The sequence below is a fragment of the Lissotriton vulgaris genome, chromosome 12 (assembly GCF_964263255.1).
Source record: "Lissotriton vulgaris chromosome 12, aLisVul1.2, whole genome shotgun sequence".
Classification (NCBI taxonomy): Eukaryota; Metazoa; Chordata; class Amphibia; order Caudata; family Salamandridae; genus Lissotriton; species Lissotriton vulgaris.
Window position 1 is genome coordinate 25886091 of NC_141700.1, and position 288358 is coordinate 26174448.

Here is a 288358-nt window from a genome sequence, read left to right on the forward strand (position 1 = left end):
AAACCTGTTCCTTTTTGAGATGATGGAACCTTCTCGATCGCATTCTTGTGGAGCATCGTTAAGGCTTCTTTGAATAATAAGTGAAGGGGAAGGGACCCCTGGGCGGAGTAGTAGGTGGCTGTTTGATCAATTCCAGGGTATGGCCGTTGGTTTCTAGGTCCAGGACCCATGGGTCTGAAGTAATTTCCTGCCACTTGTGAACAAAAGCTGAAATCTTTGCGCCCACAGGTATGGAGGGTAGTTTGGTTGATGCTCACAGGTTCCTGTAAGTGTCTTGACTTTGATTCAAGGGTCGCTTTCGACCACCCTGACGGGAGAAACTAACCGTAGAGGATTTGCGGTATGATGACCGATTGTAAGGCTGTCTATACTGAGATTGATACTGCCTGTTTTGTTGGTTTTGGTATCCTCCATTTTATGTAAAACCACATCCTCTTGTGCCTCTGAAAGATCTGCGCCTGTATTGAAGGGCGCCTAACGATCTAGCAGTGTCCGTGTCAGTTTTGATAGCTAGGAGGGCCTAATCAATGTGTTTACCAAACAATGACTCTCCGTCATAGGGCAAGTCTAAAATATTTGTTTGTACCTCAGATCTGAAAGTAGTGGCTTTAAGCCATCCCTGGCGTTGAAGCACTGCAGCCCCAGCGAGGTGACGGAAGTTGGGGTTAACAATGTCCAGAGCACAATCTATAGTTTCTGATGCAGCACATTCTCCTTCCAACAGATTTTTCATGGTTTCCTGTCTATACGGTCTTCAGGAATGAGGTCAATGAGACCCGCCACATCTGACCACATTTGACGGTCATAACGGCCGATTATCGCTAGAGTTAGCAGCTCTAATAGAGACCGCTGCCATGGTAGAAAATGTTTTGCCTATGAGGTCCAGATGACTTCCTTCCTTCTCAGGCGGTGTGGCGATAGGCGTTGCAGGATTTTTAGATCACTGTTGGGCGGCTTGCGAAATTACCGAATCTGGTCGTGGATGACCAATCAGACAAGATGGGCTGTTAACAGGGGCACAGTATTATGTCTCTATGCGAGGAAGCACTGTCTGAATAGATGCAGGCGTCTTGATGATCTTAACTCCTTCATTCCAGATATAGTCTCCGATTGGTACAGCTCGCGTGATTTTCCTGAACTCCTCCTTGAAATCATGTTTAAAAAATAAAAATAAAAAAAACACACACTCTGTTCAACCGTAACAAACAGTTGAAATCTAGCTGCCGCCCGTTGCATTGAATTATGAAAGCCCCCGATTTCCTCAGGGGGAGAATCAGAAGGTAGAGGAAGAGGTGAGAAAGGCATCAGTATTATATATTCATTCCAGGAATCCGTATTTTTGAGTATTTTAAGGTAATTCGCACTCTTCAACCTCATTTTCAGAGGAGGTAGTGTCATGCTGCACCTGTTCAAAAGGACCTGAAAGATGAGCCCATATTACAGGAACCTCCGAGACGGAGGTAACGGATTAGGAACAACCGCTGGTTGGGGTAGATTTTCTGGGACAGCCTGTTGTGGGGGAAAACTTTGACGGTAACCCGCCTGCATGGCCTGGAGATCCTGTATGAGCGTTGGAAGGAGGGAACTAATTTCCCTCTGGTGCGACTCCCTTCGATGAAATCTATGGTAATGAACTATAAGTTCTTCATGGTAATATTGTTCCTGGTAATCGTCGTCATCATCTTGACACTTGATGTTAACCTCAGAAGGATGGTGAGCTGTGCCAAATGGTTCCTCATGGTCATTTTCAACGCAAGTTTCTAAGAGACGTGAAGGCAGAAGCCGAGAAATCTTACTTTAATCCTGATGCTTTTGAAAAGTCTCAAGTTGGTAAAGTCCAGACGATATGGGCATGGACTGCGAAAGTAAAACTATCACCGCCGATACATTAGATTGAATTGGTAAATCCGTCGTCGACAGGCTCTTCACTGATGGTGCAGTCGTCAACGGAACGGTCGTCAACAGAACAATCGCCGGCATCGAAGACAGGGCAGTCGTCGACAACATAGACTTTGCGTCGACAGTGGAGGCTTCGTCGACTGTATCGTGGTTGATGGACTCGTCATTGAGCGGTCGTCGACAGGGACTTAGTCAATGATTTCCTCGTCGATGATTCTTCAAAAACTGGCTTTTTTGGTCGCGATTGAGATTCTGGTAGACAGAATAGGTGAAACAATGGCAGTCGTCAAGACAGTAGCTGTCGATAGGGCAGAAGAAGTCACAGAAATCGTTGACGATTGAGTCAAAGTGACAGATTTGACATGGCTTTTACTCACGGCTTTTGAAGTAGATGTCTTCTTAGAATCCTTAACCGATGTAGAGGGTGGAGGCAGCGTTGACCCAGAGGAAAGCCTAGGTGACCTCTGTGAAGGGTCAGAAACATCATGGGAAGATTTAAGGTGTTTTCTTCTCTCACTTGAAGAGCTGTCATGGGACCTATCTCTTTTGCTAGAAGTAAAAGCTCGGTCATCCTCTTCAGCCAAAGAGGATTTAAGCCACAACAGCAGTCTTGCCTCTCTATCCCTAAGAGTCTTGGTAGGGAAAGTACGGCAGATCTTGCAATCCTTTGCCTCATGCTTAGGATAAAGGGAATAAATGCAGTCCTTATGTTGGTCATCAATATGGACCCTCTTCTTATCACAGGTCCTGCAGGTTTTGAACAGAGCTTTTCTGCAAGATAGTCTGAAGAGTTGTAGAGAAGAACTGAGTGGCACTCAGGGAGACGCCCTTCCACACGACAATCGGTGAAAATCTGAGAACTGCCTCTGTTGAGAGTGGTCTGGAGGGTGCTGGTAGCTGATTGGTTGGAGCTGACTTTTAGTTCTTTTTACTATAAGGATGTAGCTAGGCTACTAAGATTTAGGCCTTTGGCTTTTTTCTTTAAGCCTACTACTATTACTTACTTATGGCACTACTTTTGTAATTTACTGTGGGACTCCCGCCTCAGCGACTAGTAATGATTCAGGCACGTGAACCTATGAAAGATACCTCAATACTGGATGAGAACAATAGTTACTTACCTGTAATCTGTGGTTCTCCAGTATTGGTAACTTTCATAGATTCACAGGCCTGAATCATTCCCAGTCGTCGGAGTGGGAGTCCCAAGGTACATAAAAGAAAATCAATAATTATGCACACAATAACCATAACATAGGTAACATAGAACCAGGAAGTAAAGTAGGCAGAAACCACAAGTAAAAAACTTCCACATTTAGGACTTGTCCAAGTCATTGTATACAGTCCAAACTGCAGCAAATCAGGCGACAGCACCCTCCAGAATGTTGTCCTCAGAGGCTCAGGCTCTCAGATTTTCTCGCGTAAGAGTGAACCAAAGTGAAAAGAGCATAAGAGAGCCTCTATGGGGAGGTGGGTGGGTTGCATGTGAATCTATGAAAGATACCAATACTGGAGAACCACAGATTACAGGTAGGTAACAATTGTTCTTCTCCAGTAATCCATAGATTCACATGCCTGAATCCGAATAGAAAGCAGTACATCCAAAAAATGCTCGTAAGATTCTACTTGTAACATAATCATATGTACAAGAGACATTATGCAGTAACATACATAGAAGTTCCATAATATGTATATGTGTATATATATATATATATATATACACACACAGGCCAGAGACGCATTTGGAATTCCCCGCTTTGAAAAGTTGGCCCGGGCACTTCTGGCTCAGCTTCGGCTTTTTTGGCACCAAGGTATTGGTACTGCCTGGGCCCGCCAACAAGTTCAGGATCAGGAGTAGCGGTGACGTGGATATGTATCCCAGTCCTGGGCGGCGTGCACTGACACAGCTGCCCCCGTGCATATTTGGACCTGGGCTTCGGGGCTAAAGCGGTCTGGGGACGTAAGGAGGCATCGTTCATTTTGAAAACTGTGTCTGGGGCCTCTTCTGCGCAATCCTGCATCCCGCACGACCACTGGACTTGGATATTCCATCCCACCACTCACCTGGAAGCAAACTGTTGCATTCTGGGGTTTGCAGTTCAGGACTACGCCAAGAACTGCATCAGGTGGATCCTTGAAATCGGGGGCGGGGCCTGAGTCACATGGCTTCATTAGGCAGCAGGACACTCAGTGTGAGCGTAGATGGGAGCCTCGTGGACACTTATGGCGCTGAAGAAGACAATGACTGCCGAAATGCATTCGCCGGTTTCATCTGAATAAAGTGCTTCCTTACTGTCCTCAATGGTGGCCTCTGCTCTTTTCAAGTGAAGGAGGTGTTTGGATGGATAGATAGATATATATATATATATATATATATATATATATATATATATATATATATATATATATATATACACACACATATATACATAATATATACATAAATATAGGGCAATGTTTATATAACTAATAAGCATAGCTGATATGTGTCTGAGAAACAGTAAAGAGGAGGAGGGAAGAACAGAGGCTCACCTTATTTAAAGAGATTACGGAGAACCGCTTGTCCTACAGACGTATCTGCATTACTGGCAGCTTCCAAACAGTAGTGCTTGGTAAAAGTGTGCCTGCTGCTCATGGAGTTGTTTGTAATGGTCTTCCTGCTTGCTGATGACAGAAACAAATTGCAGCAGAATTCAACGAGATATGGTCTGTTTGGATATTGGGTGTCCCTAGCGTATCCTTCCATAGGCCACAAATAGCGGGTCAGATTTACGGATTGAAGAAGACCGTTGTAAATAGAATTTGAGACATCTTTTGATGTCAAGGGTATGCAAAGTCCTTTAAGCAGGTGATTGAGGATTAGGAAAGAGTCTTTAAAAGTATTGGTTCGTTTAGATGGTAGTCCGAAGGTACTTTAGGCATAAAACTGGGGTTAGCGAGTAGCACTACCGAGTTTGAAGTGAATTGAAGGAAAGGCGGATTAATAGTGAAGGCTTGAATGTCACTCACCCTCCTAGCTGATGTTAAAGCTAACAGTAGAGACACTTTCCACGACAGAAACTTCAAATCCACTCTATGAATAGGTTCTAGAGGGTGTCGCATAAGTTGTGCAAGCACCACATTAAGATGCCAGGATGCAGGTTGACGGCGAATAGGAGGAAACATCCGAACCAATCCTTTGAAGAACTGTAGAATGATCCTAGCTGAGTAAAGAGAGTTGGAATCATCTTGTCGATATCTTGAAGCCACTTAAAATATCTTCTGAGTAGAATGAGAAAGGCCTGATCTTGCCAATTGCAAAAAGAATGGTAGAATATGCTCCGGTTTTGCATGGATTGGAGCAATATTGGCAGTTGAACACCACATGCAAAATCTCTTCCATTTAAGCCTGTACATCTTAATAGTGGAAGGCGCTCGAGCATCAAGACTTCCTTACAATCTGCAGGACTGTTTAAATGAGCGAATTCAAGGTGCTCAGGCGCCAGGCCGCTAATCTCAGAGATGCAGGGTCCGGATGGCAGATCTTTCCGTTCTGGATGGACAGAAATTTCGGTATTGGTTGAAACTGAATGGGATCGCATTCTGAGAGGAGGAGTTCTATGAACCAGAACTGGGGAGGCCACCTGGGAGCAATGTGAATTAGGGGACAAGGTTCTCTCTTAATTTTCCGGAGAACCCTGGGAACCAAAAGGTATTGGAGAAAAGGCGTAAGTATAGATCTGCGACCAATTAATCAAAAACGCATTCCCGCGAGACCCCTTGTGGGGAAGCCAACTTGCGAAGAATGGGCATTTGTGGTTCTGACTGGCCGCAAACAGGTCTAGATCGGGACGACCCCACTCCTGAAAAATTCGATCCAACGTTGATTGATGTAGCTCCCACTCGTGATTGGATACTGTTGATCTACTGAGGGAATCCGCCAGGACATTGGAAACTCCCAGAACATGTATCGCCAACAAGTGTCGTATTGCCCAGTCCCAAATTTGTTGGGCTTGTTGAGAGAGCAGGGCAGACCTTGTTCCTCCTTGTTTGTTCAAGTAGTGCATACTTGTTGTGTTGTCCGTCCGGATTAATACTGATACACCCAGAATGATGGTGCGAAAAGATTTTAGGGCCAGGAAGATGGCCAGCAATTCTAGAAGGTTGATAGGCCACGTCCGCTGCTGGACGTTCCACTTGCCGCTGACCGTCAGCCCTTGAAGGTGTGCTCTCCATCCCTCGAGGGATGCATCTGTGGTGATGGTGAAACTTGGAGCTTCCACTAGGAAAGCGCACCCTTTTTCCACGGTCCTTATGAGAGTCCACCAGAGTAAGGCCTCTCGCATCCGGGGAGTGATGCGAATGAGATTGTCGAAGGACCCTGAAACCTGCAACCATTGGTCGTTGTGCTCTTCTTGTAGGGGTCTCATTCTGAAACAGCAGTTAGGGACTAAAGGAATGCAGGAAGAAATCATCCCCAGAAATGACTAACTGCCGGACTGAAATGCACCTTTTTGATCGCAACAGGTGGGCAAGTCTGCACATTTTTTGTTGCCTTTCGTTTGAGACAAATGCTTGTGTCAGTTGAGTGTCTAACGTGGCTCCCAAGAACGACTTTCTTGGCGATGGGACGAGATGAGACTTGTCGAGAGTGATGGAAAGGCCCAGAGATTGGAAGAGGGACAAAGATCTCTGAATGTGGGCGCTTGCGACTGTGAAAGAATTTGCCTTGATAAGGCAGTCATCTAGATATGGAAAGATTTGGATCCCCTCCAGATGATGGTGTGGGGCCACCGGTGCTAGAACCTTGGTAAACACACGGGGTGCGGAACGTAGTCCGAAAGGAAGAACTTTGAACTGGTTGTCTCTGTCAGCCACTCTGAAACGCAAGAATTATCTGTGTCTGGGTAGAATCTGTACATGGAAATATGCGTCCTGGAACTCGAGGGTGATCATGTGATCCCCGCAGAAAGGAGTTGAAGTATTTCTTGAAGTGTTAACATCCAGAAGGATTACTTTTTAAAATATTTGTTGAGGGATCGGGGATCCAGAATGGGGTGCCATTCTCCCGAAGTTTTCTTTATCAGGAAAAATCTTGAATAAAACCCGGTTCCTCCTTGCGATTGCGGAACCATTTTGATCACTCCCTTTCGTATTATCGAACAAGTTACTTACCTTCGGTAACGATATATCTGTAAAAAACATTAGTTAGTGTTAGATTCCTTACCTTAGAATATCCCCAGGCGTCAGTCTGGATCCGGAAACTTTTGCGTAGCAGTACCCCTGCGCGTCGGTAGGCGTCGTCTGCAGGCGACCCCTGCGGCTCCGCGTCCGTCGTCGGCGTCGTGCGCCATGATGACGTCGCTGGAGTATATAGACGCCGCCTCTGCGCGCTGACGTCAGTTCTTTGTACACAGCTTTTCCGCGCCAGAAAACGCAGAGCCATGAGAGAACCAACACTGGTGCCATGTGAAACTAGGGCCCTGAAAGGGATGTCCTTAACCCTAGGTATCAGTTCACAGAACGGGGAGGATGGGTGGGTTCGGTAAGGAATCTAACACGAACTAATGTTTCTTACAGATATATCGTTACCGAAGGTAAGTAACTTGTTCATCTGAAAGAAACACGTTAGTGTTAGATTCCTTACCTTAGAATAGATACCCCAGCAATACCAACCCCGGTGGTGGGTCTGCGAACCAATACATTCCTACACCAGAAAGTCCTGGAGGACAGAACGGCCAAAGAAGCCATCCCTCCGGACTTGACTGTCCAGGCAGTAGTGCCTCGCAAAGGTGTGCAGCGAGGCCCACGTAGCCACCTGGCAAATATCCTGCAAAGGGACTCCCCGGCCCAGGGCAGTAGTAGCAGCCGTGGCCCGAGTGGAATGGGCCTTCAGCCCAACAGGAGGCTCCTTCCGAGCCAAAGAGTAGCACGCTTTGATGCACAGAACGACCCACCGAGAGATGGTTCGTTTACACACCGCCCGTCCCTTCTTCGCACCCACGTAGCCAACAAACAGTTGGTCATCCACCCGGAACTGGCGTGTGCGATCCATATAAAATGAAAGCGCACGTTTTGGGTCCAGACGATGGAGCCGCTCTTCATCCTTTGAAGGATGCGGAGGCGGGAAGAAGGAAGGGAGGGTGATGGACTGCCCGATGTGAAAAGCAGAAACTACTTTGGGCAGGAAAGAAGGTCTAGTCCTAAGAACCACCTTGTCAGGATGAATGGACAGGAAAGGGGGTTGGACAGAAAGAGCCTGGAGCTCACTCACTCTCCTGGCAGAGGTGATGGCAACCAGGAAAGCCGTCTTTAAAGTCAGGAGACGGAGAGGACAAGAATGAAGGGGCTCAAAGGGAGCACACATCAAAAAGGTCAGAACCAGGTTCAAGTCCCACTGAGGCATCACAAACGGAACAGGAGGATACATGTGTGTGATGCCCTTCACGAACCTCGTTACAATAGGGGACTTGAACAAAGAAGGCTGATCAGGAAGCCTTAGAAAGGCGGAAAGGGCCGAAAGGTAGTCCTTGATAGTGCCCAGAGCAGAGCCCTGCTGGGCAAGAGAAAGAAGAAACAGAAGAACCTCTGAAAGAGGGGCAGAAAGAGGATCCACAGCCTTTGCTGTGCACCATGCCACAAATCTGTTCCACCGACAGGCGTATACCGACTTAGTGGAGGGACGCCTGGCTGCCAGAATTACATCACAGACTTCAGGAGGCAAGTCAAATGGCCTCAACTGCCGCCGCTCAATCTCCAAGCATGGAGGTGGAGACTGGACAGGTTCGGGTGGAGGACCGTCCCCTGCTGCTGCGACAGAAGGTCCTCCTGAAGGGGCAGGCGGATCGGGGGACCGACTGACATGCTGAGTAGCTCGGGATACCAGTACCTTCGAGCCCAGTCCAGAGCCACAAGGATAACTTGGGCCCGGTCGCGCCTGATCTTCTTCAGCACTCTGGGCAGAAGTGGTATAGGCGGAAAGGCGTATAACAGACCGCAACTCCACTCGCGCCGAAAGGCGTCGCCGTGCGAGTGCCGTCTTGGAAACTCCAACGCGCAGAACTGATGACATTGCGCGTTCTCTTCTGTGGCGAATAGATCTAACCAAGGCTCTCCCCATCGCAGAAAGAGGCCTTGCGCCACGTCCGAGTTAAGACGCCATTCGTGATCCATCGAGCACCGACGGCTGACTTCGTCCGCCCTGGCGTTCAGAGAACCAGCCAGGTGTTGAACCGTCAAAGTCACGCCCTGACGTTCCAGCCACTGCCAGAGGCGCAGAGCCTCCTGACAAAGGATCCACGACCCCACTCCGCCCTGTTTGTTGCAGTACCACATGGCGGTGGTGTTGTCGGTGAACACCTGCACTACACTCCCGTTGACAAAGGGGAGGAATGCCTTCAGTGCTAGACGAATCGCCCGTAGCTCCAACAGGTTGATATGGAGCCGGGACTCCGCCGGAGACCAGATGCCTCTGATCTCTGCCTCTCCCAAGTGGCCACCCCAGCCCTGGAGGGACGCGTCCGTCACGACAACGTGCTCCGGTTGGGGAAGGGAGAGGGATCTGCCTCTGACCCAATCGCGGTCCGTAAGCCACCACTGCAGTCGTCTCGCAGTGCCCTCCGAGATCAAGACGTGGTCGGACAAGTTGCCCTGATGCTGGGCCCACTGAAACTTCAGGTCCCACTGCAGAGCCCGCATCCGCCACCGGGCGTGATGCACCAGAAGGATGCAGGAAGCCATCAGCCCCAGCAGCCGCAGCGTCAACCTGACCGAAACCCGGGATAGCGGCTGAAAGATGGGAATCAAAGCCTGTATATCCCGGACCCGCCGTTCCGGAGGATAAACCCGAAACTGCGCCGAGTCGAGAACCGCTCTGATGAAAAGGAGCTTTTGAGAGGGACACAGGTGTGATTTCGGCACATTGATGGAGAACCCCAGGTCGTGCAAGAGGTCTGCCGTCATCTGAAGGTGGTGGACGACTGTCTGGGGCGAGCCCGCCTTCAACAACCAGTCGTCTAGGTAGGGGAAGACTGAAACCCCTAACCTGCGCAGATGGGCTGCGACCACCGCCATCACCTTTGTGAACACCCGTGGGGCGCTGGTAAGGCCGAAGGGGAGCACGATAAACTGAAAGTGCTCCTGGCCTACCGTGAACCGCAGGTAACGCCGGTGGGCCGGCAGGACGGGGATGTGAAAATACGCATCCTGCAAGTCCAACGCTACCATCCAGTCTTGCGGGTCTAGAGCAGCCAAGACCTGAGCCAAAGTCAACATCTTGAACTTCTCCTTCCGGAGGAAGCCGTTGACGTTCCGTAGATCCAAGATAGGACGTAGGCCCGGCCCCCCTTGTCCTTCTTGGGTACCAGAAAGCAGTGGGAATAGCAACCACGCCCTACTTCTGGCCCAGGAACGCGCTCGATGGCCCCCTTGGCCAAGAGGGCCGTAACTTCCTCCTGCAGAAGTGTCAAGTGGTCCCCCGACACACGGTGGTTCTGCGGTGGCATGGCTGGAGTAGTCTCGAAGGGGAGGGAGTAGCCCCTTCGGACGAGCTGCAGCACCCACCTGTCCGACGTAATTGTGCGCCAGTGAGCGTGGTGATGGCGAACCCTGCCACCCAGTGGCGTCACATGGGGCCGAAAGCACGGACTAGGAGGATTTGGAGGCAGATGCTGCGGGGGGAGGTGTGGCCTGACCCCGCCGTTGACCCCGACCGCCGCCACGGCGGTTTCCACGGCCGCCACCGCGTTGAAAGGATTGTTGCGGCGCGTGGCTGGCAGCACGTGTGGGGACGCCCCTTCCTTGGCCACGAAAGGAGCGAAACGAACCCGTTTGCTGGCGCTGGGTCGAAAGACCTAAGGACTTGGCCGTGACCCTGGAGTCCTTGAAGCGTTCCAGCGCGTGGTCCGCCTTGTCACCAGAGAGGCGACAGCCATCGAACGGCATGTCCATCAAGGCATTTTGGACGTCTGCCGAAAAGTTGGCGGATCTCAGCCAGGCGTGGCGACGAATCGCCACCGTCGTTGACATAGCTCTGCCCAGCGAGTCGGTCGTATCAAGACCACACCGTATGGAATATTTAGCTGCGTCTCCGCCCTCAGCCACAGCCTTGCCGAGCTTCGCCCGCACCTCCATGGGGCATTCAGGCAGCAGTTCCGCGACCGTGTCCCACACAGAGTGGGTGTAGCGGCCCAAGAGGCATGCGGTGTTGCAAGACCGCAGTCCCAGACTCAGGGACGAGAAGACCTTCTTACCATACTGGTCATACCTTTTGGATTCCCGATCGGGCGGGGCCGACGGGAATGCGGTCTGGGAGGTAGAGGCCTGGATCACCAGACTCTCGGGGGTGGGATGGGTGGACAGGAATTTGGGGTCGTCCGGACAAGGACGGTGGCGTCTGGCCACGTTCCGATCAACAGGCGAACCTGAAGCGGGCCTGGACCACGTGCCCAACAGAACGTCTGACAAGGCTTCGTTAAACTGCAGCAGTGGCTCCTGTGGGCATGACTGCGGTTTGAAGACCTCAGTGAGGATGTTAGGCCTCACGGCCGCGACGGGGAGCTCAAGGTGTAAGGCCTTGGCAGCCCTCATCAGCACCACTGAATATGCAGCTCCCTCCTCCGACGCCACGGAAGGAGGAGAGACAAAACCAGGGTTAGGAGAGTCGTCCAGACCACTGGCATCCCCCAAATCACCTGTCCAGTCCGGGTCATACTGGCACTCTCGTGACAGAGGGTCCTCGGACCCCTCCCAACCTTCTCCGTACTCTTCATCATCTCCATACTCGGAGTCAACGATGTAGACCGGCTCCTCGGGGTTCACAGGCCCCATCGGCGTCGAGCGACGTCGGTCCGACTCCGCGTCCGGATTCGGGGAAGGTATGGGGACGACGACGCCCGGAGCCGGCGCCGGCCGAAGCCGGCACAGGAGAACCGGCGCCGTGCGGGGACGGCGTCGGGGGTAACCCCGATGGAATCGGTGCCGGCCCGGCCGGATGGCCAGCCGGCGTCGACCCCGAAGGCCCCTGCGGCGCCGGGGTCAGAGCCGTCGGCGGCACCGGGGCCGGAGCACCCGATGGCGTCGAGCCCGGGACACTCGACCCGCTAGGGCCCCCAGACGGTAGCACTGGGCCCGAAGGCGCGTAGGCCCCGTCGGAGAACTGAGCGCCCTCATGGCCATGAGGAACGCCTCAATCTCCTCAGGCGTCCCACCGTGCCCAGGGACCGGAGGGTATGGGGCAGGCCGCGCCGGCAACTCTCGCGGAGCCGCGGGGTTGGGGTCACCCGAACCCCCGGCCGCGTCACGCGAGCGTCGGGGGGAGTCGGGGGTACGATGACGACGCCCCGACTTCTTGTGTTTCTTACCTGATGAGCCCGACGAATGGTGACGACTTCCGGAGCGCTCGGCGCGGCTCTGCGACCGCTCCCTCGAACGCTCCCTGGACCTCCGGCCGGACCGAGACCGCTCCCGACGCGGGGCCGACACCCGGAGCTCAAGCAGCTTGCGGGACCGCTCCCGTCTAGCCTTCTTAGTGAGAGCCCGGCAGTCGACGCAGGCGTCCACGTCGTGGTCGGGGCCCAGGCACCGGAGACAGAGTCGGTGATGGTCCGTGACCGACATCGTGCGGTCACACCCGTCACAATTCTTGAAACCGGGCATCCTACCAGGCACCAAAAAGAGATAGAAGTTTAACAAAGTTGGTCAAAAGACCGGAGTACTGCTCTTCGGATCTGCGCTTACTGGCGCGGAAAAAAGAAGAACTGACGTCAGCGCGCGGAGGCGGCGTCTATATACTCCAGCGACGTCATCACGGCGCACGACGCCGACGACGGACGCGGAGCCGCAGGGGACGCCTGCAGACGACGCCTACCGACGCGCAGGGGTACTGCTACGCAAAGGTTTCCGGATCCAGACTGACGCCTGGGGATATTCTAAGGTACGGAATCTAACACTAACGTGTTTCTTTCAGATACATTTATTTGGGAAGAAAGCTCCTGGAGATGAGATGGAGGTGGGCCTTTGGGAGGAGAGTTTGGAGGAATCTTTATGAACTCTAGAACATGGCCTCTGGCCACAATGTCCAGGACCAACTTGTCTGATGTTATAGCGGACCAGTTCAAGTAAAATTGAGAGATTCTCCCTCCCACTTTAAGGGGGTAGGCGGTAGAATAGGTGGCAGGTGGAGGTTGTCACAGTTTTTTAGATGCGTCTCGTCTGCGATAGGAGGGCTTTCTCTTATTCTGTGAATAGGAGGTATTTCGTTGTCCGTAAGACTTTGGCGTTGGGACTGGTATCGTTGGTTACTTTGAAAGGACTGGTATGACCTTTGTTGGTTATGTCATCCTCAACTAGAAAAGGATCCACAGCCTTTAGCGTCACGAAAGGGCTGCTTCCGAAACTGGAGATTACAGAGAGATCTTGCTGTCTCTGTATCTTTCTTAATGGCCTGAAGGGCCTCATCCACATGTTGGCCAAACAGTGATTCACCATCAAACGGTATATCAATTATCTTTGCCTGAACCTCCTGGCGAAAAGATGTCGATTTTAGCCAGCCTTGCTGGCGTAGTACTGCAGCACCTGATAGTTGTCTAAATCCGATAGATGCGACATCCACAGCCGAATCTATGATTTCAGCAGAGATACGCTCTCCTTCTTGAAGGATTTTTAGAACTTCTGATTTAGATTGTTCCGGCAACATGTTGATGTAGAGAGAGATGTCCAACCACATCTGTCTATCGTACCGGCCTAAAATGGCCAGTGAATTAGCAGCACGGACGGTCGTCGCTGCAATGGTGGAAACCTTTCTTCTAATAGCGTCCAATCGTCTGTCATCCCGATCCGGAGGAGCTGTGACCGGAGAGGAGGGCTTTCTAGCTTCTTGTGGTGCCGCTTGAGCAATAACAGTCAGCTTTTGGTTGACCTATGAGGCATGCAGGCGAGTTATCTGGTGCCTTATATTTTTTGTCGAGGTGAGGCAGGACCGCAGGAACAGAAGTAGGAGCTTTCATGACCTTCAATCCCTCTTTCCAAATGCAGTCAATGATTGGGATAGTCTGTACCTGCTTCCAAGGCTGATCTTTACAGTCGTATAGGAAACACTCATCCTTTTTTGTTTCCATATGCAGGAGGACCCTTTGTGTTGCCCTTTCCATAAGAAGATGAAAATCTCCGATGTCAACTGGAGGAGAATCGATGGGAGCTGGAGTTGAAGGAGACGGAGATTGTATCTGGTAATCGTCCCACTCCGTAGGAAGCAATAGGTCATCCAATTCTCCTTCCTCCCTATCGTCGTCCGAGGTGTGAGCATCATGGGAATGATGCAAAGGCACTGGAGAAGGTGGTATGGGTGACTTCAACGCAGAAAAGGAAGTTTGAGGTACAGGTGTCAGTGGCATGGACGAAGCAGATTCAGATGGAGGGAAACAGCAATAATATTAAACATGAATTGTAGATTGTTTAATAGAGCCAAAGGCATTTGTGCCGTCAGGATCGCATCTGGAGCTGGACCCACAGTCTCTGGGGAAGGATTATCATCCTGATCCTCCTTGTGATATTTAATGAATAATTCTGAAAGGCTCCTGGCAGTGTGAAATCTGTCTTCCTCTTCGGACTCCTCATCATCCTCCTCATAATCCAGTAATTGTTCAGGTAACTCTAGACTAGAGGTACCATAGTGGGGGAAATATGCAGTGGAGAGAGGGCCTCCAATGAAGAACCACGTCTGTGCAGCAAGTAAGATGCTGTTGTCAATGGTGGTAATTGCAGATGTCGTAGACGGTGCAGAGGGTGCTGTGGCCGTAGACGCCGACTAAACCAGCAATTCTGTGCAAGAAGATAACTGTAGCGTCGACGAGTGAGCAGTCGACGGAATCGTTATCGATGGAGCTGGCGTTAATGAGGTAACCATCGACGAGGCGGTCGTCGACGATGAAGAGGCAGCCGTCGGCGAGATCTTTCTAATCTTTGTCGTAGAAGGGACGTCGACGGTAGATCTAATTACCTTTGTCGATGAGATTGGCCTCACGGAAACCAGCGTCGACAGCAATGATGCCAACGACATGATCATCTGTGGTCTCGGCGTCAATAAGGTGGCCGTCGACGTCATTATAGCGTCAACGGTGAGTTTCGTCGACGAAGAAGTCATCGTCTATGTCGTCGACTGCGGGACTTTTTTCTGAGGTAAATTCTTCTCCGAACGTCCTTTTGAAGCCAGAGACTTCGCAGTTTTTCTCAGGGGCGTAGTAGGCAGAGGTTTACTTTTAGAAGGTGAAGGAGCCTTTTTTGAGGTGGAAGGTAATTCAGCACCTTTAGAGGTTTTCTGGACACCTTAGCCCCGGAAGAAGACATATCCTCCTCAGCAATCATCTTCCTAGAGGACATAACTGAGCCCGAGGCAACACTCCCCACATCAGATAAGGGGTTGTCTTGATCCTTAATATCTGTAGCCACAGAAGTAGACGTCCTTCTCTGTCTGAGTTTCTTGGGGGAAGGTCCTACAGATCTTGCAGTCTCTCACCTGGTGATCAGGATACAGGCAATAAATGCACTTCTTGTGGGGGTCCTCAGAAAACAGCCGGAGCTTCACACAAGACTCACAAGGTCGAAAGAGAGATTTCTTAGATGAAGACATCCTGAAATGAAGAAAATTCCTGAAGAAATAGAAGAGTACTGAGTAGAGCTCAGGGAGACTCCCTTCAAACGACGTGCGGTAAAAAATATGAGAGCCTGAGCCTCTGAGAACATTCTGAAGGGTGCGGTCGCCGGATTGGCTGCAGTTTGGACTGTATATAATGACTTGGACAAGTCATAAATGTGGACGTTTTTTTCCTTGTAGTTTCTGGCTACTTTACTTCCTGGTTCTATGTTACCTATGGTATGGTTATTGTGTGCATAAATATTGCTTTTTTTAATGTACCGTGGGACTTCCACTCCGACGACCGGGAATGATTCAGGCATGTGAATCTATGAAAAATACCCCAATCCTGGAGAACTACTCTTCCACTTCCTGCTCCAATTCCTCCCCAAGTCATTTTGTCTTGTTTTTACAGACATTTAGTAGGAACTTAGTATTTTATCAATCATCTTTTTCGTATGAAAACAACCAACTCCGCTTCAGTCTTTATTTTCTGGCTTCAATGGCATTTTCATCAACTTTTTTTTTTCTTTCTTACCTCCCTCCGAACTTAATCTCCCTTTGAAAGTTAAGTCAGAGATTAAAGCCTTGTCCACACTAGTGTCTTTTTCTTTCAACCTATAGGCCTCCTTATTAAACATTGGCTATAGATAACTTTAGGTGTCTGATTCAGCCCTATTGTTTCTAATACACAAAACATGTCTAACAGCAGCTGGGTTTTGAATCCATCCATTGCTCATGATCAGATAGCTTTGTTGTCCAGTTCAGATAGCGACTCTTAAATTAATGGCTTTGCTCTCCTTTCTAGTGGTATTGCTGCCCAGAAACATTTTGGTGTCAGTATTCTGACTGGATGAAGCGTAGACTATCACAGTAGTCTCAAGGGAACTATTTTTCTTTGCCTTTCAGCAATCCACATGGTGATATGCCTTACTGATCTCTCCCTGTCTTGGTCCTGCTTTAATCTCAGCACTCCTATCTTCTGTGTTCTCTCTTTATTAACTTACCATAATCCCCGATGCTCCACATTTTCAATCTAGTTTATTTACGATGGCTCAGCAGCTGCAAAGAGGTATCATTCAACCAGTTTCCTTTTTATGTGGGTTGGCAGCCATTTTAGAATTATCTTTCTTTAATAGAAAAACTATTTCAAGATGGTCAGTCATGTGTTTACATGTATTGTGATGCACACCCTACATATAAATCAGTCTCTTGATCCTGCTTGGACATCTTTTATGCTCTCAGGGTGTTGGGGGATCCCCTTTACACACAACTCGACGATTCAAAGACTAGTTTTTTTTTAGTTATATACACTTACATACTAAAATTTGCAGTGTGTGCATAATTTTTTTCAACATATGTATGACCATTGAATCTATTATATCTATATAAATAAATATCTGTGGTCATGTATATCAAGTATAAAAAAATACTTACTTGTAACTACAATTCTCCAGTATCTTTAATAGACTCATAAGCTTGAATATTCCCAGTCAGGATGGAAATCCTCAGTGGTCAATGTTAACATAGTAGTGTGTATACTATCACTCAAAAAACATTAAGAAGAACCATCAACTATCTTTAGCACCTTCACCTCATTATGTGGTCTGAACGCTGGGCAACGTGTAGGGAGTCAGAGCTCCAACTACCCACAGGGACTGAACAGCTCAGGCTTTCTACTGCAGTCAAGTTGACAGCACGGAAATCTTTGAGCTCTGCTAATCACATTAGATGTATACTTTTTACTTGGAACTCAGCGGTGTCCTATGGGTCCCTTTCTCCGCCATCTGAAAAACTAAGCCGTATTTTCTCCTCCTTTTTGTATTTGGCTGGCTAGCTGGCCACTGGAACTCAGTTGAGATGACTGACCCCTGTCTACTGACAGAACATTTGAATTTTAACAATCCTCTGATGTCAGGGAAATCTACCTCGACAATCCCCACATTACATGTTTCTCAAGTCTTCATTGGATTTTGAGGTTTTATGGAACGTCATAAACTCTCTTTACCCTCGATGTAAAACCTCAGGTCTTTACCAGGTCTCTGAACTTTTCAGTAGATTTTAAAATTATTTTACACACTGGAAGGTACAGATTGGTCTTTTCCTTCCACAGCAGAGTTTCAGTTAAACAAGTGGACACTTCGCCTGCTCAGTCACTTAACTGCTGTCAATCGTTCATCCAAAGCATCTGCATCTGGACTCCAACTTGTATTCTTCCAGACATCCGTTTGTTCCTCACCGTCTTACCATAACCCCCCTGATTTAGTCTTCCTAGTCTGCCTCCTTGTGAATCTGTATTTTGAGGATTGGAGGTGGCTTTTCAGTGGTGGAAATAACTGTTCTCTACTTCTTTGCGTTTACAAAATTGCCTCCTCATAAGTAAACTTTGGTTTCGCTGAATCGGCCTTCAAAATTAAAAGTTAGGTTTTGATGGTGGATGTTGTACCACACGGTGATCAGTTTCTGTTCATCTCTGTATCCTCCATTTTCTCATTCATCAACTATTTATAGTTTTTAGACTAAATTATTTTTGGGGTTGATCTGAAAATTCATCCTTAGGAGCTCCCTCTTTCAAGAAGGTTCATTGAGATCTTTAAGAATGTTTACCTCTAGGAACGCTGCTTCAGAAGATTAGCTCTGAGCCTCCTTATCCAAATCAATCATAATCAATGGTTCTGTCCCCCTAATCCATACTGACAACATCTTTCAGTGTTTTGATATTTTTCCTCATACACCCCTTGAGGGCTCTGCTTGATAGTGTGCCCAACAGAAATGTTTTTTACATTTTATTTTCTTGCACAAAGATGCATGAATACACACAAACATCATCCTCTATGTAATCACTTGGCAAACAAAGCTTGTGATCATCCCAAGGGAAACTTGTGTAGCATGGGATTTTCAATATTTCCCCAATCTTCTTTGAGACATTGTCCTGCAACAAAGTTAACATCTAGCATCCAAACGTCCTCAGAGAATCCTCCATAGAATTTTTTTTTAAATATCATTTTTTCCCGTCCAACTCAACATGCTGGTTAATGCACACAAAAAATAATCTGCGATGGAGCCTATGTCCCTGGACATGCTGGGTTTTAGACCACACCAGCATTCCCAAACACAAGGGAGTCACTAGCCGGTGTAAAAACAAGGTTTTATTACTATGCTTAATCTTTGGCTGTACCCCGTCAAACTGTTTTTGGCATTAGCACAGTGGTTAATTGTAAGACATTCAATCAGGTATGTAAAACAAAAACAAAAAAAAGACACCACTTTCTTCAATTTCTATTATCTTTGCAGCTTTCAATGCTGCAGGAACTCACTCTGTCTTCTGCAATGCAGTGGTAACCATGTAAACTATTTTCTAGATCAGAAATGTCTTCAGTTCATTTGAGGAGGATGGGTGCATTAATCGGAGCAAGAGTCACTAAATAAAATACTTCAATAAGCGTCTACAATTTCACGTTCTACCTTTACATCCTGTATCACCTCACTGTTGTTTAGCAAAGTCAATAACCCTGAGAAGCAATGACATTGTCTAATATGGAAAATGAAAAGGACAGATTTAAAGACCTAGGCAGGAGACATTTGTAACGCATAATCTACAGGCAAGAACATTGCAATTTGGACATTTTAATCACCGATTTCTTTGCAAGTTAATATCCAGTTCGAGGTCAATAGTCTGGATCCAAAGTAACCTTTCAGAAATGAAATCTATCGATATAAAATGGATATTAACAGGGTCACATTTGGATCCGAAGCTGTTCAAGCAAAGAACAGTGGTAGAGAAGAAACTGGTGCTGTTTGTCAAAAATGGATGAATCATGCGGATTATGGCATTGCCATAAAACATCAATGCTGCTGTTAACTAGTCATGTCTATGGGCTGAAATGTACTTTGTTAATGTAACCGTGACGCATGCAGGTAATGCATGCAAACCAACTTTATTTTTTTAAGAACCTTGAACTTGATTTAAATGCTTCAAATTAGCCAGGGACAACGAAATATAAATGATGCAAGTGAAGGCAGACATTTTTGTGCTTGTGAATCAAGTTAAAGTGGTCAGCTTACTTAGTGAATTTAAAGCTCAGCGTCAGTAAATTCCGCCTCATTCTATTCTCTCACCAATCTTTTCTACCTTAGGAGACGTATCATACTAGAATTCAGGGAGTAGTTCTTGATCTACTATCATCAAAAGAACAGATTTAACATCTTCAATCCATAGTGCTGGTGGTCAGATACGGTATAGAAATCATACCTAATGACTAGGAACTTTACCTATAAAGTCCCTTTACGTTACTTGTCACGTAAGCGAGTCTGACCACCTTAAAGGCATACTCTTTCTACCTGGATAAATGAACATGTAAATTGAGGTATTTTCTGACTAAAGCAGATGTAAGCCAGCCCATTTTGCTCCACTCAAAACATTGAAATGACAAGCAACAACTCTATCACGACAGACCTGGCTCATATTTGCACAGCTGCCCTCTAGAAATTAACATAGCAGCTTCCACCATGAGACAAGTATTTTAGTCCAGTAACAAACAACCTCCTTCCACACAAAAAAAAAACACAACGTGCCTGAATTCTATTAATTTCTCCACTCTGTCAGATACAGTAAAGTTTTATACACATGAAGTGCGGTTTTGTGCAGTATCAGACCTACTATAAAATTCTGCACTCAGATTTCCAATGTACAGCCTCCAGCAGAACTGACTTATCTACACTGCATTGCATTTAGGCTATATACTTTTTCATTTATAAATTCTGGTCTTTACGCTGTACACAAAACAAATTGGAAGGAAGTCAATAGTAATATAGAAATTCTGAAAATCCATTTCTATAAGATAAACATGTACACTCAAACATAGGTCACGAGAGAACAAGAAGGAAGAAGTGCTGCCTGGCCACTGCCTTGCTCAGCAGACTAAACTACATTTATCTGACATACTGCTGCTAGGGGCCTTTCTGCGACGTGCTATCTTGGGCGGGGGTGAAATATAATATCTCAGTGCTGTGCGTCTGGTGAGGTTTGAAAAGGATGCATTATTTTCACCCATGCATAAGAAAGTCTGCTACGGTCATTTATAATGGGCTGCCAATATAGGACCCATAACAGGTGCTCAAGAAAGCTGACAAAAGCGAATGAGATTTTTGTGATGGACACAATTTCCTCACACAACAAAAGGCTTCTGGGATGAAAACTTGCTTTTTATGGCAAGGGTTACATTTATGCGTAACCATGATAGGGCTCCCCAATGGGCCAGTTGTAACTTGCTGAGTAGGTAAGTATGTCAAACCTGCGGCTTCCATACAGTAGCACCTCTAATTAATGAGACCCACCCATATCAAACAACTTTTTCCTCAGGAAGGAAAGCCTAAGTCTTTTTCCTTTTATAAAGTACCTGGAGACTCTTTTCCAAACATAGTAAATCTCAGCAGATGCTTCAGAGCACAATGTTTAAATGATTCCCACATGAGTAGCTGTTTTTCGAACTCCTTTCTATGGCGGTCTCTTTCACCTTTTAGCAGTGCGACGATTAAAAAAACCCCACATACTCTTAACCTCAGCAGTAAGTGCCTGTGAAGTTTAAAGTCAGCTTCAGATAACAGGACGAGTTAACCTGGGCATAGTAAGCACAGGCTAGATCATTCAGGAAAAGTGCCCCTAATAAGGGGAAGGTGGGTCCAATATAAACTCTTACTTTGCTCCCTTACCACCAAGGCTGTAACTTCCTTGCAGTGTCATGAAATAGTGCTTTTTACACATTAAGGTTTCAGGGGCCATCTCGCCAGGACTTAAAATGTACCGCTATCTAGACTAGTCTGACAGTCAATTCTAACAAGTGTCCAGACAAATGCAAGTATGCAGCCTTAACAGAATGCCAGAATAACTAGCCATGCACCTTTGGATCGCCCTCCAGCTTTAGTACCACCAAGATCAAGAAGGTGTTTTAAAGTATAGCTTAATCCTCCTCAGGCACTACACCCGCTGTCTTTCTGAACAAGAAATCTGCAAGAGAAGAGTTTAGAACAAGTGGTACACAGATTTCATCCGGTTTACTATGGTTTCTCGAAGTCCAACCTAATTCTGCAGGATTGCAGGTCATCAGATTCCAAGCCTTCTAATTGCTTCAGGATCCTTTGTACATTGACAGTTTTATCGTTTTCTTCATCTATGACCAGCCTAGGCTGTCTAACAGGAAAAACCCGACAGAGGTGCACAATGCGTTTTGTAGTTGGAGGATCGAACAGATGGGTGTAAATCAGCCCTTCCAAGAACAGTTTGGCAAATACCACATCAAACGAGTTCCATAATGAAACATGGCCTCCAACCTAAGAAGGTTCCGACATTGGTACTCAGACCGTAAAGGATGAAAAGATCTACAAGTATGGGAGAAGGAATTCATTAAGTCCAATGTAAATTGCAGTGACTCCCTCTTCGAAGAAAGGTTCGCTTCACAGCAGCTCCTGGGATCCTATAACAAGTTTGGCATTGTACATTTTTTTTTACATTCTCCTAGACAGAAAGTCACTTACAGGCCATCAGCAAAGAAATTCCAGATATGGCAAACGTTTCACATGTATCCCCCAAGGTACTACTACTGGCTTGCTGCATATGGCCAGTTAAAAGAGCTGCCAGACAGCAACATATCCCTGATCAGTGTTTCAATCGGTGTCTTGCCAACAAGTCTCATGAAGAAAAGTTGGGAGATTAAAGCAGCTGGTACAGCTCGCAGTGCGGGGAGTCGCAGCAATAGGCGTCCAAAGCGCTGGGGCTGAGAAGGATACTGGGCACGAACATACTCCGTGAGCGCAACTTGAGCTTTCTCCTGCAAACTCTCCACATGTACAGGATCTGTAAGACCGCAAGCATCTGTAAAACAAAAGGTGGATGAACGTGATTTGAAAGAAAATAAATTACACATTTGCTATAAAATTCTATTAATAAAGACATCCATGGCAAAAACAGAGCTAGCAGCCATTCCTAGCGATCTAGGAGTTACCAACTATTAGTAGGCAGTCCCGGAGTTAATGGTGCGAGTCTAAGAGTCTATTGCTTATTAAAGAGATGCCATGCCATAACAGATGTCCCATGCTGCCAAATCAGCGGATTCCTTGGATACATTGATGATCTGGCCCAGTATGATCATAGTCTCTTAAAGGAAATCTTTGGATCCTTCTCAGGAACCTGGTTAAGAACACTTCTAAGCACCATAAAGCTTAGACGGGTGGTGGAACTTGCAACCCTCAGGTGTAGCTAAAGTTGTACATACTCTCTTTCCAACAGAGTTTATTGTTCTACTTTCTTTGTTGAGTGGAGAATGATGATCCAGGGGCATTAAAGCAATTCTGTCGGGCAGACAATATTAATGAATTAGCAGATGATATTGCTCGAGAGGATACAATTCTGGAGGCCTTTTATTTTTCCATAAGACAGCGGTCAACAAGCTTGGTAGAACTAAGTGCCAGAAAGTTATGCATAGTGGGTTCTAGTATATCCGCCACAAGAGCACCCATAGGGGGTCTTTCGAGTCTAGAAAATAACTGACATCTCAATTCAGTTTGAGCTACCCGGTCTATAAACTCATGAAAAGACAAATCACCAGGTAAACTCTGATAGGTAGAGAGCCGGGCGACCTGACAGAGTCCTCTTTTCTTCGATCATGAAGAGGAGGCGATTCTTCTCAGAGAGGTGGGAATCTGGAGCTGCATAACCTGTTAGAAGGCTCGCCATTCTAGACACTGTGGAGAGAAGCTTTTTTTTCTTTGCTGGCTCATCCTGATATACACTGCAACTGTCATTTCTCTGCTCCTTTTGCACAGCTGTAGAAGGTGGCATCAGAGTTTTATCAAATGTCCCGGCAACTCACTCAAGCGAGAAAAGCCAAGAAATTTCAATGATGAAAATAGTGTTCAGAGTTAGGAGACACTATGAATAACTGTGCATTGAGTCGAAGGGTGTACAAATGAATGTCAAAACCAAGCTAAGGTCTCATTCGGGCATCACAAACTGTTTGGCAGGGAACAGGTGTCAAACCTTTAATAAATCACATTGCAACTGGTGATTCAAACAAGGATGGCTGGTCCGGCTAAAGCACAAAGGCCAAAAGGCCAGCAAATGACCTTTTACAGTGTCCATTGCAAGACCTTACTGAGCTATAGAAAGAACAAATAAAAATCTTAAAGCTTAGCCTGGAAGGGGTCAATGTTGTGAGGATCACTTAAGGTAACAAACTTGTCCAAGTATTGATGGAGTTCATGGGCCAGTGTCTGGCAGCAAGGATGACATCTACAACCTCTGATGGTAACTCAAATGCACTAAGTTGCAGTCGCTAAATCTCCATACATGAAGGTGCAAGCTACGGGGGTTTGGATGAAGGACCTTGCCCTGTTGCTGAGATAGGACATTCTCTCGAAATGGTAGCCCGATTGGACAGATGCTCATGCTCACAAGTTTTGGTACCACACTCTCCTAGCCCAGCCTGGGACAATTAGGATGAACTGGGCCAAACTGTTCTTGATCTTCTTCAGAACTCGGGCAGAAGAGTTAGTTGCAGGAAGTCATACACAAGTCCTCATTACATTTACACTCATTCTCAAATACGTTTTCTCATGGAAGCTCCAATTTGCTAAACCACTGACAATGTGCGTCAGACAGTAAGAAATAGGTCAGTCAGTTTCCTCCACCAATTAAACATGCCACACACAACCTTTGAATGTAGTTGCCACTAATGATCTGCTAGGTGACATCTGCTCAATTTGTCCACTCTGGCATTTAGTGCCAGAGCCAGGTGGTTGGCCACAAAAAAGTTGTTCTGCTGCTCCAGCCAGACATAGAGATGTAAAGCTTTTTACTACAGAGCTTAGAAGCCCATTATGCCCTGCTTGTTGCCGTTCCACATGGTGGTGCAGCTATCTGTGAAAACCTGCACCAGTTTTCCCTTGATGGATTTATCGAAAGCCTCCATGGCCAAACAAATTGCCCGAAGCTCCATTAAATCGGTGCAGAGCTGGCTCTCTGCTGGAGACTAGAAAAATCGGATAGCCACCTCCCCCAAATGACACCCACAATAAACTCAGTAGTGATACACCCATCACCGCTGTCACTTTTGAGTGGGATAATGACAGCAGTGTACAGTAGGATATATTGCGAGAGGTCAGCCACCCTGTACATCTTGGGCAGTTTCTTTCTAGACCTCAATAGAGGCAGCCTTGATGCTGAACCTACTGGTATTTCAGGTTTTATTGGAGAACCCACAAGTGCACATGGCCTAGAGACCAATAACCCCAGAGCAATCCTCAACGAGATCGAGGAGTGACTGAAAACATTGTATCATAGCCTTACTATTCAGGACTCGCTGAGGTGGGGGGTAAAGGCACCTCGCCGCATCCAGGATTGCTGCACTTGGATGCCTCTGTCAGGAAACCAGACAGGACTTTGGCATATTTATGGTGACACTCAACAATGTTACGGGATCCACCATCACCCAGAGGTCTATTCCTCCCAGTGCGCACACCGTTAGTAGTCAGTCAATTAAGTATTGAAATATAGGAACTTCCAACCGCCAAAGATTGGCAACAACCTCTGCCATCACTCTTGTGAACACTCAACAGGTGAAGGAAAGGCCCGAGGACAACAAAGTTTTTCTGGCTCACAGTATAGAGAAAGCTTCTAAGGAGACTTTATTTGAAACCTTGAGAGGCTACGATGTGCCTTGCACTGCTTATGAAACGTACTGCACAACTTTCAGCTCAACAATGTGGATAAAGATTTACGCGGATGATGTGCTCCTGTACATCACCAACCTGGAGGCCACTGTCCCGGAGCTGTTCATGGAATTGGAACGCTAGGTGATTACTCCGGATACAAAATTAACTGGCATAAATCGATACTATACGACCCCGGGGGCAGCGACCGCTTGACTACTTTGCCCAAGCAACTGATTAAAACAACGGAGGGCTTCCAATATCTCGGGATTTACATCACCCTAGATAAGAAACTCTCGCTACAGAAAAATATAGAGAGGATCATGCTGAATTCTAATGCTGATATGGAGCGCTGGAGACAGCTACCACTTACACTCCTAGGCCGAGCGGCCATGTACAAAATGATTATTCTCCCAAAATATTTATACGCCCTGCAGAACGAATACTATGCACTCCCGGAGACGCTGCTGCACAAGATCCACTCAGATCTCAGGGCCTTTCTCTGGCTAGGTAAACAACCTAGAATTGCACGGACCACTCTCCAAAGGCACCAATATAGTGGAGGTATCTCACTCCTGAACATAGAAGCCTACTACTGGGCGGAACACATGACTCCAATTAATGAATGGCTACATACCAAAGCAGACCATCCCACATATGCCCTAGAACAACAAACTGTCCCGCATAATCTACTGTATTATTTATACGGAGGCTCCCTACGGAAGACACTGCTTCCAGCGACTCTTATAACACTACGTGCATGGAACAAGGCCACGAAACGTACAGGCTGGGAGAAGACACCCACCCGGCAGACGCCACTATGGCATTGCTCGTGGCTAACCGAACTTAATAAACTCAAAGGATTTAAACGGTGGGACGACATTGGGATCTCTACTATTGGAGATGTGATCACTAAGGGGGAATTAAAGTCCTTTCAGGCCCTGAAGTCAGAGTTTGGGCTCCAAAACTCACAGCTCTTCAAGTACACCCAGTTGCGCCATGTCTGGAGAGCACAGAACATACACTTGTCGGGAATCCCAGAATATGCACCACTGGAGGGCAGGCTCTTGCAGGAACAGACGCGGGGAAAGGCAGTCTCACTCACCTACAAAACTCTAACCAACAATATGCTAGGGGATTTAGCGAAACTCAGAAACACCTGGGAGGGTGAAGTGGGAGCACTTGATGACCTAGATTGGGACATAGTGTTGATGCACCCCCGAGAAGTGGCGATTAAGTCCAGGCTCCGCCTCATCCAATACAACGTGCTCCACAGAACTTATTATGACAGGGTGAGGCTCCATAAAATGGGGAAAACAGAGGACACCAGATGCCTCCGATGCCATAGGGAAGGCAGAGATTTTTACCATATACTATGGACATGTGAGGTGATTCAAACATACTGGAACCACATCTTCACGGAACTGTGGGAGATATTGGAGGTTCCGCTAGCACAGGAGCCTAAGTTGGCTTTACTGGGAATGACTAATGACGTGGACCTTCCACGACCTCTCCTAATCTTCCTGGTATTGGCTTTAGTAGTAGCCAAAAGAGACATAGTGAAACATTGGGGGTCACCGACTCCCCCGGAGTTGGAGTGGAGAAGAGGGCTTGACCTCTACATGGCTGCAGAGAGAGTGACCTATAAATCTAGGGGGTGTCCTAGAAAGTTTCATAGGGTTTGGTCCAGGTGGAGACACTATCATGGGCTGTATGGGGGACTGGGAGAGAGAGGAGCTCACTACCAAGCTACAAGGCCACACTGGCACCGGAGGGAGGGGGTACCGAGAGATACCTGTTTATCGGATGATTGGACATTGCACGTGTACTATATGAAATGTAACAGAAAAATAAGATTGTGGAGGGGCGGGAGAGGGAGTAGGGGGATAAATATTGCCAATTACATGACTGCACTGTTGAGTAATAAACAAAATGCAAATACAAATATTTTTAAAAAAACAACAATGTGGATAAAGCAAGAAGGGGACTATGTTAGATGCATTGCTGGAGAAAGTTAATCGTGATATTGTTTGTCGGTATTTGCTGCCAGTTACATGTCTTTCAAAGACCTTTAGTGCTAAGAACACAGTTTGGAGTTCTGCTTCTTCCTGTATCATACACCCTCTGATTAATGGAAATTCTCCAAATGTGCACGCCCTCCCTAGAGTGATACACCTGTTGCAATGGTCGGTGTGGAGACTGGGTGTTTGAAATTTCTGCTCTTCTTCATGTGGAGTACTGTTCACCATTCCAGATCTCTCTACCATGTTTGTTACGACCATTAGGAATATCACAGTCTCACAACACTTCTGATCCTTTATTTAGGAGTGATTCCTTTACGGATCTTGTATAATCTGTCATGAAAGTGTAATATTAATAATTTTTCAGTTAATACTGTACTAGTATTTGCTCCTTTAAAAAGAACCGTGGCTAACCGGCATCTGCCAGACGAACAAAAAGAGAACCGGTTTGTTTCCTTGAAGCAATAGAGCGCATTTTCAGCTATGCTTTACATTCGGACCATCAAACTACTCGTCTTTCTCTGTCCAGCCTTGCACAGTTGACCATTGGATTATTCATTGCTCTGGTGTGAGTGGCTTGTGCTGTTTTAGGAGTACAATCGTAAATTGGGGGGAAACAAAGGCTAGCATGCATAGGTTATACAGGTTGCCATTGTATATGGGAATGCCAGAATTCATATTTGTATAAAAAATACTTCACATACTAATGTGTGGCCTGGAAGTGTTCCATATATACTATGTCCGTTGCTATCAATGAATATCCTAGGATTCAGAACGTTACCAGTGGACAGACTATGGTGCAAGATATTACAGAATTTTGTACAAATTATGATAAGAGTAGAAATGGTTTGCTTAACCGCTGGGGAAAAACTGCAACGTAGGAAGAAAAATATTTTAAACGGTTAAGAAAAAAAAACCACAGGTAGTAGCAACCGCGACCCATCCGAAAAATCAAGACAGGCTAAAGCCGTTCGACTTGCAAAGCTCTGCTCTCCAGGGCACCAAAAACAATGCTCATCGTGTTCCACAGGGGAACAAGTTGGCTCGTGAGTTTAGAGTGGAACCGGAAGTGTCACTCACTCACATTGAAGGCAATGTTCCAAATCGCTGCGATCTGGGAAGAGTGAAGAAATAATTATGCGCCGTTCAATTTTTCAGGGCTGCGGGTTAGTACTATCAAGAAGCCACCAGGGTGCGCTGCAGGATTTCGATTACGTTTTCAAGCGTTAAAGCAAAAGGTGAGCACGAGTAGAGAAGCATGCGTGCTTCTCGGGGCCCCTAGCATTGCGCGATTCTTGCAACCATTATTCCGTGGCACCGGGTTTATATTCAATGATCTGCAGGTGTAAACCAGAAGAAGATTTAGAGGACGAACGGATCTAAATTGACTGAAGTAAAAAGCTCTGCGCGTGGCTCAATGGACTTTACCATACTTACCGTGTCACTTATGGACAGATAAGCTCACATGATAAACAGATCAGAAGTAAACCTTTGGTTTAGACAGTATTCATGCCACGCCTGATTGACTGAGGAAGTGCTTTCGTTGCAGCATAAAGACAATCCTAACAAATGTAAAAGTCATTTCAGCAGGGTAGGACGAATGCTTCTTTGGCATAAGAGGTTTCGGTGACGACAGACTCGTTAACGTAGCAGACGTTTCGAAATAGCAACCCGAATCCAACAAAGCTCACATTCGCCTTCTCTAGAAACATTGCAGAGTATCCCACTGAGAGGCTTCCAAAGTAGCCTGATCATGCTGCCATTTGGACTTGGTGCTCGACTGCCACACAATTCCAGTGTTCACTTCACGACCATTGCAGCTGCAAGCACTGACCCGCCTCCCAGCCACAAGCCAGAGGTGAACCATGAAATCTCAAATGAGTTCAATTGATCAATCTCCGTGCAGAGGCTTCAATGTCATTGCCCGATAATGTCATAAATGTACAAAATGATGCTTCAGCGAGTTTACCAATGCCGCTTCAATGCTTATCCCCCAATCATACAATACATTTACTACCTACAATGACTTTACCCAATGATGCTTTAGTGACTGCATGGAAATAATTCATAGGTTGTAGATATTTTTTTTAGGGCATCACTCTTAATTCTAATTCAAAATTCCACTAACCTGGCGTAAAAAGTGCAATGGCTTTTAGGCAGCTGTATTCAGCAGAATCCACCTGCAATCTGTTGAGTTTCTCCACCTGATCCTGAAAGATTCGAATCTGGTCCATAAAAGACACGACACGGTCTGCAGACATGGGAGAGGCATGGAACCCTGCGGCCGCCAGCAAGGGCGCCATGTGGAGTGGCAGCGCCGACTGCGCCGCATTCAAGACGAACAGCTCGCTCCAGCTCAAGCGCAGCAGGGCCACCTGGTCTGAGACCGACAAGTCAGGAAAGAAGGGAATGTTCCTTGCCCACTCCACAGTACTGAAGAGTAGCCGGGCTGCCAGCTCACAAATATTGTCGATGCCCATCACGCTGCCTTGCTGTGTATACTGGGTGCCGTAGCGTGCTGCTGGGTAGGGCTCGGCACGCAGGAGCTGGGAAATGAGTTCTGAAACTTGCTGCCCATTGAAGTAATCCGAGCCCGGTATTGGGTTTGGGCTCATGCTGGCATGTGAAGGTGGAATTCGGCCTCTCTGTACAGCTTTGGGAGGGAAACGAGAATTGAAAAAAATTAATATATTAAAAGACAAACCTACATTTTCTTACAACTTAGCGCAACTGACCATGGTTAACAAATACTAAAAATCCTGTTTTGCACAGAGCTTGTCCCACTTGCTAATAATATCCATCTTATTTACCTATAACTGTAGTTCTCCAGTATTGGAATCCTTCATAGATTCACATGCTTGAATCATTCCCTGTCGTCGAGAGGGATTCTCATGGTATATTATAATAGCAATGCAAAGTAAAACAGACTAGCAACCCCCCTTCATTTTCCAACATACCATTGTTTTAAAAAGATGCCAAACAGATTTGAACCACACAGATCGCCTTACCCTCTAGAACACACTGGTGAGAAGCTCCAGTACCTCAGATTTCCAAAGCATTGAGTGTAGGAGATACACCCATAAAACAGAGAGAAATAAGGTGAGCTTCCAAGGGAAGGAGGGTGGATTGCATGTGAATCTATGAAATTCCTATAGTTACAGGTTTAACTTATTTTCTTATTACAGTAATGAAACTTTCATAGATTCAAATGCTTGAGTCAGATTAGATAGCCGTTATCTAGCACATTATTATTTTTTCCAAGTGTCGAGTATGTGCAACATACATAAACATCTTAACTCAGTAAGTACTATATATATATATATATATATATATATATATATATATATATATATATATATATATATATATACATACATACACACACACACACAAACACACACACAACTAACTAGAATACAGTACAAAGAACAAAGTGCAAAGCTAGAAAAGGATGGTAGAAAGAAAAGGAAATCTCAGTTACTGGAAAAGATGTCACAGTACCGCCTGACAAACTTCTGTGTCGCTGCTACCGGCAGAGTCCAAGTAGTAATGCCAGGCAAAGGTGTGCATATTCTTCCAGGTAGCTGCAGAGCAGAACTCCTGCAGTGACACCAACAAACAGGGCAGTTGAGGCAGAAACAGTTCTGGTAGACAGGGCGTGCACCAACGCCTGTAGAGGTTTACCCGCTGCTTGATGACGATAGAGAATAGTACTGGAGATTCAATGGAAAGTACCTTACTTAAAAAAAAATTCATAGGACGAGAGGCTCATTCACATGAAAGTCTGAAGGGACTTTAGGAATGAACTTAGGGTTCGTACAAAGAACCACTCAATCATCTGGGAATTGTAGGAAAGATTCCTGAATGTTGAGGGTTTGAATTGCGCTCACTCGTGTGAGTCTGGCAGATTTAAAGGAAAGCAACTTTCCTGGAAATTAACTTCAGATCAGCTCTATAACAGGGTTCAAACTGCTGTATTATAGGCTGTGAGAAAACAGTATTGAGCTGCCAAAGTGGTGGAGTAGGTCTTACTGGTGGAAAAGATCCTGAAGAGACCTTTGAGGAATTGCTTAACAATTCTATCGGACCATAAAGAAGACAAAATAGATCTCCTAAAGCAGGAGGTAGATGCCAAGTGGGCCTTGATGGATGAGGGCGCCAATCCTGATCTTGCCAAGTGCAGGAGATAAGGGAGAATCTCTTGAGGCAAGGAAATGAGCAGATGTACGTTAGCTCATGGCACCAAAGGCAAAAACGCTTCCACTTAAGACGATGGTTCTCATTAGTACTCTCCACTCAGGCTCTGAATAGTATTTTCCTGCAGTCTGAAGATAAGTTCAGATGGGTTCTGAAGATAAATTCAGATGGGTGAACTCAATGTGCTCAGGAGCCAGGCCGATAAATTAAGGGATTTTGGATTCGGATGCAATACTTGGCCCTGACATCATTAACCCCTTCGCTGCTCATGACGAGCTCAGCTCATCATGAGGCACGGTTGAACTGTGCTTTTGACGAGCTGAGCTCGTCATGAACAATGGGGAAACTCAAAGCTCAGCATAGGAGGGGAAAACTCAAAGCAGCCAAGGTGTTAAGAGATAGAAGCAGTTCCAACTGAATGTGTGGTTTCTCCGAAAGAAGGGGTGTGGCCAGGACAGGGCTATGAGACTCATCCTGCATGGTTCAGCCTTTATCTTCATGAGGACTCTTGGGAAGAGAGGAATGGGAGTTAAGGTGTAAGCAAATATGCTGGACCACAACATCGAAAATGCATTCCCCCAAGATCCAAGATGGTGACGCCAACTTGCAAAGATCTGCAATTTTGGGGGGGTGGGGGGGGTGGGGGGGGGGGGTTTGGTAGTAGCTAAAAGGTCGACACATGGCTTGCCCCACTTGAGAAAAATGTTGTTGAGCATTTCCTGATCGAGTTCCCATTCATGACAGGATGACCTTCGTCTACTTAATGTGTCAGTTATCGGGTTTTGGATTCCAGGTACATGATCTGCTTGTAAGGACACTCGGTTGCAAATAGCCCACTCCCAGATGCACTGCCGCTTGAGAGAAGAGTCATGATCTAATACAGCCTTGCCTGTTGATGTAGTGCATTATGGTTGTTCTGTCCATTCAGGTGGGTACCACTGAGTTCCTGATTCTTGGAAGGAAAGCCTGTAAGGCAAAATGGACTGCCTTGAGCATCAACAAGTTGATATTCAGAAGATGAGGCTTCTGCCAACAGTTATTGACTTGCAAGTCCTGAAGGTATACTCTCCAACCTTCGAGGGAGGCAGTGGTAGTTATGACCAATGGAGAATGTATGCTCTGGTTGAAGAGACAGACTAACACATTTTTTCAAAGCATCCACCATGACAGGGCATTAACCATGGCTGGAGTGACAGTGAGTAGATCATCAAAGGGTCCTGTTGCCTTGTCGAGTTGCGCCTGGGGAGGAAGAATCCTTAAGTAAACAAAGCAACGGTGGCAATGCGGTAAACAAAAGAACAACCAGCACCTCTGCCTGATGTTAGCAATAATGTATATTCGGATACATTTTCTTTATAGCGTGCTCTATGTCTGATACTGTGCCACCCACCGTATCACCCAATACAATCAGATCCCTCCGAGTATCTCAACAATTAAGAAACAGACAGAGCACAGCGGACAACCAAGTAAATAGCTGATTGAGCCCAACCAACAAACTTATTTAATGCAGAAACTTCATAAAGTGTATTCTGTCCAGCAATCAATCTTCGTTACAGATGTTCTTGGGTTACAACATTGGTACAGGTACCAGGTACAGCCAACACGTGTTTCGTCGCCATATATTTTTCGCGACTTTTTCACGGCTTTCGCTAAACTTTCATATAATTTCTGGAATCTCAGTCCAAACCAGAAGGATCCATATACTTCGTAACCGGATAAAACAGTCCAGATAAACGAATAAGTGACTTGAATCTGTGAGTCACTTTGCAAACAGCGAAAATCTTCTCGAATTCAAAAGTAGGTCAAAGTGGTATCCGTCTCTTGTTGCGAACAAGAATAAAAATATGGTAGTTTAAAGTCGACAGGCGCTCTCTGGGGTAAAGTCATGTGTTAAACTAGCTTCTTTTCCATCATCCAGACGAGAGCTCTGTTAGCACACCGGAGGCCCCTAGCTTCATTCAAACGAACATGTCTGTCCGGTTGTTACTCCACTTCCAGTTTACTCCAACGCATTCCTCCGGCAGCAACAATCAACTACCATATTTTTAGTTTTGTTCGCAAAGTTTATCTGGACTATTTTAAGTATATGGATGCTTCTGGTTTGGACTGAGATTCCAGAAATTATATGAAAGTTTAGCGGAAGCATCCTTAGACTGGGGAATGGAACTAGGGGGAAGCAGGATGACATCTCCAATAGGGATTTGTTAAGGCAAACTGAAAGATAAATTTTTCTATCAGCTTTGCTCAGGACGTTAGTTTTAATTGTCTCTCGAGAGATGGATATGCTTTTGAGGGTTGTGTCGAGTGTTGCCCCTAGGAAAGTGATAGTTTCTGAAGGATGCAAGACTGACTTTTCTGGATTCAGGGTAAGGCCTAATTCATTGAACAGTGTTGTGCAGGGCACAGTAGATGCTTGTGCTGCACAAATGGACAGCGTTTTGACTAACCAATCGTCCAAGTACTGTAATAATTTAGGTCTTTATTTTCTTTGAAAAACTGATACCAGAGGCTAGAACTTTATAAATAATTCAAGCACAGTACTAAAAGAAACAGGTTGCATCGGGTCACTGTTTGTAATTTCTCCTTTATTCCATTCCTTTTACAGTCAAAGCGGTTTGCCTAAACATAGGCTTCACCAGGGTGAAGTCCTACGATTGATGGTATATTGTTTACGTCCACCACTTTGGTATGGTCACTAATCGGCCCAGCAATTATTATGTCACTAAGGCCAATATCAAATTCCGTAATACTACTATCCATATTTTCAATCAAAATGTTCAGTACATTTTGCAAATTTGGAAAGTGTCAACCAAATGGCGTGTACAGAAAAAAACGTCTCCCGGACCAAAGTGAGAAACCCTATGTTTAGGCAAAATGAGTTGGCTGTGTTTGCTGAAATGAAATGGAATAAAAAAAGAAATTACAAACGGTGAACAGATTCAACAATTTTAAGTACTGGTTTGAATTGTTGTGGTGGAGGATTGTTGTTGCCTCTTAATTCAGGTTTTAAAAGTCAGTTATGTATGACCGATTGGTAGCTGGCCTTTTTTGAGGTGGCAAACTGCGATTTGATAAATTGATTAACACTTCAGGTGGTACAGCAAGAAATCCCCTGGCTTCCATTCTCTGTTCCACATTGTAAATATCTAGGGAGCTGGTAATGGCTCCGTGCGATTGTAAACCATAGGAATTTCCTGTGGGATAGGTGGATGAGGACACTTGCATCATGAAGGTCAAGGCTCGACTTAAGAGCAAGAGAATGTCCTTCAAAGTCACCATGTGGAAGGACTGGTTCTTGAGGCAGGTGTTGAGGAACTGGTTCTAATGCTACTTTTTGGAGGATTGTCATGAATGAGTACTGTGGACAAAATGGTTGTGAGGCAGAAGTGTAAGCAGGGTATGAATATTGCTGGTAAGGATAAGCTACTAACCTGTAATCCTAGTTCTCTTCCAGGGGTATCCTCATCAAAGTCATAAGCATTAGAATATTCCCGCCCATGCGCGGGACCCCGGAAACACTATATTATATGTGCCCCACATATATATATATATATATATATATATATATATATATATATATATATATATATAATAAGCAATTGCAGCCTAATAAACACTAGAGCGGAATCATGCTGTAACGAATTTCCACCATACATGAATAACATGCATTAGAAACATGAGAAACAACAATAAAGTTTGTTTTGGAACTGTTTTAATGCTCAGAAAACAGTAGAAAATCTTATAAAACACTGAAATCATAGAAAGCTCCCAGGCTGCATTGCAAACACACAGTCTAAAAAGACTGAAAAGCTAACCTGTAGCTGCATGCAATAAACTGACACAGTGCCTTTAAGGCACTCCTGACCCCCAGCTTCCCATCATGGCTCAGGGTTGACAGTTAGGTCAGTTCTTTGCGGAGACTGAAAAACCATGAAACTAAGAGGTTAACAATATCTCCAACTTAAAATAGTCCTTTGCCGGGGAGGCGGGAGGGTTGCTTATGACTTTGATGAGGATACCCCTGGAAGAGAACTAGGATTACAGGTAAGTAACTAATCCTTCTCTTTCAGGGGATCCTCATCAATAGTCATAAGCATTAGAATAGAATAGCGAGCCTCACCTCATCTCCCTGCGGGCAAAGGAGAACACAGAAAAGTGCTCAGTAAGCTTAGGAAAACCCCAAGCTAGGATAGAGAAAAAAACCACTATCCGAAAAGATTTTTCAATGAGGCTTGGCCTACTTGAGCATCAGCCTGGAATCAGATTCTAGGCAGTAGTGCCTCGTAAAAGTATGAACTGATCTCCAGGTTGCGGCCTTGCAAATTTCTGGCATAGGGACGTTATGCAAGAAAGCCACAGTGGCCACTTTCCCCCTGGTGGAATGTGCCTTGGGAGGTAAAGGTAAGGGCCTTTTCGCCAGCTGGTAAGCTAAGGCTAATGCAAGAAACAATCCATCTCGAAATGGATCTCTTAGCGGCTGGGAAGCCCGTTCTCATGGCGCCATAATTAACAAACAATTGATCTGTCTTCTTTATTTCCTTGGTAAGTAGACCTTAAGCACCCTCTTGAGGTCTAAGGAATAAAGTGACCGCTCAGCTGGGGTCACTGGATCAGGGAAGAAAGATGGCAGGGAAATGGACTGATTGATGTGAAAATCAGATACCACCTTAGGGAGAAAAGAAGGATGTGCCCTTAAGACTACTCTGTTATGGTGGAAAACAGTGTATGGCTCATTGGTACACAATGCTTGGATCTCGCTTCTCTGCGTGCTGATGTAATTGCTACCAGAAAAGCGGCCTTCCAAGACAAATGCTGCAAGGAAGCTCTGTGGATTGGCTCAAAAGGAGGGCCCATCAATTTTGATAATATCAGGTTCAACTCCCACGGAGGAGAAGGGTTTCGAACAGGGGAATACACTTTCTTCAACCCCTGCAAGAAGTCCTTGACCACCTGCATCTGGAAAAAGGAGGACTGGCTAGGCAACTTCCTGTACGCCGTAATGGCAGATAAATGCACCCTGATAGAAGCATACTTAAGACCAGATCTTGCTAGATACAGAAGGGAAGGGAGAATAACATCCTCCTGCACCTTCGTAGGAACAAAGTGATGAACCCTACACCAAAGAAAAAACCTCTTCCACTTAAACGCATATGACGTTCTTGAGGAGGGTCTTTTTGCATCTTTTAAATCAGGAGGCAGTTTTAAATGTCCGTATTGCAGGACCTCAGGAGCCATGCTGTCAAGTTCAGTGAGGGAAGGTTGGGGTGAAGAATCCTCCCTCCCATCTTGGTCAGCAGGTCCGGCCTAAAAGATAGTCTCCTGTGTGGAAGTACCAACAGATGTAGAAGGTCCGGGTACCACCACTGCTGTGGCCAGTCTGGAGCTATCAGAATCATGGTCATGCTGGATCTGAGTAGCTTGGACACCACCTTCGGGATCGGGGGCAGAGGAGGAAAGGCGTAGGCAAATGTCTCTGACCAGTCCATCAAAAGAGCATTCCCTTTTGTCCCTGGACGGTGGAATCTGGACGCGAAGGCGTGGCATTTTGTGTTTTTGTCGACCGTGAATAGATCTATTTCCGGACGACCCCAACGATGGAAAAGGTCCGCCACCACCTCGTCGTGTAGCACCCAGTCTGACTGATCTTCCAAGTGTCTTCTGAGTGCGTCTGCCTTGATATTTAGCTCTCCTGGAAGATGCACCGCCACCACCGAGAGGTGCCGGGCGAGCAGCCAGTGCCAGATCGCTTGTGACTCCAGGGAGAGAGGACGCAACCAAGTTCCACCCTGCTTGTTCAGGTAGAACATGGTCGTCGTGTTGTCGGTCTGGACCAGGACTGAATCGGACTCGATTGCAGGCAGGAAAGCTTTCAGAGCCAGATGGACTGCTCGTAGCTCCAGCATGTTGATGTGGTAGGTCTGTTCTTTTGCGGACCACCGTCCCTGAATCTGAAGGCACCCCATGTGTGCCACCCAGCCTTGCAGACACGTCTGTCACCACCTATTGCACTGGTAATGGCTGGTGAAAAGTGACTCCCACCATTAGATTCCTCTGCTGAGTCCACCATGAGAGGGAGGATCTCGCCGCCTGGGAGAGAGAGATCTGATCCTCCCAGCGACCTGTCGACTGATCCCACTGGCCCTCCAGAGTCTGCTGCAAAGGACGCATACTCAGCCTGGCGTTAGGAATAAGAAAGATGCAGGATGCCATAGATCCTAGCAGGGATGCCACCTGCCGGACTGTCAGATTCTGCACCTGGAGCAGAAGCCTGCACCTCTGTCACATGGAAGACAGTCTCTCCTCCGAAGGATATGCTCTTCCCACGCTTGTGTCCAGAACGGAGCCGAGGTAGTGGATGGACTGGGTGGGCTACTGCACTGAGTTTTCCATGATGACATGCAGCCCGAGGTCGTGTAGCTTTTGCAGACAAAACTGGAAGTTGTGCCTCACTTGCAGTGGGGATGGACCTTTCAGCAGCCAGTCGTCCAAGTATGGATAGACGAAGAGACCTTTTCTGTGAAGAAAAGCTGCCACCACTGCCATGCATTTGGGGAAGACTCACGGAGCGGACTTCAGCCCAAAGGGCAGGACCTTGTACTGATAATGTTTGTGGCCAACCACAAACTGCAGGTACTTCCGATGACGTTTTGCGATGGAAATGTGGAAGTACGCATCTTGGAGGTCCACCGAACACATCCAATCCCCTACTTGCAGATGTGGACATATTTGCTGAAAGGCCAACATGGGAAACTTCTCCTTGATTATGGCTTTGTTCAGAAATCGAAGGTTGAGGATTGGTCGAAACTTGCCCTCCTGATCTTTTTTGGGGACAAGAAAATATCTGGAGTAAAGTCCTCTTCCTCTTTGAGAGGGCGGAACCTCTTCTATAGCCTGCTTTTGGAGAAGAGCTCTCACTTCTTTTCGAAGCAGCTTTAACTGATGGGGACGAGACTTCTTTTGTGGAATGTCCTTTGGAAGCGCACGGAAACGTAGCGCATATCCATTGCATAGTATATTCAGCATCCACTGATCTCCTGTGATGTTGGCCCACTCTGCTAGATGTTGAGAAGCACTTCCTCCCACTGGAGTGGGCAACGGAGGAAGCCACTATTCATGACTTTCCTCCTCTCGTCGTGGTAGAGAACTGCTGCTGGTGAACACCTCTACTTCGGTTAGACTTTCCTCCTTGAAACTGGGACCTGCCCCGATTCTAGTTTTGGGACCACTGAGGGGATTGAACCCTCTGTTGAGCCCCCTTGCGCTGGTTGGTCTTGTATCTGCGCTTGACTTCCTTTTTCTTCTCCAAGCCGACCGCTTTGAGAGTGTCCAGCTCAGTTTTCATTCTTCTCATCTCATCATCAGTGTGGGAGCAGAAGAGAGAAGAACCGGAGAATGGAAGGTTCAAGGTGCGTTGTTGTGCATCAGGTTTGAGACCGGTCAAGCGCAACCAAGACGACCTTCTGGCGCAGATTCCATGCGCATACGAATGCGCCGAAAACACTGCGCCGTTCGCCGCCGTGCTAATCATCTGGTTAGCCTTCTGTTCAAAGTTTTTCTGATCTTCTTTCGGCAGCTTGGCTTTGAAGCGCTCCATGGAATCCCATAAGGCTCTAACATACTTGCTCAAAAGAGCAGCTGCACTGGAGACCTTCAGAGTAGAAGCAGCAGAGTTGCAGACCATGAGACCCCATGAGTCCTAGGATCTGATGTCCTTATCTGGAGGAACTGAAGAGGTAGCAGTGACTGCATGCGTCTTACGTGCTGCTGCTACGATCACCGAGTCTGCAGGAAAATCAGTCTTAAAGACCGGGTCAGAGGTAGCTGGCTTGTATTTCTTTTGAATGCGAGCCAACACCGCCTTAATGGTCGCTGGAGACAAGAATATGTCCATGACAGGTTCTACAATTCCTGGAACCAATGGAAGCAAGGGGCGAGACCCAGACTTCTGGTGGAGCGTCTCAAAAATCACCGTCGTAGTGACCTGTGGGACAGACATCGCAATGTTGAGCTTCTGAGCTCCCCTCTGCAGGACATCATGGTACGTGTTAATGTCATCAATCGGTGAGACCCCAGAGATAGGGCTATCCGAAAGCGTGGGGGAGCAATCCCTCTTTGAAGAGTGGGTAGAGGAGGAAGAAGAAGTAGACAGTGTTCTTCTACTCCTGCGAGGAGCACTGCGTCTCCTATCCCTTGATCTGCCCGAGCGGTACTCCCTTCTGGGGGAACGAGATCTTGTAGGCATCCTCACAGGTGATCTCTCAGCCTGGACCCTGTGCCTTGGAGGGCTGAGTCTGTCCGCTTCTTCAACCAGTCTTTGAAGAGGAGATCTGTGCATAGGACTGGCATACTCCTGCATCCGCCTCGTAGCCCCTGAATCTCGCCAGTGATGTAATGGCAGATTCCAGCTCGGGGACAACCGCACCTCAGTAGGCAAAGGCGACTTGCGTGCAGGGTTTCTGGCCTCTGGAGAGGCGGACCTTGAGGAAGCTCCCCTGGACGAATGCGAGGAGGAGTGGCGGGACACCGACTCCGTCACCAGAATCACTGATCCTTCTCTGGATCTCTCTGAAGCAGGTCTCGACGTCGGTCGGGTGTCTCTCGGCGCCGATCCTGCATGCTTCAGTGATTCTGGTCGCCTCTACGTTGAGTGGTACTTCGACGTCGAATGCCTCGACGGCGAGCGATGCCAGCGAGAGGCTGGTGAAGACTGGGGATGTCTCGACGTCGAACGGCAATGTGCAGCCGACGAGTGAACATGACTCGACGCCGAACGTCGTTGGGACGACGGCGGAGCAGCCAATCTCGACGTCGAGGGTCTACTCGACGACAGCGGAGGGGTATTTGGCACCCTCGACGCCGAACGCCGACGAGACGATGACAGATCTCATCCTCGACGCCGATCGACGCCTGGTTGTCGACGGCGGGGGACTCTGGGCTCTCTGCATCGATCGCTGTATCTGCGACGCCGTAGGTGAGCCTGTTCTCGACGCCAAACGTTGTGTCGACGATGGCGGAGGTCTGCTCCTCGACGCAGATTGTCGCCGGGTTGACGACGGCGGAGGTGTCACACTTCTCAATGCCGATCGTCGCCGGGTTGACGACGGCGATGTGATGCTCCTCGATGCCGATTGTCACCAGGTTGACGTCGCCGGAGGGATTTTGTTCCTCGATGCCGAATGTCGCCGAGTTGACGACGGCGGAGTGTCTTGAATTCTCGACGTCGGCGACGTACCTGAATCGCTTCTCGACGTAGAGCCCGCCGTCGAAGGTCGTTTTTTCGATAAATGCCCCACCGGTAGATCTTTTCTCAGCACAGAGCCCGACGCTGAAGCTGAAGGGCGTGAAGTCTTGTCCTTAGAAGGTGTTCTAGACCTCTTGAAGCCCTTCTTTACCGGAGACCTTCCTCTGGATGACCTATGAGCCTTGTTCTCCCATTGACTTAGCTATGTACCCCTTGTTGTTGCTTCGATTGTAACCTTCATGCTTGATGTGCATATTTGATTTGTTTGGGTTTTTATCCCTTTGATGACTGTACTGCAACTTTCACTTTCCTCGCCCTTAAATTGTAAAGCACTCCGATATCCTTCGGGATCATGTTCGCGCTATATAAAACTTTATAAATAAATGTATCTGTTTTGATATCTTGCAAACCCTTATCCACGTGTGTCAAAAAGGGCTTCCTCATCAAAAGGAAGGTCTAGTATCTAGTTTTGGACCTCAGGCCTGAACACAGTAGCCTTCAGCCAACCCTGGCAGTGTAACATAGCAGCACCTGCAAGTTCTAAATGCTGCAGTGGCAATGTCCATAGCACAGTCAATCACCTCAGATGAGGTGTGTTCTCCTTCCTGAACCAAGAACAGCGTGTGTATTTGTTGCCCTCACTGTAAGCGCCGACATAGATGAAAATCTTTTCCCTGTGTTGACAAGGCACCTACCTTCTTTATCCAGAGGCGCTGCGATAGGTGCAGATGGTTTTTCTGATCTGTACTGGGCCGTCTGTGAGATAAGAGAATCAGGCTGTGGGTGATCAGTCAAGCAAGCAGAAGTCCCACCTCTCTGCTACAAACAAGTTGTGGAAACCTCCAATGACTTCTGTGTGAAATCCACTGGAGTTGGAGAAGGAGACAATGGTGTGGGTATGAGATAATCATCCTATACTTGGTAGGGGTCTAGGAGTTCACCCTCTTCCCTGTCTTCAACAGAAGTCACAGGGTCCAGAAGAAGAACAGGCTGTGGTGAATGGCAGATGGAAATAAGCAACAATAGTGGTGTTTGTTGTGAAATAGATGGAGGTATAGTTAAAGATTTTGCTGGTGGAGAGACTGGCATTGTGACAGCAGGATTTGGAGGAAAACGCTTCCTATAATGAGAAATCATAAATTGTAAATCGGTAACAAGCAAGGATAGCAGGCATACCGTTTCCTCCTGATATTACTCCTGAGGGGCATAATAACCTTGGCCCTCATTCTTCCTTATCATAATCTTCCTCTTGGCACTGGACGTGTAATTCTGAAGGGCTGTGAGCATACCCAAAAGGACCATCATCCTCAGAATCTTCCATCTTTAACAGCTGGGCTGGAATCAGTGGTGACACCTTCCTGGGATGAGGTGATAAAGGGTCAAATGCCTTTTTTTTCTCTTGTTTCTTTAGTATTTGCAGTTTTTCCATCGTAGTCGCGGATGTGACCAATGACAGAAACCCTGGCGTCCGTCGACAGACGAGACTTCGTTACTGTCGTGGTGGAAATAAACAATATCAGCGGAACGGCTATAGTCGACAGAAGGTAACTTTGGGCATCGACGGGTTAGGCAGAGGTGTCGTCGACAAGGATGTAATCTAGGAAGCAGCCAAAGGCAGAGACAACTTGGATACAGGGTCATCAGCAGTTGCCATCGACTGTATGGATTTCTTCATCCGTGAGCCTCTCATTGGTTGGTAGGTTTTTTCAAGTGGAACTGAAGGTATCTTGAAGCAATGGCGCACCCAAGGGTGTGATCTAGGCGCTAAGACTTCGATTTTTCTGGTCTTTTAGAGGAAGTATGCCTTTCCTTCTTGTCCTTTAATTCTTTTGAGGAGATTTAGAAGGGCTGCGCCAGTAAGACCCATGGGTGTTTTTTTAAGGCTTATTTTAGGTCACTCAAAAGAAGAGTGAGGATTATGAGACCTCTCCCTCTTATGTAACACCTGGTGGATGATACTGGCTCCTTCCTTGCCTTAAGTTTCTGAAGCCATATGACTAGCCGCCTTTCATAGTCTTTTTAAGGTCTTATAAGAAAAGGAATGACAGACCTTACTTTCTTTAGCCTCATGATCCAGATAAAGACAATATATGTATTCTTTATGATGGTCATCTGTATGAATAGGCTCCTCTTCTTATCAGACATAGCAAAGTCCAAATATAGGATAAAAAAAATACAGACCCAATATGAAGCAAAAAGTAATGTGTAGGTATCTTGAAGTAATAAAAGGGGTTTGAAGCCTTGAAACACTTCAGGAGCAAGATAACTGAGCAGAGCTCAGTGAAGACTCGTAGCACGACGTGTGGTAGAAAACTGGAGGTACTGGAGCTTCTCACCGGTGTATTCTAGAGGGTTTGGCAATCTGATTGGTTTAAGCAAATGTTTTATCCTTTTTTTAACAAAGACTATGTATGGTATGTTGCAAAGTCAAGCTAGCCTATGTTTAACTTTGCATTGCTATAATAAATAAAATGAATTTGTCTTTCTTTCAATGAACAGAGAACCATGGAAAATGTCCCTAAATAGATGGATGGTGGGAAGACGGGTGGCTCAATTGTGAGATTTCATGATTCTTTTACCTTCTCCGTAAGAGCTATGAGCTCAGGAGTCCACCAAGGATCAATTTTATCCCAACTTCTCTCCAACCTTCATATGATTCATTTGACTATCCAGATTCAATTTTGTGACTATGATCTTTCCTCTGTCAACTACCATCACATCTTTCAAAAAAGAAAGCAGAGAGGATGTGAATATCGTTAAGGCTCATTTATTCAATCGTTTGTCACATGCTGAGACCTGGATGAGCTTTCACTATCAGAAATAAATTAAGACCGGGAGAAAATGGAAATTCTTTACCACGTCTTGAAACATCTAAACAACATTTCAAAACCAATAGTGGATGTACTTTCTCTGCTGTAGATATCAAGGTGAACACTGCGACGTTCTACTTTCAACAGGAGGCTTTTGATTCTCTTAGGCTCAAAATTAAATCTGGATCTCCGGCAGATCCACTGAAACCGGCCCAGCTTAAGAATCTATTGCCGTCATGTCGCACTCCGGTGCTTTCTTTGATTAACCTATCACTTTCCTCTGGGGTAGTCCCCGCCAGGTGGAAGCAGGCCGTAGTCACACCTATTCTGAAGAAGTCAACTCTGGACCCTCTCAAACCTGAGAACTACCGTCCTATCTCGTTACTTCCTTGGACTACGAAAGTCGCGGAGGCCCACGTGAACACCATTTTGGTAGACCACCTAGATAGGGCTAACATTCTTGACCCTACCCAGAATGGGTTCCGTGCGGGCCACAGTACGGAGACGGCCCTACTCTCCATGGTCGAACATCTGCGTTCTGTGCTTGATGCGGCTCGAACGGCGGCACTATTGCTACTAGATCTTAGTGCCGCGTTCGACACAGTCTCGCACAGGATTCTGCTTCAACGACTTGAGGAGGTGAGGGTTACAGGCTCCGCCCTGTGCTGGTTTCGATCTTTTCTTGCTGACAGGTCTTTCCAGGTCGCAATCCCGCCCGGTAAGTCTAAAATCCATCCGCTAGATCTGGGGGTCCCACAAGGGTCATCGCTGAGTCCCACTCTATTTAATCTTTATGTGAGGCCGCTGGCTGCGGTCGTCAAGCATTGGGGCCTGACGATGGTCTCTTATGCAGATGACACGCAGCTGGCGGTCACGCTGAGTGGGGACTCAGATACAGAGGCCCTCAGGTTCTGTGATGGCTTACGGGCAGTGGCTAACTGGATGAAATCCAACTGTCTCCAGTTAAATACCAAGAAGACGGGGATTATGGTGGTTGGTAAGCAGGCGGCACTGTGGGATGACAAGTGGTGGCCTTCTGAATTGGGTGTGACTCCAACTCCAGCAACGGAGATAAAGAATCTGGGGGTATGGCTTGATCCGTCCCTCGGTTTCAATACCAGGAAGGTGGCGGCTTCTTGCTATGGCATTATTAGAGGACTAAAGCCAATCCTTAAATTCTTTAATACTTCCAATAGGCAGCTGGTGGTTCAAGCATCAGTGTTGTCTCAGCTGGACTATGCCAATTCACTTCTGGTGGGGATCAATCAATCTGAACTTTCTCGACTGCAGCGAGTTCAAAATGCGGCAGCCAGAGTAGTGATAGGTCTGCCAAGGCGTTGCTCGGTCGCTAAAACTCTACATTCTCTTCACTGGCTTCCCTTACACCAGAGGATTAAATTCAAGGTTTTATGCCTTGCGTTTAAAATTCTCAAGGGTACGTCTCCCCAAATCTTGGAGAATTTGCTGACACCATATGTCCCTTCGCGAGCCCTCAGATCCTTGGGTCAAAATCTGGCTGTGGTTCCGCGTTTCAGACTAAGTAGAGCTGGTGGCCGCTCCTTTCGAGTTTTAGCGGCAATTTGGTGGAATGCTCTCCCTCTGCATATCCGAGTTATTGACAATCTTCTTCAGTTCAGACGGGCCGTCAAGACTATTTTAATTGTTTAGCCTCTTTGCTGTGTTCTATGGTCCCCTTGATACTCTGTGGTGTTGTGTTGTGTTGACCTTGTCAAAGCGCCAGGACGCCCCTTTGCTGGGGCAGCTGTGCGCGGTACAAATAAAAATAACATAACATAACAGCAAGACAGTTCACTTGAATTCAGGAAAGTATTACAAACTTGGCTGTTACCTTCACTTGTCTAAATATCTTGTCCTGGATATTTTCTATAGCAGACTGTGTAGATCACTTGGTCGGTCTCAGCACCAAGACACCTCTCGAGGTGAACACTGCAGTAAAGAAGTACCCAACCTAATCTAACAAGACCAGTATTTTCAGCAGTTAGCAAAAGAGTGAAGAACTTTCTCCTACAGACTCCTCAAAAAGGAATTGCACAGCAAGTCCGGTTCCCATATTCTGAATGCCAAGTTTGGGCAAATGGCAAACAAGGGGCAGTCTTCCACTTAATTTTACATCTATCTGCCATCCGACACACACCCAAAAATAGGAGTAGAAAGGCGTGCTATCTAAACAGCCTTAAGTGAGGTAAGTAAGTATTAAAGGTATACAGCACGAACTAAGCCTAAAGGCGTCAAGGCGCTAATGCAGCTAAACGAAGACAGCAGAGTAGGTAACACGCTCATACTGAATTATGTGAGAAAAGCCAGGTTGTTAAGCTCCTGCGAAAGATGGAGTGAGAGGGTTGACCAGAGAGCTTTTCCTGGGAGGGAATTCCACAGCCTTGCCACAGTCAGCGAGAAGGTTCTACCTCCCCACCTGGATTTTCTAAACTTAGGGAGCACTAGCAGATTTTTATTGGAGGAGCCGAGAGGCCTACTAGGAACATATCACTGAAACATCAACCTGATGCCATAATAGGCCTTATGAGTCAAACAGAGGAACTTGAAAAGGATCCTTTGATCAAGAGGCAACCACTGTAGTGACCTGATTGCAGCAGTGAATGGATGAAATTTTGAAAGATTCATCACCAGTCTAGCTGCGGCCCTCTGTACCAGATACAGACGTTGCACAAGACCCTTGTTAATGTCCAGGTATAGGGCATTCAATAGTCCAATCTGGACGTTACCAGTGCTACCACAGCCTGTTTGCATGATTAAAAGGAGAGAAAGTGAAAACATTTCCGGAGGACCCTAATAATGCCAAAGCAGGTGAAAATGGTCTTACTAACTGGCGCTCCATGGAAAGAGAATTATCAACAATGACACCTAGGTTTTTTCCATGAGAAACAGGACAAGGACAGGCACCTAGGCTAACAGGTCATCAGTCCGTAGACCAGATGTCCTGATTACTGTAGGAGAGTAGGGTCTGCAATCCTATGATCACCCAGATTTTTTGCTTTTGTTTCACTGGTTTACGACTTTCTCTGGCTGTGGGCCTGCCAATCAGACCCACAGCCTGGCTGTTCTCTTTCTAAATTACCTCATGTACCCTAGGTGCATCTACCAATTGGTACTGGGCCACCTTATCAGACCCTGTAACTCAGGGCATAGGTGTACCCAGGGCTGCCAGGGGCTGCAGCATGTATTATGCCACCCCTGGCTGGCCTCCTAAATTCGACACAACTGGCTGCATGACAGCTGGGGCAAAGTCGTGTAATCACCCTTTGCTGTAGGTGTAGTATACCTATACCTAACCCTAAAATGGACACACAGATTCCTATCAGTCACTCCTATGGCAGGCCTTGACAATCCTGAAGGCAGAGTGCTTGGAATCGTGTGAGATGGTGCTCTGGCATGAGCTGAGCCTGTCTGCAGCTTGCGGAATCAAGTCCTAATAGCTGCTCCATGATATCGCATACCATATACTCTTAAGTGCATTATAATCCTCGCGGTTAAATGCTATCTTTGGTATTGCTTTATCAAAACATGTCGAGTAAGGTGTCATACGAATGGGAATACTAACCCCTCGCCAATTCTGGCGACGGGGTTAGCATTCCACCCTTCTAGAGGGACACGACATGTATGTAACTGTGAACCCCGGTTAAAGTTAACTGAAGCCTCAGCTCCACAAAATGGATGCTGCCACCACAGACACGAGTCTGACCCCCTGCAGCTGGGAGTCCTTCCAGTGAGGGGAGCCTGGACAAAGGGTTTCCTGTCAGGGGCGGTGCTAGCACCGTCCCAGACATGGTTTTGTGTATCCTGGGTAGGCAGGGCTTTACAGGAAGGTGACTGCTGAGTGGCACCCCGGTGCTCACTACGCATAGGCCGGTCTGAACCAGTTCCAGGGGCACACCAGCCCCTGGCCTGGGGAAGTCCGGCATGGCTGAGGGGTGTAACCACCCCCCACCTAGTCCCACCCATAGGCAGGACCTAGTCACCGGGTCAGCCCCCTTTTTTAGTATAAAGATGGGAGCGGGCCCCCTGTTAAAATTAGATCATCTTTGGAATCAAGATACGACTTTCTTCGAAAGGACTTCACGATTTCTTCATCAAGATTCTCCCTTGTGGCTAAGGAGTAGTCACCCTGCATCAAGCGGGCACCATCCTAAGAAACACTGCGGTCTGCTGCAAGTCCTTCTTCACGAATCCGACGACCCAGCTCGACGAGACCCGGCTTCCCTGGCACCTCTGACCTCTACTCACCTCTACAGCCAAGCTGAGAACCGTGAGTGCGACGAGACCTCGAGGGACCGACGATCGCCAAGACTGCACGACATCTTTACTGCAAGCCCACCGTGTCCTCCACTGGTGAGTGCTTTGGGGTCCGAGAAGCCCCGACCCTGCGCAGCTCCAGCACCCAAGGTCAGCCTCCCTGCATCTCCACGATCTGCGTGGGGCCCTTCTGCTGTTTGCTGTGCACCGCGTTGTTTGGCTACTAGCCGGCTGGCTTGTGGCCTTCTGAACGACGCCCGACGACATCTCTGCTGCTGGTCTGGTTGCTCCAGGCTGGCCCTTGCTTCCTTCTTCAAGAGAGGCACCCCGGACCCTCCTGGTCCACTCCAGACGCCATTTTAGGTCCACCGCGTGGGCTTGAATTTGCCAAGGCTTTGTTGCCCAATCCTGGGTCCAGCGACGCCGACAGCTTCTATCTTCGTGGGACAGCTCGATCCTCCATCCTGGTCGCCGACAACGCCTCCTGGTCCGTGAGATCTTCGAGCTCAAGCGTCACCCACTCACCTAGTCGAGGTGGCTACCATCCGGTGCCCTCCTGGTGCCCACTGACTACTGGCTAGTAGTCTCGAACTTGGTCCCCTCTGCTTTCAGGTGTCATCTATCTTCAAGATCCAGGCTTGGATCCAACTGAACTTTCTTCACTGGTCACCGGCCAGCATCTTTTCTTCCGGCTCCTGGTCCGTCTACGAGGATTCCCGACGTCTTTTCAGACCTATGCAGCTGCAGCCCTGGGCTAGGTAACTTCGGCATTTCGGTGCCCCAGCATAGCCTCACTACCCAAGGGTCAGAATCTACTTTCGTTTTCTCCCTACCAGGTCGGGTTCGCCCGAGAACACTAACTTTCTAATTCCTAGCTACCATAGACTTTTGTCCCGCATCTCGCGTGAGAGTGCACACACTGCACCCGAGTCCCCTAGGCCTCCTAGAAGTAATCTAACGATTCCCTAGTCAAGTCCTAGCGATTCCAAAAGCTATTAGTACTGTACTTACCTGCTAGGAATTTCGCATTCCACTTTCAGAGTATATGGTTTTCCGTGCCCCTCGGGCATTTGTATATACTGTGCTAACTTAAGTATTTTTGTAAGAGTTTTGGTTTGTGCTTAGTACCCTGTCCTCATAAAGAGTACAGGGCTGTTGTGATCTTTAAATAAATAACTGTTTATTTTCATAACACTTGTGTGGTGTCCTTTCACTGGGTATTCAAGGGGTATATGTGTGGTAAACAGCTGGCTTAACACGCCCTCTCGAGTCTTTAGCCTTAGACTGCTCGTATCCATGCTACTAGGATAGCTGGTCTATAAGGTTGACTTACAACCAATCATCAATAAGGGTTGCTGGACTGATACATAGTGGGCACTAGAATAGTGACCACTGCATATCAGGCCACCTTCTCACATTGGTGAGCAGCGGTTGGGATTTGAGCTTGCTGTTGTTTTACCACACGTATCCTAAGAATATCTTGTTGAAAGATCACATAAGTACTGTTAGGTACACATAACTAAAGCTTAGAATACTCTGAGTTCTACTGAACCAGCTGTTGTAGCTCCTCAAGGCTTAGCACACCTTGGCTGCAACTCTTAGCAAGGGATCAGTAGGTAAACACATAGTGTAGGTAGGTGCATCACTTACACCACACTAGAAACAGTATGTCGGACAAAGGAGGAAACACTGAGGTTCCCCTTGTGTCAGTTGACCCTCCACAGGTCATCTCTTCAAGATATACTGCGCTTAGCTTCCATGAGTTACGACAAGTGTGTACCTCTAGGAAGATTAAGCAGGGGTCTAACCCCACAACTGCCTTTCTGATTGGTCTCTTAGAGACTCATGATGCAAGGAGGGCTGGTAACCCAGACCCTTCTAATTCAGATGGCAACATGCCCTCCTTACAGGGTCCCTTTGATGCCCAGGACCATCCTCTTCAGGAAGCAGATGATGCTGATGATGAGGATGATGATTTGGTATCAGGGGATGAGGCAGAAAAGGAACAGGTAGAAGTCAACAGACTAACCAGGTCCAACTTAAGCAGACATGAGATGGGCACTAGGGGACCCTTGGGGCCACTCTCAGGTCAGCTTAACATTGGGAATGGACGAGATAGATCTCTATCAAGAGGCTCTATCAGATCCCTTCATACCAATGGCTCTCAACGTTCCTCTCAAAGGGGAATGACATCTCCCCAGAGGAGAATGTATGAAGCTAAGGAAAAGGCAGCCAATCTGAGGATTGAAAGGGAAGAACTTGCCCTGGCCAAAGAGAGGCTTGCCTTTGCTAGAGAGCAACAATTGAGTGGGACAGTCCCCACTGGTGGCAGCATTGTACCTAGCAATAGGGAGAGGAGTTTTGATACAAAACACCTTGGTAAGATAGTGCCCCCCTTTAAACAAGGGGATGACATCCACAAATGGATTACTGCTTTGGAGAGGGCCTGCACTGTGCAAGGTGTTCCCCCAAGTCAGTGGGCAGCTATCTTGTGGCTCTCCTTTGAGGGTAAAGGAAGAGACAAGCTCCTCACCACAAGGGTGGAGGATGCTAATGATTACCAAGTCTTGAAAAATGCACTGGTTGATGGGTTTGGCCTAACCACTGAGCAGTACAGGGTGCTGTTCAGGGATACCCAGAAAACTCAGTCTCAAGATTGGGCTGACTTTGTAGATTGTGCCACTAAGGCTTTTGAGGGCTGGTTGCTGGGCAGTAAGGTTACTGATTATAAAGGATTGTACAATTTGATGATGAGAGAGCAAATTTTAAACAATTGTCAGAACCAGTTGTTGCATCAGCATCTTGTTGACTCAGATCTGACCTCTCCCCAAGAATTGGGAAAGAAGGCAGACAGATGGGTTAGAACAAGAGTTAAACAGAACCAGGGCCAGAATCAAGGTGGTCAGAAGAAAGCAGACCAGAAGGGTAAGGATTCGAAAGGGGAACAAAATGACCAGAAGTCTTCGACAGGTCCCCAACAACCCAAAGAGGGTGGGGGTCAGGCTCCCCAAAAGAAGAAAGAAGGCCAATCTAAAAGGTGGTGCCAATACTGCAAAAGTAAAACTCACTGGTTTAGTGAGTGCACCAAGAAAGGAGGAGGGCAGACTCCTGCCACTGCAGCCCCTAAGGCACCTGTGCCCCCTAGTACAGCCAGCAGTGGTAGTGCACCTCCCAAGGGTTTAGTAGGGTTAACCCTGGGTTCTGAGGGGAGTGACAACTTAGTTGGCACCCTCACTCAGGCTGTCCTTGTCAGTACAGGGGATATGGATATGTCCCCTGACATAAGTCCCAATACTTTGGGCAAATACAGACAGACACCTTTTATTAATGGAAAAATGGCTCAGGCCTATAGGGACACTTGTGCCAGTGTCACAATGGTGACACCTAGCTTTGTGGACCCTGGACAGATCATGCCAGGTACAGAATTCCTGGTGACCAATGCAAGCAATGTCACTACCAATCATAGTATGGCAATTGTAGCTTTCTCCTGGGGAGGGGTAACTGGCCAAAAGAAGGTTGTAGTTAGTTCAGACCTCCCAGTGGATTGTTTGTTGGGCAATGATTTGGAGTCATCACAATGGTCAGAAGTGGAGCAGAGGACTCATCTGGAAATGTTAGGTTTGCCAGCACATGTGTTTGCTGTGACTAGGTCACAGGCCAGAAGATGCCCCACTGAACAGGTGCTGGATCCTGGAACAATGGACCAGACACCTTCCAAGAAAAAGAGCAGTAGGGTTAAGGCTGTGCCTTCCCCCTTGCCCCAGGTTGTGGATCAAGTCTCAGAGGAGGCTGACCTGCAGGAATTGAGGGAAACTGAGCCTAGAGAGTTTGAACTTGATCAAGTTGAATTCTTGGGTTCAGGGGGACCCTCAAGGGAAGACCTGGGGAAGGACCAGTTAGGCTGCCCTTCTCTTGAACCCCTCAGACAGCAGGCTGCTGCTGAGGCTGCTGGGAACGCCACAGGTACCCACAAGGTATACTGGGAAGATGGACTCCTGTACACTGAGTCAAGAGACCCCAAGCCTGGCATGACCAGGAGGCTGGTTGTACCCTTGTCTCAGAGAGGTTTCCTACTTACCTTGGCCCATGAGATTCCCTTAGCAGGACACTTAGGCCAGACAAAGACTTGGGACAGGCTTGTCTCACACTTTCACTGGCCTCACATGAATGAGGATACCAAGGAGTTTTGTCGCTCCTGTGTCACTTGCCAAGCCAGTGGTAAGTCAGGTGGCACAACAAAGGCCCCCCTTATACCAATGCCTGTGGTGGGGGTGCCCTTTGAAAGAGTGGGGATTGACATTGTTGGTCCAATGGAACCCCAGACAGCATCAGGGCACAAGTTTATACTGGTGGTAGTGGATCATGCCACCAGGTATCCTGAAGCTATTCCACTTAGGACCACCACAGCCCCTGTGGTGGCAAGGGCCCTAGTTGGAGTGTTCTCCAGAGTGGGCTTCCCTAAGGAGGTTGTCTCTGACAGAGGTGCAAACTTCATGTCAAGCTATTTAACTGCTATGTGGAAGGAGTGTGGTGTCAATTACAAATTCACTACACCCTATCACCCACAATGCAATGGGCTTGTTGAAAGGTTCAACAGGACCCTAAAAGGGATGATTCATGGACTACCTGAAACACTCAGGCGTAGATGGGATGTCCTGATGCCCTGCCTTCTGTTTGCTTACAGAGAGGTCCCACAAAAGGGGGTTGGCTACAGCCCTTTTGAACTTTTGTATGGGCATCCTGTGAGGGGCCCCTTGTGTTTGGTGAAGGAAGGATGGGAGAGACCTCTCAAAAAGCCTGCAACCAACATAATGGACTATGTACTTGGTCTCCGCTCCAGGATGGCTGAGTATATGGAGAAGGCATCAGAAAACCTTAAGGCCAGTCAAGAACTTCAAAAAGCTTGGCATGACCAAAAGGCTGTCCTGACTGTTTATCAGCCTGGACAGAAGGTGTGGGTGCTGGAGCCAGTGGCCCCAGCAGCACTCAAAGACAAATGGTCTGGGCCCCACACAATCCTTGAGCAAAAGGGAGAGGTCACCTACCTGGTGGACCTTGGAACTCCCAGGAGTCCCCATAGGGTACTCCATGTCAACAGGCTCAAAGCATATGTCGACAGGAAGGACATGAGCTTGCTCATGGCCATAGATGAGGGACAGGAGGAAGAGAGTGACCCTCTCCCAGACCTGCTCACTCAGAATCCTGATGATGGGTCAGTAGATGGTGTTGTCTTTTGTGGCAGCCTCTCTGAACATCAGCAGAAAGACTGTAAACAGGTTCTTCAGTCTTTCAGACATATGTTCTCTCTGACACCCAGTCAGACCAATTGGTGTACCCATGAGGTTGACACTGGTGACAGCCTGCCAGTCAAGAGTAAAATCTACAGGCAGCCTGATCATGTTAGAGACTGCATAAAAACTGAAGTGCAGAAAATGTTGGAATTGGGAGTCATTGAACCCTCAGATAGCCCTTGGGCTAGTCCAGTAGTTCTAGTGCCAAAGCCTCACACCCAAGATGGTAAGAGAGAGATGAGGTTTTGCGTAGACTACAGGGGTCTCAATGCAGTCACTAAGACTGATGCCCATCCAATACCAAGGGCAGATGAGCTTATAGATAGATTGGCTTCTGCCAACTACTTAAGTACATTTGACTTAACAGCTGGGTATTGGCAAATCAGGTTAGCTGAGGATGCCAAGCCCAAAACAGCATTTTCCACCCCTGGTGGGCATTATCAATTTGTGGTAATGCCCTTTGGTCTGAAAAATGCACCTGCCACCTTCCAAAGGTTGGTGAATCAAGTCCTTACTGGGCTGGATGACTTCTGTGCAGCATATCTAGATGATATTGCTGTCTTTAGCTCCACCTGGGAGGATCACCTGGTCCACCTGAGGAAAGTGTTAGAGGCTCTGCAAGCAGCAGGCCTCACTATCAAGGCCACCAAGTGCCAGATAGGGCAGACACAGGTTGTATACCTGGGCCACCTTGTAGGTGGGGGCCAGGTTCAGCCACTGGAGAGCAAAATACAGTCAATCAGGGACTGGGCTCCTCCAACCACCCAGACTCAGGTTCGAGCTTTCTTGGGCCTGACTGGATACTACAGAAAGTTTGTCAGGAACTATGGTTCCATTGTGACACCATTAAATGAACTGACAAGTAAGAAAATGCCAAAAAAGGTTCAGTGGACAGCAGGCTGTCAAAAAGCATTCGATGACCTAAAGCAGGCCATGTGCACAGCACCTATCCTTAAGAGTCCAGACTACTCCAAACCATTCATTGTCCAAACAGATGCTTCTGAGTTGGGTGTGGGAGCTGTTCTTTCTCAACTGAATTTTGATGGTCAGGATCAGCCCATTGCTTTTATAAGCAGAAGGCTGACCCCCAGAGAGAAGAATTGGTCAGCTATTGAGAGGGAGGCCTTTGCTGTGGTTTGGGCCCTGAAGAAGCTGAGGCCATACTTGTTTGGCACTCACTTCAAGATTCAGACCGACCATAAGCCCCTCTTGTGGCTAAATCAGATGAAGGGTGAAAACCCCAAACTGCTTAGGTGGTCCATTTCCCTACAGGGGATGGACTTTACAGTGGAACATAGACCTGGTACTGATCATGGCAATGCCGATGGGCTCTCCAGATATTTCCACTTAGAACAAGAAGACTCACCTGGTCAAGGTTAGCTTATTGTCCCAAAGTTTGGGGGGGGGTCATGTAGGAGAGTAGGGTCTGCAATCCTATGATCACCCAGATTTTTTGCTTTTGTTTCACTGGTTTACGACTTTCTCTGGCTGTGGGCCTGCCAATCAGACCCACAGCCTGGCTGTTCTCTTTCTAAATTACCTCATGTACCCTAGGTGCATCTACCAATTGGTACTGGGCCACCTTATCAGACCCTGTAACTCAGGGCATAGGTGTACCCAGGGCTGCCAGGGGCTGCAGCATGTATTATGCCACCCCTGGCTGGCCTCCTAAATTCGACACAACTGGCTGCATGACAGCTGGGGCAAAGTCGTGTAATCACCCTTTGCTGTAGGTGTAGTATACCTATACCTAACCCTAAAATGGACACACAGATTCCTATCAGTCACTCCTATGGCAGGCCTTGACAATCCTGAAGGCAGAGTGCTTGGAATCGTGTGAGATGGTGCTCTGGCATGAGCTGAGCCTGTCTGCAGCTTGCGGAATCAAGTCCTAATAGCTGCTCCATGATATCGCATACCATATACTCTTAAGTGCATTATAATCCTCGCGGTTAAATGCTATCTTTGGTATTGCTTTATCAAAACATGTCGAGTAAGGTGTCATACGAATGGGAATACTAACCCCTCGCCAATTCTGGCGACGGGGTTAGCATTCCACCCTTCTAGAGGGACACGACATGTATGTAACTGTGAACCCCGGTTAAAGTTAACTGAAGCCTCAGCTCCACAAAATGGATGCTGCCACCACAGACACGAGTCTGACCCCCTGCAGCTGGGAGTCCTTCCAGTGAGGGGAGCCTGGACAAAGGGTTTCCTGTCAGGGGCGGTGCTAGCACCGTCCCAGACATGGTTTTGTGTATCCTGGGTAGGCAGGGCTTTACAGGAAGGTGACTGCTGAGTGGCACCCCGGTGCTCACTACGCATAGGCCGGTCTGAACCAGTTCCAGGGGCACACCAGCCCCTGGCCTGGGGAAGTCCGGCATGGCTGAGGGGTGTAACCACCCCCCACCTAGTCCCACCCATAGGCAGGACCTAGTCACCGGGTCAGCCCCCTTTTTTAGTATAAAGATGGGAGCGGGCCCCCTGTTAAAATTAGATCATCTTTGGAATCAAGATACGACTTTCTTCGAAAGGACTTCACGATTTCTTCATCAAGATTCTCCCTTGTGGCTAAGGAGTAGTCACCCTGCATCAAGCGGGCACCATCCTAAGAAACACTGCGGTCTGCTGCAAGTCCTTCTTCACGAATCCGACGACCCAGCTCGACGAGACCCGGCTTCCCTGGCACCTCTGACCTCTACTCACCTCTACAGCCAAGCTGAGAACCGTGAGTGCGACGAGACCTCGAGGGACCGACGATCGCCAAGACTGCACGACATCTTTACTGCAAGCCCACCGTGTCCTCCACTGGTGAGTGCTTTGGGGTCCGAGAAGCCCCGACCCTGCGCAGCTCCAGCACCCAAGGTCAGCCTCCCTGCATCTCCACGATCTGCGTGGGGCCCTTCTGCTGTTTGCTGTGCACCGCGTTGTTTGGCTACTAGCCGGCTGGCTTGTGGCCTTCTGAACGACGCCCGACGACATCTCTGCTGCTGGTCTGGTTGCTCCAGGCTGGCCCTTGCTTCCTTCTTCAAGAGAGGCACCCCGGACCCTCCTGGTCCACTCCAGACGCCATTTTAGGTCCACCGCGTGGGCTTGAATTTGCCAAGGCTTTGTTGCCCAATCCTGGGTCCAGCGACGCCGACAGCTTCTATCTTCGTGGGACAGCTCGATCCTCCATCCTGGTCGCCGACAACGCCTCCTGGTCCGTGAGATCTTCGAGCTCAAGCGTCACCCACTCACCTAGTCGAGGTGGCTACCATCCGGTGCCCTCCTGGTGCCCACTGACTACTGGCTAGTAGTCTCGAACTTGGTCCCCTCTGCTTTCAGGTGTCATCTATCTTCAAGATCCAGGCTTGGATCCAACTGAACTTTCTTCACTGGTCACCGGCCAGCATCTTTTCTTCCGGCTCCTGGTCCGTCTACGAGGATTCCCGACGTCTTTTCAGACCTATGCAGCTGCAGCCCTGGGCTAGGTAACTTCGGCATTTCGGTGCCCCAGCATAGCCTCACTACCCAAGGGTCAGAATCTACTTTCGTTTTCTCCCTACCAGGTCGGGTTCGCCCGAGAACACTAACTTTCTAATTCCTAGCTACCATAGACTTTTGTCCCGCATCTCGCGTGAGAGTGCACACACTGCACCCGAGTCCCCTAGGCCTCCTAGAAGTAATCTAACGATTCCCTAGTCAAGTCCTAGCGATTCCAAAAGCTATTAGTACTGTACTTACCTGCTAGGAATTTCGCATTCCACTTTCAGAGTATATGGTTTTCCGTGCCCCTCGGGCATTTGTATATACTGTGCTAACTTAAGTATTTTTGTAAGAGTTTTGGTTTGTGCTTAGTACCCTGTCCTCATAAAGAGTACAGGGCTGTTGTGATCTTTAAATAAATAACTGTTTATTTTCATAACACTTGTGTGGTGTCCTTTCACTGGGTATTCAAGGGGTATATGTGTGGTAAACAGCTGGCTTAACACGCCCTCTCGAGTCTTTAGCCTTAGACTGCTCGTATCCATGCTACTAGGATAGCTGGTCTATAAGGTTGACTTACAACCAATCATCAATAAGGGTTGCTGGACTGATACATAGTGGGCACTAGAATAGTGACCACTGCATATCAGGCCACCTTCTCACAATTACTACCAAAGAAAAGTACTTCTGTCTTGTCTCCGTTTAATTTCATGTAATTTTCCACCATCCAGGAGGAAACAGCCTCCATGCAGAGTTTGAAATTTAGGGCAGAGTCCCTGATGGTATGGGATATGGAGACCATGATTTGGGTGTCGTCCGCACAGGACAACACCTCAAGTCCAAATGATCTTACGACCTTTGCCAGGGGTACAACATAAATGTTAAAAAGGGTTGGGCTCAAAGAAGAGCCCTGAGGCACACCACAAGACAGGGATTTAGAGGCGGAGTAGAAAAGGCCAAATTTCACGGTTTGGGCTCTATCACTGAGAAAGGAGGAAAGCAACCTCAAAGCCGAGCCTCCGATCCCAATCTCCCTGAGGCATTGAACCATCCTCTGGAGAGAAAGGGCATCGAAGGCTGCGGTGAGGTCAAGAAGAACGAGCAAGGTTGTGTGCCCTTCATCCACTTTAGTACGGATAGTATTAAAGACAGTAGTAAGTGCAGTTTCCGTACTATGATGGCTTCTAAATCCGTGCTGAGAGACATCCAGCAAAGAATGATCCTTAAGAAAAGTACTAAGATGGGTGTTTAAATGAGTCTCCAACATCTTAGCAGGGACTGGCAGGAGAGAAATCTGTCAATAATTTTTCAATTCTCCCGGGTCTAAGGAAGGCTTTTTTAGCAATGGCTTTACTAGCGCAGTCTTCCATATGGTGGGAAACAGCCCTTCGGAAATGGCCAAATTGAGAACAGCCGTAAGGTGTGGAAGAATGAATCTGCAGGCAATTTTTGCACCTTAAGAGGGCAAGGATCCAATAGAGAGCCTGATTTGACTAAGTCTAGGAGGCGGTCCGTCTCCTCCGGCAGCAAACTAGGAAAAGTAAGGAGCCTAGGAGAAACTTCTGACAGACAGACATTGCTAGAATGAAGGGCAATCTGAACAGAAGGGCCGACCTTAGGGTTGGAGGCTTCCAACAACGAATAGATGTCTGTGATCTTATATAGGAAGAAATTTGATAATTTATTGCAGAACTCTTGGGAGAATTCAGAGCGATCTGCCACATGAGGAGAGATAAGGGAGTTAATTATTTGAAACAGATCCCTAGACTATTTCAGGGACCTTGTGATCTTTGAGTAGCATTTTCCTTTTTCCTCCACAATGGCTGCCTTATATTCCTTAAGGCATTGTTTATGCAGCTTCCTGTCTGATGGCTCAAGATTAGCATGCCAACGTCTCTCCTGTCTACGGCAGTCCTGTCTCATTTTTCTGAGTCTTTACGTAAACCAAGGGACAGAGGGTTTTTTTCTAGCTGAATAATGACTGCTAACCGGGGCAAGGGAGTCCAGTATTCTAACAAATGTTGTGCAAACTCAGCAGCTACTACCTAGCCAGTTTAAAGTGATTGAAAAAGTTCAAAAACTAATGTTCGCTAAAGAGGCTAAGGTTCCTCTTTTTCTCCACTTTCCTGAGACCAGGAGAGGGCAACCCTTGTGTCAAAAGGGAGGGCAAAATGGTCAGACCAGGCCAGAGGGATAGGTTCTCCGACCGAAATACGGGGATCATTAGAAAAAACCCTGTCCAAAATATGCCCTGCGCTATGAGTAGCATCCCTAGTCAGCTGAGAGAATCCACAGCCCCTCATAGTGTCTTCCAAATGTTGAGTGTCCTTACAGTGCGTGTTATCTAAATGAAAATTGAAATCTCCTAGAAGGGTAAAATTGGCTCTATCCAAAAATGGTTCTAGGAGGTTACTAAAATCATGGCTAAAAGAAGTCCTAGGGCCTGGATGCCGATAGCATAACACTCCAGATAAATTCTCATTGGGGTGCAAATTGATTGAAAAATAGAGAGCCTGAAAGGGATGAGATGGAGTAGAAGAGTTAAGGTCCGACATGCCAAATCTTCTCTATGAAGGATGCCAAGGCCCCCTCCCCGCCTACCAACCCTGTCTAATCTAACAAAGGAGTAGCCAGTGGGTATAGCATCAACAAGGTCGGGATCGGAAGCATCTGTGGCCCAAGTTTCAGTGACCAAGACCCATGATGGCCTCCTCAATGAAACAAAATCCCTAAAGGCTACCTTATTCTTGATCAAAGATCTAACATTGATCAGGTAGCCTAGAGCCTTTTGTTCTTGCAGAAGCGACCTATAGATTTGATCCTTATTAGAAGTATCATAGGAGGAGACCATAGCAAGGGGGGAGGGGGGTTACAAACGTTACAGACCAGCGACTGCATTGGTAAATGTTCAGGCACCATCGAGTGAAAACAAGACCAAGCAGGTCTTAAATCTAAAATTGCCGAACTAGAGTAACTCACCCTTTCCGCTGTGTCATAGCTAACTGAACAGCCTTCCTGGCACTGGGCGCGATCTCGGCGCGGACGAGCGCAGGATGTCAGGTTCTGCATCGCGGCGCCTGCTTAGTGTTTAACAAAACCGCACTTCCCATGCATATGCTTGTCTCTGGGACAGAGTGGACTACAATTCCCATGATCCTCCTGGTTAGGACGTATTTCACAAACTGACGCACTGCACCGAGTGCGCGTAATTCTGTGCTTCTGGGTTTTGGTTGAAGCAAGCCGTAGTCTGCCATGGTGAGGAGCCTTGATGAGAGCTGCGGCGGCTGTTGGTGTCCGGGTTCCCTGAGGCTGGTAAGACGGACGCTGTATCGGTGCTCAGCGATCCATTGTTGACACATTTACTTTTGTGCCATACGACGTTGGGGTCCTTTCCAGCTCATGTTTGAGATTCTTGTTGGGAGCATTTGAAGGCAGAGGAGCGGAACACGGAGGTGGACGCAATCTTGTGTCGCCGTTTCCGATGCATAGGAAAGTACTTCTTGGATAAGGGAGCACATTATAACAGCTCACAATATATGCTGCCGTGATTCTTGTACTCACGCGAAGACTTTATCTTCACCGGAGCCGGAGTGGTGGTCACAACCACACGCTGCCGGTTGTTGTCTGTTAAGTCACTTTTGTTTGGAGACAATTATCCCGGAGCGGTAGTGGTGGTCGCAACCACGCGCTGCCAGTTTGTTTGTTATGTTATCTTTGTTTTGGGAATAATTACCCGGAGCGGGAATGGTGGTCGCAACCACACGCTACCGGTTACTGGCTTATATGGGCTTACGGAGTTCTTAATGAAAGAGCGGAATGTTGAGGTGATCGCAGCCTCATGTTACCGTTTGTGTGTCTTTACATACATTGATTCTATTACAGGGGACATGGGAGTATGGTGGAGTGATTTAGGGGCTGCGTTTTCGCCTCACAACTTGTCTAAACTGTCTACTCTTCAGATTGGTTAGTGGGAAAGAACAGGATCAATTTATGTTATATTGATAAACACAGTACTTTATCCTATGCAACTCCTATGTGATTTATGGTAGGTTGTTTTCCAACAGTCAGTGTCTAGCAGAACAGAGCCCATCCATCCAGATACTCATGAGATTTTTTTTGCTTTACAGGAATTGGATGTATGTACATTGTTTAAGTTTGAAGGCAAAAAAGGGGTCCTTCCAATTCTTTACAGTATGCAGGGCTAGCTAGAATTGGCTAGTGGATGAGGCACCTCACAGCACTCGAAGGCCAACCGCTCATCATAGATTTCGCTAAATCCCTAGGAATAGCACTTGACAATAGCTAAATATACAGAAGCACATCAGTGGGGCAACTAAAGGAGCCAACTTCCAAATGAATACTCTTAGAAAACTGAAACACTACATCCCGCCTAATGACCTCAAACAAGCAGTTAAAACTCTAGTTATCCCGAGAGTGGACTATGGAAGCGTTGCCCTCTGCGGACTGCCCAGATCTACTACCGCTCCCCTTAGAGCATCAATCAACTCAGCCGCCAGACTCATCACCAGCACCAAAAGAAACTACCACATTTCCCCTGACCTCCGTGCCCTCAAATGGCTCCCTTTTGAGGCCAGATTCCACTTGAAAATTTCTGTGATGACACAAAGCGTTGCATCAAAAAAACCCGAGATACCTAGCAGAGAAACTAGTACTATCTGGTGGTAACAGATCCACCATGAGCTCTAACAATTTACTTCTCAAGCCACAACGGTTCTCCAAGAAGAAGACATACATCAGTACCTTCTCAGGAATGGCCCCCAGGATTTCGAACGCCCTACCCCCAGAAACAAGACTCAACCCAATCTTAGCCTTTTTCAAAAAAGAAGTGAAAGCGATTCTATTAGCCAAATTCATTTAAATCTTGTCATACACTCTTGCATATATGTGTTAACCGTGATATTGTACCGTATTTGTACTAGCTGATTGTACTTCTTAGTTATAGGACGATCCTCCTGCCTGTGAAATGCTCTGACACCCGCAAGGGTCTTGTTCGCGCTAAAGAAAACTTAAAAACTAAAAATAAATAAAGAGTTTAGATGTGTTTGTGGGCCTTGTTTACATTGTTCGCTGTTTCTTTGTCGTTTCAGGTTCTTGTCCCTGCTGTCTCTTCCCTTCCTTTCCTTTCCATCGCCTGATAGCCCGAACACCCTGTATACAAAATTCAGGGTGTTGGTGACGTCAGGAGGTGGACCCTTATTTACGACATTCGGATCCTGCGGAGCCTATCATGACACAGACGGGCTTGCCTTTGGTGCGCGTCCGCTACGCGCCCAGTGTGACATACAAAATTCATAGCCCAGAGAGTAGAGCGCTGACCCCGTTGCTCTACCCCCAGGACTGGCCGGAAATGAAGTGAAAATGTTGCCAGGCGCCCTCCACAACAATCGGGAGACCCGCAGTGGACCGGGGCGCTGGCTGCGAGGAAAAGAACGAACTGACACAGGTGTAGCATTAAAAGTGGAACATGGGTTCATAATAAATATTTCCCCCATCCCAAAAGGAGAAATTGGAGAATTAGGCTCATGTTAAACCTTGGGGGTCTCAGTGAGTACATAAAAGATTCAGAATGTTCTATTTGGTGCAGATGCTTGAGGAGCCAAGAGAAGACAAAGGGATGGTGGTCCGCACTATCCAAAATACATCACTTACATACGAGAATATAAATCTGCCATGGGGATAGAAAGCATGTGTGTTTCATGGCGAGCGGCAGACATTTTCAGTTGAGAGTAATGCTGTTGAGACTTGTGTCTTAACTCCGCCTTTTTTGAAGATGCTGGGAGTGGGAGACAATTATCCACATCTGCAGGCGAGGCAGGCATTCCTTTACCAGGGGAATTCACTCGGAAAGTAGGACCCCCATAAAGAGACATATTGGATCTTGATGTCACCATGATGCTGCTTCGAAGTTGTGATTTTATCACAAACTCCAAAAATCTAAGTTGAACAAACCAGAAGACTTTCCTTCATTGAAGTGATGCTGGACACTTCTCGGATTAAGACTTTTAAAAAACCACCACACAGAAACCGGCACATGAAAGGGGGGATTCCATTATTCATACCAGACATCTGTTGAAGTTCAGTGGGAAAATGATACATCTCTTGGAACTATGCATTCTAATGGCAGCTGACTCGAGACAGAGGTCACTGCTAGTGCAGCATTCGCAGGGCATCGGGCAGGTAGATGCTTGAAGTGCTCTATACGGTTGTGTAACGTTACGGCTTTCACTCAGACATAGGATTGGCACTACGATTGGAAGACTCCGCATATCTAAGAGCAGCTTTGCTTCTTTCACTTATCCGCAACCCAAAATGTACATTTGTCCGGTTTGTTTTCCATAAGGAGCAAAAGTTACACACGTTTGAAAACGATGGGTTTTGACAGTGGTCCCTCTGTAGGTTACTTATCACCTATTTCCATTCAAAGTCTTTGCTCTTCACAAGCCTTCTGACCGGGAGAAACTGTGAGAAGTGAAGAGGTAGGGCAAAGTGGTGCTACTTATAAAAAATGGAGGGAAAAAAAATTATCATTCATGGGAAGGTAATGCAATGACGTACACCATTAACATTTCAGGATGCAGTCCTATATCAGCAAACAAGAGCTTCAGGTTCCACATCTATGGGTGTGTTCATTCCCAGCTATGGCTGAGTAAGGCCTTAAAAAATCAAAAATGTTACAGGTCTAGTAATTTGACTACTCTACTGGACCCAAACCGTAATGTATTCAACACAAACTGGTCTCTTTAGGTCATCCCAGGCAAATCATTTATTTTGCAGAGGCATCTTTTTCCTTCATTATCACACGAGAGCATATTCCAATAAGAGTTCAGCATTCCTGCTGTACAAAAAAACGTGCCTCTTAGTTCACTAATTGCATTGCTATCAGGCGGTGCACTGTCATTTACAGACAGCACATTTCCACAAAGATGGACAAAAATGTTCCCACTAGCATGCAATTTTACTTATAAAACTATATAGTGTATAAACAATCTGCGGAAATAGGGTTTTAGCAAGTATATTTATCATTTGTACATCATGAAGTAAATTGTGCAAATTTGTTTATACTATTGAAATACTTTTTTATCAAACAGAATTACAAAACAAGGGCATCATAACAACTGGAATTTATTTTGAAATGCTTGTTCAGTTCCTTTTTTTAGCTATTTCACACTTTTTTTACAGCACGTTTTTCAGACAGATACCTTAACAAAATTCTTGAACTTTGCCGAGAACGAAAAGATATGGTAGATATAAACTGACTTATGACCTCTGTGAGCACAGAATAAATGTGACAAGATAAAACAAGATTTAAAGGCATCTTTAATGCTCTACAGAGGTGAACAGAACACCTGTTTTCTCAGCTCACTAGTTACTGTAGGCATATTCTTAGGAATCAAATAATTGACTTATTTTGTTTGGTGTCAAAGTCCCTGATGACCTCATGGAAGGGGGTTAGATTTGACAGCAGCCCTTACTGGTACATGGTGTGGAGATGAGCTTAGGCCTAGTGAAGTCCCTTGGGTTTAGGGCATGCATTGTACGTGCAACCTTTACCTGTGGCGGCTCAGAGGCCTCTCCGTTGTTTTTCAGTGAGCTAAAGGTTTGTGGGTCACTAGGGAAAAGGTAAACAATGATCCTGTGGTGCCTTGCAGTTCACAGGTCACCCACACCAGGCAGGTGTGCAGGAGTGTGCGGCAATGTTGGATCAGGAATCATCATTCCGCCGGTATCTAGAGTTTCAATCTATGACCTTTGAGTTACATACAGGTTTTTGTGGTCGACAAGCTCCGGGTGAGTCACATGATGCTTCAAGCCACAAAGGGCTCTGTACTCTATATAAACAGCACCTGTTTAACCAGCGTGACAGCTGCCTCGGGCAAGGTGGAGCAGGGCAGGACAGGAATCTGCAATTCGCAAAGACACCACCCTCGCTGTGCAGGCCGAGGACATACATAAGAAATGCGTTACTTACCTGTAACTGCAGTTATCCAGTATTAGTGTCTTTCATAGATTCACATGCCTGAATCATTCCCCGTCGTCGAGACGGGAGCCTCCGGTACATAAAAAAGTAATGTCCTAAGACATACATAAAGAGGATAGGTCCAAGGGTCTAACCTTAGTAACCTATCTAGGTCCTTATGCAGGAAGGACCAAACAGAGCAGGCTCCAGGGTCCCACCTTGGTAGCCTATCTGTGTCCTTTTGTAAAAAAAGGACCAAAACAAAAGGAACAACCAATCAGCTACTACCTCCCTCTAGAACCTTCCTGTGAGGAGCCTCAGTCTCTCAGATTTTCGTACGCACCAAGTTGGATAGGTGTAACCTGTAGAGAGAGGTGAGTCCTTCCAGGGGAGGCGGGAGGGTGCATGTGAATCTATGAAAGACACTAATACTGGATAACTGCAGTTACAGGTAAGTAACGCATTTCTTATCCAGTATTTGGGTGTCTTTCATAGATTCACATGCCTGAATCAGAGTAGCAAGCAATACAATATGCACATTCTGTGGGGATACAGAAAGTATACAACTGCAAGAAATGAACATTTGTGACTGTAGGCAAAAACAACAGCATACAATGTCATGCAGAATCTAGAAACAAAGAAATGTGCATACCAGTCAAGGATGGTGGGAAGCAGGAGGGCTCACCTCACTGGAATAGATGGCGAAGCACTGCTCTGCCCACTGCTGCGTCTTTCGTCAGCTCAGCGTCCAAGCAGTAGTGCCTGGTGAAGGTATGCGGGGACTTCCAGGTCGCCGCTCTACAGATGTCTAGGAGTGGCACTCCAGCAAATAGTGCCGCAGACGTAGACATGGCTCTGGTGGAGTGGGCTTTGGCCCGTGAGTCCAGAGGTCGTCCTGCCTTCTCGTGGCAGAGAGTTATGGCTGAGGAGATCCATCTTGATATGCTCTGTTTAGTTAAGGGCATGCCTTTCCTAGGCCTGCTGAATGCGACAAAGAGTTGGGATGACTTCCTGAATTGTCTCGTTCTATCAAGATAGAATTTTAGGCATCTTTGAAGGTCTAAAGAGTGCAGTGATCTCTCAGCCGGGGTAGATGGGTTCGGAAAGAATGATTTAAGAACCACGGGCTCATTAAGATGGAAGTCCGAAGGGACTTTGGGTATGAATCGTGGGTTGGTACGCAGGATGACTCTGTCCTCCTTGAATTGAAGGAATGGGTCCTGGATGGAAAGGGCCTGTAGCTCGCCTACTCTTCTGGCCGAGGTCAGAGCGAGTAGGAGGGCTGTCTTCCACAACAGGAATTTTATGTCAGACTTGTGGATAGGCTCGAAGGGATGTTTCATCAGCTGGTGAAGAACTATGTTGAGCTGCCACGTTGGAGGGACAGGTTTTGGTCTAGGGAAGGACCTGAAGAGGCCTTTCAGAAATTGCTTAATGAGTCTGTCCGCCCACAGAGAGGGGCCCCTAGAAGTTCGAGTGAACCTAGAAATCGCTGCCAAGTGGACCTTGATGGACGCATGGGCCAGGCCTGAGTGCGCCAGGTGTAGAAGGTATGGCAGGAGTTGTTGGGGAGTGACCCGGAAGGGGTGTAGACCCTCCTTTTCGCACCAGATGCAGAAGCGTTTCCACTTGAGAGTACAAGTCTTTTTTGTGCTGTTAGCTCTGGCGTTTGACAGGACATCTTTGCACTCTTGTGGGATGTTTAGATGGCTGAACTCACGGTAGTCAGGAGCCAGGCTGACAATTTCAGAGGGCCCAGGTTCGGGTGGAGAACCTGCCCGTGAGACATCGTGAGTAGGGTTGGGTGACTGTGAAGACGAAGAGGTGGGTGGACGGATAGACGGTGGAGCTCCGTGTACCAGTGCTGCCTCGGCCAGGATGGGGCGATGAGGATTAGAGTGCAGGGCTCCGATTTCATTTTCCTGATTACCCTGGGTATCAGTGGGAATGGCGGAAAGGCGTAAGCAAACACGTTCTGCCAAGCTATTGAAAATGCATTCCCTAGAGTTCCTGGTTGGGGAAGCCTGCTTGCGAAGCTTGGGCATCTGGCGTTCTCCCTGGTGGCGAAGAGGTCTATCTGTGGTGTCCCCCACTTCGTGAAGATGTGGTTCAATGCACTCTCGTCTAACTCCCATTCGTGGGATAGGGACTGTTCTCTGCTGAGGGCGTCCGCCAGGACGTTGTCCTTGCCTGGAACATATTCGGCTTTGAGGGTGATGCCATGTTGTAGAAGCCAGTTCCAAACCCTCTGAGATTCTCGAGAGAGAGATAGCGAGCGCGTCCCACCCTGTTTGTTCAGGTAGTGCATAGTCGTGGTGTTGTCCGTCCTGACTAGCACTGGGGAGTTTCTGATGCGCGGGAGGAACGATTGGAGCGCCAGGAAGACCGCCCGTAGCTCTAGAATGTTGATGTGGAGCTTGGACTCCTGTGGCGACCATTTTCCGTTGGTCTGCAGTTCTTGTAGGACTGCACCCCAGCCCTCCAAGGATGCATCCGTGGTGATGATATGTGGTTGCGCCGGAAGCAGGAACGGTAGTCCTTGCGACAGGTGTTTGTCTGATGTCCACCATTGTAGACTGTTGATTAGAGGTTGAGTGACTCGTAAGCGGTCCTCGAAGGATCCCTTCGCTTGTGTCCACTGTTTTGACAGTTCTTCCTGAAGGGGGCGCATTTTTAGGCGGCAGTGAGGGATGAGTAGGATACATGACGACATCATGCCAAGGAGCGATTTGAAGAGGCGGACGGTCAGAGTCTTCTTGGATGCCACTGACTTGGCTAAGGAGATGAGTTTCGACTTTCTCTCCTGTGATGGAAAGGCCTTCGTGCAATCCGTGTCCAGGGTCGCTCCTAGGAAGGTGATGACTCGTGCTGGTGTCAGGGATGACTTTTCCCTGTTGAGGGTCAGGCCGAGGCGGCGGAAAAGATGCAGACAGGCGCTGGAAGATGCAGCTGCGGCTGCTCTCGACGGAGCTTTTACCAGCCAGTCGTCCAGGTAAGGGAAGACCTGGTGTCCCTGCTGGCGGAGATAGGCTGCGACGGGAGAAAGGCATTTCGTAAAGATCCTTGGAGCAGATTTGAGGCCGAAGGGGAGTACGCGGAATTGGTAGTGTATCCCTGCGACTGCAAACCTTAGGAACTTTCTGTGTCCCTTGAGGATAGGGATGTGATAATAGGCGTCCTGTAGGTCGAGTGATGTCATGTAATCGCCTTTTTCCAGGAGTCCCAGGATCTCCTGTAGCGTGACCATTCGAAACGACTGCTTCTTTAGAAACACGTTGAGGGCTCTTAAGTCGAGAATTGGACGCCATTTCTTCCCCTTCTTGTGGATGAGGAAGAAGTGGGAATAGAAGCCCTCCCCCATCTGGGCGTGTGGAACTTTTTCTATTGCGCCTTTCTGGAGCATGGATGTTAGTTCTTGCCGAAGCAGCCGTAGGTGTCTGTGAGGACGCTTGACAGGTGGTGTCTGAGGAGGGTTTGAGAGGAATTCTAGAGAGTGGCCGAATTGAAGGAGTTGTAGAACCCACCGGTCTGTCGTTATTTGCCGCCAGTTTTGAAGGTAAAAGGAAAGCTTCCCTCCAAGTCGCAAGGGAAGCGATGGTGGAGGGACTGGCCAATTGGAAAAGTCATTGGCGATTGCCTGCTGGTCTCTTCTGTCCTTTTCCTCTGTAGGACGATTTATTGAAGGAGGACTGACGTCCCGACTGGTTTTGGCGCTGTTGAAATTGCGTCTTACCCTGAGAGTAAGAGTAAGAGGACTTGTTTTGATAAGATCCTCTATAGGAGGATTGTCCCCTCCCCCTGTTGGCACGAAAGGACTGAGTGCGAGATTGCAGAGTGCCCAGGGCTCTGGCTGTGTCAGTGTCCTTTTTAATTGCAGTGAGGGCTTCATCAATCTTCTCGCCGAATAGATGATCGCCATCATAGGGCATATCTAAGATTTTGGTCTGGACCTCCTGTCTGAAAGAGGTGGCCTTAAGCCAGCCTTGGCGTCGTAGGACAGCGGCTCCCGCCAGCTGTCTGAATCCAGTCATGGCCACGTCGATGGCGCAGTCTATCAGTTCTGAGGCCGATGTTTGGCCCTCAAGGAGGAGCGAGTGTGCCTCCGCTTTAGCATCTTCTGGCAGGTCGGCAATGTAGGGCGCGATATCCGCCCAGAGTTGGCGGTTGTAACGCCCAAGAAGGGCGATGGAATTGGCAATTTTCACCGTTGTCGCAGAGGTAGTGGAAAAGCGTTTCCCAACTGCATCTAACTTCCTGCCTTCTTTATCTGGTGGTGTCGATAAAGGTGATGCAGGGTTACGCGAGTTCTTCTGCGCCGCCTGGGTGACCACAGAGTCCGCCTTGGGATGACCCGTGAGGCATGCTGGAGCTGACGACGTAGCTCTGTACTTTTTATCCAGTTTGGGTACGATTACCTGTAGGGAAGCTGGAGATTGCATGAGCTGCTTGCCCTGTTTGAGTAGATAATCAATGATCGGAATCGATCTAGTAGTTTTCTTAGTTGGTTCTTTAAAGTCATAGAGGAAACATTCAGTTTCCTGAGATTCCATTGACATATGGAACCTTTTGGCAGCCCTTTCCATGAGGTTATGGAAACCTCCAATATCAGCAGGTGGAGACTCAGAGGATTGCGGCTCCGGAGAGGCTGGAGAGTGAGTGACATAGTCCTGGTCTGCATCCACGTCCGTATCATCATCTCGGACTTCCCCTTCTTCATGTTCTCTGTCCTCTTCCTCGGACGAGATAGGGTCTTGAGCAGGGTCCTGTGTCCTAGGAAGGACCAGTGGAGGGGGCCTGGGTCTTGTCCCTTGCGCAGGAACGGTCACAGATGGCTGCGGGGTTGGTGGGACAGTAGGGGTGGCTTTCTGCGGAAACCGCAGTTTGTAGTCTTGAACGAGAAAGCTCAAGTCTGCAACCAATGAGGCCGGCAAGCACACCATTGGGGTCACCTGGGTGTGGACTTGGGTAGACACTACTGGAGGAGTCGATTCCTCAACCTCCTGCTCTTCGTCCGTACTCTGGCACTTGACAATTAGGTCTGAAGGACTAGTGGCTTGGGTAAACTCCTCCTCCTCCTCCGGCTCCTGGTCCTGTAAGAAGCAGGATGGCGTCAGCTGTTGGACCTTACTAGGCGAGGTCATCTCCGGAGTGATCTGTCTTTTGGTGATCCTAATGGAGACGTGGGAAGTCTGAGCGTCCATTGCGTGTGACAGGAGCTCGGATTCTTTCCAGGTACCAGCAGCCGTCGGTATAGTCTTCGTCGACGGTGCATCCGTCGACGACCCTCTCGTCGACGATGCCTTATGCAGCGTTTCCTTCGTCGACTGCTTCGTCGTCGGCGCCGTCGTCGACGGAGCGCCCTTCGTCGACGGAGTGTCCCTCGTCGACGGCTTCGTCGACGGTGTGACTTTCGTCGACGGTGTCGTCGTCGACGTCTTCGTCGACGGTGCTGTCGTCGACGCCCTCGTCGACGGTGCCGTCGTCGATGTCCTCGTCGACGGTCTTGTCGTCGACGGTGCGGAGGATGAAATCGGTCGTCCTGCTGACGACGAGTAAGTTAGAGTCGTCGATGAGGAGGACGCCGACGATGCCATCGTCGTCGATACTGTCGTCGTCGATGTTGAGACGGTTTTAGGCGATGAGGTGGTCGCCGATTGCGCCGTCGTCACCGTAAGCAGTGGTTGCTTCCTGGGGACAGGAAGGTCCTTGCTAGATACGGCAGGCTTGCCCTCTGAAGACTTTTTAGACTTCTTAGGAGGGGTCGCTGAGTGGCCAGGCGAGGAAGCCCTAGGCCTCTTCAGGGAAAGTTGTGAGGCGACCGACATGCTCCCACCCTCGGAAATGAGGTCGGTCGGTTTGTCTTTGAGCCTGTTCAGCCAGATAAGAAGTCTCCCTTCCCGGTCTTTCTGGGTTTTGACGGAGAACTTACGGCAAATCTTGCAGTCTATGGTCTTGTGGTGAGGGTAGAGGCAATACAGGCATTCCTCATGTTCGTCGTCCACGTGGAGCCTTAGTTTGCCACAGGAGGCACAGGGACGGAAAAGTGCTCTTTTCTTGACGTCAGCCATAGTAGAAAGTCGAAAAAGCTTTGAAGTTTGGAGAAAATTCGATATTCCTGAGGAGAACTCAGGTGGAGACTCCCTAGCACAACGTGCGGTAGAAAATCTGAGAGACTGAGGCTCCTCACAGGAAGGTTCTAGAGGGAGGTAGTAGCTGATTGGTTGTTCCTTTTGTTTTGGTCCTTTTTTTACAAAAGGACACAGATAGGCTACCAAGGTGGGACCCTGGAGCCTGCTCTGTTTGGTCCTTCCTGCATAAGGACCTAGATAGGTTACTAAGGTTAGACCCTTGGACCTATCCTCTTTATGTATGTCTTAGGACATTACTTTTTTATGTACCGGAGGCTCCCGTCTCGACGACGGGGAATGATTCAGGCATGTGAATCTATGAAAGACACCCAAATACTGGATAAGCTGTATTCTCAACAGGTGTCCAGGATGAAACACTGGACACCAGCAGTACATCTACAGCAAGAAAAAACACTGCTTCATTAGCCGCTACTGAAAGCAGGATTCTCTTAGGAGGCTTTTACCCATGTACTCCAAAATGTATCTGGAGTATATTTTTATTCATCGGGATAGACATCAGGAGGCTGAACTTTTAGGCAGGTAAATAAAAAATACATAAATAAGCATCAAGATGCTCAATCACCAGTAGTAAACACCTTTCCCCAAACCCCTGTAGCTGCAACCTCAGAACGTTCTTTGAATACTTTAAAGTCTGTTTGTTTTGCTCATATTTACTCATTCGGTTTGTACATCATTTAATAAATTCAAGTAATTTAAACAAGAGATTACTTTACTCAAAACAAAATTATTGGTTAGTTTTCCCCACACTTATTGATTTGAATGGTTGACTTTTTTCACTCCTCTTCGCACCCCTGCCAACTCCAGCAGAAACATTTGTCTACAAGTCTTCGCAGAAAGCAGGCTTCTTCAGAAGTAACCACAAGAGGCCAGAAAATAGAGTTCAACGTGAACAGATTATCCCAGTCACTTAACTTCTGTGACTGACCAAATATAAGGAGGTTTCTTCAGGAGGTGAAATGGAGTAGGATACCAAAAAAATTAAACAAGCATTTGCAATGCAATAGGTCTCGCATTAGGAAAGTTTGAGTTATTTGTCCTGTACATGACAAATTTGTTATTTTTGAAAATTTTGAAGTTAATAGCTTTGTCATTTACAATGGCAATACTTTTATTTTTTGACAATGTGACACCTATAGATAGATGTGTGTGGTTGTGTGGGTTGTTGTATGTGTGTGCGTGCGTGGAGTATGTATGCGAGTGTGCGGTTACAGAAGGATGTATGTGGAAGAGAGCAGCAGATCAACATATTAAAAGAACAGGGAGTTAAAGAAGGATGCGTGTTGAAGAGATCAGCACAGGAGAAAAGAACAGGGAGTTAGAGAAGTAGGAGGTGGAAGGGAACAGCAGATCAGCACAGGAGAAGAGAACAGGGTTTTAGAGAACGGGGTGGAAGAGAGCAGCAGATTAGCACAGGAGAAGAGAACAGCGAGTTAGAGAAGGAGGTAGAGTGGAAAAGAGCAGCAGGTCAGCATGGTAGAAGAGAACAGGGAGTTAAAGAAGGAGGCGGGTTGGAAGAGAGCAGCAGATCAGCACAGGAGAAGAGAAGAGAACATGGAGTTAAAGAAGGAGGCAGGGTGGAAGAGATCAGCAGTTCTGCACATGAGAAGAGAACAGGGAGTTAGAGAAGGAGGCAGGGTGGAAGAGATCAGCAGTTCTGCACGTGAGAAGAGAACAGGGAGTTAGAGAAGGAGTTTGCTGGAAGAGAAGAACAGAGGAGCACAGCAGAAGAGAACAGGGAGTTTAAGAAGGAGGTGGAAGAGAGCAGCAGATCAGCACAGGAGAAGAGAATAGAATAGGGAGTTAGAGAAGGAGGAGTGGTGAAAGTGAGCATCCGATCAGCAGAAGTTAACAGAGTTAAAATGCAATATGTTTCTCATTTGGAAAGTTTGAGCTATTGCTATTGTAAATGACCAATTTTATTTTAATGTTTTGTTCTGGAAAATAGTGAAACTAATTGCTTTGTCATTTACAACGCTAATAGTTAATAACTTTTGCAAATGTGACACCTATAGCATTTGTAATGCAATATGTGTTGTATTTATGTGACTTACATGTATTGATATTACAAACACTGGTTTGGAGTTGGAGGGTGGAGTTGGAGGGTGGAGTTGGAGGGTGGAGTTGGAGGGTGGAGTTGGAGGGTGGAGTTGGAGGGCGGAGTTGGAGGGCGGAGTTGGAGGGTGATAAGAAGACTAGATACAAAGATAAAAAGAAGAGCAGCAAAGAGACAAGGGGAAATGGTGAGAGGAAGAGTGGAAAGAGATAAACAGAGGAGCAGATAAAGAGGAGAAAGGATGACAGAGGAAGTGCGAAAGAGATAAATATATAGGAAAGGGGAAATGAGTAAAAAATACATGAAAACTTGCCACCTGCTTGTAACAGTACATGTGTCAAAGGAAACTGCCTGCAAAGAAAGCTGGAAAATGGTGACTGCCCACTTTAAGAGACAAAACCATACGCAATACAAACCCCTAGCGTTGCCTTCTTGCGTTCGCTCCTTACCCCGCCCCCACACCCCTCCACCATCCCCCGTCGATGCCCCACCACACTTGCATAATTACTGCCTCCTTTTATTCATAGTGCGCCAACAGCTCAGAGGCAGAATGCTTAATAAAAATAGTGCTAAAGAGAAAAGTAGGATTCCAGGGAATGGGAAACAGCTTAGATGGGAGGGAGGGGGGGCAAGCAGATGAGGTGAACGGAGGGGTGTCTGGGGGTGCAATGGGGAGATTGAGAAATCCAGAGTGGGGGCAAGAAAAAGTTGAGGAGAAGAGGGCGTGGGATCAGGGGGAGATGTACGTGAATACAGGAGCGTGAGAGCTCTGGGGAGGGCTGTGAAGAAGGGAGAGGGACAGAACGAAGAGCAGCCAGCTGACCAAACAGTGTGGGGTGTGAGGAGACTGGTGTGAGCGGGCGAGGGGGAGACGAAAGGCGGATAAGGATTATAGAAATAAAAGGTGAAGATGGGGAGCCAGGAGTAGGGGGTTGATATGGAGGAGAGAAAGAAGGAGTCGTTCAGTAAGCCATGTTCAGAGAGTCGCGTGAGGATCGAGGGAAGGGGAGACGAAGAAGAGATGCGCCTAGAAAGGAGCAGATGGTCGGGAGAAGCGTTTATAGGAGGGGAGAAATCAAAGAAGAGGGCGTTAGTGAGGAAGGCTGAAGAGCAGCTTTAAAAAAGTCCTAAAACGAGCGGCGCTCAGGAGCAAGCAGCAAGGGAATGGAGGAGGGGGTGGGGCGATGAGAGGCTCGGACAGGACAGCAAGTATTTAACAGCGGTAGGGGGTTGATTGGGGGACGGGGAGAAACTAGCTGCTGAGTGTGTTCGTTCCATTAAGTTGTGAAAACCTCCGATATCTGCTGGAGGAGAGATTGCGGTATCAGGCCCTGTGACGTCTGGCTCTCGAAGGCCATCCTGATTCAAGTCTATATTCTGATCTTGGTCAGGGTCCACTTGCTGATCTACATCAGATGAGGCATTATCATCATCCGTATCATCCCGAATGGGCAACACCTCTTGTGGATGTTCTACAGGCTCTGGGTCACACCCTCTTGAAGGCAAAGAGTGTTCTGCCAATGGTTGAGGTAACTGAGGCGGAGGTGTAGGAGGGTGTACTTGTTGAACCTCCTGTGGAGTAGGAAATCGCCTCCGATAGTCCTGCAACATTAATTGTACATCAGAGATGAGAGCGGATGGCATCGCTACCATACCCTGCTGAGACTGACGTGGAGGTTTCTGCAAAGGAACCTGCATGTGTGTCCTCTCCTGTTGGTCATAATAGTCTTGAGGAACATAGTGTTGTTGCTCCATTTCACCTTCCTCAGAACTGACGTCCTGTAATTGTACTTGTAAATCAGATGGGCTATAAGCCGGCCCATAATCGCTATAAGCCTCTTCTTCAGAGTCCTCATCCAGCAATAGGGTAGGAGGCAACCCTGTAACTCGCCGTGGAGATGTCATTTCTGGTGTTATTTGTCTTTTCCTGTGAGAAATTGCAAGTTTCCCAGTCGTCGACGACATCGTCGACGGAATCGTAGTCGACGGTTGGATCTTCAAGGACTGTTTCGTCAATGGAGGCGCCGACGAAGAAACTGCGCTAGTCGTCGAGGTCTGAATTGTCGAGGAACTCGTCGTCAGAATCATTGTCACAGGTGTCGTCGACGTTGTCCTAGTCGACGCGACTCTCGTCGTCGAAGTGGAAAAAGTCATTTTCGGCGATGACGAACAGGCATCAGGCGTCTTAAACATAGTCGACGGCGCAGGTGCCATCGTCGTAGCCATCGTCGACGAGGCCAATTTTAAAGACAAGTCTTTCTTGACAGAAATCGTCGACGTACCTGTGGTTTTCACCGTCGACGAACGTCGTTTCTTGTCTGAAACAATCTCCTGAGTCGCCGTAGAAGGCTTTTTCACCCCTCTATCGTTGTCAGAGGGAGGTGAAGTCACAGGGACGATCTTTTTAGCCTTTTTCGAAGGTTGCGACGCCTCAGGCTGTCCCTGCCTCTCCTTTTCACCGCGGTGAGGAGATTTTAGGGAAGCAGGCCTATCAGACCTATCAGAGGTCCCAGGCAAGGCCTTGACATGGGGCTCATGAGATGTTGTAGGGGGAGACCTACCCCTCTTCTTCGATTTTCTAGATGACACCATCGAAGAGGAGCCCTCACTGTCTGAAGACAGAACTTCCTTGCGGTCCTTCATTTTTTGCAGCCAAGTCAGGAGGCGACCCTCTCTGTCCCTCAAGGTCTTGGTGGAGAACGTTCTACAAATCTTGCAGTCAGTAGCCTTATGATCCGGATATAAGCAGTATATGCAGTCTTAATGTTTGTCATCAACAAACAACCTCTTTTTGGAGCAAGTAGCACATGCTCTAAAAAGTGCTTTCTTTTCTTTGTCAGACATGACGTAAAAACAGGCAAAAGGCTGTAGAAAAATACTCAGAAGTGAAGAAAATTGAGCAGAGCTCAATGGAGACTCCCTTGCACAACGTGCGGTAGAAAATCTGAGGCTCTCTCAGGAAGGTTCTATGCGGTGAGACTGCTCGGATTGGCTACTGCAAGAATTTGGTCTCTTTTACAAAAAGAGTTGGATAAGCTACAAAATGAGAAGAGGCCTAGGCCTATTTTTTTTACTTTGTGCTTACTACTAAGGTATTTTTTATTTACAGAGGCTCCCATTCCGACGACTGGGAATGATACAAAGCATGGGAATCTATGAAAGTTCCAATACTGGGGCAATTGTAGATTAGTTTGAATAAAAGAAAGTAACGCATCAGAGGTTGGACGGCAGTGCACACCTTTATTACACACGTGTAACTGCATTTCTGTCCTTTTATTGACTAATCATCAAGTCGCCCTTGTGTGTGATTTGTCCAGATGAGCATGCTCACATTTTTCATCAGTTGGTCCACGTTTTTGTGCCTTACTGTGAATACACCAAAGCCGATGAAAAATACAATAAGCGCTTTTGTGCTAATCACCACAAAAAGCCTTAGCGTAAACTGATTATTTCACAAATAACGACAACATTTGCAGCACATGTGTAAAGAGAGGTGCAATCACCAGTGTTTGCAGAGGCTCTAGTTGTCCACAATACTGCCCCAGATGTCAAACCAAAGACAAGAAAGGAGGAGAGAGGAGAGAAGAAGGGAGGGGAGGCAAAGTGGCGGGAAGAAGAGAGAGGGCATGAAGGGATCGAAGGCAAGGGAAAGAAAGGGAAGATGGACGAGATTAAGAGGAGCCACAGACTTTAGAACAAGGCAGCGCTGTGAGGGGGGCTGGGCACTAAGGAAGGAGAAATGCAAGTCACGGCCGCCACGAAGTGTGAAGCAGTGGGCGGGAAAGCAGATCCCTTTGAAGCTCTCCGAGGCCGGCCATGAAAACAAGCAATTAGGGGGAGGAGAAGGGAAGCCAGCGCGCATTTCGCACGCTGGGGAAGCCTGTGGGAGGGAGGCTGATGGTTGCCTTTGAGGTGGAGAAATGCACGTGCTTGTGGTCACGTGATTTCACGTGAACTGTTGAAAATCCGCACTCGCAATCCGGATGGTTTAACTTTGTGGTTTCACCGCAATATGTCTCTCTGCGAGACCTAAAAAGCACTAGCAATGCCAAAAGGTCTTGCTTATCAATAAAAATTCCCTTTTTGTCATTGATGGGCTTAGGTACTCAATAAGTCATCATACATGCACTGTTTCACTCATCTTTGCAAGTATGCATCGGTTCATCCACAGATTCATTCCTGCATTCACCCTCCGATACAAAAATCAATAAAACACACTCAAACGCATGCAAGATAAGTTGGACATCTTGGAATGGTAAAAAAATGATACTTTATGGAAAACAGCATCTACAGTGGTCGTTTATAAGTGGTCACATGTGATGTGGCGCACTACAGATGAAATGAATAGCAAGCGTGCGACTCATTAGCACTGCCTAGACCGCAGTAGTATCCTCTTCAGCAAACGACAACCGTGGCAGAAGGTGGCTAACCCAAAGGTCCATTATCAATCTATTTGATATATATTCACGCCGCCTTTTTAGTATTTCTTTTTAGAAGATCTAAGCCTCTTGGGCTTTCTGAGGATAATCTAGAGCAGGGGTCTTCGAACTGAGTGGTGGGCCTCCCTGGGAGGAGACAGGTTCTTCAAGTGATTGGGGGAGGGGGGGCGCAAAAGAGGCATAATACTGATTACCCTTCTATCCAGGCTGGGAGAATGTGTCAAATGGGAACGGACTCCAAAAATCCTTATGAGTAGTACTAACAAGAATAGTATGTTTGGTAATCATGTTTTTGGTCGCATTGTTTTAAATGGTAACAGAATGTACCTGCAATGTTTAAATAAGTGTAGACATGTAAACATTGCTTGTTTAATAAAATATTGGGGAAAATATTTTAAGGGGGGCCCAAATGAATGGTTTTTCACAGGGTGAGCGGCATTGACAAGTTTAAAGACCACTGATCTAGAGAGATTTATATTCATTATAGTGGAACTCTTTAACCCTAGCATGTCTGCAAGGGTAATCATAACCAAAACACTTCCCGGCAAAGATAATCTGTGGCATTTAATGCTACAAAATACATCTCTGTAGCCTTTAATATAGAGTATCAAACAATTTGTTAGATGCATGCAGACTTTAACACGTGTTTTCACAATGTATGGTTTACCGAGAAATTCAGTGCAACAAACTACCTTCCTACAGGCTTTCCACAGAGTGTAATAACAATCCACGCCAAAAAGGCAGATTGCCTTTAAAGCATGATTTTAACAATATATATGTCAAACAGACTTCCAAGGATTCTAGACCACTGATTTAAAATAAACATATAAAGCATATGGCTTTTACCACAGGCTTGACGACAATCAACACAGGCTTAATGAAGTGTGCGTAAACTGGCAACCATCATGCAGCTATAAAATTTCAACCATGTTCAGAATTGTTGGCAAAACAATAGACAACCCCTCTCGATAGGACTCAACGAGAACTGCAGTGAAAATCTTCTACTCTCGGAGTTTGACAGAGTGTGTGACCAATACCAAAAGATTTGCCTTCTATGGTAATCCATGAGATTACATGTACCCAAATTAAGGGTGGGCGGCCAGCTACGCTCCGTGCAAGGAGTGCGCGTAGTGCCGTCTCCTACGCATTTTGCGTAGCGGGCGTAGCCAGACGGCACTACGCGCGCTTCGCAGATGGTGCGTAGCCGGCCGCCGCCCGCCTCCCTCCCGCCCTCCCTAAATACTTAAATAAAAGGATAGAAAGCTTTTAAAAACACTTACCTTGTCCGCCGCGTCCCCGAGGCTTCCTCTCGCCGTCCCTGGATTTGCGCCGCCATTTCGGATACTAATGCGCATGCGCGGGCGCCCGCGCATGCGCATTAGTATCTGAATCGGTGGCGGCGCGAATCGCGGGACGGCGAGAGGGAGCCCCGGGGACGCGGCGGACAAGGTAAGTGTTTTTAAAAGCTTTCTATCCTTTTATTTAAGTATTTAGGGAGGGCGGGAGTGAGGCGGGCGGCGCGTAGTGGAGCTACGCGGAGTGCCCGGGTGGGCCTAGTTTTGTGCCCACTTCGCGTAGCTCTGCGTAGCCCCACTCCGCACACTACGCCCAGGGTTAACCCAAATACCTTTCTATGGCCTGTAATGAAGTGATAACAGTCCACTGCTGGAGGCTTTCGATGTTTAGCAAAATGCTGGTCGCAATATATAAGCCATGCCTACTGATTTTGTCATAACTCTTCATAAACAACAGACCAGACCTATGGCACCTGGCATAATTTTTCTCAGGTACACCAATTAGGTCTATATGTGTTTTTCATTGGCTTGTCGATATAACCAACTTTTAGCTTGATCACACAGTGTCAGCAGCACTGTCAAGCCAGACCTAACAAGGCGTGACCTGCGAGAAGCTGGTTAGAAACAGATTATTTCATAAGAAAGGCAGCAAACAATGAATAGAGTATCATCTCTTCAGAGTGGGACTTTGACTGCCCAAGTCTGATAAAACCATCAAATCCTAATGGCACAATTATGTCCAATAAAAGTCAGAATAAAACCGGCATAAAAACTTCTTAAGTAGGTCATAGTTATAAAAAGATTGTTACTAGTTTTGCTATTTACTGAAGCATGAAATCTAATCAAAAAAGTTATAAAACAATCTTTTGATCAACATCCCAGTCAGGGCTACGGAGCTTGGAAATGCTGAATATCGCTGCAATTCTCTAATAAGCCTGATCAGCTGTTTTCACAGCAGCTACAATTCTTCAGTTAGATTTATTCCTATACAGTTGGCAGGTAGATATCCTTTAGCAGTCTGTGAAAGAACTATGGTGCACCATCCCAAAACTTTACAGTAGGCTCTGGGCCAGCAAACTGATTTCTACTATATTGCTTTTTTCTGTATCTTTGGCTTTGCTTCGTCTGTTTTTGTTTGTCCTGCTCCTGGAACACAGCGTCTTTAACAGGTTTGACTGGATGACTTAGGTGCTTGCTCAGCTCCTATCCAGGCACTACTGTTTTCCTTTAAGGTTTCCATTTAAGTAGTATCTTGCCGTCGCACAAGTTACTACTTGTGTAACGATATATCTGTAAGAGACATTAGTTAGTGATAGATTCCTTACCTTAGAAAATCCCCAGGCGTCAGACTGGATCTGTAAATTTTTGCGTAGCAATACCCCTGCGCGTTGGTAGGCGTCGTCTGCGACTCCGCGTCAGTCGTCGGCGTTAGCGCCGGAATGACGTCAGAGTACTTACATGTCGCCCATGCGCGCTGACGTCAGTTCTGATACACAGCTTTTCCGCGCCAGATACGCAGAGCCATGATAGAACCAACACTGGTGCCATGAAACTAGGGCCCTGAAAGGGGATGACCTTAAACCTAGATATCAGTTCGCAGAACGGGGAGGATGGGTGGGTCGGTAAGGAATCTATCACTAACTAATGTCTTTTACAGATCTATGGTTACACAAGTAGTAACTTGTGCATCTGAAAGAGACACGTTAGTGATAGATTCCTTACCTTAGAATAGATACCCCAGCAATACCAACCCCGGTGGTGGGTCTGCGAACCAATGATCGCACCAGAAAGTCCTGGGGAACGGACCGACCGAAAAAGCCATCTCTCCGGACTTGGCTGTCCAGGCAGTAGTGTCTTGCAAACGTGTGCAGCGAGGCCCCACGTAGCTGCCTGAGAGATGTCCTGCAAGGGGACTCCCTGACCCAGGGCAGCAGTAGCCGCCGTGTCCCGAGTGGAATGGGCCCTCAGCCCAACAGGAGGCTCCTTTTTAGCCAAAGAGTAGCATACCTTGATGCACAACACGACCCACCGAGAGATGGTCCGCTTGTGCACCGCCCGACCTTTCTTAGTGCCCACGTAACCAACAAAGAGTTGGCACAGGTGATGGCAACCAGGAAAGCAGTCTTAAGAGTAAGAAGACGGAGAGGATATTTATGAAGCAGCTCAAAAGGAGCGCACATCAGGTAAGTCAGAACCATGTTCAAGTCCCACTGGGGCATCATGAAAAAGGAACAGGGGGGAACATATGATTGATGCCCTTCAAGAATCTATTAACAATCGGGGACTTGAACAAAGAAGGCTGATCAAGTAGCCTTAAGAAGGCGGAAAGGGCAGAAAGGTAGCCCTTGATAGTGCCCAGAGCAGAGCCCTGCTGGGCAAGAGAAAGAAGGAAGAGGAGAACCTTAGAAAGAGGCGCAGAGAGTGGATCCACAGCCTTTGCTGTGCACCATGCCACAAACCTGTTCCACCTGCAGGCGTATACCGACTTTGTGGAGGGAAAACTGTCTGCCAGAATCACATTACAAACTTCAGGAGGCAAGTCAAATGGCCTCAAATGTTGCCACTCAATCTCCAGGCATGGAGGTGGAGACTGGACAGGTTCGGGTGGAGAACCGTCCCCTGCTGCTGCGACAGAAGGTCCTCCTGAAGAGGCAGACGAATCGGGGGGGATCGACAGACATGCCGAGTAGCTGGGGATACCAATATCTTCGTACCCAGTCCGGAGCCACAAGGATAACATGGGCCTGGTCGCGTCTGATCTTCAGCACTCTGGGCAGAAGTGGTATAGGCGGAAAGGCATACAACAGACCGCAGCTCCACTCGCGACGAAAAGCGTCTCCGAGCGAGTGCCGCCTTGGAAATTCCAACGCGTAGAACTGATGACATTGCGCGTTCTCTTCTGTGGCGAATAGATCTAACCAAGGCTCTCCCCACTGCTAAAAGAGGCTTTGTGCCACGTCCGAGTTCAGATGCCATTCGTGATCCATCATGCACAGACGGCTGGGTTCGTCCGCCCTGGCATTTAGAGAGCCTGCCAGGTGTTGAACCACCAGGGTCACGCCCTGATGTTCCAGCCACTGCCTGAGGCGCAGAGCCTCCTGGCATAGGGTCCACGACCCCACCCCGCCCTGTTTGTTGCAGTAACACATGGCGGTGGTGTTGTCCGTGAAAACCTGCACTACACTCCCCCGGACAGAGGGGAGGAATGTCTTCAGTGCAAGCCGGATCGCCCGCAGCTCCAGAAGGTTGATGTGGAGCCGGGACTCCGCCGGAGACCAGAGGCCTCTGATCTCCGCCTCTCCCATGTGGCACCCCCAGCCCTGGAGGGACGTGTCCGTCACAACTACGAGCTCCGGTTGGGGTAGGGAGAGGGATCTGCCGCTGACCTAATCGCGGTCCGTGACCCACCACTGCAACTGTCTTGCAGTGCCCTCCGAGATCAAGACATGGTCGGACAAATTGCCCTGATGCTGGGCCCACTGAAACTTCAGGGCCCACTGCAGAGCCCGCATCCGCCACCTGGCGTGATGCACCAGAAGGATGCAGGAGACCATCAGCCGCAGAAGCCGCAGCGTCAACCTGACCGAGACTCGGGATAGCGGCTGAAAGATCGGAATCAGAGCCTGAATATCAAGAACCCGCTGTTCGGGAGGATAAACCCGAAACTGCGCCGAGTCTAGAACCACTACGATGAAGAGGAGCTTCTGAGAGGGACACAGGTGTGACTTCAGCACATTGATGGAGAACCCCAGCAGGTGCAGGAGGTTGGCCGTAATCTGGAGGTGGCTGATGACTGTCTGGGACGAGCCCGCCTTCAACAACCAGTCGTCGAGGTAGGTGAAGACTGAAACCCCTAACCTGCGCAGATGAGGTGCGACCACCGCCATCACTTTCGTGAAACACCCGTGGGGCGCTGGTAAGGCCGAAGGGGAGCACGGTAAACTGAAAGTGCTTGTGTCCTACCGTGAACCGCAGGTAAAGCCGGTGGGCCGACAGGACGGGGATATGAAAATAAGCGTCCTGCAAGTCCAACGCTACCATCCAGTCTCCCGGGTCCAGGGCAGCTAAGACCTGAGCCATTGTCAGCATCTTGAACATCTCCTTCCGGAAGAAACCGTTGACGTTCCGCAGGTCCAAGATAGGGTGTAGGCCACCTTTGCCCTTCTTGGGTACCAGAAAGTAGCGGGAGTAACAACCACACCCTACTTCTGGCCCAGGAACGCGCTCGACGGCTCCCTTGCCCAAGAGGGCCGTAAGTTCCTCTTGTAGAAGTTTCAAGTGATCCTCCGACACGCGGTGGTACTGCAGTGGCATGGCTAGAGGGGTAGCCTCGAAGGGGCGGGAGTAGCCCCTTCGGACGATTTGCAGCACCCACCTGTCCGATGTGGAGGAGGTGATGGCGAACCCTGCCTCCCACTGGCGTCACATGGGCCTGAAAGCTTGGACTAGGAAGGTTTTGAGGCGGATGCTGCAGGGGTAGGTGTGGACTGGCCTTGCCGTTGTCCCCGACCGCCGCCACGGCGGTTTCCAAGTCCGCCACCGCGCTGGCTGGTAGTCTGCGGCCCGTGGCTGGCAGTGTGAGGGGGCCCCTTCCTTGGCCACGAAAGGAGCGAAAGGCAGCAGTTTGCTGGCGCGGGGCCGAGAGGCCCAAGCACTTGGCCGTAGCCCTTGAGTCCTTAAAGCGCTCAAGCGCATGGTTTGCCTTGTCACCAAAGAGGCGACGGTCATCAAACGGCATGTCCATAAGGGTGTTTTGGACACCAGCCGAAAAGTTGGTGGACCTCAACCAGGCGTGGCGACGAATCGCCACCGTCGTTGCCATCGCTCTGCCTAGGGAGTCTGTGGTATCCGGCCCACACCGGATGGAATACTGTGCCGCATCTCGACCCTCCGCAAGGGCTTGGGCGACTTTAGTCCGGGCCCCCTCCGGACATTGAGGCAGCATGTCCGTGACTGTGTCCCACAGAGAGTGGGTGTAACGGCCAAGAGGCAAGCGGTGTTGACGGACCGCAACCCCAAACTCAGGGAAGAGAATACCTTTTTCCTGTATTGCTCATACCTTTTGGATTCCCGATCGGAGGGAGCCGTCGGGAATGCGGTCTGGGAGTTAAAGGCCTGGATGAACAGTCTCTCGTGGGTGGGTGGACAGGAAGCAAAGGTCGCCCGGAGCCGGGCGGTGGCACCTGGCCACATTCCTATCTACAGGCGGACCTGTAGCGGGCTTGGACCAAGTGCCCAGAAGAACGTCTGACAAGGCCTCATTAAAAGGCAGCAGAGGCTCGGCCGAGCTTGCCTGCAGTTTAAGGACCTCAGTGAGGAGGTTAGTCCTCACGGCCGCGATTGGGAGCTCAAGGTCCAAGGCCTTGGCAGCCCGCGTCAGCACCACACTATAGGGCAGCCCCCTCCTTCGTAGCCACGGTAGGAGGGGAGACAAAACCAGTGTCGGGCAAAGTGTCCAGACCACTGGCCTCCACAAGCTCACTTGCCCAGTCCTGAGAAGACTGGCACTCACGTGCCAGAGGGTCCTTGGACCCCTCCCAATCCTCCTAGTCACCCATCACCTAGTACTCCGGCTCAAAGGATGGGGCCGGGTCGTAGAAGTAGAAATCTCCTAGCGGCGTCGAATACGGCGCCACTCCGACGCCGGACCCAAATCGAGGGTAGGACTGGGGACGGCATAGTCCTGGGACGGCGCCAGGGGCAACACCCTGGGGGCCGGCGCCGGGGCCAAAGCACCCGACGGTGCCGGGGCCAAAGCACCCGACGGCGCCGGGGCCAAAGCACCCGACGGCGCCGGGGCCAAAGCACCAACGGCGCCGGGGCTAAAGCACCCGGCCCGCGTGGGGACCCGGTCGGGCTCGATTGGACCGAAGGCACCGCGGAACCCGACGGAGGAGTGAGCGACCTCATGGCCACGAGGAAGGCCTCGATCTCCTCTGGCGTCGCGTTCTGCCCAGGGACCGGCGGGTGTGGAGCAGGCCGCGATGCCTGCAGCGGAGCCGCGGGGGCGGTGTCGCCCGAAATCCCGGACGCGTCGGGGGGGGGGGGGGGGGGGGGGGGTCAGAAGAGCGATGTCGCCTCTTCGACTTCTTGTGCCTCTTACCTGAGGACTTCGAGCCCGAAGACTGATGACGACTCCCGGAACTGTGGTGACTCCAGCCCCGCGACCGGTCCCTCGACCTCCTTGCGGACTGGGACCTCGAGCGGCGGTGAGAGACTGCCGGAGCTCGAGTCGCATGCGGGACCGCTCCAGTCTAGCTTTAGACGTCAGGGCCCGGCAGTCGGAGCAGGACTTGTCGTCGTGGTCGGGGCCCAGTCAGTGAAGGCACCGGCGATGGGGGTCGGTAACCGACAATAGTCGGTTGCAGTCGACGAAGGGTTTGAACCCGGGCATCCCTACCGGCACAGTCAGAGTCGATGATCAGAAAGGATCGAAAAAGTTAGTCAAAAATGGACTAGGGTACAACTTTTTCCGGATCGGCGGTTGCTGGCGCGGAAAAAAGAAGAACTGAAGTCAGCGCGCGAGGGCGGCGTCTAAGTACTCCGGCGACGTCATCACGGCGCTGACGACGGACGTGGAGCCGCAGACGACTCCTACCGACGCGCAAGGGTACTGCTACGCAAATGCTTCCGGATCCAGTCTGACGCCTGGGGATATTCTAAGGTAAGGAATCTAATTGGATCTATTGGATCTGTCTGCGGCGTTTGACACCGTGTCACATGACATCATGACCACCAGACTTGTGAACATCGGTCTGGAAGGTGGAGCTCTGGCATGGTTAAGGAGTTTTCTGACTGACTGCACCCAGACAGTCATCCTGGGTCCCCACCGGTCAGAGGAGTTGGAGATCTCAAAGGGGGTGCCACAGGGTTCTTGCTTAAGCCCAACCCTCTTTAATATCTATGTGGCCCCCCTGGCAAACATCATGAGATCTCATGGGTTCATCCCTATGTCATACGCGGATGACACCCAACTCCTCTTTCCATTCAAACATCTCACTGAGACGGTCAGGAACTCTTTCTCCTCGGGGATGAAGGCAGTGGCCCACTGGATGGCATCTAACTTCTTGCAATGCAACGTTGCAAAAACGGAAGTGATGCTGTTCGGTGAGGCAAAGCTCCTATGGTCCCCAGACTGGTGGCCGCAAGATCTAGGCCCAGTCCCAGAGCCAAAGCAGGTGGTAAAAAATCTTGGCGTGCGCCTGGATCAGGAGCTCTACCTGAAACAAAACAGCAACCAAGTGGTGAGCTCATGCTTCCATGTGATCGCCATGCTGAGGAAAGTTTTCCCTATGCTCCCTGACTCAACTAGGAGAACATTAGTGCAGGCCCTAATACTGAGTCGTCTGGACTACTGCAACGGGATGCTCCTATCAGCAAATGAGGGAGTTATTGCGAGATTGCAAGTAGTCCAGAACACAGCGGCCCGTCTTGTACTAAATCAGCCACCCCGTACACCATCGAAGCCTCTTTTGAACACCTTACATTGGCTACCTATTAAACAAAGGGTGAAGTACAAGATTGGATGTACTATACATAAGAGCCTCCAGAACAGAGGGCCTGAGTATCTAAACAGCAGATTCTCCCTCTATAAACCTGTACGGTCCCTGAGATCTAGTGACCAAGCCTTACTACAGGTCCCAAGAGCTAGAAAGACCAGGCAAGGTGGAAGGGCGCTATCCATAGCCGGACCAAGGTTGTGGAACAGCCTCCCTCTCTCTTTGAGACTATGCCAGGACTATCTCCCGTTCAGAAAACTGTTAAAAACCTTCCTATTTTCCAACTAGTGATATCTGTGTACTTACTGCCACAAGCTGTAAAGGTGTTCAAGGCGTGGAGATACTCCTTCGGGAGGTGATCCTAGCGCGGTATAAACCCGTAAATAAATAAATAAATAAATAAATACTAACCTGTTTCTTTCAGATACAATGTGCAGTAGAAAATCTGAGGGTCTGAGGTTCTCTCAGGAAAGTTCTACAGGGTGAGGCTAATCTGATTGGTTGTTGATTTTATTTGGTCTCTTTTACAAAAAGAGGTGGATATGTTACAAAACTAGGCCTAGTTTCTGAATTGTACTACTATTTTTATCTATACCAGGGACTCCCAGATCGAAAACAGGGAATGATTCAAACATAGGAATCTATGAATGTTCCAAACTGGAGTAACTATAGTTCTCCAGAATTAGAATTTTTTATTTATTTTTTAATAATTTTTTTTAAAACAGATTTTATTGATTGCATGGTGAACACATGTCTAGTAATGCTCTGATAACCAGAGACGATCACTAGAAGCAAGTGATCAAACAAGTGAAGAAAACAGTAGAAAAAGGTGGCAGAATTGGAATTTGTAATAGATTCACATGCTTAAATCCTTCACTGTTGTCAAAATGGGAGTCCCCTGTATATCAAAACAGCAATTCAAAGTTACAATAAACTAGAAAAATAGTCCTAGGCACATTTCAGTTTCAAAACATATCCATCTCATTTTTGTAAAAGACACCAAAAGAAGGCCTTCTTAGCCAAACAGAACACCCCACCTTCTAGAACCCTCCTGAGAGAACCTCAGACCTTCAAATTTTCACAGCACTGGTTCAATAAGCATAACCGTTAGGTCTCAAAAGGTGAGCTTCTCAGGGGAGGAGGTTGGGTCACATGTGAATCTATGAAAGATCCAATACCGGAGAACCACACCTTTACCAGGCACTACTGCTTTGACTCCTCGGTTCGCAGTAACACTGCGGTGGGCCAGGTGGTACTAAGGAACCTATTTTAATGACTGTGAGAAAAACAAGTTACTTACCTGTAACTGTAGTTCTCCAGTATTGCAAGCTTTCATAGATTCACATACCTTAATCATTTCCCCTTCGTCGAGACTGGAGTCTCCGGTACATAAAAAAGCAATGGTTAGCAGTATAGCTAACTGAAAAAGGCCTAGGCCCATTTCCCTTTTGCAACCCATAACCTTTGTTATGTAAAAAAGGACCAAACTTTTCCCTTAGCCAATCAGAGCCACTCACCCTCTAGAACCCTCCTGAGATAACCTTTTGTCCCTCAGATTTTCGAGCACTTGTGCTATAATACTTTTCGTGCCAAATCCGAGGTAAGCCTCTCAAGGGAGGAGGGTGGACGTATGTAAATCTATGAAAGCTTCCAATACTGGAGAACTACAGTTACAGGTAATTAACTTATTTTCTTACTACAGTATTGGAGCTTTCATAGATTCACATACCTGAATCAGAATAACGAGCAGTAAATTATAGCACATTTTGTTTTTGTCACCTTCCTTTCACCAATATGCAACCCATGATACTTGCACATAGTAGTAACTGTATCAAAATATATACATAGACATATTGCTCCTCCAAGACATATCCAATATCAATCAACAATAAAATGTGCTTTTCTTACCAAACAAATGAAGGAGGGATGAGAAAGAGGCTCACCGTTATTGGAAAAGGTTCCGAAGTACTGCTTGTCCCACTGCTACATCGCTTTTGGCATGATCATCTAGGCAGTAATGCCTGGTGAAGGTATGCGTACTCCTCCAGGTGGCTGCTCTGCAGATGTCCTGAATGGAGACGCCTGAAAATAGAGCAGTTGAGGATGATAACGCTCTTGTGGAATGCGCACAAACACGTGCTGTCAATGGCTTTCCAGCTGCTTGACGACAGAACTGAATGACACTTGAGATCCATCGTGCGATTCCCCGTTTTGATAACGGGAAACCCTTCCTGGGGGCACTAAAAGCCACAAACAATTGTGTACATTTTCTAAAAGGTCTTGTCGTTTGCAAATAAAACTTTAGGCAACGCTGGACATCTAGAGTGTGGAGAGTCCTTTCCGCCTCCGTCGATGATTGAGGAAAGAATCTTTTTAGGATTAAGGGCTCATTTAAATGGAAGTCCGTTGGTACTTTCGGGATGAATCTTGGATTCGTTCTGAGGACTAATCGGTCTTCTCTAAATTGGAGAAAAGGCTCTTGCGTCGTAAGGGCTTGTATTTCTCCCACCCTTCTGGCTGATGTTAGAGCTATTAATAGAGCCACCTTCCAGTATAAGAATTTCAGATCAGCTTTGTGTATTGGCTCGAATGGTGGTTTCATCAGTTGTGATAAGACAATGTTCAGATGCCATAAAGGTGGTGGAGGCCTGATGGGTGGGTAAACTCGAAACAAACCCTTCATGAATTGTTTCACAATTCTTTCCGACCACAGAGAAGGACGTGCTGAATTTCTCCTGTATCTTGAAATCGCCGCCAAATGCACTTTAATAGAGGCATGGACTAATCCAGATTTCGCCAGCCTCATAAAATATGGGATGATCTGATGCGCCTCTGCCCGCAGAGGATGCAAGTCATTCTCCTGACACCAGAAATAGAATCTTTTCCATTTCATCCTGTATGTCCTATCAGTGCTTTCTGCTCTTGCCTTTGCCAGGATTTCTCTGCATTCTGCTGGAATTTTCAAGAGATGAAATTCTCCGTAGTCAGGAGCCAGGCCGCTAATTGCAATGATGTTGGGTCTGGATGCCGCACTTGTCCCTTCTCCATAATCAGCAGTGCTGATATTGGCCAAAGACGTATTGGCTCGGTCTCTGATAAAAGGAGCAGCTCTGTGAACCCATGCTGTCTGGGCCACCAAGGGGCTATCAGTAATACCCTGCACGGTTCTTTATTCAATTTCCTGAGTACTCGTGGCAGATGGGGAATTGGCGAAAAGGCGTAGGCAAGGACGCCCGACCATGTCATCAAAAACGCATTCCCCCATGATCCCCTTTGGTGACGCCAGCTTGCAAAGAATCAGCATTTCTTGTTCCGGGCTGTGGCAAACAGATCCACCTTTGGTATTCCCCATTTGGCAAAGATGGTCATCAGCTTGCCCTGATCTAGCTCCCACTCGTGACAGGTCGTCTTATGCCTGCTGAGGGTGTCCGCTGTTATATTTTTGATCCCCTGGAAGATGTATGGCCTTCAGAGTCACACCGTGATCTATCGCCCATTCCCATATTTTTTGAGCTTCTCTTGATAGAGAGAGAGATCTTGTGCCTCCCTGTTTATCGTATGTAGTGCATTGCAGTTGTGTTGTCTGTCCGCACCAACACTGATCTCCCTTCTATTTTTGGCAGGAAGGCCTACAATGCCAATCCTATTGTCCTTAATTTCAATAGGTTTATGTGAAGGTGTTGGTCCTGTTTGTTCCATCGGCCGCTGACCTGTAACTCCTGTAGGACTGCTCCCCATCCTTCGAGAGAGGCATCCGTGGTAACTACCAACAGAGCTGGTTCGATCAGGTAGGAGAGACCCACCGAGATGTTGTTCCTCCGAGTCCACCACTTTGCTGCCTGCAACATTGGATGTGTGATCTTTATCTTGTCCTCGAAGGATCCCTTTGCTTGGCACCACTGAAGGTCTAGCTCTTCTTGTAACGGCCACATCCGTAAGCGACATAGGGGAATGAGTGGTATACATGAGGACATTGTCTGCAGAAGTGATTTTTGTCTTCTGACTGAAAGACTTTCTTTTGCTGAATTCCTTGACTAGAGAAATGAGTCCCAGTCTCACTATGGATGGGAATGCTGTTTTGTGATGTATCCAGGATTTCACCTAGAAACTTGATCGTCCTGGATGGCTGTAGAGATGATTTAATCCAACTCCATGCAAGCTGCAGTTGAAGCTTGAGCTGCCTCCAGCGACGGTGCCTTTATACCAACCAGTCGTCCAGGTATGGAAATATTTGGTGTTTGTCTTCTTGGATAGGCCGCCACTGGCGCCAGACATTTTGTAAATATTCTCGGTGCAGATTAGAGGCCGATTGGTAGCACCTTGAATTGATAATGGTCTTTGGCCACTGTAAAACGAAGGAACTTTCTGTGGGACGGATAGATGGGGATATGAAAATATGCATCCTGTAAATCTAGGGAGGTCATCTGATCTCCTGGGTTTAAGAGCAGCAGAATATCTTGCAGGGTCACCGTTCTGAATGACTGTTTCTTGAGATAGCAGAAATCTGAAAAATGGCATGATATACTGGTTGAGGTCCTTGGAGTAAAATGATAAAAGATGGTGAAAAGAAGAATTTAAAAAGAAGAATTTAAAATATGGTTAAAAGAAAGAAAAATGAAAAGAATGGATAAAAATGATCGTAAAAAACATGCACGTCAGCGAAGGCATGAAGCTGTGCGAGAGGTTTTTTAGGGCTATCTAGTCCCTTCTCACATATAGTTGTTTCTTGAGATAGGCATTCAGGGATCTTAGGTCCAAGATTGGACGCCACCTGAGAGCATCTTTTCTGATCAAGAAGAAACGGGACTAAAATCCTCGTCCTCTTTGGGAGTTCGGCACCGGTTCTATTGCTCCCTTTCGGAGCATTGCCCGAATCTCCCGACGCATCTGAGGTGTTTTGCTTCTTGATATGTAGGTGGCGTGGGAGGAGGAAAGTGGAGGAATTCCAATGTATGTCCGAATTACATTATGTGGAGGACCCATTTGTCCGATGTTATCTTCTGCCACTTTGGTAAATAATAAGTCACTCTGCCACCCAGGGGAACATTTGACAAGATTGGAGGGGAAGGATCTGCAATCTGTAGGTTGTCATTTTCTTATTATTATCTTTCCCAGAATGAGCACCTCGTCCTCTGGGAGTGGACTTAGAGTAGCCCCTAGAATGTTTTTGTCCATATTGCTGCCGATAGGGCTGCGAAGAGGAACAGTAGGTGTACCTTCCCTGCTGGTAGCCACCTCTATATAAGGGTTGTCCTCTTCCACAAGCGCCTCGAAAAGGTACCTTTCGGTACTGTAACGCACCCAAGGATTTAGCTGTATCCGTGTCTTTTTTTAATACTTTGAAGGATCTCATCCACCGGGCGTCCAAAAAGATCCTCCCCATCAAAGGGTAGGTCCCGAATTTTATTTTGTACCTCTGGCCTAAAGGAAATGGCCCTCAGCCAACCTTGGCCCCTCAAAACTGCTTCTCCTCCGAGGGAACGAAAAGCCGTGGTAGCTATGTCCATAGCGCAATCAATAACTTCAGCCAAAGTTCTATCCCCTTCCTGCACAACTTTCTTGGTCTCCTGCTTAGAGTCTTCCAGGAGGAGGTAGACATAGGGTGCTATATCGCACCACATCTGTCTGTCATATCTGTTCAGGATGGCAAGGGCATTAGCAGCTCTGACCAGGAGCGCGGACATGGAGGAGAATAGTTTACCTGCGTTATCTAAACGCCGTCCCTTCCTGTCCGGAGGTGCTGCAATAGGTGCTGCTGGATTCTTTGACTTTTGCTGCGCTGCCTGCGAGATGATTGAGTCCGGTTTAAGATGGCCCAGTAAACACGCCGGGGCGTTCTCTGGTGCCTTATACTTTTTGTCCAGCCTCGCCGGTACCGGTGTAACCGTTGCTAGAGTTGTCATGACCTGTAATCCTTCTTTCCATATGTGGTCAATAATTGGTATAAACCTAACTGATTTCTGATAGGGCTCCTTAAAGTCATACAGAAAACATTCTGCTAGAGTGGTTTTCATTGGTAGCTGAAATCTCTTTGCCGCTCTCTCCATTAAGTTGTGGAATCCACCAATATCCACTGGTGGATATCCGCCGGTACTTGGGTGGGTGATGGTGGAGCTGGGATCAGGTAATCATCTTATTCTCTGTGAGGCTCCGTTAGCTCCCCTTCTTCGCGGTCATCATCCGTGGTCCCAGGATCCTGCTGCTGTTGGACCTGAGGTGTCAGCGGAGCAGTGTCTAGCAGGCTCTCCCTACTGCGGACTGGAGTGGTCTAATTGAACGAGGACGTGAAGGTGGAACGTCCTGAGGAACCTCTGATGTAGGAAACCTCTTTTTATAATCCGCCAACATGGATTACAAATCCATCAACATGGATGATGGCATTGCTACCATCTCTTCCTGAGGCTCTTGTTGGTAGTGGTGGTATGTGATGGTGTGATATTCTTCATACCCTTCTTCATCATCTTCTTGACATTTTACATGGAGCTCGGATGGGCTTGTGGCATACTCAAAGGGCCCATCATCCTCCTCATCATCTGACTCTTCCTCCTCCAGAAGGTGCGACGGGACCAATGGAGTAATTTTAATCTGGGAAGTCACTGCTGGTGTGATCTTCCTGTTCTTTTCCGGAGTTAGTCTCGTCCACGAGCAAGTCGACGAGATAGTCGTCGATTCCACCGTCGACGAAGCTGTAGATCCATTTCTCGCTGACGACATAGTAATTGTCGATGTTCCTGTCAACGACCTTATTGTCATTCTCACTGCCGTTGACGACGTCGATGTTACCTTGGTCGTCGCCATAGACTATGATTTCTTCGTCGACGGTCTCGTCGAAGCTCCCGTTGACGATGTCTATGTTTAACCTTCTCCTCAGGAATACTAGAGGATGGCTTCTTGAATGATGCAGGAGCCAACGGTGGTGTCTTTGAAGGCTCAGAAGAGGCTCTTTTGGATTATTTTTCTTTCAAAGTGAGTCATTTGCTCTCCTTTGGGTTTTTCTGAGGAGATTTTGAAGGACTACGCCCTGAAGACCCTTGGCTAGTCTTTTTTAGGGCCTTCTCAGGACGGTGCCCTGAGGAATGAGACTGAGGAGATCTTGATCTTTTTGGAGATCTCCTGGATGAAGAGGAGGATTCTTGGTCACTATCACTAGAAACCACCTCCTTTCTGGCCTTGATTTTTTGCAGCCAAATCAAAAGGCATCCTTCACGATCTCTAAGGGTCTTACTAGAGAAAGTGCGACATACCTTGCAATCCTTTGCTTGGTGGTCCGGGTAAAGACAGTATATACAGTCTACATGTGGGTCATCGGTGTAGAGTCTCTTTTTAGAGCAGATGGCACAGGCTCTAAAAAGACTCCTTTTCTCCTTTCCAGACATTCTCAGGGATGTAGATGAGAAAATAGATTATAAAGTTCTCAAATCCACAAGAATTAGACTGACAATGAAGCTTCTATCCAGTTGGAAATCCAGAGTTTGAGCAGAGCTCAAAGGAGACTCCCTAGCACAACGTGACGGTAGAAAATCTGAGAGGCAAAAGGTTCTCTTAGGAGGGTTCTAGAGGGTGAGTGGCTCTGATTGGCTAAGGGAAAAGTTTGGTCCTTTTTTACATAATAAAAGTTATGGGTTGCAAAAGGGAAATGGGCCTAGGCCTTTTTCCGTTATCCATACTGCTAACCATTGCTTTTTTATGTACCGGAGACTCCCGTCTCGACGACGGGAAAATTATTCAGGTATGTGAATCTATGAAAGATCCAATACTGGAGTAACTTTCTTTTTCAGCCCTCTTTCCTTTACATATTAAAGACCTCGCACATTCGATCTTAAATTATTTTTCTTTAATCCTTTTTCATCACCACTATGGGTATTTTGACAGTTATATATATATATTTGTATGTGGGGGTGTGTGTATGGTATATGCATGTCCATTGTTTATTACTTTGTTAAGAATAAGTTATGTACTTTCTTCTATTGCAGTTTAAGGATTTAAGAATTACAAATTTGCCTTCCTCTTTTACTTTTCCTGGTATATATTTTATTCAAAGACAATTATAACAATGTGCTCCTAACTGCTACCTACTCTGATTCAAGCATGTGAATCTATGAAAGTTCCAATACTGAAGTAAGAAAATAAGCTGCTTACCTGTAACTATAGATACTCTTCCAGGCCGCCGCCCTGTAGATCTCCTGGTTAGGTACGCTGGCAAACAAAGCAGTCGAGGTAGAGACCGCTCTAGTAGAATATGCAAGGACCCTCCCCTCCGGCCCGATGACAGTACTGGGCGGTGCTAGAAATCTAAAATGCAATGCCTCGTTTGGAGAGGACGGCCCTTACAAGGGGCACTATAGGCCACAAAGAGTTGGGGTAATTTTCGGAAGGTTTTGGTCCTCTGAAGAAAGAACTTTAGACAGCGCTGAATATCTAGAGAATGAAGAGCTCTCTCCGCTGGTGTTGTAGGTTGCGGGGAAAAAAGTTTTTGGAACCAGTAGTTCATTTAAATGGAAGTCTGATGGAACTTTAGGGATGAACTTGGGGTTGGTACGTAATGAACAAGTTACTTACCTTCGGTAAAGCATTTTCTGGTGGATACAATATCTGCCTGTGGATTCCTCACCTTTTGAATACCCCCCGCGCCAGCATTCCATGGGAAAATTATTTTCTAGCGCTCCCACGTCGACGAGGACGTCACAATGGATCAACCCATCTTTTCCGTGCCACCAAGGCAAACGGGAGGACCGACATTTTCAAATATTTACATAGCATATCAAATATATACACATGTAAAATCACAAATGCATAATCAATAAAAGCATTTCCCATTATTAATACATAAACATGATTAAAATAAAAAACATTTTGGTAGAAGCAGGTGGACAACGAGGAGGCGGGTAGGACCGTGAGGAATCCACAGGCAGATATTGTTTCCACCAGAATTTTTTTTACCAAAGGTAAGTAACTTGTTCTTTTGATATATACTTCTGCCTGTGGATTCCTCACCTTTTGAATAGATTCCCAAAGCCGTACCTCTCCTGGAGGAGGGTGTCCAAATGACAAGACCAAAAAATCCTGTAAAACAAAGTGAGCAGAAAGGTCATCCCGCCTAACCTCAGAGTCCAAGCAGTAATACTTTGCCTTTGCGTGGAGGGAGGACCAAGTTGCTGCTTTACAGATATCAAGAACAGGAACACCTCTAGCCAAAGCAGAAGTAGATTTAGCTCTAGTGGAATGATCTCTGATATCTTCAGGAGGGTCCTTCTTGGCCAGGGCATAGCTAATCTTGATACACCAGATAATTCACCTGGAAAGCGTCCTCTTGTTCACTGCCTTGCCTTTCATCTTCCTAACATAGCCCGCAAGAGCTGATCGTCCAGCCTCCGATCTCTAGTCCGATCCGAATAAAAGCTGATAGCTCTTTTAGGGTCCAAACGATGCAGCCTCTCTTCCTCATGGGAGGGGGGAGGATAGAAGGTGGGTAAAGTAATGGACTGTCCGACATGAAAAGGGGTAACCACCTTGGGAAGGAAAGCAGCCCTGGTCCTTAGAACCAACTTATCTGCAGGAATGGGTAGGAAGGGAGGTTTGGAGCCAAGAGCCTTAAGCTCACTTACCCTCCTAGCTGAGGTAATGGCAATCAAGAAAACAGTTTTAAAAGAAAGAAGCCTCAACGGGCAAGAATGAAGAGGCTTAAACGGAGAACCCATTAAAAAAAAGTAAGGACTAGACGCGTAAAGGATTTGTGCGCTCCAATCTATCTGAAACGCGCCCCCAACGCTCCCTGCATCGGGTACTGGAGACTACAGAACGGGCAGTGTGCGTTCTCGCAAGTAGAAAACAGGTCCAACCGAGGAAAGCCCCACATCTGAAAGATCCGATGGACCACCTCCGGATGAAGCCGCCACTTGTGATCGGCCGAGTAATGCAGACTGAGACTGTCAGCATGAACATTTAGCACACCGGCCAGATTTGCACACACACAAATCCGTTGGCCCAGAGCCCAGGACCAAAGTCGCAGAGCTTCTCGGCAGAGACGATACGACCCTACACCTCCCTGCTGGTTGATGTACCACATTGCGGTAGAGTTGTCCGTTAAGTTTCTGAACGGACTGACCGCGAAGGGAAGGAAGGAAAGCCTTTAGTGCCAAACGTATCGCCCGCAATTCCAACAGGTTCATATGAAGCAACCTTTCCTCTGGAGACCAAAGACCTTTGACCTCCAGATCCCCCAGATGAGCACCCCACCCTTGAGTGGAGGCTTCTGCACCAAGTCAGCTCCACTGCAGCTTCACTGGAGATTCTGATCTTCTCCACGAGATCTCAGTTGTGCCGATACCACTGCCTGCGGAAGCACCACTGGAGTGCCCTCATGTGCCAGCGTGCATGGTTGACCAACAGAATGCAGGAAGAAAACAGACTGAGCAGGAGTAGAACCTTCAGGACTGGAACAACCGCTCCATCATGAAATAAAGGAATCATCTCCTGAATGTGGAGATTATTCTACGGAGGCGGGTATGCTCGACACACAGTAGTGTCCAGTATTGCCCCTATGAACAGGCTGAGCTGAGAGGGCACCAGGTGAGATTTGGGTACATTTATCGAGAAACCAAATTTGAACAACAGATGAGCTGTTAGCTGCAAGTGACACAAAACCAACTTTTGTGACTGTGCTTTCAGCAGCCAGTCGTCCATGTAGGGGAAAACAGGGACCCCAGACCTTTTAAGATGAGCTGCTACCACTGCCATCGTCTTTATAAAGACTTGAGGTGCGAAAGTAAGACTGAACGAAAGAACCGCAAACTGGTAGTGTTGCAACCCCACCGTGAACCGGAGATACTTCCGATGCGACTTCAGGATGGGAAGATGAAAGTACGCATCCAGTAGATCGATGGACACCATCCAGTCTTCCTGTTGCAGCGCAAATAGAACCTGAGCCAAGGTCAACATTTTGAACTTCTCCTGCCTAAGTTATTGGTTCAAAATCCTGAGGACCAAGATTGGTCTCAAACGACCGTCCTTTTTGAGGGATCAGGAAATACCAGGAGTAGCGACCCTGACCCCTTTCCTGCTCCAGAACAACCTGGATCGCACCTTTTTGAAGCAATATAGGAACATTATGCTGTAAAAGCAGTAAGTGGTCATCTGAATAACCACCAAGGAGGGTATGGAGTAGGATACTCCAAAAAGGGAAGGGCGTACCCATTCTCTACAAGATTCAAGACCCAACGATCAGACGTGATCACTCTCCAATCTTGTAGAAAGTGGGACAACCGACCTCCAACCGGACCAACATGTTCTAAGATGGGGGATCTAGAACTGCTTCCCTGTTGTACAAACGGTGGCTGGAGGTAGAGGAAGAAGAGGAGGATTGCTAACGATTTGCTCCCGTGAGGCCTCTTTTATTCTTCCCTCTGTATGATTTGTACAAGGGATCTGTTGTTGCTGGCCCTGTTGAGATTGCTGGCGGCCACAAAAGGAAGCAGATCTCCCAAAACCACAATACCGCTTGTAACCATATCCTCTGGACTGCACCTGGAGACCTAGAGACCTTGCAGTAACTCTTATCTTTAGAACGTTCTAAAGCTGAGTCCGCCTTTGAGCCAAAGAGCTTTGATCCATCAAAGGGCAAATGCAGCAAGGACGCCTGAACATCAGCTGAGAAACCAGATGATCTAAGCCATGCCCGTCTCCTTGCAGCCACAGAAGACCCCATCACACGAGCCACAGAGTCAGCAGTGTCCATGCCCGATTGAATCACCCGGCGTGCCACAACCTGAGAATCGGTAAGGACTTCTAGAAAATTGGCACAATCTTCAGGCAATTTAGGGGCCAATTGCACCACTGAGTCCATCAAAGCATGGATATATCGTCCAAGAAGGCAAGTTGCATTAGTGTACTTTAGAGCCATACTCGCAGAAGAAAACCTTTTCTTCACAGCTTGTTCCTTCTTAGAATCCCTATCACCCAGAATCGTAGGGAAGAAACCAGTAGACTGCGTCAAACAAGAAGGAGTAGTTTCTGTCCTGTAACTCCAGTTCTGTAGTAGGGGTATCTCTGTTATAGTCATAATCTAGTGAATAGTCCCGCCCATGTGCGTGGACCCCGGCAATCAAAAATAATCTCTGAAGTTGTCAAATCATGCAGAAACTGCAAAGACACTTAAGAGAGAATTTAAAGACAAATAATGCAGCCTATATCCACAGGCTACACTATCCAGTACTTCAACTAGAAATTCCACCAAACAAAACCACACACAACACAGCCTGCCCAGTTTCTTCCATAGAGAAACTTGCCTCTACCAGTAAAAGACTCTGGAATGATAGAGAGGAAGGCATGGACAGACAAGCCCCCATAGGCTGCCATTATGTGGCTTAAATAGGATACTGTGCCTTTAAGAGAACTTTCCAGAACTTTCTCCCAGTATCCCAGAATGCACAGCAGGTCCCTTTTACTTTCAGTTTTTTGAAGGCGTAGCACGCCAGACCTGTAGCATTCCTTACATGAAAATGTATCTCCACCGGGGAGGAGGGTGGGCGCTTATGACTTTAACAGAGATACCCCTACTACAGAACTGGAGTTACAAAACAGAAACTATTCCTTCTGTAGTAGGGGATCTCTGTGTATAGTCAATCTAGTGAATAGAATGGCAAGCCCATCCCCACACCAAAGCGGCGGTGGAGAAAGAAATTAACACCACTATTGTGCAAACAAATTCCGCAGCGAAGCCTGCCCAACCTGAGCATCTGCCCTGGCATCAGTGTCCAGACAGTAATGCTTAGCAAAGGTATGAACCGACTTCCAAGTGGCCGCCTTGCAGATCTCTGCAATCGGAACATTTCGTAGCAAAGCTGTCGTGGCAGCTTTTCCCCTGGTGGAATGAGCCTTAGGTTTACCCCCTAAGGTCTTATTAGCTTTTTGGTAACAACTGTATGCAGGACACAATCCACCTAGAGATGGACTGCTTAGAGGTGGCAAGACCCGCCCTGACCGCTCCATAATTGACAAATAATTGGTCTGACCTACGAATATCTTTGGTTTTATCCAGATAAAATTTCAACACCCTCCTAACATCCAGGGAATGTAGAGACCTTTCCGCTGGAGATGAAGGATTCTGAAAAAACGTAGGCAACGTTATAGTCTGGTTGACATGAAAATCAGAAATAACCTTGGGAAGAAATTTAGGGTGAGTACGCATAACAACCTCGATCACATCCAATGCGGGTCGGCAGATCACGCAAATCTACCTGGGTGACTTTAATCTCCACTGGAACGACCAGAAAGACGCAGTGGTGAATAGTCTCAAAACCTTCCTTACTGCGCTTGACCTCACCCAAATATGCAACAGCCCAACACACGATAAAGGCTCGATACTCGATCTGATCATCGCCAAAGAGGATTCTACCCAACTGGGGGCAATCCAACCTTGTGATTGGTCAGACCACCACATTATCACCTTCTTTATCAATGAAAAGGTCAAACCTACCCCGGCTCAACACACCAAATCCAAGATCTGGAAAAGGGACATGAAGAATCTTAACCCCAACTCCCTACCTCCCCACACCTACAGTCTCCTCCTTCCCCCCGCTGGCGCCTCTGATGTTCAATCACTGACCGACCTCTACCTCGACTCTATGAGCTCAATAATCAACGAAGCCGCCCCACTGCAACTAAAGAGAGTCTCCACCAAGAAATCGAATCCTTGGTATGACGGCAGACTCAATGAAGACAGGCGCGTTATGCGATTGGCAGAGCGCATTTGGAGAGCTCACCCCTCATCACTGCATCGCAAAACGCTTAAGAACAAGAGAAATGCCTACTGTAGGAAAATCAAGCGTGCGAAAGCTGACTTCTTTAGCCTCCAGCTGGACCAAGCGAAGAATCGACCAAGAAAATTGTTCGAACTTGTCAAAACTCAAACCAAGACGCAACCCTTACAATCAAACAACACAACAAGCGATATCCCACACAGTGAAGACTTCTCTGCTTTCTTTAAGCTAAAGACCGACAACATAAGAATTGACCTCCTCAATGATGTAAGCAGATACCCTAGCCACATCAGAATGCCTAACACTCAACCTAAAAATAGTGCATCATGGACGTCCTTCGACACCTACTCTGAAGAAGCAATACACAAACTGCTCGGGTCCTTGAAGCCCTCTAATCACCTCATAGACCCCCTACCGGCTAATGCTGTGAAGGACTTCACCCCCATGCTCCTCCCACTCTGGACCAAAATCATTAACAGTTCCCTTCAACAAGGTCTCATCCCTGACTCCCTCAAAGTGGGGTAAGTCACACCCATACTCAAGAAACCTACAGCTGACCCATCTGACCTAAACAATTACCGCCCTATCACCAATATCCCTACCTTGGCCAAACTGCTGGAAAAATGTGTACAATTCTAACTAACAAAACACATTGACCAATTCGACCTCCTCAACTCTCATCAATCAGGCTTCCGAGCAAAACACAGCACGGAAACGGCCAGGACACACATAATTGATGACGCCCTCCAAATTCTTGATAGCAATGATTCATGCCTCCACATCCTTCTCGACCTCTCATCAGCATTTGACACTGTCAAACATGAGAACCCACTGGAGCTGCTAAACACTAGAATGGGTTTATCCGGGACTGTTCTCAAATGGTTCACCTCCTTCCTACATAACCGGTCTCAGAAGTTCAAGATCAACAATGTGCTGTCTGCACCTGTGCCAGTAGACTGAGGCGTTCCACAAGGATCCTGCCTTTCACCCACACTGTTCAACCTCATCACGGAACCACTTGCCACTTTGCTTCAAGCATCCAATGTACACTTCCATATGTATGCCGATGACACTCCACTTTACCTAAAGGTACAATCCCCGGAAGATATCAAACTCCTGAACCACACACTCAGAAACACCCAATCATGGTTGGCCGATAATCACCTTAAACTAAATGCTCTGAAAACTGAGTTCCTCCTGATATCACCCCCTGCGAAAATTACCACCACCCAAATCTGGCTCAATCACCTAACAGCACTCAATGTCCGACCCACCATCGTGGATTCTGCGAAATCCTTAGGCATCACACTTGACGCAAAGCTCAACATGCAACAGCATATTAGCAAAGCAACGAAAGGAGCTAACTTCGAAATCAACACATTAAGGAAACTTAAACCCTTCCTCCCAGTCAAAGACTTCCAAACTGCTGTACAAGCCCTAGTCATCCCCCGCATAGACTATGGTATTGTGGCCCTCAGCGGACTCCCTCTAGCAACAACTGCACCCCTAAGAGCCACCTTGAACGCTGCCGCGAGACTTATTACTGGCTCAAGAAAACACTCTCATATATCCCCTGATCTGAAATACCTGAAATGGCTGCCCTTTGAAGCCAGAATACAGCTGAAAATTGCTGTTATGACACACTCGGCCATACACCACAAGGCACCCAACTACCTCACTCAAAGGTTGACTATATCAGGAGGGTCGAGATCCAATAGAAGTACAAAAAATCTACTCCTGAAACCTCGCAGATTCCGGAAGGAAAAAACGTACAAACGCTCCTTCTCAGGAATGGCACCCAGGATCTGGAATGCACTCCCTTCTGAAACCAGGCTTATCTCCTCCACTGCCTTCTTCAAGAAAGAGGTGAAAGCCATCCTTATGGCCAAGTTCACCTGAACTTTATTGTTGTTGGATCAGAGACTTTGCACCGCTTTTGTACCACTGGCTACCTCACTGTCTAATGTCTAATGATATCATTTTCTTATTTGATTGTGAGCCTATTATACAACTCACTCACTACCTATTACTATATTGTACACGTTAGCTTGCTGAAACTTGATGTCCCTACCCCTGTCTCTTTGTAACTCTTAGAAAGTGGTATAAGCCATCCCTATAGCCTAGCTCTCCTGATCTCTATTGAAGCTGGACCAAAGACTCTGCACCGTCTTATAGTATTGTTTACTTGACTGTTTATTGTTATTTTATCAGCACATGACTGCTATCCGATCATGCTATTGAATACTATACTGTACCCATTATTATGCTCAGTCACCCTCCTGTCGCCCTCACCCCCGTCTCTGTGAAGCGCTCTGTTATCTGCAAAGATCTTGTTCGCGCTATATAAAACTCTGAATAAAATAAATAAATAAAATAAACCTTAGCAGCATGAAATACAGTATAAGGTTCTTGGCAACAAAACGCCTGAATTTCACTCATCCTGCGGGCCGATGTAATGGCCATGAGGAACGCCGCCTTCCAGGAAAGGTGCTGCAACGAAGCCTTATGAATAGGTTCAAAAGGCTCCTTCATCAATCTGGACAGCACCACATTCAATTCCCATGAAGGCGAAGGAAGCCTGACAGGAGGGAACACTTTCTTCAAGCCTTCCAAAAAATCTTTGATCACAGGGATCTGGAAGAAGGAAGTCTGCGAAGGGCATTTCCTGTAGGCAGTCAATGCAGCAAGATGAACCTTAATGGAATGAACATTAAGTCCAGACTGCGCCAAATGTAGAAGGTAAAGAAGGATGACGTCTTCCTTGCACGTCGGCGGGTCATAGTTCTTGGACTTGCACCAGATACAGAACCTCTTCCACTTGTAAGCATAGGAGGTCCGAGTGGAAGGTCTCTTAGACTCCTTCAGTATGTCCATACAATCTTCGGGCAGATTCAGATGGCCATATTACACTATCTCAGGAGCCATGCCGCCAAACTCAAAGACAAGAGGTTGGGGTGCAACATCTGTCCCCCGAACTTCGTGAGAAGGTCCGGTCTGCACAGCAGCCGTATGTGGGGAAGGAGAGACCGGTGAAGCAGGTCTGTGAACCACCACTGCCTGGGCCATTCCGGGGCAATGAGTATCATCCGAGCCCTGGACCGGGCCAGCTTGATGAGTACCGCCGGAATCAGGGGAATGGGTAGAAAAGCGTACAGAAAGCTGTTCGACCAGTTGATCCATAGCGCATTCCCCAGCGTCCCCTGCTGGTAGTACCTGGAGGCGAAGTCTCGGCATTTGCTGTTTTCGGCGGTGGCGAACAGATCTACGCCTGGAGTCCCCCACCTTGCGAAGACTTCTCTTAGTACTTCGTCGTTTATGACCCATTCGTGGTTTTCCTGAATCAGTCTGTTCAGTGCGTCCGCCTGAACATTCTGCACACCTGGCAGATGGGTAGTCGTTATCGTCAGTCTTCTGGCCAGAAGCCAGTACCAGATCGCCTGCGCCTCCTGTGACAGAGTGCGTGATATCGAACCCCCCTGCTTGTTTAGGTAATACATCGTGGTCGTATTGTTCGTCTGTACAAGCAGAGAGTTGGTCTGAAAGGACGGAAGAAAGGCCTTCAGTGCCAAGTGAACAGCTAAGAGTTCCAGGAAATTGATGGGATACGTGGCCTCCATCGGGGACCACGTTCCTTGAATCTGTAAGTCTCCGGAGTGCGCCCCCCAACCGTGGAGAGAAGCATCCGTCACAACAGTCTGCATGGGAATGTCCTTGTGGAAGGGAACCCCTAACACCACCACTTCAGCGACTGAAGAGCATGCAGAGACAGTCGTATTTTGTCGTCCCAAGATCCTTTGCTCCGATCCCACTGGTCCTCCAAGCACTCTTGCAATGGACTTATGTGCAGTTGCACGTGTGGCGTCAGAAAGATACAAAAGGCCATCGATCCCAGTAGAGAAGACACCGTCCTCACTGTTTTAGATGGAGTGGTCATAAGAGCCTGAGACTTCCGAAGGAGTAATAATCGTCGCTCCTCCGAAGGAGACACGCTTGCTGACAGCGTATTGATGGAGGCTCCCAAGTACTGTATGCATTGGACCGGAGCCGGGACAGACTTGAACATGTTGATGTGCAACCCCAGCTTGTTCAAGAGAACGCACGTCTTCTGGAAGTGTGCTCGAGCTTCCGAGAAGAAGGCCTTGATCAACCAATCGTCCAGGTACGGGTAGACGAACACCTTGTTCTTCCTCAGATGTGCTGCTACCACCGCCATGCACTTAGAGAATGTTCTCGGCGCAGACTTTAGTCCGAATGGGAGTACTGTGTATGGATAATGATTGGTGCTGACTTGGAATCGCAGGAACTTCCTGTGTTTGTGTGCAATGGCCACATGGAGGTACGCATCCTGTAGGTCTATAGTGTGAGAAGTTGGCCTGATATATGATGCTCACTAGTTCTAGTGATCACCTTGTATCAGTCCAAACAACCCTTATGGTGATTGGTTGTAAGTCAACCTTATAGACCAGCTATCCTAGTAGCGTGGACAAAAGCAGTCTTTAGGCTAAACTCTGAATGGCATGTGAAGCCAGCTGTTTTACCACATATAACCCCTTGAATACCAAGTGAAAGGACACCACACAGGTTGTTATGAAAATAAACAGATATTTATTAACTAACATACACCTCTGAACTCTTTATGAGGTCAGAGGGCTAAGCACATGACAATGCTAAAAAGGAAATACGAGTTCGCACAATATTTACAAGTGCGTCTTAGGGGCACGACAAACCATATACTCAAAACAATGGAATGCGAGAAAGGAAAGTACTGTAAGGAGATCCAGAGGCTGGAGGACCGCTGGGACTACGCTACAAACTAGGTAAGTAAGGAGCAGGAGGCCCACGGGGCTCACGTGCAGAGTGGGAACTCTCACGTGGGATGCGTACCAACGTCTATGGATCTTAGAGTTTAGAAAGTTACGAATTCCGGATGAACCCGGCTGGATGGAGGGAAAACAGTGGACCTGGACACTAGGATAGTGTACACAGACTTCAGCACCTAGAAGCTTTAGTTACCTAACCCACAGGCTGCGGGTGCATAGGGCTGAAGTTGCGTCGGGTTTGCTGCGTTGATCCCGGTGATGCCTGAAACAAGGAGTTGCTGGCAGGCAGCCAGATGGAGGAGTCCGGTGGTTCCAAGGATGGAACTTAGAAGGAGTCCTGAAAGGGAAGGGGACAGAGTCTCGGTCACTAGCCAGTGACGGTGCTGGAACCAGGAGGGAACCAGATGCTGTCGCCGCAGTCAGGTGAAGGAAGGGTCGCTTCTCTCTCTAGCTGCGTGGACCAGGAGCTGCTCTTCACGACCAGGCTGGAGGCACGAGCTGTCCCACGTAGTCTGCTGCTGTTGGCGGTGTCGGATCGTCGATCTGGACAACAGGCCTTGGTTAATGCAAGCCACGCGGTGGAACAAAGATGGCGTCTGGTGCGGACCAGGAGGGTCCGGGGTGCTTCTCCTTTACAAGGAAGCAAGGGCCAGTCTGGGGGACCAGACCAGCAGTGTTGGATTCTTCGGATCGTCGTCTCAGAGGTCACGAGCCAGCCGGCAAGTGACCAGACAACAGGACAAGCAGCAACCAGGCAAAAGGGCCCCACGCAGATCTCGTGGATGCTGGGGGGCTGGTCTTTGGTGCAGGAGCTGCGTCGGTGTGGGGCTTCTCAGACCCCAATGCACTCACTCGAGGATCCCTCGGCAGTCGTGCTGGAAGCGCTGTGCAGGTTTCTCAAGACGGCCGTCTCCACGTTGCTCGTCGCACCCACGGGTCCCAGCTGTGCTGTGGATGTGGGTAGAGGTCATAGAGGTCAGAGAGGTCTGGAGGTCCGGGTCTTGTCGAGCTGGGTCGTCGGATTCCAGGATGGAAGGACTCTGCAGCAAACCGCACAGGAGCTTGATGGTGCCTGCGAAGCAGAATGGTCACTCCCTGACCATAGGGGAGATTCTTCAGTCTTCTGGAATCAGGCGGTCGAAGATCAAGAGTTTCTTCGTGGAAGTTGTCAAGATTAATCTGATCTGGAATGGGACCAGCTCCTACCTTTACTCTCCTAAAGGGGGCTGCACTACGACTAGGTCCCTCCTCTGGGTGGGACCAGGAAGGGGGTGGTTACACCCCCTTTCCTTTGTCCGGTCTTGCGCCAGCTCTGGGGCTGGAGTGCCCCAGGAACTGGTTTAGACCGGCATATGCACAGGGACATCTTGTGTGCCCCAGGCATGTCTCATTCCTTTCAGCCCTGTCCTACCTAATACACAAAATCCTGTCTGGGGTGGTGCTAGCACCTCCCAAGGCAGGAAACCCTTTGTCAATCAATCAATCAATCAGTGGCATTTGTAGAGCGCGCTACATACCCGTAGGGTCTCAAGGCGCTGGGGGGGGGGGGGGTGCCGCTACTGCTCGAACAGCCAGGTCTTCAGCTTCTTCCTGAAGGAGAGGTGGTCTTGGGTCAGGCGCAGGTCGGGAGGGAGGGAGTTCCAGGTCCTGGCGGCCAGGTAGGAGAAGGACCTTCCTCCTGTCGTCGCTCTTCGGATGCGGGGGACGGCGGCGAGGGCGTGGTTGGCTGATAGGAGGTGGCGTTTGGGAGCGTAGAAGTTGAGTCGGCTGTTGAGGTAGCTCGGGCCTTGGTCGTGTAGGGCTTTGTGTGCGTGGGTGAGGAGGCGGAAGGTGATTCTTTTGTTGACGGGGAGCCAGTGAAGGTCTCTCAGATGTCCGGAGATGTGGCTGGTTCGTGGGATGTCGAGGATGAGTCTGGCTGAGGCGTTCTGGATCCGCTGGAGTCTCTTCTGGAGCTTGGCGGTGGTACCGGCGTAGAGGGGTTGCCGTAGTCCAGTCGGCTGGTGACGAGGGCCTGGGTGACGGTCTTCCTGGTCTCGGTGGGGATCCACCAGAAGATCTTCCGTAGCATGCGTAGGATGTTGAAGCACGCTGAGGAGACGTTGTTGACTTGCCTGGTCATGGTGAGGGAGGAGTCCAGGATGAAGCCCAGGTTGCGTGCGTGGTCTGTCGGTTTGGGTGCGGTGCCCAGGGCGGGAGGCCACCAGGAGTCGTCCCAGGCGGAGGGCGAGGAGCCCAGGATGAGGACCTCCGTCTTGTCCGAGTTCAGTTTCAGGCGGCTGGTCGTCATCCACTCGGCCACCTCTTTCATCCCTTCGTGCAGGTTGGCTCTGGCGGCGGCGGGGTCGTTGGTCAGGGAGAGGATCAGCTGGGTGTCGTCGGCGTAGGAGATTATGCTGAGGTTGTGTTTGCGTACGATGGCCGCGAGGGGGCTCATGTAGACGTTGAAGAGGGTGGGGCTCAGAGATGATCCTTGAGGGACGCCGCAGGTGACTTCGGAGGCCTCTGACTTGAACGGTGGTAGGCGGACTCTCTGTGTTCTTCCGCCGAGGAAGGAGATGATCCATTCCAGCGCCTTGTCCTGGATTCCGATGTTGCTGAGGCGCCGTACTAGGGTGCGGTGGCAGACCGTGTCGAATGCCGCGGAGAGGTCTAGGAGGATGAGGGCCACTGTTTCTCCATTGTCCATCAGGGCTCGGATGTCATCGGTGGCGGCGATGAGGGCGGTCTCGGTGCTGTGATTGGCTCGGAAGCCGGACTGTGAGGGGTCGAGGGATCCGTTCGTCTCGAGGAAGGCGGCCATCTGCTTGTTGACGGTCTTCTCGATGACTTTAGCTGGAAACGGGAGGAGCGAGATGGGGCGGTAGTTCTTGAGGTCGGTGGGGTCTGCTGTTGGTTTCTTGAGTAGAGCGCTGAGTTCGGCGTGTTTCCAGCTCTCGGGGAAGATGGTGGTGTCGAAGGATGTGTTGATGATGTCTCGCAAGTGGGGTGCGATGACAGCGTCGGCCTTGTTGAAGACGTGGTGAGGGCAGGGGTCGGTCGGAGATCCGGAGTGGATGGAGTTCATCGTGCGGATGGTGTCTTCGGTGCTGATCGGGGTCCAGGCGTGGAGGGTGGTTGTTCGGTCATGGTGTGCGTTGGTTGGTTGTTGAAGCTGTTGTGTATGTCCGTGATCTTGTTGTGGAAGTATGAGGCGAGGGAGTTGCAGAGGTCTTGCGATGGGGTGATGTCGTTGTTTCCTGCGCTGGGGTTGGAGAGCTCTTTCACGATGTTGAAGAGTTCTTTGCAGTTGTGTGCGTTGTTGTCCAACCGGTCCTTGAAAGCTGTTTTCTTGGCGGCGCGGATCAGCTGGTGGTGTTTTCGGGTGGCAAGTTTGAAGGAGGTCCTGTTGTCCGGTGTCGGTTCCCTTTTCCAGACTTTCTCGAGGGCTCGGCAGTTCTTCTTGGAGCTCTTGAGTTCGTCGGTGAACCATGGGGCCTTCTTGCTGCCGGGTCTGCTAGGCGGGGTCTTCAGTGGGGCGAGTTCGTCCGCGCAGTTGCTGATCCACTTCGTGAGGTTGTCGGCGGCCTGGCTGGGGTTCGCTGAGCTGGCAGGAGGGTGCAGGCTCAGGGAGGTGGCGAGCTGGTCTGCTGTGATCTTGTTCCAGCTTCTGCGGGCGGCCTGTTGCTGGTGTTGGTGGGTCGTCGTTCTCTTGAAGGTGAAGTGGACGCAGCTGTGGTCCGTCCATTGAAGCTCTGTGGCGTGGCTGAAGTCGATGTCTGTGCTGGAGGAGAAGACTGCGTCGAGTGTGTGTCCGGCGAGGTGGGTGGGGGTGGACACCAGTTGCTTGAGTCCGAGGTTGGCGAGGTTGTCGAGCAGGGTGCTGGTGTTGCGGTCGTTGTTGTTCTCCAGATGGAAGTTGAGATCTCCCAGGAGGATGTAGTCAGCGGAGGGGAGGGCATGCGGGCTGACGAAGTCGGCGATGTCTTCGCTGAATTGAGTGCGTGGTCCCGGAGGTCGGTAGATCAGTGTGCCTCTGAGGGTGGTGTTCGGGTTGGTGTGGATCTGGAAGTGCAGGTGTTCGGCGCTGGTCAGGGTGTTGTCGGTGCTGGTCGTGAGACGGATGGTGTTCCTGTGGATGATGGCGATGCCTCCTCCCATCTGGTTGGCGTTTCGGTCCCTCCGGACGATCTTTGTCCAAGCCTCCCTCGCTGGAAGGACTCCCAGCAGCAGGAGGTCAGACTTGTGTCTGTGGTGGCAGCATCCATTTTGTGATGCTGAGGCTCGAGTTAACTTTAACCGGGGTTCACAGTTACATACATGTTGTGTCCCTCTAGAAGGGTGGAATGCTACCCCCGTCGCCAGAATTGGCAAGGGGGTAGTATTCCAATTCGTATGACACCTTACTCGACATGTTTTGATAATGCTATACCAAAGTTAGCATTTGACCGCGAGGTTCATAATGCACTTAAGAGTATATGGTATAGGGTTATCATGGAACAGCTATTAGGACTTGGTTCCGCAAGCTGCAAACGGGCTCAGCTCATGCCAGAGCACCATCTCACATAATTTCAAGCACTCTGCCTTCAGGATTGATAAGGCCTGCCATAGGAGTGACTGATAGGAATATATGTGTCCATTTTAGGGTTAGATATAGAGATACTATATCTAAAGCAAAGGGTGATTACACCACCTTGCCCCAGCTGTTGTGCAGCCAGTTGTGTCAGATTTGGATGGCCAGTCAGGGGTGGCATAATACATGCTGTAGGCCCTGGGTACACCTATGCCCTTGATACCTAAGGTATGCTGTACAGGGACTGATAAGGTGGCCCAGTACCAATTGGTAAATGCACCTAAGGTACATGCTTGTCGATTTAGAGAGAGAACAGCTAGGCTGTGGGTCTGATTAGCAGGCCCACAGCCAGGGAAAGTCGTAAACCAGTGAAGCAAAAAGCAAAAATCGGGGGTGACCATAGGATTGCAGACCCAACTCTCCTACATATAGCACATAGCCAGTCTCCCTGTTGCAACTGAGGATAAATCTGATGTAACGACAGCATGCGAAACTTAGCTCTGCGATTCCACTTGTTTGCTTGTCGCAAGCCCAGAATGGGCCTGAACTCGTTCTTGTCGTTCTTGCGAACCAGAAAGAACCGGGAGTACAGACCTCTTCCTCTCTGAGACAGAGGTACGTCTTATATCCCCCTTTTCCTCAACAGGATATCGGCCTCCGCCTGAAGCTCGCGCAGCTGAAACTGCGAGCTGACCGGTGGAACTGCTGGAGGCGGGCTGGTGAACCGAAGACTGTCTCCATTGCAAACAATATTCAGCACCCACTTGTCCGGAGTAATTTTTCTCCACTCTGCCAGAAAAAATTGAATGCTTCCCCCTACCGGAGTGGGTAACAGATGAGGGGGAAGTAAGCGCTCAGGGCCTAGACCCGGCCGGGCCTTTGGTCGCTGGTGCCGACTGTTGGGCGCCTCTGCCCTTTGGGCGCTTCTGGAATGGCCTTCGGAACTGCTGCTGCTGTTGCTGTCCCGAAGCTTGGCCACGCCCTCTGCCCTGTCCACCGAACGGGCGGTACGATTTCTTTGTCTCTGAGCTTTTGCAGACCCACAGCCGTGAGTGTTTCGGCCTCCGCCTTCATGTGGGCCATTTCGTCATCCGCATGTTTCCCAAATAGGGTTTCGCCAGAGAATGGAAGATTGGCAACCCTTTGCTGTGCGTCAGGTTTCAGTGACGTAAGACTGAGCCAGGCGTGTCGTCGCTGGTTAATCCCATGGCTGAAGCCATGTGCCGCCAAGAGGGACGAATCGGCGGCTGCGCTGATCTGATTCGTCACCAGCATCCCCTCACTTAACACCTCCTGGAAATCTTACCTCTTGTCGCGAGGCAGGTGTTCCACAAACTGCTGGAGGGAGTCCCAGAGTGCACTGTCATAGCGTCCCAACAAGGCTGTGGCACTCGCAGCCTTCATGAGGTCGCCGACGTTCCACACACCTTTCTCCCAGCCGAATCCATCCATCTAGACTCTTTACCCGGGGGGGACTGTGGATGACGGGGTGGTAGCATGCTGTTTGCGAGCCGCCGTCACTATCACAGAATCTGGAGGAGGTTCCACTCTTAGAAAAGCCGGATCAGAATCGGGAGCCCGGTATTTTTTCTATAGCCTCGAGGGGGCCGCCTTAGTCACCGCCGGGGTGAGAAAAAGGTCCGTGGCCGGTTCCTCCAGGCCCGGCACCAGTGGCAATAATGGACGAGACAGATGTTTCTGGTGCAGTGTCTCGAAAATTACCGATGTCTTGGGCGTGGGCACCGTCAACAAGATGCCCAATTTTGCTGCAACTCTTAACAGGACATCGTGAAAAGCCACCAGATCATCAACCGGCGACACCCTTGTCTCCGGTGACCCCGACAAAGTCGGAGAGTAGTCCCTGGTCCCTGAGGACCTCGTATGGGAGCGAGACCGGTGCCTCCTGTGGCGGCGTCTGGACCGCGTGGATGACCTGTTGCGCGATCGTTCCCTCCTCCTGGAACGAGAGCGCGACCTCCCAGTTCGTGGGCGTTCCGCAGGTTTCCGTGGAGGCGTCTTCCGTGGCCTATCCTGGGGTTTTGGTCTAGGCGTCCCCTTAGGCGGTGTAGGAAGAGGAGGCAGTGACGCCGACCTTGGAGGAGGACCAGGAGGTATCTCCGGACGAGGACGGGCCCATGCGGCGGAAGCGGTGGTGGTGGTGGTGGTTGTCCTGAGGGAGGAAGTGGTGGAAGCGGAGGGTTGACAGGAGGATCCTCGTTAGGTACAGGGGAAGGGGGAGCCTTTGGCCGAGGTGGTGTATATACCACCCAGTACACCGAGCCTGGTGACTTCTTCGGCGGAGGGGACTGTGAAGCAGCCCCTCCAGTAGGTGATCGCCGTCTCCGGCGCCCTCCACCAGACCCAGCGTGACTTCTGGCGCCAGAACTCCTTCTGCGCCGCTTAGGAGAGTTGGAACAACTCAGAGACGCCGATCTCTTCCTTCTCGACACTGAGCGTCGCTTTTCCGGCGTCGAATGTCACCTCCGCGACTCCGGCGTCGAACGCCGCCTCTGCGACGTCGATCTCTTCTTCCTCGACGCCGAACGCCGCCTCCGCGACGTCGACCGTTCCATTCTCGACGACGAGCGCCGACTCCTCCTTGAAGCCGACCGCTTTCTCGAGGTCCTCGACGTTGAGGATCCCCTCAACGCTGACCGTCTTCTCGACGGCGACCGGCGGTGTCACCTCGACGGCAAGCGCCGACGCCTGTCACTCCTCTGACGTTGATAGCTCGACACTGACGTCTACGACGAAGACGCCGTCGACGGTGGTCTCGACAGCGGCCTACCCAGACCCTTCGACGTCGAATCTTCACGCCATCTCGACCCGGAGCTCCGGGGAGATGGGGAACACACCGTCGTCATCCCTCTCGACGTCGTTGCAATCGACGCCGACGGAGACCGGGACCGTTTGCTGGTCTTCCTGCCTCTGGGGAGCCCCCCAGAGGCCTCAGCAGAGGCAGAGGGAACCTTCCCAGCCTGCCCAGACCCACCTGCAGCCTGCAGTCGTCTCTCCTCCAGGCCTTGCAGCCTAATCTTCAGCCTTTCCCTCAGGGTCCTTGCTGAAAGGTGCTGGCAGATGTCACATTCTTCAGGGACATGTGCTTCAGGGAGACAGATAATGCAGACGTCGTGTGGACTTATTCCTTCCACATGCTGGGCATTTGTCGAAAAGAGCAGGCATTTTAGAGCCCTAAAAAGCCTGAACAAACACACAGGAGTGAAGGGAAACACCAAGAAATATAAACGGCAAACACTTTTATAAAAAAAGTGAACAAAAATACAATAAACCCTTGAAAAAGGGAGAGCTCAATGCCAGGGTCCTGTTAGCAGGAGCCGGAAAAAAGAACTGAAAGTAAAAGGGACCTGCTGTGCATTCTGGGATACTGGGAGAAAGTTCCGGAAAGTTCTCTTAAAGGCACATTATCCTATTTAAGCCACATAATGGCAGCCTATGGGGCTTGTCTGTCCATGCCTTCCTCTCTATCATTCCAGAGTCTTTTACTGGTAGAGGCAAGTTTCTCTATGGAAGAAACTGGGCAGGCTGTGTTGTGTGTGGTTTTGTTTGGTGGAATTTCTAGTTGAAGTTCTGGACAGTGTAGCCTGTGGATATAGGCTGCATTATTTGTCTTTAAATTCTCTCTTAAGTGTCTTTGCAGTTTCTGCATGATTTGACAACTTAAGAGATTATTTTTGACTGCCGGGGTCCACGCACATGGGCGGGTCTATTCACTAGATTAGGACTATACACAGAGATCCCCTACTACAGAAGCTTGAACAACCAAACTTTCCTTCATAGGATGCAATGACAAAAAAGCTGGACCACCAGTGGCAGGACTGTACCTTCGAGATAGAAAGAGAAACAGCCTTAGCAGATAAAAGCTTCTGCCACACCTCCAAGATTGGTTCTGTTAAAGCATTCGTAAAAGGAAGCAATGGCTCAGAAGTTGATGATGACGTGTTTAAAACTTCTGTTAAAATATTGGACTTTATCTCAGCTGAGGGAAGCTTGAGACCCAATAAATCAGCTGCCTTCCATATAACCACGTGGTATGGAGGAATGTCTTGTACAACACCCCCGCTTGCAGATGGATTATATTCAGGAGAAGTATCTAGGCCATTCGCTTCATGCAGGCCTTCAAAACTCGTCCATAGAGTCCACAATCTCCCCTTCCTCCATATTTTGTAAATATTCCTCTTCTTCAAAGAGCCTCTGAGCCGCTCTCCTATAGCGTTGCTTAGATAACGGCGTTGGTGGAGCCACACGCGGCGCCTGTGACTACGTCAACAGAGTCGATGGAGGAACCTCGCCTTCAATCGAACTAGAGGAGACGCCGACTCAGCAGCCGAAGGAGTCTGAGGAGCTGGAGTGGAGGATCTCGGCGCCAGGAAACGCCATGCCGGAGTCGACAGTAAAAATGGTATGAAGGGAGCCTGGGGATAAAATTGCGGAACACCCAGGTTAAAAGCCAAAGATCCCACGGGCCCGAAAGTGCAGGTTAGAGCCGAAGCCAAACATCTCATTGAGGAAATGCTAAGAATCAGACCCAGGAACAGGAAAAGGAGGATATGGATCCGAAACTTCCTGAAGAGGAGTCACCTGAGGTAGAACTGGAGCCTGCGGAGCCGGGGACAGCGCCTGCACAGGTAAAGCCACATTGTCTGGAGAGGACTAACCAGGCGCCGGTGACGTCGCTGGAGCCAGTGAATCTTCATGTTGTGAAGAATCATTCGAAGCCGGCGACGCCGCAACCGGAGATGGAACTGGCGTCACTTGAGGAAAAGGGGGTGGAAATACAATCCTTCCTTCGAGGTCGCTCAGTCGGAGTCGGCGACCTCGACGCCCTGGCCTTCAAAGAACGATGTCGAGAGCCATGTCTTCTCTTGGACTTCTTATGCTTCTTAGACCCCGAAGAGTGAGAAGACGAAGACTTCGCCCTCTTCTCCTTCTTGGCTTTGGCCATTAACAACTTGGCCTCACGTTCCTTAATTGCTTTCGGATTCATCTTCCTGCGGCGTCGGCATTCCTCGACGTTGTGATCTGAAGATAGATACCAGAGGTAGTCATCGTGTGGGTCCGTGATTGACATATGTCCATCAAACACTCTGCAGGGTTTAATTCCCGGCTTCATAGAAGTAGCCATCAGGAACAATCAAGAGATACAAAGTTTGCTTGGAAGAAAATGGAGAGCCCCTAGAAAAACCGTTAAGTGTCGACGGTGCGGAAAAAAAAGAACCGACGTCAGCACGCCGAAAAGGTCTTTTTGTGGTGGCTCCAATGACTTCATACGGTGCTGCGAGCGGAGCCTGTCCATTGTGACGTCCTAGTTGACGTGGGAGAGCTAGAAAATAATTTTCCCGCAGAATGCTGGCGCAGGGGGTATTCAAAAGGTGATGAATCCACAGGCAGAAGGATCCATCAGAAATTACTCTTTCATCCTTGAAGAAAAGGCTCCTGGCTAGTGAGAGCCTGCATTTCACAAATCTCTTCTAGCAGATGTCAAACCAGAAGTAGAGTCGACGGTACAATAACCGGCGATGCTTGCAGTCTTAAACGACGATACCGTCGTCGATGTTGTCTACGGAGGAGGTAAAGACGATGACTGTTCCTTGACTGCAGATACCTGGGAAGCATCACTTCGCGTAAACGATTACTATGGTCTCTTCGTCAACGACAATGATTTAGTCAACGGTAAAGCTTTCGTCGGCTGTTTCTCCTCAGGGGGAACAGAAGGCCTTTTGTAGGCTTTCCTGCCCTCAAGAGGTTTTGAAGGAGGCACAGAACTTGCCTTTTAATCCTGCTGTCCCTTGAAAGATTTCCCTTTCATCTCCTTTTTACCTCGGTGAGGGGATTTTGTAGGACTATGCCTGTAAGACCCAAGGGTGGTCTTTTTTCAGGATTTACGAGAGCGCTCACCAGATGAATGAGGTTCAGATCTTTCCCTCTTGCGAGAACTTCCGGAAGACGAGGAAGAAGAGGCCTCGTCACTATCAACACTAGATATAGGCTCTTTTCTGGTCTTCAGTTTTTGGATCCAAATGCGAAGGCGCCCCTCCCAATCCCTCAGCGTTTTGGTGGAGAAGGTACGACATACCTTATAATCCTTCGCCTTGTGGTCAGAGTACAGGCAGTAGATCTAGTCCTTGTGAGGGTCATCAACATGCAGTATTTTCTTGGATCAGGTGGCACAGGCTTTGAAAAGGCCCTTCTCCTTGTCCGACATCAGGATTGTAGATCAATCAAGCCAAATTACTAGAATTCTGAAGAAAAGCTTAGAAAAACTGTGCAAGAGAGTACATAAGGAAAAGACTGAGCATAGCTCAGTGGAGACTCCTTAGCACAACGTGCAATAGAAAATCTGAAGGTCTGAGGTTCTCTCAGGAGTGTTCTAGAGGGTAGGGTGTTCCGATTTGTTTGATCTTTTTTGATCTCTTTTACAAAAAGATGGATACGTTACAAAACTGAAGTGGGCCTAATCCTGTTCAGTATTACATAAACCCCCTCCCCCCTCAACTTCACTCCTACCCAGTCTTATGTCATCAAATCAGGACACTCATGAAAGTTATACACACCTGGCAGTTCCATTTGCTTCACTTCATCCAGCCTTATTTTCTGCCTATGGCCCAGCGACAAATGCTACTGTTACATCTTAAGTACTGGACTTATGCCCGTTATCTCATGTACTTCACGTCAATTGTATTTAATGACATTGGTGTACACATCATTCAACTGTTGGGTGTCAGTTGTTTATTCTTTTCTTCTCCCTCCTAGTTTCCTCTGTATTACTTTTTTTTTTTTTTAAACGAATTGTTTCTTGAACAAAAAAAAGTCACAAGCAAATAAAATATTTTTTAATGAGGGCAAATGTACTGTCAAGGAAAAGACGACGCCAGACGGTACACTGTGTTAAAACAAAGTGTAAGTAGACCTTGAAGTATAGATGCACTCGCAAATTTTTATGTCAAGGCAGACAGAATTAGTATAATGTATCAAGCTCTTGTTAAGTAGTTTTTTAAGTCACAAGAGCCTATGTAAGATGGCTACCCCTGATTGGTTATTGATTACAAGCGCTTTTTTTCAATGATTCAAAGATTCTGAGCAGTTGTTGCCAGTGTGAGTCTACGGAGGCTTCCAAGCAGGGCAATCCCAGAGCAGCGAAACTCAGCACCAATGAACTTAAAGGCTTATTCACTTCATCGACTAGGCCTCCCATTGTAACAGACAAGTCAGCCCAGAATCTGCTTTCAAAAAACGGTATTTGTTCTACCACAGCTGCGGAAAAGATATTCTAGCATTCACCAGCCTTTTTGCGATTACGTCCTGCAAGCACTCAGTGTCACCCTAAAAAATTAAACATAATTCACGAGTCAGTTTCCTCCCGAACACCACCTACCTACCGAGAACTTAAGACAGGGAATATCCATTCTTCTCTGCCGCACACACTTGTCACATATGCAAGTGCTTACATCTATAGTCAACGGCATTTGAGATGCTGCCCCTGGTCTCTCAAATATTTAACTTTTCGCAGATTTTATGGGGAACTTCGCCAGAGACGTTATTTTGGTGGTCTAAGATCAGGCTCTCCCCTTTTTAAACCTTCACTGTTGTTTTTAGCTGCCATAAGCCCAATGGTGTAGATTTCAAGAAATAATACTCCATTTGGACAGGTTTATGAAGCAGTCAGAGCCCCGGTAATAGGATATTGAACAGAATTAAAATGAACTGGACCGCCTTGATCCACAGCACCCAGAGTGAGAATGGGGGAGGCTAAAAAACTTGATCAGATTTCAAAAGGAAAATTAAGCCCTATGTTTCAGAGGCGAAACGGGGCCTTACACAGCTAATCACAGCTACAAAATATTGAATTAAAGGGGAAATGTTGCAAGCTTGTCACAGAAACAATGTGTATGCCTGTTACCCAAACTAATTAGATATGGTGAGGAAAGATACCTTCTTTGCGCATCCCTACACGAAAGCATTTCTTCAGCCGGCAGTACTGGCACTGATTGCGATGGTGCTGATCAATCTGGCAGTCACGGTTGGACCTAAAAGGAAAGCATGAAAACAAATAACTAGAGCAGCTCCATATGCCCACAGAAACACAGCACAGAAAAAATGTTCCTATCACCATCGTAGCTTGTCCTCGGAAAGTCAAAGAACAGATACACAAAATCGGCCAAAGAGGGGACAAATATCTACAAATTATCAAACCAAGGTTTCCGCAAAGGGTTTGGATAGGTTTCTGCATTTAGGGGGATTAAAAAGATATGCCCAGAAACACATACAAGATTCTATTTGAATTGAAGATTTCCATGCATACACTTCCAGTCTTATACTTGCTTAATACTCAAAAATTCCTTCATGTCTACTTCCAGAAAATAACAGGAGTTGGGAAAGGGGCAGATGGGGCGGGGCACACCAAATTTCAACTTTCTTGATATTAAGATTAGTCACTAACTTGGTGTGGGAAACCACTGGAAAGTTGTATGTACACCAACAAGAAAAACAAGTTACTTACCTTCGGTAATGCCTTATCTGGTAGAGACTAAGATTGGTTACCAGTAGTACCCCTGTGTGCCAGTAAGTGCCGTGTATCGGCTCTACGTTAGTCTTCGGCTGCACCAGAAAGTGCATCGAAGTACATATATAGGTGCCACCCTAGCATGCCGTGATATATTTTTTTTTTACGACTTTCCACATAGAATTGTGGAACAATGAAGAACACTTAACACTAGAATGGAAAACTAGGGCCCAGAAAAGTTTCAGCCCTGTCCCTAGGAATTCATTCGCAAAACTGGGAGGATGGGTGGGTCAGTAAGGAATCTGTGGCTAGATATAGTCACTACCAGATAAAGCATTACCAAAGTGGAGTACCTTGTCCATCTGATGGAGACTACTAGCCGCATATTACTTACCTTTGAATAGATACCCAAGCAATACCATCCCCAGTGGTGGGTGTTCGGACAAATTTCATACAAGAAATCCTGCAGGACTGAACAGTAAAAGTGCCCATCTCTACAGACCTGCCTGTTTAGACAGTAATGTTTGGTGAACTTGTGCAAGGCAGAACATGTTGCTGACTGCCAGATATCCAGGACCGGAACTCAGCGTGCTATCGCAGTGGTGGACGCTTTAGCTCTGGTGGAATGAGCCCATAAACCTTCAGGAGGCTGCTTCCTGCCAGTGCGTACCAGATTTTTTTTTTGAAACATTTTTATTGTTTTTTCCACAAGGCAGTACATAGAACATGCATGTCATCATCAGGTAGCAATCCCGCGCCCCGAACCCCACATCCCGCCCTCTTCCGTCAAAGTGTAATTTCCCATCATCACAGACCAAATGTTCATCCATCACAGTTCTCCCTGTATTTCCCACCCACCATCTTGATTCTCATGGCTTCCCCCCTTCTGCTGGCCAACTCGTAATTGTTTTATGTCCTATCAGAGACCCCCGTCCAGGCCATGATAACGTCTCCATTGACCCCATACTTTTACGGAATTTCCTCAGACAGCCTCTTGCTTTATATGTGACCCTTTCCTCTGCCATGTAGATGTCTAGTCCCCTCCTCCATTCCCCTAGCTGAGGCGTGTCGGGCGCTCCCCACTTCCTAGCTACTTCTCTCTTGGCCACCACCAAGGCTAACACCAAAAAGATTAATAGTGGGCGGGCCAGATCTATATCATTGGTCATGCCCAAGAGGACCAACTTCGGTTCCAATGGTATGTCTATCTCCAGTATGTTACTCAGTTCCGTGGTGATCGCGCTCCAGTAGGCCTGTATATCTGGACATGACCATATTATGTGTAAGAAGGTCCAGTTCTCGTGTCTGCAGCGTAGGCAGCTGGGGTCTGACACCCTCCCCGTTTTGCATAGCCTCACTCTGTCATAGTATACTCTGTGTAAGATCTTTAACTGGATTAGGTGCAATCGTGACTTGATTGCTACTTCTCTAGGGTGCATCAGTACCCCCCTCCCCCCCCCCAGTCTATCTCATCCATCTCACCCACATCCTGCTCCCATTTGTCTCTGAGGCCCGCCAGTGTGTTTGGTCTATTATTCACGATTGTTTTGTAGGTCAGGGAGACCGCTTTCCCTGGGATCTTTTCCTGCAACAGACGGCCCTCTAGCGGTGCATATTCGGGTAGCGGCTCTTGTAGTGTCCCTTCCGCCAAATAAGCATGTTTCAGTTGTATGTATTTAAAGAATTGAGAACGCTGTAGCCCAAATTCGGTCTGCAACGAGGCAAAGGGTTTTAGTGCTCCATTTTTTATGACGTCCCGTCACGTAGAGATGCCGATGTCGTCCCATCCCTGGAACCCTCTCAGTTTGCTTAGCTCTTTGAGCCAGGAGCACTCCCATATTGGGGTTTGCTTCGTAGCCCTGTGCGCCCATCCCATAGCGTAATCTTTGTGGCCGACAGCAATCCAGCCTGCCCCTTCCCACCATATATGTAGTGTAGGCTTGAGTGTGTACCCATTTGGTATCTTTCTAGGGCATACGTGAGGTGCGTGGCAGGTGCATGGAGCCAGTCGTTGATGGGAGCTAGGTGTTCTGCCCAATAGTAGGTCTCTCGGTCAGGAAGTGAGATCCCCCCCGTCATACTGGTGTCTCTGTAGTTTAGCCAATGCGACTCTGGGGTGTTTACCCAACCAAAGGAATGATCGGAGGTCTACATGTATGTCTCGGAAAGTCTTGGGCGGTATCAGGAAATATTCATTTTGGAAGGCATAAAGGAATTTTGGGAGAGATATCATTTTGAACATCGCTGCCCTACCAAGTATTGTTAAAGGAAGGGACTGCCACCTACCCGCGTCAGCTTTGAAGTCAAGTATGATCTGGGCGATATTATGCATATATGAGGCGTCTGTCAGCAGTGATAAATATCCCTAGGTATTGGAAGCCTTCATCGGTTGTCTGTAGATTTTGCGGCAGTTGGGGCCATTCCTTACGCCCTTGGGGGTCATAGAGTGTTGATTTGTGCCAGTTATTCTGGTATCAGGACCTCGCGCCGTAGTTTGCCAGTTCGTCAAATAGTGCCGGTATTGTGCTTTCCGGTCGCGTGATATAGAAGAGAACGTAGTCGTCGTAAAGGGATAATTTTTCCTCCCGTGTGTCTGCTTGGCTTATACAGAACCCCGTGATCGTCTCGTTTTGTCTGACCGCGGGGACCATCACCTCGATTGTCAAGGCGAATAGCAGGGGTGACAGGGGGCATCCCTGTCTGGTTCCCCGTTCTATGGGAAAAGTCCTCGACGTCACCCCATTGACCCTTACTCGGGCTCCAGGGCCTGTATACAGTAGACTGATTTTCCTCTGTATTTGGGTCCAAAACCCATTCGTTCTAGTACTCCCTCTAAGAAGGGCCAATGAACAGCGTCAAACGCCTTTTCTGCGTCTAGGGACATGAACCAATGTGGTTCTGCTCCGTCTTTTATCACATGTAGCCAGTTATGTGTCCTTCTTAAATTATACCTAGTAGGCCTTTCGGGAATGAATCCTGTCTGATCCATATGTATCAGGCCTGGGTTGACTCTTCTCATGCGCAGAGCCAGTATGGTTGCATATATCTTGGCCTCCACATTTAGTAGGGAAATGGGACGGTACGAGGTGCAGTCCTCTGGTGGTTTCCCAGGTTTGTGGATCGGGACAATCGTAGCTTGTCTAAGATCCAGGGGGAACTGTCCCTCCTTTTCCGCATCCTGGAACATGCCCAGCAGATGTCGCGTCAGGAGGTCGGCCATGTTCTCGAAGAGCTCCGCAGAAAAGCCGTTAAGACCCGCGGCCTTCCCTGTGCGAAGTTTGGCCAGCGCTGCTCTGACTTCCTCTTCCGTGATGTCGGACTCTAGACCTGCACAATCGGTCTCCTCAAGTACCTGGAGGGTGATGGGCGCCATATATTTAAGCGCCTCCGTTTTGGAGCCCAAATCTCGGGCCTTGTATAGATTTTCGTAGCATTCGGCAAATGCTTCAGCTATTTTATCGTCGGTGCCGACCCAAGAGTTCGTCTCTCTCCTTCCTACTGAGCCAGGCCAATAGTCTCCCCGATTTATCACCCACATCATATATGCGGTGTAAAGTAGCCAGTGCTTGCGTCCTGGCCTCCCCCGTCACTAGCTGTCTGTATTGCGCTTGAGTATCTGTACGGTGTCGTTGTGTCCCTATGTCTCTCGTGAGTAAATGGTCCTGCTCTAGTTGTAATATTTGTGCTTCTAGGGCCGGTACCTCAGTCTGGTTCTTCTTTCTAGCCTCAGCTAGTCTACAGTGGGCCTTATCACGAAGCACTACTTTGAGTGCCTTCCACAGGACTACTCGTGAGTCTACAGATCCCACGTTTTCCCTTAAGAACACCTTCACGTCGGCCCTAAGTCCCTTCCTAATGTAGGGGTTTTGTAAATCCCAGGCCGAGAGTCGAAGGGTTGCGGGATCCCTCCTCTTCCGTCTACCAATCTAAATCGCTAGGGGGGAGTGGTCAGACACCCCTCGAGCATAGTATTCCGCCGAGTCTGATACTTGCAGCGCCTGTCGTGCCATGAAGATATAGTCCAGGCGAGAGTAGATTTTTTGTGTGCCCCCGAGAAGAAGGAAAACGCCCGTGTGTCTGGATGGAGCCAACACCACACATCTAGGAGGCCTAGTATCTCCATGGATTTAGCTAGGGGGGTAATATTGTGGGATCTATCTCGCTCACCAGTCCGGTCCGCGGAGGAGCTCATCACGTCATTAAAGTCCCCCCCAAGGATTTGGATCGTGTCTGATGTATTGAGAATTATGTCAGATATCCCCTTCATAGTATCTGCCTGTAGTTTGGGTGGGGCATAGGCTGATATGAGTGTGTATTCCCTTCTTCTCCATGACCCCCTCACCCCTACATAGGTGCCCTGTCTATCAGTCCAGATCTGTGTCACTCTCATTGGTGGGTTATTTTTAATGAGTATTGCAGTCCCTCTAGACCCATAGGAAAACCCTGCGTGTGCCAAAACTTTGTACTGTCCCCTTGCCAAGAAGGCGCATCTATCGCCTTGTAGGTGTGTTTCCTGGAGGAGTACAACATCCGCCCCAGACCTCTTGATGTAATTGTTTACCAAGCCTCGTTTAATCTTACAGCCTAGGCGTTTAACATTCCAGGTCATCACCTTAATGCCCTCTTCGTGGCCAGCTCCCCCCTCATGGTCCTCCATAGTCATGCCGGTGATGTGTAAGTGGCAAACCCTGCATCTCCTGTGACGTGTTCGGTGTGGGACAGAGGCCAACAGCCTAAGTGATGCGTTAATTAGTGTCAGGTAGTCTCTGACGTTTTGTGGTGGGATGTGTTGCCTGTCGTGTGTCTGCCCGACATATGGTTGCGGCACTCGGATGGAGTGCCTCGCTCCCCCCTAACTCCCCCCAACTTCCTCTCCCTCCCCCCATGTGCTGTCCCCAACCTGCTGCTTTAACATAGCTGAATTCCCCCACCTTCCCCCCACCCCACCTCCCTCCCCTTTCAGTCCCATCTCTCTGCAAGGCAGAACTGTCAGTAGGAGAAGGTCTATCGCCCTCCCAGAAGACCCCCTCCCTTTAACCTACTCTAACCAACTCAGTGCAAAACATGTAGTACATTCCCCATTAGATAGTCTTGAGAGTCAAAGTCAAAATAAGAATGTGTGTACAAAGAAGTCTGTAGCCAATAGAAACCAATAGGTATAAGGAGGGTGTATCAACTTGCGTGTCCTCTTAGCGACGAGCTGCAATCTCAGCTGCCCAATCTGCCCTTGTTCAGGAGTGAGAGTCCTGCGTGTCTGGACGGGGGTCTGTCACTTGCTCGGAGGCATCTTGTTCTAGCTCATGAATCGCCTTTTCCAGCGGATGGAAGTAGTGCGCTCCTCCCTCTTCCTCTCCCGATGAGCGGGCTTCGGAGTCTTCTCTCTCTCTTATCCTTCCGAGCGGGAGGCTCTGCTCATACGACTGAATCCAGATCCCGTTGCGCCTCTCCCTCTGGGTGATGCAGATTGTCCTTTTCGTCTGTTCATCTGAGTGCGTCCCGGGTAGGGCGTGGTCTGTGTCTGTCTCCTATTCCTTTGCGCTTTTTGGTCACTGGGCCTTCGGCCGTTCCCACTGCGGCCTGTGTGGAGTCGGCCTCTCTGATCCGCCCCCTCTATTGTTTTCCTGTCTGTGAAATATGGGACGTTCCTCCAGCCATTGCCAGGCATCCTCCGGATGGTTAAAGAAGTGTGCTTTATCTTTGTAGATCACCTTTAATTTCGCTGGGAAAAGTAACATATAGATAATGTTCATGTCTCTCAGCTTTGCTTTGACTGCGTCAAAGGAACGGCGTAGCTTTTGCACTTCCTGGCTATAGTCAGTGAAAATCATAATAGTTGCGTTCACCATGCGGATTTTCCCCAGTTTTCTGGAGTCTCGCAGTATCAGGTCCCGGTCTGCGAAGTTGAGGAAGCGCGCAATGACGGGTCTGGGTCTCGCTCCCTCAGGTGGTCGAGTCAGTAGGGCTCTAGGGGCCCTTTCGATGATGAAACAGTTAGAGAACTGCGCCGCCGGGAAGGTTGTCGTCAGCCAAGAGTGGAGGTAGGCCACCATGTCCGTCCCCTCAATTCCTTCTATAAATCCAACAAAGCGCAGGTTGTTGCGTCGCGCCCTATTTTCTGCATCGTCAACCTTCCACAGAAGCTGACGATGCGAGGCCTGGAGCTCTGCCATGTCCTTCCTTAGCGTGGAGATCGAGTCTTCCGCCTTCCCTATTCGCGTCTCCGCCGTAGTCACCCGGTCTGACAACTTCCGGAAGTCTTGTTGTAGTAGCGTCACCTCCGACCCCACTTCGCCAATTTTAACCTCCAATGCTGGCCTGGATTCCTGAATGTCGGCCCTGGACGCCTGGATGGCGGGCATCAAGAGGTCTGTGTCTGAGCGTGGGCCATTTGTCATGGGTGCGGCCTCGATGTTCGGTCGTGGTGCGGCGAAGTTATCCATGGGGCCCTGTTTGGCAGGTTTGGAGAGTGTATCTTTCTTCCCCATGGTCGATGACGCCAAGCAGCGCCTTCCGTGTGGCACCTATGTCTTTCTCCACCTGTGCAGCAGGTCCGCGGGCTTGAGACTTGTACCTTGTTGCTTGTATCTTTAATGCCGATCTGTGCCTCGTCCTGGGTCCCGCTCCCTGTCTGTAGTCCACGGTCTCCTTGCCCTTGCTCCCTTGGAGTATAATCGGATAAAGCGCTTTGTGTGCGCGTAGTGCCTCGTTATATTGTGCCTCTCCCCCGCCTCGTCCTGTCCCTTTTCACTGGTCCCGCAGCACCCGGTGGCGGGTGCAGTCTGCTGGTCGGGTGCCGCTCTGAACGCCGCCTCACCCAGGTACTCATGGGCTAGGCCTCCACCTCTGGCCCATATCAATCAGCCCACAGCTATGATACACTCCGTGGTCTCAGTGAGGGGGGGGCGGGGAGTACCAGCCCTACTCCACAGGGGGGTGCGAGGCAGGTCTGCCCAGTGTGCAGAGTCTGACCAGGCCCGCTGGAGATCCCGGCGGGGTCCCACAGTGCTGTGCGCACGTTTGCGAGCTAAGCGCCCGCGTCTTTACAGAGGCACAGGAGCTCTTCCTACCTCCCGACAGCCGGTGATGTCGTGGGGTCCCGTGTGTGCTGTGCTTGCCGTCGAGGGTGCAGTCCTCTTTCGGTGGGCTCCGTCTCCACTCCTCCCGCACCCAGGTCACAGCCGGGCACGGTCCGGCGTCAGCGTCCCCGTAGCCCTTCAGGAGGTGGGTGTAATGGTCTCGGTCGGGGTCCGCCGCCAAATACCTTTAGTTCCAGGAGCGTCTTGTGTATGGGCGCCGGCCACTTCCCCACATCCGCGATCTTGGCGGCGACCGGGGGTGCTCGGCTGTTGTCCCTTTACCTATGAATCGGCCCGAGCAGTGCTCCTTCTCCGGGCAGAATCCAGTCACTCAGCGCGCCGCCGCCATCTTGATTTCCGCGGCCGGGTTTGTTTCAGTCTTCGTTTGCCATTTTCGGTTAGTTTCACCGTACAGCCGGCAGATTGTAGGTCAAAGGGAAGCACAGTAGCTCGATGTGTCTTTGGAAGTCGGTTTTGGGCTCTGTGGCATCAGTTTTCTGCCGGATTAAGAGCAGCTCGCCCGGAGCTACGAAGAGATACGTCCTAGCTGGCCATGCTGCTGGCCACGCCCCCTAGTGCGTACCAGATTTTGATGCAGAGTATGACCCATGTGGTGATCTGCTTCTGCACTGCCGGACCTTTCTTTACACCAACATACCACACAAAGACGTGGTCACCACCTGGAACTCTCATGGGCAGTCAAGGTAGAATGTGGTTGCTCTTTTTGGGTCCAGATTGTGGAATCACTCCTAATCAATAGAAGGATGTGAAGGAACATAAAAAGGTAGGCATGGTGATAGATTGGCCTACATGAAAAGGAATGACCACTTTTGGTAGAAAGGAGGCCCTTGTGCAAAGCTCCACATTTTCAGGATAGACTGAGCGGTAAGGCGGCTTAGATGGGACAATAGTGTAGAGGCTCAAACCCTCCCCTGCTGCTGTGAAATAAGATCTTCCCGAAGGAGCAGCCTGACCCGATTGATGGCCATGCTCAGTAACTCGGGATACCAGACTCTCCGCACCCAGTCCGGTGCCACAAGGATAACTTGGGACCAATCCCTCTTGAAAACTCTGGCTAAGAGTGGTATGGGCAGAAAGGAGTACTGAGCTCCACTCGAGACTAAAAGCATCTCCAAGCAAGTGCCGCCTTGGAAAGTACATCACGCAAATTTATTGGCATTGTGCATTCTCGGTGAAGACAAAAAAATCTAACCAAGGCTCTCTTGCTGAAAGAGACCCTGCGCCACCTCCGGGTAGAAAGGCCATTCATAATCCGCTCTAGCATTTTGAGAACCCACCAGGTGCTGAACCACCAGGAATAAGCCCTGTAGCTCCAGCCATGTCCAGAGATGGAGAGCCTCCTGACAAAGGGTACACAACCCCACCCTGTTTGCTGCAGTACTACATGACGGTAGTGTTGTCTGAACACTTGTACCAGCCGTCCCCTTATCAAGGGCAGAAAAGCTTTCAATGCCGGTAGGATCACACAGAACTCCAGAAGGTTGATCTAGAGTGCGGATTTCCCCGGAGACCAGAGTCCTCTGAGCTCCACCTCTCCCAGATGGCATCCCCATCCTAGGAGTGACGCACCTATCACTACTGTACGATCTGGTTGGGGAAGGAAGAAGGGTCTGCCCCTGACCCAGCAGCGGTTCGTTAGCCACTACTGCAGACCGGTCGCAGTTCCCTCCGAGAACTGAACCAAGTTGGAGAGATTCCCCATATGCTGCGACCACTGGAACTTAAAGTCCCACTGCTGTCACTAGCAGGAGGCCATGAGGCCCAGAAGCCTCATGTCAGGAACACCAGCACATGCATCATGAAAAGCTCACCAAGGAAAAAGATCCGTTTTGCCCTTTACCCTCTCTGGTATTTGTGGCATTCTCCATTCTAAATTGTTATTGCAGAGACTAATGCGTAAAACTGCTTACATAAAGTTTTCAACCACTCAAGATGGCGCCTGCCATTGCAAGCGCCTTAGGCATTCTAGTCTTTTGTTCAGTCCTTGATCTGCAGTGTATTAATCTGCGTGCACGCCCTAAGAGCTGTGCACTTCCACTGATTTCCTCGTCGAGTGAGCAGCGTCCAGTAACGCGCTCTCTCGAAGGAGAATTTCGTCACCCGAAGCTTTCCTGGTAACGCCGCCTTTTTTCCGGAGTGGTGTACACACCGGGAACCTCCTCCTTTTGGAGATTAGTGTTCCTTTAGTCTTTTCCTGTATCGCGGCTCAACAAGAAGATTTCCAGTGGGGAAGGCTACAGGACAGTAAGAATCTTCTTGTTTTTTCTGGAATATTAAATATAGTGGTCAGAACTCAGGATAATTAGACAACCTGAACTAAAACACTTCCTCGTAGGACCTCCAAGGTGGGCTTAGGCATGGATTGTTCATAAGTTTGGGAGGGGGTGTTCAAACAAAAGCAGATACTGGATCCTCTGACCGAGTGACGGTCCTGATATCCCTGAGTTATTACCGGGTTTGAGTACTACCGGAACATGCGCCGCCCAGCCTCCGGGATGTGGGCACTCAGGCTGTGTAATGGTTGATGAAGGGATTGTATATGACGGGGAGGAGGGGCAGTCACATCGGTATGTACAACTGTATGTTTTTATATTTTATATCTGCAATAAAAACTATTTAAAAAAAAAAAAAAACACTTCCTCGTGGAAAAAACACTATTCTGATATTCTTTGGTTTAAACTGACTTTCTTCATCAAGTCTTTCAACCTAGTAAATTAAAATCAAGAGTAGAAATGATAAGAAAATAATTGAAATAAGATACTCTCAACCCTTCAGGGTGTGGCTAGTCTTTCAAGAGAGTCAGGTGCGTGGGTGTGAAATTATGGATGCTAAATCTTAACGTAATGAAATGTTAAGCTCTAATGTTGATGTACTAATGTGTTATATAGGTCCTAATATTTCTCTACGTGATTGAGGGAAGAACCCGAATTCGACAACAGAAGTTACGGACGGACCACTGGATCTGGAGGGGGTCTCTCTCTCTTTCACTTCCCCTTTCTCCACCATGGAGGAGTTATTTAGATTTTGGATACAATCAGGGCATTCGCTTTTTGAGGGGAGTTGGGACCTTGCATCTGCTCCTGTGGAAAATTGGGTCAAGTCCAGTGTGTCTTCCGATACCTCAGAGGCACTCACTAATTTATTTTATTTAAGAAGCTTATAGAGCGCACAGCTACCCCCAGAGGGGGTGTCCCGGCGCTACAGATTACATGCCAACAGAAAGGGAAAGCTGCTTTAAGAGGTAGTGAACAGCCAGGTCTTGAGTTTGCGGCGGAACACTAGCTCTGACTCAATGAACCTAAGATCCAGTGGGAGGCTGTTCCAAAGCTTGGCAGCAGCCACTCCAAACGTTCTGCCCCCGCTCCTGGCACGGCGAAATCTAGGTACCACCAGGAGACGTAGGCTGTTTGATCTCAACGATCTGAGAGATAAGGATAGCTTGAGTCTTTTACTCAAATAGACCGGGCCTAGTCCGTTAAGAGCACGGAAGGCAAGGATCAAAACTTTAAACTGGATACGGCGGGAGATGGGAAGCCAGTGCAATTCTTTCCGATAAGCTGCTACTGAGTGGCGGAAAGGGATATTTCCGATCAGTCTTGCAGCTGCGTTTTGTACAACTTGTAACCTTTAAATAAGGTAGAGGGGGGCGCCAGCATAAAGACTGTTGGCATAATCTAGATGCGACGTGATCAGGGCATGGACAATAGTCTTACGGGAGTCCAAAGGGAGATAAGGAAAAATCTTCCTGATCATGCGTAGTTTGCCGAAGCAGGCAGATGTAACCTTATTGATCTGGGCCTTGCAAGACATGGTATTATCAAATTGGAAGCCCAGGTTACGAGCTGACTGGACTGGGATCGGAGGGGGATTCAAAACGGTAGGCCACCACAAAGTAAAAACAAGGATAGTGGCTGAAATATGTCTCATAGCCTGATTATCCTGGGCTCGCCGTTAGGGAGGATAAGCCCGAAACTGCACTTAAAGGGAGCATCAGAGAGGGAGTAAAGTGTGATTTTGGCATGTTGATAATAAACCCAAGCGGGTGCAGGTGGTTTGCTGTAGTTTGGAGGTGGAAGACAACAGACTGGGGTGAGCCAGCCTTCAGCAGCCAGTCAGTCATCGAGGTAGGGGAAGACTGGCACATCTGACCTCCGCAGATGAGCTGCAACTACCGCCATCACCTTGGTGAACACACAAAGGACGTTGGTAAGGCCTAAAGGAAGCATAGTGAACTGAAAGTGCTTGCAACCTACTGTAAACCACAGATTGAGCATGGTGGGCTGGCAGGATGGCAATATGAAAAAAGTATTGTGCAAGTCCAACGCTACCATCCAGTCTCTTCGATTTAGCAGACAAGACCTGAGCTAGAGTGAGCATCTTGAACTTTTCATTTTTGAGGAAGAGATTGAGAGTACAGAGACTGAGAATAGGGCGATGGCCCTTGTCCTTTTTGCGAACCAGAAAGTAGCAAGGCAGTAGCACAGCCTAATTCTGGTACTGGAACCCTCTCTTTTGCTCCCTTTGCTAAGAGAGCTGAGACCTCCTCACGGAGAAGGGACAGATGATCCTCCATCAGCCGATCATGAGATGGTGGCATGGTGGGGGAGGGGTTGTCTCTGAGGGAAGTAGTCAGATCGGACAATCGGCAAAACCCACCTGTTCGATGTTATGGACTGCCAGTGGCAAGTGATGGAGACTCCTGCAAAGTGGGTGCCCAAAGCAGACTAGGAGGTTTTGAAGGACACTGCAGTGGGGCTGAGGGTGGTGGACTGGCCAGACCGCTGGCCACATTACCTACAAGGTTTGTGGGTACTGCTCCTTCAGCCAAACAGAGGTTGGGGAGGCTGCAGAGCACAGTTGCTGGGCAGGAACTAGCACAGCATGAAGCCCCTTCTATAGCTGCGAAAGGCAGATTAATGTGGGAGTAGGGTAGTAGAGAGACATAAGGATCTGGCAGTAGCACAAGAATCCTTAAAGCGCACAATCGCCGTATCTGCCTCATCTCCGAAGAGAGTGGGGGCCATCGAAGGGCATGTCCATATGGGAAGCTTGGGCATCCCCTGAAAAGCCAGTAGTCTTGAGCCAGGCTTGGCTCCTAAGGGCCAGGGTGATGGAAACGACTGTCTAGTGAGTTGATAGTGTTAAGAACTCATTGAATAGTGAACTTTGCTGCATCTCTCCCGCCAGTGACCACTTGGGAAAGTACAGCCCAGGACTCCTTCGGGGCCTGTGGCAGCACTTGCAAAACCATATCACACAATTTATTTGAATAATGGCCCAAAAGGCATACAGTGTTCACTGCCCACAATGCCAAGCAGGCAGAAGAAAACATCTTCCCAAATGAGTCCGGGCTCTTGGATTCTCTATTTGCGGGAGTGGTAGGGAAAGCGTCTTGGGAGGTGGAGGCATGGACCACCAAGCTCTCAGGGGTAGGGTGCTGCATGAGGAAGTTTGGGTCCCCAGGTATGGGGAGATTGTGGTGGGCAATCGTCCTATTCACAGGATCTCCTGTGCTGAGTTTGGACCAGGTAGCCAACAGGACGTCAGTGAGTGTATCATTAAATAGAAGTAAGGATTCTGATGTGGGGATTTTTGGTTGTAGCTCCTTTGTCAAGAGATTAATTTTGACTGCCACCATGGGTAGGTGAAAGTCAAGGAAATCAGCTGCCCTCTGCGCCACCAGTGCGCAAGAAGCTCCTTCCTGAGTAGACACGGAAAGAGGAGCAAGACCAGCATCTGGGGACATATTCAGGCCGCTGGCCTCACTCCTCGTCTCACTCCTTGCATCAGCCCACATACTGTCCTTCCTCATAGGTCTGGTATTAAGGATTCTCCATTCACATCAAGACAGATTGAATAGGGAGAAAAAAAAACTTATGATTTTTTAATTGGGATTTCAAATAGTAGAAAACATCGTGTGGGACAGGCATGACAGTAAAATACCAACAATTACATTGGTAGCAGAGGGAAGGGGAGTTGCACATCCCATAGGAAACCGTATGGCTAAAGTCTTGTTTACACTGTATAAAGATCAATAACAGTAATTGTGTTATAGAAGTGCTCACCGTGCAAACAACCTGCTACCCAAAGGTGTAAATGTATGAACCGATCTAACAAGATGATATAATAAACCGAAAGGAGCACAGCAAATATCTAAGACAGAGCAGTTGATTCTTGAAAAGCCCATAATGAGCCAACAGTGATTTCTCAGTGAGCAGAAACCTGGGCTCACAGGTAATGTGTCAACTGTCGGAAGGCCTTTCGTACCGGCTGTGGAAAGAGGTCAATACCAAAAGAGCATCAAACAGATGTTCCTGGCTAACAATGCTGTTCGAACGCGGATGAAGCAACATTACCCTGACCTCGAGATTGGACTAAACTTCTTGGCGGTTACCAGAGTGACTATTTTTCACTTGGATACGTGATCTATGGCCATCGAGAATCATTCAATACCCAAGATAAATCGCTTTTGACTCATTATTGACTTTTCAAGAATCAACTGCTCCCTCTTAAACATTTGCTGAGCTGCCTTCTGTTTGTTTTGTATGAAATTAAAGTACTGCACAAAATCATGCACAAACATTTAAGGGAGTTAGAGAACAATTGTGGGAAGTAACCGCATTGTGGCAGAGAAGGTGGCGACACTAGTTGGAGAGTTGTGCAATGCTTCCAATATGGCGTACACATCTTCAAGACACATGATGGTTATCTTTCCACCATATACCAAATTCTAGCGCAAAAGCTGGAATTATCCGAAGAGGGTAGACCTTCTCGGATTGCTAACTCTCTCATCCTGAAACTACAGATCTTTCGCAAAAAGAGAACGGGTCATGAGCCTTCTCTGGCTCTGCTCAGAAGATCTGGAACTCTCTCCCACTGCAAATACGCAGAATCTCCTCCAAGACTACCTTCAAATTGGAAGCCAAAAGATTCCTCATGAACAAGTTCCTACTTTAAAAGTTTTTAGATGGTCTGCTCTTATGCTTTGGACCTTCACCCTAAGGCCTGCGATTGATATTATTCTGCTCTACTATTCATTTGCTCCCCTCCCAGTTCGCTATGTTCCTATCATTATCTTACCCTTGTTGTCGCTTCGATTGTAACCTTCATGTTTGATGTGCATATTTGATTTGTTTGGGTTGTTATCCCTTTGATGATTGTACTGCAACTTTTACCTCCCACGCCCTTAAATTGTAAAGCGCTCCGATATCCTTCGGGATCATGTTCGCGCTATATTAAACTTTATAAATAAAATAAAAATAAATAAATAAGATAAAAGGAAATTGATGGGGTGTGGGGAGGATTTGAATGCTGCGTGCTATGTGACAACATGGTAGAGTTATCTGTAAATAGGCAAGAAATAGGTCAGAACAAAAAAGAATTGGTTCAAAAACATGAGCCATCCTTTTGTGCCCAACCATTCTTTGCTGGCTACCTTAAGTACTGAAGTTATTTCCAAAGCACAACATGAGCCATTTCCAGGCACAGGACATGTGAGCCTCCAGCTTGCAAAGCTAGTTAAACTGCAACACAAACAAAAAAAATTGTCCCCCGGCTTCGGTTTTATTTACTTATTCACAATGTTCCGTAATTAATTCAGCATTACGCCAAGCGGCCATTTGTCTGCACAACAAAAAACAAGAGCGGGGTCAGCTGCAGCTTTCCTCTGTCCGAGAGGGTGAGGCACACGAAATAAGGCGCATGAAATTATCACCCGTTTATTGTTGTTTTGCTCTCAGCTCATCCCTTGCTAAAGGTCTGTTTCAACAGAAATGTAATAATGAATGCCTCAGAATGAGTATGTGCAGAAGATGACGGACAACTTCAAACTAAAACATTGCAAACCTAACTATGTTGGAAGCCCCTAAAACGACTGATTGTAAGGCTTGTAAAGACACGGAGAAAAGCAAAACTGCAACTTAAAAACAAACTACAAAAGGTTACGAGTACAGAGCATTTTTATCCGTTGTGTGGAGATTCAAATATTTGGAGCTTTCACAAAAGCATTCCAACAGGATGCCACGGAGTTGCGAAGGAGAAAAAATTAGATTAACGAAGCAAGAAAACGAAACACAATCTTTAGCAAGACCCCCGATGTTTGTATGCAAAGAGCCTTACAGCTGTGAAAGAAAAATATCCAGGGGTTTAAAGATACCGACTGAGCAACTCACAAAAGGCTTTGCTGAAGAAAAGTCGCAGCGGAAGAATGGAATTAGCATGAAAAAACGCTTCTCCAAGACACTGCTACCAGTAATCAGTAGCCAACGCAATGCCCAATTATTCCAACTCTTGAAATACCCGATTAGCGCTTGGTTTAACCCGTGTCGAGAATGGATAGAGCTTTTAGGACCCTCACTCTTCATCGAGGGCTCTGAAAGGCGCCCCTTTCCAAGATAGGCAGGATGGGGCCTAACTCTCAGCCTACCCACAACAACGGCCAGGTTAGTTTTTTGTGAATCATTAAAACGGCAACTTCTGTAAAGTTTCTTCTAAGAGGGATACTCCGTTGTCTTTCAGTCTCCCTTACGGACTCCTCCCACCACCCATCCCATCGAAAGATATTGAGACCTCTACCATGGGCTCTGATCACAAGACAACAGCAGCAGATCTTACATGTCTGAGACACGACCTAGGAAGAGGCCGAGGCAGTGCTGGTCTACTCAGATCACACTATTCACAAGAACAGAAAGATGCACTTGAAGACCCGGCTCAGACAGAGTCGAAAGCAGAATAGATGGAATAAAACCTGCAGCTTGAAGGGTGATGGAGATTTACCAAGACAGACCGTTCTAAAAAGAGGTTTGCAACCGGCTCCCACACCCGAAGAGTCGGACCTGTATAAAATAGATATTAGCCAACTAACATATATGAATGACCTCTTAATGAAGCAAACTAGTCTGAATTCAACCTGAACAAAAGTTCATCCAACTACCAATCAATGACCAATGATGCATTTTTGCTGAACCACCTAACATATGAATGACCGCTTAATGAAGCAAACAAGTCTGAATTCAACCTGTACAAAAGTTCATCCAACTACCAATCAATGACCAATGATGCATTTTTGCTGAACCACCTAACATATGAATGACCTCTTAATGAAGCAAACGAGTCTGAATTCAACCTGTACAAAAGTTCATCCAACTACCAATCAATGACCAATGAAGATTTTTTGCTGAAGGATGTGTAGAAGCATTGAGCTTGTATTTGTACAAACAGGACCCAGTAAGACCCTCATTCTACAATTCATCGTTCAGCCAGCCTTCAAGCTACTCACACAATTGAAGTGAGTTTTGTCATACTCCGTTGTGTGATGCTAGGAACCACCCTGCACACAAAAAAGGAGTATCCAGTTTGTTTATAATAATACGAAAACCAGTGAAGAGAGGGTCCAAGGAAATATTTAAAGACCTGGCACAGATACAGCCCCCTGAGAAGACAATGTATACAAACAAAAAGTAACTGGGTCTATACAATCTACTGGCTTTTTTGTGTCTGACACAAGACCTCCTAATTTCTTATGACTATGTGTAAAGTGGTGTGATCCAAGCACAACAAGATACTTTCAAGATGTGAAAATACCCATCAGTTATCGTACGGTACCGCCCTTATCATCTGGGACCCTTCACACAGAGAAGAGTATATCTTGCAGCCACTTGTATTTTTTTTATTTTTTAAGTGGATGCCCCTGTGTGTTGCGAGTATGTAAACAAGCATTGGAAATGCAATATGTCTCGCAATCGAAAAGTTGGAGCTATTGGTTTTGTAATTGACAAATTTCTTTTAATGTGTGGGTCTTGAAACTTGCAAAAGTAATAGGTTTGTCATTTACAATGGCAATACTTTATACTTTTTCAAATGTGACACCTATAGCATTTGTAATGTCAACGATACATACAATCCAGACCCTACTGCCTTTGACAGCGCTCATCATTTGCCGAGAGGTACAATAGCAGGCAGGATGGGTGTCTGTAAAGGTGGAGCAGCCAAGGAATTGAGTTAAGGAGCCGCCGTGCTAAGAAGAAGAGCGGTGTGACAACAGTCAAAGCAGCAGGGGACGAGCTGCATTTTTGCCACCCACTAAAAACAAGCTTTCGGCATTGTGGGGGGCTAATTGGGAAGAGTGGGGAAAGGGCTTGAGGTTTCAGCGGGGCGGAGTTGGTCTCGCAGTTTGGATGGGTGAAGGAGGTGGGGGGGGTCGCATGGCTCGGGAGAAGGCGATAAGGGAGGGGTGGAGGAGTGCAGGGGAAACGGGGGTGAGGGGGGGTGTGTACAGGCAAGGCGGGACTAGCCCAAAATTACAACTTGGTCCCGAGCATGGGCGGAACTGCAGAGTGCTGTTCCATGGTGCAGCTCACTTACTATGGTGGTCCCAGCATGGTGACCTATAGGTGGGAATGGGTTACCAAAATGGTGTATGCGCTTGGAGTGGTAATTAAAAAATATAGATAAAAGGTATGTGAAAGGGCACATACAGAAACAAGATCATCACATAGAAATGCAATAATTAGAGCTTTGGTTGTGCGGTGTGCAATGTCTAAATACCCTTTACGTAATTAGGCTTTTGCCCCCCAAAAATTGTTTTTTGTAGATAATTGCCTCCAGATAGCAGTTTGCATAAAACAGAGGCAACATCCGGAAAAGGTGATATTGAATGCGGGTGAGGAGGATAAATAAGTGAAAAATTAACCTCAAGCAGGCAGGGAGAAGTGCACAGGTGTGAACGCATGGGTGGAAAGTACAAATGGACAAATGCTACATCGAGAGGGAGGAGAAAAGCACATAATGACAGAGTTAACACGGAGCACCTCGGAAAAGAAGTACACGAGGGAGACAGTTGGAACAAGTCGGGCGGCACAAAAACGCAGCCGAAAGTACAAAAGGACAAATGCTACATCGAGAGGGAGGGGAAAAGCACATAATGACAGAGTTAACACGGAGCAATCGGAAAAGAAGTACACGAGGGAGACAGTTGGAACAAGTCGGGCGGCACAACAGGGGCAGAAAAAAAAAAAACGCGGCCGTGAAATCAGAGTAAAAATAAACGAGGCCGCGAAATGAAAGCCTTTGATGCAACAAGGGGCAGAGCGGATACCTTTGAAGAGCTGCTGGAGGCACCAAGCTGGGAAACAAATGGCTGGCTTTGATGTGCACATGCATTTTATGTCATTGCGCTTGCGCATTGAGCTTGCTTTTCACGGGCACTGCATGAAATCGCCAGTTTGGTTAACCTCTGGATAAGCCCCTATATTCTCGCAAGCGCATTGACAGGAGAGACCTAAAAATGAACGTGTACTGATAACTGAGAAGCAGTGCGTGTATAAAGTGAGTGTGAAAAGGGTGAGAATGTCTAAAATTGGAGTCAGTAGGAAAATACATTTATTAACCCTTTCGATGCTCATGACGAGCTCAGCTCGTCATGATGCACAGTTGAGCTGTGCTGATGACGAGCTGAGCTCGTCATGAACAATGGGAGTGATAAAATATCAGCACAGGAGGGGGAAAACGCCTAGCAGCCAAGGTGTTAAGTACCTCTTAGACTTCCAAAAGTTAAAACCAGTGCGGGAACATAGTAGTTTAAACAAACCACTCCTGGGCGCCATCTTCGGATTCTTTTTTCTCGTGTTCGTTCTGTTTCCGAAGGTATGGCAATGTTCAACTAAGTCATTCACCGCTTTAGCCTCTAAGGCTTCTTTTCCAAGTATTGTTTCTGTTTCAACCGCCTTTTCCTCACCAGCCTCATCTTTCTGGCGGAGGTGGGTGGGTTCACTAGTGAATCCAGACAGATCTTCAAGCTGCAAAACTACACCGACAGGTAAGAAACTATTAGTTTTGCAGCGTGAATCTTTCTGGATTCACTATGCTGTGCATAGACTTTGTAGCGGTTTCTCATGTTTGTGGCGGCTGGGTGGAAGATGAGCGTTGGTTACTGAATATGTGTTGAAGCACCTTTTGTCCGACTTGTGCTTCCTTGTTGGTCTGAATATCCACACAGTAGTGCTTCGTGAACGTGTGCACCGAAGCCCATGTTGCCGCCAGGCATATATCCTGAATGGGTGTGTTAGCTAGGAAAGCTATTGTCGCTCCCTTTTTCCTGGTAGAGTGGGCATGCGACCCCTCTGCTAGTTCCTGTCCTGCCAGTTCGTGCCAGAACTGTATTGTTTGGGCGATCCATCGCGCAATTGTTCCTTTAGTTACTGGTTTCCCCATGAAACTGTTAGCGAAGGACACAAAGAACTGCTTTGTTTTCCTGTGTTCATTTGTTCTCTCAATGTAGTGCATGATTGCCTTTCTGGCGTCTAGGGTGTGCAGTGCCCTTTCAGCGCTTGAAGCTGGTTTCTGGAAGAAACTTGGTATTTGTATAGTCTGGTTCATGTGGAACCTAGACACCACCTTTGGCATGAAGTGTGGGTCCGTCCTCATCACCACCCTATCATTGTGTAACTGGATGTAGGGTTCTTGAAGCGTTAGTGCCTGTAGTTCGCTCACTCTGCGCAGTGAGGTGACTGCTACTAGGAAAGCTGTTTTCATGGTCAGCATTTGTAGGGAGGCCTTGTGGATTGGCTCGAAAGGCTCTTTCATGAGTTCCGTTAGGACTAGGTTAAGGTTCCATGCAGGTGGTGGCACCCTCTTTGGTGGTGCGATCCTCTATGCTCCCTCAAGGAACCTCTCGACGACTTGCGACGTGAAGAAACTCTTGCATGTTTCTCCTCTTGTGTAAGCGGCTATCGCTGCCAAGTGAACACTTAATGAGGATGAGCTCAGATTCTTGTCGAGGAGGTGCGTGAAGTACTTTAGCATTGTTGAGTCCTTCTGTATCTTATTGCGCAGCTTTTCCCTCCTGCACCACAGTGTGAATCTCTTCCATTTTGATACGTAGCTCTTCCATGTGCTGGGCTTTCGTGCCTCCCGAAGGGCCTCAGGGTGCTTTCTGGCAGTCTCAGATGCGCAAACTCTATGTCCTCTGGAGCCACGCTACTAGGCTCAGGCTCTCTGGCTCCGGGTGCAGCACCTCTCCGTTTTGCATGGAGAGTAGGTCTTTCCTTCTCCCGAATCTGTGGGGTAAATTCTGTCATCTCCATGATCTGTGAGTACCATGTCTGCCTGGCCCACTGCAGTGCTACCAGTATCAGGGTCATGTTGCTCGTTCTACACTTGCTGAGTACCCTGTGCATCAGCGGTATCGGGGGAAAAGCGTTAGCAAATGTCCTGGACCAGTCTATCCATAGGGCATTCCCCAGGGAGCCCTCCCCGGGCTGCCTGGATGCGAAGTTTCGGCATTTTGCATTCTGGCGTGTTGCAAATAGGTCCACCGACAGTGTCCCCCACCTGTCGTACAGCCTCCTCGTCTCTTGTGCATTGAGCTCCCACTCATGGGATGCCGATGCCGGTCTGCTGAGCCAATCTGCCTCTACATTGTCCTTTCCTGGTAGATGTATGGCTAGCAGGTCTATCTTGAGTGGGATGGCCCATCTCCATATTTCCTGCGCTAGCTTCGAAAGCGGGACTGATTGTGTCCCACCTTGCTTGTTGATGTAGAACATCGCTGTTGTGTTGTCTGTCTGGAACAACACTCTCTGGTTGTACAGTTTCGTATGGAAGGCCTTTATCGCGAGGAAAACGGTCTTCAACTCCAGGTAATTGATGTGTCTGACCGCATCTGCTGGTGCCCACTGACCCCTCACTCTGAGTTTCTCCATGTGAGCGCCCCAACCCTTCTGGGATGAGTCTGTGGTGATGGTCACGGTTGGCGTTGGTGGCGTCAGAGGCTTCCCCCTTGTTATATTCCCCATGTTCCACCATGCCATCTCTTTCTGCACTGAGTGCATTACAACCACTAGATCCTCCCAACGACCTGTAACTTGTGACCATTGCTCTTGCAGCCATTCCTGCAAAGGTCTCATGTGTAGCCGTACATTTGGCACTAGGTGTATGCATGATGCCATCATGCCCATGATTTTGCTCACTGTCCGAGCTTGCGCCTTCTGGTAGAGCTGCGTATCCTTCACCAGCGCTATCGTTCTTTTCTCGCTGGGGAACACCTAGCTTTGTAAGGTGTCTATCTGTGCTCCCAGAAAGATTTTTATTTGTTCTGGTTCCATTGAGGATTTCCCCCAGTGGATGGAGAATCCCAGGTTCATCAGCGTGCTTGTCACTCTCTGTGCGTGCTGCTTGCACGTTCTGTATGAGCTTGCTTTTATTAGCCAGTCGTCCAGGTAAGGGTATACGTGTATTCCTTCCCTTCGTAGGTGTGCTGCGACCGCAGCGAGGCACGTTGTGAAGACCCTTGGTGCCGATTTGAGGCCGAACGCCAGGGTTGTGAACTGGTAGTGGTCTTTGTCGATGACTAATCTGAGCAGATGCTTGTGCCCTCTGTTCATTGGGATGTGCAGGTAGGCGTCCTTGAGGTCTATGGTGACCATGAAGTCCCCACCTTGCATTTGGGAAGTACCTCTTGCAGGTCAACTTGAACTTTTGCGTCCTTATGAATTTGTTTAAGAACCTTAGATCCAGGATGGGTCTTATTGTTTCGTTTACCTTTGGTACCAGGAAGTATGTTGAGGACACACCCCTGTTCCTTTTCGCTGTAAGGTACTGGTTCTATGGCCTACTTTTGCAGGAGCTCTTTTGCTTCCTCTTGGAGGAGCTCTAGTTCTTTTCGTGCTAGCGCCCTTCTTTTCGGCTTTCTGTTAGTTGGTTTTCCTTCCAACACTATGCAGTACCCGAACTGTACGATATGGAGTACCCATTTGTCTGAGGTTATTCTCTTCCTCTCCTGGAAGAAGTGCTTTAGTCTTCCTCCCACTGGTCTTACATGCTCCCAGGTGTTTACTTCGCGTGACTCCGGTCTGTTGTATTTGTGCTCCAACCTGGGAATTTTTGCTTGGGTGGGCACATGGAGCTCGTTTAAGTCACTTAGAGGGGGGTTGTTGTCCCTCTCTCCTATTCTGATCACACGTCCATTCCCTCTCCAGCGAAAGGACTGAACTCTTGGCTGGTACTGCCAGGACTGCTTCTGTTGCTCCTGTTGTGTCTGGTGCGATGACGCTGGCTGGTTTCCTCCCCTTCCGTTAGGCCTCCGTGATGGGGTGCCTCTCTTAGTACCTCTGAACTGCAATGCCCCCATGGATCTTGCAGTCTCGTTATCCTTCTTCAGCTGGCTGAGCTTCTCATCCACTGGAGCCTCGAAAAAATTCTCTTTGTTGAACGGGGTGTTCAGGATGCTGTGTTGCACTTCTGGGTTGAAGCCTGAAACCCTGAGCCAGGCTTGCCTTCTTTCCATGATGCCCATCATCATGAGTCTGCTGGAGGTGTCTGCTTCGTCCAGGGCGGTTTTGAGGCAAGAATTTGCCACATTCTTCCCCTCCTCGACAAGGTGTTTAGCTCTTTGCTTGAATTCCTGAGGCATGTTCTTTATTAACTGGCCCAGTTATTCCAGGATCTGGTACTGGTGCCTGTTGAGCAGTGCGTTGGAATTGCATAGCGGCATTCCGTTCAATTTTCCTCCCAACCATGACATTCCTTCTGCTTTCTTTGTCTGGGGGTGGCCCAGAAGTAGTTGGCAAATTGGCCCTTTTCGTTGCCGTGGCTGCGATGGTGGAGTCTGCTGAGACCGATCCCTGAATGTAGGGTGGGTCCTTGGAGGAGTGCTTATACTTTTTCTCCGTCCTGGGTGTGACGGCTTTGCAGGTTGCAGGCTCCTAGAAAGCCTCTCTCCCCTGTGCCATGACGCTTTCTAGCATGGGCAGGTACTGGCTCCTGGTTTGTGTAGGGAGCAGTGTCCCTAGAAGGAAATCTGCCTTCTGCTTCTCTTCGTCGAGTTTTACTTTGAAAACTGCAGCTGCATTCCTGATGACTGTTGTAAACCCCAATGTCATCAGGCGGCGAAGGCCTCGAAGGATAGGTGTCGACGCTCTCCTCCAGGCTCTCGGTGTCGACGTCTTGCCAATCTATCTTGAGTCTCCAAGGATGTAGACCCGAGGAGCGTCCTGGGGTCGTCGTCCCCTTCATATTCGTAATAGGAGGACTCTTCTTCTGGTTCGTCGAACCCCTTGGCGCTCCCCGACTGTCCTTCGACCTCGTAGTCCTCCTCCTCCGTTATCTCGACAACCTGTGGCTTGGGTTTCGCCGGGATCAAGTAGTCTTTCATCCTGGCGTTGAATTCTTTCTTCCGCTGCTGGATGTTCTACATCTCGGCCTCGAGCCGTCTTTTTTTCCATTTCGGCAGCGTGGTCTGTGTCGAATGGTTCGGCCGGTCTTTTTAGCGGCTAGGTCAGCGACGAGCCGACCTTCGGCGTCGAAGGTTTCGGTGCCGAGCTGGCTTTCGGGTCCTTTGACTGCGCCAAAGTGCTCTTTGGGTCTTTTTCCCTCGGCGTCGAACGTTCCTTTTCGGGGACTTTTTTGACGTCTTTTGCTGTTCTCCAGCTCTCGGCGCCGGGGAGTCCTTCTCAGAGGATCCGCTGGGCCTGGGTGTAGCCGCGGACGCCGAAGCTTTCGGTGTCGGCGGTTTCGGGGATTTGCCCTAGTTTTTCTGAAAGTCAGGGTCTCTCGGGGTTTTAGGGGCCGTAGAGTCTCCTACCTTCTTAGGAGTCTTCGTGTTATCAGTCTCTACGACCGTGTAGCCGTCGTCTTCACGTTGTCCTCTTCGTCTTATGAGAGCCCCAGGTCTCGAAGGGAGAGTGGCTGGCCCTTGCCCTGCATGCTGGCATTGGCTATCCTCCAAGAGTCTTCAGCGTGAAGGCGGAGCAGTCCTTGAACTTGTGGTCGACCGGTAGGCAAACCGGGTGATAGACCTTCTGCGTGTACTTGTGGTGGCAGTTACGGCAGAATTTGAAAGGAGTGTTGTCCATCTCTTGCATTCAGGGGGCCCCCTGAGTGTGCATTCTCCGATGGATGTCAAAGTTTTTGAAGTTCTTCTTCACCTTCGTCGTCCTCTTCGATGATGTAGTCTCCTGTAGTCTTTCCAATATCTTTTGGTCCAAAATGTCTATTTTTCTTCTTTTTTCTCCAAAAATTTCTGGAGCCCTTTCGGGAACGATCCAGACCCAACCGCGGAAAAAAGAATCTGAAGATGGCACCCAAGAGTGGGAGCTTCCGCAGGAAGCGTGCCGACGTCACCGGAAATACATCAAAAGGTGGGACGTTGACGCCCACCTGGGCTACGAAAAAAAAACAAAGGAAAGACTACGATTACGGAACCAACCACCGCGGAATAATGCACAGCTATTGGCTATGACAATGTTTATTTTTTTGGGTGGACATAAAGAACAGGAGGTTGAAGGTTAGTAAGTTATTTAAAGTGAGTGAGAAAGTTAGTAAGTGAGAGAGTTATTTAGTGTGAGAGTTAGTGTTTTAGTGAGAATGAGAGAGTTAGTGAGTTAGTCAGCAACTGATAAAGTGAGAGTGGAAATACGAAGTGAGCGTTCCACGCATTACCACATCCTTGAACGCTGGAGCATGTTCGTCCTCGGCTGCCGGCACCTCGATCACGCTCCCAGCCTGATCCCCATCTTGGCACTGCCCCTGCCTTCCACCCACCTGTAAGCATGTTTGAACTCACTCGCCTAGTGGCACTACCACCTAAAATCGCGATGGCAATTCACCTCTTAAGCATTCGGATGCACGTTTCACTTCTAGTCACTTGATTAAACATAATGAATATTTTGTTTCTAAAATGTATATATTTTCTCTTTATTTCCTTTCCCTTTTTCAGGCAATTGGAGGTTTTATAACATTAAGGCAATTATTGATTATCCTGATGATGGTCCCCATGATCTAATAGGGGAACCGAAACGCCGTCGTCCTGTCTAGCACCCTATACAAAACTTGATCTCTATGTATTGTAATGGTGCTTTTTTGACACTTCTGTATAATTTCAATTTAAACAGAAAAACGTTTGTTTGCCTTAAAAAACCCTTCTATGTTTCTAATCTACCTTCTGTACTCGCCCCGTCAGTATTGGACACAGGCTTGTGTACCACACGGGTGTTTTGTGGAAGGTATTCCTGTTGTATGGATTAACTGTTTATTGAGTAAACTTGAATGACCTCTGTCCGGCTGGACATGTCACTCCAAATATAGATTTGATTTTGTCTATATTTATTGCTTCTTACATTTTTGAGTGCATGGGACCACTGTTGTTCTAAAAAGTATGTTCCCCGAGGTCCCCTGCTGACTGAATTGGGGCCCCTTGTTGTTGTTAATATATTAATTATCTATGGCAAGTCATGCAACCATGATCAACATCAAAGTAGGCGTTAAAGAATTCCATTGCTGCCCTACTGAGTGCATATAAGAAACTTTCAAAGCCAGTCGTTTTGACTTGTATTTACCGAAAAAGTTCTCTCAAGTGCCAGTAACAGAACAAGCAGCATGGCCTTCAGCATTGGAAACATGGCCCACGCCTGTCTGCAACATCAGCAGTAGGACAGTCACAAAAAACAGGCATAGCAGAAACAATACGAGTAAGTGTTTGGTACAATACCCGAACACAAAACTAATACTGAAGTAAAGTTAAACTGAAAATCAACGGGCGCGAGGAGAGGTAGCGAGAGCGCTGCTTCCTGCACACAAACTATACACAACACTAGGCTGCAAACAGCCTGTATAAAAGGGAGGTACGTACAATACCAAACTGCACAAGGTCTGGTCTAGGTGATAAATTAACATTTGCCAAAAGGTAACAGTGATGTAAAAACATTTTTTTTAAAGGAAGCAGACCCTCTTAAGATTCTATAGTTTTATATATTGTTTAACTATCTAGACCTCAACAAGACCTAACAGGAGATAAAACTAGCATCACATCACAAAACATGTAGAAACGTCACCGCCATTTTTAAAAGTCAGCCAACATTCAGTAACTGTGTGAAAGAGGAGGTTCTCCAGTGCTTCATTAAAATGTGGATGTCCTCTTCAGCGGCAATAACTTGTAGCAAGCCTTTCCTACAAGAGAATATCAGTCTTTCGTATTGCCCGTTAACAATTCTGGCCAATGTCTTCTTATTTATAAAGTTTTATATAGCGCGAACATGATCCCGAAGGATATCAGACCGCTTTACAATTTAAGGGCGAGGAAGGTACAAGTTGCAGTACAATCATCAAAGGGATAACAACTCAAACAAATCAAATATGCACATCAAACATGAAGGTTACAAATTGAAGCGACGACAAGGGTAAGATAATGATTTAAACATAGCGAACTGGGAGGGGAGCAAACGAATAGTAGAGCAGAATAATAACAATCGCAGGCCTTAGGGTGAAGGTCCAAAGCATTAGAGCAGACGATCTAAAAACTTTTAAGGTAGGAACTTGTTCATGAGGAACCTTTTGGCTTCTAATTTGAAGGAAGTCTTGGAGGAGATTCTGCGCATTTCCGGTGGGAGAGAGTTCCAGATCTTCAGTGCAGAGCTAGAGAAGGCTTGTGACACAGTCTCTTTTTGCGAAAGATCTGTGGTTTCAGGATGGGAAGAGTTAGCACTCCGAGAAGGTCTACCCCCCTCCGGATAATTCCAGCTTTTGCGCTAGATAACTGGGGGTTTTGAAATTGAGGGCTTTGTGAGACAGACAGGGAATCTTTAGCTGAATTCTTGCTTCATAGGGTAGCCAAATTAGGGATTTTAGGACTGGGGAGACATGCTCTTTCCTTATGGTACCTGTAACCAATCTAGCCGCTGCATTCAGTGAGTCTTTTAGTGGGGCCAAGGTATATTTGGGGAAGCCACAGAGCGTAGCACTGCCATAGTCTAGCCTCAGTAGAACAAGCGCTTGGACCACTTGCTTGAAGTCAGCTTGTGGGAGGAAAGGTTTGAGATTCCGGAGTATCCTCATTAGGCGATTTGCTCCCTTGCACACATTGCTGATCTGGTTTTTCAGGTTCAGATGCTTGTCTAGGGTGATTCCGAGAGATTTGGCAGAGTCAACAATGAGGGGGAGCAGTTGAAGGCAGTGAGGTGGTTCATTCAAAGGTCAAACTTGGGGATGTGATTTGGGGGAGAAAAGAGCAGGAATTCTGTTTAGGAGGTGTTGAGCAGGAGATGGTTCTCCGTTAACCAGCTTTGCGTATTTATTATGGTAGAGTTGAGTGAAATGAAGTTATTCGGAGAAGAGATTTTCAGATAGAGTTGCACATCATCTGCATACCTATGAAAGAGAATATCAGTGGAATTTAGTTAATTAGCTAAAGGTTCCAAGAACAGATTGAAGAGTATGAGGGCTAGCACGGACCCTTGGTGACACCCATGGATATTGGTGAAGGTTGGGAGAGAGAGTAGTTCGCCTTAACTCTTTGGGATCTGTGGTGGAGGAAGGACGTGAACCATTGCAGCACCAAGCTTCTTACAAAACAGCTTAGGCTAGGTTATTCTGGAGAGAATCAATTTATACATGGTTCTCTTCAGATCCACCAATAGGGGTACGAGGGCTGGATTTTTGCTAGGCCATACCAAACTCCCAATTCTTTTGCTTTTCAGGGTGGGTTTTGGATCTCTGCCCTCTTGCAGAATCCATTCCTGGCTAAGTCTGGACAGACTTTTCCTGGATGCAAAGCTTTAGAGCAGAAATTAATGGCAAATCAGTCTTGACCCTGCTCCAATAGGAACAGTCCAGTCCTAACTGCCAAGCCAGGTCCTCCTTCGACTGGAAACAAGCATCCTGGGACCAGTTTCAGGACTCACCCCACATCAGCCAGTAAGCACAGGACCCACGTCCGAGTATACCTGTAGGAGAGTAGGGTCTGCTTCCTATGGTTACCCCCACATTTTGTGGTGTTTCAGTGGTTTTTCGACTTTAGTATGGCTGTGGCCCTGCTAATCAGGCCCAAAGCATAGCTGTACACTCCATATAGTGTGTGGGATTTGCAGTCCAACCTCTGTAGTTGGTCCCTCTCATTCCTTGGTGACAATTCTGTTTTCACTCCAAATTTCTCCTTTGCTCTGTGCTAAGACCTGTAAGTTAAAACTGCTCTCCCAGCCACCATTTTGTGTTCACAAGCCAGTGGAACCAGCCCCCCTGCCTACCGCCCCCTCCCCCCCTCCAAAGTCTCCCCCCCCCCCACCCCCCAAAAAGGATTTTTCTACATCAGAGGGTGCATCTGTGAGCTGTTTAAACTGTGTTTTACTAGGGCCTGTGCACTTCGTTTTTTGGCCAGCTAGGGGAGTCAAGTTTTATTCAAACAGTATTGTTAGATTTCAAGTTAGTGAGGCCCTTACCTGCTGCAGTCTAAAGTGTGGATTGGTACAAAAGGGGGTGGTGATGGACGGTTGTTTCCGGTCCAGGGAAGACCCATAAACTTACTATAAGTATAGAACCCCAGTCCCTAGGACTTTAGATTACCCTGGACGAAACTCCACAACATATCTTGGACCTTCGACATTCCATATCGACTGGAAGACGGAAGAAATCTCCCTTGTGGTCAAGGAGTGACAACCCTGTCCAAACAGGCACCAACAGCATCTTTGCCGGTCTGCACTTTTGAGGCTCCCGCAGGATCCCGAAGAATCTGCGAAACAGGACAAAGACTTCCAGACATCTCTGACAGTGACCTGCGTTCCCAGCAAAGCTGAGACCTGTGGCAGACACGAGAGACGTGGGACCGGAACTCCTGGATATCCTGCACCTTTGCTACTGCACCTACTTCTAGAGGAATCACGAAGTTGTGCATTGGGGTATTTGAAGCCCCTGCCCCAAGCACCTTTTGCACCGAAGCTCAGAGGCCCATACTCCACGAGTGTCACGTGGGCCCGCTTTGTGCATTCCAGCTCGACACGTCTTGGCGTTTCCTAGTATGTTGGCTAGTGAGCCCCCACGAAGACCAATCTTCACTTTTTTCAGCTTTCCCGATTGGAGAGGATTTGGAGCAAGCCTGGAGCAAAGGGGGAGTTCCACAGACCTTGCTGGTCTGCACCGAAGCCCATCTCAACATCGTGCATGGATTGCGTTTGTCAAAAAGATCCTTCTTGGGACAGCTCAAATCCAGCTCCTGATCGTTGTCGACGCCTCCTGGTCCTCGTGGCTGAAGAAACAAGCTTCACCTTCTCACCTGAAATCACCCGACATCAGCTGGCATCCTTCCTCTCGCCATCCTGGTCACTGGCTAGTGACCCAGACTGTCTCCTCTGCTTTTAGGTTCTTCACATCTCCGATCCACCCTTGGATCCACCTGGACACTTTTCCTCTGGTCACCTGCAGCACTTCTTCACAGCTCTCCATTGGAATAGACTACAAAACCTGAGACCAAAAGGCACCTATGCACCCGGCTTCACTGGGTGAGGTAACACGAGTACTCCGGTGCTCCCATGGGTCTCGACTCTCAAAGTGTCCTAGTCTAAAAGGGTTCCATCGTAGTTCACTTAGAAGTACCCTTAAACTGTGACTTTGTAACTTGTTTGTTCTCCATACAAAGTCAATGGTAACCTGTGACCGTGTTTAGACACTGCACGCATCCTCCGTTGGCCTCCTAATCTTTGGTGGTTCTAGGCAGCCCCAGCGATTCCCCGGGCCTGCTTTCTTACTCTCACATGGTTCTTATACCACTATTTTAGTATATGGTTTGTGAGGCGCCTAGGGCATAACGTATACTGTGCAACTTATCGTATGCTAATTAAGTTTCTTGTATTGTACTTTTACCTATGACCTCATAAAGAGTGTAGAGATGTTGAGTTTAGAATAAATACATATATATTTGATATATACCTTGTGCGGTGTGCTTTCATTTGATCATTCAAGAGATTATAATTGGTAAAACAACTTGCCTAACTCATCTCGAAGTCTTAGCCTGAAGGCTACTCTCCACAGCTACCACTAGGATAGCTTTCTATAAGGTTGACTTTATAACCTACCATCAATAAGGGTTGTTTGGACTGGTGCAAGGTGCCCACTAGAATAGTGGGCATCATATACCAGGCCAACTTCTCACAGTGTGCAGCGGTGGGATAAGAGCTTGCATTGTTTTACCAAATAATCTTGAGAATATCATTTGAAAAATCACATCAAGGTACCAGTAGGTCCATATAAATCAACCTTATAATACATAAGTTCTAATGAACTTAGAAGTTGTAGGTGGTAAGGGCCTAGCACACCCTGACTACAACTCCGAGAGGTTCTAGTAGGAAACCAAGTAGTGTAGGTAGGTGTACACACCACACCTCACTAGTCATGGCTTTAAAGGGAGGGTCTAGTGTGCCTCTGCAAGAAGACAGCCCAGTGCTGCCTTCCAAGTATGACACATTCTCTTTCCAAGAGTTAAGAGGTGTGTGTGCCATATGGAAATTAAAGCAAGGAAAGAGTCCCACCATTCAGTGCCTGATATATACCTTAGTGGCAGATGACTTAGCCAAAGCATCAGAGCCAGATACCCAAGTTAGTAGGAAGTGGGGGGGGGGTGTCCATCATCAGAAGATCCTAGTGGGGTCCCCCACCAGGACTCCTAAGATGATGAGGATCAGACCAGGAAGTGGTTAATGAACCCAACCTGGCAGACACAGGGCTACCTGGATAGGGAAAGGGCCAGCCAAGGCCTCCCTCTATCCCCCCACGTAGGCCTACCGTTGGACCTGGAAGGGCAGGATTACCTTCAGTGGAATCTAACTATTCTGGTTCATCAATAGGGTCCTCTGTCTCATCTCATAGGACAAGAAGTTCTCCTGAGAGGAGGGAACATGAAGCTAGGATGAAGGAAGTCCAGCTTAGGATCAAGAGGCAAGAAATTGCACTTGAGAAAGAGACCCTGGCTCATGAAAGAGACAAAAGAGGGGACTACAGTCCCCTGGTGACAGCAATATCCCTAGTGGTAGGGATAGGTCTCATGACCATAGAAACCTAAACAAGATTGTCCCTCCCTATCAGACTGGGGATGACACCCACAAAGGGATCACTGCACTGGAAAGGGCCTGCAAAGTACAGAATGTACCCCAGGAGCAGTGGGCAGCACTCCTGTGGCTCTCCTTTGCAGACAAAGGTAGAGATACGCTCCTCACTGTAAGAGAAGAGGATGCTGAGGATTACAAAGTCCTTAAGAGTGCAACAACTTATTTGAGCCAAACCAAGCTGGGTTCCGTGCGAATCACAGCGCGGAACCCGTTATGTTGTCTATTCTGGATGATTTGAGGAACAGGGCAGATAAGAAAACTCCAAGTGCCCTAGTGCTGTTAGACCTCTCCGCGGCATTTGATACCGTCTGTCATAAACAACTATTGTCGCGGATGATGGATTTCGGCATCGTGGGCACGGCACACGCCTGGCTCTCCTCCTTTCTCAAAGGGAGGTCTCAGAGTACAGCTCGGTGACCTTCTTTCCACCACTACATCGATCACCTGCGGAGTGCCACATGGGTCTGCCCTGTCGCCCCTACTCTTCAACATCTATCTACAACCCCTGATTAGATTGCTCAACCAGATGGACTGCCATGTATATAACTACGCGGATGACACCCAAATAGTGATCCAACTTGACCAGGGTCCGGGTGGCCTCGTAAGATTGCAAAACATCTTGAAGTACACAGCCAACTGGATGTCCAGAAATTCATTAAAAATCAATCCGGATAAGACCGAGGTACTGCCAATCACCATCGCAGGGAACCCATGGATTGAGGATTTCTGGCCAAGAGAATTAGGGTCACCTCCGGAACCAGCAACTGTGGTCAAGAGTTTAGGCATCCAGGTGGACGGCAGGCTGTCTATGTAAAAACAAGTGAGGACGGTGGTAGGGACCTGCGTCGGCCTCCTCCGACAACTTAGAAAAGTTTCACCTTTGTTGTCCTTTTCCACTATGAGGCGAGCGGTCTCCGCCACGATCCTGGCTAGGCTAGACTATGGCAACTCGCTATATATAGGATTGCCACAAAAACTTCTGAACAAGTTGCAGGTTGTCATGAACGACGCTGCTATGCTTATCTTTAAAAAGCCAAGGAATACCCATGCATCGCCCCTTATGCAAGAACTGCACTGGACGTGCTACTGAATGTGAAAATAGGACTATGCTTCCGCCATTCTTCTAATTTAGAATACGATACATGCTAAGAAGATAATTCGCTGGACGAATATCTCATGTAAAGGATAAGGAGGAAGTACACCCCTTATGACGTACTGAAAAATTTGTTTTATGCCCGAGAAATATTGGGAAACAGGTGTACAAATACCCTGATGAAGGCGGTCACATACGGATTATACCGCCGAAACGCGTCGATGCTCAAGGAGTGAATTTGGAATAAGAAATTAAGGAAAATTCAAAATAATTGTCTTATTTGAGTTTAGTCCTTTTTCCTGTAGCTCCTTTTTTATTGGAATGTTGCTTTTATTTATTATTGTTCCGTCCTGTGTATGTTTCCCAATTTTTAATCAATATAATGTATGTTAATAAATTGTACTGAGATTTAATTTTACTATAGTGTTTTCACGTGTATTGAATTTCGCACTATTATCATTGCTTCCTTGTTACTTTTTGGTATTGGTGAGTCCATTGTCTGTTTGTAAGTACCCTTGTATTGATGTTAATTCACCCAAAGGGAATTAATTTCTTGACTTGTGTCAATTGTGGAACCCTATCCCTTTGGTCCCCTCTCTCTTTTATTAGAGGTTCTAGAAGAGCGTGAACCTGGTCAGGCTGAGTTTCTTGGGACAGGGGGACCTTCCAGGGCAGATTTGAGGCAGGCGCAGTTGGACTGCCCTTCTCTTGAACCCCTCAGACAGAAGCTGCTGCTGAGGCTGCAGGGAATGCTAGTGGAACCCATAACGTTTACTGGGATGAAGGGCTCCTGTATTCAGATTGTATAGACCCCAAGCCTGGTGCTTCCAAGAGGTTGGTCATACCATTGGCACTCAGTGGCTTCCTTTTGACACTAGCACATGACATTCCCCTTGCAGGACATCTTGGCCAGAACAAAACTTGGGACAGGTTTGTCCCTCATTTTCACTAGCCCCACATGTCAGAAGACACCAAGGAGTTTTGTCGCTCCTCTGTAAACTGCCAAGCCAGTGGCAAAGCAGGTGGCACTACAAAGGCCCCCTTACACCACTACCTGTGGTGGGGGTTCCCTTTGAAAAAGTAGGGATTGACATTGCTGGACCAATTGATCCCTTAACAGCCTCTGGGCACAGGTTTATTCTGGTGGTAGTGGATCATGCCACCAGATACCCAAAAGGTATACAACTTAGGACCACTACAGCACCTGTTGTGGCAAGAGCCCTCTTGGGAGTTTTTCTAAAGAGTGGGTTTCCCTACGGAGGTTGTATCAGACAGAGGTGCAAACTTTAGGTCTGGTTACTTGACTGCAATGTGGAAGGAGTGTGGAGTGAACTATAAGTTCACCACACCCTATCACCCACAGTGCAATGGTCTGGTTGAAAGGTTCAACAAGACCTTAAAGGGTCTGATTAAGGGTCTCCCAGAAAAGCTCAGGCGGAGATGGGATATCCTGCTACCCTGCCTTTTGTTTGCATACAGGGAGTTTCCTCAGAAGGGGGTTCGTTACAGCCCATTTGAACTTCTGTTTGGGCACCCTGTCAGAGGTCCATTGTGTCTAGTGAAGGAGGGATGGAGTTACCTCTCAAACTCCCTAAACATGAAATTGCGGACTATGTACTTTGTCTCCGCTCCCAGATGGCCGAGCACATGAAAAAAGCAACTAAAAACCTGGAGGCCAGTCAGGAATTACAGAAAGGCTGGCCTGACCAAAAGGCTGTGCTGACTGTTTATCAGCCAGGACAGAAATTGTGAGTGTTGGAGCCTGTGGCCCCAGCAGCTCTCAGAGGCAAGTGGAGTGGACCCCACACTATTGTTGAACAGAAGGGAGAGGTCACCTATTTGGTAGATCTTGGAACTCCCATGAGCCCCCATAGGGTGCTTTATGTCAACAGACTGAAACCATATGTTGACAGGGCAGACATGGGCTTGCTCATGGCTACTGATGAAGGACAGGAGGAAGAGAGTGACCCTCTCCCAGACCTGCTCTCTCAGAACCCTGATGATGGTTTAACCTTGGCAGGTAGCCTCACTGACCAGCGACAAAGTGACTGCAGACAAGTTCTGCAGCAATTCAGACATATGTTTTCACTGACTCCAAGTCAGACTACCTCGCGCATTCATGAAGTGGACACTGGGGACAGTCTGCCTGTTAAAAATAAGATTTACAGGCAATCTGATCATGTCAGGGACTGTATCAGGACAGAAGTCCGGAAAATGTTGGAAGTACGAGTGATTGAGCCCTCAGAGGGCCCTTGGGCCAGTCCAGTAGTCCTTGTGCCAAAACCTCACACCCAGGGTGGTAAGAGAGATGAGGTTTTGCGTAGACTACAGAGGTCTCAATGCGGTCACCAAGACAGATGTCCATCCAATACCCAGAGCAGATGAGCTCATATACAAGTTGGCCTCTGCCAAATATCTGAGCACATTTGATCTGACAGCTGGCTACTGGCAAATCAGGCTAGCTGATGAGGCCAAGCCAAAGACAACATTTTCAACCCCTAGTGGGCATAATAAGTTTGTGGTGATGCCCTTTGGTCAGAAAAATGCACCTGCCACATTTTAACGGTTGGCGAACAAAGACACTCAGGCCTGGATGACTACAGTGCAGCTTATCTTGATGATATTGCTGTCTTTAGCTCCACCTGGGAAGATCACCAGATCCACCTGAAAAAGGTTTTGGAGGCCCTGCAAAAAGCAGGCCTAACTATCAAGGCTACCAAGTGCCAGATAGGGCAGTCAGGTTGTGTGCCTGGCCCACCTTGTAGGTGGAGGCCAGGTTCAACCATTGCAGAGCAAAATCCAACCACCCAGACTCAGGTCAGAGCTTTCTTGGGCCTGACTGGGTACTATAGGAGATTTGTCATGGGGTATGGTTCCATTGTGACACCCCTGAATGACAACTACTAAAAGAATGCATAAAAAAAAAAAATCAGTGGACAGTCAGCTGTCAAAAGGCATTTGATGACCTGAAGCAGGCCATGTGCACTGCACCAATTCTGCAAAGTCCTAATTACTCCAAAGAATTCATTGTTCAAACAGATGCTTCTGAGTTGGGAGTAGGGGATGTGCTATCACAATTGAATGAAGAAGGTCAGGATCAGCCAGTAGCTTTTATTAACAGAAGGATGACCCCTAGAAAGAAACGTTGGTCAGCTATTGAGAGGGAGGCCTGTGCTGTGGGCCCTGAAGAAGCTGAGGCCATACGTGTTTGGTACTCACTTCACAGTTACGACAGACCATAAGCCCCTCTTGTGGCTAAATCAGATAAAGGGTGAAAACCCCAAACTGCTCAGGTGGTCCATTTCCCTACATGGGATGGACTATACAGTAGAACATAGACCTGGGAGTAACCATGCCAATGCAGATGGACTCTCCAGATATTTCCACTTAGAACATGAAGACTCAACTGGTCAAGTTTTGTTTAATGTCCCTGCGTTTGGGAAGGGGGGGGGGGGGGGGGGGGGGGGATTGTGTTGGTGTTAGCGGGTCTGAGGGAATCGCAGAGACAGGTCTGGATTTCAAACTAGGTTTTATTGGTTTGAACAGTCTCTTCTTTCTGTCGATAGTTCTGTAGTAGGGTAAGGTAGTCTCATAGTCTTTATCTGGCGTTGGATGCCCTTTCAGAAAGGGCCTTCCTTTCTTCCTCCACTCCAGTGTTATTTTGGCGGGACAGCCACCGGTCCGGATTACCAAACTAAAGCAAAAAGAAAGAAAGAATAGACTTGTTTCAGTCTAAAAAATTGCCAGACACAGTATGAGGGTCAGTGACGAGGGAGCACTCGGTGCACGTTATTTCCAAAGTTAGAGGGCTCATAGTGCTGATAAGTGCCGAGTGACTGAGGGAGTTTGAATCCTTTCCTCCCCGCCCACCCCGAGACACGCGCCCGTACCTGGGTTAGCCACGCGTCTCCAGACGATCGGCTGGGCGAAACGTGGACACGTTAGCCTCCTGGCTCCGTAGCACGCTGCACAGCTTCCTTTCCACTGACTTTTCCTGGATACTCTGCTTCGGTTCGTTCCTTCGCTTCTTCAGATCCTCTTTCCTCCTCTGCTCTAAGGGACGACTTTTCCGTACTTCCGGGGTTTTCAGCCTCTGAAGCCGTGACGTAGGAGGGGGCAGGGTTTTCTGCAAACTCGGCGCAATTAAAGAAACAGTGTCCTTCTGGGTCTCTAAAGAGTGCCGTTTCCGCCGGTTTCCACGTCTCAGGTTGCTGTTGACAGAGAGGGGAGACTGGTCTAGTACTACATAGGACTTTTGGGTCAATTATTGTCTCGTTCTGTTCGGCCCCCTGACAGTAGGAGAGTAGGGTCTACTTCCTATGATTACCCCCACTTTTTGCTGTGTTTCACTGGTTCTTCTACTTTAGTATGGCTGTGGCCCTGCTAATCAGACCCACAGCCCAGCTGTTCTCTCTCTAAATTGATATCATGTACTTTAGGTACATATCAGATTGGTTACTGAGTCATCCTTGTGAGCCCCCTGTATATGGTACTCTAGGTGTCGGAATGCCCAGCTGCGCAATAACAATCACCTGTGGAGACCAGGGTGGGGGACATTTGCTGGTGGGTAGGTGTGGGAACAAGTTGGAAGCGGGGATTCCGGGGATGTAATAAACCACTGTCAGGAGGAATGTGTTACCCTGCAATAAAGAGTTGAAGTTGTGTATAAAAGGCTATGCCACAGAGGTACAGTTAGAGCATCTTGAGAAGACATTTCGTTTGTCCGAATTGACGTGTTCTCCTCCGGAGAAATAAACCTGTTCATCGCTTTCCAGTTTCCCAGCGCCTGCCTCTTTATTTGATTAGCTAATAATCGAGTAGATCAGAGGCGATTAACGTCAAAGCAGTGATTGATGATAACTAGAGAAAATCTGCTTTTCTACAACTGGCGTCCCAACGCGGGCCCATCAGCGACACGTGGGTCCGGTAGAGAGGTCCTAACGACGGAATAAACAACTGCAACAATCAGAAAAGTGCACCTGCCTGAAAGAGACCCTTGTCTGGCAGCCGATCATCCGAACTTCACTGGTTCCGAACAGACCTCTCTCTCGAGTTATCTACGGTCCTGACTGGGATCCCACAGGAGTGCCGCGGCAAAAACGGTAACAGAGGACGACCGGGAGCTGGAAGCGGAAGACGAAGAACTATACAAACGGTCCGGGTAAGGTTGAGTAGGAAGTTTATACATCTGATTGGTAGGATGGTTTATCCATCTGATTGATTGATTGCATTGGAATTGTTCGATTTGAAAGTACTAGTGTGACGCACTTTGGTTCTTTGGATATTTGGTTATTTTTGAGATATTCCCTGCTTGCAAACAACGAAGAATAGAAACGTTCACTCTCTTTGCAGACAGTGAAGGATAGGTAGTGCGGATCTTTGTCCACAATTGTTTGAGATCTTCATTTGTCCGATTATACGTCATGCCCATCTTCTCCCCACTGATTGGTAATTTGTTCTGCCCGGACCGCTTATCAGAGGTCAGTCATCCGGCTCTACCGGAAGGCACCCCTAATAAGGACATGTATGTAAAATATGGATTAGTCGCTGTAGCTTACAGTAAACTATGGCATAAAAGCACTAAAAAAAGATAGAGATAATCAGTGGCCACTGATGGGATCTTTTGACCTCGATAAAATAGAAACGCTAGAGAAAGCTCTGCGTAAAAAGAAAACTACACCAACTATGCTGGACAGTCTCGGCATGTGGCGAAAAGAAACGATTCAACGAAAGAAGGAAGATGAAGCAAGGTTAGATAAGGAACTACGAAAATCAGCTCACCTAGCGGGTAAAAAGTTAGAAGAGGAGATTCGAGAAAGAGAAAGCGCTAGGAAGGAGCGAGAATCAGATCTCAGGACAATGCCCTGTCAGAGCGCCCTCGGCTCTTTACCCTGAGTTATCATCAAAACAGAAGATAGATGACGATTTACTCCTAGGTCCACCAATTATCTACATGCCACCTTATGCCACTACTTATGCTCTGTACCCACAGCCTCTGCGCCGACCGAGCCTCTCGTGCCGGATACCTCGTCAAACACACCAGTAAGAACCGAAACAGAAAAGGGGCCGGTAAGAATCCCGCGATGGAGTAAGAGTGAGTGAGCAGGTATTGAAAAAATTGTTAAAACTCTGGTAGACTGGAAGGAAACAGGAGTTACATATATGTTATATATTCTTCTATGTCGACAATCACAAGCGACACTTTGTTGTGCGTTTTTGTTATTACACCTTCACGGCTTATGAGGAAAAGTACAAGAAAATAGGGCCTGACCGACTCATGACTCTATACAGGAAGGTAGATCCGGGAGACGAGAAGGACTTTGATGTGGCTGAACTTTTTTCCTATACCCTAGAAGTCTTCCGCCACCTCATAGAACAAGGACGGGTAGTCAAAAACACGACATTGGAATTGATGGAGCCTCCGATGAAGGGGCTAGACAATATGATGCCCATAAAAGAAGCTGCCCCCTACTGGGTCCCCCCTAAAGGACAGGGAACTCATGATGACATAAACCACCAGGACGCCAAAGGAAGAGTGGTTTATAATTGGGTATATCAGCCTTGGGATAGACAGGACATCCTGACGTTCCGCAAATGCTTGCCGGACTTGCGAATGAATCCCACCGCGTTTTACACAGAATTAGGTACCGCTCTAGGATCGACAATTATGACACTTGCCAACATAGACTTGTTCTTTGGGCTATGCCTACCAGCTGATGTTCGGAAACAGATCAGAAAAATAGACCACACTGACCTGTTCGGTCATACCTGGGGACAACTCGATGTACTAGACAAACAACGAAACCCTGGACAGAAACCTATAAAAGCCATATTAGACCTCCCGGACAAGATAATACAAAAAGGTAAAATCCCTGATTCCTGAGAAAAAGATAGATTGGTCCATAGTAACCGCTTGCCATCAGAAACCCCAAGAAGATGTCTCAGAATACTTCTCCCGGTTCGAAACAGTGTTCTCCAATTATATAGTGGACAAGACATGTCCACTGCGACCGGACATCACTTGTTCGTACAGAACTATGTCAAGGGTCTGTTACCGGAGGTATCACAGAAGCTACAGACCAGCGAAAGCAGTTGGGCAGTACTATGAGCACCAGAAAAACGAAAATGATAGTGCTACCGAAAAGAAAAAGAAGGATTTAAAAGACCGAGTTATGATAGCGCAGTTACAAGGGGTGAATATAGGTAAAGAACAGTACAAGGGAGGATATCAGCAAAGTACCCCTCGAACACCACCACCCAGAAATAATGTCTCCGCACCCTACGTTGGACGTCTGGACTTAGGAGAGGATCAGTGCGCATTTTGTAAAGGGTACGGACACTGGAAATCCCAATGCCCGATCCTGTAAGGAATGAATAAGGGAAAAGGGGCGGGAGAATTGACAAATGGACCGAGAAGTAGAGGACGTGTGAGAGGGTACACAAACGACAGTGAAGAGAGACCCGGTAGAGTAAATGCATTTGATCGTCCCCGACAGAATCAGTACCAACAATCTGACTACGACAACACGTACGACTTTGCATAGGACTGCCTAGGGCAAGGGAGGGATCCAGTAGAGCTCTATATTGACCAGCAAGGCCCTTCTGTTACCGCAAAGGTCCTGGGCACGAAGCCACCATTTCTGGTAGACACGGGAGCAACACGTAGTGCATTATCTAAGCGACTGTTCCAAGGGCACCCTTGTCTGGCTCACACGTGACATCAATAGGATTTGATGGTACGCCCTCCACTAACCCCTTGTCCAAACCGATCCCTTTTGATCTTGGAGATAATATCATTGACACCACATTTCTCCTCTCCTCCAATACCCCAGACGCCATTATGGGTCTTGATCTGCTGAAGCATTTTTGAGCGACCATCAGATGCTCGCCCGATGGAGTCCGAGTCATCTTATATGACACCCACCACCATCTTAGACCTCACCTATCCCAACACATGTACCCCATTACCGAAGCAGACGTGTCCCTATTGGACACTTTACCACCGCACTTGTGGGCCAAGGCTGACTCAGACGTAGGACGAATGATGATAGACCCAGTGCACATGACGATAAGACAGGACGGAACCTTACCGAAAGTACCCCAGTACTGGTTATCACCAGAGGGCGGGAAAGCATTGATCGAAATAATACAGTCACTAGTAGAAGCAGGAGTAGTAGAGGAGGTAGTGAGCAACGTCTGTAACAGTCCGATCTTACCGATCATTAAGAGACAAGGAGAGGGAGATGGGAAAGCATACCGCTTCATCATGGACCTACGAGAGATCAACAAAATAGTTGTGCAACAGTACCCTGTAGTCTCTGACATCACCACCATCCTGACTAATCCCGTCCACTGCCACCTCATGTTCACCGTAATTGACCTTAAGAAAGCCTTCTTCTCCATACGCATTCACCAAGACATCCGCTATCTCTTTGGATTTACCCTAAGATCCCGCTCGTATAGATTGTCGAGCACCCCAGGGGTACACCAAGAGCCAGAGCATCTACAGCCAGGCACTCAAAAGACAGTTAGATAAAGTTCAGTTACCAGACAGGGTGGCATTGATACAGTAATTAGACGATATCCTTTTAGCAGCAGACACCACTCGACTAGCAGTCACTGCCACCATCCAGCTATTACACTTCCTTGCAGAGAATGGCCACAAAGTTTCCCGAAACAAAATTGCAGTTTTGCAAACCCCAAGTCACGTATCTAGGACACCTCTTATCGAAGGAAGGGAGGAAGCTCACGCCCAACAGAATCCAGGCTATTCTAGACACTCCCGCCCCCAAGACCCAGAAGAATGTCCGCTCTTTGGTAGGGCTCACCTCATTCTGTCGACAGTGGTTGCCAAACTTTAGTCTTATAGTCAAACCCCTACTTTCCCTTCTAGCCAAAGACATTCCATAGTCAAACCCCTACTTTCCCTTCTATCCAAAGACATTCCATTACCCCAGCGTGACTCCCCTACATGACTGAGACCCTCACTGACGAACAGACAAGGAGCAGGGTAGATCTCTGAGACACTGCTTTTTCAGAACCTGACGGACAACTATGGGTAGATGGCTCGTGCATCAAACTCCCAGATGGCACAACCTCAGCTGCATACGCCGTCACCACTGCCCAAACCATTATAGAAACAGCCCGCATTGCCCAACGATCCGATCCGCACAGGCAGCAGAACTGATTGCCCTCACACGAGAATGCATCTTAGCAGCAGGAAAGACAGTAAACCAGGGCTCGAAAATTCCACTCGACCACTCGCATAGTCGAGCTAAATTTAACAAGGTCGAGCTGTTTTTAAGGTCCTACTCCCCCTTTCTGGCGAGTAGGAAAACAAACCAACTTTTGTCCTCTGTTTGTGAAAACGGAACAAATGTGACAAGATAACAATATTTAAAGGCATTTGTATTGCTCACAAAGTTAATGAGCAATAAAGATGCCTTTAAATCTGGTTATCTTGTCACATTTGCTCCGCTTTGAGAGACGGGGGTCAAGTAGGTTGCAGTTAGGTCGAGGACATTTTTTAAGGTACTAGTCCTGCAGGACTAGTACCATTTTTTTGATTTTTCGAGCCCTGTAAACATATACACGGCAGCCAGTACGCTTTTGGGTGGTTCACCATTTCGAGCTCCTGTGGAGGGAAAGAGGATTCCTGACCTCGCACGGCACACCCACCCTACACGGAGATCTAGTTTCCGCTTTGACTGAAGCAGTCCTCCTCCCCAAACAGCTAGCAGTAATTAAATGCCAAGCACATAAGAAAGTGACGGACATTATTGGACAGGGAAATGCACTAGCTGACGTTACTGCCTGTACAACAGCCGAAGACAGAACAGCGACACAAATGTATGTGACTAGGTCACAAGCTGAGAAATGGACAGACGCTAGGGCCACTATAAGAGACATCCAACTGATGGCACACCACACAAACTGACTGAATGGGCTCGGGTGGGACTGAAAGACGATGAAGGCTGCTGAAGGACAAAAGACAGAGACAAATGGCTGCTACCTAACGCCTATCTGATCCCCATATGGACCATGGCACACTTACCCGCACACATAGGATCTGCTCCCATAAACAAACTGATTGCTAGGGTATGGTATAACGGCAAGATAGCAGACTCAGCAAAACGCCTAGTGCAACAATGCATGGTATGCCTGAAACACAACCCAGGGAAAGGGACAGTAGTACCACGGGGAGGGTTTGGAGTCCCCGACCATCCCTTTGAAATCCTCCAAATGGATTACATTCAACTAGAAAGGTGCCATGGTCTGAAATACGTACTAGTTATTGTGTGTGCCTTCAGCAAATGGGTGGAGCATACCCCACTAGTGACAATACCGCCGCTGCCACTCCAAAGGTATTGCTGAAGGAATTCTTCCCTCGATACGGCCTTTGTAGAGTTTTATGGAGCGACAATAGCCCCCATTTCATAGCTGAGGTCATCCAACACATACTGAAGGGGCTGGGAGTAAAACAAAAGTTCCATGCCGTTTTCCACCCCCAGTCAGCGGGCCTTGTAGAAAGGCACAACGCCACACTGAAATTGAAACTTGCTAAAATAGTCGCCACCACTGGGCTGAAATGGCCCGATGCCCTTCCACTGGCATGGCTATACATGCGCTCCCCCCCAACCAGACACCAATTGACCCCGTACGAGGTGGTTTTCGGCAGGCCGATTAATATTTTGATGGCCCCGAAACCAACAACCATTAACGATATCCCGGACATACTCATGTCGGACTATTTGTATAAACTAATGAGCGAACTAACTGTTAACCACCAACAGGTGCAGCAAGCCATACTAGATGTATCCAGGGGCCCAGGACACGATATCAAACCCGGGGACTTTGTCCTGATTCGGAACTTCCAGAGGTCGAAGAGTTTGGAACCCCAGTAGACGTGCCCCTGGCAAGTCCTAATCACCACCCGAACTGCACTTCGAGTGGAAGGAAAGAAAAACTGGCTGCACGCTCACCACTGCAAAAGAATAGCACCGACACTGGCAACAAAAGACGTGGACACCCAAGAAGAGCTCCTGACGAAAGATCGACCAGCCCTGAGTTGTTAGCCTGAAACAGAGGCATTTGAACGGACAGTTTCCAGACCCCACAGTGCCGTCCAAAGAAGGGTACAACTTGCGACGAAAGGAGAGTGCTCTGATGAAGCAGGCCACTAACTAAGTCAAAAGTCTCCGAGCGGTAGCCAAAACTACAAAGCCTACCAGGAGAAACGCTAAACGAAAGTATGTGGTCCTGCATGTCACCGAGCCTCTTGAAGGTGATGGAAGCTTCGGACATCCGAAAAAAACGCCGCAACGACACCAAGACTGCCAAGATCCACAGCATTAAGACTATTAAACTCCTCACAGCATCTCTTGCCAGTCTCTTGCTAATGGTCACAGTCTGACAGTCTGGATCATTGAAGTGAGTGCTCCTGCTTACCAAACACTGATACAGACTATGTAACCCACCACTGAAAAGGAACACTATCTGGTTTCACTGGCACCATGACTGAGAACGACGCAAAGAGTTTTGGAACAATTCTTTTGTACAGTTGTTGCACCAACACAATCTTGCTGCAAATGCCACCAACTGTTGGATCTGTGGGCTGCTACCACATGCCACTGAACATTCCATTCCTTTCATCCCTTCACCCTTCTCTGTGCATGAGTCCTGCCTCGCCTGGTTAATGCTCCTGCAAGAGAGCTACAAAGACAATGCCACATCCGATGGGAATATGAAACAATTCTATAACTAGTTCTGGCTGAACAAAACTGGAAGAACGACTGCTCCCTTTTGTCCTCTCACTTCAAACGCAACTTTCCCAATGAACATTCCTGCAAAAGAACGAGTGGAAATGCAAATACTGAATAACCCAGCCAGACCAACCTTTTCCTTTCTAAAGAAAAGAACAGCTGCAACCACAACTGTGGCCATATCTGTAGTGAGCGTCCCAGGTCTTGTCTGCATCGAAGGCCATGGGACTGAAATCGTGGGCCACAGCACATGCCAGATAACGAGAACACTGAACACTGCCAGCCCCCCTTCATTTGTTGTATCACCCAACATGTACTTCATCTGTGGTACAAAAGCCTACACTTGGCTCCCAAAAGGCTGGGGGGCACATGCTACATCGCTTTTGTTCTGCCTCCAACCTACACTGCACCTGCTGGACACCACTGAGAAAGGCGATCCGGAGACACGGACCAAGCAGACTCTGCTGCATCCCAGTTTCTTGATGCAGCCAAAGGCCTTGTCCCGCTTTGGGGTCCGATGACAAACAGCCGGGCCATTCGACACCTGACTCAAGCAGTAGAGACAGCTCTGAACGTCACAGCCGGCATCCTCCCCAACAACACCGCCGAGCTTCAAGCGGTCCGCCTGTTGGCTTTGCAGAATCGCCTTGTTTTAGACGCTGTACTGGCAGATCGCAGAGGAGCACGCCGCATCATCGGTGCCAGCTGTTGCACTTTTGTCCCCGATGGCTCGCCTTCTGTCTATAAGGCAATTGAACACCTTCACAGGCTGGCATCAGAGATCCATCAAGAACAAGAGACTTGGAAGCTGGTTTTGGGGCATATTAAAAGATTGGGGTGGAAACTGTTGATGATCATCTTGGTGCCAGTTTTCATAATATGTGGCTGCTGCTTGGGGATTCAATGCATACCGCCCTTGTGTTCTCTATGTCTGAACTCTGTGTGTCCAAGGACTGTAGATACTCGCATAGAACGAATTAATGCAATGTATGACACAGAGCTACAGAATATCATGGGGATTGAAATAGATTAGCAAGATGTCTTGGAATGTTCAAAAGGGCGACTGTTAAAATATAAAATCGACAGACATGAACATCGCCGGCGCCATCTTGCCTAACAAGAGCAATCGTATGGACGTAAGCGGCACCCATTTTAGATACCGCGGCCATTTCGTGCGTGGCCGATCACGAGCGCGTCACCCTGCCGGAATGCCCAGCTGCGCAATAACAATCACCTGCTGAGACCAGGGTGGGGGGACATTTGCTGGTGGGTATGTGTGGGAACAAGTTGGAAGCGGGGATTCCAGGGATGTAATAAACCACTGTCAGAAATGTGTTACCCTGCAATAAAGAGTCGAAGTTGCGTATAAAAGGCTATGCCACAGAGGTACATTTAGAGCACCTCGAGAAGACATTTTGTTTGTCCGAATTGACGTGTTCTCCTCCGGAGAAATAAACCTGTTCATCGCTTTCCAGTTTCCCAGCGCCTGCCTCTTTATTGGATTAGCTAATAATCGAGTAGATAAGAGGCGATTAACGCCAAAGCAGTGATTGATAACTAGAGAAAATCTGCTTTTCTACATTGGTACCCAGGGCATAGGTGCACCCTAGGTCTACCAGGGGCTGCAACATACATTGTGCCACCCCTGGTTAGCCTTCCAAACTGACACCACAGGTCTGTACTTACAGCCTGGGTAAGGTGGTGTAATCACCCCTTACTTAGATTTAGCATATCTATATCTACCTTAGATATAGACACATAGTAACCTATAAGTCACTCCTATGGCAGGCCTTGACAATCCTGGAGGGAGAGTTTTGTGTGAGAGGGTGCCCTAGCATGAGCTGACCCCTCTGCAGCTTTCAGAACCATCTCCTTATAGCTGATCTATGATATAGCCATACCATATACTCTTTAGTGGACTACTACCCCCCCCCTCCGCCAGTTCTGGCGGCGGGGGTAGCATTCCACCCTTCTAGAGGGAGAAGACATGTAGTTACGGTTAAAACCGGTTAAAGTTAAACAGAGCCGTACCATCCCAAAATTGTTGCTGCTGCCACAGACACGAAACTCCGGCAGGGGAGGCCTGGACAATAGGTTTCCTGTCCAGGCAGGTGCTAGCTCGTCCAGGGAGCACCTCCCCAGACAGGCTTTAGAGTATTGGGCAGGGAGGGTTGCATTCAGTGAATGCTTTTCAGACACTGCCTGGGGCACACAAGGTGCTCCATGCATTTCCCAGTTCAAACCGGTTGCTGGGGCACTCAGACCCAGCTCTGGCATGAAACTGGAGAAAGGGGAAGGGGTGAAAGCACCCCCTCCCCAGATCCACCCATTAGAGGGACCTTAGAGTTAGTCTAACCCCTAAACTTACTATAAGTATAGAACCCCAGTCCCTAGGACTTTAGATTACCCTGGGCGAAACTCTGCAACATACATCTTGGACCTTCAACATTCCATATCGACTGGACGACTGAAGAAATCTTCCTTGTGATCAAGGAGTGACCACCCTGTCCAAACAGGCACCAACAGCATCTTTGCCGGTCTGCATTTTCGAGGCTCCCGCCGGATCCCAAAGAATCTGCGACACAGGAAATGGACTTCCAGACACCTGACGCTGACCTGCGCTCCCAGCAAAGCTGAGACCTGTGGCGGACATGAGAGACGTGGGACTAGAACTCCTGGACATCCTGCAATTTTGATACTGCACCTACTTCCTGAGGAATCCAGAAGTTGTGCATTAGGGTATTTAAAGACTGCCCCTAGCACCATTTGCACCGAAGCTCAGAGGCCCACAGTTCACAAGTGTCCGAATTGACGTGTTCTCCTCCGGAGAAATAAACCTGTTCATCGCTTTCCAGTTTCCCAGCGCCTGCCTCTTTATTGGATTAGCTAATAATCGAGTAGATAAGAGGCGATTAACGCCAAAGCAACTAACTTTGTGCATTTCAGCTTGACGCGTCTTCGCGGTTCCTAGTCTATTGGATAGTGAGCCCCCATGAAGACCAATCTTCACTTCCTTCAACTTTCCTGGTTGCTCCAGGCTTGCTCCAACTCCTCTCCAAAGGGGGAGTTCCACAGACCTTGCTGGTCTGCACCAAAGCCCATCTCGACATCCTGCATGGAATGAGTTTGCCAAGGCTTGTTGGGTCCATTCCGAATACAGACACCACAGTCAACTAGATCCTTCGTGGGACAGCTCGAATCCAGCTCCTGGTCGTCGTGGATGCCTCCTGATCCTCATGGCTGAAGAGACAAGCTTCACTTTCTCACCTGAAATAACCAGACATCGGCTGGCATCTTCCTATCGCCATCCTGGTCACAGGCTAGTGACCAAGACTCTGTCTCCTCTGCTTTCAGGTTCTTCACATCTCCGATCCACCCGGACACTTTTCCTCTGGTCGCCTGCAGCATTTCTTCGCAGCTCTCCATTGGAATCAACGACAAAACCAGACACCAAAAGGCACCTATGCACCCGGCTTCCCTGGGTGAGGTAACACGAGTACTCCGGTGCTCCTGTGGATCTTGACTCGAAGTGTCCTAGCCTAAAAGGGTTCCATCATAGTTCACATGGAAGTACCCTAATACTGTGACTTTGTAACTTGTTCGTTCTCCAAAGAAAGTCAATGGTAACCCGTAGCTGTGTTTAACTTCAACTTCAGCTGTGTTTAGACACTGCATGCGTCACCAGTGGGCCTCCTAACCTTTGGTGGTTCTAGGCAGCCCTAGCAATTCCACAGGCCCTAGCCCTGCTTTCTGACTCTCACCTGGTTCTTATACCACTATTTTAGTATAAGGTTTGCGAGACCCCTAGGGCATAATGTATACTGTGCAACTTATTGTATGCTAATTAAGTTCCTTGTATTGTACTTTTACCTCTGACCTCAAAGAGTGTAGAGGGTTGTGTTTAGAATAAATACATATATATTTGATATATACCTTGTGTGGTGTGCTTTCATCTGATCATTCAAGAGATTATAATTAGTAAAACAACTTGCTTAACTCGTCTCCAAGTCTAAGCCTGAAGGCTGCTCTCCACAGCTACCACTAGGATAGCTTTCTAAAAGGTTGACTTCATAACCTACCATCAAAACTTTATAAATGCAAACCTTTTCCCCTCTTCTATCGCTCCGCTACCCTTCTTTATCCAAATAACATATCCACCACTCAAATTACTTTCATATTTCACTATACTAATTCAACACTAATCCTTTAGGGGTTCAGGAGTAGAGTGCTATTCTCCCAAAAAGCGTTTGAACACCCCATCAGTGTTAACAAGCGCTAAATAAATGCAATTACAATGATTAGGAGGTGTCTGGGTCCTGCAGCTGCAAAGTAGACACAGACCACATTTCCTCCATCACCATGTTTGGCGGCTGGCACAATATATTTTTGGTAACAGTTTTATTTTTGTCAAATGTCATGCATTACAGCCAACCAACCCACTGAGGCCTTTATCTGCGACAGGGACATTGTTACAGAAGTATTGTGGTTCATAGAGGTGCAGTTCTACAAACCATGCAGCAATGATTTTTTGGAAAAAAGTTTCTAAAGGTAGAATCAAGAGCTATAATGTTCACCGTATTGAGAGAAACCTGCAGGCCCTTGGATGCAGCTTTTACATTATTTGATCTCTAGGATCATGTTACTCTGATATTCAGATGCCGGTGACGCCCACACTTGAACTTTCACCGATTTAAAAAAATAGAAAGGTGTTTTACTATGGAATGACGGATTTATCGTTTGGAAATGGTTTTAAACTCAGTCCCAGATCGATGCGCAATTCTTTCTTTGTGACGGTCACATATCTACTACTAGGCATGTTTACAAGAAACTCGAATTCTCCAGATCAAGCTGAAAACATTTCTGATTTGATATGCAGATGGAGGTGATCGTAATTCCCGACAAACTAGTAACCATGTGCACTTGTTTAGCAGAATCAGATCCAAAGAACAGACATGGGTGCAATAAACGTGAATTTTTCTACAAGCCTATTGAAGTGGACTGATTTTTTAACAGATAATGAAGCCATGTGAAATTTATATTGTTGTCACACAAGGTTACACTTTTCCGTTAGTACTTTGTGATGGCAAGATTAAGTCTGGCGCGGTCTTACTATGTAAAATCATAGAAACGTAAGGGTGCTTTAATTTTTACAGCACCTTACATCAAACCTGTTTGGATCAACTGAAAAGCAAACTGGACATATGGAGATTGAAATCAAATTTTCACAAAGCTTGTCAACTATGGTGCTAGGAATATGACGGCTGAAGCAGGAAGATGGTGTGAGGGGGCGAGAGTAAGCTTGCTGGAGGCCAAGTTGGGAACACGAGGATGGCATGAGCAACCAAGAAAACAGTGCATCATGGAGTCAGTGAAAAGAGATCAATGGGGCAAGTCGGAAAATGTGACTGATTTTCACAGATACGTTTCAGACTCTTGCTTTAGTGGTCTTGTAAGAGTTGGAAACAAAGCTGCAGAGACTTTGCAACATATAGACTCTTTAAGGCTGGCATAACAGCTGGCATAACATACAGCTGTCTGAAATACTGATGCATTAGTACGCATTGCATGATAGTCTTTCCCCTGCTACGGTGCATATAAATTACCAGCAGCCTGATCCTATTTGTCCATGGATTCTCTAAATCAAAATGCAAAAACTCAATTCACTAACTGATTTCTGCACAACCAGGTTAAATAATGGTGTGGATAAAAACAGAATCAAGCACTAAGTCGCTGCTATTCAGTTGTTCAACTCTCCCTTATTTGCGTTGCTTCCAACCTAGAGGCTACAGCCGTGAAAACGAGCCTTACTTATTAAAGACAAACCTCCACAATGTAAGCATTGCTCGGGGATCATACCTTTACAAAGGTCAACTTGCAAAAAACACCGTATATACTTTCCTAACTTGAGCATCACTCCGGGACACTACGGCTGTTGGTTGACGGTAAAGCATACCGAGATCAAACATGTGACAAGAGTTGTAGCTTAGCCATCGGGTGAACATCAAGGCTGTTTTTGCAATAATGGAAGACCAGTAACTTACTGTTTGAAGGATACAGTGATAATGCTTAAAGCGGAAGAGGTAAAGAGAACAATCCTTGCCAGAAGTCACCAGACATCACAGAGGAGATTCTGTTCACATACAGATGTGGGCCGAGCACGTTGGTAATGGTTTAGATTATGCCCCTATTGCCCCTCCCCTAGACGCTGTTTTTTCTTTCTTACAAGTAAAGCATTTTCAAAAATGTGTTGAAAATAATCACTATCTTATTCTCTGCGTGCTTTTCACTTTTTCCAGCGACCTGCCAGGGCTTTTTGCAATCCCTGATGAAGTTACTTACAATTGTTTCAAAAGCTCTTGGGCGTGGCCAAGATGTCAGACAGCTGGGTCGTGTTCCTAGGTCTCTCGGTACCCCGCCACAGGGCCCTCGCTCCGGCCTAGTCTCCCAGCTATGGTCTACTGACCTGATCTCAGCAGGACCAGCACTGGTGTCTAACGGAGCACTTGCGTAGCAGGTTATTTCGTCCTGCCACGACTGCGTTACACTAGTGAAGGTCAGTTGAACTCACAGCTTCACAGAATGGCGGCCTGACTGTGCTGGAGTCTGCGGCGGTCGGGACCCTAACTCTGAGCCCGACTACAACATCTGAGACCACACCCAGACCACTGTTGAGTATCCGTCCTAAGTGAACACGTCGTGCTGCCTATCCGGGTGGGTGGTGCTCTGTCCTGGACATCTAGCGTACCGCTAGACTGCTCTGAAGCAGCTTTCTGCTAGCCCTGCTGTTGTGGTGCTTTGGCAGCTGCGGAGAAATACGCGGCTGAGCAGAGGAAGCCGGCTCTCGCGGGGCAGCCCTGAACCGGCTTTGATGCTGGATCCTCGTTGCACCGCCAGGGCCCCCAGGAAGATAGTCCACGTGGGCTAGAGCGGGCCCTGGCTTTGGAGGTTCTGGAGCTGCAGACCGGGGGCTACTCCTGATCCTTTGATTACTAGGCAGCCTAGCCTGTTGGTTTGGAAGGAAACTAGGCCTGTTCCAGGAGAGACGTGCGAACCTGTGCCCCAAAACATCAGTGGTGAGAAACCATGCTCTGGGTCCTTGAATGCAATGGTCGCTCTTCCAGTGGCAGCCCTACAGCTAACGGGGCTTTGAAAGGAAGAGCGCTCCGAGGCAAACTGATGTTTTGCTGCAGTTTGGAGCCTCCAACCCCCTCCTACCTCAGATAAGGGCCCCTGCACTTCATTCTCACACTGAGCTATCAAGGTTTTTCCGGAGACTTGTGCCACTATATAGACCGGGCCCCCTCACATTGGATGCTTTATCTAGATACTGTACACTGGGTGGATGGCTTAGGGGACTGGCACACTAGCTTTCATCTAGGCCCTTCTACAGAAACTGAACGCCCACAACTGGGCCAGAGCATCAAGGCACTAATTGGCAAAACTGAACAGCCCAGAGGACCGGAGGCTTGTGGTACATATTACCCAGACTGATACTTGGAGAGGTAAAAGTGAGCACCTGAACATTGCCCCTGCGCTGCACACTAACAACGCTCCTCTTTCAGCTAGCACCTACAGGGGCTGGGGAATTCTCCCTTCCACAGGGCCCCATACGTCACTACCTACAAACTATCCGAGATAACTTTTTCAATGATTTCGCCTATCTTTCAAAGATAAATCAGGCAGGACACACTGGGGACTTAAACTTACGATGATCTTGTAGCTGCCTACGAGGTGAAGTCACCATGGCCACTGGAAAGGGGATAAATAGACCGCACGCTAAAGGACATGCTCCTTAAAACCACAGGATCCCAATTGGAAGGCACCCCCTTGACCTTGGGTACAGACCTCACACGAAATTCTGTAGGACCGGATGCTCTTTTATCGAGGCAGTATTTGCCTCTCTGCATGATGATCTCCAGACTATTAAAAAGAAAATTTGCTCTAATGACTTCAGGGAGTTCCACCTCGACAGACCGCCTTGGTGACAAAGTCTCAACAATCAAGCCAGAATGAAGAAATTGAAAAACTTCCAACAGAAGTCAATAGTCTCCATGACCAACATTTAGACCTACAAGCCCACACAGAGGATTTGGAGAATAGGTCATGGCGCAATGATATATGCAGAGACATACCATCAAATGTAGAGGGATCACAAATTACATATTTCGTGACCAAGCTTTTTTGCTCCATACTAGCAGTGTCTCTAGAAACTAATCAAAGTAGACAGCAATCACCAGGTAGGCCAGAAAAGACCTGCTCAGCACCTCCAGCTTGTATCTTGACATGTGTCCACGAGTTCCTGCTGAAAGAATGTATTCTCCAAGTGACTCAAGACAAACATCCGTACAGTTTTAGGGACAACCCCAATGTTTTAATCAGGTCCTCGCAGCATCTATTCTCCAGTAACGCAGTATCTTTCACCCAGTTACTACACACCTCAGCTCTGCTGACATATTGTAATCATGGGGGCACCTCTTTCAAATAATATTTCGTTTTAATGGAAGATTATACCAGCTCCGTTCACTGGAAGAGGTGTGGACATTAAGAACACCTTCCCAAAACATTCTCAAACAGACAGGCACGATAGTGGAGGCCAGAGAGATTGTAGAAGTTTGAACATAACTTTATCCCACAGAACTGTACCCAGCCCCAGAGACTCAGCCCCAGAGACTATGACCCAAAAGGTTTGAATCTGGTATTTGATTAATGAGCTGGAAAGATTGGCTCAGCGTCATTGTCAAGCTGGAGTACTTTGACTGGGCGACATAGGTCTAATGGACATCTGGAGAACCCTACATCCACAAACATGGGATTACACATTGCATTCTCATGCACATATAAATGCTAGACTACACTTTTTTTGGGTTCGCCAGAGATTACTTCTATGGCCCTGGCCTATGAGATTGAACCCTGCTCCTGGTCAGATCATGAAGCGGGGACGATTACACTGGCCATTCCCCATCATTATCATTCCACAGAACCTGGTAGCTGCAGGAAACCCGGTTACAACACCCTGAGGTTGGTAAGAAAATCGCTAAGGGGATAGAGAACTTTCTAGCAATCAATAGCACATCCTAAGTTTACATCTTTACTTTATGGGAAACTCAAAAATCTATAATTAGGGGTGAGCGGATAGCAATTTCTGCTTCAGACAATAAGATACGTATGGACAAATGGGAGTCCTCACCCAGTCAGGTCCAAGAATGTGAGAGCATTCATAAATGTACAGACACCCCTTCCTCCCCACCAGAATATAGCAAACAACTAGAAGCAGACAGTTCTCAATTAGCAGGTATCAATTTAGACAAGCGTGCGAGTATGCAACGCTTAGTCTCCTCCACATGCATTACATTGGCAGAGCTAGATGTGGATGCCTTCTTGCTAATAGGCTAGTTTGCAGCTCCAGGCGATGGGAGTCCAGATAGTGTTTGATTCTAGTGGTCAGGAATGGAAAGATGATTCGCACATTGCAGAGACTTTCCGAAATTTCTATAAAGAAGTCCACACGGAACAAACCTTGGTCATAGATAAATCATGTGCATACCTCCACAGGGCTCGAAAAATCCACTCAACCGCTCGCATATGCGTGCTAAATTTAACGAGGTTGAGCTGCTTTTAGGTCCTACTCGCCCTTTCTGGCGAGTAGGAAGACAAACTAACTTTTGTCCTCTGTGAAAATGGAGCAAATGTGACAAGATAAGATTTAAAGGCATTTTTATTACTCACAAAGGTAATGAGCAATAAAGATGCCTTTAAATCTTGTTATCTTGTCACAATTGCTCCACTTTCAGAGGCGGTCGTCAAGTAGGTCGGAGTTAGGTCGAGGAGATTTTTCAAGGTACTAGTCGTGCAGGACTAGTACCATTTTTGGGATTTTTCGAGACCTACTCCAGGAGGACCAAACTCAAAAATTAACATTGGACAAGCGGCTGACCTCGACCGCCCCATTCGAGTGGAGGAAGTCATATCAATTATAACCCAGCAAACACCACTCAAATCCACAGGTCCAGGTGGGTCCACGCAGGACAACTCACACCTTCATATAAAATATTCTATAATGTATTCTAGCTTCCACTCTCCACACAAGATTTTCAAGTTTTTAAGACACATTGAGAAGACAAATGTCAGCAGTTGACAGGATAGGACTCATTCAGTATGACGAACCTTTGTATACCTCCACAACAGTGCAGGATTAAGCTTGCAATTGAGGTGTAATGTGTGTGCGCATGCTGAGGGGGTGGGACGGGAAAAGCACAAGGACAAATGTCAGCCATGCTTTTTTATTTGTATTCAGTTTTCTAAATTATATGACAAATATTACACTAAAAAGATAAGTATTTTTGTTTTTTAAATGACCAAAATCAATATTTACAAGACTGACATGCCCATGGCTTCTAAAGCTTATTTGGTCCACGCGTCTTAGATCTTATCTGTTGAGACATATATACTGTATTGGTCAGTCATAAATGGAAGCACTAATCTTCTATTGTTCATCCAACACTGCTCGAGGACCAATCACTGAGTGCCCCTTCTACGCTATGAATGGCCTCATACCCTCAGATCTACAGATGCACCTTTACTGCTCACTTTCTGCCACACGGCCTTCCTTCCCTGTTGGAACTTGGCTTACCCTAAAGCATTATAAAAACGTATTCTACCAACAATGTGATTCTAAACTCCGAGTCAGGCCTTGTCTAGTTGCAGATGTGTGCCTGCTGGCTGTTCCCATTCCCTGAACATGGATTGGTATACCAATACTGGAAATATAGCACCAACCAAGAGCTACTGAAACAAGCACTGGTAAAGCAAATAGGTCCGGCCTTGACCTAAGGAGTTGCTTTTTGCTGCAGGTATTAAAAGTGAAATGGTGACATGGACGTTTGCAAATGTATAAGTAAAGAACGGACCATTACAAGAGGCAAGAATACATATTAAAAAAAACATTAAGTGAAATCAGAAATTGCCTTTCCAGCCCTGGCACAAGTGGACAACTACTATTTTATTTTAAGGTGGCTGTGAAAGAGTAAAATGCTACCACTCACAGAGAAAAGAGGCAATGGCTGAAGTGGGCCCATATGCTGTGAAGGCAGAAACGAAATGCGAATGAATGCCCTCTTCAATCGTTGATCAGTTCTAGTGCCAATCAAAAGCCCATCCGTACACTAACAGAAAAACAGAGCAAATATTAAACTGAACTCATAGCTAGGTGTTTATATGAGACCCGAGCCAGTAATGTTAAGAACTGAAATAGTTATACTTTAGTCAACCAATTAAACTTGAGCTCCGATTGTGCACTGCTTATGACCTCACAATCTACATCAGTTATGACATTAAACATCATTGCTGACATACCTGATTATATTTGAATATCACTGGTGATATATACCAATGATATCTTTAAATAATTTTGAGAGTTCTATAAGCTTTCAAAAGGCAGGAGTAATACAATATACACTTATGGTTAAACATTCAGCAAGGCCATATACCAACCCTAGCTGTGCAGGTCTTTGGCTGTGCACAGCAGCGATTGGCCAAAACACCCTGTATGCAGCTAATACAAGCTGTGAATGGCCTTCAGCAAGGCCCTGCACCCAATGCATCATGTATAGCCAAACACCACCCCACAGTGTGTATTCTCAACCTGTTTGGCTCTGCAGAGGAGGGCTTAGCCACTGGACTTTGCCTTCGAGCAGGAATTGTGCCCCCACTTATGCTTGCAGCCATGTGCTGCATGGTTTACCCACAGGGTCTTGCATTTGGCCGCGCCCCGATAACTTTTACTCCACAAGCATCCAACTCACATTCTTCCCTTTAACATGTCATAGGTAAGGCAAAATCTGAAGTCATAAGCAGTACACAATGGGGGGTGCAAATTACAGTTAGTTGACTAAACCACAGCAGGTGCATTTCAGTTTTTTTTCTTTTTAATGGTTACCTCACCTCTCATACCAACACTGAACTATGTCACTTTAACATCTTTTTTGTAAGATTTATTTTTATTTTATGTAAATTAAGGCCTTTGAGACTAACCTAAATATAACTTCAATTTAGCCTGCCTTCGGCTGTAACCATCCCCCCTACTCTTCCACCCCACCCCCCTTAGTGTGACCCACCATGTAATCATCCAACAAATGGTGTGGAGGTACTAGGCACACTTCCTCGAGGTGTGATGCACAGTGGGTCCCGAGAGTACCTTAGAGGAGGGAAGCAAGGGAGGTGGGGTAAGGTCCCACAAAAGAAGCACAGTACCCACAGCCCCATTTTTTATTTTTACTCTGTGGGTCCCACTTGGTTGATTTGAGGAAAGGCTCTCTCAACAAATGGGATTGAAGTCATATCAGTCCTCAAATCAGTAACTTTACTAGATGAATCCCCTTATGAACAACAATTACTGAACCTGCACATAATAAAAAGCACGCTTTCCGAGTAAATTTCTAACATTCTGTCATACTTCTCTGGTCAGCCATTTTTTTCTATATTTAAGTTTCCTATGGGAAACGAAAAGATAAGTTTTTCCTCCTGGAGTTTTGTGCAGATTCCAACATCGCCAAAGTTATTAGTTGATAAGGGCCATATGTATCATAGTTCCGTTTTGCGATTCCTAAATAGCGATTTTTAAGGAATCGCTATTTAGGAATCGCAAAATGGTATGTATGAAGAAAAACGCATTTTATTAGCGATTCCTTAAGCTTCCTTAATTGCGAATTCGCATTTTGCGAATTTGCAATTAAGGAATAATTTCCAATGCATTCCTATGGGCCAGGAGGCCCATAGGAATGATTTCCAAATAATTCTCAAATTGCGAATTCGCAATTTGCTAATCGCAATTTGAGAATTATTGCAATTGTGCAGGGGTGTCTCAAGGACACCCTGCTGCACCCCTGGAAATGACATGTGTGTGCATATGGCGCATATACATGACCAATGGGCATGTATGTGCGTCATATGACACCCTCACAAATGCACAATTGTGCATATTTACAAGAAATCGCAAATTACCACCAACTACAAGTTGGTGGTAATTTGCGATTCCTTAACCAAAATTCGCTAGCCAAAAATGCTACATACATAGCATTTAAGGAATCGTAAAATTGCGATTCCCTAAATGCTATGGCAAAATAAGGAATCGCACAAGTTTGCAATTCCTTATTTTGGGAATGTTTCATACATGCCAAAACATGCAAAAAGGCCGTTTGCGATTCGCAAATGCCGAAATTCTGCGAATTTCGGCATTTGCGAATCACAAAAGGCTTGATACATATGGCCCCAAGTCAGACCGAATTGCGACAGCTTGAAAAAACAAACCACAAAAAAAGTTATTGTCTGGCTCAAACAAGACAAACCACAGAAATGTATCAAGTATGATTTCGGGGGAAAGCATAACTCGTGCCGCTTCTTTGTGCTATATTTGATATAATACAACATAATTGATCACCTAACAAGTGTCACACTATATACCATAAATAAATTCCCATAATCCACATCATTTAGTTGGTGAGCACTGCTGTACTGTTTTCCCACCTTCATTTGAAGTTTCAGCAGGTCAGAAACCTCGACCACCAATGGTGCTACATCACTCGAAGGCACATGGGGATTTATCTGCAGCCCAGATCAGTCTTTTACGTGCAGCCTAACTTGAAATAGCTGCTCACAGCACACTATCCAAATGTACTTGCTTTCAGAAAGTGCTCTGGAAGATTCAAATAAGACTCACGCCAAACTAAGCGTATTTGCTTCTAATACTCCATGGCACTGAGAAACTTAACTGCATTTCGGGCGCCGCGGATGGACGAATAGGTCCCAGGAGGAACCAGACCGAACTACTCGGTCTCTTTCTCTGCCAGGCGACCCATGAGGCTTTTTACATTGAAATAACAGAAAAAGCTTGAGGGAATCCCCCTCTAACAGTTACAGCGCCTTAGCGTGCGCGACACATAGAGAAAATAACAACACTCACTTAATATAGTTTATTATAATTTGCACTTTTCACCCTCTTTGGTCCTGAGGAAAGCCAGCTTACAACAAAAGGCACTGGCTGAAACATGTAGACCACACTGGACGCTGGAGGTCATTGTAACTCTCCCTTAAAACGTCCTATTGCCTTTTTAACCTGCTAACAGAGGCCCAGTTTATTAAATATTGCTAAACCCTCGGGTGCTGGGACCTCCTGGATAGCATTTTAATTTCTCACCTTCACACCCCTTCACTGCACACTCAGCAAAATACCAGCTCCGCAGTCACCTGGCGTTGAAGCACACCCGGGGCACATTCGGTGCCACTGTGGTGGGCCCGATGATTAAGCATGCCACCGACTAGGTCGGTGGGTGAGGGCTTTCAAAGGAAAACAGTGTTTTTTCCACATATTGTTACTGCTGACGTACCTGAGTCTCCAAAATATTTCCCTTAAACTAGCTAGCCTTTATTGATTTATATACTGAGAAACTTAAGACATGTGCTTTTCTTTGCCCACCAGGTTCCTACTTTAGCCATGCATGAGGAACTTTTGGGAGCATCTTGAAAGAATCCTTTGCCAACCCCCTCCGGTACTATAAATGCCCCTCTTCTTTTCCACTCAGATGAAGCCGGATTAAGATGCTGGACTAGTGCAAGCAAACTTTGTAACCGTGTCTTTAGCAGCAAATGCAATACTCCTTCCACCCCCCAAACAACAACAAAGCTATGCCATCACAAAATGTTCAAACGCTCTTGTTCCACACCTACCCCTTCCGTTGCATCATTAGCCTAGCTTTAACTATCTGCAAAATCTAGCTCTCCATACGTTTCTAAACCTCATCCATTTCCGTTCTGTGAATATCATCACCCTAACTCGCCAATTTCATCTTGCGTCTTGCATATTGCAAACCTCAGCAATGTTCACAATGAAAACACTGCTTGGTTAGTTAGCCCTAGCCACACAGTCCAGTCTGGGGCCAGAAACCCTGTCATCTGTACCTTTGATTTCAAACACCATCCCCTGGACATATGGACACAAGCATTTCTGCCCCAGTCAAGGGGTCTCAATCACCTGGAGGTGCACCTTGCCCCACAACATCCACTCCCACACTCGAATGAATCAACCCGAGTTCTGCTTTCACCAGTACAGAGGCGGCTCAATATTAAAGGACTGTATGTTCCCCCATACTGTTCAGTTGTACGACCCTCCACTCTCTCACTGCAGCACATTCAATGATTTAAAAGGAAATACAAATTGATGGCACTCTCCTGTTCAGAGTACCCAATTGCTTCTGTGAAGTGTAGGTACTCTCCCCCCAAATGTCGCAGCAGTGCTAAGTACAGGTACTTTCACTTTCAAATAAAAAAAAAAGTGCAGCTACCCTGTACCTGCCCAATTAAAGCACTTGAGTATACACAGTCAATGCCAGGTATTTAATTAGTGAGTATCTTCTATACACAATGCATTTCTTATAGAGATGCGCCTCAAACCAACTAAATACAAACACAAAGCACGTTTCGAGTGGTTACATGTCACCTGAAATAAAATGAAATTACAGCCTTCAAGCACAAAAGGCCGTGAAAGACGCCAAAGACCATTACAAATTGTTTATGTAATCCTGACCTTTCCAAACAAGAAAATGCAAGGTACTATTGTGCAGTTAGAGATATGGTGTACTGGACTGAAATGTTCCACACTGCATATTAAGCAGCCTGGATGGGTTCAAATCACCCTGAAGAGAGCATGCTGTGGCTTCATAATTTATGCAAACTTGAACTCCGCATTTCTTGTTTAGTCAATATTTACTGAACAGTGAACATAAGGGGGGGGTCACTGTGGCTCTAGCAGCCAGCAATGAACATATAACAAAGGGGGTGACTCAATTTAGGAGCTCAGAGGCCGGAATCATATACTAACAAATTCATAAACAAAATCCCTCTAATACCATCGATCACACTATTTCTTTTGGCCACAGAAGTCCTTTTTATTGACTCGGGCATCAATTCGTATTTGTTATTTACTTCATAAACTTTTTTACTTTTTGAAAAATTCCTTCATCAAATATATTTACACTTCTATTGTTGTATTGACATGAAAACATTTATGTACAAAAACACATATATAAAACATATACATAAATGTTTTAGACACAAAATTAAGTGGACAAAGAATATATATACAAAATATTTGAAAATACACTAAGCAGTTATAGTTCATGGGAATTTTTGGTTCACAAACTGAATTATCATTTCTCTTTTGTTGTCCTATACTCTTGAAAACATACTATCCTGGGACCAAATAGGTCTGGGTCCTCGGAGTATCCTGAATTATGGGTCATGTATAGGGTTGGAGACTATTTTCACAAGCTAGTGTGGAGAACAAGATTATTTCCACTGAACTGCCCAGAAAGAATCAGTCTCTTTTTCCTAGTTTGCTCCGAAGCGCTATCTAATCAGGGACCAAACACTGTGTCATAAAGGTCTTCTTCAGGACTTTATTTCAGACAGTACATCTTTTGCACCCGGTTAGTACTACAGTAAGTAGATACAACGGCTTCCTGCCAGGCTGTTGTAGGTTCAATCCTTCCAGTATTCGTGCTTCTATTCTGGGGTGTACATACTTTTGTCTCTGACGTTTAGTTTGAGGCGCTTTTCTTTACTGCTCCTGGTAGCTGAATTCTTCGGCGTCTTTGCAAACCGTCGATTCCTCAGGCGGCGGAGATGGCGTGTAAATATATTCGATTAAGGAAAGTCTCAAAAAGTAAAAAAGTTTATGAAGTAAACAAATACGATTTTATGCCCCAAGTCAATAAAAAGGACTTCTGTGGCCAAAATAAATAGTGTGATCAATGGTATTAGAGGTATTTTGTTTATGAATTTATTAGCAGCCAGCAAGGCACTGTTCCACAACAGCTCACGTTCAGGAACATACTTAAATGTGTGAATATGTGTACATAAAAATTATACATACAGAATATTGACTCAATTTTTTTTTTAAACTACATCTCCCTTCACTCTAGGTCTCCTAACCATACTTTTGTGACATCCATCTTTTAAGAAGTAGTTATACCTCCAACAGCTGCACACATCAACAACTTCCAATAACATCCTTTATTAAACCGCTTCAATTAAACAAACCCTGTTCAAAAGAGTAGGGTAAATGTACAAGATATTCGAGGGCACAAACCTGAAACCCCTAGAACAACTGATCCTACTAGGAAAAGGAACCCGAGAATCTGGAGTACTGTGCTACTCGCTGCAGAGCTCTGCAGCGCCTCGTTAGTGCTAGTAAGCACTATGTATACACCATTTACAATAGAAGCAAATTAAATTTAACTCATCAAATGCTAAAAACCCATCAAAACAGTTCAGATTTTAATGTGGTACAGCAAGTAACATCCTTTGTACTGCGAGATGACAAAACGCATGTCTGTAAGAAGTGGCAAATCAATACTTCAACTCAGAGTAGCTTTCCAAACCCCCAATATGCAATTTTCACAAGAAAATATGAGGATGAAATCAATGCCTTGTCCCTGGGGTGAGGGGTGTCAGCTGTTAAGTATACAACATGCTTAGTGCCCCTTCCCTGTGAAAGGCCTTTGTATTCACTTAAAGGACCAACGATGTGCAGTCAAAATAACGAGTTGAGCTTTCCAAGCCACAGGAATCACCTCCTGCAACGAAGATAACAGTTACGAAATCAAATTAGAATAAGTGTTAAAATTACTGCATTGTCCAGTAAAAATGTTTTTTTAAATGAACTCAAAAGGGAACAAAACAAAAAAAAGCATACTCGTCGCAAGGAACACTGGTAGCATGTTTAAAAGATATGCACGAGCTTCTCATTGGGTGTTTCATTTAAAAGGACATCCTTCACTTGCCCACCACCAACACATTACTTAAGTGCCCTGTTGTACTGTGCCATTTACAGGAGCTGCTTAACTGTAGCTCAGGCCTCTGCTTTAACACATCGGAGATCAAAACGGGACGCATGGATGCACAAAAACAAAAGCGGCCACTCTTTTGTGCTCGAGTGAGGCCCATGCAGCGGAATTGTCAGCTGGACAAAACAAAAAACGTGCTCTAAGCAGCCGGAAGACTCCTAAGTACTGCCAATCTCCAGGAAACCGGCAGCACCAGGATTCAAAATACTTAAAAATGAATCCGTCTTCTGTAAGCTCATATAGTACGGGTTTGTGCTTCTGTCTCTTGATCCTTGACTGTATGGCTCTGTACCCAGCCTCCTCCTCGCTAACTTAACTCCACTAAACCTCCTTACAATAGAAACGCTCTTCCAGTCAGCGCTCAAAATCAGGATGAGGGAGAGTCGCATATCTGAGACTAAGACATTATTTACTGCCACAGGTCATGGCCAGCATGGATTGCAGCTAAACCCCATATCCAGTCTTAAGAAGCCAAGAGGCAGACCTGTGGCTACTGCACGGTGTCATGGTAAGGGCATGGGCCAGACTGCATAAACTGTGCACCGACATTTGTGCCAAGATCCGAAAAAAAAATATTTAACCGGTGGAGGTTTAACTACCGCGTGTAAGCAGCGGAGTAAATTGCACTTCTCTAGGTTGGGTATAAATAAAAGTGGCTTTCGCACAACTCCTGCTGTAGAGTGAGGAGCGCATCATCCGATTGACTTGTGCGCCTGCAGTCGCCCGCTGATGCTCGCGGTTTATGTCCCTCTGAACGGCAGCATGCGGCACCGTTCGAGAGGGCGGCCCGGAAGGTGAAGGACGGGCCCGACTCCGCAGAATGACCTGAAGCATAACCCAGGCCTCTGTGCTTCGGAGCCCCGCCACCTGTACGAAGGGCAGAAGTCGCTTCATGCGGAGGGGGAACAAAACATACAATCCAAGGCCGCAGCACTTCCACAACCCGACAACGTGATCTACCCTCTTACATTGGCACTTTTACAAATTACACATTACCATTCCTTACTGATGCTAAAATATATATGTATATATATTTTCCCGTGTGCGATTCGATAGTAAACTAGGATGTAATTTTTCTTGTGAAGCATAAGTCTAGTGCCTTGGTGTGACAAAAATCAATGAAATGCAGAAAAAAAATTAAATGGGTGATATCTTCTAACAAAAACTAGCACACGACGCTACTAGACTTGGAACTCCCTCCCGACCCACCTCCGCCTGACCCAAGACCACCTCGCCTTCAGGAAGCAGCTCAAGACCTGGCTGTTCGAGCAGTAGCGGACTCCACCCTCCCCCCCCAAGCGCCCTGAGACCCTCTTGGTGAGTAGTGCGCTATATAAATGCTATGATTGATTGATTGAGTGTCCAAATTGCACAACAGAAGCTTTGTTAAAAAACACAAAGGCAGTTCCCTGCTGCAATATTTAGAGAGGGTAAGGGCGTAATTTTGGTGTACAGAATGCTGTGCAAAACAAAAATCACGATGGTGGGGAGGTGAAGTCAAAAACTGTTACTCTAAAGAGGAGCTCCCACATCTCAGGCAGACCTATTCAACCCCACAGGTTTGGGTTCAAATCCGAACTTGCAAATTTGACATTGCTGGTCGTTCGGGATGATCTCTGGCCTGCCATGACTGTGAGCCTAGACACGGCCCTGGCAGAGATAGAAACACACTGAATCTAGACAAACCCGCCGTGATCCTGGTCCACTAAGTGACACCAACCCCCATCCCCGCCCACCAGTGCCCCATCTTGATCGCTCCATTACCAGCACTGCATTTCCAGGTCCGTTACCTACATGACCACCGAGGGCCCTGCCATTTCCATTACCTACAGGACCCCAGTGGGCACTGCACTGCCAGGCCCATTACCTGCAGGACACTCAGGTCCCCTCCCTTGCCCATTACCTGCAGGACATTCAGGGCCCCTCCCTTGCTCATTACCTGCAGGACACCCGGGGCCCCTACACTGCCCATTACCGGCAGGGCACCAGGGGTCCCTGCCTTAACAGGCCCATTACCTAGGACCCTGCGAGGTCCATACCCGAGGACCCCGGACTGCTCCATTACCTGCAGGTGTAGCTGAGGTTCCTGCGGATGCTCCTCTTGAAGAAGCTCTTGCAGCCCTCGCAGGTGAAGACCCCGTAGTGCTTGCCGCTGGACTTGTCCCCACACACCACGCAGTCCACCTGGATGCCGCTCTTGTCCTCGTCCCCGTGCTCCTGGTCGCTGGCACCGCCTTGGGGGGAGGTCTCCTCCTCCTCGGAGTTGCGGGGGTAGCCCTTGCCCATGCCGTTGGTGTCCCCGTTGGGGTCTCCCCAAGCCACCATTGCCATATCTCCCTGGACCACCAACTCCCGGAGAAAATTATGTGGCCTCGCTTCAGGAAAAAAAATTATACCCGGCGGTGGGCGGGGATTTCTGCACAAACTATTAATGTTCAACTCTGGCAGCACAGTCCGGCCGCTTTCTCTCCAAGGTGAAAAAAAAAAAGTGTACTAAAAGGTGAAAAGTTCACAGATGAAAAACGTGCTCCTGGAGGCAGAAGGGATCGAAAAGGGCGCTGCAGCAGCAAAATAAGCTAACATTTTAGAAGTGAAGGGGTCTCTCGCCTGACAGGCTTCCTACACGCTTCCATAAGAAACAGTGCATAGGGGAGGGAGGAGGCCACGAAAGGGTGAACAAAACAGGCTCTCAGGCCATCGGTGTCAGGTCCCAGAAACACGTCCGACCAGTTCCTGTGCCTGGGAGCGAAAACTCGGCGAGGAGCTGTTGAACCGAGGAGAGAAGTCACAAAAACAAGTTCCTGGAGCAAAGGGAAGAGGGGGCAGGCTCAAGGGGGGGCAGAAGCATTCTGTAGAAAGAAACTGGAGCAGGCTAGCGCGATCTGAACAGTAGGGGTGTGGGACGAAAAATAATGAACATTTTGGGGTGACCAGTTCTGGTGTGGGTAACAAAACGAGCAGAGCTGAAGATCATGGATGAGGGAAGGTCATGTCACCCGCTTCGATGCACCCACAGAACCTCAAGGAGATATTAGAAAACAACACAGTGCCAAGGGGCTGGCAAGCGTCATCACAAGCCCCAAACTCCAGCCGTGGCAGGGGTTTCCAGGGACTAGTTCGGCTCAGACCTGCCAGATTCCGTATCAAATTAGTTCCGATCTTAGTACTCACACCAGTATAACCTTTCACGGGACTGCCCGATCGGCATTCACGGATTCTGTGGGTACATCCTTTAAAGTTCTAGGTCCCTCCTTTCTTTATGGATTTCTGCTATTCGTTCTCCTTATTCCTTCTCTGACACCAGTTGACTCCAAGCTGGCACTCGTGTCCTCTTCCCTTTCTGCTACAGGTTGTGCTCGATTCTCGTCTGAGATGCCCCCTACGTTGTCCACACTACGGGGATCGAAAGGTAATTCGGTTCTAAGCAGCCTGCGGCACTGGAACAAGTTCTCACCGCTTTTGGCCGTCCTTTTAGAGGCTAGATTTTTGGAGACTCGTCCGTCTGGTTTTCGATGCCGTCCCGTTGCACTGTAGGATGTAGGCGCTGCGGATCCTACGTGTAGACCTACATGTAATTTCAGAGCTCACATCTCCTCGGAGTTGATAGGCATTTTCCCAATGTTTGTGTCCGGAATTCCTCCATGTTCTCGGTTGGAAATGCGTTGCTTCGTTGTCCTCTGCCTGTTGCTTCGCAGGGCCCCTCCAGCAGCCCTTCCTGGCCCGTCCTTACGCCTTCTGCGCGAGGGGAGGCTGGCCTGCCCCGGGGAGTGACACTGGACACCCCCGAGAGGGCGGGAGGAGGCGAGGAGAGGGAAAACAACCCTGTGCGCAGCTCTCCTGGGCAGCGAAGAGCAAAGTTCAGACCAGGCCCCCCTCCCGCCCCGGGCCCTGAGAGGAGGGGGGGGGGTGAGAGCAGGGAGGGGCGAGTCAGAGGGCAGGGTGTGTGAAGGGCGGGAGAAAGGGGATACAAGAGGACCTATGATGAACAAGGAGAGGGACTGGGCAGTGTGCAGGGAGACCACTCTTACCGGTGGGGATTGGAGGGTGTGGAATATGTCGGACCAGATATTTAATGTTTGGCGTCTGTGAAGGGGGTTTTCAGTTGTGTAGGTGTACCTGGGCACGGGGTGGTCGGGTAGGCAGGCCAAGCCAGGCAAGGAAGTCTACCTGGACAGGGCTGGTCAAGCTGGGTATCCTAAGTTTTCAATTGGGCATGGTTGCAAAATATGAGCTTTCAATCAAAAAGGAAAAGCAGTTGGGGCGGAGAAACATGGAGGAACCAGCCCCCTTGCCCCAGCTGAGTATGACATTATACAGAGGACAGGTAGGAAGGGCTGAACCAAGAGGGACCTGTGCACTCTGAACGTCCTTGGCTCTACCATCACCAGGGAAACGTCAGACTTGAGACAAATTGGGAACTTTTACCCGTATGAGAGGGCTTGGGCCTATCTGTACTTAGAATCCCATCTGAATTCAAGGTGAAGGAAGGTACCCTTTACCCTGGCAGAGGAGAGGGCAAGCGTGCAGACAAGCAGTAGCATGGGAAGGAAGGGTAAAGGCCCAGAGTAGTGTGGGGAGATATAGGGCTCTGCTCCATGGGCCCAGCAGGCGCCTCTTACAGGAGGACCTTCACCCTAGTGCTTAGAAGACCTAGGCTCCCGTCCACAGGGGGGGCAGAGGTACCAGAGAGAAGCGGGGCCCAGAGGCGCCCACACTGTGTTAAGGGCCCCTAGTGCTCACAGTGCTGTGCTTGTTTCCATGTCTGGGGTATACGCGGGGTGGGGGGGCCTGTCTGGGCCTTGGCCGAAGTTAACCCCTGTGGTAGGAGTCCGCCTAGCTACGGGTTGCTACCATTGACCGTAAGTTATGTGTGGAGAGGGGCTTCTGCCTCTAAATAGCGTCGGGGGGGGGGGGGGGGACTCCCTCCTCAAGGCCCGGACAATAAGCGCGGGAGTCCGTCAGTGCTGCGGGGCAGGGAGAGGCGGCCGGGCCTGCGTTCCCTTTCGGCGCTGCTGCGTGCGCTGCCCAGCTCTCCCTCGGCCCCCTGCAGGAGGCTGGGAAGGGCGGACAGTGCCGCGCCGCCCCCTTTCTGACGCCGGGTCAGGCCCCGGCCGCCTCTCCCGCCCTCCTCCTCCTCGCCAGAGCGCGCGCCGCCCCCCTTCACGAGGTAGTGAGCTTGCGCGCGCCACGGCTCACCACCTCCCTCACATCACAGGGCCCCGGCGCGCGCTTAGCGCCTGACCACAGGACAGCGCACGCAGCCTCGCGCCAGGTGGCCGCCTGACGTGTTGCGTCAGCTGAGCGTGCTTCTCCAGCGCCTGCGCAACCCGTGGTTTCAGCTTCCCCAGTGCCACTTGTCACCCAACGACTTTCCTGTTTTAGAAACGACCGAACGCGTGGGGGTTTACAGTGGCCGCCATGTTGGAATGGAGTGATTAGAGACAGCGCCATTGAATTAATCCCACTTCTCAACGTGTAATGTCTGTGTTGGGATGGCATACATGCCAACATTTCAGAGCAGGCAAGTGGGAGATTTAAATAAAAAAATAGTCTGCAGAATGCATTTTCTTCAGTGACATACTGGAGTAGAGACAATCTGCCTGAATAGGGTCTATTGGTATGTATGGTGACAGACCATCAGCATTTCAATTTTGGCAGTTTAATTAATAGAGGGCAAACAAAAACTGGGTTCTAAATTCTGTTTTTGTTTGCGCTATGTAAATAAAATGTCTTGGTTTGTCAGTTGCTCTAATCTCTCCTCCAAGAATTAAGGTCAAAGCGGTAACCTTTGATGTCAGAGGTAATTCTTGGAGCTGGAGAGTGGAGCATGTGTGGTTGGTATCAACATTTTATTTCTGGCAGAGTTACACAACTTCAAATCGGGTTTCTGCATTCAGGAATTGGGAGGCGAAGACTAGCCTTAAAATCCGTAGGTTCCCACTGAATCAGGAGAGTTGGCATGTATGAGCAGGCCATGTACCGGTTTCTGGCATTTCAGCCGTCTTCAGCCCGGCTTGCTTGAATCCAGTGGCAAAGTGAGCAAGGAACTCAAGTCTGAGCATACCCTGCCAACTTATGGCGAACAAAGCAGTACAAAAGGGGGTGGTGATGGAAGGAGCATCTGAACCAATCAAACACTCACACCCAGTCAACAGATCTGGGTTTAATCCATCACCGTTCTTTAGCCCACTCTGCCACCCCAGTTCAGACATGGCCATATGCAAACCAGTCTGACCCTGTGCCTCATGGGAACAGTCCATTCTGACTGCCAAGTCTGGGGACCAATCTCGCCAGCACGCAGTCACACCAACCAAGGAGAACTTACCAGCAGGACGCCACCTCGCTCCTGGGGCCCTGACGCTGTGGTCTCGCCGCCCTTCCACATCGCGGCGGCTCGAGACTACAGCTCCCAGAGGGCTGAGCGTCAACTTCCGCCCACTTCCTCCTGAAGCGCGCCCGGAGGCGCTACAAAAACAGGGCACTTCCTTTGCGGAGCGGGGACCAATCTCGCCAGCACGCAGTCACACCAGCCAAGGAGAACTTACCAGCAGGACGCCACCTCGCTCCTGGGGCCCTGACGCTGTGGTCTCGCCGCCCTTCCACATCGCGGCGGCTCGAGACTACAGCTCCCAGAGGGCTGAGCGTCAACTTCCGCCCACTTCCTCCTGAAGCGCGCCCGGAGGCGCTACAAAAACAGGGCACTTCCTTTGCGGAGCGGGGACCAATCTCGCCAGCACGCAGTCACACCAGCCAAGGAGAACTTACCAGCAGGACGCCACCTCGCTCCTGGGGCCCTGACGCTGTGGTCTCGCCGCCCTTCCACATCGCGGCGGCTCGAGACTACAGCTCCCAGAGGGCTGAGCGTCAACTTCCGCCCACTTCCTCCTGAAGCGCGCCCGGAGGCGCTACAAAAACAGGGCACTTCCTTTGCGGAGCGGGGACCAATCTCGCCAGCACGCAGTCACACCAGCCAAGGAGAACTTACCAGCAGGACGCCACCTCGCTCCTGGGGCCCTGACGCTGTGGTCTCGCCGCCCTTCCACATCGCGGCGGCTCGAGACTACAGCTCCCAGAGGGCTGAGCGTCAACTTCCGCCCACTTCCTCCTGAAGCGCGCCCGGAGGCGCTACAAAAACAGGGCACTTCCTTTGCGGAGCGGGGACCAATCTCGCCAGCACGCAGTCACACCAGCCAAGGAGAACTTACCAGCAGGACGCCACCTCGCTCCTGGGGCCCTGACGCTGTGGTCTCGCCGCCCTTCCACATCGCGGCGGCTCGAGACTACAGCTCCCAGAGGGCTGAGCGTCAACTTCCGCCCACTTCCTCCTGAAGCGCGCCCGGAGGCGCTACAAAAACAGGGCACTTCCTTTGCGGAGCGGGGACCAATCTCGCCAGCACGCAGTCACACCAGCCAAGGAGAACTTACCAGCAGGACGCCACCTCGCTCCTGGGGCCCTGACGCTGTGGTCTCGCCGCCCTTCCACATCGCGGCGGCTCGAGACTACAGCTCCCAGAGGGCTGAGCGTCAACTTCCGCCCACTTCCTCCTGAAGCGCGCCCGGAGGCGCTACAAAAACAGGGCACTTCCTTTGCGGAGCGGGGACCAATCTCGCCAGCACGCAGTCACACCAGCCAAGGAGAACTTACCAGCAGGACGCCACCTCGCTCCTGGGGCCCTGACGCTGTGGTCTCGCCGCCCTTCCACATCGCGGCGGCTCGAGACTACAGCTCCCAGAGGGCTGAGCGTCAACTTCCGCCCACTTCCTCCTGAAGCGCGCCCGGAGGCGCTACAAAAACAGGGCACTTCCTCCGCATCGCGGACGCGCGCGGACGGCGCCGGGCGGAGCCCGGGCAGAGGGCGGGCCGTCTGTGGCCGTCCGGGGACGACGAGGGACGGGATGGGCCACTCCCTTTGGTCCGCACGTCTCTGATACCATACACAGGCACTGCACCCTGGCCAAAGGGCATTTGCTCAGGACAGCGGAGCTCGTGAAACACACTCGCTAAACCCCTACGACAGCACGCTGGATGATTGGTAGAAACCAACGCCACACAAAGTTGCGGCGATAAGGAAGGAGACCGCAGGGGAACGATGTCCACTCACCCCAATACACGCTCGACCGGGATCAAGCCTTCCAAGAGAACAACCCCTAAGCCAACAAAGGGGGAAATAAAGGAGGCAGCCCATGTAAAGGGGAACAAACCCACAGCTATCGACCTAATGCTAAAAAAAGTTACAGGGGAAATTGAACGAATGGAACGGAGCTTATCCTCCTCGCCCAATCTCATTGCCATCACTCAAACACCCCCCAGAGACGCATTATTGACTGATAGCTTAAACACCCAGGGCAGTGTGTCTCAAACAAACTATGACACAGTGGAGGTCCCTTGTGCCCAAACCTCAGGGCTACAATCCCCGGAACTTATAGACACGGCCCCCCGGAAAGTAAGGAAGCGAGGAGGGAGGAATAAGGGCCAGCAGAGGCAGAGGAAAGCACCAACAAGAATTAATTCCCCAATAAGCCTTCAAGAATATAATTCGTTAGAAAATAACCCCCGAGTGGACACTATTCCCCCAGGGTGGATTGAGAAAGTAGTAATAGATATTAAAACACAGTTAGAATCCTTCATTGCGGCACAACTAAAACCCATTATAAGCAAGGTAGACAAAATAATGTGCGAGTTCTCCAAACAAACCAAGGCATTAGAATACGCACTTGCAAAAACCTCTGCTGATCACTCACTATCGACGGAGGAAACCACAAATAATAAGGCAAACGCACAGAGGGCCCAGAATAACAACTGTGTTAGCCATGACCAACAGGCTATAGTCCAGATCCATGAGGCCCCCAACTCTGTCCAAAACCCCAAAGGGGGTACAAATGATAACTCTAGAGGGAGACAACAACATGGTGCGAATAACACTCAGAGGGAGAGACCCCCCATACAACCACTAATGCAATGGAGACAAGATGAGCGCCCACAGAGAGAAGGGAATTACAATCACTGTTATACAGACCTAGATCCCTTTGACAATATTAACCCTCAGGCACCACACTTAGATTTACCCCCCGAGGCGACCCCCTTTGTAATAATCTTTGCAGGGGTTCCCGAAAATAGGCCTAACGAGAGAGAAACACACCCACAATTGCTCTCAAAAATCTCTAAATGGTTGAACATCCACAGACCCTTAAATAGTGGGAAAAGAGGAGAGATTCTAAGTGTAAGAAGGGTAAATTGGGTGGGGGGGAGAGAGAAAGATATTAGAGGAGACTGCATAGTCGCAAACTTCACGGACACTAGTCTGGTAGAGTACATCCTGAAGAACTCCAACAGGAACCAAACCAGCACAATTTGTGCTCTCCCACTTGGATATTTCTACCCAAGGACACGAAACAACAATCGTGTGGAGGATGAGGGTGGATGGTCGTTGGTTAGATCACAGCGCCCACACAGACCTAGACTAGTAAGCCACCTCGAACAGCCCTACTCCCAGCGTGATTACCCCCAATGGAGGAATAGATATGCCCCATTTCAATCTCTAGAGGACATAGATTGACTCAATCTCACTCCACCCACTCCAAAGAACTTTATAGGAAGCCCGGCCATTAGCAGTTATCTCGGCCCACAAGCAGGGACCATAGGGGGGAGTGAGGAGAGTATACTAACTAGGGGACTTGTCTCACCCCGGCCCCAGAGGGAAAAGGAAAAAACAGCCAAACTAAATTTACCATCAGATGGGGTGGAGAGAGCTACTGAAACCCATGTGTCAATAGGCAAAGGAAAGCGGGAGGGCCTGACTATCCTATCTTGGAATGTCGCAGGGCTGGAAGCCAAATTAAAAAACAAGGAATGGCTAGAATTTATCAAGTGTTTTCATTTTATAGCGCTCCAGGAAACATGGGCAAGAGATTCGGGCCCATGCCAACTGGAAGGCTACAAATGTTTCTTTAAACCAGCACAGGGCACTAACTCGGGAAGAGCGAAGGGAGGCTTAGCTCTATATGTAGACTTAGACCTGAAGGGTTCTTGGTCATATAACGACTGCTCCTCAGATAATATACAAGCAGTTAGACTTACTCATCAGGGAGAGTGTCTACTGTTCGTGAATTTTTATAATTCCGGACCAGTGGAGGGAAACTACCCAATCTTAGAGCACTTGGAGAGCTGTCTAAATGAGGAATTAGATCAAAGGATGACGGGGATTGAACCAACTGTTCTGTTGATGGGGGATTTTAATTGCCATCTATGCCCCAAATTACTCCCCTTAACTCCCGATTGGTCAGGTTGCCCTTTAGAAAAGGGCCCCCACTTCTCACATACTAAAGAGGGTACATTACTGATGAAGTTACTAGAAAACTTTGCCCTCACTAAGGTTATGGATCTAGCCGCCTATAAGGCTGGTGAATCCCCAATACCAACCTTTAAGGGTAAAGGAGGGGGCTCTATAATAGATTATGTCATGATATCCGCCTGGGCTAGGGAAAGGATTATAAACACCAGGACAGAGTGGAGTCCCTTTAGTGACCACAACCCTATTATAATAGAAATTAAAGGGAAAGATCTTATCAAAAAAGTACCAGGCGTGATCCAACAAGTGGAAATCCAACCTACAGATCGAGGGAGACGCCTAAGGTGGTCAGTGATTAACCCCCAAGATTTTTATGTTAAATTAGTTAGTGAAGGGAAAGATCACATAGAGACCTGTCTAGATGTCACAGTAGAGGGCAGAGGAGTAGTAGAGGCATTTGAACTCTTAACTAAAATTATAGAGAAACTCCTGACAACCAAGAAGCCCGTAAACCTGCAATCCACGCCCAGATGGTTTGATACCAATTGTTCTAAAGCGTTAAGAGACTTAAAACAGAGCCTGAAAATGACACCAAGGGACAAAAATGAAATTACTCGCTGTAGACAAAATTATAAAACCCAGGTTAAGATCAGAAAAAGCACCCTTCAAAAGGAAATCTGGGCAGACTTAAGGGAGGCCGGTGAAAACAAGGACTACATCCAGTTTTGAAAAATTATAAACAAACCATGTTTCCACGATTCAAGCTCCCCAGTCATCAGCTCAAACATTTTGCCGGAACAATGGATTGCCCATTTCAAATCCCTGTACAACCAGCAGGATGTAGACATTGGTGACGGAATTTGGAGGGGGCCAAGGGCAGAAAAATTCGAATTATCTCTGGATGAAACTCTTAAGGCAATCTTAGGGTTAACACGAAATAAAGCCCCGGGCCCGGATGGAACCCCACCGGATCTATTTCTTAGCAATACGGATCTTTGGGCCCCAGTGGTAATGAGAGTATTGAATGCTGCCATCAAAACGGGCCTGCCGAGATCATGGTCCACTGCGGTGATTGTCCCGATCTACAAGAAAGGCTGTAGGGACAGCCCGCAGTGTTATAGACCAATCTCGCTCATCGACGTCTCTGCCAAGGTACTGGGGAGGGCACTTCTCAACCGTCTACAGGATTGGACTGACACACATAATATCCTGGTGGACACCCAATATGGGTTCAGAACTGGGAGATCAACCACCGACCAGTGCCTCAACCTGTACCTGCTCACTGCTAAATACACTAAAGCGTCTGAAGGCACCATGTACATGGGGTTCATGGACTTAGCAGCGGCGTTTGACAATGTTAACAGAGCCAAACTATGGTCGCTTATGTTTAATCTGGGAATTGATCCGGACCTCATCAACATCCTGAGGGAACTTCACTGGAACACCACTGCCAAGGTCCGCTACAGTGCGGGGGGGTGAGTACCGATCCCTTCCTGTGCTCGGGCGGGGTCAGGCAGGGGTGTATCCTGGCACCTTTCTTGTTTTCCCTCTATATAAACGGCCTGGAGAGCGACCTTTTAGCACTGGGAACTGATTGCCCAAAGGTGGGCTCACGTCACCTGCCAGTACTTTTGTACGCCGATGACGCCGTCCTCTTAGCCCGGACGGCGGTCGGCCTGCAGCGTCTAATTAAGGGTTTCGCAGATTTTATGAGAAAATTAGACTTATCTGTAAACATGACAAAATCCTTCATTATGACAGTGGGGAAGAAACCTCAGAAGAAATTCGTATTTAAACTGGGGGATCACGTCTTGGACAGTGTTAAAACATTCCCATATCTGGGTCTTTTATTCGACGAGAAGCTAAAGTTCGCCCCGCTGGTAGAGGAGAGGGCGAGGAGACTTGTCTCAGCTAATGGAGCCATATTAAACTTTGCTCGTCGAATGGGAAGGTGGTCCCCAGAGCAGGTGCTGACTCTGTACAGATCAGTCAGCATCTCAAAGACTATTTACGGATCTGAAGTCTGGGGTTTCAGAGATGCTCAACTAATTCAAAGCGAGGAAGAGAAATTTCTAAAAAAACTGTTAAAACTTCCGCTGAGCACCTCCGCTGCAGTAACACACAATGAGCTGGGAATAACATACATAGCGGACTCGATTAGACTGAGACCCATATTGGCCTGGATCAAAATTTGGCTAAATCCTAACGCGGAACTATCCAGACAGATCATCCAGGATTGCTTGACGAAAGAAAAATCCCTCCAAATCCCCTGGCTGAAATATATCAAAGATACCCTGGGGGAAATAGATGAACAAAGATTATTTTTGGACCCATCCTTGGTGGACATATACACCAGTCACTCGGTACAAGGGCAATTGCTGGACAAATTTAGGGGCAGGAGGAGGGAGCTTGACTCTATTAAATCCTCGGTAGTGGCTCATTCACTAGTGTCGAATCAAGTTGGCATGGAACCTTACCTCTTTTTATTGCACAGTCAGCATGAGAGGTTTTTAATGACTCGTTTTAGGCTCAATTTGTTGCACCACAATTTAGCTCATCCATCAGGGTTTACTCCAACAATTGAGCAGAAGGGTGCCTGCGGCTGCGACAATAGGTCTCCGCAGGACACCCTTCATTTTGTATTATTGTGTCCTTATTTTAAAACACCCCGTCAAAGATTTTTAGTAGGGATTTTAAAAGACTCAAAAATCATCCATGCCAAATCTGCCTTACTGTTTCTGCAAAGAGCCACTGAAATGCGAACCTTATGTGCCATTATAAGCTTTCTTAAAGTTGCTTTTAAACTGAGAAACACTATGGGCTGCTGAAATTGGTAGGCAACGGAGCTATCTATTATGTGATTCGGAGCCTTTGTATGTCATCTGCACTTTGGTCCTATTAGTATCAATAACTCTTCTTTTTAAATGTGATGCCCCTTTCCTTTCTTTTTAAATAATGAGATGTCGTTGAGAAAGTTCATGATCATGTTTTTTTTTATTGTGATGTATTTTCATGATGGTTTTTAACCTTCGAAATAAATAAACAAACTGAAACTGAAACTGACTGCCAAGCCATGCCTTCCCTGGACCGGATTCAAGCTTCCTAGGACTGGTTTCTGGCATTATAGCCGTCTTCAGCCAGGCTTGCTTGAATCCAGTGGCAAAGTGAGCAAGGGACTCACGTCTGAGCATATCCTGCCAACTTATGGCGAACAAAGCGGTACAAAAAGGGATGGTGATGGAAGGAGCATCTGAACCAATCCAACACTTACACCCAGTCAACAGATCTGGGTTTAATCCATCACCGTTCTTTAGCCCACTCTGCCACCCCAGTTCAGACATAGCCATAAGCAAATCAGTCTGACCCTGTGCCTCATGGGAACAGTCCAGCCCGAACTGCCAAGCCATGCCTTCCCTGGACCGGATTCAAGCTTCCTAGGACCGGTTTCTGGCACTACAGCCGTCTTCAGCCAGGCTTGCTTGAATCCAGTGGCAAAGTGAGCAAGGGACTCACGTCTGAGCATACCCTGCCAACTTATGGCGAACAAAGCGGCACAAAAGGGGCTGGTGATGGACGGAGCATCTGAACCAATCAAACACTCACACCCAGTCAACAGATGGGTTTAATCCATCACCGTTCTTCAGCCCACTCTGCCACCCCAGTTCAGACATGGCCATATGCAAATCATACTGACCCTGCGCCTCATGGGAACAGTCCAGCCCGAACTGCCAAGCCATGCCTTCCATGGACCGGATTCAAGCTTCCTAGGACCGGTTTCTGGCATTACAACCATCTTCAGCCAGGCTTGCTTGAATCCAGTGGCAAAGTGAGCAAGGGACTCACGTCTGAGCATACCCTGCCAACTTATGTCGAACAAAGCGGTACAAAAGGGGGTGGTGATGGACGGAGCATCTGAACCAATCAAACACTCACACCCAGTCAACAGATCTGGGTTTAATCCATCACCGTTCTTTAGCCCACTCTGCTACCCCAGTTCAGACATGGCCATATGCAAATCAGTCTCACCCTGTGGGCAGGGTATGCTTAGACGTGAGTCCCTTGCTCACTTTGCCACTGGATTCAAGCAAGCCTGGCTGAAGACAGCTGAAATGCCAGAAACCAGTCCTAGGAAGCTTGTTTCGGGTCCAGGGAAGGCATGGCTTGGCAGTTCTGGCTGGACTGTTCCCTTGAGGCACAGGATCAGACTGATTTGCATATGGCCATGTCTGAACTGGGGTGGCAGAGTGGGCTAAAGAACGGTGATGGATTAAACCCAGATCTATTGATTGGGTGTGAGTGTTTGATTGGTTCAGATGCTCCGTCCATCACCACTCCCTTTTGTACCGCATGACAAAGACATAGCATTAATCACCAAGACATGGCTTAATGACTCCTCATTTCCACTCATGGATACTCTTATCCCCCCTGGCTTTGTAATCAACAACAAGGATAGAAAAGATCAAGGAGATGGAGGCATAGCTATCATCCACAAAAACAATATTTCCGTGATGGAAATAGACTCCTTCAACTGCAACACCTTTGAGTGCCTAACGGCCAAATCAACACCAGCAACAACAAAACATTTATCTGGCAACTTATTTACCACCCCCAGGCAAAACCACCACCTTCACTAAACACTTGTCCGACCTGATTGCCCACTGCTCTCTCCGGGACACGAACAACCTTATTCTGTGCGACCTCAATCTACACTGGAATGAAGCAAACAACATGCTAATCCAGAACCAAAAGGAGCTGCTTCATAGCAACAACATTATCCAACACTGATTAGAGGAAACCCACAACAAAGGAACGATCCTAGACACCATCATCGCCCAGTACGACACTGTCACGATAGACCGTACCCTGCCTGTGGACTGGTCCGACGACCACTTAATCCTTTTCCACCTCACTCAGCCAAAAACACTTAAACCCCCCCCCACCCAAGATCCCCCAAAATGGACTTGAAACTTCACTCAAATTAACATGACTGACCTAGAGGAAAGGGTTAACTCTCTCCTCACTGCCTCCATGGATGATCTTTCCACAACAGAACTCACCTCCCACTACAACACAAACATGACATCCATTCTAGATCAAGTAGGCCCCTTGAATATTGGCGTCTGCAGGGGGGGGGGGGCAAGGAGGAACGCCTGCCCCCCCTGCGGACACCCATGCTTTTACATACGCCGTTTGTCTATAATTCTGGGCCCTGCAGTGAGCAGAGCTGTTCTCCTGTGAGAGGCCTCAGCTCCCTGATGGGGCGCCTCACACTCCTCCTCGCAGCCCCTCCCGCCCATTGTCATTCTGTATGTGGCTGATTATCACATACAGAATGACAATGGCCAATTTGAGCTGCGAAAGCACCTTGCTAACACCCTGCTCTATGTCTAAGTGTGTGGGCCAATCTAGCCGAACAAGAGGAGCGCTTGAAGAGCTCGCATTCCTGCAGGCATGCACAAAACTGGTTTGTGAGCGCCGAAACTCAGGGCATGAAGGAGATCATCTGGGTTCACTTTCAAGGTACTGTAAAGGAGGAGCAGAGCGATCTCCACTGCTGTCCTGCAACCTGGTAAGGCTGCATTTCAATACCGCAGTCGAGCCCCAGAGTCCCTGAGAAATACTGCCAATCTCATCTACAAGGTACCGGGGGAGTACCAGAGGGTGTTTGTGGTAAGTTCATTACAGCTGAAGCGCTTGATTTTATGAGATGCAGCACAAGCTGGTTTCACTGTATTGTGCAGCGCCTTATGTTATGTGCTCTGTTCACCTGGATTGGGATTGGAAAGGTGAGCAGTAGGGGATGTGAAAGAACAGTAGTGTGCACATGTGTGCCCCGTCCTGGGGGTTCCCACCCTTCACACCACCAATTATGAAAGATAGATCAGTAAAAGGATGGATTGATGAGTGAAAGGGTGGATGATGGGCGTGTGAATGGGTGGATGGATGAGAGAAATGATGAATGGATTGATGAATTAAAAAGTGAAAGGGTGAATGAATGGATGTATGGATGGATGACTGAATGGATGTATGGGTGGAAGAGTGGATGGATGAGTGAAAGGGTGGCTTAGGTGAAAAGGTAAATGGTTGGATGGATGAGTGAATGGAATTCATGAGTGGGAGAGTGGGCGGATGAGTGAGAGGATGGATTGGGTGAAAGGGTGGATGGATGATGGATGAGTGAAAGGGTGGATTTGGTGAAAGGGTGGATGGTTGATGGATGGATAAGTGAAAGGGTGACTGGATGGGTGAAATGGTAAGTGGTTGGATGAAGGAGTGGATGGATGGGTGGAAGAGTGGATGGATGAGTGAAAGGATGGTTTGGGTGAAAAGGTAAATGGTTGGATGGATGAGTGAATGGATGGATTGGTGGTAGAATGGATGGATGAGTAAAAAGATGGATTTGTTGAAAGGGTGGATGGATGATGGATGGATTGGGTGAAAGGGTGGATGGAGGAATGGATGAGTGAAATGATGGATGGAAGAATAGACGTTGGATAGGTTTGCAAATGGTTGAAAAGGTTTGGATATGGATGGGAACACAGATGGTAGGACAGAATGAATGGTGAAAGACTGAATGGTGGATGAAAACAATAATAGATAACACAAAGTACATTTGAAATGATGGATGCCGGGGGTTTGATGGAAGGATGAATGGCTAGATCCCTGGACAAGAAAGCTCTTCTGGGGAGGGTTGTGATGACTTACTTTGCTTTCTCAGTGCCACAAGAACTTTAGTTCAAAGCAGGAGTTACTTCAATTTTCTGGCTACTCCCTTGCCTATGTATTACTATTCTGTATTTTCTGTGTGGGATCCATACATCATGCATACAACATTTTGAGTGACACCCAACTGCTACTTGAATGCTACACTAGTAATCGTAAATGTTTGCATGCTTTGTTTTAGTTTTAAGGTTTTAGGGAGAGCCATAGAGTGCCATAAGCTGTGCTTGATATGCATACTGTGTTTGTAACAATAGGCAAGGTGTGAAAAATAAACTATGTAATAGTGTATCGACAGCGCCATCTTTAAAAAAGCTGCAAGGAAAAGCACTTTTGTGACTAACGTCAGCTAATGCAGCTCTCTGCAAAGCCCTCATAAGCAAAGTCAGATTTCATATTTTAAGTTCCACTTGCTGAAACACCCATAATGCGTTCCCTGTAGTGGGCTCATCACAGCAATCCTCCCTTTAGTTCACCTATGCTTGCCGCGTTACATCTCACAATGGCGCTCTGATATGAGATGCTACTAACAAAGTCTATATGAGCAGATCTTCCTGAGCACTTCTCTCACCATACATGTCTGCTCAAGACCATGAATTGTTAACAAAATATCAGACTGGCTAACCCAGTGCAGTAACCATATAAATAGATTATTATCATATGAAATACCTCAAAAAGAGCTGCACAGTTGCTCAAAGCGAGAAAGAAAGTACTTTATTTGTTGATTAATTAAAATCATTACATAAACAAAAATACATAACAAGCACAAAGTCTGATTGAACAAATATGAATACAATGCCAAAATATAACATGCCCGACATCGGATTAACCGTTTTCCAGTTTTGGAGGTAAAGTGCATAAGTACATGTGATAACAGCTTATAATTTCCAGTTAAAATATAACAAGCCCGACATCAGATTAACCGTTTTCCAGTTTTGGAGGTAAAGTGCATAAATGCATGTGATAGCAGCTTATAATTTCCAGTGAAAGTGCAATGAGCTCACATGATAAAAATTAAATTTAAAATGCTAAATACAAGCAACCAATATGACTAGATTTCTAAAATGACTATAACTATTAGCAACAGCGATACAATAGTATTCCAACATCTATACTAAGGTGGCCTGTGCTTTCAGCAGTAGCTAAAAAATACAATACATTTTCCACTGACAATACTAAAGTGCCGCGAGCTGACAATAACATAGTTACTAATACATTTTAAAACTGATCTGTACTTTATAGCACCATACTCAAATCTTTAAAATCATTGGATCGATCATAGCTACAAAAGTTACCAAACAATATTAAAATATCGCAAGGTTTTATAATGATTTAAAAGTTTGCCCACGTACTCCCTAAAAACAATAAAATCATTGCTTCGCACCCAGCAAATTTATCAATTACTTTAGGAATCAGCCTTACATAATTTCTTTTCAGCTATAAAGATAAATTGTACAAATTGCTGTGTATTATAGACATTGACGCCACTTAAGCAGGATATTAATGCAGATCTACAAGTTCTAACTCCTAATTCTTTAAATATAGGTTTTAAAATTAGCTTCCTTTCGTGACACATTTTTGAACATAGTGTAACAATGTGCAGCAACGTTTCCTCAAACAACCCGCACAGCCTACAGACGTTTGATGACCATTTATACTCCCACTTAGGGGTTCCATCTTTGGTTGGATAAATGCCGAACCTTAAGAGCATAAATTTCTTTTTAAACAAGGGTTTTAAATGAAAAAGTAAATATGGTTGAGCATACAATTTCTCAAAAGAATTTGCTATAGTCCAGAAGTGGGTTCTTGTTCTTAGCTCATCTTTATCCATCATTCCTGACAGAAGAGCAACAGTTGTATTCGACGTCTTTTTATATACCATGATGCTCCTAACTTCATCGACCAGATTTGGGCATTCGAAACGTGAAAGGCACTCAGATAGGTAATCCAACCAGCTTCTCGAGCAATGACCGTTCGAGATCTCGCACCAGCACAGACTTGCTAACGTGCCCTCCTCCGCTCGAGAAAAAAACAGTAAAGTTTTAAAAAATGCGGCTTGGCGGACCAAAATCTGGTTCCTTAACACCTTGGCTGCTGTGACTTTTCCCCTCCTGTGCTGAAATTGCTTGAATACTATGGTTTCATGACGAGCTCAGCTCGTCATAAGCACAGCTCGACTGTGCCTCATGACGAGCTGAGCCCGTCATGAGCATCGAAAGGGTTAAGCCATATTCCAGTCTTAAATTAGCACGCGGGATCTGTCTGGGTATCCTAAAAACTGATTTATAAGTCTTATAACTATGTCCTCTAACATTTTTGCGTCCTTACCCTTAAAAATGATTGATCCATAGTCCAGGGAGGGAATGAGCTTTGCTACTTTAAGTAAATGATCATAATTAGGACATAATAACTTATCTCGCAGTTTTCGAAAGGCAAAGGCAAGAGAAGTTCCTTTAGCCTCCAAATTATTAAAATGCTGTCTAAATGACAGTCCATCGTCAAATGTAATTCCCAAATACTTGTAGGATTTTACACAGTCTATTGTTAGACCATTAATATTCAAATCCTTTACCCCTAATTTACCCTTTCCTATTAACATTATTATTATTTTTTTTTCCTTAACCCTTTCCATGCGGCCGCGATTCCCCTGGTGTGCTGTAAACAGCACGAACAGGGGCGGCCGTGACGAACCCCAGCTGTCATCAGCACACGAGCACCGTAGTGCATGACGGCTGGGGTTCGTCACCAGCATGGAAGGGGTTAATTATTAAGCCATTTTGGGTAACATATGTGTTAAATGAATTTATTAGTCTTTTCAAGCCTATTAAAGTATGACTGAGTAAAATAGTATCATCTGCATACTGTAAATATTTAATTTCTTTACCCATCACAGTGGGCGAATGCGAAATTACATTATTAAAATGGGCTGGGAGATCGGTCATAAATAAGTTAAAAAGGCAAGGGGCGAGCACACGCCCCTGTTTCAAGCCGACATTTGTATCAAGTCGACGGGTGGTGTGACTGCCGTCGCCAATTTTAAACTGGGCCCAAGTATTGGAGTACAATAACTTAATCATTTTTAGAAGAGTTTTTGATATACCCCAATTAAGAAGCTTCTTCCAGAGAATATTCCTGGGGACGGAATCAAAGGCGGCTTTTAGGTCGATAAAACATATGTACAATTTTTGTTTCCTACATTTTGCTTTTTCGCCCAACAATGTTGCTCAAAGCAGTGCGCATACCAAAAAACCACGAAGTGCACGATTGTCTCAACCTAATGTAAACTTATTTTGACTTGTACTTAAGTGATTGTCTGTTTACTTACTTTTATACTATTGCGCAACTTCCACTGATGCTTCTGTAAAACGTACCCTTTGTTCCGAAGATTTGTCCTGAATTTTGACCTTCTGTCCTGAATTTTCGTCCTGAATTTTCGTTCTGAATTTTGACCCTTTGTCCTGAATTTTTACACTTACCAATCTGAATTTGCAACCACGTCAGTTGGTCACCCTACATTAACTGGTGAGTTCAATTCGGGCGCAGCGATCACACATGACGTCACCAAAAGTACAGAGTTCACCCGAACATGTCTGCAAAGCATTCACCAAACCATCCATGGTACTTACAATGTGAAATGCTCAGATGCACAGATCTGGACAGGACTGAAGCCTCGAAGCATGACTGAAGCACGCACCTCCACCAGCAGGGAAAAGATACACTACAAGCCACGCAGGAAACATGAGCCTCCTTCCCCGCCACAAAAGTCCTGCTCAGCCCCCATTCCAGAACAGGGATTTCTCAAGAAATCTTCGGCATGTGGCGGGCTCTTTTGTTGCCGATCTTCATCTCACATTGAAGTGACCCCTCAGCCAGGGCTTTAAATGGGCCAGGTCCCCCGGGTCTCAGAGGACGTTGCAACGGGTCCTTATCGGGCTCTAACGTCATGCCCTTTATTCTGACATAAACACTGATCGATTTCTAAATAATTAATTTAAAAAGGCAATCCATGTCAGCGATTTAGTTCCTGTTTGTGTTTGATGTTTTACTTCATATTTAATTCCCTTAGAGTGTTAATGATCTCTTGGATGTTGTGTTTCTGTATTTTTTCCGTGTAGCATATTATGCTTGTAAAGCGCCTACTTCGATCTGAGCCACCACCAGGTACTAAGAATGAGCCTTTGTTGAATGCTAAGCATCCGAGAATGTGAATTTTATGACCCCTTCTGAGAGGCCCATAACCAGCCCGAGCCAGCCCGCCTCTGAACGGTTTCAGCGACCCTCCCTGCCCCCACCCTTTGTGTTCTTTTAGACTGGTGCCACCGAGGTGATATCTTCGCCTGAAGGCAGGGATTTCACCTAAGCACTTATGTGTTGTGAATATGAGCATGGGGTGGGAGTGGGAAGATGTGCACAGCAGGGGGAAAGGGATGGCCAGTGCAGGTGACGCTTTTCTTTTGTATAGGAATTTCTACTGGTGTCATAGCCCAGGGTTTGCTGTCTGTGCACTTGTATAAATGTGTATTCCATGCATGTACACAGACAGCAAACCCTGGGCTATGACGCCAGCAGGAATTACTTTACAAAGAAAAAGCGTCACCTGCACTGCCATCCCTTTCCCCCTCCTGTCTGTGCAGTTGTAAGGAATAAACATCCACGGCGCTGCTCACCAGATGAATGGTGAACAGTGCCATGGATTTCTCTCTTTTTGCATCCAAGGGCACCAATGAAGAAGTAGAGGAGGCCCTGGCAAGGAGAAACCAGGAGACGTTTGACCCACATCTATCTACACAGTGAGACCTTCGGGAGGGGCTGGATGCCAGGACAACAGTGCTGCTGATCAGCCCGACTCCACTGAATAGTATCAGTAGAGCAGGCAGCAATTTTTAAGTAACTTTAATGCATTCTACAGCATCAGCATTACCTACGGGCTGCACATCTAGGTTACTCTAAGTGAACGGTGTTCTAAACTTACATGCATGGAAACGCCAAGGAGAAAAGTCCCCTCCGAATATGTAAATGTAGTGTAAGCTCGTAGTGTTCAGCTTTTGAGGTGCCAAGGAAAAACTGTAGGGGTTCAGGTTGGGGGTGTGTTTTAGGGTCTCAGGAAGTAACTTTAGGGTTCAGGGTATGTTAGGGATTGGGGTGCCAGGGGGTAATTTTAGGGTTCCGGGTGGGTATGGGTTTTGGGGGGCAATGGTAATTTTAGGATTCAGGGTGGGTATGGGTTTTGGGGTGCCAGGGGGATAATGTTAGGGTTCATGGTGGGTTTGAGTTATGGGGTACCAGAGGGGAATTTTAGAGTTCTGGGTGGGTATGGGTTTTGGGGTGCCAGGAGGTAATTTTAGGGTTCCAGGCGGGTATGGGTTTTGGGGTGTTATGGGAAAAATGTTAGGGTTCAGGGAGGGTATGGGTGTTGAGGTACCAGGGGGGTAATTTTAGAGTTCAAGGGCGGGAATGGGTTTCAAGGTGCCAGGGGGATAATTTTAGGGATCAGGGAGGGTATGGTTTTAGGGGGCAGGGGTAATTTTAGAGTTCAGGGTGGGTATGGGTTTTGGGGTACCAGGGAGATAATTTTAGGGTTCAGGGTTGGTATGGGTTTTGGGGTGCAAGGGGGGGGTCATTTTCGGGTTCCAGGTGGGTATGGGTTTTGGGGTGCCAGGGGGACAATTTTAGGGGTCAGGGCAGGTATGGGTTATTGGTTTTGGGGAGCCAGAGCGCTAATTTTAGGGATCAGGAAATGTATGAGTTTTAAGGGGGCAGGGGGGTAATTTTAGGGTTTATGTGGGCTCTAATTGTTGTCCAGTTTCAAATGCAGAATTCAACACTTTCTTTTCTCAGCTTGGCCTGAGCATGACCCGATCCTGATTGTCTGCCATTTTAGCTTCGCCCCTATTGATTAACATTAGCCATGCCCCTTCATTTGCCAGATTAGCCCCCCCCCCCCATGGAAACATTTTTGCGGATGCCCTTGAAACAAAAAAAAAACAGGAACATCCCTTCTTGATCTTGGTTCAACACAGAGATTAACAACGAAAGAAGACAACTAAGAGCTACAGAATGACTATGGAGGAGCAACCCCTCATCAAGCCTGCTCAAACAACTCAAAGCAGCCCGAAGGAATTACAAAAAAAAACACAGCAATAGCGAAAAATCCACCTTCTTCTGCGCCGCCCTGGACAAGGCAAAAAACAGGCCCAACTAACTGTTCAAAATCATCAGGCAACAAACCTCCAAACCCTCGGAATACTCCTTACAGGCCTCCAAGGACTTGTGTGAAAACTTTGCCAACTTCTTCGATGAAAAAATCACCAAGATTGAGCTCTCACTGGACATCAGCGTCAACCCAGTCTGCAAAAGCCTGCCCCCAGTGACCGTAGATAGCACGCCCTAACTCCCCACAAAAACCTGGAATTCCTTCAACCCCATTCTGGAAACTGAGATCCTCAAACTGATCTCCACCTCCAAACCAGCCTCTCACGTTCTTGGCCCGATACCCATAAACTAACCAAACAAGCATTTGCAATGCGATAGGTCTCGCATTAGGAAAGTTTGAGCTATTGGTCTTGTAAATGACAAATATTTTATTTATGTGTTGGTTTTGAAAATAGCAAAATTAACAGCTTTGTCATTTACAATGCCAATAGTTTTAACTTACGCAAATGTGACACCTATAGCATTTGTAATGCAATATGTGTTGTATTTACGTGACTTAGATGTATTGATATTACAATTAACAATGTCTTTTTTAAAAATAATTAATACTTAAAATAAAAGTTATTGTGATTTATAATGGCAATAGCTTAAACTTTTGTAAATAGCTTTTGTGAAGATTATGTTTAGTGTATTTTATTGTGACCAAAATCCAAGAACAGAAGTGAAATATTAACATATTTTTGTGACATTTGTAATAAAGCTTGAAACAGTGAGAGAACATATTTGAACTAGTTGTTGTTGAATGGTTGCACAGATTGATGCTGTGGTGGCGCTGAGTGATGCTGTGGTGGCAACGAGTGATGCTGTGGCGTTCAGTGATGCTATGGTAGCGCATAGTGATGTTGTGGTGCCCCTGAGTGATGCTGTGGTGCCCCTGAGTGATTCTGTGGTGGTGCCGAGTGATGCTGTGGTGATGCGATAGATCGAGTTAGTGCAATAGATAGAGTGAGGGCGATAGATAGATAGAGGGAGGCCGATAGTTAGAGTGAGGGTGTAGGGTACTGCCCCTAGAGTACCCTATTCCTGATACAAGCAGCACACAGCATTGATGACACATGAGCTGTACTGCAAAAGTGTACATTTGTCGTCCCTGAGGATCAGTTTTTGCCCCTTTGCTCTAAGACAGCAAAAGTGAGAAAGAACGAGAAATAAATAGAGATAGAGAATGTGAGAGAAAAATTAGAAGAGGAGAGGAGAGAAAGAGAGAGAGAGGGAAGGATGACAGAGTGCAGAAAAACATGTAAGAGAGAAAGAAAGAAAACTAAGGCAGAGAAAGATAGGATATAAAAATAGAAGAAATCAATGAGGATAAATAGATATGAAAGGAGCAAAAGAAAGGCGGTGAAGGAAAAAGATACATGAGAAGAAAATGAAAGGAAGAAAAAACGAAACAGTGAAATGAATGAATGAAATGAGAAGAAGAAAAAAGAATAACAGAGAAAGGCATAAAGAGACAAATAAGAACATCAGAATGGAGAAAGAGGAAAGAAGGCAAGAGAAAAAAAGACAAGAAAAGGATGGAGAGTAAGGCAAGAAGAAAATGAGAGGTACAAAGGCAAAGAGAGAAGAAGTTAAAATAAAATGGGAAAAAAGGAGATACATGGAGAAATGTACAAGAAATAAATACAAATAAAGAGAAAAAATAAGAAGGGAGGAAAGATCAAGACAGGGAAAGATGATAAGGCTGAAAGAAAGGAGGGAAAGAAGAAGAGAAAAGGGTGGGAAAGAAGGGAATAGAGGCAGAAAGAAGTAGGACAAAAGAAAGAAAGTAGAGAAGGAAGAAACAGGGGATATGAAGGTAACGTAAATGGAGTATGGAGAAAAAATGGGAACGAAAAAGAAAGAATGAAAGAACAAAGGAAAATAATATTTAGAAAGAAAGAAAAGAGAATTAGAAAGGAAGAACGATGCAGAGAAAAGGAGAAAAAATAAAGAGAATGAAAGAGGAAAAGAAAGAACCAGGGCTGGTGCACAGAGTTCCCTCTCAAACTTTAAGCCAAATACACGTAACTGTCTGGCTCCATGCCCAGGACAGTATTAATTCATCTTTGAGGGCACTAGCGGAAATTAGGGGCACCTTCCTTTAATGATAAACTCCCCTTCAGTGAGGGGAGAATGCCTCTGCGCAGACTTTCTTCTGGCCCTTTGGTGAGGTTAGAGGTTGGACTTGAACAAGCAGATGAGGCCATGTCTACTGGTCTGAGGGAAATCAGACTGTCCTGGCTGTGGCCTCTGGGCTCCTGTGGGGACCGTAAAGAAGGAGGAGGCCCGGCTACTGTTTGAGGGCACGGCTCTAGTGTCAAGAATGTAGATGTGAACCCCACCAGCCCCCCAAGCATTTAGTGTGGACAGCACCGTGCTGGGGGTCACTCCACTAGGCGGGGAACCACACCGTGAAGGGGACGAGCCTCTTGTGCAGCCTTCATTGTTCCTACTGAACACATTTATACAAAATCACAATCATGCGAAATCTGATGTACACATGAATACGAAATCATGGACACATACAACCGAAATCCGATGTACACAGTAGTAATAATGTGCAGACCAAATGAGTTTGGAAGATCTCTCTCCACTGTCTTTAAGGATGACGACATTCTTGACCTGGTTGTTGAGTCTGTGCACGTTACCCAGTGTGTAGCAAGATTGTCATAAGCTCAGAGCCACATTTTTCAGAAACCATGGTTACTTAGTGCTAGACTCCACTGTGAAATATCGCAACCCTTTAAAAGCACAATTTGTGAAAATAAAGCGTGGTACAAAATCGTGGTTGGGGCTGGGAATATGCAGAAGGGCACATCTGGAACACTTTGTCCTCCCCCTTTGTCTGGGATTGAGGCAGGAGATGTGTTTGTGTTCCCTGTCTTTTCAATAAATACAACATACATGAAAAAGAACATAAGTTACTTACCTGTAAACTGTGGTTCTCCAGTATTGGTGTCTTTCATAGATTCACATGCTTGAATATTCCCCGTCGTCGAAGTGGGAGTCCCACGGTACATAAAATAGCAGTAATATATGCATGTATATATGAGAAATATCATAAATAAAATATACATACATATAATGCAATAAAAATGTAAACTTAAACAAGCATTGGAAATGCAATAGGTCTCGCATTAGAAAAGTTGGAGTTATTGGTATTGTAAATGACATATGTTATTTATTTGTTGGTTTTTAAAATTGCTAAATTGATGGCTTTGTCATTTACAATGCCAATAGTTATAACTTTTGCGAATGTGACACCTATAGCATTTGGAATGCAACATATTTTGTATTTACGTGACTTAGATGGCAGCTCTTGTCGTTAGGCCACATCTATAGAGAGCAGGAGAGTGCAGCAGGGGAGAGAAGCACAGCAATGCAATAGGTCTTGCATTAGGAAAGTTTGAGCTATTGGTTTTGTAAAGGACACATTTTTTATTTATGTGCTTGTTTTGAAAATAGCGAATTAATAGCTTTGTTATTTACAATGCCAATAGTTTTATCTTTTGCAAATGTGACACCTATTGTAACACAATATGTGTAGTGAGGGTGAGGGTGAGGGGTTGAGGGTGAGGTGTTGAGGGTGAGTGAGGGTGAGGTGTTGAGGCTGAGTGAGGGTGAGGGGTTGAGGGGGAGGGGTCGAGGGTGAGGGGTTGAGGGTGAGGGAGGGTGAGGGGTTGAGGGTGAGGGAGGGTGAGGGGTTGAGGGTGAGTGAGGGTGAGGTGTTGAGGGTGAGTGAGGGTGAGGGTGAGTGAGGGTGAGGGGTTGAGAGTGAGTGAGGGTGAGTGAGGGTGAGGTGTTGAGGGTGAGTGAGGGTGAGGGTGAGGCTGAGGGGTTGAGGGTGAGTGAGGGTGAGTGAGAGTGAGGGTGAGTGAGGGGTTGAGGGTGAGGGGTTGAGGGTGAGTGAGGGTGAGGGGTTGTGGGTGAGTGAGGGTGAGGTGTTGAGGGTGAGAGAGGGTGAGAGAGGGTGAGGGTGAGTGAGGGTGAGTGAGGGTGAGTGAGGGTGAGTGAGGGTGAGGGGTTGAGGGTGAGTGAGGGTGAGGGATTGAGGGTGAGGGGTTGAGGGTGAGTGAGGGTGAGTGAGGGTGAGGTGTTGAGGGTGAGTGAGGGTGAGGGGTTGAGGGTGAGTGAGGATGAGGGTGAGTGAGGATGAGGGGTTGAGGGTGGGTGAGGGTGAGTGAGGGTGAGTGAGGGTGAGGGTGAGTGAGGGTGAGGGTGAGTGAAGGTGAGGGTGAGTGAGGGTGAGGGTGAGGGTGAGTGAGGGTGAGTGAGGGTGAGGGTGAATGTGAGTGAGGGTGAGTGAGGGTAAGGGTGAGGGTGAGTGAGGGTGAGTGAGGGTGAGTGTGAGTGAGGGTGAGTGAGGGTGAGGGGTTGAGGGTGAGTGAGGGTGAGTGAGGGTGAGGGGTTGAGGGTGAGTGAGGGTGAGGGTGAGTGAGGATGAGGGGTTGAGGGTGGGTGAGGGTGAGTGAGGTTGAGGGTGAGTGAGGTTGAGGGTGAGTGAGGGTGAGGGTGAGTGAGGGTGAGTGTGAGTGAGGGTGAGTGAGGGTGAGGATGAGGGGTTGAGGGTGAGTGAGGGTGAGGGGTTGAGGGTGAGTGAGGGTGAGGGGTTAAGGGTGAGTGAGGGTGAGGGTGAGTTAGGGTGAGGGGTTGAGGGTGGGTGAGGGTGAGTGAGGGTGAGGGTGAGGTGTTGAGGGTGAGTGAGGGTGAGTGAGGGGTTGAGGGTGAGGTGTTGAGGGTGAGTGAGGGTGAGGCATTGAGGGTGAGTGAGGGTGAGGTGTTGAGGGTGAGTGAGGGTGAGTGAGGGAGGGTGAGTGAGGGCGAGTGAGGGTGAGTGAGGGTGAGTGAGGGTGAGTGATGGTGTGGGTGAGGGGTTGAGGGTGAGTGAGGGTGAGGGCGTTGAGGGTGAGTGAGGGTGAGGGGTTGAGGGTGAGTGAGGGTGAGGGTGAGGGTGACTGAGGGTGAGGGACTGAGGGTGAGGGATTGAGGGTGAGGGATTGAGGGTGAGGGGTTGAGAGTGAGTGAGGGTGAGGGTGAGTGAGGGTGAGGGTGAGGGGTTGAGGGTGAGTGAGGGTGAGGGGTTGAGGGTGAGTGAGGGTGAGTGAGGATGAGGGGTTGAGGGTGGGTGAGGGTGAGTGAGGTTGAGGGTGAGTGAGGGTGAGGGTGAGTGAGGGTGAGGGTGAGTGAGGGTGAGGGTGAGTGAGGGTGAGGGTGAGTTAGGGTGAGTGAGGGCGAGTGAGGGCGAGTGAGGGTGAGTGAGGGTGAGTGAGGGTGAGTGATGGTCTGGGTGAGGGGTTGAGGGTGAGTGAGGGTGAGGGGTTGAGGGTGAGTGAGGCTGAGGGGTTGAGGGTGAGTGAGGGTGAGGGTGAGTGAGGGTGAGGTATTGAGGGTGAGGGGTTGAGGTTGGGTGAGGGTGAGGGTGAGTGAGGGTGAGGTATTGAGGGTGAGGGGTTGAGGTTGAGTGAGGCTGAGGGTGAGTGAGGGTGAGGGGTTGAGGGTGAGTGAGGGTGAGGGGTTGAGGGTGAGTGAGGGTGAGGGTGAGTGAGGATGAGGGGTTGAGGGTGGGTGAGGGTGAGTGAGGTTGAGGGTGAGTGAGGGTGAGGGTGAGTGAGGGTGAGGGTGAGTGAGGGTGAGTGAGGGTGAGTGAGGGTGAGTGAGGGTGAGGGTGAGTGTGAGTGAGGGTGAGTGAGGGTGAAGGTGAGGGGTTGAGGGTGAGTGAGGGTGAGGGGTTGTGGGTGAGTGAGGGTGAGTGAGGGTGAGGGGTTGAGGGTGAGTGAGGGTGAGTTAGGGTGAGGGGTTGAGGGTGGGTGAGGGTGAGTGAGGGTGAGTGAGGATGAGTGAGAGTGAGGGTGAGTGAGGGGTTGAGGGTGAGTGAGGGTGAGGGTGAGGGGTTGAGGGTGAGTGAGGGTGAGGGGTTGAGGGTGAGTGAGGGTGAGTGAGGGTGAGTGAGGGTGAGGGTGAGTGAGGGTGAGGGTGAGTGAGGGTGAGTGGTTGAGGGTGAGTGAGGGTGAGTGAGGGTGAGGGTGAGTGAGGGTGAGTGAGGGTGAGTGAGGGTGAGGGTGAGTGCGGGTGAGTGAGGGTGAGGGTGAGTGAGGGTGAGGGTGAGGTGTTGAGGGTGAGTGAGGGTGAGTGAGGGTGAGGGGTTGAGGGTGAGTGAGGGTGAGTGGTTGAGGGTGAGTGAGGGTGAGTGAGGGTATGTATGTATGTATGTATGTATGTATGTTGAGTTTGAGGGTGAGTGAGGGTGAGGTGTTGAGGGTGAGTGAGGGTGAGGGGTTGAGGGTGAGTGAGGGTGAGGGGTTGAGGGTGAGTGAGGGTGAGTGAGGGTGAGGGTGAGTGAGGGTGAGGGTGAGTGAGGGGTTGAGGGTGAGGGGTTGAGGGTGAGTGAGGGTGAGTGAGGGTGAGGGGGAGTGAGGGTGAGGGGTTGAGGGTGAGTGAGGGTGAGGTGTTGAGGGTGAGTGAGGGTGAGGTGTTGAGGGTGAGGTGTTGAGGGTGAGTGAGGGTGAGTGAGGGTGAGGGTGAGTGAGGGTGAGTGAGGGTGAGGGGTTGAGGGTGAGTGAGGGTGAGGGTGAGTGAGGGTGAGGGGTTGAGGGTGAGGGGCTGAGGGTGAGTGAGGGTGAGGGGTTGAGGGTGAGTGAGGGTGAGAGGTTGAGGTTGAGTGAGGGTGAGGGGTTGAGGGTGATAGAGGATGAGTGAGAGTGAGGGTGAGTGAGGGGTTGAGGGTGAGGGGTTGAGGGTGAGTGAGGGTGAGGGGTTGAGGGTGAGTGAGGGTGAGGTGTTGAGGGTGAGTGAGGGTGAGGGTGGGTGAGCGTGAGGGTGAGCGTGAGGGTGAGTGAGGTGTTGAGGGTGAGGGGTTGAGGGTGAGTGAGGGTGAGGGGTTGAGGGTGAGTGAGGGTGAGGGGTTGAGGGTGAGTGAGGGTGAGGTGTTGAGGGTGAGTGAGGGTGAGGGTGGGTGAGCGTGAGGGAGGGGTTGAGGGTGAGGTGTTGAGAGTGAGTGAGGGTGTGGGTGAGGGGTTGAGGGTGAGTGAGGGTGAGGGGTTGAGGGTGAGTGAGGGTGTGACCATATCCATTCCAGACACTGATAATTAATTGGCGACAAAAGTTATTATTTGACGTGGCATATCTTAATTGCTAGGTTTTTTAATTACTAGTTGATGTTTAATTTTTGTAATCATTTTTTTAAGTATGCACCTCTTAAAAAATAAATAAAAATATTGCTTGTTATGTATTTCCATTTGTAGACCTAGAATAGTTATGGTGCATTGTATGTAGCTTTAAAAAATAAAAATGTAGACTGCTCAATGTATTTCCGTGAATAGATGCAGGTTGCCTCTTTCTGTCAAATAATATCCCTTGTTCAACTTACTATAGTGGCGCGGCATACTATGAAGCAGAGGAGGACTGACTGTCAGAGCCTTGCTCTTTCCTCTCTTGCCAACAGGGCTACTCCAGAATAAGACCACGAAAACCATAATTTGTGAAACATGGCCATTTGACTCGCAGCCCGGTCAGTGGAGGGGCTCCGCTTTCTGATCCGTAGAGGCTGATGCGCAGTCACTTTCTTGAAGAGGAAATGGGGAATAAAAACTTTACTTTTGCAGTGATGTCGATGAACCTGGCTTGATGTCACACTGCTGCATTGTGCTGATTTTCTAAGTAAAAACATGCATAGTGAGGAGCACTAATACGGGTTTGAGATGGTGGAAGAGCTGCTTATCTCTTATGGAGATAGATTATCTGGGGGGAGGAAGGGCTCCTAATGGGAAGTGTAGACGGGGAGAAATTGAGAAAAAAGCTGAGCAGGGAGGGTGTTATTGCGGCTATCTGTTTGCCCGAGGGGAGGAGAAATGCAGGCCTGAGGCAGAGCACACGCTGAGAAGCTTGTGGGAGGGGGGCTGGGCTGCCTTTGATCTGGTAATGCGAGGCAGGCAGGCAGGCGGCTGGTGGCATTGTGCACGCGCTTTTTAGGGCTTGCGCTTGCGCAATGACCTAAAAAGCACATGCACTTGAAGAAATCGCCAGTGGAATCGCCAGTGGTGGTTCAACACTGGATAAGCCGTAATAGAGCTTCGCCAGCGATGCGCAGAAGCGCATCAGCAGGCGAGCCCTAAAAAGTACCATAGAACAGAATAGGCCCATTGAAAAGCCCAAGGGAGAATTCACTTTAGTAACCTATAGGAGTCATTATGTGTTGGTCCACATTCCAGCTAATCAGGCTGTAGCCTCCTCTAGAACCTTCTCCTCAGAAGCCCAAGTCCTCAGATTTTCGTAGCACAAGTAAGTATAAATGCTTGAGGAGAAGAGAGCCTCTGAGGGGAGGATGGGAGGGTCGCATGTGAATCTATGAAAGACACCAATACTGGAGAACCACAGTTTACAGGTAAGTAACTTATGTTCTTCTCCAGTATTAGGGGTGTCTTTCATAGATTCACATGCTTGAATAAGAATAGAAAGCAGTAAACCATACATTAGTCATAAAGGAAGATACAAATTAAGTTTAGGCATAACTTATCACTTAATAAGCAATAAAAAACCAAAACATGACAATACCTTTATGACTGGAGGCGGGTAGCAACAGAGGCTCACCTTTATCGGAAAAGATTCCGCAGCACCGCTTGACCTACTGCCGCATCCGCGGCATCTGTTGATTGCAGGCAGTAGTGCTTCGTGAAAGTATGGCTGCTGGACCAAGTAGCAGCTCTGCAGATTTGTCTTAGAGGTACCCCCGCAAAGAGGGCAGCAGAAGTTGACACAGCTCTCGTGGAATGAGCTCGAGCAGGAAGGGGCTTGCCAGCCCGTTGATGACAATAGGATATGGCAGACGATATCCATCTGGTGATAGTCTGTTTAGTTATGGGTTGTCCTTTGCATACTGGGCCATATGCAACAAACAATTGATCAGACTTTCTGAAGGCAGCTGTGCGTTGAATGTAAAATTTAAGACAGCGTTTCACATCCAGAGTATGTAAGGAGCGCTCCGCTGCAGATTGAGGTGCAGGGAAGAAAGTCTTAAGAACAATAGGTTCATTGAGATGAAAGTCACTGGGAACCTTAGGAATAAAACTGGGATTTGTTCTCAAGGTAACAGCCTCGTTGGAAAATTGCAAAAACGGTGGCTGTATAGTAAAGGCTTGAATGTCGCTGACGCTTCTAGAAGAGGTCAGAGCAAGCAACAGAGCCACTTTCCAAGTGAGGAACTTCAGATTGGAAGAATGGATGGGCTCGAATGGAGGCAAAAGTAGCTGAGACAAAACTAGGTTGAGTCGCCATGAAGGTGGGGGCCGACGGATTGGAGGGAACATCCTAAAAAGGCCCTTGAAGAACTGTCTTATGATCCTGGAAGAGTACAAAGATGCTATGCCATCATGGCGGAAACAAGAGATAGCAGCCAGAAAAACCTTAAGGGTGGAGTGAGATAGTCCTGATTTTGCTAGCGACAAAAAGAATGGCAAAATTTGTTCTGGCTGAGCACGCATGGGATTTAGTGATCTAGTGGAACACCAAGCGCAGAAACGCTTCCACTTCAGCTGGTAAGTTTTGACAGTAGATTGTGCTCGAGCATTTGCTAGCACTGTCCTACAATCTTTGTCGATATTCATGTGTGCAAATTCATTGTACTCAGGTTCCAAGCATGAAGTTGAAGGTATGCTGGATCCGGATGGCATATTTGACCTTGATGCATTGTGAGAAGATGTGGCAGAGGATGCAACCGTATCGGTTGTGTCAGAGAGAATAGAAGGAGATCTGAGAACCAAGGACGTCTCGGCCATTTGGGTGCGATCAGGATTATCCGACATGGTTGGAATCTCATTCTGTGTAACAGACGAGGAATGAGCGGCAGAGGAGGGAATGCATAGCTGAAGGCGTTCGACCAATTTATTGAAAAGGCATTCCCACTCGACTCCTTGTGTGGATGCCGGCTCGCAAACCTTCGACATTTCCTGTTGAGAGCAGTTGCAAAGAGATCCAACTGCGGTCGGCCCCACTGTCGGAAGATGTAATCCAACGTTGGTTGGTGGAGTTCCCATTCGTGGTTGCCCGAGAGGGCCCTGCTGAGCGCGTCCGCCAGCACAATGGCCACACCTGGGACATGGACAGCTTGAAGATGTATTTGATGTTGGAGAGCCCAGTCCCATATTTCCTGTGCCAGCTGTGATAGCACGAGAGATCTTGTGCCGCCCTGTTTGTTGATGTAGTGCATGCTGGTGGTATTGTCTGTCTTCACCAGCAATGTCTGTCCCTGCACTACTCTTTGAAAGGACTTCAAGGCCAAGAAAATCGCCAGTAGTTCTAAGCGATTTATGTGCCAAGTGCGCTGAGACGCCGTCCACTTGCCTCTCACGGACATTCCGTCGAGATGAGCCCCCCAACCTTCTAGGGAGGCGTCTGTCGTCAGTGTCAGTGTTGGTTGTTCGTCCTTGAATGAACGACCTGTTGCTATGTTTGGAGGATGAGCCCACCACTCCAAAGCTCTTTGTATGCGGGGCGTTAGATGGATCTTGTCTTCGAACGACCCTGATACCACTGGCTGTCGAGTTCTTCTTGAAGGACTCTCATGTGCAGTCTGCAGTTGGGAATCAGTTGAATGCACGAGGAAGCCATGCCGAGGAATGATTTGTACATCCGGACAGAAACGTACTGCCTTGACTGCAGGAACTGAACTTTCTGTAACATTCGGCTCTGACGTTCCTGTGAAACGAACACTTGCCCTAGCCGAGAACGAGCGAGGCTCCTAGAAAATCTCGTTGTTGAGAAGGGCGAAAGTGTGACTTTAGGCAATTGATGGAGAAACCTAACGTTTCGAACAGGGATATGCAGACTTGTGTGTGTTCTTGTGTTAGTTGGAAAGTCCTGGCTTTTATGAGGCAGTCGTCCAGATACGGATAAAACTGGATGCTCTGTAAGCGCAGGTAAGCGGCCACCGGGGCTAGGATCTTGGTAAATACCCTCAGTGCCGACCGAAGGCCGAAAGGAAGGACCTTGAATTGATAATGAAATTGGCCGACTGTAAAACGAAGGTATTTCCTGTGCCTGGTGTGAATAGGCACATGGAAATATGCATCTTGAAGGTCTATTGTCGAAAAGAACTCTCCTGGAATGAGGAAATTCAAGATTTGAAGCAGGGTGAGCATCTGAAAAGTCTTTGATGCGATGAACTTGTTTAGAGCCCTCAGATCCAAGATGGGGCGCCACTCTCCTGATTTTTTCTTTACTAGAAAGAAACAGGAGTAGAAACCCTTGCCGCGTTGACATTGCGGTACCAATTCTATGGCTCCTTTTCTGATCAGAAGCTGCACCTGGGCCAACAGTTCCTTGAAATGGGGAGGAGGTGGGCCCGAAGGCGGGCGAGCGGGGGAAATTTCGTAAATTCCAGGGTGTGCCCTTTTGAAACTACGTCCAAGACCCATCGGTCGTTGGTGATGTTCGACCAATTGCAGAAGAATTTTGAGATTCGACCTCCAAGGTGCACAATCCTCTCACTGTTTTTTACTGGTGTTCGCACCACCTCTGTAGTTGGACTTCCGCTGGTAAGGTCTGGAGGTGGATGAACGATTTTGGGACTGATAGGATCCTCTTTGTCTGTTGTCGTAAGTGTATCCTCGATATTGGCCCGTGCCTCGAAAAGTAGAGGTTCCTCCTCCTCTACCTCGTGCCCCACGAAATGGCCTCTTTCTATATTGAAGAGTTGTTAAGGACTTCGCTGTATCCGTGTCCTTTTTGATAAGTTCCAAAGCATCATCAACGTGCTTACCGAACAGAGACTCGCCATCGTAGGGCAAATCAAGCACTCTGGATTGAACTTCCGGACGGAAGGTTGTTGACTTCAGCCAGCCTTGGCGACGCAAAACTGCAGCACCCGCCAGTTGCCGGAAGCCAGTAGAGGCTATATCGACGGCACAGTCGATTATTTCCGTTGAAATCTTTTCTCCCTCGAGAATGATGGCCTGTGCTTCATCCCGGATGGAGTCGGGCATTTGGGGGAGTAGACCAGCGATCTCGGACCACATTTGACAGTCGTATCGACCCAGTATGGCTAAGGCGTTGGAAGCTCTTACCGTTGTCGCTGCCATTGTGGTAAATTTCTTACCAATTGAGTCCAATTTACGGCCATCCTGATCCGGCGGGGATGTCAGGGGTATGGCTGGATTTCGAGACCTTTTTTGTGCCGCCTGAGTGATCACTGAATCTGCTTTAGGCTGTGAAACTAAGCAGGCCGGAGAAGTAGGCGGCGCTTTATATTTTTTGTCCAGTCTAGGCAGAACGGCTGGAATGGAGTTAGGACGTTCCATTAACTTTAGACCCTCTTCCCATATGTGGTCAATGATAGGAATGGTATGAGTTTGGCGTTGAGGCAAGTCTTTAAAGTCATACAAAAAACATTCCGCTTGTTGCGTTTCCAACGTTAAGTGGAACCTCTTTGCTGCACGAACCATAAGGCTGTGGAAACTCGCGATATCCACTGGTGGCGAAGTTCTTGGTGATGTTGGTGGAGTAGAGGGTGTCTGCGCCCTATAATTGTCCCAATCCTGCATTTCCTCATCATCAGTGTCATTATCTCCAGTGTTTTGTGGAGTTTGAGCCTCATTATCTGTATCAGGAGCAGCACCCAAAGGAGACGTAGGTGCAACAGTCGCTTGAGCTCGAGGCCTAGGTGCTGGAGACTGTGGTTGAGGCACTGGAGACGGAGGGTGTGGAGCTGGAGGCTGAGACCGCTGCACTTGGGGTGCTGGGGAAGGCGGCAGCGATGGTGGAAACCTACGATTGTAGTCATCCAGCATATGTTGCAGGGTTTTCACCATAGACATAGGAATCTGTGTAAAGCGTTCGTAATTTGGTTGTTGTGAGCTATCTAATGGAAAAAGGACATTCCCATCTTCGACGGTATTATCCGCATCCTCATCCTCGTCACTGTAGTCCTGACACTTTATGTGTAATTCCGATGGACTGGTTGCTGGTTGATAAAGTTGATCCACTTCTGAATCATTTCCAGATTCCTCTGCTCCAGATTGAAACAATTTCTCCAGAGGTTTAGATCCACTCCTAATTGGACTTAACTGTATAAGTGGTACAGACTTGAGAGACGAAGTAGAAACCACCTTGAAGGTGGTAGTAGATTGTAGAGGTTGTTGTGTCGTCAACGAGCCCGTCGACGAGAGTTGTACAGCTTTAACACCCTCTAGTTGTTTTTTCGTTGGCGCCGCTGCATCCGGCGTAGGAATTTTTGACTTGGTAGACGATGATTTTTTGGTCGTCGACGAGGCCGTCGACGAGGCCGTCGATGAAATTGCAGTCTTTGCCGTCGACGAGGGGGTCGTCGGCGGAGCAGCCGTCGACGGGGGGTTCATCGTCTGCGTCAATGGTATCGTCGACGGGATTGTCGTCGACGAGGATCCGGTCGTCGACGACGATGCCTTGGTCTTCGTCGACGGAAGAGCCGTCGACGGTGGGTGCGTCGACAATGGTTTCTTCGTCGACGGTTTGATCGACGAGATCATAATAATGGATGAGATGGGTCTCACCTCCTGGATGATCGTCGTCGTGGCAGAGCTAGTCGACATGGAAGAAGTAGTCGTCGACGTTGAAATTGCCAAAACGGACTTCGTAGACGCTGAAGACGTCGACGGACGCGTCGACGAGCCCGTCGACGAGCCAATGCCCATTTTAGATACGGAGGGCATGGTCTTGGGTCGAGACGCCAGAGAGCCAGGTCCCGTAGGCGCGCCCTGAAGCAAGTCTTGTGAGGAGACATCCTTGGAAGATCCCAACTTTTTACTCTTCTTAAGAAAAGGAGAGGGGACTTCAGTCTCAGACCCACGCTTCTGAGAGGTTTTCGAAAAACCAGATGACATACTCTCAACATCGGAAACGATATTATCAGATGATTTCAACTTCTGTAGCCACAGAAGGAGACGAGCCTCTCTGTCCCTCAAAGTTTTAGGAGGAAATTTGCGACAGAGTCTGCAGGTAGAGACAACATGCTCCGGATAAAGACAGTAAATACACTTACTGTGTGGATCCTCATGAAAAAGGCGCAGTTTCCCACAGGATGGACAAGCCTTGAACAGAGTTTTCTTTGAAGAAGACATTTTTGAAGAGAAATATGAAGAAACTTGAAAGAAACTGAGCAGAGCTCAGGGAGACTCCCTTCACACGACGTGCGGTAGAAAATCTGAGGACTTGGGCTTCTGAGGAGAAGGTTCTAGAGGAGGCTACAGCCTGATTGGCTGGAATGTGGACCAACACATAATGACTCCTATAGGTTACTAAAGTGAATTCTCCCTTGGGCTTTTCAATGGGCCTATTCTGTTCTATGGTACTTTTTTAAGTTTACATTTTTATTGCATTATATGTATGTATATTTTATTTATGATATTTCTCATATATACATGCATATATTACTGCTATTTTATGTACCGTGGGACTCCCACTTCGACGACGGGGAATATTCAAGCATGTGAATCTATGAAAGACACCCCTAATACTGGAGAAATACCAGTTCTGCAGCTGTCCTTATAAATGTCATTTCAGGCTGGGAGGTGCTGTTAGGATATGCATCTGGGTTCGCCTGTGTGATGGCGATGTGTTTTGTGTGCATTTCCTTATCTTTGGTGTGTGTTGTTGCTGGAGTGCTGCATTCGTATGTAATATATGCGCTTTGTTGATGTGTTGTCTCTGCTGTGCATGTGTGCGCCTGGGTGATACATGCGACTGCTGTGTGCATTTAATTGGTCATATATGTGCGTGGGGTGGTGTTGTTTTTTGTGTGCAGGGTCTTTGGTTTGCGCCCGCAGTGTATGCTGTGGGCATGTTTTCTTTTATGTACGCATGATGTGTGCGTTATGACAGAATGTGTGTCATGTCTGTGCAAGCTGTGTTTGCAGCGCGTATAGTAATGGTGTGTGCTTGTGAGTATGGGTTGCTGATAATGATACACTGCCCTGGTGGGGTGACTAGTGTATGTTTTCTCTCGTTGTGTGCATTGTGCTGGTAAGTCTAGTGCTAATGTGTTTTATTCCAAGCGTGTTGGTGCTTATGGTGTAAGTGGTGTGTATTTGCTGTATGTGCGTGTGTAAGATGCGTGTGTAGTGGAGTTTCTGTCTATGGTGAAGTACTCTTCTGCTAGTATTGCGCATTGTGTGTTAATTAACCAGTGGGTGTGTTTGCATACTTGGGTGAGTGAGTAAATTGCTGCTGGTGTGTTTGTCGTACTGTGTGCGCATAAGTTTGTGCTGCTGGTAATGTGTGTGGGGGAGGGGGAGGAGCATAGAAGCGAGGGGCGGGACCACTTTCTCCCGCAGATAACTGGAAGTCGTTCAGGGAAAGATTTGCTTAGAAACCCAGACAGGGAGATCGTATTTTGGGGGACATTAAACAGTACATGGGATCCTCCCCCTGACTTGTTCCGGAAGACAGTGAGAGATGGCTAAATTGGCAGATGTACTGAGAAATGCCAGCCAGTGTTAGTTACGGAGAAATCACAAGGAGCTGTCAGGCAGTCAGTCTCAGATCCGCTGCAACCAACCCAGAGCAAATAAATGTCCGGCTGTGACAGGTCTGGAACAATCATGTCGTGTAAAGTAACATCGAGCAGTGCCGAGTTCAGACACCACCACCCCGGGAGCTTTGCAAAGATGCCCTCAAGCACCAAAAGTGCATTTTGGTTCACTGAACACTCCCAACAGCAAAGGCACGTGATCGTGGATCAGTCTCTCCCATCAACGTAAGTGGCCACGGAGGAGAGAGAAGTGACCCATGTACGGTTATAAAAAAAATTGTTGTGGGGGCACAGGAATCCGGTAGGAGAAGGATTCCTAAACCTTGCAACAAACAAAGAACTCCTCTGACCCCGAGCCAGGGTTCAGGAGGTGCGTGCATTTGTGGGTGTATGTGCGTGCTGTCCCGTCGTTCGAGTCTCTGCTCATGGGGCAGCTGACGGCTGGCTGACTGTACGCAAATATGGGTCTGCAAGACGTCAGCGCTTTGCTGTGAAATGGATCCAAAAAGAACACTCTTTGTCCTCCCCCTTTGTCTGGGATTGAGGCAGGAGATGTGTTTGTGTTCCCCGTCTTTTCAATAAATACAACATACATGAAAAAATACCAGTTCTGCAGCTGTCCTTATAAATGTCATGTCAGGTTGGGATAATAAACATTGTGTGTGTGTGTGGTGCCGGTGATATGTGACGCTGTGCATGAGGTGCTGTTAGGATATGCATCTGGGTTCGCCTGTGTGATGGCGATGTGCTTTGTGTGCATTTCCTTATGTATGGTGTGTGTTGTTACTGGAGTGCTGCATTCGTATGTAATATGTGCGCTTTGTTTATGCGTTGTCTCTGCTGTGCATGCGTGCGCCTGTGTGATACACGCGACTGCTGTGTGCATTTAATTGGTCATATATGTGCGTGGGGTGGTGTTGTTTTTTGTGTGCAGGGTCTTTGGTTTGCGCCCGCAGTGTATGCTGTGGGCATGTTTTCTTTTATGTACGCATGATGTGTGCGTTATGACAGAATGTGTGTCCTGTGTGTGCAAGCTGTGTTTGCAGTGCGCATAGTAATGGTGTGTGCTTGTGAGTATGGGTTGCTGATGTTGATACACTGCCCTGGTGGGGTGACTAGTATATGTTTTCTCTCGTCGTGTGCATTGTGCTGGTAAGTCTAGTGCTAATGTGTTTTATTCCAAGCGTGTTGGTGCTTATGGTGTAAGTGGTGTGTATTTGCTGTATGTGCGTGTGTAAGAGGCGTGTGTAGTGGAGTTTCTGTCTATGGTGAAGTACTCTTCTGCTAGTATTGCACTTTGTGTGTTAATTAACCAGTGGGTGTGTTTGCATACTTGGGTGTTGTGATTGGTGAGTGAGTAAATTGCTGCTGGTGTGTTTGTCGTACTGTGTGCGCATAAGTTTGTGCTGCTGGTAATGTGTGTGGGGGGGGAGCATAGAAGTGAGGGGCAGGACCACTTTCTCTAGCAGATAACTGGAAGTCGTTCAGGGAAAGATTTGCTTAGAAACCCAGACAGGGAGATCGCATTTTGGGGGACAGTAAACAATACATGTGATCCTCCCCCTGACTTGTTCCGGAAGACAGTGAGTGATGGCTAAATCGGCAGATGTACTGAGAAATGCCAGCCAGTGTTAGTTATGGAGAAATCACAAGGAGCTGTCCGGCAGTCAGTCTCAGATCCGCTGCAACCAACCCAGGGCAAAGAAATGTCCGGCTGTGACAGGTCTGGAACAATCATGTCGTGTAAAGTAACATCGAGCAGTGCCGAGTTCAGACACCACTACCCCGGGAGCTTTGCAAAGATGCCCTCAAGCATCAAAAGTGCATTTTGGTTCACTGAACACTCCCAACAGCAAAGGCATGTGATCGTGGATCAGTCACTCCCATCAACGTAAGTGGCCACGGAGGAGAGAGAAGTGAGCCAAGTACGGTTATAAAAAAAAATAGTTGTGGGGGCACAGGAATCCGGTAGGGGAAGGATTCCTAAACCTTGCAACAAACAAAGAACTCCTCTGACCCCGAGCCAGGGTTCAGGAGGTGCGTGTATTTCTGGGTGTATGTGCGTGCTGTCCCGTCGTTCGAGTCTCTGCTCATGGGGCAGCTGACGGCTGGCTGACTGTACGCAAATATGGGTCTGCAAGACGTCAGCGCTTTGCCGTGAAATGGATCCAAAAAAAACCAAGCAGAGCCGGCACGGCTTCCTGTACAGGCTGGAAGACCTCAGCCAACAGAAGAACGAGAAGCGAGGGGGCAAACCAGGCACCATGGGAAACAAGTCACATCAATGCTACTGTAACAAGTAAAACAAGTCACGGCCTGGCGGCCGTGAAGTGTGAAGCAGTGGGCGGGGAATCTGATGCCTTTGAAGCTCTCGCTGCCTTTGATGATGGAATGCGAGTCACGGAAGGCAGGAGCTGGAGAGGGAGGGGGTGGGCTGCCTGCAACTCGAGCGACCATATGGAGAGGAAGGGGGGTGGACGGCATGCTGGGAGAAGCTTGTGTGAGGGAGGCTGGGCTGCCTTTGATGATCGAATGCGAGCTCGTGCACGAGGAGCTTGTGGTCACGTGATTCAAGTGAACTGTTGGAAATCTTCATCGTAAAAAGTCAGTTTTGTGGTTTGGTTGCAATAGGTCTCTCTGCGAGACCTAAAAACGGAAACTCTCCATAGCCCCATTCTGGTGCAAGATCATAAACAGCTCCTTGAGATCCAGCATCAGACCTGAATGCCTCAAAGTTGGCCAGCCAAGTCACGCCACTACTAAACAAGCATTTGCAATGCAATAGGTCTCGCATTATTAAAGTTTGAGCTATTGGCATTGCTAATAATAATCCAACACCAATAGTTCAAACATTCAGTAATGTGAGACCTATTGCATTGCAAATGATTTTTTTTTTTGCTGTTTTATATAGCGCGAACTAGACCCAAAGGTATCAGAGTGCTTTACACATGCACCAGTTACATTACAGACAAAATAGAAGAAAACAAGTTACTTACCTGTAACTGCAGTTCTCCAGTATTGGAAGCTTTCATAGATTCACATGCCTGAATCATTCCCCGTCGTCGAGACGGGAGTCCCCGGTATATAAAAAGGCAATGCTTATCAGTATAGCAAACTGAAAAGAGGCCTAGGCCCATTTCCCTTTTGCAACCCATAGCCTTTGTTATGTAAAAAAGGCCCAAACTTTTCCTTGAACTAATCAGAGCTCCTCACCCTCTAGAACACTCCTGAGAGAACCTTCTGCCCCTCAGATTTTTCACGCACTTGTGCATATAAAACACTTTTTGTGCTAAATCCGAGGTGAGCCTCTCAGGGGAGGAGGGCGGGTGCATGTGAATCTATGAAAGCTTCCAATACTGGAGAACTACAGTTACAGGTAAGTAACTTGTTTTCTTACTCCAGTATTGGAACTTTCATAGATTCACATGCCTGAATCAGAATAGCGAGCAGTGAGATTACAAAGCACATTCCTCTGATACATTTCGTAATCATGTAATACAACTTGAAAATCAAGCATAATACAATACATCTATAAATATATAATGTGACTTTGTAAAACAAGGGAAATAAAGGATGGAGGGATGGAAAGAAGGCTACCGTTACTGGATGATATTCCGCAGTACCGCTCCTCCCACCGCCGCATCCGACTCTGCGGCCGCCTCCAAGCAGTTGTGCCTGGTGAAGGTGTGCACTGATGCCCAGGTTGCTGCTCTGCAGATGTCCTGGATTGGCACTCCTCCAAATAGTGCAGTGGATGTGGCCACTGCCCTCGTGGAATGAGCACAAACACGTGCATTTATAGGTTTTCCAGCCGCTTGATGACAGTAGACAATTGCACTGGAAATCCATCTGGCAATTCCCTTTTTGATAAAGGTAAACCCTTCCTGGGTGCGCTGAAAGCGACGAAGAGCTGAGAAGATTTATGAAAGCTCTTAATGTTAATGTTAATGGGTGTCTTATATAGCGCTCGGCTACTCCAAGGAGTGTCCCGGCGCTTTCTGACCCATAACTGAAAAGAGAGAAAAAAAGAAACGAGAGACCAATTATTGACTATAAAGCCAGGTTTTCAGGCCCTTTCTAAAGGCCAACAGATTAGAAGTGCAGCGGAGATCCAAGGGGAGGGAGTTCCACAACTTGGGGGCAAGATATTTGAAAGAACAACCACCTATCCTAGCTTTTCTAATGATTGGGACAGTTGCCAGGCCGAGAGATTCAGATCTAAGGGATCTAGTGGGCTTATAAAAAATAAGCCGTTTCTGGATATAGAAGGCCCCAACCGTATGGAGTGCTTTATGGGCCAATGTAAGAGCCTTGAAGACAATCCACTTCCTGACAGGAAGCCAGTGAACGGAGAGTAACAGCTCCTATGTCCTGACATGGCGGGGGAGGCCAAAAATGGCCCTCACCGCAGAGTTTTGGACCACTTGAAGTGTTTGCAAAAGGTAGTCCGGAAGGCCCAAGTAAAGGACATTAGAATAGTCGAGCCTGGAACAGATTAAGGCCTGTACAGTCAACTTCCTATGGACCAGAGGAAGCAGAGGGAGGAATTTGCGCAGCATTTTTAGGAGACCGAAGCATGTACCGGTGAGGCCTGTTATTTGGGATTTCAATGAAAGATTGTTATCAATTTTAACCCCGAGATTTTTGGCCACCGAGGAGGAAGATGACGGAGGAGACATACTCCTACCAGTCCTGCCAAGGTGGGTCTACCTGACAGCCAAAGAAGAGCACCTCCGATTTATCAGGGTTGCACTTGAGGCTGCTTCGCTGAAACCAGTCGAAGACAGCCCCAAGGCAACCACGTATGCTCTCGCCGTCAAACTCCGCACCCTTTTTACAGGTGAAGAGAAGCTGGGTGTCGTCAGCGTATGATATGATCTGGGCACCCAGAGACTCCGCCAGTACCGCCAATGGAGTCATAAAGATGTTAAAAAGGGTCGGGCTAAGCACCGACCCTTGCGGGACTCCGACCTCCAACGGCGGCACTTCGGCAGAGTACGGGGGGGCCCAGACCACCTGTCGACGACCCGCCAAATAGGATCTAAGCCAGCTCAACACCGTCCCTCTGAGACCGATCTCATAGAGTCTACTCAAGAGACCCTCATGGGGGACGGTGTCGAAGGCCGCCGACAGATCTAACATAACCAGCATAGCTCTTCCACCTGAGTCAAGAACTTCCTTGATGGCTTCATTTACTTCCAAGAGAGCGGTCTCAGTGCTCAGAATGGAGCGAAAGCCTGACTGGGTGGGGTGGAGTAGACCATGATCTTCCAGGAAAGTGGAAAGCACAGAATGGACGTGCTTTTCCACAATCTTTGCTAAACTAGGTAGAAGAGATATTGGCCTATAATTAACATGCTTTTCAGGATCAAGGCCAGGCTTTTTCAGGAGTGGAACAACCATTGCCTCTTTCCAGGCCGGGGGGACAGTGCCACTTGTCAGGGATAGATTGAGAACAGGGTTTATTAAAGGGTTCAGAATCTTGGCAGTACTGGCTAGAAAGGTCGCAGGACACGGGTCCAATGGAGAGCCTGACTTGATCCTGAGAAGGAGATCCAGAGATGCGGATGCAGACAAGACTGGAAACTCTGATAAGACCGGACTGGATTCGGAGGATGGTGATGAAGGATTACAATCAATAAGATCTGAGCTAAGGGCAGAAGGGGGAAAAGAGTCTTGGATCTGTTTGATTTTTAAAGTAAAAAAGTTTGCCAACTCAGTGACCCAAGTTTCAGAGAACTTGTGCTGAACTGCACTGGCTTTGGGAGAGACAAACTCTTTGACAATAGTAAAGATTTCTTTACAGGAGTTGGATGCCGACTCAATTCTGGTGGAAAAATAGTTCTTTTTTGCCTCCAGAATATCGGCGTGATAGGACTTAATAGAGGATTTATAAGCGGACTTGGCTTCCGCATCATATTGCTTACGCCAGAGTCTTTCGGCTAACTTACAGTTACGCCGGGTAAGAGCCAGCGACTCGGAAAACCATGGCGTCGAGCTACGCTTGGTGGATGAACGGGGCGTAGAGAGTGGAGCAAGGTCATCTAGCCGCTCAGTCAGCCATCTCTGTAACGTATCAAGGTCACTCTCCGGATTACCTGATAAAATGCAGGGGTGTTCCTGATAGGCTTGGGCCAGACTTTCAGGAGTGACTTTATGGTATGGCCTACTGGGGTGCCTGAGATGGTTAGAATTTGTAGAGGATGGTTTACTTCTGCCCTGAATTAGAAAACAGATCAAAAAATGGTCAGACCAGAGAACAGGGATGGGACATGTCATGACAAGGAGGACGGTGGAAAACACTTGATCCAAAGTGTGGCCCTTGTCATGAGTTGCACCCGACAGGTAGGGAGTTAGACCTAAAGGGGCAGTGATGTCCTTGATTTTGATGGTATCACCATCTGACTCGACATCCATGTGAATGTTAAAATCTCCTAGTACTATGCAGTGTTCAACCTTCAAGCAAAGAGTGGTAATTGCTGATTGTAACTCATCAAAGAAGGGACCCCGCAAGCCGGGAGGTCTATAAATCAGGAGCCCAGAGAACGATTGATGGAGGGACAAAGTGATGGAAAAGACGAGGGATTCACAGCCAGAGATTGACAAAGATGGCACGACTACACAGGTCACAAAGTCAAAAGGAAATCCCTGGGATAGGTTTGTTGGGCTATGATGTCTATACCCTTGCAGTTGCACTATATTATCTAGTTTACAGACTACTATAGATCACTGTCTGGCAGGAAAAGATTAACATAATGATTTCCACAGAGAAAATATTTGTTAACAATCTAGTACTTTATTAAAACAAAGAATATTTTACAATAAAAAAAGCATACATTTAAAATTTCAAAGGAACTTTCCCTGAAACGTAAAAATTAATAAAATATGAACAGACAATACAGTGGTAAAGCATATAAGTTCATACACAACACATTATATATCATACACAATGAAAGATACCAAACTCAACATATGCAGCAAAACAAACAGACCCCCTTTAAAACAGTGGTACTTAAATATTTTCACCACAATTGATTTTTGGATCCACTAGCCTAACGTTACATGTGCGATCTTACACAAGTGCGACAGAATTGCATGTACATCCCGTGTGTATTTAGGCTTAAGTGGATTCTCTCGTATAAAAGTGCGTCGACGCGTTTCGGTGCTCTACACTTGATATGGTAGCACCTTCCTCAGGACTTCATAGTTGGGGTTTTTCCTGTACAAGCAGGACTTCGCTCTCCCTGTTATGGGGGGGCAAAATAATATCATATCAGTGTCTATTCTTCTGATTACATGTTTATATTGTAGACAGATTGTCTCAGTAGTCTCATTTTTCCACAGTTGTCATGGTGGTACATTCATACATCATGGTTTTGTATGTCATTCAAACCTTAAATTATCTATTGACTGGTTATCTATATGTTTTCCGTTGGGCTATGAGAGAATGCCTCCCAAGTGCCTGCCTCCTAGTTAGGGATCTTATCAACAGTATAGTATCCACATGGCATAAAAATGAACTTTCATTGTACATTTATACTCATTTTCTTTATTTTATTTTTTGAATTTCAAAGGCCCTTACGTCCTCCAAACATAATTCATTGTGGAAACCATTAGTTAGGGGCTCTTAGATTCAGAGTGAGAGGGTTATGGCGTGTTTGGCATTAACCCCATTCTCACCTTAGGATGGGGGAAGGATGGTTCCTTGGGTCCTATAGCAACAGATAGTGACTGGGCGCCGGTGGCGTCGTTCCAGGACAGTTAGTTAGAAAAATATCTGGCTGGTTTGGCCTGAGGATAAACATATAGGCTTCAGTTGCATGAAGGAAGGTCAACACCATATGATCTAGGCGGACAGCTTATGGGCATTGTTTACCTTTTTATCTTCTTTAAGGCTCCTTCTTCGGGGATCTATTATCTCCAAGTTTGTCTGGTCTTTTTCTTTATTAGGAACATGTATCTAATAGAAAACAGAAGTATATTTCTGATTGTCTATTCTAATTTTTAATCTATAACACCTTATACCCCACGCTGACAGTTCTCGGTTAGTAATTACCTTTTTGTCTTTTGAAAGACTCCTCATGTGGGGTTCTTTTATCTTCCTGTTTGTCTGGTATTTTTCTTATTTCCAAACCGTGTATCTAATTAAATGAAAAAGGGGAATTGCCTTTCTAGTTGTATGTCTATTGGTTCTTTTTGACCCAAAGATTGTTTTATGTGTATTCAAAATATTTTCTCTGTGGAAATCATTATGTTAATCTTTTCCTGCCAGACAGTGATCTATAGTAGTCTGTAAACTAGATACTATAGTGCAACTGCAAGGGTATAGACATCATAGCCCAACAAACCTATCCCAGGGATTTCCTTTTGACTTTGTGTCCTTGCACCCTGTTCCCTGGTGACAGTGGGGTACCCTCTCTTTTGAAAAAAAAAAAACGACTACACAGGTGACAGATCTTTGGACTACAAGTGCAACCCCTCCACCCTTACCCAGTGATCTATCCTGTCTATAGAGTATATAGTCCGGTGGGATGGCTGAAGCGATATCCGGATTGGAAGACTCACTGAGCCAGGTTTCAGTAAGCATTAGACATAATGGTTTTTCGGTTGTCAACAACTCAAAGATGTCCAAAGCATGCCTGTGTTGAGAGCGGGTGTTAAGTAATAGGCACTTGAAGTTGTCAACAGGGGGAATACGAGGTCCTTTAGATGCCCGATAAGTATTAGGGTGCAACCCACAGCCGGGACAGCAGCATTTACCGTTGTAACGGCCAGGAAAGACACGCCGACAGGTGTCAATATTGGTCCTAAGAGCCAATAGATCAGCTGCGGTATAAGTAAGCTTAGAGCCAAAGCCCCCTGCCGTGCCGTCCGCTGCCGAGACGCGGACGGGCGCAGACGGGCAGGACACTGGCACGACTCCGGCGCAGTTCTGGTGCGTCCGCTGTACGCGTCCGCTGCACGGAGTCATCACTATCCGTTTTTAAAGCGCTGCTAGAGCGCGTCACCAGCCCAACCCACACCAAATATGGCGGCCAAAAAACGAAGGACACAGCCCTTGGCGTCAACACTCAGCCGAGAGCTGGAGGAAGGCAAAGGGAGGGGGGGGAATTAGCACAGAGCGCCACGGAGCGCTAGGAAGTCACACACACTTATTAAAATCAAGTCTGTAGAACGAAGTCTTAGTGTCCCTTAGGTAGAACTTGAGACATCTTTGAACGTCTCGCGAGTGTTACACTCTCTCTGCTGCTGTTGATGGGCGAGGAAAGAAACGTTTCAACACCAACGGCTCATTCAGAGGAAAATCAGTTGGCACTTTAGGAATGAATTTTGGATTAGTACTCAGAATCATTCTGTCTTCCTAAAACTGTAGAAAAGGCTCCTGAATCGTGAGTGTTTGCAGTTCCCCTACTCTTCTCGCTGAAGTTAGTGCAATGAGAAGAGCAACCGTCCAGGACAAGAACTTAAGGTCCGCCTGTGTATAGGCTCAAACGGTGGTTTCATCAATTGCAACAGCACTACATTGAGATTCCTTAGTGGTGGTGGAGGCTTTACTGGAGGAAAGACCCTGAACAACCCCTTCATAAACTGCTTGATGATCCTTGATGACCATAAGGAAGGGCCTGAGGAAGACCTCCAGTAGCGGGATAACGCAGCCAAATGCACCTTGATGGAAGCGTGAGCCAATCCTGACTTTGCTAACAGCAGAATGTAAGGGATAATTTGATGAGGTGCACCAGTAAGAGGTGAATGCTATGCCTCTTACACCACAGACAAAACCTCTTCCATTTCATCCTGTAGGTTTTGTAGGTACTATCTGCTCTAGCTTTGGACAGGATCCTCCTACATTCGTGTGAGATATTTAGATGACTAAACTCCAAGTGTTCAGGAGAAAGGCCGCTAATCGCAAGGATTTCGGGTCTGGATGGAGTACCTGACCCCTGGACATTGTCAAAAGCGATGGAATTGGCTGAAGCTGAACTGGACGGTCCTCTGACAGCAGCAGGAGTTCCGTGAACCAGTGTTGTCTGGGCCACCACGGGGCTATCAGGATCAGCCTGCACGGCTCCCTCTTGATCTTCACCAGTTCGCGGGGGAGAAGAGGAATTGGAGGAAAACCGTAAGCAAAGACGCCGGACCATGCCATCGAAAACGCATTCACCCAAGATCCCTTCTGGGAAAGCCAGCTTGCAAAGCACCGGCATTTCCTGTTCTCTCTTGTGGCGAAGATTTCCACTATTGGTGTCCCCCACCTTTGAAAAATGCTGTCCAGGGTCCCCCTGGTCCAGCTCCCATTCGTGGCAGGACAATTTGAGCCTGCTGAGAGTATCCGCCTTGACATTCTGATCTCCTGGGAGATGTTCTGCTGACAATGATATTCCTTGTCGAAGAGCTCATTCCCATATCTCCTGGGCCTCCTGAGATAGGGAGAAAGATCTGGTTCCTCCCTGCTTGTTTAACTAGTGCATCGCCGTAGTGTTGTCTGTTTTTACCAACACCGGCGAACCTCGTATTCTTGGTAGGAAGGCTTGTAATGCTAGGCGGATCGCCCTGAGTTCCAGTAGATTTATGTGTAATCGCTGTTCGTGTACCTTCCAACGACCGCTGACTTGAAGGTCCTGAAGGAAAGCTCCCCATCCCTCTAGGGACGCATCTGTTGTCACCACTAAAGGAGCCGCTCGTGAAAGAAAAGTCAGACCATGAGATACATTTTCTTTTTGTGTCCACCATGCCGCTGCCTGAACCATAACTGGCGTCTTTCGGATTGTGTCGTCGAAGGATCCCTCTGCTTGACGCCACTGAAGATCGATCTGTTCTTGACATGGGCGCATCCTTAATCTGCAGTGAGGCACGAGGGGAATGCAAGATGACATCATGCCCAGCAAGGATTTGTATCTGCGGACTGAAAGAGACTTTCTTTTCACAAAGTCTTGGAAGAGAGACACGATCTTCAGTCGCCTTTCTTCGGAGGGAAACGCCTTGTTGCAGTCCGTGTCTAGTATTGCTCCCAGGAATGTGATCACTCTTGTTGGTTGAAGGTTAGATTTCCCTTTGTGCAGAGTCAAACCCAGTTTGGCAAACAAATCTATGCAGGCCTGTGTTGACGCCCTGGCTTGTGTTCTCGATGGTGCTTTGACTAACCAGTCGTCGAGGTAAGGAAATATTTGATGTTTTTGCTTCCTTAACACAGCCACCACTGGAGCCAGGCATTTTGTGAACAATCGCGGTGCTGACTTTAGGCCGAATGGCAGTACCTTGAATTGATAATGTCTTCCGGCTAGCAAGAACCGAAGGTACGTTCGGCACGTGGAATATGCGTCCCGTAGGTCTAATGTAGTCATATGATCTCCTGGGTTCAATAACGAAAGGATGTCCTGTAGAGACATCATCCTGAAAGATTGCTTTTTGAGATAGGTGTTTAGGGATCTGAGATCCAGAATGGGACGGCATTGGAGCTTGTTTTTCTTGACAAGAAAAAAACCGGGAGTAAAACCCCTTGTTCTCTTGGGCATTCGGTACCGGTTCTATTGCTCCCTTTCGGAACATTGTCCGAATCTCCTGTTGGAGTTGGTGCCGATGGCTGGTTTTCTGATGCATCAGTGGCGTACAAGGGGTGGGTTGTAGAATTTCGAAGGTGTGGCCGAATCGAATAATGTTGAGGAGCCATTGGTCCGTTGTTATTTTTCGCCAATTTTGAAGATGGTGAGCAATCTTTCCACCCAGGGGAGCACTTTATCTCTGGAATGTTGACGTAGCCGGAAGACGAAGGTTGTCATTGCTGTCGGGTGTTGTCCTTTCCCTGACGGCCTCCCCTTCCTCTCGGAGTTGATTTCGTATATCCTCCTGATTGACGCTGATTGTACTGTTGGCGGTAGGGCTGCGATGAGGCAGAATAAAAGGAATATCTCCCTTGCTGATATCCTCCTCTATAAGATGACTGCCCTCTTCCTCTAGAGCCACGAAAAGGGACCTTTCTGTACTGCAAAGTTCCCAAAGCCTTTGCAGTATCGTTATCCTTTTTGATACTCTGCAGAGTGTCATCAATGTGCTTCCCGAAAAGATCTTCTCCATTGAATGGGAGGTCTAGGATCTTGTTTTGAACCTCCGGCCTAAAAGCCGTGGCTCGTAGCCATCCTTGCCTGTGCAGAACTGCTGCTCCTCCCAAAGATCTAAAGGCCATCGTCGCTATATCCATAGCGCAGTCTATGACTTCCGCCAAAGTCCTTTCCCCTTCCAGGAGAATCTTTTTGGCTTCCTGCTTCTCCGGTTCCGGCACCTGGTTAATGTATGGAGATAGGTCGCACCACATTTGCTTGTTGTAACATCCCAAAATAGCGAGGGCATTAGTGGCTCTAACCAGTTGCGCCGGCATTAAGGAAAACCTTTTTCCTGCATTATCCAGTCTTCTGCCTTCCCTGTCCGGAGGTGCAGTGATTGGAGCAGACGGATTCCTTGACTTCTGCTGCTGCGCCTGAGTAATCACCGAATCCGGTTTGGGATGACCCAACAGACATGCTGGAGCATCTGAAGGTGCCTTATATTTTTTGTCCAGCCTGGCCAGAACCGGCGTCACTGTAGCTGGCGTTTCCATGACTTTAAGTCCTTCCTCCCAAATATGACTTACAATAGGCAAGGACCGAACACACTTGCGATAGGATTCCTTGAAGTCATATAGAAAGCATTCTGCTTTATCTTCCGTCATGGTAAGAGCAAATCTCTTAGTGGCTCTTTCCATCAAATAATGAAAACCACCAATGTCCTCAGGTGGAGATTCTACTGGCTTCGGCGTAGGAGTTGAAGGTGAGGTGATGAGATAGTCGTCCCATTCTCCAGTGGGTTTCGCAATCTCTCCATCCTCGTGATCATCGTCCGAGGTGTCTGGATTGCGATGCGACGCTGGTGGTGGAGACCTAGTATTGGGCTCCGGTAAAATTTCTCTCCTAAGCACTGGCGTACATGGAACTAACCGTGGACGAGGAGTTGCCTCTGGAACGTTCTGAGTGGGTTGAGACGTCGGATACCTTTTTCTATAATCCTCCAACATGTTCTGGAGGTCTGTCAATAAAAAGGTTGGCACACTTATCATGTCCTCACGCTGCTGTTGGCTATATTGCTGCTGCTCTTGGGGATGCTTTTGGAAACCCCCATATTCTTCTTCAGATTCGTCATTCTGGTACTTGATTCGTAATTGTGAAGGACTACTCACAAAACCATAAGAACCATTGTCCTCCTCGTCCCCACAGTCTTCCTCCTACAGCAGGTGAAAAAGGACCAATGGAGACACCTTGCTTGGAGACGTAACCTCTGGCGTAATCGTTTTTTTCCAGAGTACCAATCATTTTTCTGGTGTTTTTTCCCTCGTAGACGAGCCCGTCGACGAGATTCCTGTCATCGCCGTCGACCAAATTATCGCCGGCGATGCTGTCGTCAACGTTGTAGTTATTGTCGACGCTGTCCTTGTCGACGCTCCTGCCGTCGTCGTCATCGACGCTCCTGTCGTCGGCACTCCCGTCGTCGAAGCTCCCGTCGATGATGCCGGTACAGCTATGCACTCGTCGACGATTTCGCCGTCGACGGTGAAAGTGTCGACGGCGTCTTCTCAATAGCCTTTACCTCCTCCTTTCTCGTCAACGATGTAGATGGTTTTGTCGTCGACGATGACATCTTTTTCGTCGACGATTCCGTCGACAGTGCTGAAACCTTTCCTTTCTCCTCAGAAGGCGTAGAGGAAACTTTCTTGAAGGTAATCCTGACTCTATGAGGTGATTTTGGAGGTTCTGAGGTGGACTTTCCCTGTTTTACATCAGAAGCAGAACCCTTCTTCCCCTTAGGCTTGTCTGAAGGAGATTTTGAGGGACTGCGCCCTGAAGACCCTGGGGTGGTCTTTTTTGGGGCCTTCTCAGGTCTCTCCCCTGAGGTATATGTCTGAGGAGATCTACTTCTTTTTTTAGATCTATTAGGCGAAACAGACTCCTCCTCACTCTCACTTGAGAGGATTTCTTTTCTGGCTTTAACCTTTTGCAGCCAAATCAGCAGTCTTCTCTCACGATCCTTCAAGGTTTTATTTGAAAAGGTTGGACATGCCTTACAATCCTCTGCCTTATGGTCTGGATCGAGGCAGTATATGCAATCTTAATGAGGTTCATCTGTTTAAAGCCTTTTCTTAGAACACGTGACGCAAGCTCTAAATAATCCCTTTTTTTCCTTCTCAGACATGGTAGATGAATAAGGAATTCAAATAAGAAGAAAGTAGAAGATGATAGACCTCAAATCTCAGTCAAAATACTGTTCAAGTGAAGAGTTTGAGCAGAGCTCAAAGGACACTCCCTAGCACAACGTGCAGTAGAAAAATCTGAGGGGCAGAAGGTTCTCTCAGGAGTGTTCTAGAGGGTGAGGAGCTCTGATTGGTTCAGGGAAAAGTTTGGGCCTTTTTTACATAACAAAGGCTATGGGTTGCAAAAGGGAAATGGGCCTAGGCCTCTTTTCAGTTTGCTATACTGCTAAGCATTGCTTTTTTATATACCGGAGACTCCCGTCTCGACGACGGGGAATGATTCAGGCATGTGAATCTACGAAAGTTCCAATACTGGAGTAAAGTAAACTTTTAAGAATTAGAATGTGAATTTACAATCGTAAATCATGCAACTTCTTGGTGGAAGCCACAAATAAGCTGTAGAAAATGCAAAGCACTAAGAGGTTCAAACCAGGGCAAGAATTAATTATTAGTGTACGCATGATGTTAACACAAGTACTAGAAGTGTAGAGATTCTGAGGCAACAAAGCACAGCCACCAAAAGGCTACACAAGTTTATGCATGCAATTTATTTACAAGCCACGGTATCCTAAAACAGACTAACTGGTTACCAAGTGTTGGCATCAACAAAGAAAAATTGAAAAAACGCTAGTCACAGCAGAAGCCCTACATCCACTTGGAAAAGATCGTATCGCTTCCTCAAATCACAGAAGGAGAGAAACTGGTAATAAATGTGGTTGTTTAGGCTCACACGAAAATAATCAATACCTCTGCCCGCATATATTAGAGCATTACCCAGTCTACATCTAACTACAGGAGCATTAAAGGATGATCAAACTCTAAATCGTGCAAAACCATCCCATGAAGATTGGAAGTAGAGATGGTGAACTCCAACTTACTTTCCTAGGACTGTCAAGCAACAAATTAAAACAGGTTAAAAATGATTTGCAACAAAGCGAATAATGTTACTTGAACTTTTTCTTCCTGCAGATCATTTACGAAATCCTAAACACCTAACTGCAATTTATTATTTGATAGGTCAATGATCCTAGACCTACTTCTTACACAGAGGTTTGCAGCAATGTTGACATTTCTGAAGTAGATTTTAACCAGGCTATGTTGCTGGCACAAAATGCCTACTGGCAAGTGTCTGTGGTGGGCACTGTGATTTATTATTTATCACAAACTAATGCACACCAACTGAATAACTAAGGTTACTCCCTTTAGGTGCCTAACTCTCCATGTGTAGTGAGGTGGATAGGTCGAGGCTTATTCTAAGATAGTAAGGATTAGAGACTCCATTATGCCGTGACTTAAAATAGCACATAAGCTGAATGCTCAGTCAGAGTTAGAACTTTAAAGGAGGATGGTACTTTATTTACGAGTAGGTAAAACAGGCTACCTAAAGCTATGATACAAAAGAAACCATAAGATGCCATTGAAAATTGCGACTCCCAACTGTGCTTATAAGCGTTTACATGGTAGGCACTAGATAACTCACGATTGAGCCCTATGCAAATATTAGCCTGTGGGATAGCATTTGTGACGTACAAGCTCTTTGGAGCTTGTTGAGCTTACAAGGTAAAATTTCCACAGGTAACATGACAGAGGTGCCAAAAAGGACAACCCGGATGATGGCATGACTACAGTAAATTATTACAGGCAAGGCAAAAATTAAAGGGTGTGTTCCGATTGCTCCTTATTTTTTTACAATCCTGTCCTGTATTTCTAGGTCCGATTAAGCTCTAAAGCAGTAGCAGGCACTCAACGTCCTCACCTGTTTTAAGTGAGCATTCTTGTGTCTCCTTGTTAAGGTTTTCAACTTCTGTACATCTGTAGCGAGACGTCAAGAGCACAAAGAAACTGCTGATTCCGATGGCGGGGGGAAAAAAATAACCCAAAATGGAATCTGTGCCCTGGTGCAAGGTGGGTTTAAGAGGTAGGAAGTCACCTCAAAACAGCTTCTTGGAAGAAAACTAACCTGCAATGTCAGACACTAAACAGAGCACAACATGTGATCTACAGCAACGCATGCTGCAAAGAATGTATTTGCTGTTACACATCAAGTCAAGTCAAGTCAGAGAATTTATATAGCGCACTACATACCCAGAGGGTCTCAAGGCGCTTAAGGAGGGGTGGGGAATCACTTGTCAAATATCCACGTTTTAAGTTGCTTTCTGACTGCTAGGTGGTTCTGGGTAAGGCGAAGGTAGGTGGGAAGTGAGTTCCAGGTTTTAGCTGCCAGGTAGGAGAAGGATCTACCTCCCATGGTGGTCTTGTTGATGCGAGGTACAGTGGCAAGGGCTTGGTTGGAAGATCGAAGCTGGCGGGAGGGGGCGTAGAAGGACAGTCGTGTGTTGAGGCATTCTGGTCCGATTTCGTAGAGTGCTTTGTGTGCGTGGGTAAGGAGCCGGAAAGTGATCCTCTTATTGACGGGAAGCCAGTGGAGGTTTTTCAGGTGACCAGAGATATGTTCTTTACGCGGGATGTCTAATATGAGCCTGGCTGAGGCGTTTTGGATTCGTTGGAGTTTTTTCTGGAGTTTAGCGGTAGTCCCGGCGTAGAGGGTGTTTCCATAGTCCAGTCGGCTCGTGACCAGAGCGTGGGTGACCGTTTTCCTAGTTTCTGTGGGGATCCAACAAAATGTTTTTTTGAGCATGCGAAGAATGTTGAAGCAGGATGAGGAGACGGCGCTGACTTGTCTGTTCATTGAAAGTGAGGAATCCAGGATGACGCCCAGGTTCCGTGCATGGTCTGTCGGGATGGGTGCTTTTCCAAGGGCTTCTGGCCACCAAGAGTCGTCCCATGCGGAGGGGGAGGTACCTAGGATGAGGACTTCTGTTTTATCTGAGTTCAGTTTCAGACGGCTGTGTTTCATCCATTCGGCTACTTCTTTCATTCCTTCGTGTAGGTTCGTTTTGGCGGTGCTAGGGTCATTGGTGAGTGATAGGATCAGTTGAGTGTCATCCGCGTAGGAGATGATGTTGAGGTTGTGTTGGCCATTTGGTTCATGGCTCTGTTGCTCAGGTTGTAGAAATGGGTACGTTTCCCAACACATGTAGCAGAGTTTCAACCAGGTTACAGGCTGCTAGTCCAAAAGTCAAATTTTAACAGGACACTGCAAAACTCCATCAAAGTCCACAGGACCACGGCGGCTGCAGAAAAGCGGCACAACTATTCTAACTAAGGTGGGAGACTGGCCCCAGTGATCGAGACTTGTGTTATCTGTTCATACTTATAGTTTTTGCACAACATGTTACTTGAACTTATTTCAGATCATATAGACATCATTAACAAACGAGACACCTCAAGAGCGTTAGCGGTGATTAAACGCTGCATTAAAAAGCTGAAACAAGCAACACCCGCTGAAAAAAGAGCCCAGAAGGATTTGAACAAATGGAGAATTTTTTGGATGTACCGAGAAGACTACCCGGAAGATTAGGTAACGGCATGTTGACCATCTAATTTAGGGGCTGTTTAGCATTGGCACAAAATGTTAACAGCAAGGGGAACTTTGACAGGGGAACCTCGTTTTGATGTGCTTTGATAAAAAGTAACAGCCTATCCGCGCAACAAGGTTGGGTTGGGAGGAAAAATAAGCCCGGCACCAAAATAAAAGTGGCCCATTAGTACATCTTGTGGCTGAATCAGTAGCCCACACTCATTTATTTATTTATTTATTTATTTATTTATTTATTTATTTATACAGTTTTATATAGTGCGAACATGATCCCGAAGGATATCAGAGCGCTTTACAATTTAAGGGCGAGGAAGGTAAAAGTTGCAGTACAATCATCAAAGGGATAACAACTCAAACAAATCAAATATTCACATCAAACATTCTGAATTATGGGTCCTGTATAGGGTCGGAGACTATTTTCACAAGCTAGTGTGGGGGGGAACAAGATGATTTCCACTGGACTGCCCAGAAAGGATCAGTCTCTCCTTTTCCTAGTTTGCTCCGAACCGCTATCTAATCAGTAATGACACGTTTCGACCTTGTGTTGAATTTGTAAGGACATGTTGTATAGGTGTTTGAACAGACTGCATGGATCTGTGCTTGTTGCACGAAATGGATGTATGTGCTAATAACGGAAATCAACAGTAAAAAAAGTCCCAAAACAACATAAAATAGTCAAACAAACTGTCAAAACACTGCCTCACACACCGGGGTCACAGACCAGCCCCTCTGGCACTGCCAGACTGCCTGTAGTCCAGTCCGTCACTGTTGTGCAGTAGCAATGCTTTTTATCACAGGAAGAGACAGATTAGGGTTTTCCCATAAATCACTGTGTAATGTTTAAAGAACAAAACCCCTCTATCCGCTTGTTTTCCACCGCTGTCTTCGTTGTGAGGACAAGGGCTTGAAACCCTGCCGGGCGTGCACGCGGCTGGGGTCGACTCGTGACGCACTCCAGAGCCTGCGTCACAGGCAGTCTGTAGCATATTGATGGCTTCGCAACTCTTATTGTCCCCAAGAGAGCCTCGAGACTAGTGCCTGGTGCAGGGCATATTGAATCGCTTGTTGCAGTCAGCTAATGTGATGCACTGGAGCTGACTTAATAAGAGAACCGTAACGAAAAATCTCAGTTACCGTGCAGCAAAATAAATTGTGGCGATAAAAAAAGTTTTAGACAAGAAACGCAAAGCAATTCGTAAAACAAAGCACAATTCGTTCTCGAGAGAAAATCACAGTAGGTCCCAAACAGGAAAACAAAAGCCCTTCCATCCAAAATAAAAGCAATTTGAGCCAAGGAACACAAAGCACATTGTATAATAAAGCCCAATCCTTTGGAAGAAAAAAAGACCGTCCGTTCCAAACTGGGAACAAGTATTTGCAATGGGGGGGGGATGGACATACAAGGAGTCACGGACAACAGGAGGGAGGGCGGGGGAGAGAAGGCACGACAACAGGAGGGAGGGAATGGGTAAAGAAGGCGCCAAAGCATGTTGTGCCTGAGGAGGAGATGTGATCATTTTCGCGGTCGCTTTGATTTTCTCAGTGGCCGCGCGGCTCACTGAGAATATCAAAGCGGCCGCAAAATTGCTCCCAAAGGCTGCAGGCCGACAAATGGTGTGAGCGCCTGGCGCACATGCACTGTGCCCGATCCGCCTGCAGGCATTGGAAGCATTTTTAAAAGCCCCTTACTTAATTCTCGCAAAGCATTGCTTACGCAATGGCTATAGCGAGACCTAAAATGCCGGGCCTTGACTCCAAGGAACTGAATAACTTCAGACCCGTCTCCAATTTCCCCCTCCTAGCCAAAATCCTTGAAAAATGTGTCCTCAAACAACTGATTCAGCACATGGATAGCATCAACCTTCTTGGCCCCTACCAATCGGGTTTTGGAAAAGGCTATAGCACCGAGACCGCAAACCTTAACATCACAGACGACATCCACAAGTCCCTTGATACCGACCAATGTTGCCTCCTCATTCTCCTAGACCTATTGGCAGCCATTGACACGGTTGATCACCAACTTCTCATCAAGACTTTACAAGAAAGGGTAGGAGCTGAGGAGGTGGTCCTTTGATGGTTCTCCTCCTTCTTACACAGCCGCTCACAAAGGATAAAAAAAAAACTTTACCTCCAACCTACACTCTGTCAACAGGGGTGTCCCCCAAGGTTTAGTACTCTCACCTCAACTCTTCAACATATACATGGAGCCCCTCACCACCCTACTCAAAAATGCAAACATCCCTTTCCACCTCTATGCAGATGACACAAAGATCTATCTAGAAACCTCCTCCATTGATGACATTCACAGACTAAATGTTGCTCTTAAAGAAATCCAACATTGGCTGTCGCTTAACCACTTAAAACTCAACCAAGACAAAACTGAAATACTCCTTATCTCCAACAAAGAAGAGAACCCTCATATTGCATAATGGCTAAAAGCTTTGGACGCTCTTAACAGCAATCACACTCTGCCCCACTCTGTTAAATCATTTGGAATCACCCTAGACTCAAAACTTGACATGGCCAAACACATCAAGAACTCCGCAAAGAGTGCCTTCCTCAACCTGAAGCTACTTGACAAAATAAAACCATTCATCCCAATCAATAACCTCAAACAAGCCACCCAACCACTGTTGCTATTCAGACTCGACTATGGGAATGCCACCCTCACTGGTACAACAAAATCTTACCTAGCTGCCCTCAAAACTACTCTCAACACAGCAGCTAGAATGTCTACTGGAATCGGGAAATACGACCACATCTTACCAGCACTCAGAGAACTAAAATGGCTCCAAATTGAACTGCATGTCAATTTCAAATCTGCCTGTACTCACACGCAAAGCCCGGCACACAGGAAAACCTGAGTATTTGGCTGCTAAACTCAAGACGGCTGGTCAGACAAGGAACCTCAGGAGCTCCAGCACCCTTCTTCTCATCCCTATAAAAACACACAAACAAAAAAATGCTGCACGGTCCATTGCCGGAAACGCGCCCAAAATCTGGAACGCCATCCCAGTCGACATCAGGACTATCTCGTCCTTCACAAAATTTAAAAAAACATCTAACAGTCCTTTTTCTCAACCGCTCCATCCCGAATGGATAGCCACCATCCAAACGCAAATCCCTGCTCGTCGTCTCCCCTAGTCATTGTAGCTCTAAGACTTACCCCCTCCCTGCTATTTGACTCCTATCTGCTCCTCCCCTCCAGTGGTTCTACCCCAAGACAACATGCTCTCTATGAGGCGATCTCAGGACTCAAGGACTATCTCAATGCTGCTCAGTACACTTTGTCTTCCGAACCTATGTAGAATACTGATTTATTGAATCAGCCCCAAGTAAACGTGCACCCTATGAGGTTATCTCAGGACTCACACACTACTTCAATGCTGCTCAGCACACTTGGACTTTCCGTACCTATATGTAGAATACTGCTTTATTGCATGAATCTTGCTCAAAAATGGTTGTGAAGCGCTCCAATACCCTCAGGTCAGGCTAGCGATATATAAAACTCCTTAATAAAATAAATAAATATACTCTGGTGTGCAGGGGCTCTTCCTGAGAGCGGACTCCCTGAGATTGCTCACTCACCTTCATGGTCTTAGGGGTGAAGCCTGTCATCACGGCGACTGTCACCGGGTAGAGACTCTGCTTCAGGTAACCCCTGCGCTGTTATTAAAAGATTAGATCAAATACTTTGTTAATCCTACCCCGCCCCGATGAACGCTCCGTGATAATGGCTGCCATGAGGTGTGACAGCCTTTCCTGGCCCAGGCTCAAGCCTTTAGGTGTGGGCCCTCTCCCACCCTGGTACTCAGGGGATTGTATTCATTGCTAGGCATGTGCCTGGGCTGTTTTGCGAGACAGCAACCCTGCCCTCTGACTGTGTGATATGAAAGCAATCTGTCTACTATACTTGTTATCTATGTTGTGAACATTTCCTGCTGTAAAGTGCTGTGATACCTTCAAGTCTAGCTAGCGCTATATAAAACTCTCAAATAAAGAAATAAACCACATCCTCCTCTTTTATACTACAAGCGTTTGCATGCCAAGAAGGTAGTGCCTTATGGGCCTAAATGTCTCCTCAAAGCACTGGAGGGCAAGAAGAGAGAAGAAAGGAGAGAATGAAGAGGCAGCAGGAGGGCTTTGTGCCTACATTGGCACATGACCAGTATTGTATCAGTCTTACCGGTATTTTTCTTCGCAGTATATCAGTAAAAGCCTGGATTTTTAGGCTTCGAAGTATAAACATAGACAAATATATAAGTACAAAGGTTCCTCCCAGTTACTTTGAGGCCTAAGAGGAGGGGGAAGGAAATAAATACAAAGAGAACAACCTCTTATCTGGCCTTTCTTATTTCTAAAATGGTAATAACTCTAACCAGAACATTTCCTCATAGCATAGAATCTCAACACAAAAATAACTTTCTTTTTGGTTTTGTTTATTTATCAAAGATATTTTTATATATTTGTTTTTTTGTTTTCACATACTTTTTAATCTATTATATTGACAAACACGTTTATACATAAAACAAGATCCCATTATTGTTTCAATTAGAAAAAAGACATTCTTTGACTTTTCTTATCAGTGATTTGAATTATAGCAACCCCCAACTTTACACCATCATCCTTCCATTCTCACCTTTGATTCTACTCATACATACCAACTATCCTACCACACAAACAAATTCACAAAAAAAACCCATCTGAACAGGAGTCCTACTCGCTATTTCTGTTTGTCTTAGTCATCAAGTTCAACAATTTTAACAAACACAAGTCCATCAGTTTAATTATGGCTAGTTCTTCTTTAGGCTTGATTCTTGAATAGGGCTCTCAGATGCGTGTCACTGGCCTACGTACGTATCGGTGAAAACAATTTTGTATCACCTTCTTCTGGACCAAAGAAGTACATGTTTCATCTGTGTAGTGGTCTGGGGGTCTATATGTCTCTTGAAGGGCTGGAGGTATTTGTAATCCTCAAGGGAATAGAGCAGTCCAAGCGGTTTTTAAGTACAAAAATGATTCCTTAAATTATGTATTCTTCTATTTTAGACATGGAATGTTGAAAACGGTACACAGACAAAATATCGATTTTTAAATATCGATATGCAAAAATATCGAAGTTTAAATATCGATATACAAAAATATCGAAGGTAAGTAATATCGACAGTCTAAATATCGATATTGGTATGATATCAGTAATATCGAAGTTGTAAATATCGATGTTAATAATATCGAAATTAATAACTTTGATGTTACTAATATCAATTTTTAAATAAATTTAGTGTATATTATATTGTATTTATTATGTTTTATTATTTATTTTTAATGTTATTTTATTAAATATTGTCTTTTACTACTGTAGCGGGTTGTGGGTTTATAGGGGAATAGGGTGGGAAGTAATTTAATTATGTTAAATTAATTATTAATTAGTAGGAATTATTAATTAATTAATTGAGAATTAATTTTTAATTATTTTTAATTAATTTATTAATTGATAAATATGTTCTGTAGCGGGTTATGGGTTTATAGGGGAATAGGGTGGGAAGTAATTTAATAATAATTAATTAATTGATATATGTTTGTACATATTTTAATTAATAATTAATTGGTAATTCATTTCTATTAATTAGTTTATTAATTATTATAATTGTTTACATATTTATAATTATTAATTAGTTGGTAATTAATTATTATTAATTATTTAATTACATTAATTATAGTAATTTTTTTTATATATAATTTATTGTTATTCTTAATTAATTAATTGTGCAAAATAATATTAAATATTAAATTAAATTAATTACAGCAAATGTGCTAATATATTTACTTTATTGTTATTGTTAATTAATAATTAATTGGTAATTAAATAATATTAATTAATTTTGGGTACAGGGGTATTTTTAGGGTTCAGGGTCAGTTTTCAGTTCATGGGTACAGGGGTATTTTTAGGGTTCAGGGTCAGTTTTCAGTTCATGGGTAAAGTGGTATTTTTAGGGTTCAGGGTCAGTTTTCAGTTTTTGGGTAAAGGGGTATTTTTAGGGTTCTGGGTCAGTTTTCAGTTTTTGGGTAAAGGGGTATTTTTAGGGTTCTGGGTCAGTTTTCAGTTCATGGGTAAAGGGGTATTTTTAGGGTTCAGGGTCAGTTTTCAGTTTTTGGGTAAAGGGGTATTTTTAGGGTTCAGGGTCAGTTTTCAGTTTTTGGGTAAAGAGGTATTTTTAGGGTTCAGGGTCAGTTTTGGGTTTTTGGGGTACAGTCGTACAGGGTAAAAATAAAATAAATTTAAATTAAATAAATTAAATGAAATTAATAAATATAAAATGACATTAAATTATTAAGTTTTTAATTTATTTTAAATGTATATGTATTAGTTTTAATTTTTAAATTATGTTTTAATATTTTTATTTAATATTTGTAACATTATATGTATTTTATAATTATTTTTACATTATTATTAATACATTTAAAAAAACGATATTTTTAATTTCGATATTTTTAGACTACGATATTATTTTTTCGATATTTTTGTACTTACCTTGTTAGGGATAGGATTCCTATATTTTTGACTTCGATATTTTTGTTCTGATATTTTTGTATGTCGATATTTTTGATTTCGATATTTTGTCAGACATTCGTTGAAAACCAGGTATTAATGCTTTTACTCCATATTATAAGGTCGTGGTAGCTCCATCTGCAACCTAGTTTTAAACGGTGTCTGAAGGTATCTTGATATCGTATTTATTACTGTTTTGTCTTGGGAAGGCTTAAAACTCCTAGGTATAGTATTCGCAAGGAGCCGATCAGAGTCTCTTTGCTCACGCACACATCTCCAATGATCCGAAAATGCTTTGCCAGCTTGAGGATTAAAAATACCTCCAGCCCTTCGAGAGAACCAAGCCAAAAGAAGAACTAGCCATAATTAAACTGATGGACTTGTGTTTGTTAAAATTGTTGAACTTGATGACTAAGACAAACAGAAATAGCGAGTAGGACTCCAGTTCAGATGGGCTTTTATTGTGAATTTGTTTGTGTGGTAGGATAGTTGGTATGTATGAGTAGAATGAAAGGTGAGAATGGAAGGATGATGGTGTAAATTTGGGGGTTGCTATAATTCAAGTCACTGATAAGAAACGTCAAAGAATGTATTTTTTCTAATTGAAACAATAACGTGATCTTGTTTTATGTATGAATGTGTTTGTCAATATAATAGATTAAAAAGTGTGTGAAAACAAAAAACAAATATAAAACAATATTTTTTGATAAATAAACAAAACCAAAAAGAAAGTTATTTTTGTGTTGAGATTCTATGCTATGAGGAAATGTTCTGATTAGAGTTATTACCATTTTAGAAATAAGAACGGCCAGATAAGACGTTGTTCTCTTTGTAAACATAGACAAATGCAAGATGAAACAGGTGAAATTATTTTTAATGCTATCTAGATTATCCATAAACCATTTGTAAAGCAAATAGTGCGGTGATGCTGGGACTAATGTTAGATAATGCGAGCTGGGAAGTAATGTGACCTGGCAAAAGGCACAGGGGATATGTGTCAATCTGTCTTTGTAAACATTTGAAATGTTGATAAAAGAAACACAATTGAATAGCCCTTTTATTGTTCATTCCCCATCTGAACTTCTTCAGTTTTTATGGGGGTGCTGCAGCACCCCTTGAGGTTCAGCACCACTGAAAGAAGGGCAGACTTGCTGTGTCAGAAACAACTCAGAAGATTTTCAAAAACTTATATTCAAGTAGCTGTTTCCCCACTCAACTTCAGCGCTGCTGAAGCTCTGTGGGCAAAGTACGGGGATCTCCATTTTCACAAGCTGAGGATATTTGTGGGGTCAGAGCTGATGCGGTACAGGAAACCCCATTTTCCCGCTAAGCATACGAGATATCTTCATGTTATCGGGGACACCACCTACCAGCCCTAGGCTGCCCTCTAGCAAACTACGGTATTATTCCGACCCTCCAGGACATTGCAGTATGGATTAGCAAATTTTGCGGCACAAATATGCAAATGCATTTTTTCGGACTTTTATTGTGGTATTTTGATTAAAAATAAATTCCCCGAGGGCCTGCCGGCTGCACCGTGGGCGGCGGGCCCTAGCCAAAAAAATATTGCCCCTACGCATGCACACACATTTTTTTTACAGAAAGTTCAACACTGGCGCCTCGTATCCCTGATCGCGTGATCATTTGGTACCAGCGACGGCTCGTGGAGGGAGTTACGGTGGGGCAGGAGGGCGGGGAGGGGGAGGGGCAGGGCGGAGGTTGCTAAAAACCGGCATATGGATAATTGCAGGTAAGTAAACAATTCAATTAATAAAACGAATTTCGTAGCTCGCACTGCATTGCATTTTGCGATGCAAGGCGCACTACGAAATTCGTTTTATTAATTAAATTGTTTACTTACCTGCAATTATCCATATGCCGGTTTTTAGCAACCTCCGCCCTGCCCCTCCCCCTCCCCGCCCTCCTGCCCCACCGTAACTCCCTCCACGAGCCGTCGCTGTTTGGTACCCTACCCATGGATCCCACAGTGCAAGGATGATTGAGGCATTGGAATCAGTTTCAGACCTACGACTGACCCAGGACCATCTCACCTTCAGGAAACACCTCAAGCCCTGGTTATTCGAGCAATACGGCACCCCCCCCCCAGCGCCTTGAGACCCCCACGGGTGAGAAGCGCTCTACAAATGTACTGATTGATTGATTGATTGAGAGCAGGACCTTCTCCGAGAATAGGGGCTTTTCCCTAACACATTCGCTGAGTGTAGTTTGAGTGGACTTTGGGTGCTCAAAGCCTAAATTGTCACAATGGAAACTTCTGGAGAGCTGTGTCCTCGGGTAAGGAAAGTGCAGGACAAAGAACCCTTTGTGTTTCACCAGAGGTTGCATGATGGCTGATGTTCAAGACCTACTCTTTTGGCTTCTGGCACTGGGGTACAAAGGGGGGCAGTGGAGCACCATTCCAGATCACATGGGTCCTTCTTCACTCATTTCAATTTCATTACATTTGGAGGAGCAGTCATTATTTATACTCAGGATGTCTGACAATTCATCAAAGCCACTGTAAACGTCCAGATAGTCCCTTCAAAGACAAAAGGCCAGTGTGTCTGCCCAATCCGTCCATACTCTGGTGTTGGACGTGGCTACCTTTATCTGTTGTGAACTCCCCGTTCTATTTTCTACCACAACAAATAAGGGTTTCAGTGTTTTTAGGTTTTGGATCAAAACCCCAACAATGCTAGAAATCATGTTTTTTCAGGGACAAGGTATGTATAAATGCCTAATAGGGTAGGGAAGAGCTGGTGGTTACTAGATTGTATCAAATATTTTATTGGCGAGTGTTGCAGATCTTTGTGGATTTAGGTAGAGGCCACCAGCATATATAAGTATATCTGCAAGATGTTAAATTGAGTTGGTGCCCTACGTTATCAGTTTTAGGGATGTCTAAACCTAAATGAAAACTAGATATTACTTCTAAATCTTTGTTAGTGTTTCTTGAACCAGCACTGGACCATTGTAGAGGATGAGTGAAAGCTTTAACACCTTGGGTGCTATGGGTTTTCCCGCTGGATGCTGGATCCTTTGAAATCCAATTGTTCATGACAAAGCCAGCTCGTCATAAGCACAGGGCAGGTAACACCCATGACGAGCTGGCTTTGTCATCAGCACTGAAGGGGTTAATGTGCGTAGCCTATTCTTTTATTTAACCGCCTGTGCCATTATTTATACCAAGGTGTCCGATGTAGGTCCAACCTGCCAGATCCATGCCAGATTTTGAGGATGTCCAGATGAGATACATTTACATGCAATGACTCCATGTGAGACTATTGTGCATGGTGAGGGGTTGTTTGTTAAATCTGGCAATGCATTCCAATCAGCAGCAGTGCCTGGGTGCTTCTAAGGTTTCCAGGTGTTCTGAGCCTGCTTCGGCCTTCTACAGCGGAGTGAATGTCAGAAGTTGTGACAGAAGAGAGGGAGTGATCGAGATGCCCTGGGAGCATTTGTCTGACATACTCCTTCAGACCACATTAGCATCTGTGAAGCAGTGGCCTCTTGTTTGCCTTCCAGATCAGTAATACTTAGGATAAAATCTATGTTTTTCATGGTTTCCGCTGGATTTGGCTATCACTGAAGATTTATAAAGCCTGTAATTCGAATGATGTTGATTCTGTGATGGAGTAATGCGTGTCACATCAAACTGATGAATACGAAAGGCCCTAAAACGACATACCACCAATAACTCACTTGCTTGCTTTCGTGTGACTGCAGTCCTCTGGTCTGAAGTCTCAGCAATGGCTTGTAGTCAAAGACAGAGCAGTCCTGAGACTCTGGGCCTTTAGTACTAGGTCTGATTCACACAACCCAAGAAGTCTCTTGACTTGTTACTTCCTCACCAGAAATTAAAGGAAGATTAATTTCCCCTTTCCTTTCCTGCCATTTCTTTTCTTTCTCTTCCTTCTGATCCCTTAACTCCCCCTCCCACCCCACCGCACCCCTTGTCTTTGCTTGGATGAGGTGAAGAACCCGGGTTTTAGAACCCAGCAGCGCCAGGGAAAACGCTCGAAGTCTTCGGATTCCCCTGCCTCGGCAAACAGAGACAAGGGACACTTCTTGATGACGTCAAAGACCAAAGTTTATTGGCTGCAACCAGGAACAGAGGTCTACGAAGCACAACACGGGTGGTTCGCTAGAGACTGCACAATTTCAATGAGCGGAGCATGGTCTTTTATGCCAAAAATCACATTCCAAAGTAGCATCGATTACATACAAACTGACCAATGACAGTGTGACATTTCAAAAGTAGCGCATGACGACAATCCCATTTTCCGTTGTCCAGCCCACCAGAAATGACCAAGCACATTCCAATATCCTGTTGGATCAGGCCGGACAAACCCATCATAAAACCTCAACCCAAATCAGTGATTATGTCGTAAAGGAAGCAGCAGAAACAGATGAGAAGCAAGATAGAAAGGTGGGTGCACTGTACTGTAAACTCAACAATGTCCTGCTCTTTGATCTTTATCTGACCAGCTGCTTAACAAGGAACTGGCTCAGCGAGGTCAGCCTCGGGCAAGGGAGTCAGTTCGGCCAGGTCATTCAGAAGTCAGCTAAGGTGTACGTGTCCCAAGGACTCGCTCGGCCGTAGTCATCTGCCTATGTGAGGGCAACCACACAAAATGGCTGCCGTCCACAAAATGGAACACGAGGGTTCAAACGAAATCCCTGAATACGTAGTGTTCTCATTGATCGATTAAGATGAAAACACTCGTACACACCGCACTCGTGATTTGCGGTCCGCTGACACCAAAATCGTCTATTTCCAACGATCTTTATTGAACGGGTTCGGAACCACCGAACCTCAGACCCTCGAACTATGGAACTACAGAGGTTGTGAGTGGAGCACTGTAGGAGTTAAGGTTGCGTGTGTATCTGTTCGCGCAAATCTCCTAGTTGTTCCTGGGGTCAGTCAGGTTACACCAAGATACTTTTGCATTGTTTTGAATGATGAGACACCTGTCAAGGCTCCTATGCCGTAGTGCACATGCTTTGCATAACTGTTGCCCCAGGGTTCAAGGTCTTTATTTGAGGTACTTGGACCTGGCAAGAACATAATAGTGGTCCCTATTCACCAAGGTATTTTAGGCCATAAACATACCTTTATGACCGCAGATATCGTCATTTCCACCTTCCCGGAATTCACAAAGGGATTCCTGGCAATTGTCAATGAATCTGCTAAGTTATTCTCCACCACACGTGTGGATAAATCAGTATTTATAAATCCCAATTGGGGCTTAGAAGGGGGATTTACAAGGCATAGTTTGCCTATGACATTGGGGAAGGGCTCACAAATGTACTATTGCGGGCATTCCCAAACACCTCTTTCACCCCATTCACACCCTGAAAATAGTCAGAGTTACTTCAACCAGTGCTGGGTTAGCTCCACTTCCAAGGTGAATGGATCACACTTACCCGCGTCTCAGCACTGGATTAGCTCCAATTCTAAAATGAGAAGGGAAACGGATCGCATCCAACCGCGCGCCTCACTGCTGGGTTAGCTCCACTTAAAATGTAAGAATGGGAAAAGATCACACCCACCGAGTCTCAGTGCTGGGTTACCTCCACTTCCAAGGTGAGAAGGGGCACGATCACACACACCTGCGTCCCAGTGCTGGGTTAGCCCCACTTACTTCATAGGTGAGATGGGGAACATATCACACCAACCTGTGTCTCAGTGCTGGGTTACCTCCACTTCCAAGGTAAGAAGGGGCACGATTACACCCACCCGCTTCTCAGTTTCTGGGTTACCTCCACTTCCAAGGTGAGAAGGGACACGATCACACCCACCCGCGTCTCAGTGATGGGTTAGCCCCACTTCATAGGTGAGAAGGGGAACAGATCACACCCACCGCGTATCAGTGCTGGGTAAGCTCCACTTCCAAGGTAAGAAGGGGCACAATCACACCCACCCGCGTCTCAGTGCTGGGTTAGCACCCCTTCCAAGGTGAGAAGGGACACGATCACACCCACCCGCGTCTCAGTGATGGGTTAGCCCCACTTCATAGGTGAGAAGGGGAACAGATCACACCCACCGCGTCTCAGTGCTGGGTTAACTCCACTTCCAAGGTGAGAAAGGGCACGCTCACACCCACCCGCGTCTACGTGCTTGGTTAGCTCCACTTCCAAGGGGAATGGATCACACCCACCTGCATCTCACTGCTGGATTAGCTCCCCTTCCAAGGCGAGAAGAGATACGGATCACACCCACCCGCGTCTCAGGGCAGGGTTAGCTCCCCTTCCAAGGCGAGAAGGGATACGGATCTCACCCACCCGCGTATCACTGTTTGGTTAGCTCCACTTCCAAGGGTAACAGATCACACCCGCTAGCCTCTCACTACTGGATTAGCTCCCCTTCCAAGGCGAGAAGGGATACGGATCACACTCAACCGCGTCTTTCCAAGGTTAGAAGGGGAGCGGATCACACCCACCCGTATCTCAGTGCTGGGTTAGCTCCACTTTCAAGATGAGAAGGGGAACGGATTACACCCACCTGCGTCTAACGCAAGGGTTTCTCCATGTTTTCCATGCAGAGAAACACATTGTGTGCATGTGCAACAGGGATACTGGACACCATGGAAGATGTCACACTAACGTCCCAGATGTCGAAGCAAGCATGGAAACCTTCAGTTTCTACAGCTTTCTCAACACACTTCGGGAATGTTTGTGAGTTGACAAGAAATTCAATAAAATCATGCTCAGGAGGAGTTATTAGTCTCCGCCCCTACTTTTATGTTTTGTTCGTGTGTTTTCTTTTCCTGACAATGTGGTGTTTTAACCCAGGAAAAAAATCTGAAATTAGGTCCAGGGACCTTAGTTATTTTAAAGGTCCTTGCAAGACCTTTATGAACGAAAATATATACTTCCTGGCTGCTTACCAGTTGACCAGACAAGATTCAGAGTTTGTATGTATAGATCTAGCATCCATTAGATGTTTTGCACTGTCTTAAAAAACCACTTAAAAATATTTTTGCTATCCCTAATAAAATAAAAATTACAAAATCACTGTAGGAATTTGAATGTGAGAAATAACTTTTGCCACTCCATTCCCGCTGTTGGCCAATCAACAGGTGCAAACATAGGCGAACAAATTTGTTTTTTGGGAAAGTTTTGTGAAGTTTCGTTAAGATTGTATTAAATGAGGCACCGAGTCATCAGAGCATCCCCTGAAGGCATATGATAGGAGACACTGAAGCGGCTTGCGGGTACATTGAGCTGCTGATACAAGGGTGCAGCTGAAAATAGACATAATGTGATGTTTGTGTGGCCTTTCCATCAAACAAAATGAGTGTGGGAGACACGTAGGGTCCGTCCTTGTATCCCCTCATTTGACCATTTGCATTGACCTGCGTGCAGGATGCTACCAGCTAGTTAATCGTTAACCTGTTCAACCTAGCCTCTGTAAACACCTCTCTGTCTAATACCGAGGTTTTATGAGCTCAAATAAAAACTGAACTTGGAAACTAATTAACCAGCACTTACTGTGTACATTTGACCAGCCAGCATAGGAATTCCTACAACCTGTGACTTCCACGCATTGAACTGCCCTTAAAAGCCTGCTGACATGGCCAGTGCCACGTTAGGGCAATTCGAGGCCATCGACTGGTGTACCGGGGCAGAGGCCATGCATCGTGACCCTCCTCCCACGCTAGTGAGCGGAGGAGGGCAGAGAGAGACTCTACCTAGGGAAGTAACCAATCTCGAGTCACTCCGACCTGCAGAAGGATCTGTGCCCACGCAATGCGTCATGATAATAAGCCAGGTATAATGCAATGGGTACTCTTCCTCTTTCATGTCTACAGGAGCCACCTACCTCCAGGTCATTATAGATGCTGTTTCCAGTCCCGGGCTTCTGTGTTACAGCCTAATGCATTCTGGGTATTGTAATCTAGTTTTGCTTCAACTGACTAACACACCTGAAGCAATCATTTGCAGATGAAAAGTTCAGGGCCTGAGACTGTGTCTGTAATGGGAAACAATGGGTTTACACCGCAAAACCTTTACAACGCGGGTATTACAACGCAAGTCATTACAATTACTTGCGCTGGATTGCGCTCTAACCTAAGGAATAGTGTGATTTACTATTCCAACACCTTTCCTACGGCACGCAGATGGAGTTGGAATAGTAAACCATGCTATTCCTAAGTCTTTCAATCTATCAATCAATGAACTTGTAAAGAGCACTACTTACCCATGAGGGTCTCAAGGCACTGAGGGGAGGGGTGCTGCTACTGCTCGAAGAGCCAGGTCTTGAGGAGCTTTCTGAAGGTGAGCTGGCCTTGGGTCTGCCGCAGATGGGTGGGGAGGTCTTGGCGGCGAGGAAGGAGAAGGATCTGCCGCCGGAGGTTGTTCATTGGATGCGCGGGACGGCGGCGAGGGCGAGGCTGGCGGAGCGGAGCTGGTGGGCGGGGGTGTACAAGGTCAGTCTGTTATTCAGGTAGGCTGGTTCGGTTTTGTGGAGTGCTTTGTGTGTGTGGGTGAGGAGTTTGAAGGTGATCCTCTTGTTGACGGGGAGCCAGTGCAGGTCTCTTAAGTGGGAGGTGATGTGGCTGCGGCGGGGGACGCTGAGGATCATTCGGGCGGAGGCGTTTTGGATGTGTTGTAGTCGTTGCAGGTGTTTGGACGGGATTCCTGCGTAGAGTGCATTGCCGTAGTCCAGCCTGCTGCTGGCGAGGGCTTGGGTCACCGTTCTTCTGGTTTTGGTCGGGATCCACTTGTAGATCCTGCAAAGCATGCAGACGGTGTTGTAGCAGGAGGAGGAGATGGCGTCCAGTGCCCTCCAGTGCAATTCGTTGTAACGACTTGTATTGTAGTGCCTGCATTGTAAAGTGATGGCGGTGTAAACACTGCGATGTAACGTCATATATTCGTCTGTAATGCCTCGAGGGAGATGATCACTCTAAACATGTCTGCCATTACTTGAAAGGTGTTTCTAGAAGAGTGAAATTGTACTATAATAGCTGCCTGTCAAATGTAGGCCCAGGAATGTTGAAAAAATAACAATTGATGGAGTGAATCAGTGCTTTAAAGTACCAGAACTTTTTTATTTAGAGAGGGAGACTACCTGCACATCACAAGAGTGACGTAATACTTTAATAACATAACAGGTGTATTTGTAAGGCGTACGTTCACCCAGAGGAATCTTGGCACTGAATAACAGATGTTTATTGTTATCCAACTCAATGGTAATCATTTTATCAACCTCAGATGGATAAAAGGCGGAGTAAACCCGCCATGGATTGAACCTGTGACCATGAGGTTGAACACAGGACCATGCAATGGACGCATTAGTCCACTGAGCCACCAAACCCAGCTTTGTTTGGAGAGTACTGGCACCTCTCAGAAACATGCAGGGACACAGAATACTGAACAATGTCAAACACTTCCCCTGTTACAGATTCAGGCCTAAATCAATCATTTATTTGCTCACCACGCCATCCTAGTCTGGACCAAGCCATATGCAAATCAATCTTGACCCTGATCCCCATGGGAACAGTCCAGCCAAAACTGCTTAGCCAGGTCCTCCCTAGACCGGAAACAAGCAACCAAGGACCGGTTTGAGAGTATCACTCCCCATCAGCCAAAGAAGCTTGAATCCAGTGGTGTGGCGAGCACGGGACCCACGTCTGGGGATACCCTTCCCCCAAGGTTGACAAATACGAATAGAACAATTGATGGACAAAATTGTGAACAATGTCAAACTCTCGCCCCCAGTACAGAGATCTGGGCCCAAATCCATTGTTTTTTGGCTCACCAAGCCATTCCAATTTGGACCCAGGCATATGCAAATCGGTCTTGACCCATCTCCATATGGGAACAGTTATGTTATGTTATTCTTGATTTGTAAAGCGCACGGGCACCCAGAGGTTTCATGGCGCTAGAGAAGAGACAAGATGGTAAGTAGTATCCTAACCGTGTGCTTGTTTGAACAACCAGGTTTTCAGTGCAGCCAAAACTGCCAGGCCAGGTCCTCTCCGGACTGAAAACAAGCATCCTAGGACCGGTTTCGGGTATCACCCCACATCAGCCAGGAAAGCTTGAATACAGTGGCTTGGCAATCACGGGACCCTCATCTTGGCATACCCGTCCCACTTGAGGAAGGCTGATGGACGGAATGCTGAACAATGACGTGGGTCCTGTAAGGGTCAAGACTGATTTGCATATGACCGTGAGCAAAAAAAGAAAACAAGTTACTCACCTTTAACTACAGTTATCCATGTTTGGTATCTTTCATAGATTCACATGCCTGAATCATTCCCCGTCGCCGAAGCGGGAGTCCCACGGTACATACAAAAGTAGTGCCAAAGGTAAATAATAGTAGTAGGCCCCAAAGAAAAGGCCTAGATCTTCGTAGCCTATCTACCTCATTATGCTAAATGGACCAAAAAATTGTCCCAAGCAATCAGCTATCAGCACCCTCTAGAACACTCTCATGAGAGCCAGTTCTCCTCAGATTTTCGTTAGCACAAGTGGGAAATAAGTAACCCAATACATAGAGAACTGACTCTCCGGGGAGGAGGTTGGGTGCATGTGAATCTATGAAAGATACCAATACTGGATAACTGTAGTTACAGGTAAGTAACGCATTTCTTATCCAATATTAGGGGTGTCTTTTATAGATTCACATGCCTGAATCAGAGTAGCAAGCAGTATACCAAGTATACAGTTGGTAGCGGCTGGTGGGAGATTAGTGCTGATAAACTCCCAATTGCATCCATAAATTGTTAACAAAAGGTATAATAAAGCCAACCTTCAAAATTTAAAAGCATGACCCATACATAGGCAAATTAAACATGCATAGTAATATCACTATATGGATATGTAAGCTATTATGCACATATTATATACATCAAAGCATGTTATAATTGCAGAAAATTGTTGTATCATGAATAATGACAACCATAGGTAGTAATTAAAAGACCGAAAAGGTACCTGAAACTGATCTTGAAGAAAAAGATGGCGTAGGACAGCCTGTCTAACCGCTGCATCCTCCTGATGTGTAGAATGAAGGCAGTAATGTCTCGTGAAAGGGTGGATATTCTTCCATGTCGCAGCACAACCGATATTTTCTATAGTCACTCCAGCAAACAGCACTGTAGAAGCTGCCACAGTTCTTGTGGAGTGGGCCTTGACTCTCCTTAGCAATGGCCTGTTAGCCTTCTCATGGCAGAAATGGATTGCAGATGCTATCCATCTGGCAAATGTGGCTTTTGTGACTGCAGTTCCCAGAGTGGCTTGTCCCTAAGCCACGTACAACTGGTCAGATTTTCTAAATCTCTTTGTTCTTAGTAGGTAGAACTTTAAACATCTTTTAATATCCAGAGAATGTAAGGTTCTTTCCGCTGGTGTAGACGGGTTTGGGAAGAAAGTCGGTAATCTCACCGGTTCATTGAGGTGAAACTGTGACTGCACTTTAGGTATAAATGTAGGATTAGTCCAGAGGGTCACGTAATCCTGATTGAAATGTAGAATTGGTTCCTTTATAGTGAAGGCCTGAATTTCATTCACTCTTCTAGCAGATGTTAGAGCTTGAAGTAAGGCAACTTTCCATGTGAGAAATTTGAGCTCGGCCTTGTGAATCGGCTTGAATGGGCGTTTCATTAGTTGCGTTAGGACCACTGTTCCCTTTCAGGTGCGCCCACACCTGTCCTGACATCAGTGCGCACTGCCGGGGATAGAGCGCGCACACGTCGTCGCGCTAGAGATTCGCGTCGCTGCTTTAAGAAAGGGAGTGGCACGAAAACCAGGCACTTTCTATATGCGTGTGCCGGAGGAAGAGTCGGGCAGAGTGCTGGTCCGAGTGCAGGTAATGCTTTGCTGGGGGCTATGTGTAGAGCTATGTGTAGCGCAAGGCAGATTGTGGGCTTTTGTTTAAGTATTGATGTTAATCAGAGCCCCTTTACGGTCTGTGATTAACATCAATACTTGATCAAAAGCCCACAATCTCCCCCGCAACAAGCATTACAAAAGAGTAGAGCCGGTTTAAAAACACAGTGTGTACTTTTACACGTTGTGTTTTTAAACAGGCTTTACTATTTTGTAATGCGCTGCTTCGAGAGCAATTGTGGGCTTATGTTTAAGTATTAATGTTAATCACAGCCCGTGAAGGGGCTCTGATTAACATCAATTCTTAAACATAAGTCCACAGTGCCCACGACTCAAGGTCAGCGGGCACTGCTGACTGCCTCCGCTGCCCCGTCTTCCTGCTGACGACCACCGAGACCAGGCTGCAGCGGTGAGCAGCCACTTCTCCATGCATGGCTGAGGCGGATTTGAAGAGGCAGCAGAGTGAATACTGCCCTAAGAGCAAGTTAGTGCAGGAGAACTTGGCGAGGGGAGTCCATTGATTATTTATTTATGCATTTTTATATAGCGCAGACTTTACCCGAAGGTGTCAGAGCGCTTCACAATAGGAACAGTAATGATACATGAGGAGAAAATTACAAGTGAACAAATTACAAAAGCAAACGTTAAGTTACATGAGACCAAAGTGACAAATGTGAGCAAACAAAATACAAGAGGTAGCAAGGATAAGTTACTTACCTGTAATCCTAGTTCTCTTCCAGGGGTATCCTCATCAAAGTCATAAGCACTGAATATTCCCGCCCACGTGCGGGGACCCCAGAAATAATATAAAAATATATATGGAAATCACATTTATCTAGCTCCGCATATATGCATGCACATATATAATTTTTTCTCACACCCATGCAGCTCCAAAACTGAGGCTAGACAATGTAATTACTCATACATGCACTGAGTAAGCAAGGAAATAAAAAACACATTGTGTCAAATAACCTTTGAACTCTGTGTTTTAATGATCAAAACACTCATAAATCCAGACAATTGCTCATAAATAGACATTGTTAGTCCATAGGCTGCATTGTAAAGCAATAGCATAGAAAATGAAACCATTTTCAACAAATAAAACTGGCATTGTGCCTTTAAGGCAGCCATGACCCCTGGCTTCCCATCATGCCTTAGGGGTGACAGTTAGGTCAGTTGTTCTTTGCATAACCCTGAAGACAGGGCTCAACAATAAACTATAAATACATTGATCACATCTCATTTACCTGGGGAGGCGGGTGGGTTGCTTATGACTTTGATGAGGATACCCCTGGAAGAGAACTAGGATTACAGGTAAGTAACTTATCCTTCTCTTCCAGGGGATCCTCATCAATAGTCATACGCACTGAATAGAATAGCAAGCCCAACCAACCACCTGCAGGTAAATGAGAAGAAAACATGCTCCACCCAAAAAAATTGTAACAGCCGAACTCAGCTGTTAAACAGATTCCGCAAGGAGGCCTGGCCTACTTGGGTATCTGCTCTAGTGTCTGAATCTAGACACTAATGTCTGGTAAATGTATGGGCGGACCTCCAAGTCGCCGCCTTACAAATCTCAGACATAGGCACATTATTAAGAAAAGCTGTAGTAGCCGCTTTCCCTCTGGTGTCATGTGCCTTGGGGGAAAACCCTAGGGTCTTCTGCGCCAACTGAATAGCCAGCTTAATACAAGAAACTATCCACCTTGAGATAGAACGTTTCAAGGCTGCATAACCTGGTCTGATTGATCCATAGTTGACAAATAACTGATCAGACTTACGTATAGATTTGGACTTAACAAGATAGAATTTTAGAACTCTTTTCAGGTCCAAAGAATGCAAAGCCCTCTCAGCTGGTGTGGAGGGATTGGGAAAAAAGGTGGGTAGAGAGATGGTCTGGTTTACATGGAAATTTGACACCACCTGAGGCAGAAAAGAAGGATGTGTTCTCAATACTACCCTATTCAGATGGAACACTATGTAAGGCTCTTTGGAACAGAGAGCTTGAATTAGACTCACCCTGCGAGCTGACGTGATTGCTACCAAAAAAGCAGACTTCCAAGAAATATGCTGCAAGGTTGCTTTATGAATGGGTTCAAAAGGTGAACCCATCAATTTTGACACCAGCACCAGGTTCAACTCCCAGGAGAGTGACGGAGGTCGCACCGGAGGATAAACCTTTTTCAAAACCTGCAGAAAGTCTTTCACAGCTTGCAACTGGAAAAAAGAAGGTTGGGAAGGTGATCGCCTATAAGCCGTTATAGCAGCCAAATGCACCTTAATGGAATTAAATTTCAATCCTGCTTTAGCCAGATATACCAGGTAAGGGAGAATTACTTCTTCCTGATGCTTGATAGGATGACAATTGTTCTGTACACACCACATATAGAAGCGCTTCCATTTGCATGCATTAGAATGTCTTGTGGAAGGACGTATCACCTCCTTCAAGATGGACATGCAGTCCTGCGGCAGTCCTAGGTGGCCGTATTGTATGACCTCAGGAGCCATGCTGCCAAGTTCAGTGACGGAAGATTGAGATGATGAAACCTCCTGTTCATCTTGGACAGCAGGTCCGGCCTGCATGGTAGCTTCCTGTGAGGACTCACTGACAGATGAAGAAGGTCCGTGTACCGCCATTGTCTCGGCCAGTCGGGGGCAATGAGAATCATCGGGTAGCTCCGTCCGCTGCAGCGCTTATGATCTGATTGGAGACCTGGTTGCCCTCCAAGAGAATTTCCTCAAAGTCTTTTCAATCCTCTTGCAGGAGTTTTTCGATGAACCGCTGCAGAGAATTCCACAGGGACCTATCATATAGGCCCAAAAGCGCTTCCGCATTGAATACCTTCAGAAGTGAGGCTAGGGTGTTACAAACTCTTCTTCCCCATGAATCCTGTGTCTTGCTTTCCTTATCAGGAGGTACCATGGAGGAGGAAGCCACAGCATGGGATTTTCTTGCTGCTGCAATTATGACCGAATCTGGTGGAGAGTCAGCTCTGAGGAAGAGAGGATCCTCCTCCTGCGAACGACATTTCTTGAGAATCTTCGCTGGGGTGGCCTTTATCGTCGCTGGCGTGAGGAACACCTCAATATACCCGGAACCAAGGGTAGCAGAGGTTTGGGCGCAGACTTGTGATGCAAAGTCTCGAAAATTACCGAGGTCTTGGTTTGGTGAGTTGCCATGGGAACTCCCAGCTTAAGAGCCCCTCTGCCTAAGAGGTATTGAAAAGTAAAGATGTCGTCCACTGGAGATATTCTCGATGGGGGACTATCTGTCAAAGCCGGAGAATAATCCCTATTTGATCGAGTAGGAGAAGAAGAAGAAGTCGAAGATCTGCGTTCCCTTCTTCTGCTCCTAGACCTAGATCTCCTTCAGCTGGAGCGCACCTGGGTGCGCGTTCGTTCCCTGGGCCTGGACACATGCCTGCCTCGATCCGCTGCCAGCCTGGATGCTGTTTCCTTGTCTGGAGCCCAGTGATGAAGAGGCCTGCACCATCATCTTGGTGACAATCTAATGGAAGGCGACTTCTGAGTGTCTCTCCCCGCAGGTGATCGTGTTGGAGGAGATGATTTCCTCTGTTCGTGCAGTAAACGTGCAGGGGAATGCCTTGACCTTTCACTGTCGGAGGAATAGATAACCACATCTGGAGACCTATTACGGTGAGAGGAGCGAGAGCCTGAAGAAGATGATGAAAGGTTCACTGGAGGCGTGTTCTCTCTTGAAGGGCCTCTAGAGCGGGATCTGGAGCGTCTCTGTGATGCCTGATCCGTTGGACCCCTCTTCCTTTTATCAGAAGGGTTCGTGCACGCAGGAGAATGTTCTATAGCCATAGACCGTCTCCCCGAGGCCAATTCTCACTCCGCAGCCGACGCCAACTTTGGAGATCTCTGTTGCGACAGAGGCCTGTGACCTAGTAACGGAGTTGGCAAACTCGACGTCGTGGTTTTCTGGGTCGACGTTGATGTTGGCAATACAGGTCTCGACACCGACGATGGAGGCTGAGCCAAGGATTGATGAACTCTCCCTTGTGGAGACCTGTGGCTCGACATCAAACGGCTCTGGGATTGCGATGGAGAGACTTGCCTTGAAGTCAAACTTCGGTGTTGAGAGGTCGAGGAGGTATGCTTCGACGTCGTAAGTCGGTGCTTCGACGTCGAAGGAGGATGCTTCGACGACGAGCGTCGGTGGTGCAGCGTCGATGGAGAGTGCCTCGACGTCGAACCCTGGTGATGAGCCGTTGACAGAGTGTGTCTCCACGTTGAGTGCCGGTAATGAGGCGTCGACGCAGTATGCCTCGACGTCGAGCGCCGTTGACGAGGTGTCGACGGAGTGTGCCTCGACGTCGAACGCCGTTGACTAGGCGTCGACGGAGGAAGCTTTGATGTCGAAAGCCGGTGATGCGGCGTCGACGAAGGCTGTCTCGACGTCGAGCTCCTGTGCATCAACGGAGACCTCTCTCTCGACGCTGAATGTCCCCCAGTTGACGTCAGCGGAGTTACCTTCGATCTCGGCGCTGAAGTCTTCGCCGTCGAAGGAAGATGACTCGTCTTTGACATCGTCTTCATCATCGCCGGAAGCTTTGATGCCGATCCCGCGCCAAAGGAGAACATGTTGGGACTTTTCTCGCCGTCGATCGAGTCCTCCGTTTTGTCTGTCTCTAAGGAGACCTACCTCTTTCAGAGAGGCCATAAATCCTTATCCTCTCTCTGTCCTTGAGGGTTCTCCTAGATGAAGTCTTGCAGTGTTCACAGTTGTCTGCAGAGAGTGTCTTAGGGAGACAGAGGAAACACACAGGGTGTGTATCAGTCCTTGCCTTCTTCTTCCCACAGGAAGAGCAGGTGTCAAAAAGAGAAGGCATTTTGACAAAAATAATACTTTTTTGAAAATCAAAAAAGGCAGCACTAACACTCTAAACCTAAAAGACGTCGAGTGAAAGTGAAAAATGTGAAGAATCACAAAGTATTTTTGACAGAAAGTCAAAAAAGGTAGGAGCTGTTAACCCAGGGTCCTGGCTGAAGGAGCCGGAAAGAACAACTGACCTAACTGTCACCCCTGAGGCATGATGGGAAGCCAGGGGTCATGGCTGCCTTAAAGGCACAGTGCCAGTTTTATTTGCTGAAAATGGTTTCATTTTCTATGCTATTGCTTTACAATGCAGCCTATGGGCTAACAATGTCTATTTATGAGCAATTGTCAGGATTTATGAGTGTTTTGCTCATTAAAACACAGAGTTCAAGGATTATTTGACCTAATGTGTTTTTTATTTCCTTGCTTACTCAGTGCATGTATGAGTAATTACATTGTTTAGCCTCAGTTTTGGGGCTGCATTGGTATGAGAACAAATGATATATGTGCATACATATATGCGGAGCTAGATATATGTGATTTCCATATATATTTTTACATTATTTCCGGGGTCCCCGCAAGTGGGCGGGAATATTCAGTGCTTATGACTATTGATGAGGATCCCCTGGAAGAGAAATGGTACATTACAGGAGGAAAAAGTGACATGTGTGCAAGTTACAAAGGCATACAAAGTACAAGTAGAGTTATAATACTGCAATAAATGGTAGACACTCAAACACAAGAACAAACGTTACGTAGGCAATGGTGGTGTCATGAGCGCAATACTGCGAGTACACTTTCGTAACAAATCATTCCTGGAGAACATATGGCGGCGGGGTCCTGAACTACAAATCCCATGAGCACTCGCGGGTCACGTCAAGACATTGCAAGAAGATGGCATAAAGGGCAATGGAGTCCGGAGACAGGTGTCGGAAATTCTTCGTCCCTGGGTTTTGTGCTACAGTTCTTTTTCTTCCAGTCCTTTGAGAGCGGTAAGGGTGCTTTGCACCACTTATTACTCCTGTGGCAAAACCAACCTCCGTTGGAGTGCGGCTGCTCATGCGGAGGCTGGTTCACTTCTTTCAGGATATCCTCAGCTAGCGGTGTCGGCTAGCGGTGAGGGTTATCTGCTTCTCTGTTTCTTTCCCCTGAGCATTACCTCGGCTGGTGCCACCGGCTAGCGGCGAGGGACTAGTGGATTGGATTTGTTTTGGCATGCATTTTTGGCCGGCGGAGGGGGGGGAGTGGGGGTGGGGGAGGGGTGGGGGCATGGTTCGCAAAGTAGCTGTCCTATTGGATTAGAGTGATTCCTCATTACGTTTGTGTTCACTCCAAAGAGCGGTTTTCCTCCTTGAGTTACTCTAAGCTATTTCCTGCAACTGCCTAAAACTCCATGGTGTAAGAGGCATTACACGAATTACTCTTTTGGTTATAGCACTGGGAACTACAAAGACCATTTACGTAAATTGGGCCCACAGATTGTGTTACCACTGCGGTGGTAAATGTTACAGATTGCTGTTTCTATGTATGGAGGATGTCTAAAGTCTCATTATAGTGTTTCTTCCAACTCTATCTTTAGCAAGGGTTGATAAGAGTGGTAGGAGCCTACGCTCTATCCCTGTGAAGTGCGGTGGAGTCTACATCAGGGTAGGTTCATATTCAATGATAGTGTAATAAGGTTATTACTAGTCAGGATTGTGCTTATGAATGTAGCTATATGTTCTTTGTTTCCTCCCTGCAGCTATATCATTCCATACCCGTCCATACCTAAGGCATTCCCGTCTACCCAATCAACAGCCATTACAAATACATTTTCATTTTCTTTTCATCTATAATGAGGTGCATCCACCCCTGGTAGGGGTCAGTCATAAATAAGGTTTAGTTTATGTGATCTATTTATTTATTTATTTATTTATTAAATTTATATGGCGCGTTATAACCACAGGGGTCTCTAAGCGCTGAAGGTGTTCTCAATCTGGTGCACTTTTATTTCTCGTTCCAGATCTCCTTTCCTGCTGTTCTCTCCCTTTCCTTCCCCCACTTGATCCTTCCGCTGACCTTTGCCATTACGGCTTGTAGGCTTAGATAGATCAGGAGGTGGACCATCCCTGGCAACAAACCGATCATGAGGACTGACCATCGGTACAGAATTTCCCACCCACGGAATCTGGTCCTCCCGGTCGGGTTGTGTTAGGCATGGCCACTCTAGATGATGTGATTGCGGTGCTAGCTACCCTTCAGGGGGAATTGGCTACCTCAAGACAGGAGGCCGCCTATTTAAGAGCGAGGTTGGATGGTATACAGAGGAATCCATTTAATGCAGGTGCAGCAGGAGTCCCTCCCACATCAGTGGTAGTGGAGATGCCGGTATCCATACCGTTAGCTGCACTAGTGAGATATAATCAAGGTTTTGACACGGTGCAGGTATTCATGACACAGGTGATGTGATGTGATTACTTTTCCTGTAAACAAAGATCGTTCCCTACTAATCAGGCGAAGGTAGCCTTTTTTAAAATTGTACTTACCTGAAGACGCAGCACAATGAGCGGTGCCATTGGTTAATCCTGACGACCCTCTTATACACGATTGGGAGGCATTCAAAGTAGAATTCTTGAGGGTGTTTGATAGGAGAGCAGATTCCTATACTGCAGACAGGAATTGCTCGAGTTACGACAGGGCAATAGGGATCTGCTAGTTTATCTGAAAACTTTTAGGATACTGGTGGCAGAAACCGAGTGGCCTGAAAGTAAGCAAGCAGCCCTGTTCCATCAGGGGTTGTGGGAAGACCTTAAGGATGTCATAGCACAGATAGACCCTCAGCCGACCTCATGTGAGGATTTAATGAACTTAGTGTTACGTTTGGATCATAGGCTACGAGAGAGAAAGGGGGAATACAAGAATAGGGAGAGACACATGCAGCCTTACGAGAAACAGAAAGCTACTAATATGAGCCCTGCTTCAGCCGCCGAACCATTGGAGATTGGAACAGTAAGAGTGGCATTGACTACCGCAGAAAAATAAGCTTGCCGTAAGTAAGGACTTTGCTTATATTGCGGTAAAAGAGGGCACTTTGTCAGAGAATGTCCTGTGAAACCCAAGATTAGTCGGTTTCGTAATCCTAGACTAGCAACAGCTGCTATGGATGCAGCTTCGGAAAACTAGTTGACTCAAAGAAAGATGAAGGGGTTTCTTGGAGTCAGGCATGTATCCCATTCTGATGTAAAGATGTCAACATGAATCTGATGGGGCCGTCTCAAATCCAATAACGGATTCAGAGAGCCTGACTGGCACTAAGGGCTTGCCCACGGGCATGAATCTAGTCAGAGCACCCACCACCTCCTTGATGCTAGAAAGCGTGCCAGAGGGCAATTGAGGCCCAAAGACAGAGAGAAAATGTGGTGTTTGTTGTGGGGGTGGGGGTGGGGGGGCGTCATTGTGGTGTGAGGGCAGGAGGTGTGAGGAAGATGGGAGGAGGGCAGGGGGTTGATGGGGTACCAACAATTACACTAACAATTACGCTGAGGTACATTAAGGGCAAATTACTAAATATTTAAGAGGACTGATTGAGACCAAGTGGAATGGACAAGCTGCTGTTTGCATGACATTAAGTCAGGCAGCTCCATGCTGCGCCCACCTGAATATTGGCACCTTGGGCCTGGGCTCAGCTCGCACATGACCAAGACCGGCCGTGCTGTAGTGTGTGGCACAATGGGTGCTGCAGCTTACCAGTAAAATTTACCTTACAGGCCCGGGTACTCTCTGTAAGGCGTACTAGGGACTTATGGGTAAGTTCAATATGCCAATCAAACAAGTTAGTTACCTTCGGTAACGCTTTTTCTGGTAGATACAGTATCTGCCTGTGGATTCCTCACCTTGTGAATATCCCCTTGCGTCAGCAACATTCAGAAATTCTTTTTGTAGCTTCGCGCCGACGTGGACGACATCACAGAGGCACGGCATCGTGTGCGACTCCGCTGACATCACCGACACCATAATAGGCCCACGCTGTCGTGATGACATCAGTTCCGGCCTTTTTTCCATGCCTTCGAGGCACACGGACGGACCGACAACAATAGATATATACACAGTATACAATAGTCAAGATAACACACACAGTGTAAAGACAATGCAGTTATTCAAGAAGAATAACATATAAACATTTAAACATTGTTGTTATCTACGGTATAAAAGAGTGGACAACGGGGAGGTGGGTGGGCATGTGAGGAATCCACAGGTAGATACTGTATCTACCAGAAAAAGCGTTACCGAAGGTAAGTAACTTGTTCTTCTGACAGATACATCTGCCAGTGGATTTCTCACCTTGTGAATAGAGTCCCACAGCAGTCCCCACTCCCGGAGGAGGGTGTCCACTCTCCTATACCAGAAAATCCTGGAGAACAGAACGCGCAAAGTAGCTGTTCCTCCTCACTTCGGCATCCGAACAGTAATGCTTTGCGAAAGTGTAGAGGGAGGCCCAAGTTGCCGCTCTACAAATGTCCTCCACAGGAACACCCCTAGACAAAGCAGATGTTGAAGACTTTGCTCTAGTAGAATGAGCCCTTATACCCTCTGGAGGTTCCTTACCCGCGTAGCAGATCTTGATGCATAGCATGATCCATCTTGAAAGTGTGCGCTTGGGCACAGCTTTTCCTTTCTTGCAGCCAGAAAATCCAACAAATAGCTGGTCATCTACCCTGAACTCTCTTATCCTGTCCAGGTAGAAACTCACCGTCCTCTTGGGGTCCAGACAGTGAAGTCTCTCCTCCTCCTTGGAAGGGTGAGGGGGAGGATAAAAGGTAGGGAGGGTAATTGACTGTCCTAGATGGAAGGGAGTTAGCACCTTAGGCAGAAAAGCAGCCGTGGTCCTAAGAACCATTCGGTCAGCATGAATGGTCAAGAATGGGGGCTTCGAAGCTCACTTACCCTCCTGGCCGAGGTAATAGCAACCAGGAAGACTGTCTTAAAAGACAAAAGTCTCAAGGGACACTTGTGCAAAGGTTCGAAAGGAGAACTCATCAGAAAAGTAAGCACCAGATTTAAGTCCCATTGAGGCACAATAAAGGGAGTAGGAGAAAATTTATTTGTAAGGCCTTTCAAAAATCTGAAAACCTCAGGAGATTTAAACAATGACAGCTGATCTGGCAAACAGAGAAATGCCGACAAGGCCGAAAGATAACCATTGACTGTGGCAACAGCAAACCCTTGCTGCGCCAAAGAAAGAGCAAACTGCAGTATATCAGACAAACGAGCCTTCAAATGGTCAACAGTTTTCTCTCCACACCAAGTGACAAATTTAGACCATCTGTATGAATAGATAGATTTGGTGGAGTCACGCCTGGCCGAAAGACTGACATCCACCACATCATGTGGGAGAGAAAAGGAATTCAGGTTGCCCCGTTCAATCTCCAGGCATGACGGTGTAAGGTCTGGAGGTGGGGGTGTAGAACCTGCCCCTCCATCTGAGAGAGGAGATCTGCCCTGAGAGGGAGACGGAGCGGCAGGCACGAGGAGAGGTGGAGAAGATCTGTGTATCACACCCTTCTTGGCCAATCCGGGGCGATCAATATGACTTGGGCCCGGTCTTGGCGAATCTTCCTCAGAACACGAGGAATTAAGGGTATGGGAGAAAACGCGTAAAGGAGTTTTGAGTCCCAACTCAACTGAAACGCGTCCCCCAACGCTTCCCGCATCGGATACTGGAGGCAGCAGAATGACGGGCAGTGAGCATTCTCGTTAGTGGCAAACAGGTCCACCAGAGGAGTCCCCCACATCCGAAAAACGTGTCGAACTACCTCCAGATGGAACCTCCACTCGTGGTCGGCTGAGAACTGTCGGCTGAGAGTGTCTGCACGAACGTTCAGAACTCTGGCCAGATGATTTGCTATCAGACAAATCTGATGGTCCTGAACCCAGGACCAGAGATGCAGAGCCTCTCTGCAGAGACACTGCAACCCTACTCCTCCCTGCTTGTTGACATACCACATTGCGGTGGTGTTGTCCGTCAAGACTTGAACTGACCGACCGCGAAGAGAAGGGAGGAAGGCCTTGAGTGCCAAACTTATCGCCCGCAATTCCAGAAGGTTGATGTGAAGCAACATTTCCTCTGGGGACCAAGACCCTTGACCTCCAGATCCCCCAGATGAGCACCTCACCCTAGAGTGGATGGATCCGTTATCACTGTGGCCACCAATGGAGGCAGTTGAAAGGGCTTTCCTTGAGACAGGTTGCCTTCCACTCCTCACCTGCTGCAGTTTCTCTGGAGATCCTCACAGACTTCCTGAGATCTCTGTCGTGCTGATACCACTGCCTGCGGAGGCACCACTGGAGTGCCCTCATGTGCCCGCGTGCATGGTTGACCGCGAGAATGCAGGAAGCCATCAGACCGAGCAGACGAAGGACCTTCAGGACTGGAACGACCGCTCCATTGTAAAATAAAGGAATCATTTCCTGTATGTTGCGAATCCTTTGAGGTGGAGGGAATGCACGACACACAGTTGTATCCAGTACCGCACCTATGAACAGGTTGCGCTGGGAGGGCACCAGGTGAGATTTGAGTACATTTATCGAAAAAAAACAACCTGTGCAACAACTGAGTTGTCTCTTGCAGATGATGGAGCACTATCTCTGGAGACTCTGCCTTGATCAGCCAATCATCCAGATACGGGAATACCGGTATCCCCAATCTTCTGAGATGTGCAGCCACCACAGCCATAACCTTTGTGAAGACTCGAGGCGCAGTAGTAAGACCAAACGGTAGGACCGTAAACTTGTAATGTTGAGATCCTACCGTAAAACGGAGATACTTCCTGTGTGTCTGCAGGATAGGGATGTGAAAATATGCATCCTGCAAGTCTATTGACACCATCCAGTCTTCGTCCATCAGCGCCTGAAGAACCTGTGCAAGGGTGAGCATCTTGAACTTCTCCTGTTTTAGGTACAGTTTCAAGATCCTGAGATCCGGGATTGGACGAAGCCTGCCATCCTTTTTGGGTATCAGGAAATACCGGGAGTAGCATCCCTGACCCCTTTCCTGCTCTGGAACCAACTCCATCACGCCCTTTCTTAACAGTGTCTGAACTTCCTCCTGCAGGAGTAACAGGTGTTCCTCCGTGCAAAAACCTTGGCAAGGAGGGTAAGTTGGAGGGAATTCCCGAAAGGGAAGAGCCTACCCATTTTCCACGAGATTGAGAACCCAAAGATCTGATGTAACCGATTCCCAATCCCGTAGAAAGTAGGTAAGCCGACCCCCTACAGGGCCCGCATGATCCGGAATGGCGGATCTAGGGCTGCTTTTCTGTGGCTGGGGGGTTGGAAGAGGTGGAGGAGGAGGAGGCTTGACGTCCCGAGGACGAGCTCTCTGTTTACCCCTGTATGACATATACAGAGGATTTTGCTGTTGCTGCTGCTGCTGCTGTTGACCTTGACGGTAGGGACAAAAAGAAGAACGTCCAAAACCTATATACCTTTTGGTAGAATAACCTCTGGTCTGCAGTCCCAAAAATTTGGCAGTAGCCCTACTGTCCTTAAATCTTTCCAAAGCTGCATCAGCCTTTTTACCAAAAAGTCCAAAACCGCCAAAGGGCAAATCCACTAATGCAGCCTGAACGTCCACTGAAAAGTCCGATGACTTCGGGCCAGGCAGCCCTTCTAGAGGCAACAGCAGTTCCCATGATACGTGCAACTGAATCAGCAGTGTCTAGCCCACTCTGGATCACTTGTCATGCAGCCGCCTGTGCATCAGTCAATACCTCCCCAAAATCCTTCCTGTTGTCATCAGGAATTTTAGGAGCCAACAGTCGCAAAGAATCCATCAGGGCATGTATGTATCTTCAAAACAAGAGAGGAAACGTAGAGGTGCTGATAGAATCACCCTCCTAGCAGAAATGTATAAACAATGAGATTCTATCAATGTGAAGAGGTGATCATTTTTATGATGTTTTATTCTTATGGGGTCTGGTGAGATACTAGGCTCTCTCTTAGGTGTAGAAAGATGAGAGCACAGTGTGCTTGTTAAAATACCTCTCACACACTAAAAAGTCCTTTAGTGTCATGCTTCATCATAGGGGTCTTCCCGTCCCTATAACGGGGCGGGGCGTGCTGCGACCAAACGAACTACGCGGGATTCATGTGGTCATAAAATACAATGGCGCTTTTTTACCATTGTATTTTATGACCACATGAATATTTTGTGTCACCAGTCTAATTGATGTGTAAATCACGCATTTATGTTGGTTTCTCCCCCTCTCTCTCTTTTTCTCCTTTTCCTTTACAGAGACCGCAATAGGTCAATATTTTTGGTATTCATTTGTAAATTACCATGCTTCACATGGGCCAGCTCATGCCCTGAAGCCCAAACAGTCAGCCTATTTTGCTGCATTGTTTGTAGGACAGTAGGCATACTTCTGTAGAACTGAGCTTTTAGTAGTAGGGATCACTATATGGTCCTGATGAGTAAGCAGTAGGGGACTGCTTACGAAACATGTCGACTAGGTAGCAAGCTATTGCTCTAGCTCACAATCCCCTTTTTAATGTTCCCAGCTAGAGAAGTGAATAAAATATATTTTTTCTACTAAGCCAGGGAATTTTTAATCTTTTTTGTATATTTTCTTGCACTCACTTGTTAGGTCCCTACACTTTCACTGACACCCCTACACCTACACATAGCCTCTGTCACAACTTAAGTGCTCCCGCGTAGTTCGTTTGGTCGCAGCACGCCCCGTCCCGTTATAGGGACGGGAAGACCCCTATGATGAAGCATGACACTAAAGGACTTTTTAGTGTGTGAGGGGTATTTTAACAAGCACACTGTGCTCTCATCTTTCTAGACCTAAGAGAGAGCCTAGTATCTCACCAGACCCCATAAGAATAAAACATCATAAAAATGATCACCTCTTCACATTGATAGAATCTCATTGTTTATACATGTATGTATCTTCCCATAAGGCAAGTGGCATTTGTCGATTTTAAAGCCATACTTGCGGATGAAAAAAACTTCTTCGCAGTCTGATCCTGTTTCTTGGATTCCTTATCCCCAGGCACTTGAGGGAAAGCACCCACGTTCTTTTTAGAACAGGCTGCCTGAATAACCAGACTTTCAGGCGAAGGATGCGAGGTTAAAAACTCAGGATCCCCAGGTGCAACTCTATACCTCCTCGCAACACTTTTAGCCACTGCAGGAGCTGTAAGAGGCTTGCTCCAAACCTCCAAAATAGGCTCAGTTAATGCCTCATTAAAGGGAAGCAACGGTTCAATAACAGAACTTGGGGAATGGAGAACCTCAGTGAAGAGATTGGATTTATATTCCACTATAGGCAAAGTTAAATTTAAAAGTTCTGCAGCCTTCCTCATGACCATGTGGTATGGCTTTCCATCCTTTGAAGGGGCATCAGACACAGATGGCAGCTCCCATTCAGGAGAAAGTTCCAAACCACTTGCTTCTCCTAGATCTTTAAAACATTCCTCCTGAAGCTCACCTTCTTCCATCTCAGCCTCAGCTTCTCTATACTTTGCTCCTCTACGAGGAGCTGAGCATCCCTTCTGGATCTCTCTTTCAACAGCCGATGGATCCGTGAACGACTCCGACGGAGCCGGTATCGACGTCGGGATCGAATCCGTAGGCCCAGGGTGCTGTTCTTGAGGTCGACTCGGAGCCGGCGACGTTGATATCGGTGTCGACGATCTCGGCGGCGCCGAGTAATGCCAAGGCAGCGTCGGAGCCGACATAAATGGCATAAAGGGAGCTGGAGCATAGGAGTGGGGAACTCCTCAATTATACGTCAGAGGACCCATAGGACCCAAAGGTGCACCAGAGGGGTACCATGCTCTGGAATAGGCACCATACATAACGTTTAGAAATGCAGTAGGGTCTTGACCTGGAGCAGGGAAAGGTGGGTAAGAACCCACAGACTGACCCTTCAGAGTTTCCGGATTCGCCTCCTCTTCCACAGGCAAAGGGACTTCTTCATCCTCTCGAGACGGAGACGGCGCCTGAGACGGATTCACAACTGGAGCTGGCGAATGAGCCCGCGATTCCGAAGGCGAAGCCTCACCTTCTGGATCCAAGACCTCTGGTGACGGAGACACTACATCCTTGCCATGCTTCCTCTTAGGTGACTTTGGTCTCGAGCCCGAATCCTTACCAGAGTGATGCCGAGATTCATGCCTTCACTTCTTATGCTTCTTTTTCGACTTTGAAGCATGATCGGAAGACGACTTCGAAGGCGACGCCGTACGGGATCTTGACCTCGACCTCGATCTTGACTTCGACCTCGGCCTTCTCGAATGGGATCTCGAAGTCTTCTTTTCCTTACTTCCTCTTAACTTTGCCATCAAAAGTTTAGTCTCCCTCTCTCGAAGTGCCTTCGGATTCATCTTCTTACACGAAGAACAGCCATCCACATCATGGTCTGAACTCAGGCACCAGATACAGTCCTCGTGCGGGTCCGTGATCGACATCATTTTGCCGCACTCTCCACATGGCTTGAACCCGGTCTTCTTAGGCGACATCTTCAGAGAGACAAAGAAGCAAGAAAATAGAGAAAACAGTAACAGAGTTACCAACAGCTACAGAGATTCCCCGAAACCGTTAGCGTCGACGACGTGGAAAAAAGGGAACTGATGTCATCACTTCGGCGTGGGCCTATTATGGTGTCGGTGACATCAGCGGAGTCGCGCGCGATGCCGTGCCTCGGTGACGTCGTCCACGTCGGCGCGAAGCTACAAAAAGAATTTCCGAATGTTGCTGACGCAAGGGGATATTCACAAGGTGAGGAATCCACTTGCAGATGTATCTATCAGAAAAATCAGTTATAAACATGCTAAAAGGGGGAGCACCAGTACTTTACTCCTGGAGTAACGTGTGCAGAGGTATATAGCCAACAAAAATAGGGTTCAGCAAAAATCCAGGGTACTCTGCAGATAAGGCAAATTTCCAACAACTATCTTATGGTGCAATGAATACATGTGCTGCTACTTACATCACCCTTGGGTACAATTTAGTCGTGTAACCCTTCTAAGGTTGCAATTCTCTATCCAGCTATGTGCATGGTGGCACAGTGCTCACTTTGTAAAGGGGTGCTAGTTGTGAGGAAAGTGTGCACCATTTGTTTTGCATCATAGCTATTGTGTATTGAGTACCACTGCATAAAGTATTGGCCTGCACAAGCATGTGTCTGTATACAGCAGAGAAGTTACAGTTCTAGCTTGCACATTGTCCCTTCATGCAGACCTCCCACCAGCCTGTGCATAAGCCTATGTGTGAATGGATAGTGTTTACACTGTTAATTGTTACCACCCACTTCTGGGTGCTGGTATACTACTAACAGTTTTTTTTTACCACAATTGCAGTTGCCACTCATTGTCAGAGTCAATTGTAACACCTTGTAAAGGGGAGAAGCCTGTTTGAGACCCTTTTTTTCTCAATTATTTTTAATAGGCTGCAGGGTGTAGAATGAGACTTCAAAAATCATTTTCAAATCACAGTGAGCCGTTCATGCATTACCACTGCTAGCCGGGACTTTCTTTAAAAAAAAAAAGAAGTATGCAAAATACAGGCTCTGCGACCAAAACCCCCATTAGTACATCAAGCACTATTTTGATGTTCTCTCCTCATTTTCTCAACGGTGCACATATCAAAAGAAACAAAGATGTATTTCCTGAAAGATGCCATTGATTTTGTTATTATTAGGAGCAAGCTGATACTCTGTCTTAAAATAAAATGTAGCAACATGATATTCCATTACTTATCAGAAAAATAATATCCGTAAGGAATTTTTGATTTCTGTGTTTGTACGAGGGCAAACTGAGATGTAAGTTCCTAGAATCAGTGAGAAGAGGTGCTTCATTTCCATCTTTTCTCTCTGACTATAACATATTACCCATCTCTTGCTTCATTGCAGCTAGTTCTGATTGTAGCACCTTGAGACAGAGCAGCGGCAGAATCCATCACTCAGATTGATGCACATATGCAATCTGGCATGTGCTCAGAATGCAGAAAGAAACCTGGCCTACAAGTTTAGGCTGGACTGTTCCCTCTGGAGCAGGGCCAGGGGTGATGCAAGTGTTAACAAAAAGATGAGAGGCAATGCAAGCTTAAGAGACGTCCAGGGCGGATATGCTGCATGGGATGGTTCCTGTTGTGCTGTGAAGGTGGGCAGAAAACAATGCCCTGGGTTGTGTCCCAGTGGCGGACGTGAATTCAAGCAACCCGCTCTTCACTTTTCTGTGTTCTTCGGAATCCAAGGGAAGCAGTGCACCCCCCCTCCACCTCTCACCGCCTTCACTGGTGACTTCACATGAGGGAAGGAATATAAGGGCCAGTGATAGGGATGGGAATATGATGCGGGAGGGAGGAAGCAGAGACACTGGTCTTCCGCCATGGGACTCGTGCCTGCTGTTGATCAAAGATGTCTGCTGGCTGCAGTGAATCTCTACCAGGTAAGGAGATATCCTAAGTTACTTGTCATATATAGTTCTGCACATAACTGCTCCCTGGAGAGGTGCAGCGTCTTCCGGTGTATCCTGAAGATAGACACCTTGGGCGGTGTGTGCGGTGTGACGGTTTGAGTACTCTGGTCACCTACCCGGGACCTGTCCTGTGACTGTGCACACCTGTGTGCCTCTAGAATTCGGGAAAGTAAAGAAAAAAGCCTCATATGTGTCCTGCCGCCATGGCATCTTTTCGTCGGACTCGGCAGATACCCTGCCGCTGGACAGACCCACTGCCCCGTTTGCAGGTGAGGCCTTGAGCGCCAGTGCAGGAGGCAGAGACGAGGACGGGTCTCATCTGCTCTCAACATGTCTGCTCTTCTCGAGTTACAAAAACAATTGGGTCGAACGAAGCGTGGAGGCCCGTTTGGAAATGCTGAGAGCTGTGGGGTCTGTCGCCCCCCTGGCGAGCCTGCGTCTGGGACGTTTGCTGTTTACAACATAAACAATCCTTGGAAGAAACTTAATCCCGCCCCGCAGCAGCCCGTGTTTATTCCCGGCTCTGCTGTCCAGTGGGCCGTGCTGTTTGATCTTTGGCTGGCCGCCTGCTGGTCAGCTCTCAGGGGGGGGGGGGGGGGGGGGCAACCCCTGGGACCTTCTCTCGTCCTAGAGACCTTTGGCCCCACGGTGTTGTTTTTCCTACACGCGAGGGCTGCATTCCTGCCACAGCCCAGCCTGGTCCTTCCCACCGAGGAGGTCATCAGAGCTGGAGGATCTGCCTGTGACACAGCAGGAGACAGAAATGCACAAAATTACACGAGGGGCAGCACGGCTAACATTCAGACAATGTACAAATAGTACATCACAGGCGGTTTGTGGAGGATTTATATGACATTAAGGCCAGAGGCTGACTATCCTTGCTGAGCAATGGAAAATCCCCAAATAGTATATTATACTGTTTGTGCAATTTCCATATCGTCTAAATTAAGAGGTGGCTGTCTTTGAAGAAATTCGGGCATTTACCCCAGGGCGGTGCACAACTTGAGACTGACTGCATCTCAGCCTCACCTTTTTCCAAGCCTTTATCTTGTCATGCAATCTCCCAATTTCTTCCATGTTGCGTGGTATTGTATTTGCATATATATAGCGCTTGTTACCCCAGACAAGCTGTTGAAGCGCTTTCTGGCAGGTAGCACACTACTCTGTGACCCAAAGTTAGTGGTTAACCAAGTGAGTGTAAATGATTGTTGTGGCGTGTTTTCTGTATCGTCTTTAGGCGCTCTTGGTGTCTTGGTGCTTTACTCCTGCTGAAGGTCCTCCCAACTCTAACAGGATTTACAAATGAACCCCCTGCTCGACTGGTTGTTGCACCAACCAGTTTGTCCCTCAATCAATCACTCAGGTTATAGAGCGTAAGCTGCTTACCCGGATCTGGTCTCAAGACGCTGAGGGAAAGGGGGTTGGCGGGGGGGGGGGGGGGGGGGGAGGGGGGGGGCGCCGCTTCTGGGGGTCACTGAGTACCATCGAAAAGCCAGGTCTTGAGGTCCTTTAGGAACTTAGGGAGCGATGCAGTCTGTCGGAGGTGGAGAGGTAGGGAGTTCCATGCCTTGGCCACGAGGAGGGAAAAGAAGCACCCTTCTGTTCTGCTTTTCTTGATCTGAGGAACCGTTGCGAGCAAGAGCTGGGCCGAGTGGAGAGAACGATGGGGAGCGTGGAAGGCGATGCAGTGGTTCAGGTTCAGTGTTGTGGAGGGCCTTGTGTGCATGGGTGAGAAGCTTGAAGGCGATTCTCTCCTCGACGGGGAGCCAGTGTAGGGTTCAGAGGTGTTGGTTGATGTAGCTGTGACGCAGTGGGTTGAGGACTAGTCTGGCGGGGACGTTCTGGAGTTTGCGGGTGAGGCTCTTTTCCATGTTGAGTTGAAGACAGCTGTTCTTCATCCATCTGACAATGGCTTCTATTCCATCTTCAAAGTTGCGTTTGGTGATATTGGGTTCGTCTGTTAAGGAAAGGATGAGTTGGGTGTCGTCTGCCTTCAATGTGCTGTTGAGTCCTAGTGCTCTGCCCATGGACGCGAGAGGGGCCGTGTAGATGTTGAAGTCAGTTCTGAGAGAAAAGGAGGGAGTCAGAATCGTTGCGATCTGCCGGAGAGGAAAGAGAGGACCCAGTTGAGGGCCTTGTTACGGATTTCCGCGTTGTGGAGTCTGCGGGCTAAGGTGCTGTGAGAGACAGTGTCGAAGGCCGCGGGAGAGGTCTCGAAGGATGAAGGCCACAGTCTTTCCTCTGTCAAGGAGGGTGCGGATGTCATCTGTTGCTGCGAGATTTGCGGTTTTGGTGCTGTGGTTCTTCCTGAAGCCTGATTACTTCAAGTGCCTCCATGTGTTCAAGGACACAATGTCGCACGTCACCAAAAGTTGTCGAGTGGGATCAAATGGTCGTTGATCGACCAGATTTATTGTTTGCGTAGTGTCCCGCAGGTAAGCCCTGGTCTTAGTGGCTATGATTATGAATACCATGCCACTGGCCTCAAACAAGTATAATATGATACTATCGATAAGTATGACTTTAGTTCCCGTTCACGGCCTTGTAGACCCTTTGATAAGGACCAAAATAGAACGTTTGATAATGGGTACCTTCTGCAGTACTTAGTCTTTCTTCATTGGCCTCTGACACTTGATGTCATGACGCACGTACACGCGGCAGCTATTCAATGCTGAATGCGACTACCTGCCTCACTGATAGAACTGACGGCGTAGCGTGAGGACCGGGAACCCTCCGTTTAGAGGTGAGCGCATTGGGGTCGGCACACGGATGTATACCGACAATACCGTGTTGTACGAGTGTGCGTTTTATATTCTTTGAATCAACCTCATTTGTGTCCCATTTAGTTGACGAACACCGCTTCAGCGGCTGTTTCCTATTCCCGAAGTACGACTGAATTAGACCTGCACGTGCATGTGAGTTTGTTTTTCTGTCATGGCACTATTTCCCTGACATTAGATGCTGGTTTTACACCATTATAACAATTGTAGTTACCATTCCAACCTGGTTTTATGTTCTTGCCTGTAGTATAGAGACGCATTTGATGGAATCAGACAGACTGTATTAGCAGGGACGGATTTGTCTTCTTTGAGCTCCGCTGACAAGTGAGTTATTGTACACGCTCTGTGGAGCTGCTTTGGTTTAAATTGAAATTTACCAACTGTATTGTGCGAGTCACACGCCTCCATGTTGTTTTACCCTCTGTAGCATAGAGATGACCATGTCGGCATCTGATTGAACTTGACTTCGAGGAGCGTGATAACTCAAGTAACAAGTGAGTTATCATTCATGTTCCAACCGTTTCTGATCTCGAGTATTTCAATTGATTGTTTCTGAAGGCGTGGTTAACATCTGCTCTGCGAATAATACCAAACTTCCCCCCAGCAAGTTGCTGAGAGGATATCGCAGAACAACCTCAGTGTATTTGTATTTGATAGGTTTTGAGGTTTCTTGGATAGTATAAATGTTAACGAATGGACTGAATGTGAGAGTTTTGCGTAGTGAAATGAGTCTGTTAATTTGAATGAATGATGAGAGGGTGCCTAGGGGTTGTATATTTTCTTTGATTGTGATTACGTTATTGTATCATGTATATATTTTTAAATGATGAGGTTTTTGCACACTTTTTTCATCACATGTATATCCTGAAAAATGAAAATAAAATATATTTATTCTAAAACTGTGTGGAAAAATTGAATGTGCAGGCCGTGATTAGTGAGCTCAAAGTTGTGCATGTTATTGTAGGACTCTTTATGAGCCTCTAAATTGAAACATACAGGGCAGACGTACCCATTTCTGTTTTGGATCTGTTTCTGAAGTACTCTCTCACCCTGTTTTACAGGTTGTTTCACTTTCTCCTATCCTCGTTGTGAGCCGGATGGCCCAACTACCCATGGCGAATAATTAACTGGTGAATAATCATCTGGTGATTTTACTTGCTCTTTGGCGCCCTATGCACGTTTTTAATTGATATTCTATTGTATATAATGGTTAGACTTATTTCATTTCATTTTTACAGAAATTCATGCCCCTCCTTGATCCCCTTTGTCCTGATGAAGACCCCTCCTTAAGGTTTTACGTGCACCTACCGTTTTCCTTTGGGGTCGAAACGTCGACAACCACACACCAGCCGGCGCAACCAACATTTTGATTATTAACATTAGCGGCGATAACTTGGTGTCATGTGAAATGGTAGAGCATTAGCTGCTCCACCTATATATACTGGCTCAGTGTTTTGAAGCCATTTTGATGGGTTTTTTATGCGTGTTTATGCTTGTGAGAAGGTGGCCTGATATGCAGTGCTCACTATTCTAGTGAACACTATGTATCAGTCCAGCAACCCTTATTGATGATTGGTTGTAAGTCAACCTTATAGACCAGCTATCCTAGTAGCGTGGATACGAGCAGTCTAAGGCTAAAGACTCGAGAGGGCGTGTTAAGCCAGCTGTTTACCACACATATACCCCTTGAACACCAAGTGAAAGGACACCACACAAGTGTTATGAAAATAAACAGTTATTTATTAAGAATCACAACAGCCCTGTACTCTTTATGAGGACAGGGTACTAAGCACAAACCAAAACTCTTACAAAAATACTTAAGTTAGCACAGTATATACAAATGCCCGAGGGGCACGGAAAACCATATACTTGAAAAGTGGAATGCGAAATTACTAGCAGGTAAGTACAGTACTAATAGGCTTAGGAATCGCTAGGACTTGACTATAGAACCTTCAGATTACTTATAGGAGGCCTAGGGGACTCGGGTGCAGAGTGTGCACTCTCACGCGTGATGCGGGACAAAGTCTATGGTAGCTAGGAATTGCAAAGTTAGTGTTCTCGGGCGAACCCGACCTGGTATGAGGAAAACGACAGTGGATTCTGACCCTTGGATAGTGAGGCTATGCTGGGGCACCGAAATGCCGAAGTTACCTAGCCCAGCAGCTGCAGCTGCATAGGACTCAAAGGACGTCGGGAATCCTCGTAGACGGACCAGGAGCCTGGAAGAAAGAAGTTGCTGGCAGGCGACCAGTGAAGAAAGTTCGGTGGATCCAAGCCTGGATCGATGGAAGATGACACCTGAAAGCAGAGGGGACCAAGTTCGAGACTACTAGCCAGTAGTCAGTGTGGGCACCAGGAGGGCACCGGATGGTAGCCACCTCGACAAGGTGAGTGGGTGACGCTGTGCTCGGAGATCTCACGGACCAGGAGGCGTTGTCGGTGACCAGGATGAAGGAGCGAGCTGTCCCACGAAGATAGAAGCTGTTGGCGTCGCTGGACCCAGGATTGGGCAACAAAGCCTTGGCAAATTCAAGCCCACGCGGTGGACCTAAAATGGCGTCTGGAGTGGACCAGGAGGGTCCGGGGTGCCTCTCTTGAAGGAGGCAAGGGCCAGTCTGGAGCAACCAGACCAGCAGCAGTGATGTCGTCGGGCGTCGTTCAGAAGGCCACAAGCCAGCCGGCTAGTAGCCAAACAACGCGGTGCACAGCAAACAGCAGAAGGGCCCCACGCAGATCGTGGAGATGCAGGGAGGCTTATCTTGGATGCTGGAGCTGCGCAGGGTTGGGGCTTCTCGGACCCCAAAGCACTCACCAGTGGAAGACTCGGTGGGCTTGTTACAAAGAAGTCGTGCAGTCTTGGCGATCGTCGGTCCCTCGAGGTCTCGTCGCACTCACAGTTCTCAGCTTTGCTGTAGAGGTGAGTAGAGGTCAGAGGTGCCAGGGAAGCCGGGTCTCGTCGAGCTGGGTCGTCGGATTCGTGAAGAAGGACTTGCAGCAGACCGCAGTGTTCTTAGGATGGTGCCCGCTTGATGCAGGGTGACTACTCCTTAGCCACAAGGGAGAATCTTGAAGAAGAAATCTTGAAGTCCTTTCGAAGAAAGTCGTGTCTTGATTCCAAAGATGATCTAATTTGAACAGGAGGCCCGCTCCCATCTTTATACTAAAAAAGGGGGCTGACCCGGTGACTAGGTCCTGCCTATGGGTGGGACTAGGAGGGGGGTGGTTACACCCCTCTGCCATGCCGGACTTTCCCCAGGCCAGTGGCTGGTGTGCGCCTGGAACTGGTTCTGACCGGCCTATGCGTAGTGAGCACCGGGGTGCCACTCAGCAGTCACTTTCCTGAAAAGCCCTGCCTACCCAGGATACACAAAACCATGTCTGGGACGGTGCTAGCACCGCCCCTGACAGGAAACCCTTTGTCCAGGCTCCCCTCGCTGGAAGGACTCCCAGCTGCAGGGGGTCAGACTCGTGTCTGTGATGGCAGCATCCATTTTGTGGAGCTGAGGCTTCAGTTAACTTTAACCGGGGTTCACAGTTACATACATGTCGTGTCCCTCTAGAAGGGTGGAATGCTAACCCCGTCGCTAGAATTGGCGAGGGGTTAGTATTCCAATTCGTATGACACCTTACTCGACATGTTTTGATAAAGCAATACCAAAGATAGCATTTAACCGCGAGGATTATAATGCACTTAAGAGTATATGGTATGCGATATCATGGAACAGCTATTAGGACTTGGTTCCGCAAGCTGCAGACAGGCTCAGCTCATGCCAGAGCACCATCTCACACGATTCCAAGCACTCTGCCTTCAGGATTGTCAAGGCCTGCCATAGGAGTGACTGATAGGAATCTGTGTGTCCATTTTAGGGTTAGATATAGGTATACTATATCTACAGCAAAGGGTGATTACACGACTTTGCCCCAGCTGTCATGCAGCCAGTTGTGTCAAATTTAGGAGGCCAGCCAGGGGTGGCATAATACATGCTTCAGCCCCTGGTAGGCCCTGGGTACACCTATGCCCTGAGTTACAGGGTCTGATAAGGTGGCCCAGTACCAATTGGAAATGTACCTAGGGTACATGGAATCCATTTTACAGAGAGAGCAGTAGGCCTGGGGTCCTGATTGGCAGGATCCCAGGTCGACTATGTCCAAAACCAGCTAAAACACAGGGCAAAAAGTTGGGGGCAACCATAGTCAGGAGGTACCTTCCTACACAACCCCCCCCCCCCAAACGAAAGGAGATAAGGCTATCCTTGTCCAGGTAAGCCTCTATTACCTAAGTGGCCATATAAGGAAGGACCAGCTCTGGCTTGGTTTCCCCCTGTGTCATGGTCCACTAGGCAACCCCTCACCCTAAGGGTATCTGAGGGTCTCCACCATAGGGAATCTCTGTCTCTGGTGTGTCTTGGGAAAGAAGAAGGCTGATGCTGGGATGGAGTGCTGAAGTGAGGCTCCTCTACCTTTGGGCTCAACTTCCTCCAATCACCATCCATCATGGGGGCCTTCCTTTCTTTAGCTGAGATGCACTGAGCTCTCAGGGTCAGCCTCTGGCTACCTAAAGCTGGAGGCTGAGTCCCTCTGTTTGGCTTACTGGAGGGACAGGTCAGGTCTGGGGTTTTTAGGCCCCATGTTTGGCTGTGCCCAACAGTGTCCAGCTGTGGGAGGTCCCTAACTACTTTTAAGGGGGATCCCTCAGGAGTCTGCTTTCTTTTCACTTGGCTAGGTTTACCAGCTTCAGTGATCCTAATCTGCTGATTAAGGGGTTCTTTTGGACAGGGGGCCCTTTGGGGTCCACCACTGGCCTCCCTGACCTCTACAGCCCTGGGCTGACTGAGGCAGGGTAGAGAGGTGCAGGTTACCTGCTCCAGACTGGGTCCCACCTGGGAAGGGTCCACTGCCATCAGGGGCTCTGCCAGGCTAGGCCTGACTACCTCTGGGGCAGTTCCTTCAACAGGGGTAGAGTCAGTTCCCTGAGGAGGCTGGCTCTCACCTAGTGTCTGGGAGGGGGAAGACTCTCCTTCCTCCTCAATGCTCTCTGTTTGAGTGGAGTGATCCATTGTTTCAGGCTTCACAACCTCACTATCTGTTTGAGTAGAGGCTGAGACCATTTCAACCTTGCCAACCTTTTCAGGAGGGCACTCAGTCTGTGTTTGGGCTGTGACTGTCACAGCCCTCCTATCCTGTTCTGGAAAGTCTGTCTGAGCCTGGGCAGTGGCTACCACTGCCCTTCCAACCTTTTCAGGGAGGAATGGTGCTTGGACTGGGGCTGTAGCTATTACTGCCCCACTAACCTGTCTGGATAGGCCTATCATTCTGGAGTGAGTTTCTTGTTCTACCTCAGCCCATGCTGAGAGTTCCAGGTCATTCCCCAGTAAGCAATCTACAGGTAGGTTATCTGTCACTGCCACCCTCATGGGCCCTGTGACATTACCCCAGCTGAGCTTGACTACTGCCATGGGATGCCTTCTTTTCACTCCATGAACGTCTGTCACCTGATAAAGAAAACCAGGGGTCAGTTGAGCAGAGGGGACCAGATGGTCAATCACCATGGTGATGCTGGCCCCTGTGTCTCTGAATGCCTCAACTTTCTGACCATTCACTAAGACCTCTTGTCTATACTTTCCCAAAAGGTGGGGTCCAGTAGTGAAGTTGGCAAACCCCATGCCAGTTTCACAGACAAGAGTGTGGTCAGGGAACCTGGCTAGGCCATAGTCCTCCTGATTGCCCAAAGTAATGCCCACCACATTCTTGGGGGCACTCCCACCACCTGGGGGATTACCACTAGTGGTAACAGGAGGTTTAGGAGTATTACCTGGGGGTATAGTTCCCTTATTACCATTTTTAGGGCAACTGGCATCACTTTTGTAATGACCCACCTGTTTACAGGTATGGCAATAAGGTTTCTTCTGTTCTGAAGGAGTGTTCTGGGACCCACCACCCTTGTTGGAGTTTTGGGGCCCTTGGGAAGTCTTCTCTGTGGATTTATCCCCACCCTTCTCTTGAGGCTTGGTTGATTCCTTTTTCTGGTCACCACCCTGGTTTTTAGGCCTAACCCTGGTTCTGACCCATTTGTCTGCCCTCTTACCCAATTCCTGTGGAGAGGTCGGATCAGAGTCTACCAGGTGCTGGTGTAATAACTGGTTCTGACAATTATTTAAGATTTGCTCCCTCATAATTAGATTGTACAATCCTTTAAAATCAGTAACCTTACTACCCAGTAGCCAGCCTTCAAAAGCCTTAGTGGCACAATCAACAAAGTCAGTCCAATCTTGAGACTGAGTTTTCTGGGTGTCTCTGAACAGCATTCTGTATTGTTCAGTGGTTAAACCAAACCCATCAACCAGTGTATTCTTCAAGATTTGGTAATTGTTAGCATCCTCAACTCTAGTAGTGAGGAGCTTATCTCTGCCTTTACCATCAAAGGAGAGCCACAAGATAGCTGCCCCCTGACTTTGGGGAACACCCTGCACAGTGCAGGCTCTCTCCAAAGCAGTAATCCATTTGTGGATGTCATCCCCTTGTTTAAAGGGGGGCACTATCTTATTCAGGTGCTTTGTATCAAAACTCCTTTCCCTATTGCTAGGTTTATTGCTGCCACCAGTGGGCTGTAGCCCACATAATTCTTGCTCTCTAGCAAGGGCAAGTCTCTCTTTGGCCAGGGCAAGCTCTTCCCTTTCAATCCTCAGTTTGACTGCCCTTTCTTCAGCTTCATACACCCTCCTCTTAGGGGAAGACATCCCTCTGTGAGAAGAGTTGAGAGAGCCATTGGTTCGAAGGGATCTGTTAAAGCCTCTTGATAGAGACCTAACTCGTCCATTCCCAATGTTAAGCTGACCTGAGAGTGGGCCCAGGGGTCCCCCAGTACCAATCTCATGTCTGCTTAAGTTGGACCTGGTTAGTCTGCTGACTTCTACCTGTCCCTTATCTGCCTCATCCCCTGACAACTGATCCTCATCCTCATCCTCAGCATCATCTGCTTCCTGGAGGGGATGGTCAGTGCTATCAAAGGGTCCCTGTAAGGAGGGCAAACTCCCATCTGGATTAGAAGGGTCTGGGTTACCAGCCCTACTGGCATCATAAGCCTCTAAGAGACCAATCAGAAAGGAAGTTGTGGGGTTAGACCCCTGTTTTAGTTTCCTGAGGGTACACACTTGTCTCATCTCATGGAAGCTAAGAGCAGCATATTTAGAAGTGACCTGTGGAGGGTCCACTGACACAAGGGGATACTCAGAGTTTCCTCCTTTGTCTGACATGCTGATTCTAGTGTGGTGTAAGTGATGCACCTACCTACACTATGTGTTTACCTACTGATCCCTTGCTAGAGTTGCAGCCAAGGTGTGCTAAGCCTTGAGGAGCTGCAACAGCTGGTTCAGTAGAACTCAGAGTATTCTAAGCTTAGTTATATGTACTAACAGTACTTATGTGATCTTTCAACAAGATATTCTTAGGATACGTGTGGTAAAACAACAGCAAGCTCAAATCCCAACCGCTGCTCACCAATGTGAGAAGGTGGCCTGATATGCAGTGCTCACTATTCTAGTGAACACTATGTATCAGTCCAGCAACCCTTATTGATGATTGGTTGTAAGTCAACCTTATAGACCAGCTATCCTAGTAGCGTGGATACGAGCAGTCTAAGGCTAAAGACTCGAGAGGGCGTGTTAAGCCAGCTGTTTACCACACATATACCCCTTGAACACCAAGTGAAAGGACACCACACAAGTGTTATGAAAATAAACAGTTATTTATTAAGAATCACAACAGCCCTGTACTCTTTATGAGGACAGGGTACTAAGCACAAACCAAAACTCTTACAAAAATACTTAAGTTAGCACAGTATATACAAATGCCCGAGGGGCACGGAAAACCATATACTTGAAAAGTGGAATGCGAAATTACTAGCAGGTAAGTACAGTACTAATAAACTTAGGAATCGCTAGGACTTGACTATAGAACCTTCAGATTACTTATAGGAGGCCTAGGGGACTCGGGTGCAGAGTGTGCACTCTCACGCGTGATGCGGGACAAAGTCTATGGTAGCTAGGAATTGCAAAGTTAGTGTTCTCGGGCGAACCCGACCTGGTAGGAGGAAAACGACAGTGGATTCTGACCCTTGGATAGTGAGGCTATGCTGGGGCACCGAAATGCCGAAGTTACCTAGCCCAGGGGCTGCAGCTGCAGAGGACTCAAAGGACGTCGGGAATCCTCGTAGACGGACCAGGAGCCTGGAAGAAAGAAGTTGCTGGCAGGCGACCAGTCAAGAAAGTTCGGTGGATCCAAGCCTGGATCGATGGAAGATGACACCTGAAAGCAGAGGGGACCAAGTTCGAGACTACTAGCCAGTAGTCAGTGGGCACCAGGAGGGCACCGGATGGTAGCCACCTCGACAAGGTGAGTGGGTGACGCTGTGCTCGGAGATCTCACGGACCAGGAGGCGTTGTCGGCGACCAGGATGAAGGAGCGAGCTGTCCCACGAAGATAGAAGCTGTTGGCGTCGCTGGACCCAGGATTGGGCAACAAAGCCTTGGCAAATTCAAGCCCACGCGGTGGACCTAAAATGGCGTCTGGAGTGGACCAGTAGGGCCCGGGGTGCCTCTCTTGAAGAAGGAGGCAAGGGCCAGTCTGGAGCAACCAGACCAGCAGCAGTGATGTCGTTGGGCGTCGTTCAGAAGGCCACAAGCCAGCCGGCTAGTAGCCAAACAACGCGGTGCACAGCAAACAGCAGAAGGGCCCCACGCAGATCGTGGAGATGCAGGGAGGCTGATCTTGGATGCTGGAGCTGCGCAGGGTTGGGGCTTCTCGGACCCCAAAGCACTCACCAGTGGAAGACTCGGTGGGCTTGTTACAAAGAAGTCGTGCAGTCTTGGCGATCGTCGGTCCCTCGAGGTCTTGTCGCACTCACAGTTCTCAGCTTTGCTGTAGAGGTGAGTAGAGGTCAGAGGTGCCAGGGAAGCCGGGTCTCGTCGAGCTGGGTCGTCGGATTCGTGAAGAAGGACTTGCAGCAGACCGCAGTGTTCTTAGGATGGTGCCCGCTTGATGCAGGGTGACTACTCCTTAGCTACAAGGGAGAATCTTGAAGAAGAAATCTTGAAGTCCTTTCGAAGAAAGTCGTGTCTTGATTCCAAAGATGATCTAATTTGAACAGGGGGCCCGCTCCCATCTTTATACTAAAAAAGGGGGCTGACCCGGTGACTAGGTCCTGCCTATGGGTGGGACTAGGAGGGGGGTGGTTACACCCCTCTGCCATGCCGGACTTTCCCCAGGCCAGGGGCTGGTGTGCCCCTGGAACTGGTTCTGACCGGCCTATGCGTAGTGAGCACCGGGGTGCCACTCAGCAGTCACTTTCCTGAAAAGCCCTGCCTACCCAGGATACACAAAACCATGTCTGGGACGGTGCTAGCACCGCCCCTGACAGGAAACCCTTTGTCCAGGCTCCCCTCGCTGGAAGGACTCCCAGCTGCAGGGGGTCAGACTCGTGTCTGTGGTGGCAGCATCCATTTTGTGGAGCTGAGGCTTCAGTTAACTTTAACCGGGGTTCACAGTTACATACATGTCGTGTCCCTCTAGAAGGGTGGAATGCTAACCCCGTCGCTAGAATTGGCGAGGGGTTAGTATTCCAATTCGTATGACACCTTACTCGACATGTTTTGATAAAGCAATACCAAAGATAGCATTTAACCGCGAGGATTATAATGCACTTAAGAGTATATGGTATGCGATATCATGGAACAGCTATTAGGACTTGGTTCCGCAAGCTGCAGACAGGCTCAGCTCATGCCAGAGCACCATCTCACACGATTCCAAGCACTCTGCCTTCAGGATTGTCAAGGCCTGCCATAGGAGTGACTGATAGGAATCTGTGTGTCCATTTTAGGGTTAGATATAGGTATACTATATCTACAGCAAAGGGTGATTACACGACTTTGCCCCAGCTGTCATGCAGCCAGTTGTGTCAAATTTAGGAGGCCAGCCAGGGGTGGCATAATACATGCTTCAGCCCCTGGTAGGCCCTGGGTACACCTATGCCCTGAGTTACAGGGTCTGATAAGGTGGCCCAGTACCAATTGGAAATGTACCTAGGGTACATGGAATCCATTTTACAGAGAGAGCAGTAGGCCTGGGGTCCTGATTGGCAGGATCCCAGGTCGACTATGTCCAAAACCAGCTAAAACACAGGGCAAAAAGTTGGGGGCAACCATAGTCAGGAGGTACCTTCCTACAATGCTCTGATATTATTGCTTGCACTATGACCAATTCTGCACATCCCTCTTTTCTTACACAAACACCCCATCCCACCCTCCTCTTCCCGGGGCCCTTTAATAATTGTGTTGCTAAAATGATATATGCAGCTTAATAACACATTGTGATTAAACAACAGTGTGTTAATTGAATTGATTTTCTCAGCTTACTTTATTTAATTTGTGTTATATCTATTGTGTACTCCTGATACCTTTTACTGGGACCCCTCTTTCTATGTATCTTACAGCACCCAGGTCCCAGTGACTCTTTTTGGGTAAACCCCCCTCCTGTATAACGTGTTCGTCGATGTAGGCATCGAGCTGGCGGTTGATTGCTTTTTCCATGACTTTGGCCGGATGCAGGAGAAGGGAGAACAGTCGGAAATTCTTGAGTGCGGTGGGATCCGCTGAAGGTTGTTTCAGGACAGGGTTGATCTCAGCGTGTTTCCAGTCATAGGGAGGGGAAGGAGGCGGTTTCAAAGGAGCGGTTGATGATACTTTGAAGCTCAGGGCGATGATGTATGCGGCTTTGCAGTAGATGTGGCGGGGCAGGGGTCCGTGGGGGCCCCGGTGTGAGTGGACCTCATTATTCTCACAGTGTCTTCGATGCTGAGGGTGGACCAGCTGTCTAGTGTTGGCTGCGTGGTTGAAATGGGGTGAGATCACTAACAAAGCCACATGAGGAATTCTAACAGGTAATTACCAACTGAAACCAACGGAATTCAACTAGAAAACACATTTACTGTTAATACAAATCAACGAGGACTTGCAACAGAAGTCAAATGGGAGTATCTCAGTTTGAATATTATGGTTCGAGAGACTGGTGGGGGCTTTGTGCCGGCAGGGTGGGACCATTCATCAGTTGTTTATTTTTTCCTATTTTGTAATTATCAATAAAATCATAAGATCTGTTAAAATGAAGAGATTATTCCATTTAAAATACTTAGTTTTTCTAATGTAATAAAATTCCAATAATCTGTGTTTTAATTCAAATCAATATTTCCCATATGCTCAATTGCTTTTTATATTTATGTTTTTGTTTTGTTTTGTATAACTATCTTAACTCTTAACTGCATGTGTTGTACGTCAGATACATGGCTTAGAAGGATACTCGGAAAGCGATAACTTGACGAGTAGGCGAATTGCTAACAAGGCTTCGAGAGGTAAGGCATTCTGCACCCACAACCAATTTGAGAATTTATTCTAAACAATTTCCGCAATGTGTTACCTGCTCAATGTGCCTTTTGACCAGGGTTCGAAGCGACAATGAAAATACTCATCATCTTGAGTCAACAGTAATGATCTTCGAGTGGAAATCGCAATATAAGAAATGCGTTACTTACCTGTAACTGCAGTTATCCAGTATTGGTGTCTTTCCAATGGAGTAGTGTGGCTCACTGGTTAGAGGCGGCAGACCCGGAAGCAGAGAACGGCCCGGGACCAGGGTTCAATTCCCGACGCAGCAGGGTCGTGAACCAGGGTCAGTGGACTTGATAATTCTCGCCTTGGTGCCTACTCTAACCAGGGATCACACTCGGCAACTCTGGGCATTAACTTGCCTCATCTCTACAACGGCCCCCCACATTCGCCGGGGATGCCTGGTTTCACCTTGGAGATACCCAGTAGGGACCATCTTACAGGGATAGCCAGGACGGGTTCCCCAGCTGTCTACAGCGCCACGACGCCTCAGGGCAGCAGTGCGCTTTACAAGACACATACATATACATTTACATTTACATTCATAGGTTCACATACCTGAATCATTCCCCGTCGTCGGGATGGGAGTCCCCGGTAAATAAATAAAGTAATGACCTATAGACATATAGAGAAATAGGCTCACTGGCCTTACATTAGTAACATACCCATGTCCTTTTGTAAAAAGGACCAAATTCTAGAAGAGAGCCAATCAGCTGTCACCTCCCTCTAGAACCTTCCGGGAAAGAGCCTCAGTCCCTCAGATTTTCGTCCGCACAAAGCTAAGTAGTTGTGCCACTGAGAGAATTAGGTGGCCCCTTCCAGGGGAGGCGGGAGGGTTGCATGTGAATCTATGAAAGACACCAATACTGGATAACTGCAGTTACAGGTAAGTAACGCATTTCTTATCCAGTATTATGGGTGTCTTTCATAGATTCACATGCCTGAATCAGAGTAGCAAGTAATGTAGAGAGCACATTTCCGATGGTACATCATATACAAGTCATTAGATAATAACATATCAAGCGACTAGCCAGAGCAAATATTTGCAAACAACAAGTACCAACAAATTACATAGTAGAGAAATGTGCGTACATGAAAAGGATGGAGGGATGACACAGGGCTCACCTCTAGTGAAATAGATGGCAAAGTACTGCTTGTCCCACGAATCTTCAGGGCTCTGAGTGGTTGTGCTTGAACCAATAGGTCGCTCTTCCGGTGATACTTCCGACCCGGAAGGGCCCAAGACCAGTATTTGTTCCAATATTCAATAGTATTAAAAGACTTTGAAGCGTAATGCGCTCAAGAATCACCCGGGAGATAAAGTCAAGGCTAAGTGGTGCTGGTAACCTCCGTATCCGGTAACAAAATAGTGTATCGATAGGCGATAGAGGTAGCTCTATGGTCTCGTAAGGACAGCTTATATTCCGACGTCTTGATGTCCTCGTTTCTCCCGGGTCACTGTGTTCCTGGTGTGGACCACACCATAGACCATAGAGCTACCTCTATCGCCTATCGATACACTATTTAGTTACCGGATACGGAGGTTACCAGCACCACTTAGCCTTGACTTTATCTCCCGGGTGATTCTTGAGCGCATTACGCTTCAAAGTCTTTTAATACTATTGAATATTGGAACAAATACTGGTCTTGGGCCCTTCCGGGTCGGAAGTATCACCGGAAGAGCGACCTATTGGTTCAAGTACAACCACTCAGAGCCCTGAAGATTCGCGAGATGCGATGAAACACGTGTCGGCTGGTTGTTGTCAAGCTTTGATATATTGAACAAGGACATCAAGACGCTGTGTTGTCATCATATTTCACTTGTTCTCACTATCTGTTTGAAATCATTGTGCTGTATTGTTGTTCCTCTGCACTTATATGTAAATTTGGAAATGTTTATACATTGACCAACGTCTTTAATCTTACCGAGTGTGTGCATTGGGTACGTCTCTGTATTTGCTTTAGGATTAGTTCAGCTTGCTGACTTCTCCATTGAGTGGTTATATGGTTGTCCACTCACCCAGTTGCACCACCTATCACCGTTAATAGTGCTTCCATACAGGCAGTGCGCCCAATTAGATTGACATCTAAAAACCATTCTAACCTTTTTACTGCTTGTCCCACCGCTGAGTCCTTCATAAGTTCTGTGTCCAGGCAGTAATACCTAGTGAAGGTATGTTTTCGACTTCAATGTTGCAGCTCTGCAAATGTCAATGACAGGCACACCTGCGAACAGTGCCATGGATGTGGACATCGCCTCTTATACGTGGGGATCCCTGCTTACCAGCTCCAGAGGCTCCAACTGATACAAAATCAGGCAGCCCGCTTGGTTTTCCACCAGCCCAAGCACCAGCACGTTTCACCACTACTGCGGAGCCTCCACTGGCTTCCAGTGGCCAAACGTTGCACCTTTAAACTCGGATGCACTATTTTCAAAGCTCTGTACAATCTTGCACCTGCTTTTATCTCTTCCAACTTAAAGCGGTACATACCAACACGAAATCTACGCTCTTCCGCCGACAAACTCCTGTGCATCCCACAAGTCCATCGTAAGAAACATGGTGGTCTCCGTTTCTCCTTTCTGGCCCCCTCATTTTGGAACTCCCTTCCTTCCTCCTTCCGTCACTGCCCTTCCTACGAATGCTTTCGCAAGACATTAAAGACGTTCCTCTTCAAAGCTGCTTTCGAGTAATCATTGGCTCTTGCCCGTCGCATCTGTTATGAGCGCCAAGAAACCGTTTCGGTGA

General features: G+C 47.5%; 1 protein-coding gene across 1 annotated transcript; it reads right to left on the reverse strand.

Moving 5' to 3' along the window:
- Positions 1–18635: 18635 nt before the first annotated feature.
- Positions 18636–184431, reverse strand: NR2F6 (nuclear receptor subfamily 2 group F member 6). The gene is made up of 4 exons (XM_086946819.1): positions 181352–184431; positions 117003–117097; positions 29360–29884; positions 18636–22376 (listed from the first exon to the last, which is right to left on the reverse strand). Exons 1-4 carry the CDS (start codon positions 181615–181617, stop codon positions 22102–22104), a joined length of 1161 nt encoding a protein of 386 aa, XP_086802945.1. The 5' UTR covers positions 181618–184431; the 3' UTR covers positions 18636–22101.
- Between the last annotated feature and the right edge of the window lie 103927 nt (positions 184432–288358).

What these genes read in the sequence shown, in the direction of transcription:
- NR2F6 (XM_086946819.1), bottom strand. Translation starts at nt 181,617, where the DNA reads ATGGCAATGGTGGCTTGGGGAGACCCCAACGGGGACACCAACGGCATG. An exon ending in AACCTCAGCTACACCTGCAG is followed by an intron (nt 117,098 to 181,351) that starts GTAATGGAGCAG and finishes CTTTCCTTTTAG; the next exon opens with GTCCAACCGTGACTGCCAGA. An exon ending in TGTAGGGATGCGCAAAGAAG is followed by an intron (nt 29,885 to 117,002) that starts GTATCTTTCCTC and finishes TCCCTCCCAAAG; the next exon opens with CTGTACAGAGAGGCCGAATT.